Below are 288,358 nucleotides of genomic sequence, written 5' to 3'. Positions count from 1 at the left end.
GCACATAGCAGGCTGCCACCACGGGTGGATGCGATGGAGGGGGATGTTGCTTTCACTGAGGCTTCTGCACCTGGATTTTAAGTGGCCAAATGCATGTTCTACTACCATTTAGCACTTGCTCAGCTTGTAATTGAACTGTTTCTTACTGTGGTCCAGGCTGCCTGCGTGTGGCTTTGTGAGCCAAGGGAACAAGGAGTAAACTGGATCCTCCTAGATCACTTTTGGCATCTCCACATTTCCAATGGTGATTTTCTTGTCTGGGAAGAAAGTTCCATTCTGCAGCTTTTTGAACAGACCAGAGTTTGTAAAGATGCATGCATCATGTACCTTTCCCAACCATTCTACATTGATTTCAGCAAAATGGCCCTAGTAATCCACTAATACCCGCAACACAATGGAGAAGTACCTCTTGAGGTTTATGTACCCTGTGGCAAGATGGTCTGATGTGAGAATAGGGATGTGTCCCCCATCTATTGCCCCGCTTCGGTTATGGAACCCCACTGTGGCAAAACCATCCAGTATGTCTTGCGCATTTCCCATAGCCACTGTCCTTCATAGAACAAGGGTATTGATTGCCTTGGCCACCTGTATCACAGTAGCCCCCACTATAGATTTGCCCACTCTGAATTGGTTGCCCACTGACTGGTAGCTGTGTGGCACTGCAAACTTCCACAGAGCTATTGCCACTTGCTTCTGAATTTTCAGAGCAGGTCTCATTTTGGCATTGCAGCACTTTAGGATAGGGGAAAATAATTCTCAATGTTCCATGAAATTGAATGTATACATGTGGAAATTTTGTAGCCTCTGCTGATCATCTCATACCCACAGAACAATGCAGTCCTACCAGTTTGAGTTTGTTTCACAGCACCAGCACTGGCATTTCCCTAAGTACAAAGCAGTGAGTGCAGCCAGAATCTCCCTGTTCCTCCTCTTCAGCGTCTCACATTTGTGTCCTCCATGGAGTCTTCATTGCTTTCATGGCTGCTTAGGTTCTGCATGTGCTGCAGCAGCATGCATGAGGTGCTCATAACACTTGTCACAGCAATTTTAAGCTGTTTAGATTACATGCTGGTCTTGTAACGGCATCTGCATGGGTATGTCAAATGGGCATGAAAACACTTTCTGTTGTTGCTTTCCAAAGGGAGGGGGAGGAGACAAGTGACCTGTGGGAAGCAGATGATACAAACAGAATGACCTGTGGCACATTTTTGTCCCATCACCCACTGGGACAGAAACCCACAATGCAAGGGGGCAGCAGGAACTGTGGGATAGGTACCCACAGTGCATTGCTGACAAAGTTGGAGCTGGCAGTCTTAATGGGGACATACTCCATCGACTTTATGTACCAGTGTAGGCATGCACTTTTGACTTTTAAAAAATCGAGTTGTAGAAAATCGACCTTAACAAATTTGATCTAATTTTGTTGTGTAGACATACCCTTAGTCACTCTGTCATCTAGGGCTACTTTAAAGACATTGTTGGCTATTTATGTTTTGCTTTTTCTGCAGTTACACTGAAGCTGGCAGTATTAGGACTTTTTGGGCAAAACATAGTAGCAGGAGTATGGATATAAGTAACGTATGGCTACTCCCCTTTTGGGAGAGATCCCAACGGAATTGAACATGAGGAGCAGTTGCAACCTGTGTGCTCATTTGCCATCTAGCTACCGTGCAAGTGGTCAAGACCATTTTGTAAACATTGGAATGGGGCTGAAGAACAGCATAGCATAAGCCAGGGGTCGCAAACCTTTCTTTGGGTTAGGAGTCACTGACCTAAGGAAAAATCATTTGAAGGCCACACAAAAGTAAGAAGTAGCAAAAAAAACAAAAATTAAAAAAAAAACCACCCAAACTCCCACTGATGTGGCCCCTGAGACACCTCACCCCATGCTCCAGCAGAGAAGAGAGGACTGAGGTTCAGGGGTTTCCCCAGCCCAGATTAACTCTTCAGAGGCCCTGGAATGGGAACAAAAATGAGGGGAGTTCAGGTTTCATTGTGCAGGAGGAGCTGCTGGCGGGCAGGTGTGGGATCTGGGTGGGAGGGAGAGCATGGGAGCGGACTGGGTGTGTGGGGCCTGGGTGAGAGGGAGAGTGCAGTAACAGGCTAAGAGTGGGTGGTCTGGGTGGAAAGGAAGGGTGCAAGAGGGGGCTGGGGTTGGGGTATCTGGGTGGGAAGTAAGGTGTATAAGTGGGCTGGGGGCAGTGATGTGGTGAGGGTTGAGGAGCAGGCTGGAGATGAGGGATCTGGGTAAGAGGAAGGGTGCTGGAGCAGTCTAAGGGCGGGAGGGGTGCAGGAACAGGGTGGGGGTGGAGGGGCTGGGCAATAGGTGGGCACTTACATCTGCTTATACCACTGCTGCTCCCGTCCCCCAGTTGGGGAATGGCAGCACAGAAGGATGCTCCTTAGAGAGGCTTTTCTTGTGCTGTTCCTAGGCACCACACCCTGCTGCTTTGATTGACTGGAATTCTGGCCAATCAGAACAGTGGAGGGTTAGGGAGCGGGATGGGGTACCTGGGAGAGGCAGGGAGAAAAAGCCTGTCCAGGCAGCCAGGAGCTGCTGTTCCCCCAGTCAGGGGGAGGGGGAAGCCCCCACCAGGCAAAGCCCATAGGCCAGTATGAACCCTGATTTGCCTGTCTCTGGTCTGCAAAGCTCAGGGCTCCACACCTGCTGTGGGCTGGATGCTGGGGAGGGGAGTCCCAAGCCTGAGGGGCTGGAGTCAGGCTAAGGGTTCCTGACCCCTGCCATAACCAATTACCCCAACTGATCTGAGTCCTAAATACTCTATCACAGTGAGCCTCAAACCTTTTTTATTTTGTGGAGAACTTGAAAATTGCTGAGGGCTCAGTGAGCCATTTAATGATCTTTTCAAATGCTGTACCATTAACTAAATATTGTAAAGTGCTCTGGATAAAAGAGCTATATAAAAATCCTTAATTAATATTTTTTGTTCTACAAATAAAAGCATATCACTCATATTTTAATACCATTAGGGGTCTTTCCCCACTAACACAGCCGCAGAGCTGAGGCTGGAAGGCTGGGCTTACTTTCTTTTGCATCTACAGCCCTGGAGATGGGGAAAATCATCTCTTTCTCTGGCTGCTATAGCTCTGCAGGTTCCAGTCACCCCACTGCCCCTTCAACCTACCCACCGAGGCTATCATCTCACCTTCTATGTGATGTCTGGGAGCTCTGCCTTTGAGACTCCAATTCTTTCATGTGTGGCCACCCAGATGCACATCTTGGAGCAGGACTGGACGATAATTTTTCGAGGTGGAGCACTCCAAGAGTTTGGTTTGTTCTCAAGGGCCATACTCTTTGTGATGTTAATGGAGGAAGTGTGGTGTGTTGAATGGAGAAGGGAGCTTTGGGAAAGGGACTGGGTGCAGGAGGGTGTGTGGGATCTGGGAGGGAATTTGAGAGAATGAGGGTGTTGGGATCTGAGACAGGAAACTGGTGCAGGATCCAGAAACGGGGCATGGGAGCCGGAGAGGATTCTGACCTGGAGGAGGGCTGTAGACTGAGGTGCAGGTTCTGGGAGGGGGTTGTGATCTGGGGTGGGGGATGAAGGGGTTGCCATGGTGACCTGGAGCAGGGGATTGGGGTGCAGTTTTTGGGAGGGAGTGCGGGTGCAGGAGAGGATTCTGTCTTGGAGGAGGGATGCAGGAGGGGCTGCACTGTCTGGAAGGTGGTTTGAACCTGGAGAAGGGGTGTAAGAAGGTGTGCAAGTTCTGGGGAGGGTAGCGGTGCAGAAGCAGTGTGGGCAGGAAGTGTGGGCAGAGGGTTGAGAGAGGGAGGGGCTGGGTTCCAGAGGCAGGTTCTGGCTGGGAGGTGCTTACCTGGGTGGTTCCTGGCGAGTAGCCCAGCAGATACCTTAGGCGGCGTCCCTGCCTTCCATGCCCCCACCTGTGCTCTGAGCAGTTGTAGGAGCCATGTGTGCTGCTCTGCACTGAAAGCTGGAAGCTCAGGGGGAGGGATACTTCACATGCAGCCTGTCCTGAAAACAGCACCTCTTATTGGCTAGACATTGGCCAAAGGGAGCTGCAAGATTTTGCTGGGTGGTGGGAGTAGTTTGAGAAGCTATTCCTTTTTCTGTGGGCTGGCAATGTTAATTAAGCCTCAAGCTAAAGTGGGGCAGGCAGGGAGCCTCTCAGGCTCCCACAGACTAGATCCAACGCCATGGGGGCCACATCTGGCCCATGGGCAGTATTTTGCCTGGCCTTGCTCTAAAGGGATCTATCCATGGACTCCAGTTTGAAAGCCACTGTCTTATCACGCACACATTTTTCAAAACAGAATTTTTCACCTCAAAATACTTTACCAATTTCTGTCTTTCCCTTTGCCCCCTTCACTGACTTGCCCAAGCAGACATCAGTGTGGGGAAGAGCCTGAAATTTATATCTGCATCCGAATTTATGACAACATCTGTGGATGTGGATAACCACAGCTATAAAGCAGATATATGCAAATTTGCAGGGTTTGAGATACAAAGTATCCATATTTGGATGCAGATACCCATGGATATAAAGTGTGTATCTTTGGATTTGTAGGGCTCCAGTATGGGGCATTCTACAGCAGGGCTTGGAAAACCAATTCACTGAGAGAAGGAGGAATTTTACCTGAACAAGTGGGCAGACTGTTGCTGGGTAGCTACTGACTCTTGAGCGGGACAGAAAAGAGTTGTACTGATCGGGTTCTGTTAACAAGTTTGGAGACAGGAAAGGAGTAATGGGAGGTGTCTGCTTTTTCAAAGTTAAGAGGTGGGAAATAGTCTCTGAGCTGCTGATCCCTTTAAACATTGAAAAGTAGGGAAAGTAGGGCTGTGTAGAGGTGTGAGAGGAACACCAGGTGGGAGATTAAGATCCTTCTCTAAACCAGGAGACCACCTGGGCCAGATGCAACAGAAGAGGTCTGTGTGAAAAGGTGTGTGGGTGTAGTTGGCAAGTAAGTCTACTATACATTTCAAAGAGATTTTTGGTTTGTCTGTCCATCTGTGAGTTTGTTGAAGAACGCCTCCTGAATGGTAAGAGCTAGGTTTGCCACATTTGGTAGGCAGCTTCCTCTTATAATTTAAAGCAAGGTCAGGGTTTGGTAGTGTCAGGACAATGAGATGGTGCATGGAATGCGAACATTCCGTACCAAACAGAAAGGGAAGGTGGTAGCAGGCTCAGTTATGATCATGAGTGGCCACAGAGGAGCAGCAAGCAAAGGGGACAGTTAGGCCCCACAATGACCATGGGGGGAGGCAGCAAGGATCCCAGCCCTGGGGAGCCGCCACAGAACATCAGTGTGTTCCTTACCAGCCCAAACCCCGTGGGTGACCTGTATGGCCCCTGCTGTCCCAGGCCAGCTCCAGTGACCAGCAGGCGGATGGCTCCACCTGCTGCCCTGAGTCTCTTTTCACCCCCCAATTCTGCCTCCTGCACCCCCTCTTTCCCCTAGCCTCCTACCCTGAGCCCCCCGCTGCCTCCAAGCCCTTGTCCTGACTCCTGGAATTCCCCAGGCTCTTACCCTCAAGGACCCAAGCAACGTTGGGTAAGTCTTCTAGTTTACCATAAACAGCTTGTTTGTTTCCTGAAATTCAAAATAAACACAACCGATTGCTACAGATGAGTACAGGGCTTAAATTCAACTAGACATGTCTGGAGCAGATTTCTGGTCAATATTTTCAACCTCTGTAGAAATTTTTATAGCATGTTGAGGGAGAACAGGCCAGCGGGCAGGTTCTGGGAAATAGTCTATAAGAATTTAAGCATTCAGTGCATGCATGTGTAAGTTCACGTTATGAGTGTTTCACACAGACTTGTGGCAGTGACTTTTTCCTCTGTCTAGCTCTGCTAACAGCAGCGCTGGCTGAAAAGGAAGGTTGAGAAAGGGGCCATTTAGGATTCATCCCTGCAGGGACCAAAAAGAAGACAGTCAACTTCCAGTCTGGGGGTAGTTTGGAAGGAGGGTTAAGGGAGAAAGTTAAGGGGAGCGGGGAAAAGCATTAACAGCCTACCTGCCTATCCAGACCAGGGTGGGAGTGGAAATTAAATGACCTACTCAGAACTTTTCTTTTTCCTACTCTTCTCCCTTAAGTAGGAGTTTACCTAGTGTTGGTGTCTAGGCAAGATACAAGGGTTGGAGGTCATTAAACCCCTCTGCATGCAGAGGTCTCCAAAGAACTGACTGGTCAAAATGCTGAATGAGATGTGAATCAAGAAGTCACCAGCTCGCCAGAGAGACTCAACCTTTTGTGGAGTGAGATCCTTCCATTTGGGGAGTATCAAATATGTAAGAGTGATTTTGAAAGTGTGTGTTTCCTGCAACTTCATGTAAACCAGGCTTTTAGTCTTATGTCCCTATTGCAATACATTTATACATTAAACAGGCCACAGAACTCCTAGACAGATCAGACAGTCCTGACACCTCACTCTTAAGAAAAAACCTTGTCTATTGGAGCTATAAGGGATTTCTCTTAGATTACCCAAAACAGCATGTTTGCTTCCAGAAATTAGGAGACATCTGGGTGGAACACTTCTTCCCTATTGCAGCTTATTGTTCTTGACCACAACTAAGGGTTCTGGGGCTCATCTTCCTCTCTCCTCTCCTTACCATTTTTACTTGTGCTAGCTGGAGGGCAGTAGGCTCTGGGGCTTCTTTTTTTCTGTTGCTTTCTCTCCCATATGTGAAAGAGAACAGGAGGTAGGGAGAATGGTAGGAGGAGATGATGATGAATGCGTAAGGTCCTACTAAATTCACAGACGTGAAAAACACATAGCGTGTGTCTACACTTGCATTCCTCTTTAGAAAGAGGTATGCAAATAAGGGAAATCGAAACTGCAAATGAGGTAGATAGTTGCATATTGGCACCTCATTTGCATATTCTTATTTCAAAACAGCGGCTTTTGAAAGAAGAAAACCAGTGTAGACGCTGGTCTTTTGAAAGTAAACCCCATCTACGAAAGAATCATTCTTCTCATAAATAAAGGGAAGAAGGATTCTTTGAAAGATGGGGTTTACTTTTGAAAGAGCAGCGTCTACACTGGTTTTCTTCTTTCGAAAGAAGCTCTTTTGAAATAAGAATAGGCAAATGAGGTGCCAAATATGCACCTCATTTGCATTTTTGATTTCCCTCATTTGCATGCCTCTTTCGAAAGAGGAATGCGAGTGTAGACGCACCCATAATGGACTGTGAAATCTGGTCCTGGTGTACTGTTACCCTCCTCTATACAGATTTTGAGGGGAGACCAGCATTTCTCATACTGGGAGTCCAGACGAAAATGAGGGCACAAGGTGGGCTGCCAGGCTATTTTAGGGTTGTCACAATAACAAGTGGAAATTTTTCACGACTCCCTCCTATTTGTGAGTCCATTGATGGCTGATCAGCCCAATTCTGGAGCCGCAGATCTTATCACATAAGAGGCAGGTGTTAGTGGCTGTTGGAGGGGCACAGGGAAGTTTTTGATACTCTTTTCTTCTCTACCTGTCCTTGTCTACACTGTAGCGGACCTCTCAAATTGCACCACCCCCTCACCGATTATCGTTCTCCACTGGGGATGGTCTTGGGCAAGGTACTCCCAAGTGTCGACGCTGATGCTGCACTTTTTCATGTGCGCCTTCAGCATGTCCTTTATATTGCTTCCTCTGGCATACAACACTCCTCTGTCCTTTTTCCGATTTAGAAAAAAGAATCTGTTTTGAGAGGTGCTGATCAGATATCCGAACCATGTGACCAATCCAACGAAGTTATTGATGAATGATAATGGCTTCAAGGCTGGTCCTGTTCGACTCTTCCAGGATGCTAGTGTTCGTGCACCTAGCCTTCCAAAGATATTTAGGATTCTCCAGAGGAAGCAGAATCATTGTGCAAGCTACCTTTTTATATATTCACATGTATCTGAATTCTTTAATTATTTTTTACCAAAGTGAAAGTCAGTATTGTTTATAACTCCCACGAGATGACCAAAGGATAGCTAAATTGTACAAATATTGAATAAAATATTTTAATTCAAATCTTTCCTATCTTTCTTAGGCGAGATGTTTCCCTTAATACATAGATGCACTGCTGAAAAAAGCTTTTTTTAAGTGTAATATTTAAAAGTTTTATAGTCTGTAATATTATTTAACTTGACCTTGCAACCCTTATATGACGTCAAGAAATATTATAGAAATGGGGTGATTGAGGCACATATGTTAAGTGATTTTCAGGTCACACAATGAATCAGTGTTAGTACCTTAATTAGAACATATCCTTGTCTTCTGGTTGGATGCATAATCAATCAAGTATGCACCAGTTAATTCCAGTACTGTCTTTTCATATATAAAAAGGATACTCATTTCAAGTTCTGAAGTAATCTTGCGGACTGTATAGTGATTAAATACCTAAGGTATTTAAATATCTCCCAGGATGTAATAAATTGCTTAATACCATTTCTCTACTGTTATGCATTGGATTTTTATTGGATTTTTACAATAGTTGGTCTCTTGACAATCTTTCATGTATCTTGATATCTAGGAATGCAGCATTCAAGAAAAGATTGACTTTGAAATCCGCATGCAAGAGGGAATCTGTAAACTGCTTACAGTGAGCACCCAGAAAGACCAAGTGCTGCGTGCAGTTAAAAACCTGATGGTTTGCAATGCTCGCATACTTGCCTACAGGACAGAGCTACAAAAACAAAAAGAGGCGCCAGTCATGTATAGAACTGGAGGATGGTTAGTAATAATCCTAAGTGTTTTGCTACAAATTTTGAGAATGCAGTGGCACTCTTTTGTTGTTCTTTTCTTTTAAATGTGTGTGTGTGTGTGTGTGTGTGTGTGTGTGTAAATAAACTATTTAGGTAATTGTTGGTGTTTGTATCAGGAGGCGTACCCAAAAAATTGGATCTAATACTGACCTGGCCTCCATCCTCTCCTCTTCCCCCAAAACAAAACCCCATAACAACTTGATCTTTGCATTGTACTGGAGCATTAAATCTATTTTTCATAACCTGATTTCAAGCTATTTGGTTTGGTATTTCATAAGATGTAAATTGACGTAATTTGTTCTATATGAAAACATATTGTGGGCATTGTCCATTAGTGATCAAGAGATAAAGTGTGGAATGCATGTTTTGTACAAGAAAAGTTTATACTGAGTGTATTCAGAGATAGCAGGTTAGGTATATGAAGGAATAAAGCCTGAACATCTTATGGATAAGGTCCTGCTGGAATTGCAGGATGTGTGTCAAAAAAAATTGCAGCTGAGTTGCAGACAAGCCAGGGAAAACTGCAGAAAAGTAATAATGGATCTTATTATTTGCTGCAGTAATAAATGCGATTCTATGATTTTTATGCTGTCAGCCACCTGGAGATAAGAGCAGTGGCCCCTGGTGTCAGCCTCCGGGGGCTGAGTTCGGGCCCACATTAGCACTATGCACAACTGGCCTCCCACTTGCAAAATTGTGGTGGAAGACTAACAATGCAATCTAAGTAGGTCCTTACTTATGGGAATATCTCCAAACCATTATACCTCTTTTTCTAATTTTCAATCTTTTTTTAAATGTATGTTATAACTATAGACACACAGTGGTTAATTGGTACCCTCTGCTGGCTGTTTTAATTCACTACATCATAGTAATCATAATATATACTACTTCACAAGCATGAAGACAAAAGTTTGGCTGAAAATATGCCCAGATGATAACTCCTGAGTGATTAAAGGAATAAGTAGTTTACTTATATTTTCTTTGCAAAAGGCCCCAGAACTTGGATAGTGATAGAGTGTTACCATTTGTTTCAGATTGTCATTTTAATGATCTATTATGTAGCAACTGAGTGCAGAAACACTTCAAGCAGCTATGGGCTTAATCCAAAAATGAACTTTATTCATAGCAACATACTTCAACATGCTGCATCTAGGAATGTTGCCTTTGGGATGGTGGGGTGGGGGCTGGAGGCAGCGAAATCAGATAATTTTATGTTGTGGCTGGATTAACCATGATGATTAAAGCTAATATTTAAAATTACTGTTTATGCACATACCCCTATACTTTTTATGACACTAGCAAACATTTACAAGTTATATATTTTTTTCAGAATAAGTTTTAAAAGCTTATATCACATTCTGCTTTTGGTAATGGAGAAAGAAAAGACAAAGCAAATATTTATGCTGATTCTTAAGTCTGAAGGCTCTTAATACCATTGATCCACAAGGTGGTGGTCAGGATGGCTAAATATCCATGATTTAAAACAATAAAGTGAAATAATATAAAACAAAATAAAAGGAGCTTTGTATTTAAATCAGATTCTTTTGAATTTTGGATTTTTCTTTTTTAAAAAGAGACCTGTTTAAAATGAAAATTGAATTTAACACAACCTATTGTAAGGTTAAACTTATTGCAGTCTCTTAAGATGCTGATTTTTATAAGCCGCTATCATAAACTTTGAGTTACAATCTGCTTTTTTTATATTAGAAAAAGATATTTTCTCCTTGATTTCTAGCGTTTTCACTCCACCTGTCTATTTAAAATATTCAAGGTGACTTACAAAATTTTAAAACAATATAAACACATATAAAAATACAAAACCCCAAAGGGACATAATACATACTCAGACATCTCAAGAGGAGGGACACATACAAACTCAAACACCAAAAAAAGCATGAGTAAAATGGTGGCTTTAGCTGACGCCAAAACAACGCTAACGGTGGCACCACGCAAATAGCCAGGGGAAGAGAATTCCACAGCCTGAGACCAAAAGCTGAGTACATCCTGCTCCATGTAGATGTTAGTCTTATCTCCCTAGGGTGGGGAGTGGGGGTGGGGGACACTGAGCAAAGAACCTCCCCATCTGATCTCAATCCACGGGCAGGTTCATATGGGAGAAGACAGTCCTTCAGTTATCCTGGAGCCAACCCATTTAGGGCTGTATAGGTCATAACCAAGACCTTAAATAGTGCCCAGAAACAAGCTGGAAGACAGTGCAGCTGCCAGAACATTGGTATAATGTGCTCTGCATAATGAGTATTAGTTAAAATTCAACATTCTGACAACACTTGGGACAGGTCAACACTTAAAAAGATGCACCAGTGCAGCTGCATTTCAGTGAAGACATTGTGCTGGCAGGAGAGCTTCTGCCATCAGAGTAGTTAATCCACATTCGCAAGATTCAGCAGAAGCTCTTCTATCAACATAGGACTCTTCTGCACAAGCAGGGGTTAGTTCAGTATAACTATATTGCTCAAGGGGTGGACTTCTCGCATCTCTGAGCAATATATGTATACCAATATAATACAGCTGAGGCCTTGGATCATGTCTCTGCATTGTTGAATGCAGTCAATTGTTTGTTTCAATATCTGGCATTTAATTGAAACTGAATCCAGGTAAAACTACTGGTGATTGAGGGTTATGAAAGGCAATTGAATGTAATTGTGGAAGTGGCTTCTGCACTCTCAATCGAATGACGGGTGCGCTCACTTCTTACTTTGAATTACAGTCTAGAGCTATGTCTACATGACAGCATGCTTTTGAAAGGCAATCATTTGGATGATACCTTCCAGAAGATCGCCTTTTGAAAGAGCACATCTACACACACACAACGTGGATCAAATCTGCAATCCACTCTTTCGAAAGACCTCTCTGCTCTTTCAAAAGATAGTGTCTACACAGCCACAGGTGCTCTTTCGAAAGAGCAGAGCAGGAAACACCATGGAAGGGGTCTCATGGCCCATGGCTAGCTGCTCCCTTAAAGGGCTCCTCCCAGACACCCTCATCCTGCACAGTTTGAGGCCTGCAGAGCTTCCACACAGCCCACAGTGCCTGTGCCCGAATCTGACGGCTACCCACACCTAATGGATCCTGAGCAGCAGCTTCTGGCACTGGAGCTGCCTGTCCTGAGCGCCATGGTCAGCCACCTGGCCAACGTGGTTGTAGCTGCCCTCCACTTCCTTCTGGGGAAAAGCCCCTTTGCCGGGGTCCTGGTGCCCACTCTGCCCAGGATCCTGCTGTTGCCACACCCAAGTGCCCCAGTGCATCTGAAGGCACCCTGGCAGCATGGACTAGTTGGAGCAACTGGTTGTGGGGGGACTGGGAAAAAGGCCAGGTGGCTCCAGAATTTCCACATGAGCAAGCGGACCTTCCGGGAGCTTTGCCACTGGCTCTCCTCCATCCTGAGACACTGGGACAACCTCATGCAGCTCCCCCTCCCCCCTTGAAAAGAGGATTCTCATCACCATGTGGAAGCTGGCCACCCTGGGTAGCTACCGGTACATGGAGGTAAGGCATGCTTGGGTCACACACCTGCCACAGGGAGGAGAAGGGGGCTATAGGGCAAGGGGGACTCTTGTTGGCTGAGGATGGGTGGGGGCTGGAAGGGGGTGGGTGGGTGGCTGGGGCTGGGCGGGGGCATGGGAATGGGGTCTGGTGGGGGAATAGGGGGTAGGAGGCCAGGAGAGGGTAGGGGGCGGGGCACACCCCACCATGCCCTCATGAGAGGGCACTCCCTCCCTCCCATGCAGGTAGCCTGGACCATCAACACGATGTTCCTCCACAGGGTTGTCTGCATGGGGGATGTGGATGCAGCCATCGCGGGATTTGCCGCACTCGCTTCCTGCACTGCTTCGGCACACATCCCCATCCATGCCTCAGAATACAGCACTGGCAGCTATATGAACTGAAAGGCCTACCACTCAGTAGTGCTCCGGGAGCTTGTGGATAGCAAAGGCCATCTCAGGGAAATCTACGTGTGGTAGACGGCTCAGACATACAATGCCTGTTTGTTCCGGGTGTTCCGAACTCCGGCCTCTGCCACTGCAAGGAGGCCAGGATATACATCTCCCTGTGGGAGTTTCAGGTCAGGGACGCCACCATGCCCCTGTGCAAGGTGGCGGATGCCGCCCACCCCCTGCAGCCATGGCTGATGCACCCCTACACAGTCCATCCTGACCCTACCCAGGAGGCATTCAAAACCTGCTTCAACCAGGCTCACAACGCTGTGGAGCAGGCCTTTAAGTGCCTGAAGAACTGGTGGCAGTGCCTCCTTATGGATCTGGAGGTCGGCTTGCAGAGGATCTTCCAGATGGTGGGCATCTGCAACCTTCTCCACAATCTAATGGAGGGCAAGGACATGGCTTTCATGCAGGGATGGACAGCTGAGGCTGGCCCTGCCTACGAGCAGCCAGCTGCTGTCCCGAGCCGCAAGGTGCACCGAGATGGGGTCCGCATCTGGGAGGCTCTCCAGGAGACCTTTTCCCATGGGCCCCAGTGACCCCCCCACTCACCGCCATCACATGCAGGCCCCCCCGAGACTCATGCAGCCATCACCATCCACCCACCCTGAGCACAGGACACAAGGATGGTGTAAAAATAAACTGTTTAATGAAAATTATTAACTGCATTGTTATTACAAATGGGGCCCAGAACTATTTATAATGAGGAAAAGGGGGCAAACTATGTATGTATATGTGGGGCCAGGGAAGTGGAGGACCTGAACCTTGAGGAGTGGAAGGGGGAGCATCAGTCCAGAGTGGGAGTGAACAGCTACTAGCCCCATTGGCGCCCATTGGGTTAGGGGTCCCTGATGGGGCGGGAATTGGGTGGAAAGTGTGGGGAGGTAGGGTCATGGGAGGGCTTTGGTGGGTGGGGCATCGGGGTCAGGGTCAGTGGGGAGAGCGGGATGAGGTGGGCCATGTAAGCTAGGTGCTCAGTACGTCTGTCATATCTTGGAGGTTGGCCATTAGTTCTCCCCAGATCATCTGCTTCCTGGCAAGGTCAGCCTCCTCCAGGCAGAGGTGCCGCTCTGCCACCTCAGCCTGGTGGCAGCCGGCAGGATGATCCCCCAGCGCTTCTGTGCCCTCCAACCTCAGGCCCACAGTAGTGCTGTTGGCAGGTGTGTGTGGGCTCTTTCCACGACCTTGAGTGGGCCGTCTGGAACAATGGAGGGGATGAGTTTCTTCCAGTCCTCCAATGATGTAGCGGTATGGATAGAAAGGGAGAGAGATGGACAGTGCATCAATCCCATATTAGTGCCCTGAAAGTCATACTTCCCACCCGTGAGGACAGGGGACTGGACTTGATGACCTCTCAAGCTCCCTTCAAGTCTAGTGTTTCATGATTCTAGTGTTCTATGATTCCTTCAAGAATATGTAGAAGCTCAAAAACTTAAGAGTGGTTGCCTCTACATGCAGAGATAGCCAAGTGCCTGGATTGATCACTTATGAAAATGTTTCATCTTAAATGTATTCAAGTTTTTTTCAGAATTCTTGTGGTGTTCAAAAGCTGGCTTTTAGAGATAAATGTGTGTTAATCCAAGCTTTTTGTTTCTTTTTGGCAGGTGTTCAGATGTTCAGACCAAGGAGCGTATAGCATGTAGAGGAAAGGTTGTTATATCAGGTACACAATTGGGTGATGGCTTCATTTTGTTTTAGATGTAGAAAAATCGAATTATATATATTATCAGTTCCCAAGCATTACAAGGTATATATGTTCTTGGACAGTGTTTTCATTTGACCAAGTATATAAACAAGATGGGATTTTAAAAAATGCCAATGTGATTTAGGACCACAAGCACTTCTCTTTCAGTGGGACTTGTGCTTATGGTCCTAAATCAGACCATACTTAAGTAATCTGAGTGTGTTTGAAAACCCCACTCACTATCTTCATGTTGCTCTGAAGGACTCTGTTTAAAACCTTGGGATAAAAAATGTCAAATGCCCAAATCTCTTTGAAAGTGAACAGATTTTTTATGTGCTTTAAAAAAATGTTTCCTGTGATCCCTCATAGCCCAACTTCTGTATGATACTGCAGTGAAATCTATATCATCATACAGCAGATGCTTATTTGCAGCAACCTTGTAACAATCACTGCTTAAGAACAACATTTCCCCTGTGAATGCTTTCTCTACTATGGATTGTCAATGCTCCCAGTACGAACAGCCACTTAGGACCAACATAGCAAAAGGGCGCCAATCTGTTGCTACTAATGAGTGTTTACTATGATAATATTATATTATAATATTTAACTTTTTTTAGTACTTCATCAGTAGATCTCAAAGTGCTTCACAGTTCTTTATTTATTCTCACAACAACCATGATTCTCATTTTAACATGGGCACCACTGATTTTTTTTTTTTTTTTGCATGATTTAATACAAGACGAGTAAGGAAACTAAAATGTTAGATTCCACATATGTCTTTCAAAATTTTATTATAGGAATTGAAGTTCATGCATATGAGTTTGATTAAATCAAGGTTTCATTTATTGAATACATTTTTAAAAGGTTATACCATAGCTTCTGGACTTGAACAACCTGTCTGCATGTTTGGTCAGCTTTAGCATTAGTGTAAACATGCTACTCTGTTGACCTTCTGTCATGATTAAGGCTATATTTTTTGCACAAGTATTTTTCTTAAAAGTTGCGGACAGGACTTGGGCAATAAACAAGAAATCACAGATTTAGTGTTGGGCTAATTTACTAGAATAATTATCAGTTCTGAATACTACAAACATCACATCTCAAATCACCAGAAACATGTTGTAATATAAGGCTAAATTACTGGAATTTTCAGAAAGTCATAGAGGCTTCATGAAATCACAAAATCCATGACTGTCTTGTAACTTTAACATGACTGAAGTTAGTTAATAGTGCTCTTGCTGATTGTGTGCTTGCTGCACCAATCTGGTAGATATTGGCTTTTTTTTTTTTTTAAATTCTCTGTTTAAATAAGCATTAATCACAAAACAAAACAAAACAAAACAAAAACACCACATAAGTTAAAATCACTATTTTTATTACAGTAGAGAAAGTTTAAAAGTAAGTTAATTTTTTTCTTTGTTGAGGAGCGTGAAATAATGCTGTTCTGTCGCAAAAGCTTAATGGAATTTTATAATTATTTTGTTGGAATTTGGAACACATAGGCTAGGTTCAGAAGGTGTCTGCTTTATGTCAGCATACAGTGGGGAATACATTTATTATCCATAATTTTTCTTGGTCTTGCATTTGTTTTCACATATTTAAATTCCCCTTGCATGAATAAATTATGTAATTTATTTGTTTTACCACTTACTTTGTCAGCCGATAATAAATGTTGATCAAAAAGCATAACTGTAATTTCAAGTTCTTGTTTTATAATGATCTATAAATAAAATGTCAAAAGCATTCATTGGATTTAAAACTAATTAATTGTACGACGTGAATGTGTCTAATTTAAATCCGTATGGATTTACAGCTAATTGTAACTGAACTAAAGCTGTGTGAAAATTGATCTGAATTTTTGATAAATTGTTTACAAGTATCTTAATTTTTTCAAGTAATTGAGTGTCTATAAGCTGATTTTTTTTCTGATTAAGGCATACATTTTTAATTTTTCATGAATGGGTTGAACCTCTCTCATCTGGCACCCTCAGGAGTTGACTGGATGAGAGAATTTGCCAGATCTCTGGAGGTCAATATTGTCTAGCACGTTATCAACCCATTCACTGCTCACTGGGCTCTTAGAATACACTTAGAGGTAAATGAGAGCTAAATAACAGCACAGAACACTGAGAGCCAGGACTGGTGGATGTTTACAAACTTTATGGGACCATGGGAAACTTGGCCACATGCATGATAACTAGTCATCTAGCTAAATAAAATCACGCCAGATTATGGATTTTGCCCAATGAGAAAGTGCCGGATTAGAGAGGTTCAACCTGTATTGTCGGAGGCATACAGAAGTACTCATACTTGTTAGCAAAAGTACTTTTTAGAGCCTTAAACTAGTCATTCTTGACTTTCCATGGTTAATTTTGGAACTTCCTCTTTCCATATATTTTATAACTTTAAGACCTTTGTCTTTTAAGGCTGAAATTTTCCATCCTCAGTGGGTTTTTTTTTCTTTTTTAATTTGAGAGAGCTTATTATTGCTTTTTGAATTAATAAAAAAAGAAATGGAAAGTGTATTTGTCCTTTAATAATCTTTGTATTTAGACAGCTAGAATAACTGAAATTTTGAAACTGAAAGACAGTTTCTGAAAGTGTCTTGGCTTAATTTGAAGTATTTTGCTTTGAACATCTAAACCTGTATATTCATCAGTCGATGTAAAAAATTCATCAGTCTCCTTTACACGCTTTAAAATAGATAAGCCTGTAAGCACCACAACTGTGACACTTAATATAGTGAATTACACTTTAATCTTGCCTAAATGTAAACACTTGTAATTAATGTAACTCATGAAGCTGTTTCTACAGTTCTTCTGGTTGTTCTTCTTCTTGTTGGTTCCTCATTTTGAATGTGCAAGTTTCTTGAGTGTGTTGTGCCAAGTATGAACTTCACCTTTTGTCTTCTTTGTATATACCTTGAACCTCCCCATGGATTCTCCTTTGAGTGGTCCCTGCGGGTGCTCCATTCAGGTGTTGGCGCATCCTGGTGCCAGAGATCAGAATGCTTTTACAGCAGTGTCTCCCCCACCCCGTGCCGCATGTGTGCACTGGCCATCTCGAGCTGCTACTGCTCTGAGGAGTGAACGTGCAGTACAGCCCTCCTCAGCTCCTTTTCTGCTGTCCTCGGCTGAAGACGGATGCTGAGCATCTCCTCCTTTCACCATTTTCACCAGAGATACAGTCATATTCGGGCCCCATCCAAAGTTTCTCCCGAAAATTAAAATGTGCCTTTAGTTGGCATCCACACAGTGGCCATGTGGTCTTCAGATACACTTTGGCAGGTGTGATCCAGTCTCCATCCACATAAAAGACTCCACTACCCACCTCCACCAAATGGGTACTGCTACAGAGTCACCTAAGTGGAGCACCCACAGGGACCACTCAAAGGAGAAGAGGAAGTTGCTCACCTTGTGTGGTAATGATGGTTTTCTGAGATGTGTCCCTGCAGGTGCTTCACAACCCTCCCATCCTCCCCTCTGCTTGGAGTCTGTAGGAACTTCAGATAGAAAAGGAACAGAGGAGGGCTGTGCTGCGCATGCACTCCTCAGTGCAGCAGCAGCAGCTTGAGAAGGCCAGTGCTCGTGCGTGGCATGAGGGGACACTGTTCTAAAAGTGTTCTGATCTCCAGCGCCAGAATGCGCTGACACCTGAGTGGAGCACCTGCAGGGACACATCCCAGAGAACCATCTGTACTGCACAAGGTGAGTAACCACCTTGAAGTGGTAGAGAGGGTTGAGTGTTTCAGTGACTGAGAGAGTGATACTGCCTGGAGTCATGTACTTCCTTTGAGTCACCCATGGCAGAATGGTCTAGGGCGAGGTTCAAGAAGTGCTCAGTGGCAAAACAGATGGAGGATAACTGCACAGTGGAGTCGAAACTGTTGTGTAATATAATGGCTGTGAAGGTAGATGAAAGCTGAAACTGATAGAGGATTTCAGATCATCATGGTCACCATGCTATTGGTTTCAGAATTATCTATCTGTCAAAGACAGTGTGGTAACTGTTATGCATCAGTCTCCCTGCTTTAAAAAAAATCCCATAGGCATCTTCCACTTTTGGGAAAGCAACACTTGCACAAGTGAAAAGTCCAGTGGCGATTGCTGACAGGAACAGGACAATGAGATCCAGAAGTTCCTAGACACATTTTGACACACAGGCAGTGGGTGTGTGATTCAGTCATCTTGCTCAAGGACTGAGGCAGGGCAAGCATTTAACATTTGTACTCATGACAGAGCAGACCTTTTTGAACCCACCTGCTTACCCCACATGGGGAGGGGACTAGAAAAGATGCCCTAAAAATAGTCTTGCCTCTGTTCCTCTTGGCTGGACGGCTGCATCCAGCAGGATCACCACCCCAATAGTAAAAAATGTAAGAAACTTTTAAATTTTGGAATATGGAAATGCATGTACACTGATGGACAATGCAGAAAGCAACCAACCAGAGCGATGCTTGTGAGTAGAATTGGTTTAACATCGGTATCGCTGCCTTGTCCAAAACTAGAAGATCTGATGAAGGGCAGATGAAGGAGGAGAAAGGAAAATGTTTGGATGAATCTCAATTGCATGGATTGAGCTTTGCAATAAAGAACAAGCTTGTAAGGTGCCTCTCAAAGGCACCATTTGGCAATAATGAGCGACTCATGACATGCTGACTGAGGTCGACTACAATCCAACAGGCAACTATTGTTAGCCCCTGTGCACCAGCCCTGCATCCTAATGAGGCTGTAAAGGAAGATTTCTACTTTCAGCTGGACACCATTTTATCTGAGACCCCTAATGAAGATAAGATCATCCTTCTGTGGGATTTCAGTGCACATGACGGACAAGACTCAGACCTGCGGAGAGGAACAATTAGAAAAGACGGAGTTGGCCAAAGTAGCTCAAATGGAATTTTGCTCTTGACCAAGTGTGCTGAATGTGAACTTATCACAAACACCCTTTTCAGACATAAGGACAAGTTCAAAGCATCTTGGAGACATCCATGGACAAAGCACTGGCATCTTCTCAATTATGACACAGTTCCTTGTCCGAGATCACAGTGATGTACTTCTCACCAGAGCAATATCAAGTACTGATGATTGGTGGACCAATTATCGCCTTATTTGATCCACAATGAAAACTAAGATTGCCCACAAATGGAGGCTGCAAAAGAAGTCAGGGGCAAGATGAAGGTTCAAGATCTGAAGGACCCCATTAAGTGTGATTAGTTCCAAGCAGTTTTAAAAGCTTCTATCAGTGTTTCCAGAAGAAACTGAGGGAATACTGGAGCCAGCTGAAAGCAGTAATCATCAATGCCGGTGAGGAAACCATAGAATACCAAACCAGAAATCCACCAAATCAATCAGAAAACATGAGGACTGGTTTGATGAGAATGATGCTGAAATCAAGCAGCTCATCAATGAGACGAGAATAGCATTTCAAGCTTGGCAGAACAATATAAGTTGTAACACAAAGGCTACGTCTACACGTGAAGCCTACATCGAAGTAGCTTATTTCGATGTAGCGACATCGAAATAGGCTATTTCGATGAATAACGTCTACACGTCCTCCAGGGCTGGCAACGTCGACGTTCAACATCGACGTTGCGCAGCACCACATCGAAATAGGCGCTGCGAGGGAACGTCTACACGCCAAAGTAGCACACATCAAAATAAGGGTGCCAGGCACAGCTGCAGACAGGGTTACAGGGTGGACTCAACAGCAAGCCGCTCCCTTAAAGGGCCCCTCCCAGACACAGTTGCACTAAACAACACAAGATCCACAGAGCCGACAACTGGTTGCAGACCCTGTGCATGCAGCATGGATCCCCAGCTGCAGCAGCAGCAGCCAGAAGCCCTGGGCTAAGGGCTGCTGCACACGGTGACCATAGAGCCCCGCAGGGGCTGGAGAGAGAGCGTCTCTCAACCCCTCAGCTGATGGCTGCCATGGCGGACCCTGCTATTTCGATGTTGCGGGATGCGGATCGGCTACACGTGCCCTACTTCGATGTTCAACTTCGAAGTAGGGCGCTATTCCCATCCCCTCATGGGGTTAGCGGCTTCGACGTCTCGCTGCCTAACGTCGATGTTAACATCGAAATAGTGCCCAACACGTGTATCCGTGATGGGCGCTATTTCGAAGTTAGTGCTGCTACTTCGAAGTAACGTGCACGTGTAAACACGGCTAAAGAGAGAAGCCCATGACTAGGCAAGGGCGGCAGTCCAATGTAAAACCAGAGAACTCAAGAACAAATGGTGGACTGAGAAAATGTAAGCACTCTGACATCGTGTGGACATCCACAACACGTGGTTTCTTCAGTGTCATTAAGGCTGTCTATTGGCCAGCTTGTTATGACATAAATCCCCTTCACTGTAAGAATGGAGCCACATTTCTGATGGACAACAAAGCCGTCATTTTTCTCTGGAAAGAACATTTTGAATATCATCTTAACCATAACCCTATGGTAGCAGATAAAGCCCTTGAGTGAATCCTCCAATGACCTCCTATGGATGAGCTTGGTGACCCTCTCACTTCATATGAGGTACACAATGCCATTAAGCAGACGAAGAACAAGAAGGAAGTAGGTCCAGCTGGGATCCCAGCTGAAATCTTTAAAAATGGTGGATCAGAGCTAATGCTTTACCTGCTCATCCTTAAAATCCAGATAAAGGAGAATATATCCAGTGAAATGAGGGAAGCTCTGACTGTCACCCTCTTCAAGAAAGGGGATAAAGCAGATTGTGGAAACTACCAGGATATCTTTCTTCTAGCCACTGCAGGCAAAGTTGTGGCATGAATCCTTGCAACTTGCCTTCTGCCAACGTCAGAAGAAATTTTACCAGCGTGACAGAGTGGTTTCTGACCATGCTGTGGAACTGCGGATATGATCTTCACAGAGCAGTAGCTGCAAGAAAAGTGTCAGGAGCAAAACCGACTACTCTAGCTAGCTTTCATTGACCTAAAGCCTTTGATTCAGTGAATTGCCTTGCTCGTTGGATTCTATTTTTGTAGATTGGGTGGCCTGATAAGTATATCAATGTCCTGAAGTTGCTTCATGACAACATGAAAGTGATTGTCCTCATTAGTACTGGCTCCTAGAATGAACCTTTCAAAGTTTAAACAGGAGTCAAAAAGGGCTGCATTACTACCCCACCCATTTTTGGAGTTTTTATTGCCATCTTTCTTTACCCAATTTGTGCAAAGCTCCTAGCTGGCATTGAAGCTGTTTATAGAATGGATGGAAAAATGTTCAGGCTGAAAGCTAAGAGTAAGATTTCCATCAAATCTATCATGGAACGTCAAAGATGTGGAAGATCATTGGCAAGAGTATGCTTGCTTCTGGTAAGCCATTCCTCTTTTTGCTTCCAAAAGTAGTTTCCTGCATAGTTTAATGTAAAAATGTCAGCGCTCTAGTTGAGACTGTATCAGTTATACAAAGTGGTGATATTTCAGTATGTTGTATTTTTTTAGAGAAGAGCCTTCGGTGATTTTATGTCACATCCTCTTAAAAGGACAATAAACACAGTACCTCTTACTATACACTTTCCAAGGCCATCTTTGATGTATTGACTGATGTTTGACACATTTCCGGTGCATGCGTCGCTTGGGTAGAATTGAGATTACTCTGGAATTAGGTCCTTTCCAACAAATGGTGAATGATGATTTGAGATGTGATGGTTATTTCGTTGTCAGGGGTGATAATAGTAATATAAGCCTCAATTTCTTTGGTCCATTACATCATTCTCTGTCTCTGGGAGTGCCGCAACATGTGCTAACTGTCAGATCTTGGGTACTTTGTGTGCAAAGCACAGGTTAAACAATTTAAGTAGCCAGTTCTTTGTTGCTGGTTTGAAGTGTTTGATTTGGTCAGTCAAAATATTTGTTAGTTTCTGAATCTGGATTTCCTCCTGGACCCCTATCACTTCATTATAACTGAAATGTGTCTCTTGCCTGCAGACCAACTCTGTCATCAGCATAAGAGACTGAATGTACCTGAACACCAAAGTAGTTGTCAGTGTCATTCAAAATAGTCCTTATCATGGCCAGCATTGATTTGAAAATATCAGCAAATGTGAATGGGCTTTCATGTGCCAAATCATAGCATCATAGAAGAGTAGGACTGGAAGGGACCTCGAGAGGCCATCGAGTCCAGCCACCTGCCCTCATGGCAGGACAAAGCACTTTCTAGACCATCCCTGAAAGCCATCTATCTAACCTCTTCTTAAATATCTCCAGTGATGGAGATTCTACCACCTCCCTTGGCAATTCGTTCCAGTGTTTGATCACCCTGACAGTTAGGAACTTTTTCCTAATGTCCAACCTGAACCTCCCCTGCTGCAATTTAAGTCCATTGCCTCTTGTTCTATCCTCAGAGGCAAGGAAGAACAAGTTCTTCTTCGAGTGATCCCCGTGGGTGCTCCACAATAGGTGTCGGGCTCGCCCGGTGCCGCAGATCAGAATTCTTCCAGCAGTTTCTCCTGGATCGCGCATGTGCCGGCGCGCGCCGCTCCCCGCGCGCCCCCGGCCACGTGCGCGATCCGGTCCCCGCCAGTTCCTTCTCAACCGCCATTGGCTGCAGACGGAATCCGCTCAGGCTAAGGCCAGGGTCAGATAAGATAGCTGTTTTTCGTGTAATTTGTTGTTTTTGTCACTAAAAAAAAAAAGGAAAAGAAAATAAGGACAAAGAGAATATGAGCAAAAAAAAAAAAAAGAGAGAGGAGTGAAGGAGAGAGGAGCGGACGAGAAGGCCACTTAGGCCACCCGCTGCCCCGCAGGCTGGTGATCGCTATTTGGGGCGAAAAGGCACTGATTACGCACTAAGTACCCAATTAACAGTAAAGGACTCACCGCGATGGCCTCCTCAGGTTTTAAGAAGTGTGAGTCATGCCGCGAAGCTATGCCGGCCTCCGATGGGCATAGTGAATGCATCCGCTGCTTGGGGGAATCACATGTTACCCAGAAGTGTTCTCACTGTGCTAAGCTCACAGCCAGGGCCAGGAAAGACAGAGAGATGACGCTTAAAATGCTCTTGTTTGATAAGGCTCTTCAGCCGGAGTTGCCAGAGAAGCCTCACCCAGAAGGGCCCTCTGGGTTGCATAAGAGGAAGGCAGCCTCTCTGACCCCCTCGGTGCAGAAAAGGAGGAGACTCTCCCCGGCTCAATCCTTGCCGGCGAGTTCAGCAAGCAGGACGAATGGCGTGCAGAGCCCCCAGCCGCAAGCTCAGGGAAGCAGCGGCGCGGCAGCGCACGTGGCAGAAGCTGAGCCTCCGATTACACAACAGCCGGCACGCAGGGCGCCGAGAGCGCCGACAAGGCAAGCGCCGGAATCGGCGGCACTGCTGCAGGCGGCACCGGCCCCTGCGGCACCAACGGCGCAGGAACACCAAGCGCCGGAGGAAACTACCCGCGCGGCACCGCAGCTGAGTGTACCGAGCGCGGCGCCAACAGCGGGGCCGAGATCCCTGGCACGGGAGGGGGTGGTGCCGGCCCCGCAGGGGAGGGGCAAGGCTAAAGCAAAAACCCGGCACTGCAGCCCATCTCCGGACAGGGCTGCGCTGCCTTTAGCACCAAGCCCTCCCCCCATGATACACACGCCGCACCGAAGGCCTGTGACTCCACCAGCTTATCCAGAACCTCCCTCTCTGTTCCTCCAACCAATGTCACCATGGCTTGGGCCACCTTCACCATTTCTGGGAATGGATCCCCTGGAGTACTATCACAAGCCAGTTTCGCCTCTATCTGTGTCGTTGCGGAGGTCTCACTCTCCCAGACATCGGGGGTACACTGTCCGTGCGTGGTCCAGGTCTCCATCCCCGGGCCCTTGCCCATGCTGCTATGGTCATCCTCATCATGCTGAACACAGACATCACAGGCCTACATCCACGGGCAGGTCCCCCCCTGCTGCTCAATACCCCCGTGTACACTCTCGATCTGGGACGGAAACACAGTTGTCTCAAGGGGAGTTAGTTTTAGAACCCCGGGACTTTCCTTCACAATCCTCCAGGGAGCAAGTGCATCATCGACCACAGGAGCCTGAGAGTTTGAGGGAGGTTTACCCCAGTGGTTCCTCCTCATCCTCCCCAGATGGGGCCATGGTCCCCGGGGATGTCTCCCCCCCGGATGATCTTAAACAATTTCAAGAACTATTCAAAAGAGTGGCTTTCACGCAAGATATTCAAACGGCAGAGGTGCAGGAGAAACATCACAACCTCCTGAAAAATTTGAGACCCCCGGCTTCATCCAAAATTGCTATTGCGCTGGACGAAGCCATTATGGAGTCAGCCACTACCATATGGCAGACTCCGGCCTCTATCCCGCCTACGAACAAGAAAGCAGATAAGAAGTATTTCGTCCCGGCAAAGAGCATGGAGTTCCTTTTTAGTCACCCACAACTGAATTCTTTGGTGGTCGAATCGTCCCAGCAGAGGTCGAAGGCCTCTCAGTACAAATCGGGGGGATCGGACAAAGATGCTAAGAAGCTAGAGCTGTTTGGTAGGAAGGTATATTCCTCCTCTACCCTGCTATTGAGAATGGCAAATTACGCGGCACACCTAGCAAACCACAACTTTGATAATTACTCTAGGCTTACTCCCCTCATGGATTCACTCCCGGAAGACAAGAAGCCAGTGTTAAAGGCGATTGTTCAAGAGCGCTACGCAGTATCGCGGACGGGAGTACAGATTGCCCTGGACGTGGCGGACATGGCGGCACGTTCAGCAGCTACAGCAGTGGTCATGCATAGAGAATCCTGGCTCCAGACGTCTGGTATCCCCAGAGACCTGCAGGCGAAGATCGTGGATCTTCCCTTTGATACACAAAAGCTGTTTGCAGACTCCACCGACTTGGTCCTCCATTCCAGTAAGGACTCGAGAGCCACACTTAGAACCTTGGGCATTTATACTCCCCCATACAGGAAGAAAAAATTTTACCCTCAGCAAAGACGCTACGCTTATCAACCACAGCGTGCTCAATATCAACGAGGCTACAACCAGGGGCGCCATCAACAGCAGCAGCAGTACAGAACTCCCAGGTGAAGTTCTCAACAAAGCCGTATGCCTTCGGGGCAGGCCCAAAGGCAACAAGTTTGATGGGTATGTCAGGGGCTGCACTATCAATACCATCGCTCAATGGCACTCTCATTTCATGTTCCATCATCGCCTCAGACTGTTCCACTCCCAATGGCAAAAGATCACCACAGACAAATGGGTGCTGGAGATCATAGCCACGGGTTACACTATCCCCTTCCAGTCACTCCCACCGACAAAGCCTCCTGCCGGGCCTCACCTCAGAGATGCTGCCCACGAGGCGAGGCTCAAGCAGGAGGTGGATCACCTTATGTTCATAGGGGTGGTGGAAAGAGTGCCGGAAAAATTCCAGGGGAAAGGTTTTTATTCACACAACTTCCTAACAGAGAAGAAAACAGGAGGCTGGAGGCCCACCTTAGATCTTCGGGGCCTCAACCGTTACTTGCGCAAGCAACATTTTCGGATGATCACAGTTGCCTCTATACTCACGGCACTGGACGATGGAGACTGGTTTGCAGCCCTCGACTTACAAGATGCTTACTTTCATATAACAATCCACCCGGCACACAGACGCTTCCTCCGCTTCACGGTCGGCAAGGAGCACTTCCAGTACAGGGTTCTTCCGTTCGGCCTCTCCTCGGCCCCCAGAGTCTTTACCAAAACCCTGGCAGTGGTGTCAGCCTACCTGCACAGACAGGGGGTGTTTATTTTCCCATATGTGGACGACTGCCTGCTGAAGGCGGCCTCGAAGGCAGAGGTCTTACGCATGATACGCATCACAGCGGACACGTTTTCTTCGCTGGGCCTAGTTATCAACCTCGCAAAGTCAAAGACCAAACCCACACAAGATATAGAGTTTATAGGGGCACGCATAAACTCTTTCACAGCAAGAGTATACCTGCCTGACACCTGCTTCCGCGCCATCAGTGCGCTGGTGCAGGTCATCACATACAGCCCCACGGTGCCGGTCTTAACATGCCTACAGCTGTTGGGCCACATGGCGACAGCAACGTTTGTGGTACAGAATGCCAGGTTACACATGCGAAGCCTGCAGCATTGGCTGGCGAGCGTTTACAAACCGGCATCCCATACTGTCCACAGGGTAGTGTCACCCACAACAGAGGTGCGCAGATCCCTGGCGTGGTGGGAAAATCCCAAGAATCTGCTAGTGGGGGTGCCCTTTCACCAACCACAAATTTTTATTTTTCTTACTACCGACGCCTCCCGCATAGGATGGGGAGCACACATCGGCGACAAGGTGATGCAAGGGCTATGGTCCCCTGCGGAACAGACGCTGCACATAAACATACTGAAGCTCAGAGCAGTGTTCAATGCCTGCAAACATTTTCGAGATTATCTGCATGGCAAAGTAGTCGGGATCAATACCGACAATACCTCCACTATGTTTTACATCAATCGACAAGCAGTCCGATTGTGGAACTGGTGCATCGCCAACAACATAACGTTGAAAGCCTCGTACTTGCCGGGCGCTCACAACGCGAAAGCAGATCAGCTGAGCAGGTGCTTCACACTCACGCACAAATGGCAGATCCGCTCCGATCTGCTACGGCGCATTTTTCGTACATGGAGGTTTCCCCAGATCGATCTGTTTGCCACCCAGTACAACAAGAAGTGTCCCCAATACTGCTCCAGGGCAGGAGTGGGACGGGGGTCCCTGGGGGACGCATTCATGATTTCATGGAGGGGCCCTCTACTTTACGTGTTTTCCCCCACAGTGCTTATCCACAAGGTTCTGCAGAAAGCCAGAAGGGACAGAGCTCGCATGATACTCATAGTCCCAACTTGGGATCAGCAGCAATGGTTTCCCTTGCTTCTGTGCATGTTGGACCGCCCACCGCTTCCTCTACCGGTGGCGCCGGACTTACTCACGCAGGCTCAGGGGTCCATAGTGCACCCACACCCTCAGGGTCTGCGTCTGCAAGCATGGTTAATCCATGGCTCAGCTCCTTAGAGAGCATGTGTACGGAGGGAGTACAACAAGTCCTGGAATGTAGCCGAAAGACCTCCACCAGGAAGACTTACAAGCAGAAATGGACTCGATTTACAGCCTGGTGTTCCGCCAAGCAGTTAGCTCCCCTTGACGTGCCTATACCAGTAATACTAGAATACTTATTGGACCTCAAAAGAGGCGGGCTTTCTCTATCCTCACTAAAGGTCCACCTCGCTGCTATATCAGCCTTTCGGCACACAGAGGAAGGGCCCACTGTATTCGCCCATCCTATCGTCACAAGGTTCTTGAAGGGGCTGGTAAACCTGTATCCCCCTCGGAAACCGCTTCCACCATCGTGGAGTCTGGACTTGGTGCTCAGCATGCTATTGGGTCCACCTTTCAAACCATTAGCCACAGTTCCCCTCCGTCTCCTTACAATGAAAACAACCTTCCTCCTTGCGATTACGTCAGCCCACAGGGTGAGCGAGCTCGCAGCAGTGATGGCAACGCCGCCCTGCACAGTATTCTCAAAGGAGGCGGTAACCTTAAGGTTGCACCCAGCCTTTGTTTCAAAAGTTTCTTTGGAGTTCCATCTTAACGAACCAATAGTTTTACCCTCGTTTTACCTGAAGCCTCACAGCTCCAGCAAGGAGGGACGCCTGCATCTCCTGGATGTGAGGAGGGCGTTGGCCTTCTACATAGACAGAACTAAGTCCTTCTGGAAAACGGACAGGCTTCTAGTCTCTCTTGCTCCCAGGTCAAAAGGAGAAGGTCTCTCTTCACAGAGAATCTCAAAGCACATTTTGTCCTGTATAAAAATGTGCTATGAGCTTCGAAAGACTCCTTTTCTGGCCCTGCCTAGGGCTCACTCCACCAGGGCAGTGGCGGCGTCAACAGCCTTCTTCAAGGGCATCGTGTTAGAAGACGTCTGTAGAGCGGCGACCTGGTCATCCTACGACACCTTCGCCAAGCATTATGCCCTACATTGGGTATTCGAGGAGGATACCCGTCTGTCGACAGCAGTCCTCTCGGGGGCAAGCTGCACATGAACCGATTACCCACCTCCTTACTTGGGTTACTGCTGGGTAGTCACCTATTGTGGAGCACCCACGGGGACCACTCGAAGAAGAAAGAGAAGTTACTCACCTGTAGTAACGATGGTTCTTCAAGATGTGTCCCCGTGGGTGCTCCACCACCCGCCCATCCTCCCCGCTTCGGATCTCTGTCTGGTGTTTTTTCAGGAGCATTCGAGGCAGTTGGTCAAGGAACTGGTGGGGACCGGATCGCGCACGTGGCCAGGGGCGTGTGGGGAGCGGCGCGTGCTGGCGCATGCGCGATCCAGGAGAAACTGCTGGAAGAATTCCAATCTGCGGCACCGGGCGAGCCCGACGCCTATTGTGGAGCACCCACGGGGACACATCTCAAAGAACCATCATTACTACACGTGAGTAACTTCTCTTTCCCTCTCTCTGCCTTATGACACCCTTTTAGATACCTGAAAACTGCTATCATGTCCCCCCTCAATCTTCTCTTTTCCAGACTAAACTAAATGCAATCTTGCAGCCAAACATTGCACTGATTACAGTTGTGAAGAGACCAGTTCTTCACTGATGGAGGAAAAACAAAAGTCATGGCAAGGTCAGTTGCAGGGAAACACGATATTATGATGTGGAAGCTTAACAGTGACCCAGGAAAGGCAGAGCAACATAATGATGTTCTTTCAGGCCAAATTGTGTATAAACTCCTAGAAGAAAACAGGTCAAAAAATAGATAACTCTTAATGTGGTGAAAATAGCAAGAAAAGGGGGAAACTTAGTTTTGAGGCACAAAGCAAAATGACTGAATTAATCTCCAGAATAACATCCTCAAAAATGGCAAAGCTGCTGATCTAGGTAACGTTTGTACTGAACAAATCAAACACTTTAGACCAACAGTAGTGTTGTTACAGTTAAAACAACAAGAAACCTTGGATGCAAAACAAAAACAAAACTTGGAATAACGGACAGATGGGATTTGCTGCAGACGTAATTGTGTGTTTTTATGTGTCTTTTTTTGTACAGACCACTTCCACAGCCAATAAAGTTCCTGTCTAAAGAGAACATGTTAAAGATTTTTAATGAAAATCCAGTGTATTTGCATTAATGCTGTTCACAGATGCCACCTCAAGTCCCCTAATATATTTCATGCTCTTTTTAAAGTTTCTGTGTTGTACTTTTGGAGCCAACTTTGTTTTAGCAGGGTAGATGAACTTATATGTTTGTTGAAAGAAATACCATTACAGTATTAGTTACTGACAGAAACTGACTTAGAAGAATTAAGCTTCTCAACCTTGAGCTTTTTAATATAGTTATAAAGTAAAAGGTAACCTTTTAACTGAAATCTTTTTATTTTTATATTAGCTAAGTGATCCAAATGTAGTATGAAATTACAAGTGGAATTTGTTTAATGACTGTGTGGCAAATGCTTATTCTTGCTTTCCCAAACTTCTCTAAGTTTCTCTTAAATACAGAGGAGTTGTTTTTCTTGCAGCAAAATGAGAGGTTCCCATAGCAAGACTATTTCATTTAATATGTCTTCACTGTATAATGGACTTAAATATCACTCAGAGCCACGTTACAGCAGCCACTGAGATGTTCTCTCAGATATTCTTAAATAAGATTATAAAAAATGCTGAGATAAAGAGCATTTTAAAGGAGAATGACACTTCAAATTGAACTAGTTAAATTATGAAGTTTCTTTTGGCGCTAGTGGTTGCAGTTATGTTATTTATTGGATAAAAAGGATAGGCCCCAGTATGTCCAGAAAAACAGATCAGAAATATACTATGTTTTATTTGGACCAAAGGTCTACACTGTTGCTTAACTTAATTTTTCCTTTTCTTCTTTAGATATTCGTATCCCATTAATGTGGAAAGGCTCTGATCACTTCAACAATAAAGAAAGTATGTTAGATTTTATAGAACTATTGTATAAAGAGTTAATTTTCATAACTGTACAAGGTGGACATGAAGTTCAGATCCTCATTTTCACTTCTTTTTTTAGGGAAGTTTGCAGGACCGTGTACTAAATGCACTACTGCCCAGTAGCTCTTATTCTGAGGTTACTGTGACATTTCTATTCATTTAAATTGCTACTATTGAGATAGTCATGCTGTGCAGAAGCATTGGTGCATGTGAGCTGAAGGAAATTCTAATACTATCGTTAGGTAGGTGTTGGAAATGCTCGAGAGAGAAATGGGTACTCCAGAAGAAGAAATAGGCTGTGTCTACACTACCACCCTCCTTCGAAGGAAGAATGGTAAGTTGGGTGTTGGGAGTTTACTACTGACATGCTGCGCTGCCTACACAGCACTTCATTAAGCAAATCTGCCCCCCCATGGCAACTTCATAGTTTTAAACTTCAAAGTACTGGCACACGTCTAGCTGCAGCTCACCCACTGGTACTTCGAAGTGCTGGGGCAACTTTGAACTCCCTTTACTCCTCAAGTTGCCACGGGGGGTGTATTTGCTTAATAAAGTGCTGTATATGCAGTGCAGCATGTCATTAGTAAACTCCCAACACCCTACCTACCATCCTTCCTTCGAAGGAGGGGGGTAGTGTAGACAAGCCCATAGAGAAGTGGCACCAGTAAGTTGACTAACAGCTGAAAAAATTATGAATGAACTTGTAATATCTTTTCCTCTGAATTTTAAAGAGTATTTGGTGGGATGTGCCTTTGCCAGGTAAGACTATGAATGAAAGTTCTATCCGTTGTCATCAAATGGATTATTTAGTAATCTTCACAAACACATGCACTTCACTATATAATGGTGATTAACCCTAAATCTTTTCCAGCTGTCTTCTGGAATAGATTTTACTTTGGTTTTTCAGTAGGGTCAGGGGGCTTAGTATGGGAAAATACTCTAACCCATTAGTGCATTCATACTACAGTGTATGTTCTAGTGTTCAGATGTGGTGCTTTGCTTTAAACATTCAATCCTGTTGAGCACCATACTTTTTACTAAAGTTTCTGAAGTTATTAGCAAATATTATAGATGCTTGTAGAAAGGAATGTGTAGAAAGGAATTCTTGAGCAAAGGTTGAAATTAATTTTTCTTTCTAAAATATTGCTGTATTTATGCAGAAGCTTTGATGGCTCAACTACAAAACGCATAATACTTTAGAATGTATAATTTATGATTACAAGAATTCTTTGAAAACACATCACCATTTCAAGATAAATTTCATTTGAATTCATGTCAGTGTTCTCTTTTAAGGGAACATTTAACATTGCCTTACATAACATCTTTCTGAAACACTTCTTTGTTTCTTCCTCAGGATCAGAGCAGTTTGCAATATTTTGCTTATTCAAAATGGGAGCTGAGGTTTTTGATACAGATGTGGTTCTTGTGGATAAGGCTATAACTGATATATGTTTTGAAAACATAACCATATTGTGAGTATTAATTTTTGAACAATTAAATGTGTTGACTTTTATGTTCTCTTATTGAAAAAAGACTTGATGTGATATGTACAAAGGTCTTGATTCAACAGCTACTGAAATAAATGGAATTTCTTTTGTTGACTTGGCATGGCTGTTGAAGCCTTCTGTTTAGAAGCACAAATTCCTTGGTTATCTAACAATGCTATGTTTAGCTAGATCACTTGAATTATATGCCTTTTCCATTGTATCATATTAAGAAATGTATTATTGTGATTTAAATGAGTAGGGCTGCTGCATGTGTAAAATTAAGTAAAGGCATTGAAACTGAAAGTATTTTACAGAACTACATTTAAATGAGAAACATTAATAGTTAAAAAGTCGTATGCATTCACCCACGTAAGGCTGCTATTGTTTTTTTCTAGAATTGTGTAGCTTATTTACATTATCTCCATATTGACTGTATAGATATATTTTTAAAAATGTCTCCTGTTTGTTGTTCCACTGCACCCAGCAAAGCCAACACCTCTGTGGGCTCTGGGGAACGATGGTAGGGGGACTGGCTCCATGCCCCAAAAGGGGCAGAACTAAGGGGGAAGGGGCAATCAGCCCTTAGCACTGCTTGAAATGTGGTGCTGGGCCCCATCTCCTTCCCTCACAGCCACAGGACCATGGTACTTCAAAGAGACCTGGAACTCTGGTCACCACCACTGTCCTTTGAAATGCCAGGCCCTAGGGCAATTGCCTCCTCTTCTGCCTGCCCGCACCTGGTGGGCCTGATTGTACCTTCATGAGCCTTTGCCACAGCCACCACCCTTCTGTTTCGGAAAACTGGACAGGAGGTTTTTCATTGTCAATTAAAGGTGGAGGAAGAATTGTACCCGTATCCCTTTGTGCATCGTTAATGTTTAATGAAAGCTTAATGAAAGCTGTTCAGTGATTTATTTTCTTGGTGTTTTTAATATAAAATTTGGGTTCTATCTACCTTGGAAGACTTGATGATAACTTAAGAACGAGTTAAAACAAAGGTTGATAGACTGAAAACTGAAGTAGAGAGGGAAAGGGATTTCTAAACAGATTTTACCAAAGTTTTTTTGCTAACACCTGTTCAATTCATATTTAAGCAAAGGTTTGTCTAACCATTAAAGGGTAAGAGAGATAACAGTAGATCCCTGTTAAATCTTGCAGCACACTTCGGAAGATTTGATATTCCTGATGTTTCTAAGGGTAAATTTTTTTTTTAAGAAAACCTTTGTTTCTAGAAACTATAAAAAAGTAAAGAGCACAAAAAGTTTTATGTAAAAAATATTATATAATCATAAGTCAGGGATGGGCAAAATACAATTCTGTTGACTGAACCCGACACATCGAACCTTGTCATCCAGCCCACCACATCCCTCAGCCCAGTGGGATGCTCAGGTAGGTTCCCTCCTTAGTGCAGCCTCACACACCGTTCAAAGAGGCCAGCTGTGGGGACATGACTCTGGGGAGGACAGTCTGCATGCTGCTTCCACCCAGGTACAATCTTGCAGTTTCATTTGGCTCAAAACCAGCCAATGATAGCTGCCTGTCCATGCTTGCTTCACAGGAAGCACATGGAGAAGCTTCTCCCCACGAGTGTATGCAATAGGCAGAGAGTCACATGGTACCTTCAGCCAGCCACTTTGAGCAGTGTGGTGGGGGAATAGTAGGCATGGAGGCTGCCTAATGATCCCACTTTGCTGCTGTTCAGGAGCTGCCAAGGGTAAGCACCTCCTGGCTAGAGCCTGTGCCTGGCACCTCAACCTCTCGGCCTCTCCTTCCCCCAGGTCAGAACCCAAACCCCTGCAGTCCCTTCTGCAACCCCTGCCCTAGGTCACAACCTCATCTCAGAAGGTTTAACCCCTCCTAAATCCCTCTTCTAGGACAGAATCCTTTTCTGCTCCCATACTCCTCCCCCTGAGACTCTGTACCCCATCCTGAACCTCTGTCCTGTGGTCACAACCCCCTCCCAGAATCCTGCACCTTCCTCCTGCACCCCAATTCCTTACACAAAGCTCCCTTCTGAACCAAACCTCCATCCCAGACCCTGCACCTCCTCCAGTAATAGCACAGAAGAGTGCACCTCTTAACCACTGACCACTTGGAGTGGTTTCCCCATGAAAAATTATAGTCCACACCTGTCTTAAGTCAACCTCTAAGTTGCCCAGGTTTCCATCTGACAATTTGTGATAACATTTCAATCCACTGAGCTGTGGCTGATATAAATAACATTGCCACCTTGGAGAATTCTGAGCCCCTGGAGAAACTAATCCAGTCATAGTTCATACCAAACAATCTGAATGTGCTAGGAATATATAATTTATTTTATTATACTTTTTATTACTATTCATGCAGTTCATTTTCTATAACTAGAGACATTTGGTAACCATCATCCATAAATGTGTTTTTAAAAATTTAAGTTAGATCATTAGACATTTCATATTTTTAGCATTCAGAATATTTATCCATTTTGTGCATTGTGAATCTAAAGCTTCAGCACTGGGAATTTCATAAATTTTATGAAAAGCACAAGCAGTTTGCAATCTCTCAAAAATTTCAATTTTAGATTGTGCAAGTGCCCTTGCTATTAATATAACAAGTAAAAATCAGAGATGTCACTAAGTAAGCCAGTATTAATATCTACAACAATTTACATGCCTTTGCAGCCAAACATGGTAATACCAAAATTAATTTATGCACTGCAACAAATTCTATATTAATTTCACAGCAAATTTTCTCTGATTGCATGTATTTAATTCCTTGCTGTTGTATTTTCAAACAAACTTCACCTTCAAGCAGGTGTGTATACTGGTACAATCTGTCATGTTGCTTGCACTTGAAGTATGAGGTCAGCATTCTGGTTTTCCATTTGCGATTGACAACAGCAGGGGTTGGTGGGGAACAGAAGCAGGTGAGGTATGGGCTGTTGACAGATGAAGGCATTAAGGTTGGGCAATCATTTTTGATGGCGGCGTGTACTACAAGAATTTGGTAAGTGGTCAGGACCACACTCTTCTATGTTAATGGAGGAGGTGCAGGATCTGGATAGTGGTTGGGTGTAGAAGGGAGCTTGGGGTAGAGAACTGGGGTGCAGGAGGGACTGCAGGGTCTAGGAGTTGGAGGTATGGGTACAGAAGGGGTCCAGGAGGAGGTGCGCGTCTGGGAGGGATTTGTGATTGGGGTAGGGTTGCAGAAGGTGTGCGTTGTGACTTGAGGCAAAGAGCTAGGAGTTAGGAGTGAGTGGGGTGACAGGTACGGGCTGTTGTCACGACACACTCACCCTAGGAGACTCTTGGCCAGCAGCACAGTGGGGCCCTCACGTAGGCTCCCTGCTTGCTGCATCCCTGCAAGCAGGTCAAAGCAGCTGGCTGAGGGGGCCATGTGCATCTGTACCATGCACCACTAGGGTGGGGGGAGAGATTTGTGTGCTGCATATGCCTGTAAGCGTGGTACAGGCAGCTCCCGTTAGCCAGTTTCTGGCCAGTTGGAGTTGCAAGGATGTTGTGGGGGCAGGGGCAGGACACAAACTCCCCTTACCTCCAGTGGGACATATGACATAGAGACACACATGGCCCCAGCAGCCACCTACTTTGACAGGTGCATGGGGTCACAGCACGCAAGGGCCTGCATCAAGGTCATGATGTAGGACTTTGGCGACCCAGAGGATTGTGGTGGGTGAGATCTGAAGGTTCAGAGGGTTGGATCTAGCCCATGGGCTGTATTTTGCTTGCCCCTGCATTGGGTGATAGTGAATTGTCTGACTGTCAGGTGGTATTTAAATTGAGAAGGACATGATTTCTGTAAAAGCAGCAGACGGGTGAAAAAAATAATGAATTTAAAAATCAGTCGAATTTAATTTGGAACCACATATGTATTGTATTGTTACTGCATGGCACCAATACAGGGCAAATTTGTTTGTTTTGAATGCCTTAACTGCATTTCAGTAATTAATATGATTTTTTCACGTTTTAGTTGAAACTTTGAGTTTTCTGGGGTTTTTTGTAATTTTTATGGGATAATTATCAACATCCCTCTAATGATTTCTATTCTTAAATCGCTCATATGTAGTCGTGTCCTTAATTCCATTTTAACACACAATGGCTATGTCTATACTAGCCCAAAACTTTGAAATGGCCATGCAAATGGCCATTTCGAAGTTTACTAATGAAGTACTGAAATACATATTCAGCGCCTCATTAGAATGCCGGCAGCCACAGCACTTCAAAATTGACGTGGCTCATCGCCGCGCGGCTCATCCAGAAAGGGCTCCTTTTCTAAAGGACCCCAACAACTTTGAAATCCCCTTATTCCTATCTGCTGTTAGGAATAAGGGGATTTTGAAGTTGCCGGGGTCCTTTCGAAAAGGAGCCCCGTTTGGACGAGTCGCGCAGCAGTGAGCCGCTTCAATTTCAAAGTGCTGTGGCTGCCGGCATGCTAATGAGGCACTGAATGTGTATTTCAGCACTTCATTAGTAAACTTCGAAATGGCTATTTGCATGGCAATTTCAAAGTTTTGGGCTAGTGTAGACGTAGCCAATTTGTTCTAGCAATTTAATGGAATTCTTTGGCCTGAGGAATAGTATACGTTCACTGTACCTTCATTCTGTACTCAGTTAAATCACAGATTATCCCAAAAAATTGTTTTCAGTGATGAAGTGGGGCCAGACTTCCAAGTGAAATTTGAAGTGTATAGTTGCTGTACAAGTGAATCTTCAAGTATAATAAAGACTCCTAAGAAGCTGGCCAAGAAGCTTAAGACATCCATTGGCAAAGCTACTGGAAAGAAAGTCAGCTCTTTGCTAGAAGATGACAACCCTGAATCCTTTTTGTTCACTGACCCCCTCATACAGTAAGCTATTTTTTTCTTAATTGTATTTCTTGTAGGCTAAAAATTGCTAAAATATGAATATTTCAATATACCCATGTGGAACACAATTTTCATTTCAAATGAAAATCAGAATGTGAGCATGAATTCAGATCATATGCATCAGACTTGGGTCCTGGTTCTGACCTTAAATGAATAAGTATGAGCTCATCACTCAACACCAACAAATCTATTGTTTGCAAGTTATGTAATGGATTTTTTAAACAAACATGATAAACCATACTTTGTGATAATCAACAGGTAGAACACCACGACTTTGTGCAATGGGGAATAGTTGACAGATATTTTGACCTGAAATTTTCAAATGGAATGCTTAAAGTTAGGCCCCTACACACACACACACACACACACACACACACACACACACACACACACACACACACACACACACACACACACACATATATATATCTATATATCTATATATATCTATATATCTATATATAGGTAGAACTGGCCTGATTTGCAAAGGTAAGTGGTAGATTCTATTTTCTTTGACTTTAGTGGGCTATGTGGGGAGCCAAGCAAACTTAAATACTTCAATACTGCTGTTGAAAATCTTAATGGAAAATTATGTTAATGCAGTGATTAGGATTTTTAAGGTGGAAAAAATCTAATATGATCTCTAGTTTACCTTCATGCAATACTCAGGACCAGGGTGGATAGAAATCAATGATTTTTTTAAAAAAATTAAAAATGGATTTTTTATTAAAATCAGATTTTTGATTTTTAAATCAATAAAATACTAATTTTTTCCATTAAAAATAAGTCACAATTAAATGTCATTGAAAACATGCTCACAAACACTTCACCTCATAAAATTGATTTGTTGATTGTGTCTGTCCAGCCTACCTACTAGATCTTGATTCTTGAAAGTTCTGGGTTTTCAGTTTCTGGTTTTCATCAGACTAAAAAGTAACATATACATAGAAATCATGATAGGATTGTTTTTGTTCTGTGCTTAAGTGGTGGTGGACCTTGGCCAAACATGGCAGAGAAGTTAAGACATTCTTAAAGATGGAGAGGCAATATATAGGAAAGGACAGAAGCAGCATAGAAAAGAACAGTGGAGTGGAGTGGAAGAAAAGGGGAAGACATTATTCAGCACACACACAGCTTCCTATATTCTCTTGATGTTTCTGCCACGGAAACATTGTCATGGCTTCTGGGCATAAGAGAGACCCTAGCTGTGAATACTTTAAGGAAATTTGTTCCCTGGATAAAAAAGTAAAAGGTGCCAAGTGTAAGCATTGTAAGAAGATAATGCAGGACCTAATTGCAAGAATGAAACATTATGATGAAAACTGCTTATTGGGAGAAAAATGATATGGCTGAAGATGTAGAGATGGCTGAGAGGATCAGCTGGTTAGTATTATTGTTCAAGACTCTCTATATGCCTTTAGTGTAAGTGTGATTTGACAGGTACATGCCCAAGCTGATTGCTGTGTTGGATGTTGCTAGACACAAAGGTTTAGCTTAGCTAATCCTTATGGCTTGTTTAGTTAGTTGGCTAGGTTTAGAATCTCACTCAAATATATGGTACAAAAATTGCAGTTAGGCTCATCTGGCTGCTTCAACTTTGTCATCAATGGTTTTGAGTAGGCTTGGTTTGGATTAATATGTTAATTTAAAAACAATATGAGCTCTCTGGGATTCCCCCCTTTGAGGCTACCCACCCCAAGGCAGCAAGTCTTTGTGAGGGTGGGATGGCACATTTCCCTGGAGACGTGGCTTCCCCTCACACCCCGAACCCTGCTTCCAGAGGGTTCCCTTTTGGCCGGACACCTTCCCCGCAATGCAGGGACTGCAGCCCGAGTTTGCCGTACCTCCATGAGGTCCTCCATGAGTCTTCACAGTGGATTTCCTCACACCAAACTGGCTACCACGGAGCAGTAGCTGTTGGGGTTGGTGAGCTTCTGGCAGGTGACTGTGACCTGCTTCTCCACAAGGATGGCAGACTGCAGCCAGATGTCCTGTCTCTGTAGGGCAGGGGCAATCCAGGCACAGACTTCCAGGAAGGTGTCCTTCCACATGCAAAGGGTCTGGGCTATGAGGGAAGACTGGAAGAACTGGGCTTGTTTAGTGTAGAAAAGGGAAGATATAGAGGGGACATGATAGCAGTTTTCAAGTACCTCATAGAGTGTTACAAGGAGGTGGGAGAAAATTGTTATCTTTGGCCTATGAGGATAGGATAAGGAGCAATGGGCTTAAACTGCATCAAGGGAGGTTTGGATTAGACATTAGCAAAAACTTCCTTACTGTCAGGGTTGTTAAACACTGGAATAAGTTACCTAGGGAGGTTGTGGAGTCTCCATCACTGGAGATATTTGAGAGCAGATTAGATAGGCACCTGTCAGGGATGATCTAGATGGTGTTTGGTACTGCCAAGAGGGCAGAGAACTGGACTCAATGACCTCTTGAGGTCCCTTGCAGGTCTAGTGTTCTATGATTCTATGGAGCCACTGCTGGTTGTCCCAGCTGCCCCGTAACCAGCTGGTCCCACCAGTCAGAACTGGTGCGGTGCCTCCATCTCTGTTTGTGCACCTGGTGGGGCAAGAGCAAGTGTGACTGTGCAGCAGCAACAGCGAGTTCCTCAAAGCTGGTGTCAGTCTCACCTTCCCAGAGGAAGAGTAAGATGGCTGTAGTTGCTGAAGCACCAGTGAGTGGAGGGTCAGTGCGAGCCCGAGATCTGCTCTGGCACCATGGCTAGCTGGACAGCACTGTGTCTCTCAGCAAGTGTCAGAGTCCTGCTCTAGCAGCTGTGCTGTCCCTTGTGGAAGTAGGCATGCCTTGGCATGGGCATGAAATGGGCTCCTCAGGGAATCCTTTAAGAGCGTATCTCGCCAGAGCTCCCGGAGGGGATTGCTGTCCATGCGACCTGGTCTGACGGTGTTCTGGGTGGCCGTTCTGTTGGGAGAGCAGCCAGGCAGTCTGGCTACTCTCTGTCAACAGAGTAGATCCACAGAGTGATCTGCTTTGCTGGCTGACTGCCATCTGTCGAGTGACGTTTTGTCGGAATTTCTTCCAACAAAAACTTCTGTCAACAAATCACTCTAATGTAGAAATAGCATCAGAGTAGAAGGTGATGGGAGAGCAACATTTTAAATGTTTCTTCATCTAATTTAGCTTTCTGTCTTCTTCTGTTACCGAAGAGTATGATGCTAAAATGATCAATGTGGTATTAAGCAGTTTTCAAGTGAACTTCACCTAATTTAAACTAGCCAATTAGCCAAGTGGAATAAGTATTACGTTGCTGGGCTACAAACTATTAACCTGGCTGAAATGTATTTGAAAAAAGATTAAGCATTCACAAAGTTTGTACTAGGTCTGTCCAAGAACAGTATTCTATATGCACTATGCCGAATTCTACTTAATGATTTTTTTGCTCCCTAGAAAAAAGCCAGAACAAAAAATTCAGTATTTGGAGGTTTACGAGTACAAATTTGCAAAGGATCTCTTTATACTATAAAATTTACTGTCAGTGTTCTGCATTACCACATGGTTTTGCCTTTCTGTATAGAAAGAATCAGAGAGTTACATACCAATATTGCAAAACCATAGTATGGTGCTGCTAGAACATGCGGTTTGGTCCTGACTACAAAGGTAAACCAAAGTGCAGAACACAGAGTGCTGTAAAACTTTTAAAGAGAGATATGCCCTTAAAATAACATAAGAAAACAGACCAGGCTAAGCAATAAATATAGGAGGAAACATAAGGACATATGGGCCAGAAAAGTGAACAAAGTAGTTTTTGAAACAACATGCTTTTTTCCAGGAGTAAGTGCAAACGAGAGAGAATATTGGCTTTAGTGTAAGCGGAGAACAGAACATGGCAGTCACAAAACCCCGGCATCCCCACAAAATAATCATTTAATGGTAATTGCACCTCTCAAATCTGGTACAGTAGAGTCTCGACATTCGCAAGTGCCACACTACCTGATTCAATTATTTGCAAGTGGCCTCGTTTCCCCCGGGGCCCTGGGCAGGGAACGCCAGAAGCTGTCACTTCCCGGGGCTCTGGGGCAGGGATCACCCCCATGCTGCAGCTTCCTGCAGCTCTGAGCCCCACCCCCAAACACACACACATTCACAAAAATTAACATTCATGAGAGTTCTGAATGCAGAACCCTCATGAATGTGAGACTCTGCTGTACTCTCTCAACTGGCAACATATGTGATTTGTCAGAGGACACTGCAATGGGGCCAGAGTCCCAGGGTGTTTGGGAGGGAGGAGGATAGGGAGGCAGGAAGCTGGGGACAGAAGCCCTAGACCTGCCCTTATCTGTCAAATTCACTTGTTCAGGACCTGTCAGTCCCAAACATGCTGGACAAGGGAGGAGCAACCTGTACAAATAAATTCCTTCAGAATGGCTATCCCCAAGCAACGTGAATACAAGAAAGCTGGAATAATCTCAAAAAGTAATGCAAACTATTTTGTGGGGATAATATTGCAAAGGGTGAAAACAGGAATATGTGGACTCTTGGTGATTAGCTGAACTTTGTGGTCATTAACAGCTGCTGCCTGGCATTTAACCATTCCACAATATCTAAATGTTATCTCTGTATTGCCTGAGAAAAGTCACATAAAAATATACGAATTTTGCCTTGTTTTTCACAGTGGTGCAAAATACAGTTTGCTAGCGCATACCACTTTGGGGTTGGAGAGTACTGATGACAGTTTCAGGACCCACAACCTTACCATTTTAGGAAATGGTAAGTATATAGGGCCCCAATTAAAAAAAATGCTATTAAAATGATGCATCTCCATTTTTATTAAACTAAAAGGCTTCCAAGACTTAGATTATTTTTATTGGTACTTAGTATGTGGGAACTTTGAAAAAAATGTTTCAGCTGTTTTAAAGTAAATGCCTATGTGTAACTGATTAAATTGCAAAAAGGCTAGTAAAGCCTCTCTTTAAGCTCAGATCCACATTTAATGCACTGTAGGAATGGGTAATATTTTTACCCACGTTATATCTTCTGATCACTTACGAGGGAAAAATTTGCATGAGGATTTTTTACATTTTCTTCTGTAGTCATGTAAACCTTATATTATCCTAAACAGTAAGTAGGAACACGTGTCACTATGACTAAAGCAGTTGTGGAAAGGAGGCAATGGAAGAATGCTTGTGTATACAAGCAGATTGTAGCAATAGTGTTTTTCATAAATAACTTCCACGTTAAAGATATGAGGAATTTTGCATATATGGAAAAATGTCTGGCTATTGGATGACATGCTTATTTAAAAACATGTGATGTGCTTCATAAGTATATTCAAGCTCAAAAGAAAAGTAATTCCTAGTGGGGATGGTTAAACAGTACCCAGAAAATGGAGATTAACTGCACTGGAGATAGGCATCACCTATTTTTGCACCCTGGCCTTCAGTGTGTATACATAGATACTAATTATGTCTACTCAATTGCAATATTTTAGCATTTCACACTCTTGAAAAATTAACTTGTTATAACTATTATTTTCTTTATTTCCTACACTCCTTTTCATGCTTTTCTTGTTTTCTTTTGCTTATTTCCATGTGTTGTTCCAAGGTCTTTTAAACCTGATGAGGCCTTCCTTTTTAAACCCACTCTACTCTTTCAGTTTTCTTTCTTCCCTTCAGTCTCAGTAGCTTTGAGTTGATTTTCCTTGCTATTCCATGTCTCCAAAACCTCATTGGTATTTTTGTCTCTACATCCCAAAATCCACTTAGCTGTCCGATCACTTGACACCAAGTGCATTTATTCTGTCCACAATATTATCGCAATACAGCGAGTCTTGCATCATCTCCTCTTAGTACAGGAGTCAGCAACCTTTCTGAGGCTGAGTGCCGAAATTTGATCTTCAGACCTCTAATGTACAATCCGAGTGCTGGTGATACTTTCTAAAATCACTAATAGTCCTACTTACAACAGCTTCATTCATAAATTAACGTGAAGAGCTTTACCATTCAAATGGTGGTTGGTAGCCTTAGCTGGTCTTTTGTTAATCCACTGCTACTGGTGGCAAGGGGGAGGAGGGATGGGGCTGAGCTCCTGCCTCATGTGCCAATAGAGATCTGCTCACACGCAACTCTTGGCACCCATGGTGGGTGGTTGCTGACCTCTGCCCTAGTATATGGTCTTGCAGTGGTTGGGAATAAAGTATCCAGTAGCTGTGAAGTTACTATATCTCCCTCTCCTCTCACAAAGGCCTCCAAGGGCTGCTGAGAGTTCCCCCTGTAATTATCATTCCCGTCTTGAGGGAAATAGTTGTATAGCAATTCTCTCCTGTCCTCACAAGAAAGGAACAGTGTCACAGGAAAATAAAAGCTTTATCTTCCTCCTTTGTATGTAGAAGGAGAGGAGATAAACAAAGCAGTAGTTCAAACTCTATTAGGTCTTTTAGGCCCTGATTTAACATAGCACTCAAACACATGTAATTTCTTCAATGTACTGGGAGGTCTATTTAAGAGTTCTTTATTTGAAACTATACGAAGATACACATCTCACAGAGCTGGAAGGGACCTTGGGGAGTCATTGAATCCAATTGCCTGTCCTCTTGGCAGAACCAAGCACCATCCCTATTTTTTTTTTCCCCCAAATCTATTTGCCCCAGATCCCTAAATGGTCCCCTTAAGGGTTGAGCTCACAACTCTGGGTTTAGCAGGCCAATGCTCAAACCACTGAGCTATCCCTCCCACCTTTTCAGCAAGAAATCTTGCCCCTAGCTACATCCCAGCTTTGAGATAACACAAGTTACTACTAGCAGCCATAGATGTAGTGGTCCCACTGAAAACATGGCAGAAAGAAAATAGTTTTACACTAAACTTTCCTATTTGATGTTCTATCATCTGGAATTGTCAAATAACTAGCATTTTAAACATGAGTAAATTTCAGTTGCATTTTAACCATAAGTACAATATAGTGAAAGTAAATACAAATAAATACAGCAAATATAGTATACGTTTACAGTGTACAGTACTGCTGTTGTTGGTAAATAAAGTACTCTGCATACATTTTTGTTTGTTTCTTAATATCTAATCTTGTTTTTCTTTAGTGTTATGCATTGCTAGGTATACCTCTGTCTAGAATATTTGAATATCTGCCGCATATGAATTTACTGTACATGTTCCAGACTCAGTGCATAAAAACCTGAACTTTTATTTTATTTATAACTCATGGTATCTTTATCTGATACAAGTTTATAGCTTTTTCCACAAAGAAAGTTTGATTCTTTTAGCTTTTTTATTGAAAAGAGAAGATATCTTTTCTTTGTAACCTTTCCACATTTAGTAATTCAAAATAGTTCCCTGCATATGCATTGTGGTCTCTGAGTCTTTCCACTCTGTCTCCCTACAGTTGTCTCCCAACAAACATCAATATTTTAGATTTTTTTCCTTAGATCAGAGGTGAGGAGCCCCAGCCTGGGGTTTGGCTTGTCTGGATCCAGACCCCGAGGCTTGGGGTTCTCCTCCATGGTATTCAGCCTGTGGCAGGGTAGGGGATGCGGAGCCCCAGGCATCACAGGCTGGATCAGGCAAGCTGTGGTCCAGATCCAGATTATGGCCTCTGCCAGAGCTGGAGGGTGGGGGCAGGAAGTGGCTCTGGACTCCACTGCCAATTGCTGCTGTTCTCCCAGCTGGGAGGAGCAGCAGCAGCCTGCCCAGAGGCTTTCTACCTCTTCTGTGACTGACCAGAATTCCAGCTAATCAGAGCAGTGGAGGGTGGGCTTGGGAGCAGAGGGAGGGGCACAGTGCATCCAGGGGTCCAGACTCCACACTCCTGGACAGCTATTGTGCTCCCCTCCCACCTTAACTCCCCACCTGCACCCTGCTCCTGCCCTCTCCCTTCAAGACCCCACGCCCTGCTCCTGACCCCTTCTGCCCAAATCCTGCACTGCAAACCCCTAACCCCTCCCATCCAGGCTCACTGGCCGATCAGAGCAGCAGAGAGTGGTGCCTGCGAGCAGGTGGAGGGTATGCAGAGTCAGGTGCTTCTTTAATATGTTCTTAAGTTAAAATATATGTAGATACCTAATCTGTGCATTTATGGGTTTTCAGAGGAATCGTTGTTCTGGCTTCCCTTATATGGAAGCATGTGTTGTCGCTTGATTGCTCAGCCATCCTGCATGGCCAAGGATGTGATGTCAGGATTTCTTAATCATCAGGTAAAAGATTTTACTGGATTTATATCCTCATAATCTCCAGAGTTCCCTCTAAGTTTCTGCAAACCCCACTGAGCTGTACACTTTTGTAAATGGGCAAGTTTACACTTTTGTTTACACTGAACTAACTGCGCTATGACAATTACATACGCGCCATGTTTCCAGTTGCTCTTTCTTTTGGTTGACTGCATATGCAGCTGCTGTCCTGCTCCCCTAAGTAACAGCATACCTAGCCACACGTGTTCTGATGCCCATGTATTTGGCTGACACTGGCCCAACTCACCAGTGTTACTAGTAGCTGCAGCATTCCTCACTGGTTCAGGAAGAACCAGTGTTCACCATCATGGAAGTCATGAATTGTTGATATCTCATGATGCAGATTACAAGGAGAGAATGGGAGCCTGAGTGCCAGTGGTGGGGCTTCAGGGGTGTAGACACTGCTGGGGCAGGGATGGGAAGGATGAGCTCATAGGTAGAAACAGCAAGTCCTTCCTGTTCAGTCCCATGGAATGATGCGTCCTGGAAGAAGGCTCAATCCCACATGTACTATATATGTATCATATATTCTGGATATATTGTAGCCATGAATGCTGCAATTTACAGGGAATGTTGCTCATATTAAATATCGACTTTCAGTGGTAGCTATTAAAAAGTTAGTAGTTTCCTTTGGTAGCGTCTTGAGACCTAGTGTCTTTTACTTTAAGTATGTGGGAAGTTATCATCTCGTGACTTCCAATAAACATTTGCAACTGCTGTATGGCTAAGAGTAAGGAATTCCAATGTTTCCTTAGAACTGTTATCAACGAAACAACTTAAATTGCTGCATAAAGGCCAATTGGAAGAGTATAACTGATGTGAAAATTGGTATGTATAGTTGCATGCCTTATTTGTAAAGTTACCATTTTTTAAAATTAGAGGCCATTCCTTTGCTCCCTTTCCTGTAAGTAGCTAAGGGCATGTCTATATTTATGAGAAGATCAACATTCCAAAGATCTGTCTTCTAGGGTTCAGTTTAGTGCATCTAATAAGGACATGCTAAATCGAACGTTCAGGGCATCCCTATCAACCCCAGTACTCCTGGTGAGGAGTAAGGGAAGTCAACAGAAAAGTTTTTCCCATCACTCTCCTATTATGGGGATGACAGGGAAAATCTACCTAAGTGACATATCTCAGGGCATGTCTATGCTTACCACACATTCAGCAGGCCATGATGGATCCTGCGGAGCCGATTTTGCCATCTCTGTGAAGATGTGTGGAGTAAGAGACATCCGCATGAGCCTGAACAGCTCCCATCTACACTAGGGAACAAAGTTGATCCTGATACCTCAATTCTAGCTACATTGATGGCATAGCTAGAATTACGTATCTGGGATCGACTTTGTTCCCTAGTGTAGACCAGGCCTTAGGTCAACTTTCACCCCTACTGGAAACCCGCATAAGTTATTGTAGCCATTTAAGTTTTCCTCTAATGGTAGATCCCATTAGAAAGACAATTATTCTAATTGGCCAAACAACACATTTCATGTTCCAAGAGTGTCATGAAAAGCTATTATTGGCAAAATGGTAAACCACTGAAAGATGTTCAGCTAAACAAGCTCCTGGCGTGGCTGAATGTCACTAGCCATTAAGTTCTTGAGTTGCACCATAAACTATTCTGCAAGAGCAATTTCTTTGATGTCTGACGTCTGAATAGTTCATGAGATGGACTCAATTAGATAGAACACTTAAATTTAATAGAATTTTGAGTAATCCATAAATTAGGTTAAGATAATGAATAACTAATAACTTATTGACTGTTCTCTTTTAGCAAGTGATAGGAAGCCTGACTAGTTGGAGGCGGCTGTACTGTGTACTGAAAAGTGGTAAACTCTTTTGTTATTACACACCTGAAGAAACTGAAGCAAAAGTGGAGCCAGTTTTGACCGTTCCCATCAACAAGGTAAAATAAGTAGTTTTTTTTATCAGACTAATTTGGGTTCTGAACTACAAACTGACAAGCTGCAAGGTAATCTGCAAGCAGCATGTGTCACAGATTTCCCGTGTTCCACTACTCAGGGCAAGTGTATACTGCAAAATTAAGTCAACCTAAGTTATGTCAATGTACAGCTGCTGCAGTATTTAAATCATGTTTACATGCCCATTCTGCTCCTTATTATGGCACTGTGAGTCCTCACTAGCAGTGCTGGGATCAATGCACTGCAGGTAGCTATTGCATTGTGCAACATCCCACCATAGAGTGCAGGGATTTTGGGAAGGGGTTTCAATGCTTTAGAGGAGCAAATGAGTTGTGAAGTGGTGACTGGGAACATGGTTTTGATGTTCTATGATTGAGTTTTCTCCATCCCATAATTGTATCTGCATCCCATAATGTTTCACACCTCTTTTGAAAAAATCCCACAAACCTGTGTGTTCAACATCGCTATGAGAAGTATGGATCCTGCACTATTGTGATGAGTGTTGCAAGCACAATGTGCCCGACCCTGCAGTATTTCTGGGCTTCCAAAGGTGCTGCAGGAATGATGGCAATTGTTCAGAATCTAGCTTGTTGTTGGACGCAGAGAAGCTGTTTAAGGTTAGTGCTTTCACATAGCAGCTGCAGACCAAGGAGCACTGGTTTTGGGTACAAGGAACAAGCACTGACTTGTGGGATCGCATCATTAGGTAGGTGGGATGAAGAGCAGTGGCTGCAGAACTTTTAAATGTACAAGATTATGTTCCTAGAACTATTTTGCAGAGCTCACCCTAACCATTGACGTCAAACCGAGGGCTGTGCTAACAGAAAAGAAGTGAATGACAATTGCTGTTTGGAAGTTAATAAGGCCAGATTGCTACTGATTATTCAGCAATTGGTTGGGAGTTGGGAAATCCACCATGGGGATTGCTTTGATGTAAGTGTATGGGGCCATTAATTACATCCTGTTCCAAAGAACTGTAACTCTATGCAATGTACAGAGCACAGTGAATGATTTTGCAGCAGTGGGAAGCCCATACTGTAGTGGAGTACAATACATGGCACCGGGGGGCTGAAAGACATGCCAGGTCCCTGAGTAGGTGGGGGAAAGGGGTCAGCTCCATGCTCACAGAAGGGGTAGGGCCTTGGGTGAAAGAGGTGGGGCCAGGGGTAGTCAGCCATAAAAATACCTAGAGCAGGCTGCACTGGCCCTCCCCCACCTCCAGCTGGCACTGACAACTGCCTTGAGCATGCTGTGTGGCACTCTAGCAGCAATTTAAAAGGCACGGATTAACTGCCCCCTTTGCCCTACCTATCAGTGGGCCTGGATGGCATGCACATCCCTATTTTGGCACTGGATCACCTTTTCACAGAGTACATCAACAGAAAGGACTTCTTTTCTATAGGATGGCAAGCACTGGTGGATTACCAGGGACTTGTTACTAACATCAATGTGGGATCGCCAGGGAAGGTGCATGACCCACCACACATCCTTAAGAACACAAGCCTGTTCAGAATGCTGCAACCAGACAAGACGCTTACCATTTGGGATGTTGAAATACTAATAGCAATCCTGGGGAACCCAACCTACCCCTCATTCCTGTAGCTTTTGAAGCTACACCAGCCACCTTGACAGCAACAAAGAATGCTTTGACTACGGGCTAAACAGGTGCAGAATGACAGTTGAATGTGGTTTTGGTCATTTGAAAGGCCACTGTCACTGTCTGCTCACTAGATTAGACTTTAATGGAAAGTACACCCTAATGCTAAGAGCTGCCTACTGTGTGCTTTGTAGTATATCTGAAGCAAAGGGTGGAAGTTTCCATGGGGGTGGGGGACATGTAATGACTGTTTGCTGATTTTGAGCAACCACAGACCAGTGCTTTAAGAAGAGCCCTATAGCTTAGGAAGGGTTTGAAAGACATTTTTAGCAGTGAGCCACAGTAATGTGTCTTGCTGTAGTGTGCTCTTCCTGACAATGCTTTTCTGCCCTCCCCGGATGTGAAGCTTGTGATGAGTGCTGTATGTGTAGTACTAGAACATTACACATGCATCTGTTGTTGTTATCTGTGAATGTCACCAGCCAGCATATGTTGTGAACCAATAAAGATAAAGTTAGTTTCCATAAATAGACTTTTAGTCTCAAGCCATGCACATGGTCATATTTCTAACTGAATGACATTTATGAAGAGAGGAGAAAGCCCCTTTGAAGGGGAAAGAACAGATATCTTCAGTTCACAGATACACTGACCTGTGAGAGACGTGGTTAGTTGATATGCAGCTGTGATTGTCTGTACTCTCCTCTGGGATGAGTGGTAGGGGTAATGCAGCAGCTGTGGATGCCATGTGGGGTGCACATAAACAAACTGTTTTACAGGGTCCCCTCTGCCTGCCGTACAGAGGAGTGAAAAGCAGCCATGCTACATCTGTTGGTTGTTTCACTACCTCTTATAGCATGACAAAAAAGGAGTAAATGAACAGATATGTCCCTGCAATACCAAAGCTAACTGCACACTGGCCAGAGAGTCCTTCCCTTGCATCAGACTCACCCATGCTGACTGTAGGGACTCGTGTGAATGCTCTGGAGTCCCACAATAGGTCCTGCCCTGCTATGCCGCTGGATCCTCTGATTGCAAGTCCCCCATGTCTCTCCTGCTGCTGCTCCTCATTGAACACCGTTTTCTCACTGCTCACTCCAGGGCCTTTGACTTCAGCTCCCCTGAAGTAACCATGCAGCTCTTGTTGGGGGGGGGGGCGGGGCGGGTCTCTGCTGAGGACTGCATGCGGTTTTTGTTAAAAGTAGCATGTGCATGGCTTTGCACTAAAGTGGCTGTTGGCTCCCCTTGCCTTCTGGTACACACACTGAAGTGCCTTCGCTTTCATGTGACAGTACTGTGGATCCCTCTTATAGCCCTTCTCTCCCATGCCTCAAGACATCTCCCCCATGCTTACTGATATCAGTTTCTACTGCCAGATTGGAACTGTGCTTGCACAGCCTCTTCCCCTCACAGACCCTGGAGATACTCCACCTCCTGTGTACTCCATGTAGATGCACCTCTGCAGCTTGGAGCTGATGTGGTCAGCTGGGCAGTCGTTACCGAGCAAACTGACACCTGTACATCCACTAATGTGATATATGTCATCATGTGCCAGCAATGCCTCTTTGCCATGTATATTGGAGAAACCGGACAGGATGAATGGACATAAATCTGACATCAGGAGTTGGAATATACATAAACTTATGGGGGAACACTTTAACCTCCCCAGACACTCAATAAAGGATTCAGAAGTACACGCTTTTACAAAAGGATTTTACCACACAATTACAGAGGGAGACATTTGAATTGGAACTCATTTGCAAACTTGACACATTTAATTAGGCCTTAACAGATCTCAGTTATCTTATGCATTAGAGGGGTGGTTTCCACCTTTGATAGCACACATCCTGCTTAACTTAATTTGTTTCATCTACTGGTCCTACTAGCGACAGAGAATGTCTTTTTTCCCCTGCTTTCTTTCCACCACAGCACATCTTCACCAGCTGAAGCATTGGCAGGCACGACCATGACATCTGTGCTAGAGGATAATAAAGCCCTTCAGCAGCTGCTATGTAGGGTGGCTCAAGGGTTGGGAGTTCAAGAAGAGAAGATCTCCAAAGAGACCAATCCCATGGTAGATATTTTAAATATATCCACTCCCACATGTGTGACACTACACCGCATTAAAACTATTTCAGAAAATGCCAAGATGTTGTGGCGAGCCCCAGCCTCAGTGCCTCCCACAGACAGGAAAAATGAGAGGAAGTACTTGGGTCCATCCCTGAAAAATAGAGAGGCAAAAAGACTAGATTTGTTTGGCAGGCAAATGTGTTTGAAAGGAGGTTTACAACTCCATATTTCTAACCAACAAGCTCTAGTGTGCAGATATTCTTTTAAGACTTCATCCTCGTTGGTAAAGTTCACACAGTTGCTTCCACAGGACTCTAGAGCAGAGTGCACAGCTTTCGTGGAGGATGGCACTAATTTCTTGTACGGCCCTTCAAACAGCCTTGCATGCTACTGAGATGGCGACATGGGTCATAGCATCAGGTATTGCCATGAGGAGAGGTGTGTGGCTGCAGGTCTCAAGCCTTACATAAAAGATCCAACAGGCAATCCAGGACCTCCCATTTGAAGATAAGTGATTACATAATCTCAAAGACTCAGGAGCAATTTTGAGATCCGGAAATTCACACACCGGCCACCCAATGAAGGTATTTCATTCCCAGCCCTCTATCTCGCCCGTATCAACAACATCCCCAGGAAGCACAGGGGACGTAACGGCTTTAGGCACTCTCGGAACTCTGGTCAGGGATCTAGCCAGCAGAAACCTTCCTTAGGCCCTAAACAGGCCTTTTGAAGATATGTTCAAGGGTGATGTACCAGTCACTCAGCTGGATCCTTCCTGTCCTACATTTTCAGCCCACCTATCTCTCTTCCACCAGGCTTGATCCTATATAACCTTGTATTGTTGGGTCCTGCATATAGTGGAACGGGGATATGCTATCCAATTCACTTCCCCCCCTCCCATGCTCTCATTCCAGGTGAGTACAGACAACATGAAAGCAACGTTCTATATCGATGAACACAGGCATGCACATTCCTCTCCCCATGTCAGAAAGCCCTGTGGCTATGGGAATATTGCATTAAGGATTCCATTCATCAGCAAACCTTTTATCTTCCAGGAGTTCAGAATTCCATGACAGACTATCTCAGCAGGTCCTTCCGAAGATCATGAATGGTCAGTCCAGTTGGATGTTTTACATTCAATTTTCCGTTTGTGGGGTTATCCCCTGATAGACCTATTTGCTATGCACCTCAACAAGAAGTGCAGCAAGTTCTGTTCATTACAGAAGCACGGCCTAGGCTCCCTAGCAGATGCATTTGGAATATTTTTTTTGGTGGGAGCCTTCTGTGTGCATTCCCTTCATTTCCACTAATTCACAAGTCCTCCTCAAAATCAGGTTGGACTGTGCTTCTGTCATCTTCATAGCTCCCACATGAGCCAGGCAGCATTGGTACACATCTTTAAGAGACAGGCCCTCTTGAGATCTAGTTCCTCTTCCTATGTTGCCAGATCTCCTGTCACAGCAGGAAGGTCCATCTCGACACCCCAACATCAGCTTCCTCCATACAACAGTGTGGAAAATCCGTGTTTGAATTCTATGGTGCTTTCCTTCTCTGACTTGGTTAGACAGGTTCTCAAGAAAAGTAGAAAACCTTCTCAAAGAGTGACGTGTGGCTAAGTGGAAGCGATTCTTAATATGAGCAGCACAGCAGGATGTACCTGCTCTGAGGGCCCCAATCACAGTAATATCAGACTACCTGTGCCACCTTAATCAGCAAGGATTTTCCCTTGCATGTATTCTGATCCAGCTACCTGCCATATCAGCTTTTTCCAGCTGATATGGGCTGATCAGTATGCGTTAATGCCATAGTTTGTAGATGTCTCAAGGGTCTGGAAAGGCTTTTCCCCAAGTTTGGCAGCCAATACCTGAACTGGGACCTTAACTTGGTACTGACGAAACTTATGGGTGCCCCATTTGAACCAATGGCTCTCTATTCTATCCTTTATCTGTCATATAAGGTAGTATTCTTTGTGGCCATTATTTCAGCCAGGAGTGTATCTGAGCTTAGGGCCCTTATGGTAAACCCTCCTTGCACAACTTTCCATAAAGACAAGGTAAGGTTCAGACCACACCCAGCCTTTCTGCCTGAAGTAGTCTCTTCTTTCCATGTCAGTTAGGACATTTCTCTACCAGTCTTTTATGCTAAGCCACATACTAATGCTAGGGAGCAAACCCGTCACACATGGCATATAAAGAGAGCATTAGCATTCTACGTAGACAGAACTAAATCTTTTAGACTAAGACCTCAGCTGTTTGTCACTATTACAGATAGGTGACAGGCTGAACTTTAACTCTCCCAGACAATCTCTTCTGGATTGTGGAGTGAACTGAAGTGTGTTATAGCATAGCAGAGTGAGGATTGTACTGATGGGTATGGTAGATTATTCAAGCCAGAGTCCCTGCCCAAATTGATATGAGTGATACCAATATGGTGTCCCAAAAAATGGTGTGTGTTGAAAAGAACACAACTTCTCAACTTTTCTTGACCCCAGAGTGGACTAATCCATCTCTTACCTGATCAGTAAAATCCTTGTCCTGGTAGCCACAGTTTGGGATCTTGGAAATAACACATTAAACTCATCTTTGTGGAACTGAGTCCTCTTCCATAGTCCTAATTGTGGCCATATTCCTTGTGGTTAGGTCTACATTCTTGCCTTCAGGCCTTGAGTAAGCAGTAGCCAAAAAACAAAAATATCACATGAAAATACAGTTTCTATTCTCCATAGGCATTTCCTGTAGTTGTCACATGGATATTATGTAGTTACAAGTGGGAGGGATGATGAAAGGGGGGGAGATATCTGTGAGTTAATCTTTAAAATGTGATCTTCAATATTAAGTTTGAGAGCAGTGTTCTAAGTCCAATTGTAATTCTCTGCCAGTCTGACACAAAACTAGCAGAAATTGTAGATTATTTTGACATGACAGACAAAAACAGCATATGCACAGAGTTTTTGATTTTTAAAGCTGGATTAAAACATGAAAGAAAAAAAATTGTCATAAATGATAAATGGTGTTTAATGCTGGAGTATGCTCAGTTTTTAGAACCATAGAATCCAAAGGCTGGAAAGGGCCTCAGGAGGTCATCAAGTCCAGCCCCCTGCCCAAAGCAGGATCAACCCTAACTAACTGTTAGACTATTTAGCATTTGTCTTGATTTCAGAAACATAATCATTTCTTGTGTTTTGAAATGGACCTTCTTAGCTAACTTTAATTTTTTTCATGATTGATTTTGGAGAGGAGTGGCACTGCTCTTTTAAGGAAAGGTCCTTCCCTTTTATGACAACCCTTCTAATATGGAAATTTCCTGAAGCAAGGGCTACTGCCAAGCAAAGGAACTTTGGTTTTGGGGCAGTGAGATGGGAAGTTCTAAGCTATATCATACAGTGTCATGGAATTTTTCAGTTTCTCTCCCTTACATTTTTCCACCTCTTAAAAATGCATTGTACTTAGAGCACAACATTGTCCTCAACGGAAGCAATGCCAGCTCCTCTGGATTCTCTGCACTAGAAACACTGAGCTCAACCAGTATGATGGTCCTGGCCTTTACAAGAGCTGTAGCATAATTTAATAATTTTAACACTATGAAAGGTAAGGACATTATTGTATTATACTACAGTGTTTTTTTAGGAAAATAAAGAATGGCATCTTAACAAGCATACCCTTCGAACCACTAGCCAAGTGCTTCTGACTCCACTTGTCCACGAAGGTATCGTTCCTCATGGCAATTACCTCAGCACAAAGGGTAGGAAAGGTTGGTGCACTTACATCTGAGCCACCATACACAACCTTTTACAAGGACAAAGTAATCCTCTACATCCACCCTAAATTCTTTCCCAGAGTACCTCCTGCTTTCCAGTGCAATGAGCCAGTATGCTTTCCAGTCTTCTTCCTTAAATCTCACACCGACAAGAGGGACAAAGCCCTACATACTCTAGATGTCTATTGGTCCTTGGTCCTTTATATACGGAGAACTCAGCCATTCCACAAGACAGCCCAACTCTTTGTCAAGCTGAAAGATCTTGTGGCATGCCTATCTCCAAACAAAGACTGTCCAAGTGGATCTCCAGCTGTATAAGACCTGCTTACAAGTTCACCAAAGAATCCCCAGTGGGTATTTGCACACATTCCACATGGGCAATGACTACCTCTACAGCCTTTCTCTGAGGCATGTCCACTGATGACATTTGTAGAGCAGCTACGTGGGTATCTGCTCACACATTCACTGAGCATTATGCTATGTAAACCTTTGCTGACACACATCCTGTATTCAGCCAATCTGTACTGTTGTCAGCCAATTTACACCATCCAGAGGTCCCACCTCCAAGCAATGACGCTGCTTTGTGGTCACCTAAAGGAGGTGCACCCACAGGGACCCTCGAAGAAGGGAAGGTTGCTCACCCTATGCAATAACTGGAGTTTTTTAGATGTTGTCCCCGTGGATGCTCCATCACCCATGCTCCTTCCCTCTGCTTCGGATTCCTTCTTTTGGTTCCAAATTGGAGAATAACCAAGGAGGCAGCTGGCCACACATGCGCAGTAGATGCTTCAGACATCTCACGCCTGTGCCCTGTGCACACAGCCAGTTGGGGGGACACTCTACCAACAAATCTCCAACCAGTAGGCACAGCAGCGCTGGCAAACCTAAAGGTGGAACTTCCATGAGGACAACATCTCAAAGAACTCCAGTTACTGAACAAGGTGAATAAACTTCCCTCCTTTTTCACATAGTGCACAGTCAACCTGTGGACCTCCTTGCCACAGGAGGCTGTGAAGGCTAGGACTAAAATGGTGTTTAATAAATAGCTAGATAAATTCATAGCAGTTAGGTCCATTAATGGCTATTAGCTAGGATGGATAAGGAATGGTGTTCTCAGCCTCTGTGTGTCAGAGGCTGGAGATGGATGGCAGGAGAGAGAGAGAATTTGATCGTTACCTCTGCGGTTCACTTTCTCATGGGGCACCTAGAATTGGCCACTGTCGGCAGATAGGACACTGGGCTGGATGGACCTTTGGTCTGACCCAGTATGACTGTTCTTATGCTCTTACGTTTAAATAAGCAAATCCATCAGCTATGCTACAAACAGCTAGATTTTTGCTTGCAAATGAAGTAGGGTTAAAGGTTATATTTTATTTCATGGAAAGAATGTGTGCAAAGCAACATTATTGTCAAAGTGTGTGTTACAATATTTTATGCTGAACCTTACAAGACTTTAAGTCTTGTAGAACTATTTGGGTATCTCACATTGCAAAAAATGACTTGGTCTCTATTTTTAATCAGATTGCAAGAGTGCTGTTTTGAATTGTAGTAACATATCAGGGGATACATGTATGATTTAAAATACTATTCTGTCCAGTCTAGGTTTTGAAGCTCTTAACTGTTTCCTTAAACAGTACAGAACTTTGGACTGAGTAATGCTGCAGAATAGCTCAAGAACAGTATTAAAACAGCAAAATCCTTTCCACACTGTTGGTTTGAACATTTTTGTTTTAGTTTATGCTATGAGACAAAAGTATTTTAACTAGATCAGGCCAGAACTCAATAAATAAGGCTGTTACATACCCAAGTATTTCTTTTAAAGGAACAAATGGATTTTTGGCACGATGGTAAAAATGTAAGTCTTGAACTTTGAATTTTTGTATGCTGGAAATTTGTTCCATAAGATGTGTGTGGGTAACTTTTTCTATAAATATCCCTTTCAGCTTGGGCTGGACAGTTTCCTTTTCCAAATTCTTGTTACTATGGTATTAGACAAATGCCTTGATTTACTGAAATTAAGCTAAAATAGTTCCAGTTTAGAATGCACAGCTTGAGCCAAAAGAAAAGTCTTCCATTGTTTTCATAGGAAAACTGAATACCATCTATTGAAATATGGTTGACCAGACTAAGAACTGAGAAACAAAATAACGTACTGTCTCTATTAAGGTATCAGCTGAACTGTACTAAGGAAGGGCGAGAGAGCCCTGACAAAACAAACTGTAAAAAGAGCTGTTATAATATGTGTCCTGGGGGTATCTTGTGAGATACCCTGCATACATTCAGCTTTATTCACTCACCTTCCCTTGCTTTTTCTTTTAATAATTGTGTGAGAAATTAATTTGTATTACCAGTTGTTCTGTTTACCTTTTAAGAAGTCCCCTTCTCCAAGCAATTTAACTTGGATAAATACTCTATCGTAGGTACTCTCTATATGTGCCTGTGATATTAATGTTGGACTGAAAATTTCTGTTTGGGTGGAGCAATAACTGATTACCATAGTCTCACTCTATTTTATTGTCATTCTTAGGAAACCAGAATCTGTTCTATCAAAAAGGATGCCAAGAGAAGAATTAATAATTTTTCTGTTACCAACCCTGTGAATGAAGAGGCTGTGACTCAACTCTTTGCAACTGACAGCAGAGAAGAACTTCACAAGTGGATGGAAGCTTTCTGGCAGCATTTCTATGATCTTAGTAAGTGTGCAGGTTTGACAGCATATCCTCTCAATAGGATAGCTATGTAACATCAAAAGAAATGTTGAACAATTTGAACCAAATTTATGTAATCTGTCACCTATAATGAAGAGAAGAAAAATGTTTTCTATGAATGCAGTTGGTAGAGTGGTCTCTGCCACTGAAAAATAAGATATTTTACTGAATTTTAGTTAACTGCTCACGTCTCTATGATTTTTAACCCTTCCTCTAAATTTCAGTAAGTTCAGAAACATCAGTCTGAATTTTCTCAGAAACTCAAAATAAACGTTGACTTCTGTATTTTCAGAAGTGAGTGGTCTGTTTAACAGTTTAACTAGGTTATCTTTCAAATGCCTCCTGGGGTCTCACCATCCTTCCCTCTTCTGTGGTAATGTAGTTACTTATTTTGTAGACTCCTGACATAATCTGAGGAAAAATAGAAAACTTTGGGGATGAAGCGTTAGAGCAGGGGTGGGAACCTCTTTTGGGTCGGGGCCACTAACCAACAGAAAAATCAGTTGGGGGCCCACACATTCCCCTCACTTCACTTGCACACCAGCCAGAAAGGTTAGGGCAGCCAGGGCTAGTAGAATGTGTGAGCCGCTTGAGGTCTGGGATGGGGCCAAAAATGAGGGGAACCAGTGTAGTAGATGGCTGTTAAGAAATGTGCTTGGGGTTTTGGGGTCTCCACAAGACCCCACAACTTCCAGCCCTCTCCTGCACCACCCTCCCACAGATTCCCAACTATCTCTTTTACCCCACTCCTGCCCAGATCACCCAGCTGCAATTCATTCCTACACCCTATTTCCACACAGCTCGCTCACCCCCACAACCCACTCCTGCACTCCACTCCCACCCAGATTGCCCACCCTCCGCCCACTCCTCTACCCCCTTCCTGTCCAGACCACCCAATTCCCAGCCTGGTCCTGCACCCTCCCTCCCAGACCCGGGAAGGGGTGCAGGAGGATTTGGGTTGTGGTTTGCGGAAGGGAGGGCTCAGATGGAGTGAGGGGTCTGGGAGGGAGGGGTACAAACAGCATTGGGTGGGGAGTCTGGGTGGGAGGAAAGGCACAGGAGGGATTGAGGGGTATGGGGGCTGGGTGATGTGGGTGCAGGTTACCTGTGCAGCAACCCCAGATGCATATGGCTCTGTGCCCCTTCTCCCTGCTTCCCCTTCTCCCCCTCCTAGGCACCACCCTCTGCTGCTCTCATTAGCTGGAATTCCCATCAGTCAGAGGAGCAGGATAAAGTCTTCAGGCAGCGCTCCCAGCCCCCCTTTCTTTCCTTGTCTGGGAGAACAGCAGCAAACTACTTCCTTAGCCCCTTGCACCCAGTCAGAGCGTGTGGGCTGGATCTGACCCGCAGGGTTACACACACACACACACACACACACACACACACACACACACACACACACACACACACGGGCTGGATGCTGGGGAGATGAGCCCGAAGCCTTAGGGGCCAAAGCCAGGGAATCTGTGGGCCGGATCTAGACCACAGGCTGGGTGTTTCCTACCTCTGCATTAGAAGAAGCTTGAGGATGCCTTGTTGATGATTGGCCTTTGAACGTCTTTGAAAACTTGGTTTGACTCAAAATTTGTTTAACTATAGCAGATAAAAAAGATATATAATGACTTAGAACTGACTTTGTAGGATGATAGCACATCTGAGCACGCAGCTTTTGCTCATATAGGACTCCGGGGAATGAGTTGTCAATCTTGTAGAAATAAGTAATTAGGAATGATTTGGATTTCAGTAGTAACTCCTCAGTTTTGGCATCTCTGCTGACCATAAGGTTTTATACTTGGCATTCTTGACCCTCTCTTGCCTGTGACTGTTTGTTTAGGGCTCATAAAAATATCTGTTCAAGAGAAAAATGAGCTAATTGGTGCCTTGTTCCTCTATTCTATCTATTCTAAGATATTCTATCAGTTAGAAAAACCACAGTGTAAACACTAGTATGTCCTCCTGATGTTAGACGAGGAAGGATGAAAAGACTATTTTTTTCCTATTACAGACAACATTAAAATACTAGTGGATTTCTGGGACAATTTCTAGTAGTGTGGGGGGAAAAAAGCTAGATCACTTGGTGCTCAAATGCCCATAGTTCCTCGATATTTCGAAAATTCTCTTAAAACTAAGCAATCATAAAAGACATGTGAGTGAGAAATTAGCTTGTAAAAAGCAGTTTTACTGGTAGGGACTATATTCCTTCAGGTCAAAATCTATTTATAGAAAACAAAAGTTTCTTCCTTGAGTGTCCCCGTGGGTGCTCCACGATAGGTGTCGGGCTTGCCCAGCGCCGCAGGTTGGATCTTTCCAGCAGTTTCTACCGGACCGCGCATGCGCCGGCACGCGCCGCTCCCTTGCGCGCTCCCGGCCACGTGCGCGATCCGGTCCCCGCCAGTTCCTCTTTAACTGCCATCGGCTGCAGACGGAATCCGCTCAGGCTACGGCCAGAGTTAGCGTATTTAATATTTTTAAAGTGTTTAGAGTTTCTTTTTCAGTCTTTTAGCTTAAGTTAGCTTTTTATTGTTTTCAAAAAAAAAAGAAAAGAAAAGAGAGTAAAAAGTAAAGTTTTACAGCCTTAGTAGCAAGCGGAGCAGCGGAGGCCCGGGGACATAAGGCCATTAGGCCTCCTGCCGCGGCAGGCTGAGTCCGAGAGGGGAACAGGCACAGAGAAGGTGCTAAGTACCCTATTAACAACTCAAAGACTCACCACAATGTCCTCTTCAGGATTCAAAAAGTGTGAGTCATGTCGCGAAGCGATGCCGTCCTCCAATGGGCACAGTCAGTGCATTAGGTGCCTCGGGGAATCTCATGTCACCCAGAAATGCTCCTTCTGCGCAAAGCTCACAGCCAGAGCAAGGAAGGACAGAGAGGTGAGGCTGAAAATGCTGCTCTTTGACAAGGCCCTCCAGCCAGACGCGCCGGAGCGGCCTCAGCAGGAGGGACCCGCAGGGGCCCATAAAAGGAAAGCTGCTTCCCTAACCCCATCAGCGCAAAAACGGAGGAAGCTTTCACCAACCCGATCCCTGCCGGCAGCCACAGCGAGCGGGACGGGTGGAGCGCATAGCCCCCAGCCGCAGTCACAGCTGAGTGGCGGCGGCGCAGAGACGCACGTGGCAGAGGCTGAGCCTCCGATAATCGGACATCCGCCCCGCACCGTGGGCAGGGCGGCGGCTAGGCAAGCAGCGGCACCGCAGCTAGCGGCACCGACCCCTGGGGAACCGGCGGTGCAGAGCTCGCAGGCACACAGCCTGCAGGCACCGGGGGAGACCACCCGCACAGCACCGCAGCAGAGCGTGCCGAGCGCGGCGCAGACAGCGGGGCCGAGATCACCGATGTGGAAAGGGGCGGAGCCAGCCCCACAGGGGAGGGGAAAGGCAGCACAGAAAACCCGGCACCGCAGCCCTTCTCCAGACAGGGCTGCAGGGCTACTCGCTCTAAGCCCTCCACTTATGCTGCGGACTCCAACGAGGCGGCAGGGGTCACCTCCAGTATACCCTGAGCCCCCATCCCCGTTCCTACAGCCAGCATCACCATGGCTCGGACCACCATCACCCTTCCTGGGCTTTGAACCCCTGGAGTACTGCTACAAATCAGTCTCTCCATTATCTCAATCACCCAGACGATCTCGCTCCCCCAGACGCAGGGGGTATGCGCCTCCAGAGTGGTCCAGGTCTCCATCTCTGGAACAGTGCCCGTGTTGCCATGGTCGCCCCTATCACGCAGGGCATAGACACCATAGGCATACTCCCAGGGACAGATCCCCCCAGACGGTTCAATATCCCCGAGGGCAATCGGGGACGGGGACGGAAACGCAGATATCTCAGGGGGAGTTGATTCTGGAACCCCGAGATTTTCCCTCGCAAGTATCTAGCGAGAGGATGTATCACCGTCAACAGGACCCAGAGGGGTCCAGAGAGGCTTACCCTAGCGGTTCCTCGCTATCTTCCCCTGACGAGGCCACGGCCCCAGGGGACATCCATCCTCCAGACGATCTCAAACAGTTCCAAGAGCTGTTTAAAAGGGTGGCCTTCACGCAAGGCATCCAAACAGCAGAGGTTCAGGAGAAACACCATAAGCTCCTTAAAAACCTGAGACCTCCGGCCTCTTCCAAAATAGCTATTCCGCTTGATGAAGCAATCATGGAGTCCGCCACCACAATATGGCAGACCCCTGCGTCCACTCCGCCTATAAACAAGAGAGCGGATAAGAAGTACTTCGTCCCGGCGAAGGGCATGGAGTTCCTGTTCAGCCACCCACAACCAAATTCTCTGGTGGTTGAATCGTCTCAACAGAGGTTGAAAACTTCTCAGTACAAGACAGGGGGAACGGACAAAGGTGCCAAGAAACTAGAGTAGTTCGGCAGAAAGGTCTACTCCTCCTCTACCCTACTGTTGAGAATGGCGAATTACGCAGCGCATCTAGCGAACCATAATTTCGACAACTACTCCAGGCTGACTTCCCTCATGGACTCACTTCCAGAGGACAAGAAGCCGGTGCTCAAGGCCATCATGCAGGAAGGCTACGCAGCCTCGAGGACAGGAGTTCAGATCGCCCTAGACGTAGCGGATACGACAGCACGCTCAACAGCTACGGCAGTGGTCATGTGCAGGGAGTCCTGGCTCCAGACATCGGGTATCCCGAGGGATCTGCAGGCGAAGATCGTTGATCTCCCCTTTGACACGCAGAAGCTGTTTGCTGAATCAACCGACTCGGTCCTTCATTCCAGTAAAGACTCAAGAGCTACTCTCAGGACCTTGGGGATTTACACCCCTCCATACAGAAAGAAAAAGTATTACCCCCAACAAAGACGATACCAGTATCAACCACAGCGTCCTCAGTACCACAGGGGCTACGAGCAAGGGTGACATCAACAGCACCAACAGTACAGAACTCCCAGGCGACATTCTCAACAGAGCCATGCGTCCTCAGGGCAGGGCCAAAGGCCACAAGTTTGACACACAGATCGAGGGCTGCACTATCACTACCATCGCGCAATGTCATCCGAAGCTACTATTCCACCATCGCCTCCGACCATTCTATGACCAGTGGCAAAAGATCACCACAGACAAATGGGTACTGGAGATCATAGCCACGGGTTACGCGATTCCCTTCCAGTCGCTCCCACCGCCACGACCTCCACCCAGACCCCACCTAAAGGATGCCTCCCACGAAGCGAGACTCAAGCGGGAGGTAGACCATCTTATGCTTATAGGGGCAGTGGAAAGAGTGCCGGAGCAACTCCGAGGGAAAGGGCTCTACTCAAGATACTTCCTCACAGAGAAAAAGACAGGAGGCTGGAGGCCCATCCTAGATCTTTGAGGCCTCAACCGGTACTTGCGCAAGCAACGCTTTCGGATGATCACAGTCGCCTCTATACTTACGGCACTGGGCGATGGAGATTGGTTCGCAGCCCTCGACTTACAAGATGCGTATTTCCACATAACTATTCACCCGGCTCACAGGCGTTTTCTCCGGTTTATGGTAGGCAAAGAACATTTTCAGTACAAGGTTCTGCCGTTCGGCCTCTCCTCGGCCCCCAGAGTCTTCATCAAGACCTTGGCAGTGGTGTCAGCCTACCTGCACAGACAGGGGGTGTTTATATTCCCATATCTGGACGACTGCCTACTGAAAGGGGCCTCGAAGGAGTGGGTACTTCACATGATACACGTCACAGCAGACACGTTCACTTTGCTGGGCCTGGTCATCAATCTGGCAAAATCAAAGATAGACCCCGCACAGGACATAGAGGTCATAGGGGCACGTATAAATTCCATCACAGCAAGGGTTTATCTACCAGATGCCCGCTTTCGCGCCATTGGTTCCCTCATGCAAGTCATCACCTTCAGCCCTACGGTGCCGGTTCTGACGTGCTTATAGCTGCTGGGCCACATGGCAGCAGCAACGTTTGTGGTACAGAACGCCCGATTGCATATGTGCAGCATGCAGCACTGGCTGGCGAGCGTCTACAAACCGGCAGCAGACACCGTCCACAAGGTGGTGTCCCCCACGACAGAGGTGCGCAGATCCCTGCAATGGTGGGTGAACCCCAAGAACATGCTAACAGGGGTGCCCTTTCACCATCCACAAATATCTGTTTTTCTCACTACCGACGCCTCCCACATAGGGTGGGGAGCACACATGGGCGAAAAGGTGACGCAAGGACTGTGGTCCTCCACGGAACAGTCACTGCACATAAATATACTGGAGCTCAGAGCAGTGTTCAACGCCTGCAAACACTTTCGAGACCATATACAAGGCAAAGTAGTCGGGATCAGTACAGACAATACCTCCACCATGTTTTATATAAATCGGCAAGGAGGAGCTCGGTCCCGTGCCTTATGTGCGGAAGCAGTCCGATTGTGGAACTGGTGCATCGCCAACAATATAACCTTGAAAGCCTCGTATTTACCAGGCACTCACAACGTGAAGGCAGACCAGCTGAGCAGGCGCTTCGCACTCACACACGAGTGGCAGATCCATTCCGATCTGCTACGACCACTTTTTCACGCATGGGGGTTTCCCCAGATAGACCTGTTTGCCACTCAACACAACAAGAAGTGCCCACAATACTGCTCCAGGGCAGGACTGGGACGGGGGTCCCTGGGGGACGCATTCGCGATCTCATGGAGGGGCCCCCTGCTCTACGCATTTCTTCCCACAGTGCTTATCCACAAAGTCTTGCAGAAAGCCAGGAGAGAGAGAGCCCGAATGATCCTAGTAGTCCCATCGTGGGATCGACAGCAATGGTTCCCCTTACTCCTGCGCATGTCGGACCGTCCACCGATGCCCCTCCCGGTGGCACCGGATCTGCTCACGCAAGCCCAGGGGTCCATAGTGCATCCACACCCCCGAGGCCTGCGACTGCAAGCATGGTTAATCCATGGCTCAGGTCCCTAGAGAGCACGTGTACGGAGGGAGTGCAACAAGTCCTAGAAAGTAGCAGGAGGACTTCCACCAGGAAGACCTATAAGCAAAAATGGACTCGATTCACTGCATGGTGTTCTACCAAGCAATTAGCCCCCCTTGCTGCGCCTATACCTGTTATACTAGAGTATTTACTGGACCTCAAGAGAGGCGGACTCTCCCTATCCTCGTTGAAGGTCCACCTTGCTGCTATATCGGCTTTCAGACATGAAGAGGAAGGGCACACGGTGTTCACCCATCCCATGGTTACCAGGTTCCTCAAAGGGCTGGTAAACCTATACCCCCCTCGGAAACCGCTTCCACCTTCGTGGAGCTTGGACCTGGTGCTTAATGTGCTAACGGGACCACCGTTTGAACCCTTAGCCACGGTTTCCCTCCGTCTCCTTACGATAAAGACGACCTTCCTTCTAGCAATCACGTCAGCTCGCAGGGTGAGCGAGCTTGCAGCAGTTGTGGCAACGCCACCCTGCACAGTATTTTCCAAGGAGGCGGTAACCTTACGGCTGCATCCAGCCTTTGTTCCCAGAGTTTCTTCAGAGTTTCATATTAACAAACCTGTAGTTTTACCCTCGTTTTATCCAAAGCCTCATAACTCCAACAAAGAGGCGCGCCTACACCTCCTGGACGTGAAGAGGGCGCTGGCTTTCTATATAGACAGGACTAAGTCCTTCCAGAAAACGGATAGACTCCTAGTCTCTCTCGCTCCCAAATCAAAAGAAGAAGGTCTCTCTTCACAGAGGATCTCGAAGCACATCGTATCCTGCATAAAAATGTGCTACGAACTTAGAAAGACTCCTTTACTGGCCCCGCCTAGGGCTCGCTCCACTAGGGCGGTGGCAGCATCAACAGCCTTTTTCAAGGGCATTGCGCTAAAAGACATTTGCAGAGCGGCGACCTGGTCATCCTATGACACCTTCGCCAAGCATTATGCCCTACACAGGGTATTCCAAGAGGATACCCGTCTCTCGACAGCAGTCCTCTCGGGGACAAGCTGCACATAAACCAATTACCCACCTCCTATCTTGGGTTACTGCTGGGTAGTCACCTATCGTGGAGCACCCATGGGGACACTCGAAGAAGAAAGAGAAGTTACTCACCGTAGTAACGATGGTTTTTCGAGATGTGTCCCCGTGGGTGCTCCACCACCCGCCCATCCTCCCTACTTCGGATCTCTGTTTAGTATTTTTCAGGAGCATCCGAGGCGGTTGGTCAAGGAACTGGCGGGGACGGGATCGCACACGTGGCCGGGAGCGCACAAGGGAGCGGCGCGCGCCGGCGCATGCGCGGTCCATCAGAAACTGCTGGAAAGATCCGACCTGTGGTGCCGGGGCGAGCCCGACACCTATCGTGGAGCACCCACGGGGACACATCTCAAAGAACCATCATTACTACGGTGAGTAACTTCTCTTTCCTTGGTTTTGGTTAACTGCTAAACATCTCTTTGTACTCTGACAGCCAAGAAGCCATTAAAGACAAAACTACCAGGTATAACTATGGTATAATATTAGCAAACATTAGATTTGCTGCATACTGGATTTTTGTGCTTCCATATGTTGAATGTAGCTTGCTTGCTTTAAACTCTTAAGTTTTATCTAATATTTGGAGATAATATTAAGTGGAGTACACTTAAGTTTGTATTTGAGGATTTTTGTGTGCATTCCAAAGTTTTAGTTTTATCAGATAGTACTGCTAGGTTGATTAAATTAGAGCTTTTAGTTTAATATCTGTTTGTGATATTTATTTTAAGGGTCAGCATGAAATTTCAGTTTCAACATATACACGTCTACTCTAAAAGTATAGATAATGTCCACATTTGTGTATTATAAATAGTTCACAAATGCAACCTAATGACTTCAAATTCTTTAAAAGGTGGTATATTTTAAATTCTAATCACTGTTACCTATTCCCTCTCAGGCCAGTGGAAACATTGTTGTGAAGAATTTATGAAAATAAAGGTTATGTCACCACGAAAACCACCTTTGTTTCTGACAAAAGAGGCAACCTCAGTCTACAATGATATGAGTAAGTGGAATCTATCTTTTCAAGCAGCATGGTAACAGAAACAAGATTGTCTGTATTTGGACAGCTTTTACTGTTTGTTGTTAAAATGCTTAATTTTTCAATGGCAGTTCAGATAAAATATTGGAGCAATGTGATAGCATACCAAGGAGTTCATATTAAATATATTTCTTAATGTTAATATTAAAATAATAATAACACTTTCATACCTTCAACAAAAATAAATTCAATATGAGCTGTAATTAAGGAGCCTTGAAAACATTTAGAAAAAGAAACCAAGAAATAAGATTCACCACAGAAATAGTTCAAACTCCAGAGAATTAAATTGTAATGATTTTAAATAGTCTAGAGGCTACAGAGTATTAACTAATTGCATTTAATTACCTGTCTTATTTTTCCAAACTATATAGGAGCTACTTAGAACTTATTGTTCGGTTGCTGGCAATAACTGTACAAAAAATACAAAAAACAAAAAAAAAAAACCCTCTCTAAAATATATTGGAGCTATACCAGTGTTCAGACATCAATTTTTTGCATAGCAAAATATAATGCAGAAGCATTATTTTAATGAAGTGTTTATATAAATAGTTTCTATAGACTAGAAGTAGGTCACTATATTTTAATGAATCTAATGTTGTATGGGCTGAAAAAGATTTTATAGGGATAACAAGTTTAAATGTCTGATTGCCTGCTGCTTGATCTCCTGTCTGAATAGCAAAAGTGCTCAAACTGACATGTGGATCATTGAGTTATAATGCACCAGTGCATTAATTTAACAGTCTATTTAAGTCATGTTTGAACTGCAAATGCAGAGCAGAGAAACACTAAATCATATAAGTCATATGAAAGTAAATATTAAATTCTGTACTATACCAGGGTGCTGCAGATATTTAGAGACATCACTGAGGAATTTTAAATGTTTCCTGACCAATTATGGCATTCATAAAGAAATACAAATCTACCATGTAGGCGCCCACGCTGCTTTCTGGGTTGGAGATGCAGCCTGCTGCAGCCAGGTCCTACTACCACTGAACAGGACAGCAGGTCGTGCCACACTTCCTAACTGAGCCACCTGAGAGTGCTTTACCTAAGCCACCCAAGTGCAAACAGCAGACCCCAGCCAGTTTCCCAGCTCCCCAGCCATACATATCCCTTTTGGAGCATAAACCTAAAATTATATCATTTTGCACTGCACAGGGATCTATACAGTGTACGTTCATTAATATGTCTGCCTCTCCCTCACTATGGATAGGAATATGCACATGTGATCACCAAGCTGAGATTCTTCCCCACTAGAAGGCACACCGTTTTAGGTTAAAATATAAATAAATTTATTAACTACAGAAAGATAGAGTTAAAATGATAAGCGATAGAAAGCAGATCAAAGCAGATTAGCTAGAAAATAAAAAAATCCACAAATTAAGCCAAAGATAGGATATCATTTAGCAAATTCTCACACTGGCTAATGAGACAAGCAGGCTTGCAGATTTTTAAGGGACAAGTTGCATTTGTTTTGCAGTTTGTGATCCCTAACCTCCAGTCCAAATTGTTTTCTTTTGGAACTTCTTTCAGATATTGACTGGTGGGGGAATGGAAAAAAAAATCACTCTGTGCTTTATTTAGCTTTGACATATGGTGGGAATTTTTTTTTTTCAAACAAAAAGTTCCCCAGCCCAATTTGTTGAAAAATACTGTCCCCCAAAATGGACTCTTTATCATATGACTTGGTCATAACCCCTTGCAGAGTCATGGCAGCCATTACTTACAGGCTGGCCAAAATAATCACAGGAAAGCGCACCAGGTGGGGGATAAGCTTCTCCTAAGGCCTGTTGTTCTTCTTAATGGCTCATTACCCTGAATGAGTCCTTCACAACTAGTTATTTAGATTGGACTCATCTTGCCTAAGGGGTGTCACCCAGCTGTGACTACCTGTGAAATACAAGTAGATAATCAATATTCATAATTTAATATGATAATGCAAACAAATAGGATAATCATATTCAGGAAATCCTATTTTTTTATTGACAACTCCATATGCCCCCTCTAAAACAATATACGTTATAATTATGCCACACTCATAGCGTATGATAACATTGCTATGAAGAATGTGAGTTGCAGTGTCACACTGATATCTTTATGCTCTTGTCGCTATTCTAGAGACAGAAGTAGCTCAAGTGATACTGATATACAAAGTGGGAAGTCAGAAATGTTTGTATATATTTTGGCTAGTGCATTGTAAATTGCATTATAGGGGTTGGCAGGGAGAAGGAAATGAATAGAGCTATCAAGAACTTACTAAAGAACAAACCTCCAAAGGTAAAACTGTCTTTTGAGAATTTATGTACGTGTGTGTGGTGTGTGATAATATTTACTCTTTTTGACTTTTGCCACCGTGATCAAACCCTATTGAGTGTCCTAGACCACCTTCATGGTAGGTAACTTGTTTAGGAAACATTTTAATCAGAGTCTATTTAATTTCTTCTAAAATTATAGGCATTGATTCCACAGTGAAACATGAAGGCTTAACAGATATCATACAAAGAAAAATTGAGGAGACTGATGGAGAGTTCCTGATTGGCCAGCAGAAAGATTCTGCATCTTCAGTATGGGCCACATTATTTGATGGTTCTCACCAGATGCATGTTCAGAAAAATATTGTGTTTCCAGATGCAAATAGTGAGATAGTATGTCCTAATGATGGCAAAGGAAAGAAAAGAAGAGCTCCACTTCCACCATCTGATAAATTACCATGCGGCTCAAATGAACAGATGAGTACAGTCCAGCTGGACAAAGAAAACTTGTGGAGGAAGCTTGCCATTACACGTAGTATTTCTTCTTCTTTTGATTCCAAGGTTTCTTTTACGATGCATCAGTTGCAGAGGCCTATTGCTTCTCCCCGCAAACCGGTTCTTTGCATGAAAAGCAGCTCAATTGACAGTGAAAATCCTATCTCTTCAGTTATTGAGGAAGAGTCTGAAACCAAACCAGTGCCAGCTCCTAGACAAAAATCCTTCAAATACTAACCCCTCGATCATGGTTGCAATCACAGGTGTAACATTAATTTGTAAAAGTGACTACATATAAAGTTTACCAACATTTATCTGTGATCCGAGTCCTTAGTGAGAACTGAGCCATTAATTTTAAGCGCATACTTGTGTTACAATCTCAGCTCTGATTGTGATTGTTAAGTTCTAAAGACTTTCTCTAGTGAATATAATAAAGGTTGGGGTGTGCGTATTATATAGAAGGGAACAGCTCCGCCAAGGTTAAACCTTTGCCCTTCTCCAAGTTACATGCACTATCTGTAAAGCATGATCATGCCCTGAAAAGTTATTCCAAGGTTTTTCAGTGACTCCATATCAAATGTGCTGAGTTTATAAATTAAGAAGCTGTTGAATGACTCTGCCAAATCAGCCTGAGATCTATAAGATTTTTTTCTGGCTCATATACTGGGTCAGAATTGACCAGTACCACTGAAAGATCTCCATTAATTCTGACAGCACATAATACCAAATAGAATCATCTCTTTTTAGCAGTTGATTTTGCAAAGCTAATAAAACTCTAAACATCATATTACCTAAAAATTGACATATATAACTTATTACACACAGAAAGCACGTAAGATGCTATTTTTAGAAACTCTTCTGACTATTATGGCCACGTCTACATGAGTGGCTTTTTCCAGCACATCCGGGCTTTTTCCAGAAAAAAATGCAGAGCATCTACATAGCAAATGCACTTTGTCGACAGCTTGTTGACAAAATCTGGCACATCCACCGGCAGCATTATACCTCTCCCAGTTCAGGTATAAGGCCTCTCTCAACAGCGTTCTGTTGACAAAACAGCTGTGTAGACACTCCGGGGCTCTTTTGCCGACAGACAGGTCTTCCGGTTCATCAGGCAGCCCTGTTTGCAGAGCTTCTGATCAGCCACTGTGTTGAGAGAGGGCCAGGCAGTCTGGATGCTCTCTGTCAACAGAGTGGATTGCTCTTTCAATCTGCTTTTATGTGTAGATGTGATCTGTCAACAGAAGTTTTCCTGGGAAATCCCTTCTGATAGTAACTTCTGTTGAGAGAGGGCCAGGCAATCTGGCTGCTCTCTGTTGATAGAGCAGATTGCTCTTTCAGTCTGCTTTTATGTGTGGATGTGTTCTGTTGACAGAAGTTTTGTGTAGAAATCCCTTCCAATAGTAACTAGCGTCGACAGCCTTCTCGTGTATACGTGACCTATATAGTACTGAAGTACCAGAAGTCTGAAATTTCTTACTGTGATCCCACCACTGGGTGGATAGCAAATTTGAATGCCAAGCCTTTATTACTAGTATTTTTTTAACTCTCGCATTTTTCTTTGACATGAAATAATTTAGGTGAAACAACTCCCTGTTGGGTTGGTTTACCACCTTCATGTGAACTACAGGTTAAATGAGCATGAGATTTGTTTGGGCTACTTCAGGTCATCCTCAGTGTATGCAGAGGCCTCATGCTATCCACATTCTGTGTGTCAAAACACAGGCCACTATATTTCCTCCATGGAAACAACCATCGTACAAGAGGCAGACTGTCCTTTATTCTAAAGCCTTATCCAAAGAACTGCTTGCTAGTTAGCCATCAAAAACATGGAATTTCAGAGCTGTGTTCTGAAAATCTTATCAGTAATTTTATCTACAATTCATTAAAGCTGTTATATAACACCAAAGCTATCAAAATAAACATTGGCTTTGAAGTTCAAAGGCAAAGAAGTGTTACAGTAACGCCTGTCTAATGTTCTGCTGTCCTTGATGAATTCTCAATTACTAGTGTGAGTTTAAATAGAAATAATTTTAATCTCAGGAAAAATTTTGAAATAATATTGAATTCAATAATTTAGAGAGTTTTGTCTCTCAGTTTATTTCTAGACATATTCTTTACTGTTTTAGATATTACCTTTTTAGTTCATACAAAAATCAGTGTACTTTTAACTAACAAATGTTTTGAGCTAGATGTTTCATGGAGTTATAAATCAGCCAGGTTTATAAGTGTTGCTAAATCTCTGTTGGTTGCCTTAGAAAGGGTTTTTGTTTTTTTGTTTTTGTTTTTTTTAAAAAGTCAGGTTTTGTGAAATCTTGCATTAGTTCTAAAGTGTAGTTGGCAGATCAGAAGTTTTTATATTTCTCAGGCATGAATTCTTTTTGTCCTCATGCAGGAAGTGGAATCTCTGTGATTGTAATCTTGTAAAAGGACTTCCAAGTGGGACCATTATTAGCTTATTAGTTCAAGAATCTAATGCATTAGAGTGAAGGCCCACTTGCAAATCCTTTGCAGAATTGGTGCCTTAGGTTTGTAAGTTTTCCAGCTTGATCTTCATTTCATCATGATCCTCTTTTTTGACACTGGCAACTGTAATCATTCTTTCAGCAACACATTGTAGTAAACACAGACAAACTGGAAAATAAATACATGAGCATGTAAAATTGTACACCCTCAAGTAATTAGATAGTTGAACAGAGTATTCAGAGAATAAAACAAACTGAACTATTTTAAAATAGATTGTTTTCCATAATGTATTTTCTGCTTCAGTCTTATAATGATATTGGAAGGAAGGCTACATTTGTTTTTTCTTTTTCTTGACCAAACTACTAAAACTAAATAAATAGTTTATAGGACCATAATGATTCTTTCTGATCTCCTGCATGAGAGGTCATTAAATTTCATCCAGAAGTTCTTTCGTTGAGTTCACCAGCTTTTAGAAAAAAATCCTTCGCTGATTTTCAAGTGAGGGATAATTCACCAATTGGCAAGTTTAATTATTACTGTTAAAATGTGTACTTTGTTTCCCGTTTGAATTTTTGTAGCTTCAACTTTAAGCCATTGGATCTTTTAATGCTTTAGTCTTCTAGTTTAGAGCCCTCTACTATCAAATCTTCTTTTGTATTGCTAGTTATAGATTTCCATCACGTCTTAATTTTCTCCTTGATAAGTAGTTTGATAATGAATTCCTAAAGTGTTTCTGCAAAGAATGTTGTCCTGATTTCTGATCATGCTTCTCTGAACTTCTCAACTATTTCAACATCATTCCTGAAGCATAGATTCAATATTTTGGTAACAAATCCACAAATATTCTATACAGAGTAATATTACAAATATCACAAAGTAATATTATCTCCCTACTTCCGCTTGCTCTACCCAAAAGATCGTTATCTTTTTGCTCCAGCAATTCACTGAGAGTTGACAAGGATCAAAAGCATCTTCAGAGTCACTGTTTTCAAGAATGTAGTCTATCCTTCTCAAATTATGACCTACATTATTTGTTCCTAGACCTTTTATTTGACTGCATTAAAACACGCTTAGGCCCTATGGACAAAACAACCTAGATTGCTCTGTAAAAGTGACCAGTCTTGTTTCTTTACTACTTCACCAAGCTTTGTGTTTTCTGCCTACTTATCAGTGATTTTTCATTTTCTTCCTAACCATTAACTAAAAATATTGAAGAGCATTGAACATAAAACTGATCTCTTTGAGCTCTCACTAAAGCATTCAGGCTAGGGCTACACTACAAAGTTATTTTGTGATAACAGCAGTTATCTCAAAATAACTTTGCTGTCATCTAGTCTAGGCAGGCGATATTTCAAAGTTACTTTGAAATAGCAGGCATGTTATTTTGAATTCTGTAACTCTCATTCCACGAGGAATAAACACTTCATTCAGAATAGATACTTCAAACTAAGCTGTGTTATGCTGGGGAGTAAGGGTTATTTCAAGTTAAGGGGCCTCTAGGCCCCCAGGGTGCCCTGATGCGGCCAGAAGGTGTACATGAAAATCAAGGAACTCTGTCAGGGCCAGGGAGGGCAGGTCCTGGGCAGCCCCCAGCAGTGATCCCGACTTTGAAGACCTAGATCGGATCCTGAGGGGCAATCCCCTCCTCACCCCCTCTGGGGGAGTCTGGCTGTGAAGCCCCTGTTGCAGAGCTGGAGTTGGACAGTGGGGATGATGACTGGGAGCTGTTAGTGGACCCAGACCAGGAGACAAGGGAGAGCAACCAGGCCACCCTATTGACGGGGGCCTGTATGTGGCGGCTTCCCAGGCATCAGATGATGCAGGTGAGGGACCATCCAGTAAGTGCCACCTCTGTCCCTCATACTGGGTGTGGAGAGGCTGGCAAGGTGGGGGTGAGTGCCCCGTTCTGTGGTGCATGTAGCCACCGGTGCACATGAGTCCATGTGCCATGCTGCTCCTAGGCACGTGGCCCTGGGAGGCTACTGGGCAAAGAGTGGCTGGAGAGTCTTGCCGTGCCCCTGATCCCTGGTGGGACACCCTCCTCCCCACAGGCCACCATGGGAGAAAGGCAGGAGACAGTGCAACACATGTACACCAAGCAGTCCCATGCATGGGTGTGCCGGCAGCCGCATGCCAGCCCCCATTCCAAGGGACACCAGCGGCCAGCAGTGTGAGCACACATGGGAAGAAGATCCTGGTGTGCAACTGTTTGTAAATGCAGGAATTCCAGAACATGTAGGCGTCATCTGCCTTCCCCAACCACCCACTGTTGACATCTGAACCGGTCGGTCACAGCCTGCAGGACCACCGAGAAGTATCCCTTGCAGTTGATGTAGGTTAATGCCGAGTGTTTTGGGGCACGGGTGAAGATGTGTGTCCCATTGATGGCCCTGATGCAGTTGGGGAAGCCCAGGGTGACAAATCCATGATGACAGCATCCGCACCTGCCAAGTAAATGACCCTGCATAGCAGAATAGCCTTGATGGCCCTGACCACCTGTGGGGGCACAGTTGGAATGGGTCTCACAGAGCTGTCGAGGTGCCTGCCAGCTCCTTTCTGTCCCTTCCCCTCCCTGTCACTGGGAGCAAGCCCCAGCAGTTGCACCCACGCCCTGGCCAGGCTTGCAGGGGTGGGATGGAGGGAACCCTCCTGGGGCGGGGGCTTGAAACAGCCCCACCACATGCCGTCATTGTCCAGGGCCACTTAGCCCATCTTCACCTCCTCCATAGGCTCAGTGTGGGTATCCTGCAGGTCCTGGGGGTCAGGCCACTGCATGTCACCCCCAGCTTGCTGCAGCAGGAGCTCTGGCTCCATACCGGAGGCTGCTGTGCTGCCCTGCGGCAGGGCTACCACAGCAGGCAATATGAATGCTGTGCTGGCCCTCCAGGCAGTAGGCAAGCAAGCAGGGAAATCTGAGGAGTGGCTGTCCAGGGGGTCACTTTGAGCACAACCCTCAGATAGCCTCAAGCAGCAGCCACAGTAAGGAACTGCTAGCCCAATGCCCTGCCAGAACTGCTTCCAGGTGGTCTTATATGCAAGTTAGTGTCCAATGGGTATGCATGTTTTATTTCGCTAAGGAAAAATGTTATTTTGAAATAACTTTCAGGTGTGAGTGCATTATTTTGAAGTAAGTTACTTCAAATTGATGACTTAGAAGTAACTTAATTCAAAATAAGGCTGCAGTGTAGCCATAGCCTCAGTCTCTCAGATTCCCTATTAATATTACATTTTGAGAACTGTTTGACTTTATCCTTTTCATAGACCATATTGATTTTATACGTCACTGGTATTTTAATCAGCATTGTGTGCTACTATCTCATCCACTTTACAAAATTCTTAAGTATACTATATCTGTGCATTAAATCAGTGTATCTCAGTGCAGTATCAAAGAAACTTTTCTTGTCAAATTAGCTTTTTACCTTCTTTGATCATACCTATTTTCCATGTAACAATGTTGACTGGCTTTAATTACAACACCATCTTTAATGAATCCCATGTCAGCTGTTTCATTATTTTGCCTGGATCTGGTGCAACGTTGATTATTTTCTCCAGACCTCTAGAGCTTCCCTACTGCTCCAAGATTTATTAAATATTCACTTCATTGGTCCAGAGAGCTCCTTAGACACTTCTTGTAAAATTCATGGGTACAAGCTATCTGGGTTAGCAGTTTCAAAAGTAATCAATTTTTACAGATGTTTAAAGTTTCCTTTAGCTACTGTTGGAACAGAAAATGTTTCAACACAGATTATGAATTTACATCAAATAATGTTCTTTCCAAGCAAACTAAAAAATAGTCTTTGCATCATTCATATTTTTTCCTCTCTATTAATGGACTTGCGTCATTGTTTTTTTCCTGGTTTCTTCTAAAACTTATTCTTATTGCCCTTAAGTCTCCAGTCATAGACTTTTTTATTCACTCTTGTAGCTCATCTTGTCAGTTGCCCACCGTTTACATTTATATCTATCAACTTCACTTTTTTCCCTTCTATTATATGTTGACTCTTTATACCCCCATGAAAAGGTCATTTTTCTGTTCACCCTATTTTCTAGTCTGGTTTGATTACCTGTAAGTTCCTTTATGATAGGGATGTAAAATCCTGTGTAGTTGGTTAACCAGTTAAATGCTAGGTTTAACAAGTTAATGAATTAAATGGGTTGTGGAAGGTGTCTCAGGTGACTCCTCTAGCTGCCTGTTGCATTAAGTGGCTGCTCCAGCCGGGCAAGAGCACCTCTGCTCATGGCGTGCTGGGGACTAGGATTTCTCTGACATGACTAGAGTGCCCCCTGCCCACGACAGCCCTGCAGGGCTAGAGCAACCTCCTGCCCATAGTGGGGGGGGGGGCTGCTCTAGCCCGTACGAGTTAACTGTAACTGGTAAGCCTCATCCATTTAGTAGAAGGCTTACTGATTAGTCTTTAATATGCTTTCTTCACAAGTATTGCATCTTGTGCTTTGTCAGTGAAAACATGGATGTGTGACACTGAAGATCCTTTGCTTCCAAGTTGTCAATTCTGAAACAGGGAATGAAGTCTTTGGTATAGAGCACCAACTCTCACCATCTTTCCAATAAAGGTTCTAGCCAATAACTAACATTCCAAACTGTGAAGCGCCCCATCAGATTTCAGTAATAACAGTGGTGCAACCTCATTACTCCTATTCAAACTACTCTTGCCAGAGATTTTTCTTCGTTATTACAGAGGCAGACTCTCCTTGTCACCAAGAACTCACCACAGGATCAGAATAACCTGTTCATCACAGAAGTGGTGAGGGAAAAAGAAGACTTGTGGAGAAGTTCTTTTAAAAATCACATTTTCCACATAGGTTTTCAGCGTCCAGGCTGTGGCCCTGGCGTGCGTACAGTTGCTTGTCCTTCTCCCACATCTGAGGAGTCCAGAGTCTCTTAAAAGAGTCTAGTTCTGCCACGTATGCCCCAAGTTGAAAATCCAGTGTGTTCTTTCCAGGTGCTTTTTTTCCCTTCATTTTGATGGTACAATGTGACCTCAGAAATAAAACCATTTCCCGGGAATAAAGGTGCATACAAAACTCTTTGTTGCATGAAAACAGAGCAGAGGAGAGGGAAAATTAACCTTAAACAATGCTCTTGGGGATGTAGTCATTAAGTTGTGTCCATAAAAAAGAGGAAATGTTTCAGTAATACAATTGAAATAAAGTTTTTGCAACATTACTGTAGTTAAAAATCTGGGTATGAAGGAGAAATGTTCACTCGTTCTTCTGCATTATTGATGGTTATGTATTTCACTGCCAATACTGAAAGCTGAAAATTTCTCTTTATCCTACATGCACTTAATAGGACGCTAGCCTGTCTCTTCCCCTTGCTTTTTCTCAGGTTCACTTAAATGGGTTGATTGGTCAGCATATGTTTGTTTAAAAACAAAAAGCAACACAAGTAATACATTGTTCAAGTCTACAGATGCTCCAATAAAAGGAGGAAATGGTACTTCAGAAATGCAACTGTACGGCAGCATGTTACTGAAGTTTGGTAAAATATGGTTTCAGATTTTTCATGTGTTATTCCCCACGCTGTGAATATATGGTACAAATGCCGAAGCTTATATAACAGTGATATTTTGGGTTGGAAAATTGTTGTCTACTTTCTTGTTTACATCTTCTCAGTTTGTTTTAAAGCATGTAGCAGAGCAATAGTATTAAGTTGTCTGATACCTGAATGAATGTTTGAATTCTCTCAATTGACATGTCTTGGTACTGAGGACTATGCCAGTTTCTCTTGTCATTTTTGAGACTTCTAGTACATTGTGTGCAGCTCCACCTGGGGAACAATGCTTGGAATGCTCCTGTTCTGCCCTGTGTTAAGAATACAGTGGCAGGCAGACTGGGGAGGGGAAATGACTTCTGTACAGCTTTGACATTCCTCAGCTTGGGGAACACAGGTTGCTACTTGTGATGCTGCTCCCAGGAGCTGAGGAGGCTGTGGGAGAATTCAGAGAGCCATTCCACAACACTGCACAGTGTGATACATGCTTTCATGCTGTCTATGACGGTACTCCCAATGTGGGCATGATCTCTCAGAGGGTGCAAGTGTGAATATCCTCAGGCAAGTTTTGTTTTGCTGGTTTTTGGGTGTCAGCCAAAGTTGGCAGTGTGGACTTAGCCTTAGATGTTACAGTAGCATGTTCATGTGTTTACTTCTGTTGTGATTTAACTTCATCTATCCTAATTGTTTTATACTGAATAGGTGTATTACTTTGACCATATTTGGAACTGCTGCTTTAATATTCAGTTAATTTATAGTCTAATGTAGGGTGCTTTAGTAGAAAAAGACATATTTTAAAATTAAAGCATTGTGAAATGTTAGGGAAGGATCTTAATTGTTTGCTCAAATGTAGATTGTTTGCAACTAGAACTGTATGTCCCAAATAAAAACATGTCTGCAATAAAAGGATACGATATACTGTATACTCATTTTCTTTATGTAGTTTTAGGATTATAAAGAATGTGATTCATTAGCTTTTGAAAAATCAAAGAACTCTTGTTAAACTACCGATCAGCAGACAGAACTGAATGTGTAGTCTGAATGCATCCACCTAGTCTGACACCAACAACAGTGAACTTCTTCACCTCAATCAGAAAAAATGATAAAAATATCAAATTGCTAATGTTAATTGCAGTATTAATACCATGGTATATCCCTTATGTAGCTTTTATAAAATTTATTTGGACATTATAACCTGACATTCATCTTGTTTGTACAAGCATGTCAGAGTGGTGTATTTCCCACGCTGTCATACTGCTTGCTTTTTTCTGAGAGTATCCTATAAATCAGTGGTTCCCAACCATTTCAGGAACATGGCACACTCCAATGAGACAAACCATTCATTGGCACAACCAATTTTTCACTTGAATAAATTGCTCATAAGCCTTACATTTACTGTGGTTACAGTCTTGCTAGAGAGGTTTGCAACATACTGGTACATACAACAAGCTAAACAAGGATCATGTGTATTAATGTTTCAAATCCACTGCAGAATTCACTGTCTTCAACAGTGAGCACAGACACATTTTCAAAATCTGCTCGATTAAACTATTTCTAATTATTAAAACCTCTACATGTGTTCAACAAACAGCATTTGGTTCAGGTGAATTTTGGTTTCAGCTGAATTTTGCCTTTTCACATTATGCATATCATATTTATAACTCTTTTAAAATTATAATTTTAATTAAATAATTGAACTAATTAAATAATTCAGTGGACCAGAGCAAGAAGCAAAGTAGAGTAAATAGCAACTTACCAGGTTAGTAGAAAACCTGGGCCTGCCAGTCTGCACAGAGCCTCTTGATTCAGGAAGAAACTGATGACAGGGCCACCCGCAAATCTTGCTCCACTGACAAGCACTTCCTTCTGCTATTTTTTATGAATATCAACATTGAAAATGCCAGCTCGTAGGAGTGTGTCGTCAGTTGTAGCCTCTGCTCCCTTTATACATGCTCCCTCATTTGTGTCAATATTGCAGGCACATTGGGCAAATGGCAGGTCTGCTGTCCAGCTTGGAGGTCTGAAACGGTGATGATTCTTGTTGGGGGTGACCTCCAGCTTAATTTTGGCCTTCTGTTTAAAGAGGCTGTAATAAATCATTCATGCTCTCCATAGGCATTTTAGCTGCTACTCCGATTAAAGTCCCAGTGAGTTGGGCTCTTCTCTTGATCACGTACTGATCTGAGAGGATATTGTATCCTTAACAGGCCTGCAAAATTTACAAAGAAGTCCTATATATTATCTTTCACCCCTAGGACATGGGGAATTTTCTAGGGTGTTGAGCAGTAATTGGAGCAGGAGCTGGGGCAAGGCAGTTAGCATACCTGAACCATCCTGCTTCCAAGGCTTCGCCAATTCAATTTCTGCCTGTTTCACCACTAGTTCAACCTTGGCCGGCTTCACCTCTGCTGCCTCATACTTCACTGCCTCACACCTCACCTCTAGGAAGAACTCCATCATTGGAGGTCTGACTCCCTTAAAGACATCCTCCCACCTGGTGTACAAACAAACCTTCCTGGGAGGTGGCCATCTCACCCTGATCTGGGGCTGTTTTTGCCATGGTGTGCCACTTTGGGAAGACTGGTTTCTCCAGGTCTATTCTGGCAGACCACAAATGCATGAATTGTGTTGCTTCCCTGCCCTGTTCTAGCCTAGCTATCCAGCTGCACGGAAAGCTAGAAAAAAAATTAACTGGCTTGGACTCTGGCTTTGCAGTTGAACCTGCTGTATATCTTTTCCCCCTCAGGCAGCAACAGAAAAAAGAAGAAGAAGAAGAAAAACCCCCAAAGCTTCCAAACAGCAAAAAAAAAAAAAAAGGTGTCCTTTTAAAATCCTGAGGTCTTTGCTCCTGGTTCAAAATGATACAACCATGTCAAGGCTGATCCCCACTCTGCCACTCCACATGCAGAACAAAAGAGTTATGTAATAAAGCATAGTTTGTTGCTAGGTGTTACAGAGCAACTGAAAAATGGTAGGTTAAAAGCACACAGAATTACTTCTCTGGGATTCAGTTTGAAAGTTGCAGCATACAGCCAGCCTGAGAAGTCCTGCCTCAAACCCAAAATAATAAAATAATCTGATTGCATCTAACTACACAATTCCTTTATACTTATATATCTGCAGAGGTGGAAAAAGTACCCAAAAAGTTACCTGAGTAAAAGTACTGCTGCTTTTAAGGGGGATGTACTTAGGTACAAGTCACTGGTGTCCCTCTGGGAAACTACTTGTGTAAAAGTACACACACACACACACACACACACTCACAAGTCACATCTTGATTGTATTCACGTACCCGGAAGTGAAAGCAGCTGCACTTTTACTCAAATAAATTTTTTTGGTCATTTTTCCACCTTTGCATATCTGTATGCCCAGATCTCCTTGTAGCCTGGATATTTAATGAAATCCTTAAGTCCTGCTCAGGCTTAAACATCTCTCTGTCTCTCTCCTCCAGCAACACAGAAGAAAAGGCTCCTCAGCAGGTAACTGCTTCAATTCAAAAGATCCCTCTCTTCCCATTGGCTCACGTGGCTGCTTTCCAAAAGAGAACACACTCACTGTGGGTTTAGTCCTTTACAGCCATTCACTCATGACAGTACACCTAAACAATCCACTCATTCTACTTATCTCGATAAATGGACTCAGGTCTCAGGTTGGTACCAACATGCTGGGGCTTTCCCTTCACAGACCAAGAGGAAAGTCAATGAACCCTATCTGTTATACCTCACACACCCAGAACTTGTGATATCATCCCTTAAAGTGCATTTGGTTGCTACTTCAGGGTGGGGACATGTTCCTTCCTGTGGTGAGCTGCTTTAAGAGGCCTGGACAGACTTTAACATCCAGTGTGGGCCCCTGTTTCCCTTTGGGATTTGAACTTGATTCTGTCATGCCTGATGGCTCCCCCTATTTGAACCACTGGTCACCTGCATCTTGTCCTACAAGGTGGTGTTCCTGGTCACTATTACTTTGGCCAGGCAGGTGTTGGAGTTGTGAGCCCTTACCTCAGAGCCCCATATACTATAGAGCCCCATATTCTATAGAGACAAGGTGCAGCTCGAACCTCACCCCATCTTTCTTCTGAAGATAGTGTTGTCCTTTCATGTTAACTGAGGCATTTTTTTTCCCCAGAGTTATTTTTCTGAAACCACATGTAGCGGGCGCGCCATTCCTTGGATGTGAGTCAAGTCCTGGGCTTTTACTTGGAGTGTACCAGCCTTTCCACAAATCTCCACAATTGCTTGTGGTGGTTGGAGGAGGGATGAGAGGGCTTCCAGTTAAATCATGGTACTTGTCTTCATGGATCACCTCCTATAGCCTGCTGTGCTATGATTTAACTAAGGTTCCTGCCCTTTGGGTGCCAGTGCATTCCATCTGGGCTCAGGGCTCTTCAGCAGCATACCTGGCTCAGGTCCCCGTCCACAACGTCTGCAGGGCAGCAACATGGTCCTTGGCCCATATGTTTACTAGTCATCATGCCATCACCCAGCAGGCATGGGACAATGCTGCATTCGGCAGGGCCGTGTTGCAGTCTGGCACCGAATGAGTTCCGACCCCTCCTCCTCTCATACTGCTGGTAAGTGACATATGGGAATGCCAAAAACCACCACTCAAAGACGAAAACACAGTAGCCATGCTTTGAGATGTTGCTCCTGTCCATTCCACACCCTCCCCTCTGTCAGACTTCCCAGCAAGAAGGACCTGAGGGAGCCATGAGTCGAGGGGGTATATATACAATGTTGGGGAGAAGTCACCACAGGCAGCACTACAGCCAACCCAGCAGTTGGCACTAGGGACAAGTCTTCTGACAATTGTGCACGTATGTGCACACATACACATATTGGAATGGACAGGAGAAACACAATCTGGAGAACAGCAGTTAGAGGTAAATAAGCATTTTTATATGGTCTGATTCACCGGCCTATCCACAGGTTGTGTACAGCAGCTTCTTCATGCTGGTGCATGGTACTGAATACACCAGAGCCAAGGCTGATGTTCATAGCATCAAGGCAGTTTCCCCCAAGGTTGTTCCTTCTCACTTTTGAGTCATCTGAGTCTTTACTAGAGAGGCTACTTTCTAGAGGTGGTCATGAAAGACCAGTGTGCTGTCAAGAATGATGCTGAGATATACTGTCTTTGACTCATAATAGACAGTTTCACCACAAAACTTGACAAAGTGACTTGCTGTTCCAACAGAAAGTAGTGATGGCCAGTTTCGTTGTGTTTAGTTTCAGCTACCACTTTTGGAATTATTCTTCCATGATCTTTACATTGGATGTAAGCATCATTTCAATTCTTTAAAGCTATGGGCCTGAGCTGCAAATGTCAAATCATCATCATATGCAAACTTCTGTTATAGAATACCATTAATAATTGAAACTATTTAAGAAAAATTATTCACACACACAGGAGTTGCATCTTGATTGTATTCAAATACCCTGAAGTGAAAGCAGCTGCACTTTTACTCAAGTAACTTTTTTGATACTTTTTTCCCAAAGTGATTTCATGAATCATAAATGGTTATATTGGGTTTTTCCATCTGTGTATTATATATTCACATCATCTGTCTGCAAGCCATCAAAATAAATGGCTTCTCAGAGTGAAAAACATATTTTATCTCTAGATAGCTTTCTGTGTGTTTTCATGGACCTTCCCAAGACAAAACCACACTAATATGTGAAATGTCTTTTATTTTGTAATTGCAGTATTATCGTGGTGGTCCTGGGACACTAGGCAAACTAGGTGGGCGAGAAAGTATCTTTTATTGTACCAACTTCTGTTAGTGAGCAAGAAAGAAGCTTTCAAGTCAAGAAGAGCTCTGAGGGGATCAAAAGCTTGTCTCTCTTACCAATAGAAAGTAGTTCAATAAACGATATTATCTCACTCACCTTGTCTCTTTTTTATACTGCAAAGGCTGTTTTCTTACAGTGTTCTGTAAACTTCCAAAGTAACAAGTCAGCCCAAGTATTGCAGTTCTGTGACAAAATAGAATTCTCTTTCTGACCATGTTCACTTAGAGGGTGAAGCAAAGTATTCCTGAAGAAGGCAATTACAGAATAACTTCATCAACAGACAGCTTTTCCTCCTCCCTGTTAGTTAGATGTTGGTTTATACACACAATCATGAGTCTTAATATCCTTCTAAAATGCTTGGTTATTTTTCAGTCCTTACTGAATATTTGTGAAGTTTCCAGTCCTCTGAATCCTGCTTAAGTTCTTGGCCTTGGTGTCTTTTCGGACAATGGTTTTTCCAGACTAGTGTGCACTCTAAGTTTTAAATTCCTTTATTATCAAATTCCTGTATTAATTTCTTGATATTATTTTGAGTGGGACTAATACCTTCCCTGTCCACATCTTCCATATGCAGGTTGAATCTCTTTAGTACAGCACTCGCTAGTTTGGCAACATCCATTGGCAACATCCATTGTCCAGCATGGTTTTAATTAGTCAGATGTCCATTTATCATGTATGTGGCCAAGTTTCCTATGGTCCCATAAAGTTTGTTTATAGCCACCAGTCCTGTTCTGTGCTGTTATTTAGCTTTAATTTACCCCTAAATGTCTTTTAAGAGCCCATTCCATAGTGAAAGTGTTGGTAATACTGCTAGATAATATTGACCTTGTGGTTCCACAAATTCTCTGGTTTGGCACCGGTGAGGGCCTGAGGCTTCTGGACTAAAGAGATTCAGCCTGTGCATTACTTTTTTGTATCCTCTTTGTTGTCCCCTTTTGTCTCGAAAAAAATCCAAACTTTTCACACTCTTCGAGCTTTTCCTTGCCACCATATCACTTTTTTTTCCCATTTCTGAGATCTCTGTCTTTAGTCGAGGTGACCAGATCTGAATGCACAATTTCAGCTGAGAGGGTACTACTGATTAAGAACATAACATTTTCCATAACATTTGTCCTGTTTTGTTATGCAGTACAACACTTTCTTTGCTCAGGGGGGACATGAAATCAAAAGAGTAGAGGCCTTCTTTGAGGTATTTATGAAGATAGCATGCCCTCTCTCAAGTATACTCATTTGAGAATATAAATAGGAGAAAATAGGTGTAATTATAGATCACCCAACATCTGACGTAGGCATATTCCACCAGAGGCAAACAGGCTGAGGTATACTGAGCAGAGGGAAGAGACTTTTGTCTACTCACCATTAGGAAAACAAATTTTGGTCGTTGCTGCTTTTTTCTGTGTTCTAAATGTTGTTGTATATGTTATTGTTCTTGGAGTTGATGAACATAAACTTGAAAGCAATCTAATGGCCAGACTTGCATAATGCACCTTCATCATCCTTGAGACTTGATTGTCAATGTACCCAAATGACAGTTTCTTTTTCTTGCTGAATAGTGAAGATATTTGACATATTTTCTGTAAGAAAATTTTCTTTCCTTTCTTTCATTTTCTTTCCCCCTAGGGTCAACTCCTCAGCCAGTTAAATGTGTGTAGCACCAAAATTAATGGAACTACACTGATTTTTGTTAGTTGAGACTCCATCCCATAAGTTCTTTGAGTGCTTGCTCGTGACCACTCCATGTTAGGTGTGTGTGCCACTTGCAGGCTTGCCAAATATATCTCCTTCAGTGGGAAAGCCCACCAGGTGCTTCTAAAGAAGACTGTGGCTAACCTAGGTCTAAAACAAGGGTGGGCAATAACTTTTGGTTGGGGGAACCACTCCAAGATTTTTGGTAAGCGGTCAAGAGACGTACTTTTCTATAGAGGGGGTTTGGGGTCTGGATGGAGTTTGGGTGCAGAAGGGAGCTCAGGGTAAAGGACTGGGGTGCAGGAATGGGTGTGGGATCTGAAAGTGATTTGGGTGAAAGAGGGATTGTGGTTTAGGGTTCAAAGTATTGGGGTTTAGGGTTCAGGCAGGGGTATGGGTGCAGGAGGGGATTCTGGGCTGGGGAAGGGGAGAAGGGTCTGTGAGGGAGTTGGATGCCAGAGGGGTCGGGCTTAACCTTTTCTTCAGAGTTACAAACAACTCCAATTCCTGAAGTGTTTGTAGCTCTGAGGTCATACTGTGCAAACTATTCCTGAAGGACTTCTACACTCTTGAAGTAAGACCCAACACTTTGTCTGATGGGAAAAATAAAATCTGTATCCAATTATTTATGTCGGGGGAAGATTATCATTGTGGTGCATGCCATACAAAAGGCATAGGAGGACAAAGTCCCTTCCTGGAACTGATTCTATTTATTGAGATGCGTTGAATCCAATGTCTACAGTAACAATCTAAGAATAGATTCCTATATCCTCCCTGGGGAAGTTGTCCTGTCTCCGCTGTTAAAATTTTGCATCATCCAGACATAGTAAGTGGAGAACATGTTCCCAGACATCCTCTAGTTAGAAACCCTTTCTCATCAACTTTGAGTCCTGATGTGTTGTTGCTTCCTAGTCCCTTTTTCCTTGTAGGTTTCAGTCTATTAATGCTTTCCCATAATAGTGAAGGCTATATACTCCTTTCAATTCACTTAGCTTCAAATGAGCCTGGTTCCTGAACAAGAAAATTTCCTTAATGTTGGTGCACTTGTACAGCTCTAATCAACCATGTGTAGGATTTCTGTTAGGATTGATTTCTGCCTTATCTCTTAGGGACAAAGTTTTGCCAAATCTCTCAGAATCTATGTATGTTTGTATCTTATCTGGGGTTCCCGTGCTCTGCTCTAGTCCTTTCCTCCAACTTTAGAAAGGACTGAGAGAAAATGGCTTGCAATAAGAGTTGTTTCAAGTCCTCCGACCTACTACAAGAATGCAGTCTAGCAGAGAGGACTACAATATAAAAGAACAATGACACTAGCTACATTAAGCTTGTCACATGACCTGTACAAAATGTACTTGATAAGTTTCTAAACATCTGCCAACTTTAGACTACCATCTTCCAGCTAATGTGGCAACTTTTTCAGTTTCCATAATCAAATGAGACATGCTGTAACTCAGTTCTTGGTGCTAAGGTTTTGGCAGACCTTACGTTTGTGACCATTCCTCAAAAGTCATAATTAGAGCTACTTTATAGCAGACCTTTTTGAGACTTTCTCACCTCTCAGCTCCTTCCTACTCACCATCACCTAACATCCCTGTGGTGATTAAACCACTGAACATTTTATAAGAGACTAGGAGGTTGTGGGTATATATTGTAAATCCGTATCTAATCTTGTTCATTAGAACAGATTGATCAACGTATGCATCTATCCAGCATTTTCAGACCACTTTATTCCCATCTAATTAATCCTTATGTCACAGAGTAGATTTGAAAAGTTTTTATGACCTAGTTGTTGATGTGAAGAACTGTCATTAGCTGTCATTAACTGATGGACAGGCAAATTTTAGGGTTGTGTGTTAATCCTGTGCTCTAGTCCTACCTCAAGGAAATTTGAGACTTTGCTCCTGGTTGCTGGGGTCCAGCATGGGGAGTCTACCTTTGTGTTGCTTCATGCAGCTGAAGTTAGTGAAGTGCACCAACACTTGGTCAATTTCAAGGCTGGAATCAGCTAGGGCATGAGTGGAAGCAGGAGTCTGGAAACAATAGTTGATAAACTTCACCACCCTTTTCTCTGACAAGCACATCTGTCCTCAATCCACCCCTTTATACTTTGGCCACTACTATGAAGTCTAATTTGACCCACTGTAGCTGACACCACTGGTCAGCTGCTTCTGAAAGGCTATACAACATTTACCTTTACAGAAACATGACTAAGTGCATGTCATGCTGGAGGGCTAATGGATAAAAGTGGTATGGACCCTGATTGTTGCAATGGCCTCATGGTCCAATTTTGCTCTCACAATTAATTGTGGGCACAAGTAATACCACGGATCTCTTGTAATTTGATTCTTAAGTACTGGCAATTGCATGAGTTGCTAACTGTGGGAGCAAAATTTTGTCTTTGGAAGTGTAGACTGCTTTTAAAAACCAGGGCACAGCTATGTCCTACTGCTTGGGTCTGCTCAAGCTGGGAGTGATTAGACAATCATACCTATCTGAATACTTATGTTCAGCCAGAGTATCCCAATTGTATTGTATTAGAGGTTTTCTGAATAGGTCAGTATTTTGAAAAGATGCATCCATTTGTGATTTTTCTTTTGTTATAGCTTGTTCTTCTTATGAAGACATGAAACTAGATTTTGATAGCTTTCATCCTGAAGACATCTGAAGTGTCATGGGGTCATTCATCCCTCCTGAAATACACTATTCTGTGGGAGAAACAAAGCTCCTAATGTAGGACACAAAACTGCTCCAAAAATTCTGGACAAAATATTTGCATATAATTAATCAAAATAATTAATAGGTAGCATGTTTAAAACAGATTAAAGGAAGTGTTTCTTCACGTGGTTCACAGTCAACCTATGGAACTCCTTGCCACAGGAGGTTGTGAAGACCAGGACTTTAACAGGGTTCAGAAAAGAGCTAGGTAAGGTCCATCAATGGCTATTAGCCAGAATGGATAAGAATGGTATCCCTAGTCTCTGTTTATCAGAGGCTGGAAATTGGAGACTGGAGAGGGATCACTTGATGGTTACCTGTTCTGTTCATTCCCTCTGGGAATCTGGCCTTGGCCATTATCAGAAGACTGAATAGTGAGCTAGATGGACCTTTGGTCTGGCCCAGTATAGCTATTCTTATATTCTTTAATATCATCTGCTTAAAAGTGCAAGTGGAATTTAATTAGGCAAAGAGGAATGTGACAAAGCCTGGAGATCAAAAAACATAAACAAAAAAACCCCATACAAAATAGCTATGAAACCATGTCTTTGGTTTTTTTTGTCACTCGTGGAGATGTAAAATAGGGCACCCTGTGTCAGTTTTGACAGCATCATCAGGCAAGTGGTGTTCTGGCTGCCTACTGGTTCAATATTGTCTTCAAAGACAGAGTTCCTATTGAATCAATCTTGTGACTGCATTTTTCTTGTGTGGCTCTAATCTAACACAGTGGCTTGAACAGGTGCTGCTTAGATTTTGATAAGACTGGATGAATACACAAAATTTCCTCTTGCAAGGGCATGACAATGTGTGCCTACTCATGTTATTGGAGATGGCTTGCAGTGGAGAAATTTTGGGTCTCTGATTTGTGTTCCAAAGTAATCTTGAGATGATATGGTTTGACTTTTTGACCAACAGCTGATTTAAATCAATTATGGTGTGAACTCATTAATCATGTTCCCTTGCAGGTCATGAGAGGCACCCCCTGCTGGTGATGTAGATAAATTCTCCTAAAGTTTATACTTCTGTTTGTACAGGACACTGCCGATATTACAGTATTCATGCTGTTGCTCCTTTCAGCAGAGGACCTTAAAAGCACCTTGTGTGTTAATTATTTGTACAGATGAAAAGACTAAGCTGGAGAGGTTCTACCACTGCGACTTCCCTATTTCATACCATCATTTTAATAGATGTATGCCACTGCCTTTGTGGATCTAAAATCTTTCATCCTCATAGCATTGGAATAGTCCTATGACAATACTGTGTTTTCTATTTTAATAAGTTAAATATTTGAAAACCCTAGTACACATCTGATAACTCACCATTCCAGTCAATAGTACTCCCCAGTTATTGATACTTGTTTATGACTTTGAGAACATACTGTCTTACAGAGCTTTATTCTCTTGACATTTTCATTCATGCATTCTGGCAAATAACTTTTTTATTTCATCAAGATTTTCTTGACTGAAATCTTCAAAGCAGTTAATTCAATGTTCCGTGATTGCAGCAGTTGACTAATTGAAATATCAACTCAAAATGTCAGAGTTTTTTACAAAATTTTTTCTATGCAAGAGATGTAAAATAGTAATTCTACTAAATAAACAAGTTGTCAAATTTGATTAGTTAATGGACCTGTAATCATGTAATGGTATAAAGGTAGGGTATTGATAAATACTAAGTGAAAATGCATATTTAAATTAAAACCATAGGGAAGGGAGGAACTGAAATGTCACTTTAAAAATTCCCATGGCAGGAACATCTCACTATTGATTCTTAAATAGGCTATTTTTAATTCATTCAATAAGTTGCAGATAATGAATTAAAAGAGAACATGATTAGTAATCACACTTTTTAAATTAAAGATGCATTGATTATTAATATAGAACACTTAGATTCATCTGGGGATCAGGTTAACACATGGTTCCTTAAGCATAAGTAGGGCTTCCCATGTAAACTGATATTTAGTGGTAAAACCCTGTCAAAATCAAGGTCAAGATTTACTGGCAACTATTAAGCTACAAAAGCCTGAAATGTTATCTCCATAGTTCTAGCCGTAAGCTTTGTAATTCTACATATCAGTCTCAGGTTCATATTAAGAAACAGGGCACAGCTGTCAGACAGAAATAGGGCTCTTCAGTTAAATATTGATTTGCAATAACCCTAGTTTTTTTGGCCAGTAAAAACTAAGGCCCAAATACAATCAGTGTGATTGTTTACTGTGCTTCAAAGAGTTAATGAAGTTGTTTCTTTCATCAAATAATAAACATATTTTCCAGGCCTTGGGATTTCTGAAAAACTTCAAGCAATCCTGCAGTGGCATCTGCTGAAAGTTGAAATCCTTGCGGAGAGAGAGAAGTCTTGTAAAATGTTTCGTGGCAACGTAAATCGGAATGTATAATTTCTGGCAAGGAATAATTTCTCAAGAAACTCCATTCATTTTAGCTGTTCTAACTTTAGATATTTAATTCTTCATTTGGGAGTTAATGGGGGGAAAAAAGGAAGGGGTTTAAAAAAGGGTTATTGGCTGCCACACAGATATAAAGAATTGCCATGCCTTAGACATTTTTTTATAGAAATCCAAGACATAACTTTACTGCATCTGGAAGTATTCTAAGTTGATTCAGTCATCTTTCTGCATAGTCTTATTCATTTAGCATTAGGATCCAAAAATAAGATGACATTAAAAGGTCGAATTTAACAGGAAATAGTACTTACATTTTTAAAGATACTTGGTCATTGTTCTGGTGAGTGAGGCCTAGTTGATATAGGTGCTTGTCCTATTCAGAAGTGACTTAAGTCACCTTTGAAAATAAAACTTAGGCTTTGTAAAACTAAGCAGAAAACCACACCCAAAAGTCTGAAAAATATCAGCCCAATATATTATTCCGATTGGCATTGTGGAATGCCTTAGACACATAAAGCATAGGGAGAGAGGGAGGTTCAAAATTTATTCTGACACTTTTTGTAGAACCAAACTTGCATTCTCTTATAGGTAGTTTTGAAGATCATTTCCCTAAGATCCGATGGAAGAGTCTTCTTCATTTTCCCCAGGATACAGGCATTTGAGTGCATGGGAACATGTGATAGAATTTGTGGTTAAGTTCTGTCTTAATCACTAAGTGCTACTTAGGAAAACAAAGTAGGAACTCAAAATTATTTGACTCCTTACATCTCGACCAAGCTAGTTGTAAAAGTAGCTAAAAGCTGGCTGTAAATATTAAACAGATGGTGCTTCTTAGCAGAACTATCAACTGAAAAAAACCCTCCAACTGAAACATCTAGAAAGCTGAACCAAAAATTCAGTTTTAGCTGAATAACTTATGTTTCTTACAGTGAATAGAAGCCAAAGTTTCAGTGGATGATACAAGAAGTGCCAGGCCAGTGACGTGAAGACTCGTTTGATGGTCATGCACACAGGATCCATAGAATGTAGATAAATGATAGTAAGTACATATAGAACTCATTCAGCTTTTTCAAGTGTGGGTGTAGTAATCTGAAAAGTGAACATCTGTGTGTCGTCCTCCATTAGTCTACATTTCCAAAAGTGAAGCCCACCGAGAAAATCTAGTTTTACTGAGTCAGAGTAGGCATCCTTCAGTCTGCATAGACTGTGGATCGCGCCCTTTAAAGTTTCAATTGAGGACTTCATTTACAGCATCTATTGTGACTATAAAGACCCACACGAGAGTGACAGTCCTTGCTGCATCTCTTGCAAATGTGGTGGGTGTCTGGCAAGTCCTTATTGTGCTTTCTGTGTGCTCGCTTCTCCTCTGCTGGCTGTCTGATCTTCAACTCGCCCTTCTGAAGGCCCTTGTGTAACCCCTGCCTCCATCTGCTGCGGTCATCTGCTAGATCTTCCCAGTTGTCCAGCTCGATGTCTACCTCTCTGAGGTCTCTCTTGCAGACATCTTTGTAACGCAACTGGGGGCGTCCGGGAGGTCTTTTGCCAGAGGCTAGCTCACCATACAGGATGTCTTTTGGAATCCTTCCATCATTCTTCCTGTGGACGTGGCCAAGCCAGCGGAGTCGACGCTGCCTGAGGAGGGTGTGCGTGGTTGGGATTCCAGCTTGCTCGAGGACGGTAGTGTTGGTCACTCTGTCCTTCCATGATATTCCAAGGATGCGCCTGAAGCAGCACAAGTGGAAGACGTTCAGCCTCTTTTCCTGGTGGGCATACAGGGTCCAAGTCTCGCTGCCATAAAGGAGGGTGCTGAGGATGCAGGCTCTGCAGACTTGCATTTTGGTGTGAGTGTACAGCTTGTTGTTATTCCACACTCTCTTGCTGAGTCTGGACAGAGTTGTGGCCGCCTTGCCGATCCTCCTATTTAGCTCAGTGTCCAACGACAGGGTGTCAGTGATGGTGGACCCGAGGTAAATGAACTCGTGGACAACCTCTAATGTATAGTTGTCAATGCTGATTGATGGGGATTCAGCAACATCCTGACCGAGTACGTTCGTCTTCTTTAGGCTGATGGTAAGCCCAAAGTCCTTTCACGCTTTGGAGAACCGATCCAGCAGTTTTTGAAGCTGGTCTTCTGTGTGAGACACTACAGCAGCATCGTCTGCGAACAGCATGTCTCTGATGAGGATTTCTCACACCTTAGACTTAGCTTTCAGCCTTGCAAGGTTAAACAGTTTCCCATCAGATCTTGTGTGCAGCAAGATGCCCTCTGTTGAGGATCCAAAGGCATGCTTCAGGAAGAGTGTGAACAAGATCCCGAACAATGTCGGAGGAAGCACGCATCCTTGTTTGACGCCGCTCCTGATTCTGAAAGCATCCGATAATGCGCCGTCATATTGGATGGTTCCTCTCATGTTTTCGTGGAATGACTGGATCATCTTCAGTAACCGTGGCGGACAGCCTATCTTGTGGAGCAGTTTGAACAGACCATCCCTGCTGACCAAGTCAAAAGCCTTGGTCAAGTCGATGAAGGCTATGTAGAGTGGCTTTCTCTGCTCCCTGCACTTCTTCTCAGCTGCCTTAGAGAGAAGACCATGTCAATGGTAGACCTCTCTGCGCGGAATCTGCACTGCGATTCGGGGTACACCCTCTCAGCAATCTTCTGGAGTCTGCCAAGGATGACGCGAGCGAACAGTTTACCAGTGACGCTTAGGAGGGAGATTCCACGGTAGTTGTTGCAGTCGCTTCTGTCTCCTTTGCTCTTATACAACGTTACAATGTTAGCGTCACGCATATCCTGTGGAACCTCACCCTCTTTCCAGCACAGGCACAGTAGCTCATGCAGGGGTTCCAGGAGTGTGTCCACGGCACATTTGATTACCTCTGGTGGTATACCATCCATCAACGAAGAGCTGAAGAGGCTCAGAGTTGATATCGCTGCACTGCATGAGACGCGACTCGCAGATTCGGGATCTCTAAAGGAAAAGGACTACACCTTTTTCTGGCACGGTAAAGCCCAAGAAGAACCCAGAGAGCATGGTGTTGGCTTTGCTGTCAGAAACACCCTTCTACAAATGGTGGATTTAGTGATGGGTGGATCAGAAAGACTTCTTCAGATCACACTTCAAACTTGTGCCGGTCCTGTCCACCTGATCAGCGCTTATGCCCCAACCCTGTATGCCACATCAGAAGTAAAAGACAAGTTCTACGATGTGCTTAGTGCTGCTGTAGTGCAAATATCTGCTCGTGAACAATTGTACATCTTGGGTGACTTCAATGCAAGAGTTGGAGCTGATTGGGCCTCATGGCCTTCCTGCTTAGGACACTTCGGTGTGGGAAAAATGAATGACAATGGACAGCATCTCCTTGAACTGTGCACGTACCACAATCTGTGCATCACAAACACATTCTTCCAAACAAAGCCACAGCACAGAGTGTCGTGGAGACACCCACACTCGAAGCACTGGCATCAACTAGATGTGCTCATCACTAGGCATAATAACCTCAAAAACGTCCTTCTGACACGCAGCTATCATAGTGCTGACTGTGATACAGATCACTCGCTAGTTTGCTCCAAGCTCAAGCTGAGACCCAAGAGGCTGTACCGCTCTAAACCGGCTGGAAGGCCCCGCATTGACGCCAGAAAGACGGCAAACTCGGAGAAAGCTGAAAAGTTCAGAGAGCCCCTCCAGGGAAATCTGCGCAGCGGCCTTGGGGGCGTCGATGCGACATCCAAATGGCAACATCTGAGGGATACAGTTTACAACACGGCCTTGTCGGTGTTTGGAAGAAGAGCTAGAAACACGAACGACTGGTTCGAAGCTAACTCTGATGAGATGATTCCAGTCATTGGAAAGAAGCGCGCTGCACTCCTGGAGTAGAAACGCTCACTGAGCCAGAGTACCCAGCAAGCACTTAGAGAGGCCAGAAGAACAGTACAGCAGACAGCCAGGCGCTGTGCCAACAACCACTGGCTCCAGCTATGCAGCAGCATCCAGACCTGTGCCGACTTTGGTAATCTCAGAGGAATGTACGAAGGTATGGGGAAGGCATTAGGACCCACCCAGAACAAGATGGCACCTCTGAAATCCAAATCTGGTGAAGTCATCGCTGACAAAGCCAAACAGATGGAGCGCTGGGTTGAGCACTACTCCGAGCTGTACTCATGCGAGAATGTTGTGGTTGACGCAGCCCTCGATGCCGTCGAGCTCCTACCAGTAATGGACGAACTGGACCAAGAGCCGACTGTGGATGAACTGAAGTTTTACTGAGTCAGTCTGTGCAATATGCTTGTTATGAATGAAGCCTGCAAAGGGTTAATCTCAGAAATAGTGGGTTTTCTATTGGCAATCAGCCAGGTGAGCCAATGGGAAGAAAGAGGGGCTTTGTTTTTTAATTTAAGCAGTTACCTGCTGAGAGTCTTTCTGTTGTGTGGCCAGAGGAGACAGAGATGCTTTAAGCCTGAGCTAGGCTTGGAAGGTTCAGTAAATATCCATGCCTTAAGGAAATCTGGGCATACAGATATGTAAATAGAAAGGAAAAGTTTAGTTTGATGGAATTAGGTTATTTTCTTATTTTGGATTGGTGTGGAACTTCTTAGGATGGCTGATGTCCCCCACTGTACACTGTAACTTTTAAACGGAATCCCAGTGAAGTAATTCTCTGTGCTTTAATCCACTGTTTTTTTTAGTCGCTCTGTAACACCTAGCAACCAAGTATGCTTTATCACAAAACTGTTGTTAATAAATCACCTTTTTTTTTATTTAAAAGCAAAGATTTGATTTCTGAAGAAGAGTCTGTGTATATGCATGCCTAAGACTGAAAGGTCAGACATCAGAGATTGCTGTTGAATTTCTTCCTCTTTGTTTTCAAGTTCTCTCTTAACAGAGGGTTATAAGCTTGGGGTTATCCCCAGCAGGAAGACATCCCAAGTGTGTCTGCTTATAAAGAGGAGGCGTTTCTCACATGGGTGGTGGCAGCTACCACTCAAGATCAGGAAACCTTTGGCCTTGGGCAGCTTTTCAGCAGAAGCCTATAAAGGCAATGGATTTTTGTAGGCCCCACCTTCTGCACACAGAGTGTCAGAGTGGGGAACAGCCTTGACAGCCCTTATCCCACATTCCTACCTGAGAGGCACATTCCTTTACCACTGAAGTAGGTGGGACTTTGGATGTCTAGTCAGCCAGGTGTGCAAAGGGTTGGTGGTGGTGGTTTTAGACTAACTTTGAAGGTCAGCTCAGATCTGATTTTGTCCACAGGATAATAGATTTGGCTGATCTCAGGGTGTTTGCTAGAGAAAAAAAAAATCTCTCAATTTTTTGATTGGTGTAAAATTTAGTTTGGAATAGCATGTGACTGAATCACTATACAGGACTGTGTGGAGAAACTTAATCCTTTCTGTCCATTGCTCTGTCTAATATTGATGAGATTTTACTTTCAGAAAAAAGTAAATCAAAGCAAATTGGATTATTGGTTCTCACTACTTCCTTCCTCCTCACTTATTATTCAAATGGCAACATATTTCTGAAATTACCAAGCATTTGTAAGGAAAAGCACACAAGCCATTCACTATAGCAGGACTCAATAGTGCCTGCTCTTTGTTTGGCTATTGTGTGATGCTTTCCTGAAAGAATTAAAATATGAAGTGTTTTAGAAAACACTTCATGAAGTATTTATGAAAGGCTTTCTGTTTGTTGAAGGAAGGACGATGTATACAATGCCATCTTGTGGCCAAATGGTTCTATGTGTTGGTTGTAACATTCCAGACTGTTCCCATGGAAGTGCAGCATGTATAATTTAACACTGCACAATGTGAGTATGTTTCAGATAAGATTAGAAACAAATGTGTACAGTCCTTGTATCTGAAGTGCTGCACACAAGATGACAAATTTCATGTTCTGCAATAGGTAAAAATTAAACAAACCCAGAACCTTTTATCAAAGGCCTCATCAGCACCAAGCCTCAACTTTGTTTATTTGGAATTGTAGATCCCAGGCACAAGCCTTCCCAGCTATTGATTTTGAAAACCTAAAACCAGAATGAGTTCTCAATCTACTCAAAACCCCAAAAGCCCTGCCATCTCTGTAGCTTTATCGATCCTTCAGATTAATTTCCCAGAATTTAAAATGGTGTGAGTTTAGGGCTAGGCTAAAGGAGAAATATAAATGCAAATGCTGATCGCATGTCTCATCCTTGCAATATCTAATGTTAAGACCTAAACAAGCCTGATAATCAGAAGATGCTGAGTATTTACCCTGGGAACAACAGAACTATCTCAGCTATCTGAGATTGGGCTCCCAAAAACAGACACCCAGAGTCTCATTCAGGTCTGGATACCAACTTAATGCTAAGCAGTCATCTCTGTAGTGTGCTATACAAAAATCCCACATCCAGCTATTTCTGAAATTTGGGGACGTTGAAATGCGCACCTGAAACTGATGGGCATGTTTGTTTGTTACTGTGCAAATGAATGGAACTTTGCATGTGTACCATCAATTGAGCTGAGTCATAGGGTAATAACTCTTCACTTGAAATTTTGAAATCATGCATGTTTTAAAATAATTGATGAAAGAGTGGCATGCTTTACACTGGAAAACAACCAGACGCTTGGCAAGTCAGATAAACATTTGAGAAGGGTTAGAAAACACACTGCCATATTTCCACTTCCATCTCTTGTGGCTAAGCATTTCAATACAGATGAGCATGTACTAAGGACATCTGTCTATGAAAAGAAACTCTGCTGTGGAACAGATACTTATAGAAGCAAAAAACAAACCGAAACCAAAACCCCCAAAACAAAATACAGTTTAAGATCTGGAATCTCTGGAAATTCCTGTTCTGCATATATAACCAAAATATATTTTGCTTCCCAAAAAATCTCTGTTGTGCATTTTAAAAACCTATTAATGATGAACAACCAGGACCTTCTGGACAGGGTAATAAGCACCAGCACAAGGTACTGACCTCCTTTGGCTCTCTCTGAAGTCAGTGATGTTAGTTTTACACGGACCTAGCTAAAAAAGAAACAATATTTAAGCAGGACATTTAGCATTCTTCTTCTGATTTTATTGTCTGTTTAGCTCAAACACCTAACAAATTGTTGCAAGAAAAATTCTTCTAGTGACAGATTCAACTCACTAGTCTTTTTACCTGAGGAATAACAAATTCTGCTCTACTTTTCTGGTCTTCTAAGGAATTTTGAAGCAAAAACAGAGAAGACGAGACTTGGTACTTGCAATTAAAGTAAATATCAAGCAGCATCTCCAGCTGTTTTTTTCTTTATCTTTCTCTCTATATAATCTCTGTAGGGATGAAAAGAAAGAGGTTTAACTTATTTTAGCTTCTCTCTGTACTTCACAAGGAATGAAAAAAAGTCAGACAAAATTCTTCCTGCTTTGTAGGTAGCCTTTAAAAAATGTTAATAGCTGTTACTATCTATGTATCTGAACTCTCCTACTGTAGCGCTATAATTTGGTGTCTATCAGCCTTCTTTAATGTATAATTTAATGCTTAAATAACTGTTCTGTTTTGCTACAACACACAATTACAAATAGAAAATATGTATGCCAGTTTAACTACTTTTTATGGAAAATATTGCTTTCATCTTACTTTAAAGTCTTGGAGCCTAGGGAAGAATGTTATGGACCACAGAATCTTGCTGGGTAGCTAATTTCTGTCTGAGATGGGTTTTTTTGGCTATTTTAAAAAGTGCCATCAAAAGCATTACTATTTCCTTTGGTTAGCTGCCAGCTGACTATTATGTGATTGAAACACATTCTTGTGCTTTCATTAACACAACCAAAACAGTAAACATGGGAGCTAAAAGTTGAACTAACTTTGTAATACGTGTAAATGAGGTCCCGTAATAACTCTGTCTCCTCATGCATTAAGTTAATATCATGATTTGAGTGAGTGAATCAGTAAATCAGCGTAAGGAAAGTTTCATCTATGTTTAAAGAAACACATTAGGCTGACTTTACATTCTGCACCCCTGAGAAACTTGCAGTGGGGTAAAAGAAATCCCGATTGCTCTCATGAATACATTCTATCACATTAACCAGCTTTGGCAAGCTTCTGACTACATCTGCCTATATCCTAGCTCTTGCCTCCGAATGCTTTTCCTTCACTATGCTAGTTTCACTGGCCTTCCTTCTCCTTTTCTCATCACCCTTTCATTAGTGTTGCTTCATTACTCTGCCTCTGAGGCCTAGAAGAGCTTAACCACTCATAGAGCACTGAGCCAGTCATTTACCTCCATCATGTTCCTTCTGAAAATTCACTTTATTTGGCTTGGGTTTCACCTCTCAGCTCCCCATTAACAGTCTAAAACCAAGCAAACACCCAAACTGGCAATTTCCCCCTCAAAGGGCTATTTTTGGAAGGTCTTGGCACAGGATACTATTGGGGCTACATATTGTTTTTTGTGGGTAAATTTGGGCAAGTCAGACAGGGCATGCACCTTGGCAGCCACCTGGTGGCCTTGCAAATGAGCAGACACAGAGGTTCATGCTTATGTGGACAAAACCCTCTTCTGCCGGGCAGCAGAAGCCATGCATCGTATACCTCGCTGGCATTCATGGTGATATGCCCTATGGAGAAGCCAAGGAGTATGGGGCAAACTAGCCTCTTGCCTCAAAAAACAGCCCATATCCATGAGTGTTGAAATCTAGGGACAGAGAGGGAAAGCTTACTCACTACATATGCCACCTAGAGGAACCCTGGCAGGTTGCACAGAGTTCAACTGCAGAAGCAATGATGAAACGCATGTGGATTTGTGTGTGTGTGTGTGCGTGCGTGTGTGTGTGTTGTGCAAGCCTTAAAACTCCCTTGTAAAGAGAACAGTGCAATCCAAGTGACTCATGCATTATCTGACACCGTGATCACAGCATAACTGTTCGACTGACATTGCACAGTGGCCAATAGACCTAACACAAACCAATGGAAGGTATGTGGTTGTCTGTGGAATCACATGTCCTCAGTCACATGTTCCATTGTGAACTCAGTGGACAGAATAGGTCTTGGGTCTTGCTCCTATGAGACTAAAATACATGTTATACATTTTAAAAGTCACTGGCGTAGTCTGACCAGCCCTCGGTAAGCTTAAGCCATGCACTAAATGTTCTGCCTCTTGTTTTGTACCCAATAATTTTGTAAATCTGAGCAGGAGATGCTGCTTTTTTGGGCTGTTTATTCCTCGCCTCTTTGGAAGGGAGGGAAAGGGTGTGTTGAAACCCTTGCATCTTGCTTATGAGGTCAAGTGTTTTAATCACAACTGAAAAAAAAAAGCCTGCTGTAGTCTCAGCTGTGTGCATCTGAGTGCTTGCCAGTGATAATTAGAAACAAATGGCTTTATTTCTCATTTTACAACAATGTGGACATTGGACAAAGCAGTTTTTTGCAAGCCAAAGCAGCCCCTAAAACTGTAATTACTCTGTACTCTGTCACCCCATATGGTTATAGGTGCCAGGCTGCTGTTCTCATGGTACTATGACGACTCTAGTGCTGAGCAGCTGCTCCCCATGTTAGACCTGTTGCAGCCACGGGGCAAGGGACAGCCAAATCTTGCTGCTATCGAAGTCACTAGCATGAGTCAGGCTCATGAAAGCAGTGTAGGATGAGCCCCTGAGCAGCACTAGTTCTGCTATTAAAGTTGCAAGTTACAAATTAATTCAATTATTTATTTTAGGATGGCAGACAAAGGACAATGAGGAGGCACACACTGTGCTCTCTCTCCTACATGCAGGGAGCAGCAGCTGAGGGGGGGCGAGGTGTTGGTGGGTTTATGAGGTTTATGAGGCCAAGATTTTTCATGTCTACAGGAAACTTATTATAGTTAAATACTGCAAGGGCACCCAGAGCAGTGTTCCCTGTAAGCTGAGCACTTGGGTGGATGCCCTGGACAAGGATCATAGAGCCAGAAGGTCACATTAAGACTACACCCAAAATTTCTACCAAAAATCACATAATTTCCTATCAATCCATCACTATATTTACGTGTAGTTTTTTCCCAAAACCACATCTGATGCAGAACACACCAGACTCCACATGCTCAACATCAGATCAGCCTTTTATCGGCAAAGAACACCATTTTCATGTGTGTCTCCAGGATTGTTCATATCAACTACAGAACACTCTGAGGGACACCCTATTTCCAAAGACTCTCCAAGTGGATCTCTCAGTGTATGAGACTTTGCTATGAACTGAATAACATCCTGAGACCACAAGTAATACATGCGCACACTCCACCAGAGCTGCTGCTGCCTCCTGGACATTCCTTCATGGCATCCCAATCATTGTTCCTGTGGGTGCCCCACAACCCATCCTTCCTCCTCTTTTTGCAGATTTGTAATATTTTTCTGTGATAGAGATGGAACAGACAAATGGTGGGTGGCACACCACAGTTAACAGTCACTCCAAGCACGAGCAGAGTACCACATACACACCACCACCAGGTGGGGGAGATACCCCTGCTGAAAAATCTCTGATTATAAGTGCAGGGAGCCAAGGCACTTTATGTGGCGCATGCACAGGGATACCCATCTCGAGTCAGTTAGTTCACAGGTAAGTAACTTCTCCTCACCCCGTGCCAGAGTGGTGGTGCTACTGGTAGAGGTAGTTCCCGCCTGCTCTCTGACAGAAAATAGACATGAAAGAATGTTTGCTCCAGTCTTGGACAGGAAGTGGAGTAAGAATCCATGTTCAGGTGTGAGAGGCTATATGGAGGCTATATAGCGCATGGTGAACTAAGGATCATGTAACAGCAATGAAGGGTCCTGTGGCACCTTATAGACTAACAGAAAAGTTTTGATCGTGAGCACAGACCCACTTCATCAGATGCATCTGATGAAGTGAGTCTGTGCTCACGAAAGTTCACGCTCAGAACTTTTCTGTTAGTCTGTAAGGTGCCACAGGACCCTTCGTTGCTGTTACAGATCCAGACTAACACGGCTACCCCTCCGATAAGGATCATGAGGAGGCACACAGTGTGCTCTCTCCTACATGCAGGGAGCAGCAGCTGAGGGGGCTTGCTGTTTAGTTTATAAGGGTGTCCAAGATTTTTCATGTCTATGGGGAATGTCTTATAGTTGAATACTTCAGTGGCACCTAGAGCAGTGTTCCCTGTAAGCTGAGCACTTGGGTGGACACCCGGGAGAGATTCAAGTGCTCCCCAGCTGATTAGCAGAGGGCCGACAATTGGCAGCATGTGTTTCTACTGGCAGTGCACAGCTGCACAAGCCTCAACACCTGTAACAAAATGTATGCCATGCTTGGATGGAAAAAGTTAGAGGCAACATTGATCTAGAGGTCTAAATCAGACCATGTTTCCATTGTGCTAGGAGCTGTACAGACACATGGTAAGTGGAATTCCCTGCCCTGGAGCATTTAGAACTGGTGAAACAAAGTGGTTGGCTGGATGGGAAGGAGTAGAATGTGATGGGAGTTAACATAAGGTATCAAAAAATGCAATTCTTAGCACCGGACTACAGACAGAAGGCAGCTTCCCACACGATGTGGCTGCTGCAACCATTCAGAACCTTTCTGCCTTCAGGAGGAACAACACTAAGCTCTCATCTGGTCCATAACACACTGCTGCCAACTGTGGCACATTCCAGTTACTGGTACAAAGCCTTTTGCTTTAATGAACTGCTTATTTGTTGTTGAGCTGCACGCGAAAATGGCACTGTCAAATTCTTGATTGTTTTTCCTTATACCACTATGTTTGCAATTCCCGAGTGGAATAAAGAATGCTTCACTCTACAAACAGTCCATTTACCACTTGCTCACATTGATTTTCCTCCTGTCTTGTGCTTGTATTTCTAAAAGCAAATTGAGACCATTTTGTCCAGTGGAATGTCTGTGATGAGAGGCTGTTTTCCTTCCATGTCCATATAGCTGTAGGCAAGCCATCTAACATAGCTATACCTCAGTTTCCCCACCTACAGCAGGGAAGCAGTGCTATAATGCTGGGTGCTGTGCCTCATGAGGATTCATTAATATTCCTAGAGTGTTTAAACTTCATTGAAAATCATTTTTGTGTGTGTGTGTGTGTGTGTGTGTGTGTTTACTAGCATTCTAATTATGTGCCAAGTTATTTCATTTACTCTTTCATGAACTAAATTGACTAGTTTTCTTGCCCTGCTGTGAGGTATGAGCAACAAGGAGAAAGGAATGGGTAACTCTGTAAATGTTTTCCCACCAAGTCTTGGATATGGAAAACAGAGCAGAAGGATAATTCAGGCATTAGGCTGGGACTCGGACGTCTAGGTTCAATTCTGAACTCCACCTCAAGAGTTCCGTGTTACTGAAGCCTATACTTTATTTGGGTGCCTGCGTATCTGGTTGTTAGCTGCCTGGGATACCTTTGAAGGTCTTACTCCTTGTGCCTCAGTTTTCCATCCCCCAAGCAGGCTCGTGGTCCTTCTTTACCTCCCAGGGCTGTGGAGAGAATGAACACCTTAACCACATACGCTGTGGTAAAAGGCAGCAGCCAGAGAGTTTTGGTGAGGCTAAGGCATGGGAATGGGGAAGGAGACAGCACTGGAAGGGAGTGTCTTGGTGGGAGACATGTGCAGAGAAGTGAAAAGGGAGCATGCTAATGGTATGGAGAGCTGAAAGGAGACACAAGGGACTCATAACGGGTGCATCTACACTAGGAACTAATTTTGAAGTCAACTTTGAAGTTAGGCACTACTTCAAAGTAGCCAGCAGAGAGTCTACATGTGTTTTCCCTTACTTCAAAATAAAGGAGCCCAACTTCGAAGTCCTTATGCCATTCCCTGGTACGCAATAGTGCCCTTCTTCAAAGTTCAGCTTTGAAGTAGAGTGCATGGAGATGCTCAACTCCAAAGTCTGTTACTTCGAAGTTGTACTTCAAAGTAAACAACTTCAAAGTTATTTTTGTAGTGTAGACAGGGCCATAGACAGAGAAGTGTCTTCCTGTTGGCTGCAAAAGGGAGAGAAGATGTAAAAAGCCACAGTAAAAAGAAAGTTGATTAATTAAGTGTAATTCCTGTGCCTGATAGAAGTCTGGTGAAGGGTTAATGTAGCCTTGTGGTTTCCTTTCTTGGTAGTATATCAGAATGTGCACTGAACAAGCCTTCTTTCTTTGGGACAGAGTCTGAAATAAATAATTGATACTCAGTCTTAGCCAAAAGAAATGGTTAAGTTAAATTGCTGCTTTGAATTGTTTAAATTGCTGCTCTGAATCCGCTTACTTTCTTACACACAGCCAAGAAAGAGTTTTTAACCATTGTAGGGCCAGATCCTGAGATGAGGAAAAGGTGATGCAACTCTGCTGGAACTATGCTGATTTTGATTTATTCTCTTCTTTCATATTCATTTAGAAAAATAAAAATGAGATTTCATTTCCTTCTGCCTTTGGCCTCTTCTCCCAGTTGCAAACCTTAATCACCTCCCTTCTTGTGTTATTTACGGCAGCCAAGTCATCATCACTCTGTTTAATTTACTTTCTTATTGATGCACTAGCAACATTAGTGGCCATGCTTCTCTGGGCTGAGGTTTGTTAATCGCTCTTTGTGACTGCTGTGGCAGCAGAGCAACAAACATTGGCGGCCCTAAATAAATAGGTGGTATTGTTTGCTTTTCCATCTCACGCATGAAGGCATAGAGCAATAAAAAATATTTAGAATTCCCAACCTAGCTATTTTAAGACAGAATAAATTTGGCACTTCAATTACTGAACATCATCCCTTTTATTGACTTGATACCAGACATCAGGTTTCACTGTATAAATATCAGAACGAAAGGCATTTGATGGGTGGGATTAGTTTCAGGAACTCAGACTATCACTGCCAAGTGACTTAGTTTAGTCACAGAAGCCTCCTTGCCTTCTGTGGTATTTGAGGAATTTCAAAGAAAAGTGGGAACAATTTCCAACCCTTCGCCCAGAGGGGTGCTGCATGAGTTAGCGGGCTTGTGGTGATAGAGAAATGAACATCAGCTGACAAGTGCAGAAAGTCTTGAGCTCTCACCTGAGGTCTTCCAGTGACTCGCTTGAAGAATAGGGGCTAGTCAGTTTCTCTGGCTGTAACCAGAGATACGGATCTCTTTCTTATTTTGTTAGTACTAATAAGGCCCTATATAAATTCCAGCATAAAATGCCATTAATTTTGCAGGGTCATATAAGTGATCTGAGGGGGTATTACTTTAATAACTTTACTCAAGTAACTTTTTGGGTACTTTTTACACCTCTGATTTTCAGTAAACCTTAGAAAGGAGAATAAAAGTTGCACTTTTCCAAAAAGGCTGAGCTCCACAGCCTAGGTTTTGCCCTGCACTACAGAATATCATCATTTGTTTCATACATCACCATCTCTGATGCCATGTGTGATTTGTCACCACACTGACCTTGGCTTTTTTTCAAGCTAGTTGCAGGCTCCATGCTTGCTGTAGGTGGATGCAATATGCCTGGGGACCATGCTAAGGCAATGGTCTGAGGGCACTCAACTAGCTGGCTGAGCACTGCACACCGGTGCAAGGGTCTGAGAACTGGCAGTAACTTGCAGGATGGTGAAGAGAGAGGAATGATTGCCTTGAGTCTGCTAATTGTCTAATCCAGGATTTGTAAAATTGTTGTGTGTGTGTGGACATAAAGGCAGTTGGAATGCAGCTCAGCCCCTGCATAATTAAGAGGAAGGTATCCTAGTTTTGTAGTCATTGACAAAATTAAACTATTTTGAACAGCTGCCTTTCCTAATTTTTTTAGCACAAGTATTGTTATATTTGTTATATCGTTGCCTCCTTTGTATGTATTTTTTACTCATAGATCTCAAAGTCTACAAAGGTATCAGCCTCTTTCACAGACGACGACACCAAAACACAGAGGCAAGGTAACTGGGTCAAAGTCACACATCAATGTCAGCAACAGAGACACATCTTTTCACACCTATTCTAGTGGTCTGTTAACTGGACCACATTGCCTGCCCAACATGAAATCTTCAAGTTGAATTTCCTAAGGCTCCAGGGACATGCTTGCAGTCTCTGCCTCACCAAAAGATGTACACAATATCATATAAGCAAATATGTAGGAGCAAAATTAGCAAAGCAAAGTAGCTCATCTAGCTAGAGACTAAACTGAGGAAGACCAAGGACAGAGTGGGCCTATTGCTCAATGAAGATGGTGAAACAATAGCAGAATGTGGAAATGGTGGACGTGCCTAATGACATTTTTGTTTCAGCTTTTTACCAAGAAGGTTACAGGGTACTAGATCGCTTAACTTCTGTGCCAAGAAAATGTATGGAGCAAATGATTAAGGAGTTCATCTGCAAACAGCTGGAAGATATTAAGATGATGGATTTATGAAGAACAATTCATGTCAAACTAATCTGATAGCTTTCTTTGATGGCATAGTAAGCCTCGTGGATAAGGGGGAAGTGGTAGACATAATATACCTAGACTTTAGTACAGCATCTGATACGGTCTCATATGACTGGCTTATCAATAAACTAGGGAGATGTAATCTATATGAGTCTACTACAAGTTGGGTGCATAATTGGTTGGATAAACATTCTCAGGGAGTGGTTATCAATGGTTCACAGTCAGGCTGGAAGGTTATAACAAGTGAGGTTCTACAGGGGTCTGTTTTGGGACCAGTTCTTTTCAATATCTTCATTGAAGATTTAGATAATCATAGAGAGAGTATATTTAGAAAGGTTGCAAATGCTATCAAGCTGGGAGGGGTTTCAAGTGCTTTGAAGGATACGGTCAGAATTCAAAATGATCTGGAAAAACTGAAGAAATGGTCTGAGTTAAATAGGAAGAAGTTTAATGAGGATAAATGCTAAGTACTCTATTTAGGAAGGAACACTCAGTTTCACATACACAAAATGAGAAGTGACTATCTAGGAAGGAAAACTGCAGAAAGGGAGCTAGGGGGTCATAGTGGACCATAAGCTAAATATAAGTCAACAGTATGACACTCTTGCAAAAAATAAAAATAAAAACAAACATGATTCTGGGATGCATTAACAGGATTGTTGTGAGCAAGATGCAAGAATGAATTCTTCTCTCCTTTCAGTGCTGATTAGGCCTCAGTTGGAGTACTGTGTCCGGTTCTCGGCACCACATTTCAGGAAAGATGTGGAGAAATTGGAGAGGGTCCAGATGAGACCAACAAAAATTATTAAAGATTTGGAAAACATCACCTGTGAGAGATGACTGAAGGAATTGGGTTCATTTAGTTTGGAAAGGAGAAGACTTAGAGGGAACTTGTACTGTACCTAAAAGGCTGTTACAGGGACAAGAGAGAAATTTTGTTCTCCCTGACCTCTGATGAGAAAGCAAGACAGAATGGGCCTAAATTACAGCCAAGGAGGTTTAGGTTGGACATAAGGAAAAACTTCCTAATTGTCAGGGTGGTTAAATACCAGAATGAATTGCCTAGGAACACTGGGGAATCTCCATCACTGGATGTATTTAAGAGCAGGTTAGATATACAGCTATCCGTGATAATCTAGACCAATGATGGGCAGCCACTAATAATAGGCATGTGCTGCCCTCTTTCATCACAGTGGGCTGCAGCAGTACACAGCTTATGGGGTTCCGCTTGTTCCCATGGCCCCTCACTCCCCAACGCATTTACTCGTGCACCGGGGAACCAGAGCCCCGCACTTCCTTGCTCCACCCAGCACCTTCAGTGTATGACACATGATTTGTGCTCTGTCCCCACTCCTCTCCCTGCCCCCCACAGCAGGACTGCTGTGAACAGCTGATTTGTGGCATTCCAGTTTGAAGTGGGGGACAGTGGGCAGACAGTGCACAAACCAGGCAATTTGCGTACTCTAAAGATGCTAGGAAGGAGTGAGAAGAGCAAGGAAGTGCATGGCTCTGGTTCCCCAGTGTGTGAGAAGTGAATGGGGGAGGGAGGTAGCTGGAGGTCTGTGGGCTGCAGCTGGAGGCCCAGTGGACCACAGGTTGCCTACTTCTGATTTAGATGGCTCCTGGGCCTGCCATGAGGACAGGGGACTGGACTCGATGACCTCTTGAAGTCCCTTCCAGTTTCCATACTCCATGAATCTATGAAAAGGTCTTGGTGTGAAGCTCTGCATAGCTTTTGAAGTAGTCTTGATATGGTCCTGCAGAGTAGAAGCTGCTGGAGGAGCGTCCTCTTGTTGCCCTGCACTAGGGGGAACATCACTACCATGCACCTCTGAAGACGTTTTGAAGAGGATCTGGGTACACATGGCAAGGGAAAATGCACTGAGGTGTTTCATGAGGCTGGTCGGGGGCAGTGTTCCCTGTAAGATGAGCACGTGGGTGGCTGCCTAGGAGAGATTCAGGAGCCGTCCAGCTGGTTAGTGGAGCACCTGCAACATCCACAGCCAGCAGTACATGTTTCTACTGGTGGGTGCACATCTGCATCTGCGTTGGTGCACTGACAAAATTTTCTGCCCATGGTTGAAAAAATTTAGAGGGGCCCTTGACAGGAACAGCTTCTCATAGGCCTCATAATTGTGCCCCCCACAGGATATTGGGCATCAGCAGGAAAAACAGCTCTCCTGGGTATTGGTTGCTGTAGCCAAGTGCCTGAAGAGAGCTGGCAGCATGGGTGAGTTGGGAGAGCTGATGGGAAGCTCACTATTGCTGGGAAGTCACATGGGGGAAGTTCTAGCTCTTCTCTAACAGACCAGGGTCTGAAACTGTGGGATTCCCCTCTGTTAATCTGCAGGAGGTGCAATAGGAAGAGATGGCAGACAGAGGACCTCAGCCTTTGCAATGGCCATGCACTTCAGCTCAGCTGAATGACGTGCTTTGGTAGCTAATTGGAAAATGTACAACCTATTGCAGTGGCTCTGTTATAGTGTAGTTTGACTAGGTTGTAAGCTTATTTGGGACAGAGAGCATCTTTTTGTGCAGCTGTGCATCACCCAGCACAATAAGCCTGATCCTGAGTGCAGTCTGGGACAGGGCTTGTTCGTTTGAACCAATTTTAAAAGAATTTACTGCAGGGAGGAGTGGTTTAGAATAAATTTCCAATTAAATTCTGACCCAGCTTTCTATCAGAAGCTCATCAGCCAAAGCCGTTAATGTTCTTTTTATGCAAGACAGAAGGGTCAAATTATTCATCCAAACACATAAATAAATAAAATCCAGGGGACACTGGTTAAAGTGACAACAAAAAAAACCCAAAACAGTCCAGTAGCACTTTAACAAAATAATTTGTTAGGTGATGAGCTTTTGTGGGACAGACCCACTTCTTCATGACAGTGAGCTCGCCATAGAGGAGTTTTTCTACATTTCAAAGTCTCATTCCTCAGGTAAAACACTAGATGGAGTATGTAACACTTTTTTTAAGTTAAAAACACTTCCATTAATTCAGGCAAGGAGAAAACAAGCGCTAGGAGATATATATATATATATATATATATATATATATATATATATATATATCTCAAAGTTAGGTATGATCTCATAGGCCTAATTTTCACCAGGCTTCATTTTGAGGGGCAAATCCTGAAGCTAGCTCTCAGGGGTGCATGAAGGGATTGACATTCCCATTACCGAACGAGAGCAAAGCTACTCTGCTTCAGATTCTAGTTACAGAGCCAAGATTATATTAGGACATAGTAGGGAGTATGTGCAGTGTGACTGAAGCTGTTAAAAATGGAAACACCTTGCATGCCATGCATCTCATGAGAACTTAATCTACTGGGGCGCTTCCTCTTTATTCGTAAAAGTTTGGCACATAAGGGGCTCCTCAGAACAGAGGGCCAATTCCCAGGCTACCCATAGTGACTCCGCCTAGCTCACAATAGGAGTGCTGTTAGTGTGCCTTTCACCCAAGATCCCATTCTTTGCCACATCTGATTGTGTCTCCCAAAAACGATGAACCTGCCCCAATGTTGAAAAAAAATGGCTCAAACCCATCCCACTATCCAAAGTTAAAAGTGGAGCATAGAAAAGGGCCATCAGCCAGGGATGGCCTGGAACTTACCAACGAGGTTTTTTTTTTTAAACTGGCCTAGTATAAGGCATTTTCCATTTTAAAAACTTTTGTGTTAATGGACACCACATTACACTTAGTTTTATTTCGGTATTCCAACTGTGGTTACATAAAGCCATAGCTTTATTTAGGGTTGTAAAAATAAAGTGAAACTGTAGCAGGCATAATATGAATCTGTGTAACTATAATACTGAGGAACAGAATGTGTGTATACATTTTCATGCAGTATTTGCTCAAGGAAGTTATATATGTCATGACTCATGTCAGTATTCAATATTATATAAACAGGGAGCTTGAGGCGCCTCACACTCTAAAAACCACCGGGCATTAGTGTTTAGTTTCTGAAAGTATCTAATGGAACAACAGAGGGCATGTGATAAAGCAACCGGGTATAGTATACTCTTACCAGTAATGTTTACCAGCATTTTATAGACATTAGTGCAGTGCTCATAGGCACAAATTACAGCCACTGTGTTACAAAGGAAGGCCTGAATGTTCATATCTCAGCATTTCACCTTCCATCTGGCATGGTGGTGGTGCTGATTCCTGGGACAGAACCAGTGCATGACAGCACATTAACACCACTGGAAAATTCTCCAGTGCCAGGTTGCAGGGCTCATCAGTGTGGGTTAGTCATGCACTGAAGGGACACGAATCAAGGTTTCTAATCATAATTAGCTAAGATATATAAAGATCATTTCACAAACCACCACCACCCTGAATATATTGTCCCTCGTTCTAGTTCACCCTTCAAGGGCAGCATCCCCTCACAGTCCCCCAGTGCCTTCTGTCTTGCAGGGAGGATGAAAATGATGACACATACAGAGCTTTTTGAAAAGTTTTCAGTCTCCTGCTGCAATGTGACCTCCTGTCCTGCCTCGACAGCTGAACCCAGATCTCAATCAGGTGACTTCACTGCCAGGTGACCTCTCCCCAGGTAAAGCAGATTGTCTGAGTAAGTATCCACTTTCTGGCTTGGGTGTTTGTGTTTAAAGAGTGGCCTGCTGATATATAACACCACTTGCTAGCCCTGTAGAGATACAGCACTAGTCATTGTTGTAGTTCTCTTGGAATGTCAGGCTATGGAGGCAAACATATAAGGGTGAAGTCCACCTACAAGTCCACATACACAATGGACGTTCTTGGCCAATAAAGCTACAGGCAAAGAGTTTACTGGATAAAATAGAATTCTTAAGCTACATGCAGAGGCTCCACAAAGTCATGCTGTGCAGTCACATCTGCATGAACTGGAAAATCCTGGTACAGCATGGGTGTCCCTAACCATGGTAGGCAGCAACGGGTCAGGGCAGTCAGACTTGTAGGCCAAGCTTTTAAAAAATGAGAGACTAACTCTAGGCTCCAGGTGGAAGTATTTTGACCTCCTTTGCTAAGTGCTGAGTGCCCAAAACGACCACTAATGCCGTACAAGCAGCATATTGGAAAAGCAAGTCAATGTACTGCAGAGTCTAACGCCACCTTCAGGAGCCTGACTTTGGGCGCACACTTTTGAAAAGCTAAAGTAACATTTTCAAACATCCCCCCCGCTCCCCCGCCAAGTAATTTAGGTTCTACATCTTTGAGGCTGTGGGCCTAAGGCACATGGGACTTAAGAGGTTATGGCCAACTGAGTTCAATGTGAAAAAAATCCCTTAGGTACTTAGGGACAGGTTTTTAAATGCATTTAGGTGCCTAGATGCAGATAGACACCTATGGGGATTTTTCAAAAGCAGTTAGGTGTCTGATGCCCGTTGAATTAAGCACCAGTGGCCCAGAGCCTCAAAGGCACATTGAGAGTTAAGAGCTCCAGTATGTTTAAGGAGCTGGGCCCAATGCCTAAATGAGCTTTGAAAATGGGCCTTATGCACCTAATTCATGTGAAAGGTATTCTATGACCATGTGTCCCCAGGGAAAGGGGCGTGTGGGGGACCATCCTGTGTGGCTAACACTGGGAAGCTAACACTGAACAACCAGCCTGAATAAAGGTCAGACACCGTGGTGTGCATTGCAGTTGGAAACCGCTTTCAAAACGTTTTTTGCGCTGACTAACCAGCCTAACGGTAGTGCCCTCTGTCTGCTACTGACAGAGGCCCCTTCACAGCCAGATCAGGGAAGTATAACAGGTCAGTGTTTGCTTTTAATACCAGAAGAGTTGAGTTATTAGTTGGGTGACCAGATGTCCCATTTTTAAAGGTGCAGGACCATATTTAAGCCCTTCAGGTATTCCAGCTTTTCCTTAAATAGGCAAATTAGCCTGTATTTTCTGTCTCCTCCCATCAGTATGGGCGGGCCCTGCTGATGGCTAGAGCCCTGCTCGCCTGCTGTCCATCCATCAGCAGCATGGGGGTGGGGCAGTGCCTGACAATGGGTGTAAATGTATAAGGTTAGTGGTGGGAGTGAAGCTGCATCCTGCATGGGTGGCCATATCCCTCCTATTGGAGGACAGGCAGCAGTTGGATTATGTGGCCCACAGCCTGGTGGTGGTAGCTGCCTTTCAGCACTGAGTGAGCAGGAAAGCCCAAGCTGCTGCCCTCCAGGGGATGAGGAGTGAAGTGGTGATGAGCTCTGGAAGTATGCAAGCCAGGTCACCCCTTCTCCTCTCCTCCTCCCCTGGGCCTGGAAGTAGCTCCCAGTCTCTCTCCTCTGCAGGGTGCCAAAAGGCTGCTGCTGGCCACCTTCTGGTGCTAACTGCTGACAGAAGTCTGGGAGGCATGTGACTGCACATGCTTTCCTCCTCTCCCCTGTCCCTCCTCCCCCATTGCTGAAAGGTACTAGGAGAGACAGGTCCCTCCCTGGGGCCCAGGAGGGCATGCAAAGTGAGTGTGCCAAGCAGGCATCCCTCGTGTGCAAGGGAGTGGTGTAGGAGCGTGTGTCTCACAGCTCACCATGGTGGGAGGCAGTTGTGTGTGTGTGTGTGTGTGAGAGAGAGAGAGAGAGAGAGAAAGAGAGAGAGAGAAACCCTCAGTATGCAGATCCTAAAGCCTTAAAGATGAGCCAGTAAACAAAAAGAGTCCAGCTATGCACCGTTTCTTTTAATGGTGGGGCTCAGTCAACGTGATCTTAATTTGAATGTTTGTATTGCATTGATCTGGTTGTTGATGAATTTGCTTGAATATGAGTAATTATACCAGGTGTCCCATATGCCACACAGAGAAATATGGTCACGCCAGTTATTGGTGTCAGCAGAATGAGGGGAAAAGTTGGAACCGAGAAGGGGAAAAACCAAAAAGACAAAACCCAGAACCTGCACCTGCTTTTTGTAATGGTCCCTGTTAGGGAATAGTGAGCAGGAATCGTGACTAGGTTCTCTGGCTCCTTGTTCCCCCAGTCACCTCCTAACCCTGGCATTACAGAAATCCAGGCCACCATTAAGCTCATTCTACAAAAAGTGCTGACCCTGACAGGAAGCATTAAAGCACATTAATAATAAGCCTTTGACTTTCTATAGCACCTTCCGCTTTTCACTTCAGAAAGTTACTACCTATTAGTTACTGCTGGGAAAATGAAAGCTGAGTGGTGAAGAGACTGGCATATGCTAAAGCTACAAGTCCTGCTGCACTTGCTAGCTGGCGAGGCTGATTGGCTAATGGGACACGCCGCCATCAGTAGGTACTGGAACATGAAAGGGGCCGATTTACAAAGAAAAGATTTTTTTTGTTTTTCAAACTAAATGGCATCATTTACCTTGTAAGCCATGGGTAAGCACAGGTCTGGACTGCACACCAGCTTGTGCTGGTTTTCTTGCCATTGTGCAAGCCGCTGCATGGATGCCCTGACAGGGTGGTCGCTTAACCTTCAGCAAACGCCTGTTCCTGATGTTTGTTAACCACGTAACGTGGTCATACACTCTTTTGCACTGAATGCAATGCTAGCTGCAGCCACACCGCTAGCAATGCACAGCTACAAGCCTCTCCTTTCTGGATGAAGTGGTGCCATTTGCTGGCTGAATCAAGCCTGCAGAGGGTCCTGACTCAAACCCAAGAGGTCGTATAGCACCTGAAAGACTAGCAATTTTCTTTATTGGGCAATTTGCTTTTGTGGGTAAGACCCACTTCAGCAGATTCATGATGAACTGGGTCTTAGCCACAAAAGTGCATTACCTAATAAATAAAAATTGTTAGTTTTCGAGGTGCCACAGGACTGCTTGTTTCTCTCTTTTTGTGAAGCTACAGACTAACACAGCTAACCCTGTGAGACAGCTGTAGAGCCAGTGAGAGTCTTGCCAGCACTGCAGCAGCAATAGCATGGTAGCCATTCACACTGCAGTCTACTATGCCTTCTGCACTACCACCACCACCACCTGCAGTGCCATACGCCCCTTGCACAGGTGCCTGGATGGTGGCACCAATGGCCTTGCATATACTGGCCCAGCAAGTGTTCCTAGCCCAGCCACAAACTGTGTGCGCCAAGGATTAACACTGACCCAGAGGGGCTGCCTCAGCAAGCGAGGCAGAGAGAGCGAGAGCAGTAGTACATTTGGAACCTGTGTGAGCTGTCCCAGCATTGTGTGCGGAGGAAGGGCTGAACTGAGATGGGGGAGGGGCATGCATATGGCAGTGACATGAAGGTTCCCCCCCCCCACAAAAACCAGGCTGGTATTACTACAGTCATGAGGCCCAGAGTAGGGGAATGGGCCGGGGGGGGGGGGTGCAGCTTTTCCAGCCTTACCCACCGACAGCCTCTATGCCCCACCCCAATTACGCCAAGCTTGGCCTGCTGGTGACATTGGGGCACAACATGGAGTGAGGTGGAGGGCGCAGGGCTAGAGGCTGAATTGGGCTTTATGGGGTGGGGGATGCTGAAGGTGGTTGGGCTGAGCCGGTTGGGGTGGACGCAAGGGACTGAGTGGGCTTGGGCAGGCTGCTGCCTATGCCCCAGTACCATGCGGGATGTCCCAGGTTCGCCTGCATCCATTTAGCCCCTCCCACGACTGTGCCTCCATGCCCTGCTGCACATACCATTTTAACATTTGCTGTGTAGCTGGTCCCTCTCCCTCTCCCTCTCCCTCACGCGCGCGCGCACACACACACACACACACACACACACACACACACACACACACACACACACACACACACACACACACACACACACACACACACAGATTTCAGGTGTTAGGCAGGTGGCCTGATTTATTTTTCCAAGTGGCTAATTGCCCTATACCTGGCGAATCCAGGAGCACACAGACGTGGCTGCTCTGTTCCTGGAAGGCATGGAGGAGCACGGGAGGCCCAGGGGATGCCCCGCTGCCCCTGGGGTGGCAGCCCTTGTCAGCCACAGCTGAGCTGCCCCCTCCCCGCCCAGTCCATATTCAGGATGGGGACTATGGTCACCCTAAAAGCCATGCTCAGCTTTTTCTCTGTTGCCCTCAGCAGGGGTGGCTGGCTGTCCAGCTAAACCAGGCCTGGAACACCTGCATTTAGGTCCCAGGGCTACAGGAGATTTGATATATGCTTTGGAGGGCCAATTGTCATTTAGTGGGGGAGGGACGTTAAGGACGTTACTGCACTTTGGCTGCCTAACTCGTATAACACCACCAGTCAGGCACCACTCATATAACACCACCACCATTGTAACCGTTGTGCCTCAGTTTCCTCTAGCTGCATGGCAATCCTGCCTTTCTGTAGGGGTAGTCAGTCCTGTATATTTAAGCACTTTGGCAGGGCCTACAAATGACCCAAGGCCCCTTCACAAGTGGGGAAGTTGTCGGGGGGGGGGCGGGGGGTGTGGTATGCAAAGCAGTTGGGAATGGGCTGCCGTACAGCTGCAGGCCAGCCATGAGGCTGAACAGCAGCAATTATATGATCCTGGTACCAGCTTATGTGGCTAGACTCTGTGCTGCCAGCCTGCCTTTGATGCTGCCTGAAACTGGCACCTGCTGCCCTGGCCTCAACTGGCTGCCTCTAGCCTAGTCTAGTCATAATGGCCATGGGAGGCGGGGGCGAAGGGGGGGCGGGGGGCTCTGGTACATGTGGGAAGTGCAGGTGCTTTTGAAGTACAGCTTCATGCACAGCTCCTGAGAGGCTTATGGTGTGTGGAGCACTTTGCCTGTCAGCCCAGCTCACCCAGTAGGTACAATGCTAAAGCTGCCTGTATAAACATGGCTCTGCATTGCTCTCAGCTGTTACCAGGCCCCGAGAACCAATCCCACCAGCCAAACCCTCACTTAGCAGCTACCAGCACAGCACTGGTGAATTCAGTGCACTTCTGTTGATTTACTCACTGCCCAGCTGGCCCCTGCTCTTCTAGTATTTTCTCTCATGTCCCTAATGTTTTTGGTTATTTTTTCCCTTAACCGCAAGGTATGTCTGGCTGCCTCATCTGGTGCTGATCTCATTCTGTATTTATTCTGTTGTACCGATGATTGATGAAATACCATTCTCACACTTGCTGTCCTGTACACCGTACTCTTTCCTTTGGATGGGAGTGTGTTTTGTTCAGACTGTCAAAACAGTTGGAGTGTTTGCAGCATGCATTAGGATTCTCTACTGGATGGTGTCCAGTGAGCGCAAAGCAGCCTTATAATTGCCAATGGCTTCACCTAATCAACCTGTGGGATAGACCAGATGAGAGGGATGCCTCAAGCATCCCGTGGCATCAGCTCTTGGGAATTCTGCTGAGAGGCTGGGAACTGATGGTCGTGGCATAGGTTTTAGTATATTCTGTGCATAGGATTAAATGCTTCCTAGTTTTGAGGGCCCATGGACCATCTTTAGCTATTAATTGGGACTATGCACTAGCCCTAAGCACTGTGGTGAATGTGCCTTTAATGCTGAGAAGGTCTGGCAAATGGCTGAAATGTAAAAACATGCTGAAAGTATACTGAAGTAAACGACATTTTCTAGCTCCAGCTAAAAAGGCTGCGAATGTAACAGTTGCACTGGCATATTTTATTGAAAGGGTGTTTTCTTAAAGGGCTACCCTGATTTCTGGAGCCAGCTTGGAATATAGCTAATGCGAGTTTTAGTTAGATGCTGTTTACTGTCATCAGCTAAATTGTCAGCTAACAGCTGACTCCAGAATCTTTATTGTCGGTTGAGCCAGAAAGAAGAGAAATTGATTTTCAGATCCCACCCTGAATCTTCAGTGCTAGTGGTTAGAAAAATCTCACTCTGAAATGCAAATAGGATAAATGTATTCTAGAAGTCACTGACTGAGCCTGAATGTTGTCCAATCTAGAGCTATTTTTGCTGTTAGGCTTCTGATCATAGCCACACTTTAATGAGACAATTGCAGAAATGGAGGATCACTGAAGAGGCCTGCCTTGTCCTCATTTAGTAAACTATACACTTCCATTTCTTTAATAATTTATGGCAGGAGATCTTTTCTCTAGGGAAGCCAATATAAAAAGGTTGAAAGGATGCCTGGGACAATATGTAATCCCTTGTGATAAAAGTTGTTTATAAAATTATTAATCAAACACGCAAGGGAACAGATAGTAGAATTTTTTATTAAATATTACAGTGGATCAAAAAGTACAAAATATCTTTTGCCTGCTATGTGATTGGGAAACTATTGGCACATAATACAGTATCAAAAGCATTAATAAGTACAATTTGGAAAACATACAAAAATTGAGTGTTTATAGTTGGCTCAGCTTTATTTCTGGTAGTGTTTAAACTAATGCAAAGGTTACTCAGTAACCTTTTAAATGGGATACTATATAATATTACTGGGCCATTTTGCTATATACAGATAATCACCTTACAGAGCATATAGGCTACATAACTTGAATCACAAAAAGTATACAATATATACAACAAATGAAAGTTAAAAAAGTATAAACAGCGCATAGATTATGCTGCCATTATTAGAATGTATTTAAAACTCGGGGCAACGGGAACAAGTGAAATATCAACCACATTTACAGCACACATCTAGTAAGTGCTCCATAATAGTTTCAATGTTGTTGGCCTCACATCAGTGACGTAAATTCCCATTTCTTATTAAAATCATGACAATTGCAAAAGTAGACCAGCTGTGACCTGATTGACCATATTAAAAAAAGTGATTATGTGGAACAAAGAATTAAAAGAAATTAATCCTTCTCTTTGAAGGCAAACTACACAAAAGGTTTGTGATCTTAAAGAAAGTTCCATTACATACATCAACATACAGAAAATTCTTTTTTTAATCCATTATTTGAGTAACCAGAACACTCACATAACTGGCCTATCTCCTATAACTGAAGCAGCAGACACCATGTGAGAGCGTGGAGAAGCGGCGTCATGGCTGGGGTTTGTGAATTATGGAGGATGTGAGCTCCCACTCTGCATCCCACTGTGCTGCCTGTGTGTGCAACCGGTAGGCTCCTCTGCTCTCCTGCCCTGTGTCCACCACCCAGAGCAGCTTCCTGCGTGGTGCGGCAAGCCCCCTGTCACCATCTTCAAGTGGCTCCAAGCTGTCCCCACCAACAAGGTAGGGGGCAGCAGTTGAGCAGGAGCCTGTGCTAGAGTGCAGGGGCTGAAATTTGCTATGGGGAGAGGGGGGCTGCTAATGCCCACCTGTGCCCCACTCCCCAGCTGCTCGCTATTAACCAGAATATGTACATATCCAGTAACCTCCTGGTCCCAGGGCTGCCAGATATGAAAGACTTTACTGCAGTAAGATACAGTACTTAAGGACTCATCAAGTAAGTTGTAAATACTTAATGTGAACAAACTACTTTATATGCCCTGGTGAAAATGTCCCGTGACTAGATAAAGAAGACAGCTCTATTGCCACATGCAATCATTACAAACTTTGATCCTTATTAGAAATACCTTTTGTTGCGAAAGTCAGTTAGGTTCTGTTTTCAATTTCTGTTGTCTGAAATCAAACTGAGCCTGTAATCAGAAGTTACGCAAATAATGTTTTTGTTGGGCTTGTATATTTAATTGAATCTCACAACCTTCAGAATCTCTAATGAATCTTGAACACAGTGCAGTTGCATTGCAACATTTCTTGGAACTGGTTCTTGGTAAATATATTTATGACTCTATTGCCAATTAGATTCCACAGTTTCCTTTACAACCCTACCAACAACAATGGTTTGATTGCACAATGAAAGGCTTGTGCAATTTCATTCAATAATAAGGCCCCTTGAACTCAAACAATGCAAACAAAGCCCCATTTAAAACATTAAAAAAAGAAGTTCTCAGCCAATGGAGAAATGAATGGTCTTTCTGAAAGATTTCCCAGATTTCTGGTAAGAGTTTTTAAACAACTAACCTTCTTCTTCTGTTGGGGAGTTATGCCACCATTTTTTTTTATTTGTCCTGATGTTTTGCCCAGTATATTATGAGCTTCCTCAGACAGAAACAGTGAGTCTCCTCATGGAATAAATGAAGGAATATCCCCCCCACCCCCACCCTGCACTGTGTTAACATTGTTTTAAAATGCTGTGATCAAATTCCAACATGATGTCATCAAATGTTAAATAAGAGACTCATTGTAAACAATTCATGAATTCAGGATATACAGAATATCATCAACAAGAAAAATGTTCGTTTTCATTAAATAGCAGGCACATACATATTTGTGTTTGCTGTATGTTCACGCATTTTCCCCCAACCCCCTGATTTTTACAGGATTTAGATCTCATGCAACTTAAGATGCCTTCTATGCTATGGCCTGTGCCCAAATGAGCATGTGATTTTGTTTTCTATACAGTATGTGGAAGAGCAGACTAATCTGCATTGGAACAGTTATGGTCTAGAGTCTACTAGTCTCCATACTGATCAATTAAATCTTTTATTACGATAGAAATATAAAGTATTAAATTGAAGAAAGTGGATCTTTAGCAATAGATAACTACATAATTCTAGTTTCCATCTTTGGATATTTAATATTTTTCATTGTACAGTATATTTGGCATCATATCCTGGGAAGTTCTAATAAGATGCATGGCATGCAAGGTGTTTCCATTTTTAACAGCTTCAGTCACTCAGCAGATGAGTAAAACTGACATAGTTTAAATCAGAACCAATTTTCACATTATAAAATACTTCCAAGTTCAACTTCTCTTGTCCTGTTTCTATATTTAGCTGCAGGGTGATGGTTCTCAAGTGACCATAAACTTAGGAAGGTTCTTTCAGCATGGAAATGCCAAACCTTCACTGATGGGCTTTTTTACACTAATTATTCCCAATGACTGGGGTTAGTTATTCAGCATGGGTGCAGAGGGCTACCAGAAAAGGTGCTCAGGCCTTAAATCCCCTTAAAGCCCAGTAGGCCGGATTCCAAGCTATGCTAGTCAACACAGATTCCTTGACTTCAGCGGAGCTGTGTGGATTTATGCCAGTTGAGAATGGGGTTCACCTGAGGTACAGACTGTGTGCTGGCTCTCAGCACTGGGGTGAGTTTCACGTGATGTGAATTAGGAAGAAGGTGCTGGGTGGCTGAACATCACGGCTGAGCCACTGTTTGGACTACTAATTAATCCTTGGGCTACAATTTAGTGCTATTCTTCCTTATGGGGGAGGTGCCTCCCTTCCCCTGCTTTCCCCACCAGCTCATCCCTGTTTTGAGGCACAGAACCCTTAAAACCCTTTGACTGAAAATAAAGGTTAGCTCCACAAATCTCTCCTCTGGGCTCCATTGTTATTCAGCAGCTTGTTGCCAGTGAGGTTTTGTTTTCTTATTTCTCTGGTATGCAGGAGGGTTTCACAGCCTCAGTAAGTTAAGTACAGTTAGATTCACAGATTAAAAGCTTTTGTGGCCAGAAAAGCAGCATATGAGCCATCACAACAATACCAATGGGAGCAGCACGTGCTCAGCCCCATCAGACCATAATAAAAAAGAATTTTGTATAGACCAATTGCACTGTTGTATAATGTACAGTATGTTTATAGTCTGAACCAGCTGCTTCAGTTTGTAAACAATAATGTTAACACCAAAAATGCTGCTCAAAAGTATAAGAACTGGAAAAATTGCAAACACGCAAAAAAAAATTAGGACAGCCACAGCATTTAAAATATGTTGCAGATAAAATGATATTGTTTAATTTAAAAAAAAAGAGCACAGAATATACTGAACAAATGAAACTATATAAATTATGTGACCAAATGTGACACAGATAGTTTTCAAAGCAGATATGTACAGTCAAATTAAACAGTGTTTACCTTTTTGTTCTAATAGTGTTAAATGAAAACTCTATTGCAGTTTTACTATACATTGCATTGATTGAACCTTTGAAAGTCAGGAAAAGTTATTTCCCTTCCCCAAAAACACATCTGTGGATTGTCTCCTTCTCTTTTTTAGATTCATCTTTAGTCCTTGACTCAGTTAAACAATCTAAGGGGCCCTGACCCTACATTCCTTGAAAACAAATGCAAATTTTGCCCCTGGCTTCAAAGATATCAGGAACTGTCCCTAAATGTTCATTGGCTTGTTCTGACCTTTGCTTTCAATATGTGTAAGAAATGATAAAATGTTCTGGAGAGTAGGTATGGGAGCTGGAATTACAAACTGAAAAGTAGACTTGTTTCAATCGGATTTGAAGCATTCAGCAACATGGGATGAGACCACTTACTGAGTTAACAAAATTATTGATTTCTAATTTTGCAAGACGTTATCACAGGGAAAGGAATGTAGCTAACAACATTTTTTCCTCAGATACTTTTTTTTTTTAAAAAGGGGATTTACAGTTTTGTGCTCGGATGTACAGAAGACAGCTGGGAAGGTGGAAAGGCAGCTTGAGGATTTATAGCAGCTAAAGGATAAATGCTGTTGTGCAAAAGGTCACCATACGAACTTCCTACAGGTGTTGCTGCAGCTAAGTGTCTATATAGCTGCTGAGAGTTTGCAGGGGATGTAAGAAATTGTCTTTGCACCATGAAGGAATGAAGAGCCAAAGGCTGCATTAGTGGAGAAAGCACAGTCTGATTTTTCAAGTACTGCAAAGGATGAGAATATCCAGCTGGGATGCGATTGTTCAGCCCTGAACACAGAGATCCTGGGTACAAGCCTGTGAAGATAGGAGTTGAGAGGGGAAATTTGTGGCTTTCCAACATGTTGCCAGAATGTAGACTGTGAACTGATTTGCTGCTTTCGCCCTCTCGATCAGGAACCTTTTCTTTTGCAGGTGTCTCCTTTGGTAAGTGCAAAGGAGAGACAGCTCGGATTTTTTTTTCAGAAATGACTTTGTCTAAATCCTCTAGGTTCCGTTTCAAAGGCCGAGCTGCCCCAATGTTCTGGGGGCTACTTTTGCGGCCGATAATTGGATGGACCATTCCTTCCATCTTTCTAAAATTCTCGAGTCTCTGATTCTGCTGTTTTCCAGACCTGTGAAGAGACTCGCCGTGTTTTTTAGGTGCTGACATGGTCATTGGAGAAACTCGGCAAGCTTTGGGGTTACAATCTTTGCTCACCAACTGGCTGCTTGATACTTGGAACTGGGGAATACTTTTACTTTCTTGCGGCACTGTTGATGAATGTGGGAGACTGGACCCTGGAGTCTTTGCAGTCTGTTTGTGTACACTCTTTGGAAGACTCAGATCCGTTGGCTGATCGTCTGAGGAGGCTTCCATGACAGCCTTTTTTTCATGTGGGTGCAAAGATGGGTGAAAATTTAAATTAAGTTTTTCTTGGTGTTTGTGTTGAGTAAAGGTAGAAATATTTTCTGTATCTCTGAACATGTCTCGAGGGAGGTACTTTGATGTCTGTTCATTATTAAGGTGATGTTCTGTGTGCCTATAAAGGCTGTGCAGATGAGGAGAGGAGTAAAAGTCTGCCAAGAAACTGGGCACTTGGGAATGCTGTGGTGCCCTTTTCTCATTCATTTTATCTTTGCAGTCCTGGATATCTGGCTTCAGTACATAAGATTCAGCAAGAGAGTTAAGGTGATGTTTTGAAAAATCACACCGCTGGGCATCTGGTTTACTTAATGTGTCAGGCTTAAAAGCTTCATTAATAGATTTCCTTTCCTCTGAATTCTTGGTTTTAAAACTCTGCACATGTTGTATTACGGAAGGTCTATTAACTGTCACAGAATCAGAACTGGGGGCATTGGGAGCCTGAGATGTGCTTGCAGACAGTTCATCTCTGCTGTTTAATTTCTTTTTGCTAATCAAAGGTGGAGGTGACCCATAAGGATAACTACATGACAGGGCTGCCCCACTGACCTGTGATAGAAGTTTTTTCTTTGCCAGTGGTGACATGATTCCTGGATTACCCTTTGAATAGATTAACGGTGTGTAACTAAAGCTTGCATCATCATTAATAGAACCTGGCAGTTCCTTCTCTTTGAACATGTCAAAATTCTGTACCACAAGAACTTTGGGTGTTTGCTTTAGTGCATTGTGTATGTCTTCGTTTCCTAGCTGATCCAATTTCACAGTGCAGTTTGCAATATAATCAGCCATCTCTGGCAATTTATCCTCTTCCATGTCCTTGTGACTTGGTAACTGTACTGGGAATGCAGGGAAATTATTAAAAGGCAGTTCTTGGGGTTTACTTTCCAAATTGCCTGTAAAACTGTGTCCTCCCTGTTCTTGCTTGGTGTCAGCCAGGGCATCTGTTGGCATGTGTAAGGGTTTGTGGACTGTTGGAGCCAATATGGGATCCTCTTCAGGAACCACTGGAGCATTTGAAAAAGAGACTGAGTGTTTAACTTCCTCCTGGAGCTTCTCACCATGTGAGCTGCTTTCCATCAAGTCTGTCTTTTTCATAGCTATTGGCTCTGTGGCCTCTGGCGGAAGAGGCTGTAGCCCTTCGGTAGGCTTTTTCGTCTCCTCTACTGCAGGATGCTCGGATAAACTTTTCTGGTCTGAAGAGTCTTGATCCTTCTCCTGTTCTGATGAAGCCTAATAAAAATGTTTCAATAGACAGTAATCAGAATGCAGTGTGTATTACCATATATTTTATAAAAGCAAATACAATGCACAGAAACTTCTGGAAACGTTATTGTCAATTATAATGTTGAAATCTGAAAGCTTTAATACCATATATCAGATCTTAAATAAACCAGTCTACTTCCCAGAAATACTGGGAAATATAGCCATACCAACATTAATGACACAATAGGACCTATTCAAACTGCAAAAGCTTGTAACTAGACTATAAATAATTGGATCATCTGATGACTTGACCAGATAGCTTACTGCAAAGGTTGGCCACTTTCTGAATCAGTCAATTTCTTAAATTGACAATTGTACTTTTCACAACACACTTGAGAAAGATATACAATACCCTCAGAATTCAGTCTCTCATATAACAAATATAGACCAGTCCAAGTTGGCTTTTCTTGTCATGTCTGCATTGTAATATGATCCCTTCAGTTTGTCTACCTTGATATTATATCACATTTTGTTCTACTTTATAATATCAAAATTCTATAAATGGAATACGAGAAATCAATGTTGTAGACTGAAAAATCACTGGCATAGCTTAACAGGGGATTGCTTTCTTACTAATGGATTAAAATGAAGTTGTCAACATGCAGTGAGTGTGTGCACGCTATTACAAATATAGCTTTTATAAGTTATAGTCAATGAGACTGCAGTTCTTTATGCTTCTCCATTAATAAAGCTTGTGTGCACAATTCACACTATTCATTCCATTATGTAGACGAATGAACTGTGACCCTGGAGGTCATTATAATGTTCCTTCTGTGATACAGCTGACTGACAACCCTTTTCAAAATTGCTGTCATTCTACCCTGACGTGCCTTGGTAGAAGATAGTCAGAAAACAGTAGCATTGTGTGAGCCTTTTATTATTATTTTTTCTTTCTTTCTTAGTTGTAAAGATAAGAAGCATCAAAAAAGTTATTATCCAAATGCTGCATTATGGTCTATCATGTCAGGATGGGAAATAAAAGTGAGTAATGAATCACAACCATTTTAAAGATTTATTTCTTCACAGCTGCTTTTAAAATATTCCTCTGTTGGGTTTTCCTATTAGTAACAGTGTCTGTTAGTCATCATAAGTACTATTTAAAAAAAAACACTAATAGCTGCCTTTTTCAGTTCAAATACCATCATTAGTCCTTCACAAAGTACTATCACTGGTCTCCTGAGATTATACAATTACAGGAAAATACCAGACAGATGAGCAAAGCAGGGGGGAAAGGCAAATCAGATTTAATAACTGTACATTCTGGTCTTTGTTTTTGTTAAGCAACAGTTTGAATGAAGTTTTAGCTATTTTAAAGACATGCACAATGTAAAGCTAATAACATTTTTTTTTATTTAGGTACATTGAGCAATGTCACTGTGAATCCAACAGAATAAAGAATTAGGCCAAAACTGAGTAATAAGCTAAAAACCTCTAGTATCTCCAGGGTATCTCAGAGAAATTCACATTTACACTCATCCCTCACTATACAAGCACAATTGGTTCCCAACTTTCTGCTTGTAGGCAAAAACTTGTAAGAGGCACACTAAATCCCCATTAGAATACACATAAAAGTCTCTGATTGGTTCCAAGTGCTCCTGATTCGGGGAAGGAGTGGCAGCATATGTTGCTGCTTTTGAAAGGTAAGCGAACCTTGGGTTTGTGGGGGCAGTTTGGGGCCATGAGCGGGAGGGAGGGTTAAAACCTGGTGGCGGGTTGTGTCCGTGGGGCCAACAGAGGGCATTAAGGCTGCAGCGGGGTGGGTCCGTGGAGGGGACGGGGTATTAAGGCTGCTTCAGGTTGGGTCTGTGGGGCCAGTAGGGGGGTCAGGCTGTGGTGGGTTAGGTCTGCAGGGCCAGCGGGGGTCAGGTTGTGGCAGGTTGGGGGCATGGAGCTGGTGGGGGAGTCAGGCTGAGGCGGGTTGAGGGCCGTGGAGCCAGCTGTGGGGGTGGCAGGTCAGGCTGTGGTGGGTTGGAACTGCGGAGCTGGCAGGGGGTCAGGCAATGGGTTGGAGCCTCAGGGAGGATGGGGGGTCAGGCTGCAGTGGGTTGGGGCTGTGAAGCCAGCAGAGGGTCAGGCTATGGCACATTGGAGCGGCGGGGAGTGGGGGTAAAGCTTGTATGAGCCGGGGGGGGAGTTCACTTGTCTAGTGAACAAAGGAAGATATTTGTGTGGTCGTTTTAGTGAGTATTCGTAAGTAAAGTACTCATTTAATGAGGGATGAGTGTATATGCACGAGTGGTGAATGTGCATTAGCAAGGACTATATTCTGAGAGCTGTTCTTTAATCCTGACTCAGACCATTCCCTTCCATGGCAAGTCATCCTGCATCTTGTGCCCTTGATGCAGGGTCAGAACAGCTGAATAGGCACTATGTAGCCACCTACGTTGGGGGATTTTCTAGCATAGAAATATCCATAGCTGCAGAGCTTCTCTGTGCTTTGTATCTAGTGAGGGTATTGGTATTGAGGTGTTCTGATTTATATCGCTGGGGACAGAGAGAGATGGTGCACATCTTGCTACCACAGTTCTTGCCCAATCATTTCACTGCTGCCTGGATTAATCCTACTGCACCCATCAGTTGCTCTTCAGGAGCTGAATATACAGCTGAGTTCCTCTTTCTCATGAAGAAGGTAAGGGCGTGATCTGGGAGTCCATTGCATGAAGCCCTCACTAGATACAAAGCACAGAGAAGCTCTGCAGCTATGGATATTTCTATGCTAGAAAATGCCCCAACTTAGGTGGCTACATAGTGCTTATTCAGCTGTTCTGACCCTGCATCAAGGGCACAGTCCATTATGTCACTATCCTCGAAGGCCACGCATAACAGTTGGTCCCTGGGCAATGATTTTAGGCGAGCCAGAGTTACCCCTGTATCACTCAAGGTGGGTGAATGGCTTATTGATAACTAGGGAGACTAACTAAACAAAAAGCAGTCAAGTAGCACTTTAAAGACTGGCAAAATAGTTTATTAGGTGAGCTGTCGTGGGACAGACCCACTTCTTCAGACCATAGCCAGACCAGACCAGACTCAATAGTTAAGACACAGAGAACCAAAAACAGTAAGGTTCTCTGTGTCTTAAATATTGAGTCTGTTCTGGTCTGGCTATGGTCTGAAGAAGTGGGTCTGTCCCACAAAAGCTCACCTAATAAACTATTTTGCCAGTCTTTAAAGTGCTACTTGACTGCTTTTTGTTTTGATAGTGTATAGACTAGCACGGCTTCCTCTCTGTTACTATTCAACATGCTAGGGAGACTAAGTGGGCTATATAGGCCTGTGGCTTTAATTTGGATACAGCTTCTTTAGGGGAGTTCAATTTCATGAGCTATTGCCATCATTGTCCACCCATCCACACAACAGGTGCATTTACCCTCCATTCCAAGCTATGCATTAGGCCCAGACACCCTGAGGTAACTTGGTCCAGCAGCATAATCATTTCCCACATCTGTCTGAGGCTGACATTTCCCTTATGGCTTCATAACCAGGGACAAGATTTGGCCCTTAATGTTAAAAATATTCAAGATACTATCACACAGCAGAGAATAATTTTGATACAGGAGATAAAATTTTACAGTTGGAAACCACTATAACTGTGCATTGCAGCATCAGTGCTTTATTTCTTACACATTTCCAATAAACTCTGCTGAGGACTCTTCCTGAAACTCACATACAAAAATAACTGCAGTTTAAGCGGCATGAAGTTTGAGATATAAAACAACAAAAGCAAGGAAATTCAGAGTTAAGACTGACACTCCATCCCCGGCTCGTTATGTTGTGCTTAGCTGTTGCAGTCCATATGGTATGTAACATAACTACTGATCTGAGACCCTGGCAATAAATAACCAGGCACAAAGGGATGACTGAGGAATGGAATGCTAGCCTTAACTTTGAATTTACTTGCTTTTGGCAATTTGTGTTGCAATCTTGCAGTTACTAAGCAGGTTTCCATGTGCTGTGTTTTTTATATAATAATAATAATAATAATAATAATAATAATAATAATTAGTACTGGAGATTGTTAGTGTTTCTTGCTTTAAAATTGAAATTCAGGGAAATGTCTCCATGAAGCGTCACCTTCAAAAGTTCTGTTGATCAAGTCAGTATAAAATATGTCTTCTGAGTCAGTCAGTCTCTTATGGATCCATTGTAAACCTGACTTTTAGGGGTGGGGGGTTTGACATGATTATAAGAATTCACTGTACTTGAAATTTAACAGACAAGATCTCAGCAAGGCACATCTTTAGCTGCTTTGCTATTTTTAAGGCACAGAAAGGAGGATTTTTGGTAGTCATGTAAAACTAGATTTTCAGACTAGTCTAAATCCAGTACATCTGTACATGCCAGACAGCAATGGCATCAAAGGGACTTCTGAGCTCTGTTGGCTACATAATGCATGTCTTAAAAATTCTGTAAATATTTATTTTCAGGAAGGGTTGTAATGGCTCCAACGTTGCTCTTGTAAATTCCCAACTAAAGGAAGACACTGCATATTTTGTTTGCACTAGACTACATCAGTATAAGGTGTGCAATACTGTGTGCATGAGAGGGAGTAGGCTCTTCAAAGTGCCTAGGTAACGTAACAGCACAAGTTCCAGTGACAGTCAATGGGAATTGTGCTCCTTTGTCACTTACTTACATCTGAAAAACCCACCCAGCATGTGCAATACTGACAACTCTTATAGGCATGGCGTAAAATAGATAAAAGTGTGTTCTGTTGACTCCTTGGGGCTGGGCTGTCAGAGGCTCTGGTCTGGTAAACTGCTCTGCAAAGGCTGAACTCTGGGTCTGCATGTTGTAGCACCACCCCTAGGCATACGCAGCATATACAGCTGCACAGGGCTCCAAGGTCTGGGGCACCAAATTTAATGGTGTGCTGCATAGGGCTGGGTCCACCACCAGCCGGGGGCAGTATTGGTTCCAGCAGCCCAGATCTCCCAAACCCTAGCCCTGCTCTGCCTTCCAGCCCTGTTGGAGTCAATCTCCCCCACCCCTCTTCTTCATCCCCAGCCCCATCAAACCCAATCCCTCTGCCCCGCCCTCCCCCTGCTCCACCACCCAGTCATGTTGGACCCAGGCCCCTAGCCCCAAGCTCTGCTTCCCAGCCATGTCAGCCCTAATTCCCCAGGGCCCTGTTCCACCTCCCAGACTTACTGGACTCAATCACCTGGCCCCTGGTTCACCTCCAGCCCCATCACCCCCAATTCCCCAGGCCCTGGTCTCCCTACCCAAATCCTCCAGCCTCTTTCCACCTGCCAGCTCGCAGCTCCAGCTGGCTGCTGACCCTCAGTCTTCCCTCTCCTGCAACAGAATCCCAGCCTCCTCCTGCCCTCTCCTGCTCAGCGCCTTCCCTCAGAGCCCAGCGCACAGCCCTGCTCCATAGAGTCTTTCCTTCCCCCCAACCCCTTCCCCACAGGGGCTGAAAGGTACAGGTGCTCAGCTATGCAGGGCACCACAAATCTTCAGGACAGCCCATGCATGGAGCCCCACTTAAGTGAATGGGGCTCTGCACACGTATGGGAGTCAGTCCATTTGAGACAGCTTGCAGGACAGGGGACTATGGCAAAACTCCCATTGATTTCATTGGGAAACCTGTCAAGAGGAAGGACTACAGGGCTGAGACACTAGAATTTTAGATTGCAACCCAAAGGGGATATTTACTCTGGTTAGTAATCCAGGAAAAATGAGTTTTTGAGTGTGGAATGCCAGAGATTGCCATTAAATTGTCCACGTTTTCCAACAGTTACCACGATGCTATCAGAGGCATTTCAGCTCCCCTTACCCTATATTTAGAGTAGGAAATCACTGTGGAAACTCTGTGGTTTCCTGTTGGCCAGTGTTGACTTTTTAATGGTGACCACTGCATAATACAATGAGAAGAAACTGTATTTCCTACATCCAGTTTTGATATTTTGCCATCATTTCTATGGAACATGGAACTTGCTGGTTGCTATTTATCGACCAGCACTATCACAACATTCACAGATCAACACAATTGGATTTCAGCTACTGAGCAAAGGAAAGCCATCTAATTTTGGAATTCTAAAGTTTAAATGATTCATGTTATCACTGGGCTATGTGTTATTAAAGCATCACATTGTTAATTGAAAAGTTAAAAAGCAGGAAATTAACTAACCTCAGATGCATTTTGGGGTTTCTGTGCATTATCTTTTTCTTTCTTGTTCTTTTGGTTTTCATTTTTGATGCGTTTTGTTCCAGACACTTTTGTTTTAGTTTCGCTCTCCTGGGAGCTGTTATCCTGTTTTCGAGGTTTCACTGGAGGCAATGGCTTATCTTCCTCTCCTTTAATAAATCTTTCATATGGCAGGATTAATCTAAAGGATTAAGGAACAAATAAATGATCAGGTTTTGCAGTTCTAGCAAAGACAAAATGTAGCCACGCTGAGCAGTTTATTTAACAAACCAAAATTTTCTACGGCACACAAATAATTCTGTAATCTTGGCCTCAATATTTGATCCCAAGTATGACAAAGAAGTGCAGTTGGCAAGATTCGCAGCTGGTGCAAGTCAGTGTCAATCTGCTGATGTTACAGAGCATGCTGGTTATGGGACTGAGGATCTTTTTCACTGTGTTTTCAACTGATTTAAAAGTCAATCATCTCTTCCTTTTGGCTCCTACAACTCTCAAGTGAATGCCAGTAAAAAGGCACAAAGGTAGGACAACCTAATTGCACACCTACATAATTCCAGCCAAGTGGTGAATATAAAACCTGTAAATTCATGTGCACACTGGGAACTTAGTAGAGTGCAGAGGAGACATTATTTCTCCCAACCTCCACTGGTGAGTGTAGGACAATTTGACTAGCATAGAGCCGCCTTGTCTGGTAGACCCATGAAATGAAAGCGACGTTGGTCCCTGTTCTGAAGGACGTTTCTTTGCTCTCCTGTTGAAGAGTCAGAGGGACGGGGGTTGCTGCTAGGACGACAGTGGCAAGGGGAATGTAATAAAGAAAATCATGAGGATTTACAAAAGAGAAAGCTTCATTTGCAGAATTTTCTTCAACTATGTGTGTGAAAACACTTTCTAAAAAAGAAAAACCTTAAAGAGTTTGAGTTTTAATCTATCTCTTTTCCCTTTGCAATGTAGCTCTTGATCTAAAAGGAAAAATAACTGATGTAATTAAAAGGGATGGATTGCATTACATTCTCAGTTTCAACTCCAGTGATTAAAGTTTTTATAATACATTTGGTATGATTAATGACTCACTGTGGGATTAATACAAGACTCAGACTTTAAAAATATGAACTTTAATACAGCAAACATAATTTGTTTAAAAAAAGACAAGTTGACTCAATGAAGAAAATGTACTTTGCTTATAAACAACATAAATCTGTACAAAAGCTGGGAATCCTTAATTATCTTTAATCTAAGATTCCAAGGCAGAAAAGTCTTTGGTTTGGATATATGTTTGTTATCTTACAATCAGTTTCTAACCATGAAATTTTTATTTAAATACTCAGATGTTGAAATACACAGATGGGCTTAAGAGAGCAGAAATTAGATTGTTTGTAATCTTAATGTCTCACATTTTAATAAAATGCAATATAATTTATGTTAAAATATAAACCTAATTTATGCCACATTAGAAACAAAATTTAGTAACTGAGCATGCTCTGACATGGTATGTGCAAAGAGGCGTGAATAATATTTTCTAGCCCTGAATTTGGCAGTGCTCCAGTAATGAAGCTAAGCAGAGCCCACAGGGAATATTCATCTTCAGATCCCATTACAAATGGAGTTTAAACATGTTACAGCTGCTAAAACTGGAAACTGCTCCCTCTATGCAGCCTTAGCAAAATAATATATAGTTGCCAAATACCTGCTTCCCACTGTAATATTACAGTTAATGTTTATATAATAAAAAGCATAACTAAGCAGAATAAGAAAAAATAATCTTGTTCATACTTGAGGCTGGTAAATTTCATTTGTAAAGCACAAATATTCATGAAACACATAATATCTCCCTCTGCTGCTTGCAGTATTTGGGACTTTACTAGAGAGACAAGTTTTGATTTCATACTGGGCAATATTTATATCTTGCTGCCATGTGTTAAATATTTAAAGTCACTTTTAATAAAAACACATTTTATTGCTATAATTGTTCGCATTGCGATAGGATTGTTTGACTTTGTTTTGTTTCCATGGAAACATGTCGTCCATTTGCAATCTACACATGCCATCAGTAAATGTTTCAATAGCTGTTCATAGCTCTAAATGAGATGAAGATGATATTGTACCACTAGTGGTCCTTTTAATAAGAGATGGTGTGTGATTAAGGCAGAAATTGGAATAAGGCTGGGCCTGACAAGATTAATCACTGTTAGCTTTCTTTCCATGGATCCTTTTATGGCACTTGCTGACAAAGGTTCCCCCTCTTTGTTGCCATATAGAGTACCAGGACTCATTAGACTGGGTGATAATTAGGAATCACAACTTAAATTTCCTTTTCTAATCTTGAGTTGATGTGGGAGTACAACATTTTCATTTCAGTCCTTTTTCACTGAGTTCAGCAGTTGGCACTAAGACAGCAGTAAAAAATACATTTCACATAGCTGGTCAAAGGCCTAGAGCCAGCAGCAGGAAATCTGGAATTAAATGTTTCTTGTATCAGGAAAGAGGCATGACTAAGGTAAAAGTGAATCAAAATACAAGGATGACTTGTTCTACAGAGATGTTCTCCCACCCCCGTTAAATAAGACTCAATGTGCTGCTGTTTCTCTACAGCACAAAGATAATTTTAAGTGCGTGCGCGCGTGCACACACACACACACAGAGCAAAATGGAACAATACATGAATATGCACTGTGAGGCTCTTGGGAAGCCTAACACCATGAACAATTGCAGCTTCATATAGAGAGTTCCATTTGTTACAATTTGCACCGAATGTTTTTTCAGTTATCCTGTCATGGTACAACACGATTACCCAAAGGATATGATCTTATCATTTGATTATTAGAAGTTTTTATAGTACAAGAGTCATAAAGCTAATACAGCTTTCAGAACATTTAAACATGCAGCTAATATACCATTAAAACAAACTGTACTTATCCAATTTAAGGTCAACATTGCCCAACACAGGAAAAATGTGGTTCTCTCTTATTCATATAGTTTATCAGAATGCAACATGCCAAGAACTAGCTCAAGATTTTTGTCAAATATTTGCAGCACAGCTAAGATTTAATCCATCTTCAAGCATTAAAGGCAAAGGCATTTTAAAAATAGTGCTACATGGAATGTATTAAACTGAACCCAACAGCTAAGTTTATAGTTGTTTGCTATCTGTATTTCACACAGTAGGGCTAGTGGAAAGTACCAATGTATGAATGAGAAAAAATTAAAAGAACATTTTGTGGTCTAAAGAATATTTACTCTTAAAGATGGTAAGCAGTCCAAATAAAAGAGCCTTTATTGTGATCAAGATTCCAATATTAAGTTTAATAAAATGTATTATTTATAAGGCAATTAACATAAATAGAATATGTAAGCAGTAGTGTATTAAAAAAAATCTTTCCAAAGGCAGCAGATTTTTAGCAGCATGAGGTTTTTTTTTTCCCTTGGAATAATACAAGAATAACATTTTCCAGCCAAGAGCAGAAACAGTAGGGGAGTCTTTGCTATCACAGAGCTTCTTATTAAATTCAGTCACTGTGAAAACTGAGAGTTTTTAAAAAAAATAAAGACAACTTAAAATCAATACAAGTTAGATTAACAAATCAGTGCTACACTAATCCTGATGTATTACAATCAGCAATATTAAGTTTCATCACGTATAAACTGCTAGTCTAAAAATATTCTGCTTTACTGAGTCTTGAATTAAATAATGGTGCAGAGTGTACCAAGTTTTTAGATCTGCATCATCTGATATTATGAAAAATTCAATGTACTGCTCTGCAGCAGATGTCAGAGGTCAGCAAATCTATTACAGTAATGTAAGTAAAATGGCTTTCTGCCAACCTTTAAAAAAAAGAAAAGAAAAGAAACACAGAGGCAGATAATTTTATATTTATAAATTCTAAAATCCTCCAGGGACTGCATCTTTTTCCCAACAAAAAGCAGAATTCACATCAGAGGAATGTATTTCACAGTATAACAAACATGTCTTCATCACTGGCATTTCATAAAAGAAAAAGAAAAGCCCTTAATTTTTATAAAGCACATTTTTCCAGCTATGGGGGGGGGCAAGGAAAAATGTAATCTGAACCAGTAACCACTAATGTTCCATAAATTAATTAATGCACATACAGAATGAATGAGGTTTTTTAGCTGCTTCTAAGGACATAAGAGTGGGCTATTTATAGGAATAGTAATAACAATTAATAAATTGGCTAGAATAACGTAAAGTGTTGGACACACCCAGTAAGAGGAGGAAAATTAAAATTTAGGGCTGCCAGTTATGTCTTTAATTCTCCACACTGTGCTGAGATAGTATATAGCTAATCAGGAATTGACCATATGTAGAGTACATGATGTTCTATCCACAGGCACCATTAGGAGAGTTATGTGTATAAAGGCAACTTGGATGCTGCAGTCTAAACCTTTTCGTTATTTTACATAGATCACACTGGTGCTTAATTCTTTCATTTCTTTCTTTGTGAATGGCGGTCTTGAAATTCTAATGCACCTGATCCTAGCCACACTCAGAAACCAGATAAACTGGACTACCTAACTGATTCAATATAGCCGTTGCTATGTTCTTAAAATAACAGCCCCCTCACAAACAATAGCAACCGGGCTGGGCCACCTGAAACTTTTATGGCAAGAACGTGAGTTTGGTAATCAGAAGATATGTTAAAAATGGAGGAGTGAGTTTGACCTGTTCAAGGTCCTCTGCAGTACATTTATGGTGACAGGAATAGTAGAAATGCCAATACAGTCTTCCCCCACCTTACGAGGGTAATTTGTTCCTGAAAAACCCCTCTTAGGGCAAATTCTCGTATGTCGAAAATGTTAATATCATTACTTGAATGGGAAAAAATTTTACGTGTTCCTGGGCCCCAAAATTTACACCCATTTATGCTAAAACAACACCAAAGCCCATTAAAATGAACACGATTATTTCAATAGTTAACATTAGTTATCATAACACAACCTAACAAGGCGTTGTCCCTTCATAAATCACAGTACAAAAAATGGGGAGGGAGATCTGCCAGGAAGTCAATATCGTCTTATTTTGCATCATCACCAGGATGCGGTGGCTGGGCTGCAGTAGGAAGCAGGAGTTCAGGAGAAGCGCAGAGCTCAGAAAAGTCCTCCTGGTAGTGCGGTCTGGGGAGCAGAGCCCGGGGCCAGGGGGCTGTCCCAGGTGCAGAGACACGGCTGCGAGGGGAATGGAAGTCGAAGAGCGCTTGGGAGGGGGGTGCAAAGCTGGGTTGCTGCCCGCAGCTGCAGAAGCGGGGCTGGCTCAAGGGGGCTGGGAGGGCAGAGCAGGGCATGGGGAGGCAGGCCAGCCTGAGCGCAGCTTAGGTTAAGAGGGAGGGGGCGGTGCCAGGGGCTGGCCACGCGGGGAGGTAGGCAGGTGTAGGCACAGGGGGCCCTCAGCTGGCGAGGGGCAATGCCTTGCTCGTGTGGGGCTGTGTGGTGGAGAGGCCCCGCAGGCGGCGACTGAGGCACTAAATGTGACGAATGCTGCAGGCAGCAAGTGGCACCAGAGGCACAGCTGTGCAGGGCAGGTGGCGGCGGCTCCCCAGCCGCCCAGGGGATGAGTGGTAGGGGCGGGGCCGGGATGGGCTGCGTGCCCACCATCCACGTCTCACAGGAGCGCCTGGGAGGCCATGGCCACCAGCCAGGCCGGGGAGTGCTGCTGCTGCAGCGCCAAGGCGGAGACCCAGACCAGCCACAGCAGTGTATCCTCGTAAATTCGAGAAAATGCCTCAGAAGACGAAGTAGGGGTATTAATTGAAACGCCTCGTAAATTCAAATTCTCGTAACCCGAATGGGCGTATCTCGGGGTATGACTGTATTCATATCATAGCTTCTGAATCACCCTGGCCTGATTTTGTTTCCTAAGATGTTCATGGCAAAACTTCCATTTACCTGAAGTGGGCACAGGAATGAGCCACTGTGATCTCAGTGGGAAGTGTTTCTTGCTTTTTAAATACACAGCCGCTGAAATGAAAACCCAATATTTCTCAAAGCCATATGGCCTAATGCTAGAAGCAGCACTATCGCTAACAGCATAAAATCATGCCATCGCTTCAGTGAGAGGCTATGCCAGGGCAGAGAGAGCTCTGCTGTTTGAATGGACGAGAAAACTGGACCAAGGACACAGCTTCTAATGACCAAGACAAATATACAGTAAAGGAAGTGGCAGAAGAGAAACTCAAAACTTGAGTTCTGATCCCAGCTTCCAAAAGACGAGTGCTGGGGGCACCACTCATGTATTTCAAAGGGCTGAGTTCATTTGGGCTGCGCAGGCATAGAACACAATAGCAATTGGATTGTTCCATTTGTCCAACGTGCACAATGGGCATGTATTTTATCAGCACAGACAAACTTTGTGTGTGTTCAGTTTTGCTCCTAGAGAACTTTATTTCCTCACAAAAATGGACCTTTCATCTTTTCCATCAACAACCTGCCTGGCTACCCACTGGGAGAGCTGCTGCATACTGAGAGCTCTCACACCGTTGAGAGGTGGGAACTGCCAGAGTGTAAGAAAGTTCAAACACACTTTGCTTTAAATAAACTGGAAATTAGTGATATTGCAAACACAGCTGTTGAGTTAGCAGAGCAGTCTAAGATGAACGCTTCGGAGCTCTCCAGCCTATAAAGCAACAGGGAAAAACAGAGGACCTAATCCTCTTTCCTCGCATCAGATCAACTAGATGGGCAGGATGCAAGGGATGGGCACTGGGCTAGGCATTGGGGCCAACAGCTATGGCAGATCTGGGGCAAGGTGGGAGAGGGGGTCTGTCTCAGTACCCCAAAAGGGATGGGGCCTAAGGCAGAAGGGGAAGAGCCTAGAGCAGTCAGCCCTTAGCGCCGCTCTGACCATAGTGCTGGGTCCCAGAGCCGTGCCATGGCATTTCAAAGGGGCCTGGCCCTCCAAACAATGCTGCTGCTGCTACTGCTAGTTTGGTAGCAGTGGTGGCCACAGCACTGAGCCTGTTTGAAACACTGGGCACCAGGGCAATTGCCCCATTTGTTCCCTCTTGTCAGCAGACCTGGGGCCAGGTGTGTGCTGGGGAGAGAATCCTGCGGGCCACACCAGGCCAGGCCAGGCTAGGCTAGGCCAGAGAAGCATCTATAGCTGGTGCCTCTGTTGCCAACAATATCTCCTCCACCAAATGCTGCAGTAGCGTCAACAGCAGGAGTAGGAGTAGCAGATGGACTTCGTTTCTCTCCCACCAGCCCTTCTTGTGCAATGCCTATTCACTAAGGTGTAGGGAGCTTTGCAGAGCACGGCTTTACAATGTGTAACCTTCCCTCCCAATGGGCTCAGTTCACACCAAAGTCTGGTACAGAGGAGGGGTGGCACCCAGAGGGTGTTGTTTCTCTACAGGGATTGTAGGTGGCCCTGACTCTTACTTGGGGTGTATAAGGGAGCAAGAGAACAGCTCCTTATGATCCCTCCTCCCCATCAAAGAGACAATCTGTCCATAAGCACTGGAAGAGACTGTCCTACTATCAAAATACACTTACACGTAAACGATTCCTGTTAACTTCAGTGCTCTGAAGTCTCTAAAGCTGCAAAACAAGTCTTGAGTACGTTTGGTAAAAAAAAAACCGCAATGTTCTTAGGTATTTTGAACAGGCAGCTAAGAATCTGCTTTACTGGTAAACAATTACATTCTTCTGTCATCTGATACTTTATTTTTTAAAAAATTTTGGGAGGGGGGCACTATGCTTTCTGAATTTTCAATAGTTCCTTTGTTAAAGCATCTGTTACTCCCATAATTGAAAAGATGTTTGTTCAGTGGCATGCTTGAAAGTACAGTTATTTAATCTTAATGATAAAGCCCCGAGGACAGAAAATCTTAAGTAGAAACCTCTTGTTATTTATCAAAAAAGAAATAGGGCAAACATACCTAATCTATCCACAAATTTAAATTCATGCTTGATGGAAAACTACTGATACAATTCACAACTTGCAAAGTTTTCTTAGAGGCTATGAATAGACAGGCGTATAAAGTAAGGAGAAAAAGCAAAATCAAACAACAAAACTAGTATGACAAAGAAAAACTGCTCCTTAGCAAGTTTTTTTGGGTCAAACAAAGAACTAGCTGTAGTTTACAGAATGACATAACACATAATTATTTTTTCCTGGAGGATGTTTTCACATTCAGTGTAAACTAAAGCCTTCTCTTAATTACACCTTGTATTAAAGACAACCATAAGTATTTTTATATAGATGTTATAATTGGCTCCTATTTTCCTATCTAAGAGACTGGCTAGTATTTCTTATAGAAGAGTGAAATGTGTTGAAATGCCCACACTTTGCAAAGTTATCTAAGTGCTTTAAGAAAACCAAACAGTATTTGTATGGAATGCTAGACTCTCTTGCATATTGAATTACTTTACAGTATCCCTAGGGTGGAAGGTCTTTACAGCTGTTACAGAGAAACCTTTTAATGGCCTTATTTTGACCTAGCTTACGTTTCAATAACACAATGATGAGAGTTTTTTTAATTTTTATTTTACATAAGAATGTAAGACCTGCCATACTGTGCCACACCATATTTCAGCTTGCCCAGGGTCCTGTCTCTGGCAGTGGCCCAGTCTTTTCTGGTTGCTGCTGCTGCATATTGAGTGGGAGTTTTCAGAGAACGACCATGGTGATTATAAGATCTCGTCCATGGGTGGCAATAGCTAACATAGAACCCACCGTTGTACATACATATTGGGGAGGGGCTGTAGGAGAGAATGAAGATGGGGACAGAGCAATGTACATGTCAAATACCAGTAGAATGGGGCTTTCCTGCTTAGCTTTTGCAAAGTTCTCTTGTCGCTTGGATATTTTGTATATGCTACAGATACTCCGATCTTATACTGCCAAGGATAGTTTAAAAGAACGGCTCTTAAAAACCCTATAGTCACTTGCTGTTATGGCTGTGCAGGAAATTTTCCAAATGAGAAGCCATTGTAGCTGATACCTGAGGTCTGAATTGCCCCATTTGTTTCAATGGGTGCTAATCCAAATGCCAATGAAATACTTTCAGTGTCAACATTGTTAACTACTTCACTGCTGATCAAAACATGCAAGACAGAAGCTTCATATTACAAATATCAGCCTCAGCATATGCCAAGTTGTATGTGTGCACATACTATGTAGAGACCGGTCTGGGAGAAACAAAGGTGTGTGCCTAACGGCTGGCAGTCAGAACAAGGTCCTTAAATTCTATTGCTCGTATTTTAGTTTTTCCTTACTTTTGTTCTGAGCTTTTAAATATGTCACAAAGTGCTTTCCTTATAACCCTTCTGAAAAATTCCTGATGTGAAATCATGTGCATTGTAGAAACAAAGGTACTTGTTTACCCTGGACAATTAAACCTCTCATTCGGCACTTTGTGTGAAAGCAAAAGAAACCCCAAACCCCATGTGTGAAAACCGCATCTGCGTTATTACTAATATCTTAGAACACACGATAAATAATATTGCTCTGCAGAAACAGAGCAATTTCCGATTGTCTTCTTACACCTCTGATAAAAGAGACAGATCCTGAAAGTGAGCTGGAAGAGGTGTAAAGTTGTGTAGGCTGGGGAGGAAAGGCTCAGTCTGAAGCAGATAATGTAAATGACACACTCAGATTGAGCTTCTTTCTGTCATCACTGAAGGTAACTGCATTAAAATAATGACCAAAATAATGACTCATAAACTTCAAAAGGTTTTAGTGATCTACATAGGAACAGCCCCACAATGGGAAAACATTAATTCTTTTTATGTTGGTAATCACCTGTAACACGAGCAATTAAGAACAGTACTAATGGACTATGGCCAAAAGCCTGCTACTAATATTAAAAACTGACAGAGATGAATAGGTTTGGAAGCAAAACTAGGCTGACAAAGACATTTTTATGAAGTGCTTGGGCCTATTTGATTTAAACCAATCAGAGGCAGGTTCAGGCCAGCCAGACCTACAGCGACAATAATGCATTCATTGGCATTATATGATTCCTGCAAGGCTTTAAATAAAAACATCCACTGATTCTACTCAGCAACGTGCACTTTCATTATGACACTCATTAATAAACCAAATGTAGTCTAACTAATACACAAATAACACATCCTGAAACATTGGCAACCATGCCTTGTTTTAAAATGAAAACATTTACTGGAAACATGAAGCATATTACATGAAAAATGAATCACTTGATCGTGCACACTATATCTTTCTTCCTCTTCCAGAAAAATAAAGCAGACAGATTCAGAGTTAAGAGCGAGTTAGCTCAGTCATAGTGAACTATGTGCAATGCTGCAGTAATAACATTAGGGAGCTCTTCATTCCAAGCTGTTGACTACACGCACACTCAGAGTTCTGTCATTTGGCACCCATGCGTCCTAATCCAGACAAAATTTTGCAGTGGTGACCCCTTCGTAACGCTGACTTTAAAAGAGATAATATTATCCTGAATGCCTTTCGGTTTCAGGTGAAGTGGGGGGTGGGGGGCTGGAGCACACGACCTATGTGGACAGGCTGAGGGATTTGGGTTTAGGTAGTTTGCAGAAGAGAAGAACAAGGAGTCATTTGATAGCAGCCTTCATCTTCCTGAAGGGGACTTTAAAGAGGATGGGGAGAGGCTGTTTTCAGTAGTGAAAGATGGCAGAACAAGGAGCAACGGTCTGACCTTACAGAAGGAGAGGTGTAAGTTGGATATTAGGAAAAACTATTTTACCAGGAATAGTAACAGAGATAGCTGTGTATGGTATGGCTGTGGTCTGAAGAAGTGGGTCTGTCCAACAAAAGCTCATCACCTAATAAATTATTTTGTTAGTCTTTAAAGTGCTACTGGACTGCTTTTTTATTTCACCAGGAGGGTGGTGAAGCACTGGAATGCGTTAGCAAGAGAAGTGGTGGAAACTCCATTCCCAGAGGTTTTAAAGTCCTGGCTTGACAAGTCCTGGCTGGGATGATTTAGTTAGGCTTGATCTTGCTTTGGGCAGGGGGCTGGACTCAACGAACCCGTGAGGTTCCTTCCAGCCCGAGGATTCTGTGATTCTTTGTCTTCTCCCTCTGCCTAAGCATCATGAGTTTTAAGCACCTATTGAAAGACAACTCTCCATGACAGTGATCAGAAGATGCAGATCATTACTCTGGAACCAGTTCTGAACTTTGTGAAACTCCATCCAGCAGGAGGGAAGAATTGCTGGAGAACATGTGAGAGCGGGTCTCTGGTCTGGGTGTATAGACTTATATTAGCTCTGCTCTAGCAAAAGTTCTAAAAATAGCAGTGTAATGTTGCAACACACAGGTGACAGCTTAGGTTAGCCAGCTGAGTCCAAACCCCTCCCATCCCTGGACCAGGCGGTTAGCCAGATTTGCTACTCAAGTCACAACATCTACATTGCCGTATTTAATACATTAGCCCCAGCAGACCTACTTAAGTTCGTCTCCCCCAGGCTGGCACCCATGCTCCCAGACATACCCCTCTTCCGCATAAGGAAGGTGAGGCAATACTAGACCAACGGGAGCCAAGCACTAATTTCACTTCACAGCTTACTAAGACCGCTCCGCCAAGGTCATTCAAAACCAAACATTTTCAGTATTGCGAAGCCAGTTGCAAAACTACAGCTAACATCTTTCTCATCCTTAGGAAAAACTAGTTAAGACAACACAACTGCCAGTGATTTTCCATTTTAAAAAGAGAATTGCAAGGTTAACTAAATAATAGAAGGACCAGAAAAGTCAGGGAATCATGCATTCTGTTTCTAGTAAGCAGAAAAGGGCTGGTAGACTAGAGGAAAAGTAAATTGTAAACCAGTACATTTTCTGCTAAATGTCCCCCACAACCTGAACTGCGGGGTCACTCAGTGCCTAGTTCCATGCTTACCACAATTCCCAGTTATCTTTGCAGCACACCTTTAATTTAAAAGTGTACGTGCATCCTGAATCAGAAATAATGACCTATTTGTGTAGTACAGGGCTAGTTGTAGACTGAATGTCATCAGAGCACTTTGGCTATAAATGAGCATTACATTTTCAGCTGCTGTAGTCAGAATTACCAGCTGAAACAAACCAAGGCTTTTTCCTGTTGTGGAAAAAGTAGCTAATACTCTAAATGTAGAGATTAGCCTGGGCTTTCTCTTTTTGGATCAAGATTTGGTAAGGGACAGAATTTGAGTTTCATGCTTCAGGCTAAATGAAGACTAGGATCCAGATTTACTGGTGCCAAATCTGATAAGATTTTAACAAGTGTGATCTTTCGACAGCCATGCAAATGAGGTAAAAACAGGCCTGTTCTGGTTTTGGGTCTAACCCAGAACCACAACTCTAAGAATTTGAATTTGGGCATTCAAATCCAAACCCACATGAAATATGAAGGCATTTAGCGTTCAGGTCCCATCTAAGGCCCATCTCAAAGATGAACAAAACAAAAAGCCCTTTTTCTTCTAATAATAACTCATTGAGATGTCACAGAGGAAGTGTAGTTGTCCTTTGATAGCTTAGTAAACATTTGTAAATCCAAGGAGTGCCAGGATTCTGGTTCACTTTGCAGCTAGTTCACTGGCTTGACGGTTTCCCAAACAGATTCAGATTGATACGCTGAATATCCTCACTGAAATACTGAAGATGTCACACCTCTAGTTGGCAAGACCAGAATATACAATTTTATATGTAAAATAATAAACCAATAATAAGAAAGAGGAAGGAAAGAAAGAGGTATTCATGGCCCTGCATTTGGTGTCTGGTTCATTCATCTTTCCATGCCCACAATGGACTCTCTCTTAGCAAAGCCTCCCCTTTCTGCTTTTACAGTCTCAAATGGCCCAGCCCAACTGAAATGTTTACATCTCATGTGCTTCTCAGGATTTCCTGTCAAACAAACAGTTCACTCTAAAATACATCTGCTGGGGAGCCACAGCCTGCTGTGCTTGAACAGATCGGCGGGCCCAGGCACAACAGAGAGACATGGAGCCTGTTGAGAGTGCAGCAATGGAGAGGCAGAGCCTAATGTCAGTTCTGATAAGCACACAATCCGATCATCAATTATGCATACAAAATGTTTGTTTATTCCCCTTTCATGACCACAGCTAATTATTTTACACAACCCTAGAGTAAATTCTCTTCTTGCGGCATACAGATTTACTCACATGACTTCTTGGGAACTCAGATGAGGTTACACAATGAAGTGCATCAATCTGAATTTGTCTCCGTACATCTCTAAGCCCAACATATTGATAGCTAAGCAAAGCATTTTACCCAGTTGATCCTGCCTGCTTGGGTCGGACTCCAGAAAGTTTCGAACTCTTTGCTGTGAAAGAGCTTCTTCATAATGGAACAAACAGCCTTATATGCTGGGACACTGATACTGGAATCTAAGATTTGCAGTTCCCACCATAATTTATTGGATTGTACCCAGCAGTATGGTCAATATTTAGTGCTCTGAGGAAGACGCAGAACTTATCCTGCACAGAGCTTAATTGTGGAACACTTTACACGGGCAATAACAAATACTCTCCTCCTGACCTCCACAGGCAGCCACTTCATAACCTGCAACATGACGTCACATCTCCCATATTTGAACTTGAACATGCACATGATTAATAGTCACTATATGAAAAGAACACCTTTCAAAAATTCCAGCTATAGGATTTTACTTAAGGTGTGTTGCGTTCCCAAGCACTGTAAGTTGTCATCTACATTGGAAGAATAAGAAATCAGCAATTCTAACCGGCATGGTGGTAGAGAAAACAAGTGTTGGAAGCAGCTTATATGCAGGGAAGAGAGAAGAAAGTACTGTGGAATAGAAATGCAATGCTTTGCATGACCTGCAGTATTAACAGCATCCAACAATGCAGACAACCCCATTATTTTGGTCATGACAACTTGTTTAAATTGCATCCCTGAATTTTTTTCACATACAAACACTAGACTCAAATCAAAACAAAAAGGTGTCAAGTAGCACTTTAAAGACTAGCCAAATACTTTATTAGGTGAGCTTTCATGGGACAGACCCACTTCTTCAGACCATAGCCAGACCAGAACACACTCAATGTTTAAGACACAGAGAACCAAAAACAGTAAGCAAGGAGGACAAATCAGAAAAAGATAATCAAGGTGAGCAAATCAGAGAGTGGAGGGGTGGGGGAGAAGGTCAAGAATTAGATTGAGCCAAGTATGCAGACGAGCCCCTATAGGCTACGTCTACACGTGCCCCAAACTTCGAAATGGCCATGCAAATGGCCATTTCGAAGTTTACTAATGAAGCGCTGAAATGCATATTCAGCGCTTCATCAGCATGCGGGCGGCAGCAGCGCTTCGAAATTGACGCGTCTTGCCACCGCGCGGCGCGTCCAGACGGGGCTCCTTTTCGAAAGGGCCCCGCCTACTTCGAAGTCCCCTTATTCCCATGAGCTCACGGGAATAAGGGGACTTCGAAGTAGGTGGCGTGCTTTCGAAAAGGAGCCCCGTCTGGACGCGCCGCGCGGCGTCAAGGCGCGTCAATTTCGAAGCGCTGCTGCCGCCCGCATGCTGATGAAGCGCTGAATATGCATTTCAGCGCTTCATTAGTAAACTTCGAAATGGCCATTTGCATGGCCATTTCGAAGTTTGGGGCACGTGTAGACGCAGCCATAGTGACTCAGAAAGTATCCCATCACTATTTCTGAGTCACTATAGGGGCTTGTCTGCATACTTGGCTCAATCTAATTCTTGACCTTCTCCCCCACCCCTCCACTCTCTGATTTGCTCACCTTGATTATCTTTTTCTGATTTGTCCTCCTTGCTTACTGTTTTTGGTTCTCTGTGCCTTAAACATTGAGTCTGTTCTGGTCTGGCTATGGTCTGAAGAAGTGGGTCTGACCCACGAAAGCTCACCTAATAAGCTATTTGGCTAGTCTTTAAAGTGCTACTTGACTGCTTTTTGTTTTGATAGTGTACAGACTAGCATGGCTTCCTCTCTGTTACTAGACTCAAATCAGTTGTCATTTATTATTTTCTCCTTTGTTCAGTTTTGCAGCTTCTCTACTAGAAACGCTACGGTAAAATGTAGTATGAAACAAAAAGCAATCAGAAGTGTGTTTTGTTTGTTTTGCTATTGGAGACACACACACTGGTTTAAATTACCGTGGATTATAGGACTGCATTGTTGGAGGAATATTTACTACGCTTGTAAAAGAGTGCTCTCTCTCTCTCTCTCTCCCTCTAATTCTTTACAAAATGCTTTGAGGGTTTTCCAAATTAATTTTTTCTTTATTAAACAAGCATTTCATATTTCTTATCTTACCTTTCATAATGTCTGCGAGTACATGTAGCAGCACTTGTGCTTCCAGGGTTACCACCTAATTCATCATAAATATGTTTCCACTGTCGACGGGCTGTTATCTGTAAAAATGGCAATGGAAAATTTAATCTTGCATCTTTGCAGATCCTGCAGCATTGGGGTTCACAGCAACAAATGCATGTGTAATACTTTCATAATGGTGTGCATTACAAATCCCATAAAAGCCCTCATCAACTGTATAGTGTTCCTATGCATTTTTGGTAAGACTACATTATATTAAGGTTTTCTTTTTTTTCTTCCTAAAATGGAGTTTTACCACTAGTTCATTGTCAAGTCACCAGCAATTCAGTCTCATAATAAAGAATCTCAATCAATATAGGGTCATTACCATCAGAAGTTATGCAGACAAATCCCATGGTACATTATGAAAATGAACCTAGAACTAACCACAAATAATGATTACGTAGTTATTTTAACTGAATTAGAGAAAATAAATCTGTTGCAAAATCCAAATCCACCACAGACTCCCTAAATCCACAAAAGCATAGGCTGTAACTCTATATGTTACAAGCTGTTTATTTTTATCCATTTATGTCAGTAAAATATATAGATCAAATGGTAATGAAATCTTAACTTACTCCAATATTAATATTTGAGCTATGTATTTTATTGGACTAAATCAATGAAAATAAACATCTTGTAACATATTGAGCTGCATTCCATGGTTTTGTTTTTCGTACAAGAATTAGGATTCTGCAGAATAACAGATGGAAGACCTGGCAAAAGAACTGTTTCAGAATACCACTTCATTATTTTATATATTCTGCTATATTTAAAACAGGAAGAAAAACAGGAACAGGACAAACATAATAGATCACCCTCTTCTGCATGCCCCTCATAAAGAGGGCCAGTGGGAAATTGTGGGGGAATGATTGAAACAATTGTGGGAGAATTTTGTCATTTGCTTTGGAATGCTGTGGAGCTTAATGTATTCAGACCCAGAGGCTTTTTCAAAGTTACCCATAGAGCTATCAATAGAGTTCACTTATGAGCTAAAGGCAGCAATCAGAAGAAAACAAATATGACAACTTGCAATCTGGGGCCTATAATTTTAATCTAAAGAAGAAGAGATTAGTAGAGCAGTTAAATATTAGAAGCTAAATTGTGCCTTCTTCTGCTTTGCATAAAAGGAAAAGCCTTCCTTTGCAGAAAATATGGTCTGAAAGCAAAAGGATAGCCAGAGACATGCTACTTGGTAATGATATAATTTCTGTGACAGGTTCTGATGTTTATAATTTGTCTAGTTCTCATTAGAAATAACCGCCACCTACTTCTAGCTCCAGGTAAAATTAAAATACTAGAATATTTTATTCATCAGTAGCTGGAGCTTGTCACAGAAATATCTGTGAAAATCTTTAATGTATATATTGAGAAAAATTCAATATTTAGCTGCAATATTCATCCAACCTTTTTGTTTGACATAAAGGAATGATTACATTCACTCATTTAATTTCCTTCTTCCTTAACCAACACAAAGACATCAAGCAAGAGGGAAATAAGATGTGATACATTGCAATTATGGTACAAATTTTGGATAAATGGTGACTTAAATAGAAGCAACATACTCAACTGAAGTCACAGTTTGATCTTACAGGTATTTTGTGCAGATTCTTACATCACATCACCACAGCTATTTATCACTACTGTCTGTCACCACTATGGGGTTAAACTCACAGCTCTAAAAAGCTGAAGTTATGAGTTAATTCCACAGTGAGGTGAGCACGTGAGAAGGAATGGGTTCTTCTTCTGCCATGAACTGCTTGCTAATTTCTTGCTCTTGCTGCAGGTGAAATCAACATGCTGCAGGCAAAGTCAACAGGAATTTTGCTGTTGGTTTCCACAGTAGCAGGATCTGAACTGAGGGGGCAAATACTTGGCACTAATAGAGCTGTTCATAGTAGACTGGTGCAGAGCTAGTCTACAGAAACTAAGCCCTCCATACTGGACAGGGAAAGATGGAAGGAAATAGTGAGAGACCTCAGACACCAACAGGCGCTGAGCCCATGGATAATGTTGATGATGATGATGATGATGATGACGACCACTTGAGCAGCACAGAACAACCTTAAATCCAGGAAACTGGTAGCACTGGATTCTCCTGCTACAGAGGAATCCCTGGATAGTAGCCTTGTCTCTTTTCTATTTTCCTTGTCATAGGGGTGTCTGTAGCTGTCTTGGAAGAAGGTGTTCCCCGGGACATAGGGATTGTTGGAGGTGGCTGTAAATCAGAGCAGCCATAGGATGCCAGCAGCCACAGGGATTAATGGAATGTATAAAACTACTATTGACTCCATCTTATGTCTTAAGACAAGCACAGTTGAGCTGGATCAAAGGATTGGGGTGTGCAGAGGAAACGCCTCTTTGAAAATATTTATGCTCTTCATAAATTAAAGCAGAAGGTAAAAGTCAGCAATGAAAATATTACAGGTTCCATTTTCAAAAGTGATTTGTGCACTTAAGAGCCCAAGTCACACTGGAAGGCAATGGTAATTAGGCTCCTAAATCACTTTGTCGTCTTTGAAAATTTAATCCTAAAACTGAAATTCAATAGTTTCTTTGAATTAGTAGCATATGCTGTAATATATTTCTGTCTCTTCTGTACTAATAACAAGATAATTATTTACATAATATGCTCAAATTATTTATTTCTGCTACAAATTCAGCCAGCTCTGAGAGACAGTAGACCACAGAAACCAATGAGTTTGACCCTGCTGAATTTGACTTGCTGACACAGGCCGTTTCTACACATGCCACTTACTCCAGTAGCGGCATGCTAATGAACAGCCTGGAAGATGCTAATGAGGCATGGATGTAAATTTCCAACATCTCATTAGCATGTGGTCACGTGATTTGGAGTCCAGAAGGAGCTCTTCCAGACTCCAAAATAGCAGTGTAGAACACAGCCTGTGGGGATTTCCCAGACGGAGGATTTCCGGAAATTTACATTCATACCTCATTAGCATCTTACGAGCTGCTTATTAGCATGCCACTTCTGGAGAAAGTGGCATCTGTACAAACGGCCATAGTGAACACACCAGGACACCACATACCTCTTATTCTTGAAAGTTTTGTTGTTTTTCAAAAAGGCCCCAAAAGGTCATTATAATTCCTTAACTGACCTGAACAAAATACTATATTATGAAAATTTTACAAACAGCAACTATAGCTACTGTCATTGTGCTCATTCAAATTTAACATTAATACTGACCAGATCAACCTCAAAGCTTCCTTCTCCTTGAACTGAAGTCACTTGCCTTCAGTAATGGACAACCTAGTGTAACATGGGAAAGGTGTAATGGGTATTGGTTTTTCCACTGTCGTTATCCAGGTACAGCGTATACTGTGCAATGATTTGTCAGGTGAAAGCAACACAAATAGCATCCTTCTTGACTTGAAAAAATGTTAAATGCACTCTTGAGTAAGGACATGTCCACATTAGGGCATTGGTCAAAGCACACTAAGCCCATGTGGATGCTCTCAGTCATTCTGAAGGGAGGAGGCTTCCATTTAGGTGACTCAGGAAAGCTCACTGAAGATACTGGATGAGTCCACATGGGGCTCTGATGGGTTTTTATCTCCTGCATTAAATTCACACCTTTTGTTAATTTGGCTTAACTTTTCTGTGTGCCATTGCACAGCCCTGTTCTAATATTGAACACTTTAAATGCTGAAACTACCTGCAGAATGAAACTTCTTGTTTGTCCTTTGTAGTTCTCTCAGTACTCTTGATAAAATTTAATTCTAAGGCTTGAACACGTGCACCATCCAAATTCCTATTCTACATGTCACCTCCACCTTCACCTTCAGTGCCTTTTCTCGCCAATGCTGTATTTAATTCCAAAGTGCTTTTGTGCTCTTCAAAACTCTCTATACATTAGCTCCATTCTACCATTACAAACTCATTTACAAACATATGGTTCTACTCATTATAGTCTGCCTTCAAATAATGAGGTTAAAAAAGCTAATTTCCAAAATACGCTCTGCATCCTCTTCTGTGCATGTTTAAGTTTCTTTCAGAAATGGCTTGAGATGTGCACATAAGGCTGTGAAAGTGCAAAGCTGTAAGTGTGCACACAAACCCTAACTTATATAAGTCATTTGGCATTTGCTCTTGCAGAAAGATATATGCACTTTTAAAAATATGGTCCAACACAGCAGTCCACTGAAAGCAGCCAATTTCAGATATGCTGTTCAGTACAAAGTCAACATTTACCATTTCATTTTCCATACAACCTGGCACTGGCTGAGTCCTGGAAGGTGCTCAGAATTATTGTGTGTAGCTATACACTTCCATGCTGAGCACCTTGCAGGACTGAATACACAGAGGGCTACTTTTCAGGCTCTTCAGACCTGACCTTTGTAGAAATGGTAAAAAAAAAGTTTTAGGAAATCCTGGGGCAGTAAAGAAAATGAACTCTCTCTACTTCCCCAACTGCAATACCTGTTGATAATTACCTAACACAAAGACAATATGCTTTGTATACATTTACTATGAAGCATACGAAATAATATTAGTTCTGATGATCCATTTTAGGACCTTTTAAAACTCCATGACACAATTTCTGGCCAACAAAATATAACATTAAGCAAAAGATGAGGTTATACAGATATGTAATGTCAGATTTTGACCATGTTATAGTAAAAACAAAGGGGAGAAATGACTAGCTACACAGTATGGCCAGCCATTGTCAAAGCAGCAGTGTGTGTGTGTGTGTGTGTGTGTGTGTGTGTGTGTGTACACACACACACATATATATATAAAAGGCTGACTGCTTATGGAAAAGTTTTTCACAAATGCTTCTGCTTTAAAACACTTATAAGGTCTTCCACACAATAAGCCCCATCACCAGTTCTTACTCTTTCACCAAATTTAACATTAGTTTATTTCATGTTGCATACCCAGCAGTGATTTAATGGCCATGATACTGACCTCGTGTTTGTGTGGTGCCTTTCCTCCAAGGAGGATCTCTAAGGCCTTCAGATAGGGTTACCCTATATGACCTTTCAAAAAAGAGGACACCCCTGAGAGGGTGTGTATCTCTAGCAGTATCTACCAACTCACATCATATTAATATACTGTAACACATTCATACAAACTGGTAGATACTGATACAGATACTCTCCTTTGGAGGGGTGTCCTCTTTTTTCATGTGGAAAACATACTTCAGATACTGATTCTGCCCAAAATGTATACATATGTACGGCTTTGCATCCCATTGACATATAGGCATTTTTGCTGTGAAGGGAGGGCAACGGTTTAGCAGCACCACTGTGCAACCATTACAGGGTACAAAATGAAGAAGACTATCACAGCTAATTCACATGTCACCACAGATCTGTGATGAACAGAACAGAATAATTAACTATGCAGATTGGACTTTAGCCAGAATACCAGTGATTGATACCTTAGGTAATATTTTCAGATGCTCCAACATCACTTAGGCTAAGTGCCTAAGTACCTTCCAGTTCCACAGTGTCTCCTTTAAATATACTGAAGTATTGCTCTAATGCTGACTCACAGGGAAAGGTGTCATTTCCTGAGTCACCAAAAATAGCTCTTTCAACACTTCAATTTCCCTGGAAGTCTCCCATCTAAGAACTGCTCCAGCCTGACCCTGATCATAGTCCAAGGTAGTACAGCTGCAGTGGCATTCAGTTCACTAGAAACTGAATCATTTTACCTGTTGGAGTGCTCTGAGGCTTTAATTCATTTATGCTTGTAAACTGAGTGTACATGTGAGAGTCTGCATGTATGTGGGATACGGAGAGTGGAATGTGAAACTTAAAACCTTCCAGCTTTATTCCACCCAGTGTAAGAATGTAAATTTACAGCTACTTAATTAAAAAGTAGCTGCACATACTAGTCAGCAGCAGCCAAGCAACTGGCTACTGCAAGGCTACGTCTAAACTAAAGGCTTTTTCTGGCAAAACTGGGCTTTTGTAAGTTAAAAACATGGAGCACCTACACACAAAACGCGCTTTGTCAACAGTTTGTTGACAAAACCCAGCACATTTGCCAGCAGCATTATACCTCTCCCTGTTCAGGTAAAACACCTCTCTTGACAGTGTTTTGTCAAATGGCCATGTAGACACTCCGCAGCCCTTTTGTTGACAGACAGGTCTTCCAGGTCACTGGGCAGACCTGTTTGCAGAGCTGCTGGTGGGCTGTCCTACTGAGGGAGGGCCGGACAGTCTGGCTGCTCTCTGTCAACACAGCAAATTACTCTTTTGATCTGCTCTTGTGTTTAGACACAATCTGTACACAGAAGTTTTGCCCGGAAATGCCTTCTGACAGTCATGTCTGTTGACAGAAGCTTCTTGTGTAGACATAGCCTAAGTGCAAACAGTTAATTTTAACCACACCTTTATCTGTAAAATGCATTCTACCTTGAACCAGGCTGATGGTCCCTATATATGAATATCTCTATTTGTGAGTGTTCTTTTCTTTGTGACAAGAAAATTCCCATTCCCAGGTGAAAGACAGTTTCAGTAGCAATATATCTAAGCTCTTATTAACCCTGAAGAGCAAGGTGTAAAGAAGCCACTGGCAGCACAGAAAGCCATGGAGAATAATTCTTCTATCCAGCCTCTATGATCATTTAGTCTTAAGGCTCCATTTGGCCTGATTTTCAGAAGTGCTGAACACTCATAGCTCCCATTGACTACAATGGAGGGGGCATGTGACCCAAATGGTGTGGAGCAACAATTTCTTCTGATGTATACGACCATGTGAAAACTGGGAGTGTGAATGGCTGGCCTAAAATAATCACTCTGTCTCAAATTCACATCAGAAGTTCAGAAACATTTAAAGGAAACAAACACAAACAAATAAATTCAAGTGAACTACTGAATAATCAGCACATAGGGTAGGTTTCAGGTAGATCTATTTATCCTATTGAAGAACAGATTCTGCCCCTAAAATAAAATAGGTGCCTGCCATGCAGTTAGGACAATTTGAAGAAGGGGGTTTTACCCACAAAAGCTCATGACCTAATAAGTGTGTTAATCTCAAGAGTGCCACAGGATTGCTTGTTATTTCTGAAGTCACAGACTAACACAGCTACCCTTGAGAATTAGTGCATGGAGTTTATCTGCATACTAGAATACTCTGTATGCACATAGTGTAATTTATTAAAGACCAGATTCTGCCACCTATCACTAATTTGCTTGAGATTTTACATTGGGAATAAATATGTCTGCCCATGATTCTGGAGTAAGTATTACTAACCACCCCATTCTAGTCCCCTGGGACCTTTTTCTTGTTTCTCACACAACAGCATCATTAACTACAGTTTGCTATATTCCATGGAGATGCATGGGGTGTGAATTGGTCAGAAAATGAGTGAAAATGAGTGAAAGGGACACATCATTGTAATAAACTCCAAATTAGCAGTCAGGATCGTGTGGCTGGTGAGGATGTGGACAAAGAGGAGGAATAGTAAGAAAAGCAGCTAACAGGAAGATTGAAGATAAAGTATCATCCCCTACTACCCACTCAACTTAATTTACGCCCAAACTGTAAGACAGCATTACTGTCACAGGTTTCAAAAAAGAGTTGGATCAAACCCAGATTAACCCAAAGCTAAATGAACTATCCAGATACCAAAATCATACTCATTCTGCACATCTAGTTGCCAACTACATTACTTTTGTGCTTACACCTCTTTTGTGAAGAGCACACACGACCATATAACTTCCAGTTGAATAATCTCAATGAGCCTACTCTACTGGAAGACGGGGAGTACCCCTCTCATTTGAAGACATCTATTAATGAAAAAGGAAAAAGGGTCCAAGAGCAGGCTGTACTGCTGATAATTTACAGTAAACGGTGATATATCTCATCTTTCCCCTCAGAATCTTGTTCCTCTTGCCCCTTTCAATTCCTCAAAATAAGCTCAAGATACGCCTACACTACAGCAATCTGTTGACAGAAGTTGCAGTTGAAAGATATCTTCTGACAAAGCTTCTGTCGACAGATTGCAGCCAAACCGCAAAGTGGATCACTCTGTCTACAGAGAGCAGCCAGGCTACCTGGCCACTCTCTCAACAGAAAAGTCAACTGGAAGCACAGCAGAAAGGACTGCCCAGTGTCCCAGAAGCCATGTCTATCAACAGCAGGGGCTCCGTGGATGTTTTCTATATTGAAAGAGTGGATTGATGTTTTGATCAGCTTTTTTGTGTGTGGGCACGCTCATTTGAAAGAAGTGTTTCAGAAGAGAGCTTCTGGAAGAACTTCTTTCAAAGGATCACTCTGTTGATCCACGCTGTCCACAGAGAGCAGCCAGACTGCCTGGCCACTCTCTTGACAGAGCAGTCAACTGGAAGCACAGCAGACAGGGCTTCCCAGTGTCCTTGAAGCCATATCTGTCAACAGAGGGCCCCCCAGAACAGCCACATGACTTTTTTTGTCGACAGATTCTGTTAAGTAAGGCATTCTGCCACTTGGGGGAGAGGCAGAAAGTTGTCGACAAATGTGCCAATTTCTGCTGATTTATTTTTGACAAAAAACTCTCTAAGATAAACCTAGCTCCACTATTTTACTTATCATCAGGTTTACACTCTTGGGCTGTCTCTACCCTTGCATTCTTCTTTTGAAAAAGGTGTGCAAATGAGGGAAATCAGAAATGCAAATGGATTGCAGATTTATGTATCTGGCACCTCATTTTCATATTCTTCTTTTGAATGAGCTGCTTTTGAAAGAAAAAAAGCAGTGTAGATGCAGTTCTTTCTAAAGTAAACCCCATCTTTGAAAAAACCCTTCTTCCTATTTTTTTTTTTTTTTTTTTTAGGAAGAAGGGTTCTTTCAAAGATGGTGTTTACTTTCGAAAGGCCATATCTACACTGCTTTTCTTCTTTCGAAAGAAGCTCTTTTGAAAGAATATGCAAATTAGGCTCTAGATATGTAAATCTGTACCTCATTTGCTTTTTTGATTTCCCTCATTTGCATGCCTCTTTTGAAAGAGGAATGAAAGTGTAGACGTAGCTTTCGTGTGTAGATGCTGTATTTTGAAATAGCTAAGTGCTTTTTTCAAAACGCATTTTTGTGTGTAGATCTGTTATTTCAAAATAAGCTATTTTTGAATAGCTTTTCTGGAATAGCTTATTTTGAAATAAGGCTGCTGTGTAGACTATACTACAGCAATCCTTTGAAAGGAGTTCGTCCAGAAGACGTCTTCTGACAAAACTTCCTTTGAAAGACTGCGTCCACACACAAAAAAACAGATCAAAATGTCAATCTGCTCTTTCAATAGAGAACATCCACACAACTCCTGCTCTTTTGAAAAAATGGGCCAGGGATCGAAAAATCCAGTGCCATGAGGACTACTTTTTTGAAAAAAGGGCCCCCGGGGTGTCCACATGTATTTCTTCTGAAAGAATCTTCCAGAAAAAGGTGTTCTTCCTCATCTGGGAGAGGAAGACGGTCACTGGAAAAAGTGGTGCATTCTTCCAATTTAATATCGAAAGAATACATTCTGTGTGTAGAAGCTACATGGGATTTTTTGAAAGAGACCCGGGGTTTTTGAAAAAACTCGCTAGTGTAAACATAGCCTAGGTGTCCAAGTCAACTCCTTCCCTCCTTTTCACACATTTAGAATTTCCCCAAATTCTGCCAGTCCACCACATTTAGTAGGCCTAAATCCAGCCTTTCCTCTTTCATTCTGGCAGTAAAACCCCGGTTTATGTCTTTCTTATCGACTGCAAACTACTCCACACTGGCCTTCATTCCCTACAAGACTATCCACACATGTTGCTGTGAAAATTATTTGCCTCCCTGAGCGTTCTGAATATGTAACTCTCATATTCAAATTCCCTCACTGCTTCCTCTTGCCTACTGTCTTGTCTGGATCAAGGTCAAGTTTTCAGTCCTTACCTTCATTGCATTTTACAACTTGGTACAATTATCCACAGCCCATAATTTACTGTAGACGTATATCTATGGTAGTTATTTGTGCTTGTATGTATACAAGAACACATGCACACATATATGTTTATTTAATAATGATGTTGCATGTAGATTAATGAAAGGCAGCTAAATCATAAAAGCCAAATTGTACATCTCTATTGTAAACACTACATACTTGATTTCACAAGATCTCCACTAACCATTGTATAGCAATGATATTAATGAATAGAACAATATGTTTATTGTGTGGAAAGAAGGGGTGGTTATTAGATTTTGGCTCAAATTAATCTGAATGTCTTGATTTTGTGTTTCTTGTAATTTTCTGACAGTCCAGATACATCGCAGATTACTTTGTAAACAAAGCAAAAATAATTTCCCCCATCCAGCTGAAGCAGGAACTGCACAATTTAATCAGATCATTGTGTGCAAAAAAAAAAAAAAAGTCCAGTGACGACATCTTCCTATGTCAATTGGCTTTTATAACAGATGACATCTGTAAGCTCAGTATTAATGCAGCTCTTTCTTCTCAATTCAAGATTTTAATCTGTTTGTTGCTCTAATATTTTATTAGTTCAAAATACATGCTCTAAAATCCACGGCCATCAAATTTTCCTGTGAGCTAAAAATAAACTGCTCTTGTCAGATATGGTTAGCTGATAAAAAGTGTCAAAGACTTTTCTGAATTACTTTGATAACTTCCTGTTTATGTCGTACTGACCCTTGTCTAACAAAGGCCTTCTACACTAGCACAAAGGAGAAGATACTGCAACATACTAACCCTTAACGGCAATACTGATTACTTCTGAAAGCCTTTAATACATTTCCCATATTAGACATGAACAGATGTCAGGGATGTTGCCAAGTGAAATTTCTTTTATGCAATCTTGGCTTGTTGTACAATAATAGCCCTTTCTCAACATGGGAAAAAATTACAGACCCAACTAATTTCCTTGACAGGGAAGAGTTACATATGTTTTCCACTTGTAGTTTTTACGACAAGTTTACAATTTTGCCAAACCTGGAACTAATTGGGACCATTTCCAAAAATGGCCCAATAAACCCACAATGTGTACAGCTATTCTAAAATGCAGTAAATGATTGTTTGCTTTTACATTTTTTTCTAACAGGGGAAAGTTTGATTGCACAATTATTCCATTTAAGTTACTTAAACACTTACTGTTTCATATCCTCCCAGTTTTTGAGCAGCTTGAAACATAGTCCAAAGGTTAACTGTTAGAGGGACAATAAGTATTTAGATAAGCATTCCATTAACCAGCATATTTCAAATAAATGTAAATTAAACAATTATTGTAAAGAAAAATAGAAAAAAATGTTCACAAACCCTGAAAAAGCTCAAGAAACAATTCACAAAAGGTATTTACATAATTTGAAGAGTAAACATCACTCCTTACTATAGGTTGTTTGTTTTTTTTAAATTACGGGGGAAGGAGGATATTTAGATATATCTACTGGAGTGAATATACATTTAGACAGAGTTACAGAGTTTATTTCACTCTGTTGATAAGAAACACAGTATAATAGCTGCTTTTATGTATTCCCATAACTTTGACAGTAAAATCTAGCACAAAGAGTATTATTTTTTAAAAACTGTTTCAGTTAACCATAAGAGCTGCAGCCCACGTGCTACAGAGCAGCCATTCATTAAAAAACAATATCTTACATATACTGCAGCTCAGATAAGGGCCTCCATAACCAATAAGCCGACGGCTGCGTGAGAAAACAGTAATGGAGTAGAGTACACTGGCATCGTATTTGTCCTAGTAATCAGCTTGCACATTCAGTAGGCAGCCATCATTGGCAGAAAGTGTGGGTGAGCTCAGAGTTGGTGACAAGATAACACTAGCACTGCATTTGCTCCTTCAGAACTTGTGGCCCAGCTCCATGTTGCCTTTTGTGCATTATGAAGCCCTGGCAGAACTACATGGTGGTGGCAATGGTGGTGAGAAAGGACAGAGACAACACCTTCCATAAGGCATAGCAGAAGCCATTCATCTATGCATTCCCGCCTACATAATGCCTCCTTCCACATGACTGCATGCCACGTGTCTCACACGGGTGAGAAAGGAGGGATAGCTCAGTGATTTGAGCACTGGCCTGCTAAACCCATGGCTGTGAGCTCAGCACTTGAGGAGGCCATTTAGGGGTCTAAGACAAATAAATTTAAAAAAAAAATCTGTTAGGAATCATGCTTGGCCCTGCCAAGAGGGCAGGGGATCAGGCCTAATGACCTCTGGAGGTCCATTCCAGCTCTAAGAGATGTTTATTATCTCTATATAAAACCCCTCAGCCAAACAGGGCCATGATGGGACACACAAATCACATTTCATTTAGTTTTGTGTTTTTAATTGATAGAAGGGTAACCGAGGGCAGCCTGATGGTATTAAAGACCTTCACGGGATTTCAGCAACTCTTGGCAATTCCCAGTGGTATTCACACAAATATGTGAAGCCAGAGTCAGCAATAAATGTAGCAGATTGCAAAAGGACAGAATTTGTTCACCAACAAGGGAATTCTCTGTTGTAGTGTACATACAGGTTCTCTCCTCTAATCTATTTATATTGGCAATATTTACACAGCTCATGTCAGACAAATATAGAACCCTACCCTACAAACACTGACACATATAAGTAAATTTACTCACAGGAGTAATTTACTCATGTTTAAGTGCTGGCAGGACTAGTCGTATTCACTGTACTACATGTCAAGCAATCTTAACACAGTTCAACTAAATGTTATTGTGTGAGACTGATGTTACTGTCCATGGGGGGAGGGGGTGTGGCACAAACCTGGGACCTCTAGAGTTTAATGTAGGTACCTCTACAGCTTGAGCTAAAGACCCACTGGCACTGAGCTTAGGTTGTAGAGGACATTTATTCTTTCTCTGTGAAGTGGTCTAGGTACCACTACATGGGACAGTTAACCACACATAGGTGTGTTGGTTACATTATCATATACCAGGGTATTTTGGAAATAATGGCCTTTCTCATCACTGGAACCTACAGCATCACCTGGCTTGGGATGAGTGGATAAAATGGAAACAAAAAAGCACTCTTCCACACACAAAAAAATGTTTGGAAAGTCTCATTGAACAAACCCTGTACTATTCCAAAAGCTATTGAGAACTTTGCTTAGGCCGTGATTTAATCTGCATCAATGCATAATGCAAAAAAGCTGTTCATAGTACATTAATTTTACTTCTATTTCAAGCAGCCAAAACATTGTAATCACTCAGAGTTATATAAGTTTATAATGGCTGCTAGAGGTCGGCTGCAATCAGTGCCAATTGCTATTAGGTATGTAAATTGTTATGTAAAACATACAGGTTTGACATTCTTCATCAAAATAACACATGGTTTTAATCTTGGGAGATAAATTTGAGTAAATAATATTTTAAACCATGAATTTCTCTCTTTAAATAATTTAAGTACCATTCAACCTATAGACAAAATATATTTACAATATAATATTATATATTATACACACACAGAGGTACAGCTTTTATTGTAAACCCTCACATAGCCCTACTTTCTATGTAATATTTAAGAAGAATTTAGTTACAACTGCATCTTCTCCACCTACAATTGCTTTACAAATTGTGTCACTAGAAAGTGTACTTGCCAAAGCAAATCTAGACATTGTATGTTGTGTTAAACAGATACAGTCTATTTTTATAGTCTCCGAAGTCAGTAATTTATTGCCTATAAACAAATTTTTGGGCTAAAAATATGATACTTTTTGTGCCTTTCTTGACCCCCCCCCTTAAATGTCTTGCTTTAATATCTGTCTTTTCATAAAGAACATCTGGGCACAATAAACCTACGTCATATTATTAACTCAGAAGAAAGGCATTACAGACACTGGAGATTTACAAAACAGAAAACTAGTGAGTTTTCAGCATGCCTATTTCTAGTCATAATCAGTGGATTTAAACCTATAAATATCCTGCAGCAACTGCCCCAGAAGGAAGAGATGCAAATGTAGAAGTTAGAGACAGTAATATGTCAGGACTGGAAAATGTGTAAATATAAACACAGTCACAAAACCAAAAAGGTTTCAAAATAGTCTCTGTGTGTGAATGTTTTCTACAAAGGAGCCAAACAGTTCTAAGACATCAACAAAAAATAGATAAAATTATACTTACTTTGCTTAAAACCTAAATAAGGTATTCGTTCAATGGGTGTTCGCCTTTCTTTCATGTATTTATAAAGTGCCACAAGGAAAGCCTGCTCATCGGCTCTGCACTCTTCACCTACAGGAACCTTTGCTTTATCTTCACTTGAGCCTTTCTTACAGTTGCTGTTGCTACTTTTGGGTTTGGGCAAAGCTGACTTAACTTCACATTTTACCTGCAAAATGAAAAGGTGTCATGAGATCTGGGTAACTGGCTGACCTTTACTTTTCATTGAAGAGATTAACAAAGTGCCCCCATACATTTGCCTCACCAGTGTGCTCTTTAAGATGAAGGCCAAACCACACAACTGAGTTGGGAGTGATAGAGGGGAAACTATTTATAGACCTTGCTCTGACTCTTCCTCACAAGGCTTTTAAATGGCTACATTAAAAAAAAAAAGTTGTAGCCCAGCTGCAATGTTCTCCAGATCTGTATTTTTATTACTATCCATCACTGTTTTAAAGAGAGCCCTCAGCCCTGACATACAAACAACAGCAAGACAAATAACTACCTTCCTTTAGGGCTTGATGCTATGCACTTGGGGAGACAGTGAGCATGCTCAGCTCCACCTGATTTCACTGGATGGTGGGAGTGCTCAGTACTGCGTAGGAATGCCTATCACCTGGCAGCATCATTGTTCATAAACCCTCAACTTTTCTTCTGGACCACCAAAATACAGGCCAAACCCCACTGGTCTTATACTGTCAAAATTCCCATTCATGGTAATGGCAGTTCAGTAATATTCTGAACCAAAGTCAACATGGGTTAAGCATGTGCTCAAAATGAAATACATTGCCAAATCAGGGGCCATTTAATGAGTCATTTTCTCCCCTTGCCTATGTATATAATCAGTAGCCTGCAAACACAAATTTCCAAAACTGTCCATTTTCCTGCTGACACAGCCAACAATATTAGTATGCCAACAAGGGAGTAAACAATAAGGAACCAGGCTAATTCTCCAGTATTGGAAACAAGAATAACAAGAGAAAGAAGCAGACTCAGGGCTTATCTACACTACCACTCAGGGTCGATCTTCCAGGGTTTGATTTCGTGCGTCTAATCTGGATGCGCGAAATCAAGTTTTCAGGGGTCACAGATCTGGGTAATTGGCTGTCATATGAGATCTGGGTAATTGGCTGGCCTTTACTTTTCATTGAAAAGATTAACCAACTACCCCCACACATTCGCCTCCCAAGTGTGTTCTTTAAGATGAAGGCCAAACCACACAACTTAGTTGGGAGTGGTGGTGGGGAACTGCAGTCAACCCTGCTGTCAAGATGTGAGGAATAAGGGAGGTTGAAGGGTGAAACTCTCCCGTTGACATTCCCCTGTAAAAACAGACAAGTTAGCCAAGCGCAGATATGTTGATTTTAGCTACGCAATTGGTGTAGCTAGGATTGTGTATCTGTGGTTGACTTTCTTTGTCTAGTATAATTATAGCCTAATACTGCAGTCCTTATGTAGATACGATGTTGCGGCCAACGTATTAAATTTCAATCCTCTAATGCAGTAGTTATGCATCTAAATAATGAACAGTACAAAAAAAATTAAAACTATTTTTGGAAGTTAGCTGAACCAATTATTTTATAATGTGTGATCAATACTTGTCCACTGCATACTGTTAATAAAATATACTCTGCTAGAGAGGGTGAAGATGGTTACATTATATATTTTAAAAACAAACTGATCCTTCTACATCAGCATCCCTTTACAAGAGAAGGATGTTTCCATAACCTGGGCAGACCTCTTCCTTCTGTACAAAGAAAGGGATAAAGGACAGTATACACAAATTATTTCATTTCCATTCCTACAGGGAGCAGCATGGACTAGCAGCACAGATATTGGACTTAGAGTCAGGAACCCTAGGATTTTAATGATTCACTCTGTTGTTGTCAGTTGCCAGGGTTAAGTTATTTGTGACTCAGTTTCCCAACCTGTAAAATGGGAACCTTATACACACTTGTCTCAGTTTTGGGCATTTAGTTTGAAGCTGAAGATTGTTAGATAAGTGCCTTGAAGAAAAAGCAAATAAACCAGAGAAAAGCCAAATTGTCCAATGAAATTATCCCATAAGCACTTCAGCATTTTACTAGCATTCCTGAAAAAGAACAGGCAGATCCCTTTTCCAAAGCATTGTAAAGAATATTTCAGGGCAGGATGTTTCTCTCTTCTGTGGATTGAGGGTGGCAAACTTGAACTGGGAGCATGGTGGTAGTTTCCCAGTGTGGTCCCCATCTTCCTGAAGAAACTTCTCAGTGCAAACTCTGGGGAATACCTTTTAGAGCCTTACTTCCCCCCCAAGAAAAAATTATTGGGATTGGAAAATTTTAGGAAAGTTATTTATCCATTCACCCAGTCAGGTGCTTTCTTGCTGTTACTCAATATTCTCTAGATTGATGTTAGGAAGAAAACATTCTTCCTATGCTGCAATATATGTCTTTTACCTTTTAGTCATAGGTACAGTTTTTGATTAGACTTCTGTAAAGACCAAAACCTCGTTGAAAGCCTGTGAAATTAATAGAACTCTTCCATGGACTTCAATGGTCTTCAGACTAGGCCCTTATGTTTTTTCAATTAGGAACTCTTGGAGCTTTTTTTACCCAGGTGACTTGAAAAATTATTTTAAGGCACCCCATATAAAGTTTGTCATTCTTAGTGTAAAATAGAGTGCTATTTCAATAATTCCTAGTGTTTTAAAACTGAACTGCAAAACTTGGAATAAACATTCTCTGCCTGGGAGCAATTTTCATTTTCAAAACACACTTGTTAAAAAAAAAGTCCATCTGACCATTTTCATTGTTTTACTTTAAAATAGGGTGATACAAGAAATGATGGCTTAAACACAAATTATAAGTCAGAAGCAGACTTACACAAAAGCAAACTGAGGATAAGGGAAGTTATTCTCTAGGGCTGTGTCTAAATAGCAGCATTACTCCTGAATAAGCTATTCTGGAAGAGCTATGCTGGAATACCTTATTCCAAAATAGTGCAGCTACAAGCAAAATGTATTTCGAAATAGAGCTCAGCTATTTCAAAAGAGAGCATCTACACACAACACAGCCTATTTCGAAATAGAGCCATTGGACGCAATATGCTTTATTTCAAAATAGGCTCTATTTTCTGACTAGAGAAACCCTATTTTGCAATACCTGTTTCAAAATAGGTGCTAGTCCTCATACAATGGCTGCCTCTACACTGCCCAACCCCTTCTGGAAGGGGTATGGTAATGAGTGGAGAGGAATATGCAAATGAGGTGCAGATCAAAATATATCACACCTCATTTGCATATTCCCATGAAATCTTGCTTCCAGGAGATCTCCTTCTGGAAGCAAAAGCTGCTGTGTAGACAGGGCTTCACTGGAAGGAAACAGGGGGGTCTTTCTGAAGGAAATCCCCCTTCTGGAAGACCCTTCTTTCTAAAACATTTGGATTTCCTTCTGAAGGAGCCCTGTCTGCACGGCAGCTTTTGCTTCTGGAAGGGTATCTTCCAGAGCGAGATCTCATGTGAATATGCAAATGAGGCACAAGATATTTTAATTCGTGCCTCATTTGGATCTTCTGCTCCACTCATTACCATGCCCCTTCTAGAAGAGGGGGCCGGTGTAGATGCAGCCAATGAGATTTACCAATTTCAAAATAGGGCATCCACAATTTCAAATAGCAGCTGTTGTTTTGAAATAACTTTGCTGGGTAGACATCCCCTCAGAGACATAAGGGAATAAAGAAAATAGGTAGAAAAAATAAATTGAAAGCAAGGTAACACAGGTTCTTCCACATCATTATACAGAACAGGGAGGTCAAAGTGTTTGCAGAACTCAAAAAAGCAAAGGAAGGGCATACAGCAGTCAGAATTGATGAACTCTTGAGAAAGGCTGGAGTGTTTTATACTCTCAACTTCTCAGACAAAAACCTCATTTCTGGAACCTCACCACCATGTGACAAGCAATATGAAGTAATGATCACTGAATAACAGGAAGCCACAGAGCCAAATTCTGTTCTTGATTCAATTGGTATAAATCCAGAATAATTCCATTCAACCCAATGCAGTTACTCCATGTTTACACTGTCATAACCAAGACCAGAAACTGACCCAAAATTCTCATCCCTCTAAATCATTGGTTTTCAACCTCTGGTCCACAGTACCATAGTCTGTGGACTATGATTAAGATTTGCAAAGGGGTCTGCACATCTACTCAAAAATTTTTAGGGATCCACAAAAGACAAAAGGTTAAAATCTGTGCTTTAAACACAATCTTGGACCCAGTTTAATAGGAGTCTGCAAGGACTTAACTACTTTTTTTTTTAAACTTCTCCAAAGGCATAGAGAAATGGACAAGGACAACAAACATGAGAGGAAAACCCTACTTTACTCCATTCTCTGCAGCATCCTGTCCTGTAGGCCTTACTGATTCTGTTATAAAACAAATTTTAAATTTATTTCTTAGGAGTTTAATATCTTTTCATTATAGACTCCTTTGACAGTCTCACCATATCACCTTCTAAAAGATCGGAGCCATTTACTAATACCACATTTCTACGAGGTGAGTCAAGGTGAACAACCTTCACATTTACTTTGATGTATCCTCTTTAGTATATCTGAGATCAGACTCCCCCTGGATCCAGTAAACTGTTAGATACTTTACAGGTGCTTTGGGAAGTTATCCCAACCCAGCTGAACCAGCTAAAAGAAACTCATTTGCATGATTGATAATGCTTGGCCCTGGAAAAATCATTTAGCTGTCGAGTATATTCAGAAAACTCTAAAATCCTTCTCTGACCATTCAAAAGCAACAGGAACAGGCTGAGGATAGAGGCACCAAGTAAAAAGAATGGGGTGATTTTTTTCTGTGATGACTCTGGAACTGTCAATCCATTTCTTTATTATATGTTCTAGCATTGGATATGTCACCCGCCGCAAGTGACAGAAGATCTTCCAATTACTGACAATGGGGATAACATTCGTGGAAAAAAAAAACTTACACTCATCTTGGTCTTCCCAAGGCCACGTAATATGCACCTCACAGCTCCCTAGAGAACAAGTTTGAATTCTTTTCATTAGATAACATTGGCAATGTAAGAATAACTCTCCAGGTCTGATAGTGTGCCAGACCACCTGTGGTTTTAGGAAGAGCATATGCCTGTAGCTTAAACTTATTTCCCAGCCCATGTCACATAAAAGAAGTAAAAATTGATTCAGTATTTGCATTTGGGGATGTTGTAATGAGTACATTAACTTGGGGAACAATTTCCATGTTTAACAAATTAATCCTCCTGCCTCCTGGTACTGCCAAATCAAGTCATTTTAAACAAATCTTATAGTCCATTTTTACAGACATTGAATGGGAACTTCTATGGTAGCATGATGCCAAGAGAACATGCTGGGTTAGTTTCAGATGTGGTTAGGTTTGCACCACACTCAGAAGTTGTGGAAATCTGTTCAGTAAGGATGACATATGAAATATTCAAGTCTCCAGATTCCTGGGAGAGCTTAAACCGCTGTTCATGAAAGAGAATTTGAGATATTTCTTCCTACCTGTCATGAAATTTCCACCCCCCTCCCACCACTGAAGTTAACAGCAAAACTTCTGCGAGGTCAGACTTTTCAGTCCAAGATTCTCCTCCTCGGTGTAAGATGGACACAAAGGTCAAAAGCAAGAGCAGGCACTTTGCTTGGTGGGGGGAGGGGGCTTTCCAAAGCAGAACCCTCAAACCCTGGAATGTTGGGCTAGTGCTGTATTTCAGCATCTAAAAGACTGCCTGTACTGGAATTTATTCAGAACTACTGAACCCAAATGAAATATGTGTGTCAAGTAATAGAAAAAGTCCACACTCTTGTTTGTTCATAGTTAAGATAAACAAGCTTAATGAAAACTAGAGCCATAATGGCTTTTAAAGCTTTTTAATCACGCAGTGACAGATAAGAATATGAAGCTTAGCAAGTGGTTATTGCACTGTGGTATGAGCTGATCTTGTACATATGATGGAATCAAAACCTTCATGTTCAAAATCCCAGTACTTTTTCCATTTACATCATCTGTGGGGTTCCAGCAATGAGAAAGCTGACAGGCCACATTGCCTCCATCAGCAAAAGCTGTCTCCACTAGGGCTATGTCTGGATTCCATGCTACTGTCAGGAGCCCAGAGGTCTCCTGACAGAAGTCTGCCACTCCAGGAGCCCTCTACCAACATTCTGGTAATTCTCATTCCATAAGGAAGAAGGGAAGTATCAGAAGAGGGAGTTTTCACTGACATTTGGCCCTGTGTAGACGGGCCAAATGTTGGGAAAGCCACTCCTGACAGAACTGTTGGCAGGAGATATGCAAATGCTTAGGGCAATTTGTGTATCTTTTACCAATGGATCCTTCAAAGCTAGACATTGTCTAAGAGACTATCCAGCTGCTAATAACAGCTGTCAACAATGAGGTCACCTGCATCAGTGCAGAAAATGCTGTAACTGCTAGTTACAGGTAAATGTAGATGAGACAAAACCATTCCCAACACTGTGACCAAAAACAGTCTTCTGGCTGACACTGAAAGTGCTTTTGTCCCCTCCACACTGGCAATTTAATCTTTTTCAACAGCGGTACAGGTGGACTTGTTGACAACAATTGTTGGATATGGTTCAACTTCCTAGGAGAGAAGTGGGAGAAATCTTCAGGGGAACCCAACCTGGATGCAAACCTGACATCTGTGTTACCTAGCATCCAAGATTAATGGTAAGAACATGCAAGGGGCTCAACCCTGTCCACAAAGATGACACACAGCATTAGGCCAAGTGCAATGATTATATGTTTGAATCATCCCAATTTGCTGGGAACTCATCATTAAAAACCACGGGCTCAGCACCCGTTAAATAAAATATACACTTAATCCTGCAACACGTGTTCATGTGCAGAGTTCCAGCGGGACTACACACATGTAAGATTTTCAGCATAAGGCCCTATATTATTAAGACTTTTATTATTTATAATGAAATTAAATTGGTTAGGATAATGACTATTCCTATATTTGACAGATAAAAGCGTCCAAATTTTTACAGCCAGAATAGAGATAATCAGATAAGGGCTACGTCTACACGTGCACCCAACTTCGAAATAGCTTATTTCGATGTTGCGACATCGAAATAGGCTATTTCGATGAATAACGTCTACACGTCCTCCAGGGCTGGCAACGTCGATGTTCAACTTCGACGTTGCTCAGCCCAACATCGAAATAGGCACAACAAGGGAACGTCTACACGGCAAAGTAGCACACATCGAAATAAGGGAGCCAGGCACAGCTGCAGATAGGGTCACGGGGCGGACTCAACAGCAAGCCGCTCCCTTAAAGGGCCCCTCCCAGACACACTTTCATTAAACAGTGCAAGATACACAGAGCCAACAACTAGTTGCAGACCCTGTATATGCAGCACGGACCCCCAGCTGCAGCAGCAGCAGCCAGAAGCCCTGGGCTAAGGGCTGCTGCCCACGGTGACCACAGAGCCCCGCAAGGGCTGGAGAGAGAGTATCTCTCAACCCCCCAGCTGATGGCCGCCATGGAGGACCCCGCTATTTCGATGTTGCGGGACGCGGATCGTCTACACGTCCCTACTTCGATGTTGAACGTCGAAGTAGGGCGCTATTCCCATCCGCTCATGGGGTTAGCGACTTCGACGTCTCACCGCCTAACGTCGATTTCAACTTCGAAATAGCGCCCAACACGTGTAGACGTGACGGGCGCTATTTCGAAGTTACTGCCGCTACTTCGAAGTAGCGTGCACGTGTAGACGCAGCCAAGGTGAGTTTTAAAAGATTGTCTAGATAGACTTTGTATAAAATATAGATTATAATTATTTGTATGGTGCTACCTTCTGTTGTGCTTAGAAATGCAGGCCATAATGTGCTTTAGAGGTAACATGTCATAATCTGCAGGGGTTGCGGAATTTATCCAAATTGGGATATTTGCATTCCAGGCTTTACACATTTGTGTATGTAAAGCCATGAGGATCTGAAAAAGTGTCATCATATTTCTTAGTGTCCTGGAAGTCAAAACATCGGGGTGCAGGTCCTTTTAATTGATGGCTGGGTATAACAGTGCACATGAAGGAGAGTAATGTTGACTTGAGGAACAAGTTTCATCATAAACTTTGGATGTCTTTGCTGCCATCTATTTATGTCATGATTTTATCACAGCTGAAAGCTGGGGAGTGGGTGATGACATTTAATATACCCATGCATAAGTAACACAGAATACAACATTTTCATCTGACATCTTTAACCCTGTAATCTTCCCAGGACACGAAGTTTGTAAACCAAAAAAGAACTTGGATGACTCTGTAGAGGTTCACTGTATTTCCCAAAGAGAGAGTCATTCCTTTCAAATGCAAATCCATAGAATTTACCAAAATGGAAAACTCAAGGAGTTGGCATGGAAATTAAATATATTTGGTTAACATTTAGAGTATCACAATGACAGAATTCATGCTTCAATAGGTAAAAGCCTAGTGGTACGTCCCTCTCTAACTCTGTCTTTGCACCTTTCAGCTTCATCCTGACAATTTGCTCTCAAATTTAATTTGACACAAATGCCTTGAAGGACGCTTTAGTGTGGATTATTGAAGAGAAAAAGCAAGCACATATTGAACTCCCCACTAAAACACAAAGTAAATTAATCTACAGAAAAAGTTTTAATATACTTTTATCAGCTGGACTGAAATCCACAAAAGGCTAAGTGGTTAAGTATAAAATTACAGACTAACAATACAACCTTCAATCACAGCTACATACTCCAGCCCATATAATACACTATTTAAGAACATACAAAATTCTAAACCCCTGGAATGTCTAGGCACAACAGCATGTGTTAAAGATGCAGTCCAGACTTTCAGCTTTCATTCTGCATTTTCCTTAAGTCAAAACTTTAACATTCTTCCTCTAATGTTCTCTTTCTTGCTTCTTGGAAATGATTATTTAGAGGCAGCTCTCATTGCAGACTTCAAATGTATATTTAGAATTACACTGTAACAGTGAGAATGGCTCTACTGGTTTATTTTTAATATGCAGATACTGTGACAAACCCTGTTTGTGTATCACAGAAAGTGAAAACTAACACTAGATGCCACAGAAGCTGAATCATTACCCTTTTTCCAACAAGCCCATAGCCTTAGGTTTTGAGTGATTAGATTCTGGGTGATTATTGCATTAGTAGCTTCTAAGGTAGAGGGAGCCCGTAATAAAAATATAAATTCCTCAAAAGAATCTACATGTATTTACATGAAAAATTACACTCTAAATTGGAGACTGTCTTCTCGGAAACAAAGGTAGGACTGTATCTTTAAAAAAAGTGTAGTTAAGAGACTACTAAATGATTTACCTTGGCAACAGCTTTGCTTTCAGAATTATTGTTGGAATCTTTAACACCATTTAATGAATCTCTTCTCTGTGAACATGGCTTCTTTTTGCGTGGTCTGCCTTTAAGATTTGGCGCTGAAAATTAATTGAGAACAATTTAAGCATCTCTTCTTGTATGGGATTTTTAACAGCTGAAAGCATAATAAATCATTCCAGCAACAGAAATGTACACATCTATGTACAGAAAAGGCTTATGAGGGTCTCACCCTCTCTGGGTTACATCTTGAGATACTTACACATTTCTGTATCACATCTCCTGAATGTGTATTTATTATATTTTAACATAGTTAATTAATATAAAGTCAAGCATTTGGCTCTGAAAAACACTGACAGAAAGTGCAAGTATTTATGCATACCACACCAAAATAGCACATCAATACATAACTTTGCATTAATCAGCACAATGCATTTATTTTATCTGAAGTGTTAAGTACGAAGTTGTGTTTTAAATTTTTGAAAATATTGGTTCTTCAGAAGAGTTGTGAAGTCTCAAAACTCCCAACAAACCAAAGAAGCTATAATACAAAAGCTTATTCCTTCAAAATTATGTCTTTAAGAAAAAATCCTGAACTATTTCTAGTAGAAAAATACTAACATATTGATTGATGATTTTATAATACATAACTCTTAGTTACAATACATCTAAATTAAAATGAATGTATTCCAGTTTTATCAGCACTTAAGATGTTTTGGTAAGATAGCTGTGAAATACCATGCTGAATAAAGATGGCTATTCTGAGCTATACGTAGAAAACTAGTATATAGGTCATACAAGAGAAAAAAAAAGAAACTTCTCCTTTCAGTTGTTATAGCACAAGACCGCTTATAACCCACATACAGAAATAAAAGGTGAAGCAGATGCTTTGTTCCATATTAAGAATATCCTTCATATACTTTCAAATTTAAATCAACCTCAGTCACTAGAGTACTCTAGGAACATTAAAAATTATAAATAATCATTAACTCATGACTATACTAAAGAAGATAATTTACTGTAAATGTTTAATTTCTAGGTAACTATTGTTTCCATTACTTCAAAGGATGATTATAACAGTGTCAGAAATCTGAACACCACAAACCCCTCAAGTGTTTTTTTAATTGTACCTAATGTTATATTTGTTACACAGTAAGCCAGTGATTTCAGGACATTTAACATTTTAATTAGTTTGCAAGCAATAAAGGGTGTTACTTTGATTTTATAATTTGAACAACAGTGACATATTTGGTCTCTTTAGGAAAAGAAATAGCAGTCCTAAGTTTAAAACAAGAAGTCCAAATAACATCCTTTTTTGTTTCAGCACTGACAGATTGTAAAAAGACCCACTGAAGCACATTCTGCTTATTGAAAAGTACCAAAGAAAAACAATGCTGAAATGATCCTCTGAGGCTAACATGCAAAATCAAACACAAAGATAAGGAAATTATTACCCATTCCAGTCGACAAACATCTGTCTGATTTATATCTGTACTCATGAATGCTACAGCATGTGGCTGCACACTACATCCCTGGAAGTCTCGACTTGGTGTGGATGTCAGTCTTACACAAAATGAGCACTAGGAGTATTTGCTCTGTGCTTACAAATCCCCTCCCCCTGCCGCTCCATTACTCATATAAACATAGATGAGTGACTCCCACAGAGTGTGGGATGAGCTTGCAGGACTTCAGCTTTTGCTGCCAGGCTGCCAGTTAGCGCCTTACTATCTCATCCCACCTTATTTATAACTGTACATGGTGTTTTCATCTTAATTGTTTTGCTGATCCTGACCTCCTGCCACTGTTGGGACATGATACTGAGTTCCACAAATCCTAAACTACACCAAGGTGTTAATATCTTGTTTAAAAGACACCGTGTATATAAAAAAAGTTTCCTTGATGCACAACAACTTGGTACAAGTACTAAAATGTTAATAACCATCACAGAATTAATGGGCCAAAACAATACCAAGCACTATTCTATTGAAGTAATTGGAATTACAGAGATGAATTTTAGCCCAATGTACTTTTATTTGAACTATTTCATTTTCCATTTTCTCATTTACTTTTTCCTTTTTAGAAAGAAACAAACAGAACTAGTTCAAGGCTTGACGTCTTTCAAACACACTTTTTCCCTGAGTTTTGGCACTGAATCTTTTTATACTGAAATCACTCCTAATTTTTTTTGTTAAAAGCCCTGAAAGTAAAACAAACAACAAAAGACAAAACAAAGCAAAAAAAAAAAAAGCATTTGTTACTAAAATTCCAGGTATATTGAGCTTGCATACAAATACAGTTTGAATTGGAGCATCAAATGGCAGGAGTGAAACAAAACTATTATAAAAATCAATTTTTGCATAGTTTCAATTGCTAAGAAGTTGAAGCAGAAAAATGGTTTATTCTTGAATGCTTTAGAATTACCTCACATATGACGTACTAGATTTTTACATCTAGATTAACAGAAAAGCATCGATATGAATTAATACTGACAATAGCCTTTCACTCTGATGACTTAGGAAAAGGTACTAGCCTCTAATATCTATTCCACAAAAGAAAATATTTGAAATATTTCCATTCACACTTAAAACATATCCATTAACATTTGATCCCAAACCCCATTACAGATAAAGATATTGTTCTAACGCAGTTGAAATTCCAACTATATCCATCTTGTGCTCGTCAGCTGTGATAATTGACTGGAGCTAAGTGAATAATTGATAACAAGTCACGTATTTGATTAATTTAGCCTTCTATTTGGCTTGCGGCAGATTCATGAGCAAACTGCTGTTTCCTTGAATTTTTCATTCACTCTTATTTCTAGTGCAGTTTTAAAAAATACTCTGCAGTTTGATTCTGAACAGTTTTCTGAGAGTACTAAATTTTCAAGATGTGTTGTTGCCTGACTGTCACTGATCAGAAATTCCATACAATTATTTTCCTTTTCCCTGTCTGCATGGGAAATCCTGACATGAATACTCATGTATATATGTAAATGGAAAAACTGTTTCTGTAAATGCTTGAGCACATGGCTTTGAAAAGCACTTTCTGCAAACATTTGTGCCAGTGAGATCTGATAACTTGAGTGGTCACAGAAAGTCAACATGGGAAGAGCAAATGGAAGGAAAACTTTAAAGCACTTATTTGTCATCATGCTAGTCAATAAGACCTACCCTATGTCTAAAATGAATCTGGGAGGCTTTAAATACTATCAGATTAAATAAATACAATTTTTGCTGTGCACTTGACAACAGATTTCTCTTTATCTACCTGACTCTGTGTTCTTTTTGCCTTCTATAGGGAAGATAGCAAACTCGGAAACCCAGCCACTGAAACAGCCCTGGAACCTTTGGCAAAGTACAACACACACTCATCAGCATGCTGCAGTGTTTCTTAAGGGTTGAAAGATGGTTGAGGCCTCTCAGGAAGTGCCCATGGCAGTGAGCACAGTAACTTGACACATGAACAAACAGCCCAAATCACTACTTATGAGAGTTTCATTTTGGGATCTGGGCAGATCCTCTCTCAATGCCCTTAGCTTCTGAACACTTGGAATGCAATTTAATATTACATTGCAAGTAAAATGTATTCCATCAATAAATTACCACACAGTTTGTAAAAAGTCCAAAGCACTGGAGATCTCTGCTCTATGGGTTCTGGCATTAGGACAACTGATGTGCTGAAGTTCAGGATGGATGTGCACTTGTAGAACTATGCGGTGAGACCTACATAACACCAGCTCCCAAAATGAAAGATTCATATTTGCTTGTCAAGGTCATGATTCAGCAAGTTAGTTAAGCATATGTCTTTTTTAATGAATGAAAGTAGCCCAGCTGAAGTCAATGAGATTACTCACAGGCTCAGAGGCAAATTCTGCTCTTCAAAATAAAAGTTTATTTCAAGTTTAGTAGTTCATCAAAAGGATTACATTTTTAGTCACAAAATGTGCATATTATAAAAAGAAGTTATCTTCACAGTTAAAACTGTGACTCATACAACAATCTAATACAGAGCAGGTAAAGTCTGTGTTGGAGAATGCTCCTTCACCTACTGAGATCTGCCAGACATTTCAGGTATGTCCAAGTTAAAACACACACAACTGGGCAGCAAAATGTAGCAGGCATGAGCTAATGGTAAGTAGATTTCAGTGATGTGCTAATGGGCGATGGCCACAGACCAGTGGCTTAAGGCTTAACATGTTCCATCTATTGCTTTCATGGGTGTTTAATAATTTTACTGGCCTTTTTTGTTAAATTAATAGAGATAATAAAGAGGAACTAATTGATCACTCTGGTACACCATTTTGCGGCCACATGATTGCATTCATTGAGCGGAGAACCAGACCCTTGTTTCTTAAAATCTGATTTTCTGCCTCACAACACATCTGCTCTTCCTACTTGCTCATGCAATATGGTCAGAATGCTGGCCAGAAGTCTGATGTCACGGACACAAGCTTCTGACTATACTGCAGAATCAAGCAAGAGGCATGGATGAAGAAAGTTCTAATTCATGCACAAATATTTGTAATAGTAAAAAAATGTACTGATCTTGTTTTTCAGCTTACTACTTCCGGTAGTAAACTCCTGTGCTCCTGACCAAATGAAAGAGCAGTAAATGGAAACTGAATAAATATCAAGTTACACAAGCCATGGTGACAACTGCTCCTTGACAACTCTTCTCATGCCAGAAAACAGCTTATTGCCACCTTACTGTAAATGCTCAGGAAAAGTTATTTATAGAGATCTGCCAATGATGGGAACACTTCTTTCCTGCATGTGAGGAGGCATGATGTGAAAATCACACACACAGATTGCAAGAGAGCATTTCACACGTTTGATATCAGAGGTCAGTGTCTTTGGGAAGATCATGGATACTTAACTCCCATGACCAAAATTTTTGCCACAGAGTAGTAAACAAAAAGGTCATTCATTAATGCTGGTGGAGGAGCAGAGAAATGTAGATTACTATCTCCTTGCCAATGAGGGGAAAGGGAATGTACTCCAGGGAACATTCACCTTCATGGAGACTAGCTGTCTCCTTCCCTTGGAATATAGTGGGTCCTCAACATACATCGGGATAGAGACCATAAAGTTGCGACTTAAAGCAAAACAACGTATAATGAGGAATTCTGCCCCATAAGAAATAATGTAAATAGAGGATAGGGAATGTGAGAACATAAATTTGGCCTATATATTCGTTTAAACCCTAACATCCCACTCACTTCCTGCACCATACATTTAAGACATTTTAAGCAATATTTAAAGAAATGATCCTTACCCAAAATACATTTTAAACCATTTTTATCCTATGTACAGTATGAGACAGAGGAGAGACACAGGGGTTGCTGGGAGGGTACACTAATTTTCCATTTTCCAAACAATGTAACAACTTAAGTGCAAGAAATTTGTACATTGTGTTCCTCAAAGTTTCAGTGGTGTAAGCGTGAAGCAACTTCTATCAGCGTGACTTATATAGAGGGCTGGCTATATTTGGAATTATTGACAAGTATGTCTTTTGTTGTTATCTTATCTATACCCCTGCCTTTGTAATCTCCATTTCAGCTCATCTGATGAAGTGGGCTTTATCCATGAAAGCTTACGCCCCAATAAATCTGTCAATCTAAAGTGCCACATGCCTCCTCATTTTTGTAGATATAAACTAACATGGCCGCTCCTCTGAGACTCCTTTCCTGGCAGTTAATGCAAGGGAGGGGGGTGGTGTTTGTTTCTACCAGAGTGTCAAGTAGGGTTCTACCAGAGAGTCACCTGAGATGGTCTCAATAGGCGCATTTCTCACTTTCCTGAGCCGTACCTATCTACTACCTGAAGGCAACAGCATCCACTAAAATACCCAGAAAAGTAAAACATGCCATTTCTCTCCCTACTAGCTGTTTAACAGTGAAGAATAAGCATCATTAGCATATTCGAGCCATTTGGTTAAAGAAACCAGGTTGAACTATCATTAGCTGTGTTCAACTTTTTTCTAAAAGCTCCTTCTGTGATTATCCACAACCTTTTTCTCTAATGACAAACAGAGGAAACCTCAGATGAACAAACAAAAGAAACCCCACACACTACAGCACGTGGAAAGTTATGAGTATGAAAAAATATCATATTCATGTATCGGAGGGGTAGCTGTGTTAGTCTGGATCTGTAACAGCAATGAAGGGTCCTGTGGCACCTTATAGACTAACAGAAAAGTTTTGAGCATGAGCTTTCGTGAGCAAAGACTCACTTCATCAGATTTCCATGACCAGCATCTGATGAAGTGAGTCTTTGCTCACGAAAGCTCGTGCTCAAAACTTTTCTGTTAGTCTATAAGGTGCCACAGGACCCTTCATTGCTGTTATATTCATGTTTCTGAAACGTTTTTTCCAGTGCTTTCTTTGTGCCAGTACTTGCTGGTACTGAATACTGGAAACTCATCAGCCACAGCCACAGGATGGTTGGGGGACTCCTTTGGTCTTTTTTTTCTTAAAAAAAATCACTTCATTTTTCCTAGACCATCTCCTTCCTGATTTGAGGTGAACATCATACAGTAGACCCCCACGTTATGCGAAGGCTGAGTTCCTGGGCAACCTCACGTAACTCAAATTTCATGCAAGTCAGGAGGAGCCGGGAACCAGGAGGCAGCATGGCTGCTAGCTCCCAGCTCCCCTATGCTTGTGCGAGCTGGGAAACTGACCAGCAGTGGTGTGCTGGTCAGTTTCTTGGCTCCCCTCCTCTGGCAGAAGCCAGGAAACTAACCAACACATTGCCGGTCAGTTTCCCTGCTCCTGTCAGGGGCAACAGCAAAGAGTCAGGCTTTTGGCTGCCACCACTGACAGGAGCTGGGAAACTGACCTGCACAGCAGCTCCCCACCTCCCGAAGTCAGGTTAACCTGAGATACGCACAAGTTGAGTGCGTGTATCACAGGGTTCTACTGTATAGCTTTAAAAAACAAAACAACAAATACCACAAGAGTTTTCATTACATAGACAGACTGCAATTGCCCTCCATTAGATGTGGCACAACAAAGCAGAGCCAAGTTAGCTGTTGGTACAAACTGGAATAGCTTCCTTGACTTCTCTTTACACCTGAAAGAATTTGGCCCTGGGTCTGTTGGGTCCAAAGCTAATTTTTAATAGAACTGCCGCAGACTCAGCTGGCAAACATCTGAAGTTCCTGTCACTCTGAGTGGAAGAGGCCTGGTGCTTGGCCTCCTTTCACATCCTTATGCGGGTGCCATGCACAGGAGATCAAAATGGTAGAAAAAATGGTGGAGCCTCCAAATGCAAAACAGATCCATGGGCTGCTCTGTCCATGTGATCACCTCTCCCCTCACACCCCACTGTGCATTTAAAGGTGATTTGGTGAGTGTGTGGAAGAGAAGCCACACTTGGCAGCATGTTCTCAGGAGGACCGTAGAAAAGGGGCATCAAGTTTACTCAGAACAGCATGATCATTCCTGTCTGCCTTGAGACCTTTGCTCCTCCCCCCCACAGAAAGCCATGGAATGGGCTATCAACTGATGACAACACACTTCTTGGCCCTGCTGACTGTAATAGCTGATGGGGAGTGCAGAGGGACTGTCCCTTTGCGTATCTGGCTAGGAAGCTGCAGGCTTGGAGCCACAGATCTCCCGCCTCCATTGGCCCAACCCTCAGTAAAGAAAGCACCAGTCTCAGCCTCACAGAGCCACAGTTTTCACCGTCTCTCCCTGGCCATTGCTGCACCAGAGGGAATGTACCAGCCATGGATTTTAAGGACTATTAAATAGCACATTTAAACTTTGGAACTATTACAGTGTGTCCAGTAAATACTATGCACTGAAGGGCTGTTTCTTTCTATATTGAGGCAACAGAGCTGCGGTACCGTTACATAATACATTTATGTAATGTTAAAATTCTATGCCTGGTATAAACCCAACTAGTACACACCTAACCTCTCAATCTTTCCTTTACTTAGACAGTGTCCCCAGGTTACTGGGGAAATCTCATAGCTGTGTGTTGGTACAACCATACGGGAGCGGAGGTACAGACAAAGAGATAACCGCATGCCAGCCTAGCTTGGTTTTACAGGACAGTGTTACAGCTTAAAATACTTTTGTACATTGATTATTATCACAAGTCCAACCAGTTGAATCCTCAGGATAATACTGCTCTTGGGCTTAACGTATATTGCCTGACATAAAAGACATGTTATTACAGGAAGGGTGAGAAAAAGCAGCTTTTGCCCAGTTCAGATCCAGCAACATTGGCATTGTGTCAAAACTGGTGCTGCAGCCAAGAGTCTTTAATGACAGTGGAATGTATTACCTCATTTGTCATACCTGGATCACTTACGCATTCTGAGTCCAAAATAACCTTGGACTTTGCTGGCTGCTCAACAAACCATGTAAGTAAACAGTCCTGTAGTAATGCCGAAAACATGTACCCTTTCTTGATCACTCTACATTACTTATTCTAGTGAACGTCTAAGTAATTGTGATGCCTATGATCAAAGTCCAAGACTTTTTCAGGGCTCTCTGATCTGCATAACCATTTCCTGATATGACTTCTCAACCTGGCCTCTAGGTCTTAATGGTTCTCAGAGACACTTAAAAAGAAGAAAAAGCCTAACGCCGTTTCCTTAACAGAGGCATGTGCTGGGATAGCTCTTCTGCATTTCTGCTTCTAACATTAAGTCCATACTACTTCTTGCAGGTTGTTGAATTTATTTTCTGTTTGTGGAAGGACTGGGGGAAGGAGAAGCAATGGGATGACTAGCTATGCCAGTGCCAAAACAGAGTGACTTTGTAACAACATGGAGGGCCAAACAAGGGTTGGATGATGATCTGGACATCAGGTATGAGCCTGAAGTGGTGATTCGAAACTGAACAGGAGAATTATGGTATAGTTTTAGCTGATGGCAGAAGGTCCATGGAGTAAGTGTTATTTGAGGGCTGTGGGAGTATGACCACAATACTGGGGGTGAAATTAGAGCGTCTCTCACTGGAGGAATGAGTAGAGATCTTGTAAACTGGGGCTACATAAGCAGAGTTCAGAAGGGTGGGTTTTGCAAGATGGGATGGGCATTGTGGAGTTTCACACTGCGGTGTGTTTAACAGACCTTCCCACCTTTTCTTCTACTCTCTTCACTGTAGCAATCCCTGCCTTGCCAAAATCAAATCTGGAAACCAGGAGCTTACAGGCTTTGGCCCTCAGTGGCACACGTACTTGCTTAGAACTGCTGAGCCTCTGGGGTGCAAGGGAGACAAACAGTTTAGATTTCCGCAGGGTGAGAAAGAGACAGTACATCAGATCTAGAGCAGGTAGTCCAAGAGGCAGGCACCTTGTAGATGCACTTGGGCCTTGAATTTAATTTTTAAGGTAAGGAGATGGATGCCAGAACACCCTGGTGCTGACCAAGCATACCTAAAGTGGGAAGTCATTCAAGGAGAATGGCACAGGCAGAGTAGCCTGGCAAAAGCCAGCTCTTGATTGAAGAATATTATTACACATTATTAATAATATTTATTAATATTATATTGCAACTTTTAAAACATAATTACTAGAAAGCCAACCATCTTAATGAAGAAAGGCCCCTTCCCATTCACCCCTCACACAAGGGAGATCTAACATCTCCTGTGGAAGATGAGAACAAATATACTGCTATATTTAGGTGAAGTCTCAAAAGCTAGCCTAAGATTAGGTTATTTCCAATGTTATTTTGGAGTCATAGCTGCCCCCTGGACTTCCTCCTATTCTGTGCCTTCTCTTTTTATATCCCTCACCTCACCCTACTCTCTGCCCCACATCCGAAGTTACAGATTTTGCATCCTTTTATTGACTCCGGCCTCCAGGAAGCAGCACCCATGGCACAAAGTGCTGTTTTGGAGGAGCTGAGCCCATCAGGAGAGGGCGGGCAATCAGCACACAGCGTGGAGTTGTGCAGAAGGGAGTGATATGAAGGTGGTTCACAAAGCAAGGGAAAAGATAATGCTCAAATGCCAGGCCGGGTGGAAAGTCAGGTCCTTGCTAAAGAAATCTGTTGTTTTTATTTTGGAGAATTTCTTCTGTAAACCAGGGGTCCCCAAACTACAGCCTGCGGGCTACCTCTGGGCCACTGACATATTTGATCGACCCACTTTTCCTACTCCATTGCCTCTTCCTCTACTTTCCCACCACACCCCCACCTCTTTCTCCCCTCTTGCTTTTCCCTGAGCTCCTACCTACCTCACTGTGCACACCTCTAAGGGTGAATCTGTATTTACAGGAGGATTGATGCACTGTGAAGACATGGCAAAACTGACCTCTCTGGGAATGGCCATTGACCCCTGTACTCCATACTATTGCATGGATTAAGGGACATCAATTCAAAAATACCAAGGCTTGGACTACACTAGAGAAGAAAGCCAATTCTGTTACGTCAATTCTAGATACACAAATAGTGTAGCTAGAACTGCGTATCTGAAATTGACTGTATTGCCTAGTGTAGACCTAGCCTAAGGTAAAATGAGACCCTGACTTACCAACTTCATCTCACACTCTGCTGTCTTGTCTGTGTTACTTGTAAGCTCTCCAGGGTAGGAACAGTCTCCTACACCTCTTGAGTTATGTACAAAATGTATATATTATTTTCTATAATTGACCCATTCTAGTCCATTGTCAGAGGAAGATTGAGTGATGTGGCCCTGGCAGATGAAAGTCTGGGAACCATTGCATAAACCAAGATACAGGGACCCTTCCTGTCCTCCACATTAGTCAATGACAAACTTCTAATGATTTGAGATTGTGGCTCCTACCTTTTTCGATAAAAAAGATTAATAATAACCCTTCTAAACATAACCTTCAAAACAACAGTTCCCTCTAAAGCAGGATTTTACTGCTATTTCTGTAAACACCAGTACATATTTGTGTGCATATGTGTGTGGGTATGTACATGCCCTCATCTCACTCGAGATAGATGCATATTCTGAGTCTCTAAAAAGTTATGATATTAAAGTATATTTTTCATGTTTTTGCTAATTCAACAGCTTGGTTATTTCTTTCTGTAATTTAAATACACTGTGGATTTATAATGGAACATGGCAGAATGAATCTGAAAACTATGATGGACCCAATATTCTTGAGAGGCACTAAACATCTGAACAATTTTCTAACTGATAAGGATACGGAGTACACTTGTGTAAAATTTCTGAAGGTTTTGTTTAGGAAATAAGATATTCTGTTCTTGATGTGGGGAAAATCAATTTGCTACCTCTCTAAAGAAAACATTCCTCATTTGGAAATAAGTGGAACATACACTTTTTTGAGGAGATTAATATGGAGACATTTGACTTGTTGCAGATTGATTTTGAGCTTGCTTTTTTCCTCTCAGGCTACTGCTTTTAAAAAAAACCCAAAAAGCAAAGACCATGACTGTGTGGCTATTTTAAATTATTTTGTTAATAGAAACTCTGGATATATTGCACACATCATACTGTATAATTAAGAGCCTGATTTTGCAAAAGACTGAATGTTTCCAAATTCCATTGCACACAATACAAATCGAAGCCACTGAGCCTTGCCGGCTCAGGCATTGGACTAATTTTCTTCACTGCTATATAGCTAGAGCTCAAAACTTGCTATAATTGCTGTTGCTTCCTTTTCACTATGGTTGTGGTTGCGCTAACAAGTTTTTCTGGGAAAACCCCAGTTTTGTCGACAAAACTTGTGGAGGGTACACACACAAAATGGAATTTGTCGATAACATGTCAGCAAAACACAAAACTCTTGCCGGCAGTGTTCTGCCTCAAAACTCTGAAACAGAACACTTCTGTCAACAAAAAAGGTGTGTGGACACTCTGGGGGACTTTCTCTCGAAAGACAGGATATCCGGGACAATGGGCAGCCCTGCCTGCTGTGCTTCCAGATGCCTGTTTTGTCACGAGAGTGGCTGGCAGTCTGGCTGTTCTGTCAACAGAGCCGAGTGCTCTTCCAATTAGCTTTTGGTTGCGGCTGCACTCTCTCAACAGAAGTTTTGTCAGGAAATCTCTTCCAACAGTGACTTATGTCAACAGAGTGCTGGAGCGTATCCGTAGCTTAGGCTAGCATTTAAGGAAAGAGTGAGTTTTTGGAAAATGCACAACAGGAAGATGAATATTAAAAGTTAAGGTCTTGATTCAACAGAGCCACTGAAGCACATACTTCACAAGCCTGTAGGTAGTTCTGTTGACTTTTGTGAGACTAGTCACCATGCTTAAAGTTAAGCACGAGTGAAGTGGCTTGTTGAATTGAATCCTACATCCAGTCTAATGGGGCTACATTTGTGAGTAAGGGGAGCAGGATTTAGCTCAGAAAGAAGCTATCTGGTTTAATTAGAAAGTAGGACATGTCTGGACTGTAGCAGAGTACCCAACCCTTCTTCATTAAAGTTCTTCTTTCCCTCAATGGGAAACAATAGACAATTCCGTACGTCGCCTTCAGTTATCTGACACCACCTGGTATCAGACAAAACTGTATGCAACTCAGACCTCATTCAAAAGCAAATCTGACTCTCTAGAATAATCTGTTTTAACAAAAAAATAACAGGGCAAAAGGATGAACAAGCACAACTGATTATGTAATCACCAAGACAGAGGGACTGCAAACACAGCAGTGACAAGTGAGAGTACACTCCAAACTCACATAAAACAATTAATCTCATCCAAACCGGGAACAACACACAATGTACTAATGGCAACTAACTTCTCATTAGGAACCTTTACAAAATAAAGACAAACAAGACCATACAGCACACGTTAAGGAGATTTTCCTGGCAATGTTTCCTTCTATGCCTGACAAAAACTAGCATTCATTAAACTGCTCTCTAGCAGAGTCAGCACTCCTCAATGGAGACATGACCTACATACCTTGGTAATAACTTCGCTCCATACCCAATCCTTCCCACACAGATAGAAAGATTAGACAGATCTGGTGAGCTGACGACCAGGTAAGAAATGGGCACGGGATAACAAATTAAATAGATGCATAGAGATTCACATGTGAGGAGTGCAAAAGGCATGTTTCCAAGGATGTTGCTTTTGGGATTGATAGTGGGAGCTATGAAGCCATAAACACCTTCCTTCTCACAGGTGGAAATGACAAATGAGTTAAGTCCCTCATTGCATTACCCATTTATATCACATCACTTGGGGAAGCAAAACAGCTTCACTTTAAGTATAAAAATGCTGCGGGTCCACTTTCTCCCTTTCCTCTCCTCAGCACTCTACCACTGCACTGGGATGTCAATATAATTTGCTAGAGACCTTCACACCAGAGGAGGACGACTCAAGCAGGAACTATGGAGTGCACTCCATTCTTGATAGCTACATGTAACTTTCACTAGGAGGCACAGACTGAAAGGAAAGCCTGTGGAAAATGCACCCAAAGAATAAAGCTGGGATTTTCTGAAGTGTTCAGCCCTGGCCTAACCCTGCCCCCACTGAGTCGCTGGGTTACGGGTACACACTCCCCTCTGGCTACACCATACTCCACTCTGCAACATTGTGATCAAATAAAAAAATATTATTGGGGTACACAATGACCAATTTTTTTTCTCTAGCTGCTTTATGACCCAAGTTAAAAAATGTGTCTATTTATGTGAGTACATGTTGGTGGCACCAATATTCTGCCTTCTCTCCAGCAAATTCCAGACCCACGTGTATTTTCAGTAATCTCCCTACATCTACAAATATATGACCCCTGCCCTCTACCAGTGCTTCTGAACCAGGGGTACCAGTAACGCAGGGAGTATGCATAGGTCTTCCGGGAGATAAATCATTTCATCCAGATATTTGCTTAGCTTTACAATAAGCTGCATAAAAAGCACTAGCTAAATTGGTACAAACTAAAATTGCATACAGACTTGTTTATATTGCTCAATAGACTATACACTGAACTGTTAGTACAATATTTACATTCCAATTGATTTATTTTATGATCATATAGTAAAAATGAGAAATTAAGCAATATTTCAGTAAGAAAGTGCTGTGACACTTTTGTATTCTTTTGTCTGATTATATAAGCAAGTGCTTTTAAAATGAGGTGATAGTTGGGATATAAAGGTAAAGGGGTACAGCACAGTAAAACCCTCCTGAAAGGGGTACAGCACAGTAAAACCCTCAATTTAACAGGAACCGGTTTAAGAAACATCAGAAATAATACAGTCTGCCCGCCAGCTCCACCTTCTGCCCCTCCACCCACTCCCCACAATAAATGCCAGTAACTCACCACACCCTCCAGGATCAGAGGAGCTCCTGGTATGCCTTGCAAGGTGCCTCCAGTCCTGCAGATGTGACTTTAACAGACTTTTGGCATTAACAGACACACTTCCCCACTATTAGTCCATTAAATTGCGAATTTACTATAGTCTGAAAAGGGTGAGAACCTCTGTCCTATGATATCCTTATACCTTCCAAGTATTCTGAGTTAGAAATCACAGTCCCTTGCCTCCCAGTGGAAAATAACGGTCCCACCTGGTAAGAGATGGATCTTCATTGGCTTTTAAGAGTTTTATTTGTTCGCATGTGGGTAAGTGAATGAGTGAGTCTGCATGGTGTGTGTGTGCACAGATGATATATTTACTGAGGGAGAACCACTCCAGAGAAGCAAGTTTTGTATTTTCAGTTCACAAAGTGAAGAGGGCCACAGGCTTTCTTATCTCTTGTGGGAATGATTTCAGTAGTCAAGGCACAGATCCTATTACCGTTTGGGCTTGTCTACACTAGGCCCTTCCTTTGAAGGGGGCATGTAAACAAGCCCGATTGGACAATAGCAATGAGGTGCCATGCTGCATACGTAGCACCTCATTAGCATAATTCCCGCCACATGAACTTTGAAGTTTTGGGAGTAAGGGCATTTCAAGGCTGCGCAGGTACTAGAAAGTGCCCGCAGCTGCACTGCTTGCTGGCGCTTCAAAGTTAGCAACTTTGAAGTTCGTGTGGTGGGAATTATGCTGATGAGGTGCTGCATATGCAGCATGGCTCCTCTTTGCTATTCTCCAGTTGGGCTCCTTTACATGCCCCCTTTGTGTCCCACACTCATAAGCCTCCCTTGGCAACTTCACTGAGCTCCTGTAGCAGAGATGTCATGAGAGGCCATGGTTACAGAGTGAGAAATTACCTTTCAGGTTGCTAGTGATTTCCACAACAAGACAGAGACCTTGAATTGGGTTTGCATTCCTGGGGACGCAGACATGGAGCAGGGCAGAGCACTGAGATGAGGTGACCTGAGATGCTCAGCAAATGGAAAGATGGAGATTTCACTGGCTGGAGCTTTCTCAGGGTGTGTAAGAGTAGAAATAGCAACAACAATCTTCCCCATAATACCTGAGATTTCATGGATTTAAATATAATGGCACTAATGGTAATCTCATTTACAATAATGTAAAGAAAATCAGAATCAGGCCCAGATACAGTTATTTTAAGCACTTACATAAATTATATATAGATATAGATATGCACACAATGAAAGTATATGATTACTTTTTATATTTTAGAAACATAGAACAAGTTTTACATAACTGTAAAGATGTATAATGTTCTTTTGCTGTCAATGTTGTTCCTTAGGCAATTATCTGGGTGGATTACACAGAAACACTACTAAACAGTTTACACATTTCCTTGTGTGTCTGATGTCTAACTATAGCCCTGTTTGTCTCCTTCCAAAAAAACTGTTTTATACCACATGGTATGCATATTTCAACATCCAGCATTATTAACTCATGACCAACTGTCAGTTGATCATTATCTAACACACAGGGTCTCTAAAAAAATCCTTATTTGGGCAAAAGCAGCCTTCTCAACCACTCTGCCTATATTTTCCCGCAGAAGAACTTTATTTGGATTATTATTTGCTGTCAATGGAAACTCAAGAGGTTACATATGTAGAAATCTGCAGACAGGGAAATAAATCCTCATCGAGTTTAAACACTTAGTTGATATTAAAACCATCTCCAGCTTTGTTAGTTTAAAGAAAACTCTCAGTTGCCCTCTAGTGTTATATGAATGTCATGCAGAATAACAGCAAGAGAGAGGGAAATATACTACACAAATTGTATAACCATGTTAAAAATATCCAGAGATGAACACTCTCAAGAATAAAGGTCACAGAACTTATCCTAACTTCATATTATGTGATATACAATGCAGATAGTATTTCTTACAAAGAAGTAGAGGGGAGTTCTAACATTGTGGAAATTACAGATCTTTATTTGAAACAAGATACTTGGATTATATTTATCACTATATTTGCAGTGTGCAGCACAATAATTTTATGAGTTAGAATTTCAGAAATCACTGTAATCTACTGCATTTTGCATAGTTCATTCATAACTAAAGATAGACTGTTGTATAACTTGGTTCAGCTACTATTGCAACCTATGAAACACAAGCAGTCTGTAGAACTCACTAATATAAAATAGAAGTTGAGTTTGCTAACTAATCAGTTTGTTTCTGAAAATGGACAACATATGTAAAGATTTAATACACAACAACAGGTGTATATATAGTATATATCTTCCTATGTACCCATTTTCATTTTATACAAAGAAAAATACCTTGCCTGAAACTATACATTTAGTAATAGATTACCAATTTAAGCCTGCACAATCACTTCATTAAAAACATTTCAATGTAAAATACAGCTGTAGGGGTTTGGACAATTTCCTGCAAACTAGGCCCATCCCTGAAATGTAAATAACACTAGTATTAAAACAAACCAATAAGGGTACATCGGGGAAAAAAAAAGAGTACATGAAAACATTAATGCACTTTCCAGCCTATCCTGCCAAACCTTTATTTAATTTGAATGCTGCTTTGATAAATCACTATTGCTTCAGTCAGTTGTTTTTTTTTTAATGTCCTGCTATTCTTAACACAACTCCGGGGCTGATTAAATCTTAACATTTCAAATAACAAAACAACAGAGTTTTGCAATTAGAATTATTCACTTATTTCCTGTGTAACATCAGCACTCTTGAAAGAAGGTTACTAGAAAATTGAACAACAGTCTGATCTTTAGAAAACATGATTTGCTTGTTCTGCTTTTTTTCCCCCCAATTCAATTGCACAACTTTAAATCCCTCTTTTTTTCCCCAATTTGTTTCTCCGAAGCATATGCTTTTGACAGTGGCATAGAATGTTTATAAAAAACAAGACTCAGGATCTTTTTTAAAAAGGACTTAAAAACTATCTATAGCTGTACTCAACAGTCACGCATTCAAAACAAATAAAATATAGCTTTATTTGGAAATAGGAATCCATAAAAAGTTAACTGTAAGTCTTTCTCATTTTCATTTGATGAGACAGAAATGCCACAAGAAATACATATGGTGATTCAAAAAATATATGCAGGGAAAAGGTAAAATGAACATTTTAAAAGACAAATGGCTTAGATTGGCACAATCTGATATTTATGTAGCACATTCTTTCTAAATGAATCACACAATGTTTTCCAATGTTTAATCTCTCTCAGCATACAGATTATAGGTATAGGAATCACTTTTTCTATCACTGAAGTGCAGCCACCTCCAGGGTAAAATGGAGCATTTGTTCAGCAGCACACAGCAACACTACACAACCTTGTTAGGACAGGCAAAATTACATGCCTGCAACCAGTGCAGGAATTCAGGTATGTATCCAGGCTCTGATCATACAATGAAGTGTGATTAGGTGCAGCTCTGTACACTTTGCAGCACCTCAGTGGAGTTCACTAAAGGATCCAAGTTCCTCAGGGTAAAGCCTGTCTCTTATATATTTACACAATGGTGGGTGGTACCCAGGGGCCGTGTTCATGGAACCTGAGCACTTGTGTGCCTCCGTCCCCCCGCAAGATAGAGCCAGGTGCCACCCAGCAAACTAGCAGAGCACCTGTAGCCAGCAGCTTGTGTGTCTACTGGTGGTGCACGACAACACATGCCTTGGTGCACATCACAAAATTTATTCTGCATACAGATGGAAAAGTTAGTGGGACCATTGCCCAGGTGCCTCAATTTCCAACAAGGCCCCTAAGTACTACTGCAACAATGAGCAGAACATCATTACCTTATTCTAAATTGCATGTTGCCCAGGCACAATGGTTAATATCCCATGCCATGTGAAAGATGCTTTGGGATTTTTAATGAGCACAGTTGGTATGGACCTCACTTTTACACATCATCTGGAAGGACCTCAGGAGTGTTCTCTTTTGGCTGAAGGGAAAACAACACCCACAAATTCACCAACATCCTCTCTGAGTTTTTCCAGTGTTTCCCATCCATGTGCTCATGCAGCCTGGTGCTGCTTAGCTTAGGAGATCTGACAAAAGCCACAGCTTAGAGCAGAACACACACCAGCAGCCACCACATTACTACTTTTGACCGGCTTCAAATAGTTTGAGCAGCTCCATAAGAACTGAGCAACTCTAACAAATTTCCATGTGTCATATTGAGGAGATATGGACTTCTGCTGAGGAGAATATCAAGATTCATCAACTCAAGAGATAAATATTGAGTGAGGCAAAGCAAAGGTCAATACTGGTCAATATTTACTCAAGATGCGTGAAATCTATATGTAATATTACAGACATTCTGAATGCTTATCAGAAATCTCTGGAAGTCTTCATTATGGCAAAAGATTTCAAAAGCATAACCCTGTTTCCTTTTAAATCAACATGCTAAATGGAGAAGAAGTTAACAAGAAATAGAAACTATTATTCTTCGTGTGTAAAGTAAATTATAGCTTTCACTGACCACAGCTGTAGCCAGAGCAGTTACATATTTACATATGCCATCTGTCCAGTTAGCATTCCAGACCTCAATATTACTGACCTCTAAGGATGTGAACAATAAAAGTTTACTGATTTGTCACAAAAGGTGATTTCAGACAACCATGATTTTCTTCTTGGATAGGAACTATCCCTCTCCCCCCCAAATACACAGAAATTCAGGCTGAAACTTTCAGGATTCTGCTTCATATGAGCAAGCTACTTTGATGATGCTGTCAATCAAAAGCTTTGGGGGAAGTTAGTTACGGCCTTATTATTTATTGTGGCAAGTATATGAGTCCTAATATTTATCTAAGCTTTCAAGCTAACACTCTCATTTCTAAATAGGACTTCATCTTGCCATTTTTTGTTTGAGGCCAAAGTGTACTCAACCTGCCTTACATAGAATAGGTCTATGTAAAACAGAATTTCCAGTTAATTTCTAAATATCAAGACTTTCTGAGATGTGTGAGGAAACTGTGTACCCAAATCCATTAGAATTTCAGCAGAGTTTGGGATACTACCTCCCTTCCACACCTTTGTAAAAGCTAGCCAAAGGAAACAACAAAAGAGCAGCTCTTCCTTCTCTTGTATTCATCCAGACTCAAGCACCAGTACATACTAATGAACACCCAGTCTTGCCTTTGTGTCTATTCAAATGTAGTATACAGCTGATGCTATGGCCCTTGATATCAATGGACTCTATCAAACACTAAGGCTACGTCTACATTACAGCGATCTGTCAATATCTTCTGACAAAATGTCTGTCCACAGATTGCAGCCAGACAGCAAAGCGGATAGCAAAAAAAGGCCACGCTGTTGACAGAGAGAAGCCGGACTTCCTGGCTGCTCTCTCGACAGAATAGCTAAGCGGAAGTACAGCAGGAAGGGCTGCCCAGTGACCCAGAAGTCCTGTCTGTTGACTGAGAGCCCCCAGAGTGTCCACACAGCTTTTTCGTCAACAGAGTGTTCTGCCTCATGGGAGAGAGGCAGAAGGCTGTTGACAAAAGTGCCACATTCTGTCAATCTCCTGTCGACAGAACACATTTTTAGTATGGATGCTCTATGAATTTTGTTGACAAAAACAGCATGTTGTCGACCAAACTCTGTAGTGTAGACATAGTTTAATTATTTAATTCCATTCAGATTTTTTTTCCATTTTCTGTTTAATCCCAGTCTCCTTTCTCTAGCACCTTCCCTCTCCACTGGTGAATGGGATTATCTTTCTTTTTTCTGATGTCAAATGACATCAGCTATACCCCACATCTTTGTTCAGAGTTGATCTGTGGTACAAAGTGAGGCTGACTTAATTACATCACTTAAGAGCTGTGAAAATTTTCAAACCCCCTATGATGTAGTTAAGCCAATCGAAAGCCCTAGTGTAGACATCACTATGAAGATGGAAACATTCTTCATTTGACCATGGTACCTACCTACACTAGAATCAAAGTTCTCTCTAATTTTTACCATCCCTCTGTGGAACAAAACCTAGCTGTGGGCACTCTGCTAACCAGCTGGGAGGCATTTGAATCTTGCCTGAGCAGCCACACAAGCGCCCAGCTTACAAGGAACACTAACTGCAATGACACAGGTTGACCTGCTGCACTTGTGCCATTCAAGTGTTGCTAGTGTAGACAAAGCGTCAGTGAGCAGCCACAATATTTTTGGTATCTTCTCCTTCAAGCTTGGTCAGAGAAAAAAAAATCAGTAAAGGTGAGACTCCAAACGTGCACATTACCCAATAAATAAATGTGTTAGTCATTTAGATTCTACATGACTGCTTGGCTGGGGCCACCCTACCCCTCCCTTTTGGAAGGCGCATGTTAATGAGGGATTTTGGAAGATGCTAATGAGGCGTTGATGTGACTATGCAGCGCCTCATGAGCATTATGATGGCCGCGCACAATTCGAAAGTGCCACTTTCAGAACATTGCTGCCTGTGTAGCCAGGGGGCCTTTCGAAAGGACCACGAATTTCAAAAGCCCCTTCTTCCTATTTGGTTTCAGGAAGAAGGGGCTTTTGAAGTCGTGGGGGGGGTCCTTTTGAAAGGTTCTGAAAGCAGTACTTTCGCAGTTGCGCGTGGCCACTATTATGCTAATGAGGCACTACATATTCATGTCAGTGCCTCATTTGCATCTTTTGAAATCCCTCATTAACATGCCGCTTCTGAAAGGGCGGGGTAGTGTGGTCACAGCCCTTGGGTTTTGTGAAAGTATAGGCTATCGCTGCAACCCCTCTGATCCTCTAGAGTAGGGTTTCGACATTCATGAGTGCCACATTCGTGAAGTCAATTATTTGCGAGTGGCCTCACTTCCCGAGGACTCTGAGGCCGGGAGTGCCGGTGGCTCCTGCGGCTTCCCCATGGCCCTGGGCAGGAGTGCCTGCAGCCACCGCTTCCCTGGGGGGCCCTGGCACGGAGCACCAGCAGCCGCCAATTCCCTGGGGCTCTGGGGCCAGAGCGCTAGTGGCTGCTGCTTCCCCAGAGCTCCAGGGCCAAAGCGCCTACAGCCGATGCTTCCCCAGGGCTCCAGGCAGGGAGCACCGGCATCTGCCACTTCCCCAGGGCTCTGGGGCCAGAGTGCCTGCAGCCACCCCTTCCCCAGGGCCCCAGGTGGGGAGCATCAATAGTCACCACTTCCTTCCAGGGCAGGGAGCACCCACGCTGCCACTTCCTGGGGCTCCAAGCCCCCACCCCCACAGAACCCTCGTGAATGTTGAGACCTACTGTAATTTGAAACTTCAGTGATGGGGTATAATTAGATGCTTAAAAGAGTCACTGTTCCATATAAAGCAACGTTATTTCTTAGAAAACAGCTAAAAAAGGTCTGCTTCTGAAATAACGTGCAATAATTAATGTGGACCTTAAGTTTAAAATCAAATATACATTTAATAATCAATAAAATGCTCTTCTAAAACAGGAGATAGATCTCCAACTTAAAACTTGCTGTAATGTAATATTTAGAACTTAAAAAAATCATAGTTTTACAGCAATTATATATAACATCCTGCCATAAAATCCAGAGATCGGAGGTAGGAAATTGTTTGACAAAAATTAAAAAGTCATATATTAATAGAACTAGGCATTATGATTATTAGTGAAATGTATTTTTAAAACTCGTTAATACAAAATTAACAATTACATACCTCACTTGGTTTCAGAGAGGTAGAGGTACCTCACTTAATTCTACAAGTGCATATCTCTTGAAGAACCCATTAGCTAACAATGTCTAGTTCACTTTTAATATATACATGCCGTACTTGTAGCATGGAGGGGATATAACTATGTAAAGTGCTGTCACCATAAACCCTGAAATGGCAAGTGCTATTAAACTGAGATGTAATCATGTTGAAAGGGAAACATTAACAAACAGCAGACAATTGAGAGGAAAATAGAGTATGCTTGTGTTCTCCTACATGTGCTTCAAAACCTTATATAATTATTCATTGTCTATTTCATCTGGCTATGGTCCCAGATTGTTCTATACTATGCTTGTACTAATTTTACAATAATACACAATTACACAAATTTTATGCAGTGTTGCATATGTAAAGGTTGTGGAAGCCATTAAATTTGATTATCTTTCTACCAAAGATACATTCTTGAAATTAAACAATAGCCTGGTAGAAATATATATGAGATGAAAAGGAAAGAAAGATCCTTCCTGAAAAAGAGAAATAATGTTAAATCTGATATTTGTGGCTTTTAAAAACAGAGATTCTCCCCACTCTAAAACTCAGATTCCAAACCCTCAACGAGTATTCTACAGATATATACAGTGAAACTGACCATATTTCACAAGAGACAGCATGGCCCTACCATATCAGGCTGACAAAAACTAGTGATGTTGGAAATGCAAACATCTGTTATACACCATCTTTTGGTGGAAATGAAACAAGGTGACTCATAAAGACAAAAGGAATGTGTGCAATAATTGTGCTTAAAATTATTTGTTTATTTATGCTTCTGTATTCATCGATATGAATTAATGAGGTGCCTAAGTTAACAGCTGCCTGTACCAAAAAGCCTTTGGACTGTTTACTGGACACATACAGCAAACAGAAAAAAAATGTAACAAAGGAAGTTATAAAGTATGTAACAATTTGGTCCAAAAAGCTACTTAGGTACTGTGTTTGCCTATAGAGTTATCTTGGAGGCTTCTGTTAAACCTGGAAATGAACATAAATCACATTGCTCAGGACTGGTTATATTTAGTCACAGAGCAGTGCCAAGAAGCCACTATTGGACTATAGTATCACTGACATATTTATGTCTAATATCTCATTAGGGCCAGAAATAAATGTCTTGTACCATTGAAAAGGGTGGGATTCTCCGCGCTTCAGGCCAAAACAATTCATTTCTGGTTCTGCTAAGTCACAAAACATCAAACTCAAAAATCACAGTGTTTTGATTACCATCTTGCTTTTTCCACATACTTTGATTACAACATTTTGGAGTACAGACTAACATGGCTACCTCTCTGTTACTATTCAACATTTTAGCAGTTAATCTCTCAAACCCCGATATCTGATAAACCAATACTTTATGTGGACCCCCGCAGCATTACCACAATACAAATAAAAATGACAATTCTTGCCAAAAGTTAATCCTCAGCTTTCAGATGGCTTCAGCCCTGCTTCTTCACCACTGGAATCAAAGGCACTTTGGATCGACATCAGTGGGAGCAGGATCAGACTCAGGTAGCTCTAATGCCACATTTTGGTGTAAATTACAATGGTGTAAAACCAGCACTCACAGGCTCCTTTGAAGCTCCTTTTGAGTCACATGAGAGAATCTGATATCAGAATCATACCTTTAGCCTTATCCTCTGAAGAAAATCTTTGCAAAATTCAGAATTTCTGTCTGATGGTAAATCCCAACATTTTGAAATGTGTTTTAATCTCCCATCAGGACAACAGTCCAACTTTTTATGGACTAGACAATTCCAATAGAGGCTCAAAATGTTTTGCTTTACATTTCCAAACAAAACATTTCTACATTTGCAAATTGAAGTCTTCCATTTTGGTTTAATTCAGCCATAGCCTGTATTTCCCTGAGCTGCCATCATGCTTTGTGAGAGTTGTAACTGGAATGCCTCATGCTCCAGTTCTCCTATATGGGTAGGGCTCCTTTCCCAAAGCAACTCTTTCATGACATCAGTTCACGAAGAGGGGAGACTGGGGAATATCATGGAAGAGGTAATCTGGCCAAGCAACCCGGACTACAGGGGCAGGAGGCACCTGTCCTACAGCTCTCATGAGGAACCAGAGCAGCCAGGTGAACACAGATTATTGCCGAAACAAAGGATATGTAATGTTTTAATGCACTTGGGCAAACAAAAGTATTTTGATCTGTGACAATCCAATCCCAAATGAAATGTTTCATTTCAATTTCACTGTTGGAAAAGAGAAGCATTTCAGCATAATAGCAATGCCCTGTGGAAAAATTTGATTGGGGGGAAACAGCATTTTTCATTAAAAAAAACATTTTGATGTGAAATTTCCAAGCAGCTCAATTTTCCAGGCTCATGAAACAGGAATAGCTAAAATCATGCTGGAATTGAAACATGGGGCGATGGGGTGGAGAATCAGAAAATGGAAGAAGAAAGGTAGGTAGAGTTGAAGTCTGGTAGAGTGTGTTCATTATGTATTTAGACTTGGGCTTAAAAAAGCCTCTCTAAACCACCAGAATGCTGACACTTTCAAGGCTGTCCAGCCTCAGGGGATGAGGCACAAAGATTGCTACCAACCTTCCCCTCACATCTGAGAGGTTCTTTTGTTTGGTTTACACTTTGGCTGCATCTGCACTACAGTAAACGTTCGAAAAGTGATCTTCCGAAAGATCATCTTTTGAAAGAGCGCACACACACACAGACAAAAAGTGGATTGAAAGACTGATCTGGTTCTTTTGATAGAAAGCATCCACACAGCCCCCACTCTTTCAAAAGAACGAGCCAGGGATTGAAAAATCCAGCACCATAACGACTGCTCTTTTGAAAAAACGGGCCTGTGGAGCATCTACACATGCTTTTTTTGAAAGACTCTTCCAAAAGGAGGTGCTGTCCTGATCTGGGAGCGGACGTGGGCTTCCGGAAAAAGAACTGCATTCTTTCAATTTCGGATTGAAAGAGCTCATTTTGTGTGTGGATTCTCCACGTGTTCTTTTGAAAAAGGACTTCATTTTCCAAAAGAACTTGCTAGTGGAGACACTGCCTTTGGATTTTGGCTTGTGAAATTAATGAAGCGTAATGAAGCCTAATTTCCCAATGTGTAGACAAAATACTCTGTCTTATTTAGACTGTCTTTTACATGGGTGAAAAGACAAGTTGGACATTTGTTATCACACGACTTTTCCCTTTCCATGTACATTAACATTTGGACCCAAATAATACCTTCCCTTAACACGCCCGTAACAGGAGCTCACACGTCTCATCATTCATCTCAGCCCCTCTCACTCTTTAGGGATTTGACTAGCCAGCTATTGTTGAGTACTTAAAAAATTCTTCAGATTGAGAACATTGCCATACCTAAAATGGGACATTAACCTAATATCTCTGTAGCTAGGAATGTTGATGGCTGCAGTGTGTTAGGGGTCTCAAGAACTAGTCCCGTTGTCTCAGAAGCAAGCCAAAAAAACTGTAATTGTCTCACTCTATAACAGAGCCTTATTCAACATGTCCTTAATCTTTTTGCTTGTTATTTTGTTTACAATTATTCATATTTTTTCCCGACATGTACATTTCATATTTTCATTTTTAAGCCACTGATGATTTTAGGCTCCTCTGTTATTACAGTTAATTTTAGAACTTGCTGAACATATCAGCCAATTATCTTCTAAACCCAGAAGAACCAGCAAGTATTCTTATTTGCTTTACTTCAAAGAGATACTGTAGCCTCATTGCTGATGCCAAGCATGTCTTACCACTAAATGCAGATTTCATTTTACAGAGCTTTTTAAAAATAAATAAATAAATAAATAAATAGCATTCCAATGTCATGATCAAGCTCAAAAGACAGTAAACACAGACTTCCATAAACTGACTCTTAACTTCTAAACTAAACAACTAAATGATTTGCAGCTAGTTAGTTTTTTAAGTTTTTGTTTTATAATAAGCCCCTTTCTGTTATAATTAAACATACACCACACACATCCAACATTATTACAGAGAGTGCTTCATAATTATCACCATCAAAAATTCTAAGGAGCTATAATTTTTGGTAATATCAGTCAAAAGACTGTAGTCCATTCTGACACAAGCTAATAAGAATACCTACATTGCTGATACGCGAATGTATGATTCTGTCACAAGAGGTTCAGAGAAGATCATAGATACTGTATGTCATTAAAGATAGTTTTCCTGCATTTCAAACTTTGCTTTTTCATCCACATCATTATAGAATAGGGCATGGGCCTGTCTTGGTATGTTTCAATAGAACCAGTGCAGTTAGGATTGAAAGAGCAGGACCTACATTCCATGCCATGCTTAATTTCACCATTAAAATAAGAAGTATAACCATCAATACAATAAACTCTGTCTTAACCAGCATTCTATCATCTGGAACTCTCAAATAGCCGGCATTTTAACCATAAGTAAATGCTAATTACATTTTCCATAAGTACAACAGAATGAAAGTAAATATAAATAAATACAGCAAATACAGTATAAGTTTACAGTGTACAATACTGCTGTTGTTGGTAAATAAAATACTTTGCATACATTTTTATTTGTTTCTTAATATCTTGAGTCACATTAAGCCTGTATGTGATGTTGATATTAGTCCACATATTTAAATGAGTTGCTGTCAAGTGAGATTTTCAAATTTTTTCTCAACTAAAATACAATAGGACAGTTACAACACTTCCTATGTAGGGCTAATGTATTAGACACCCTCTGTAAAATTAAAAGATAACTATATTTCACACTCACAGATAGCTGGTGAAAACTGAAAGGTATGTGTATATGTCTGAAGAAGAATAAAGCAGAGTAAGTTCTCCAAACTCCACCAAAGATTGGACCCAGCCTGAATTTGCTTAGCTTCTAACACTAGAACTTGTTATGCCTTTGCCTGCTAAACTAAAAAGCCCTATTATCAGAAATTTTCTCCTAATGTAGTTGCTTACAGACTGCGAGTTCAAGTCGTTGCTTAACCTTCTCTTGGATAAAATAATATCTTGAGCTTCCTTAGTGTCTCATTTTAAGGCAAGTTTTCCAAACCTCAAACTATGCTTGTAGGTCTTGTTTTAACCCTTCCAAATTTTGCAGCATCGGTTTCAGTGTGGAAACAGAAGGGGACCTAGCAGCCCAGTAGTGATTTCTCTAATACTCTGTACCATGCTAATTGCAACATTTTGCTTCTACTTGATATGCCCCTGCTCACACATCTAAGGATCTTCCTCACACAGTTGGTTATCCAGCATTATCTCTCAGTCCCCTTCACAACAATAAGCAACAACATAACTGACCTGACTCACATGGAGGATGTTTGACTGATTTGAATTAGTTAAAGAAATGAAGTAAAGCTACATGCATTAAAGGCCAAATATTCTTTGTTTTTTTTCTACTACTACTACTATTTAACCCTTGTACTCCATTTAGAGCATAGGTCATCTACAAATCTCCTCCATTTCACTCAGTCTTGGGACGAAATTGCCATCTGGCTCCAGGAGTACCCCAGTTGTTGTCCTTCATTCTCAGTAGAGCTGCTTCACTTTGTCTGAGGTCTTCCTCTTTTGGGCTTTCCTTGCAGGTTCTATGTGAGAGCTTGATGGATTGTGCTGCATGATGGTTTTCTGAGAGTGTGGCCTAGCCATCCCCACTTTCTTCTCTTGATTTCTCTTGGTTCTTGTCTTGCTCTGTTCCAAAGCTCCTCATTTGTCATGAAGTCTTGCCATTTGATGTGAAGGATGTACAGATTCAGTCACTGCTTATCCATAGAACCAACTGAGAAGGAACAGTATGTTCACTATTACCCAGAAGAGGTGATGGCTCCAAATTAATGCTCAGATCTAATTCAGGTAATATCAGGAGATTAAAAAAAATAGATCACTGAGGGGTTCTTTTGTTTCTAGCTTGAATTATGAACCAGTAAGCAATAAAGCTGACATTCTCCTTACTCCTTTCTGATCGGGTTTATAACTAGGTTGACCATGTTTCCCTATGTTGAACACAGGATTCCTCATAAGACTAACCTAACTAAGATCAAACCAATTCAACAGAAATCAAAACTACGCAACACACATTTTCAAATTAATGTTAAGTTGACTTGACTGACCCTCATTAACAGAGCTGCCAATGGACTTCATTGGGCTTTGGAGAAGGTGGAGAGGTGGCTTTGGACCCCCAAAAGGGGAGGGACCTTGGGTGAAAGGGTCAGGGCTGGGCCCTTCATCACTGCCCTGCCTGCACCATCCAGGTCTTAGGAGGTGATTGCCAGGTGTGCTGACTGCTGCCTTTGCTGTTGTACCAGTGGTGGCAACTGGGAGTCCCGCAACCTTTCAGATTGCTAGGTCTTGGGGCATCTGCCCTCTTTGCTCCCCCCTCCCCCACCTTTTTGGTGGGCCTATCTGTTAAAAAGCAATATTACACAGCTAAATTCTTTGTATTTACCTCATCTTTAAGGCTTTAGGTTGCACACAGAGAGGAATGACGCACACACCCCTCCTTACTCTCACACACACACATGGGGAGAAGTGATACGCACCCATACGACTATCTCACACAGGTGGGGAGGACGAACGAACAACTGACCTTCTCTGCCTAGCAGTCTCGTGCCTCCATCCTTGGATGTGCCCCCCCAAGATGGACCCACATCATCCTATACCTGCACTCTGTCCTCCCAAAGCAACACGTGGGGAGCGTGCACGGTCACATGGACATTGAGGGGTCTGCCAGGTTCATATCAGAATCTGGCCAATAACAGTTCAAGTAAAGGAATGGAAGTTGCTTCCAGCCCCAGAGGAGGAGGAGAGTGAGGTAGGGATGACCTAGCCTACGTCTTTGCTGAGCTCATCCCTTTCATGACCACATAGTGTCGAAAGGCAACTAACACCTCTAGGCAGCTGCTGGCCATTGACATTATCCAGTTGCCTCCTGTGAGCCAGTTACAGTGCAGGCGCACACCAAGAACCTGATTGCAGGGGCTTCTGGGCAGCAGGGGAGGGAGCAGGTGAAGAAGATGATAAGCTCCTGCAGGTCTGGGGTTGAAAATGGCTGGAAATTACTTTCCCACCCTGACTCCAGAGCTGAGACACAGCAAGAGCTGCACTGATGGACCAGTAAAAGGACCGGCCTGGCCCTGCACACTGCAGTTACACCCAGTAGCCACTGGAAACTCCCCCTCCCCACTGCCAATACACTGCTGGTGGGTGGGCAGCTGGCAAGCAGGGATCCAGCTAGCTATAGGACCTGCTGGTACTGATAAGGAAAGAGACAGAAAATTTAGGACAATTTGTTCATTGTTAAGAAAAAGCCAGGACATCTGCAGGAGATTTTAAATACAGGTTGGTCGCTTTAAAAATGGACATCTGGTCACCCTTTTCATAATGAGTGAGTTTGGGACTAAGGACCTGATCCAAAGCCCAGGGATGACAGTGGAAAGACTCCAGTTGAACTCAGTAGGCTTAGAATCTCATTCTTAAATCCTAGCATCAAATATCAGAGAGCAGATTGTATCACAGTTTTCTCTTCAGGTGGTACATGGGCATTGTGCAAATGTTTTATAAACCACAATCATGTCAACATGGCATTTAAAAATACGCAGGCATCTTAGTCTCCAAATCATATTACTAGGGTATTTTTAAAGATAAAAACTCTGAATTTTGCTATTAATTTTCTTCCTCTATTAATAACATCTGGCATATTTAAAATATAAAAACCACTCAAATTTGCTATTAATTTTCTTCCTTGACTTGTTTCTATATTGCATCATCTCCCAATTACTGTGATTTTGCTGAGTATGCCCATTTCTTAAAGCCCAGATATAAAATGTATGGACTAATTGTTAAGCAGAACTGAAGAGCTATTAAAACTGCAATAGTACAGCACTTCCAGTGGTAGTCTATTATTTCTACATGATTGGTTTTGTACAGCTCTAACTCATGCATTGAAACTCTTAGATAAATTAACTCCTTCATTTTGACATAAGCATCACAGAGCGAGAGAATTAAATATGAATGAAAATTTTTCTTCAGATATTTTATGTGCAATGGAGATAATTTTAATGCACATTACTAAAGATTGCATATTATTTAAATTGAGAGCAGTTTGCTGTTTTATAGACTATATCAAATTGATTTTTATTTTAAAATTGTCCCATGTTCTATTTCACGTATCTCTGTCAGAGAATACAGACATACATGTTGGAGTATGTTTACAGAACACCATGAACTATAATATACAACTCAGGCATTTCTAAACAACTATATAAGAGTGGGTCTGAAATGTACACATTTTAAAGATTACTTTGCAAACACCAAGCTCTTTTCTCAGCTGTTTTACATTTTGAATTTCCCAATAAATGAATAACAGATTAAAAAAGCAAACAAGATCTGACATTATTTAGTCTAAGTTTCTAAAATGGCATAACATCTGTAGCTAAAAACAATTTTGAATAACTATATTTAACTATCATCAGTATTCAATTATTGAAAACTAGTTTGCTTTACAGTCCAGCTATGCAACTTAACAATGTGGTATTCCTTTTTTTTAAATTGTTTCGCCCTTCCAACTGCCACAATTAAGGAAAATTAAAAAAAAAAATTTTCACACACATATATATATATTTTCATGTGACAAAGCCATGATCTCAGTTAAGTACCACAGCCATTCATTAACATGCATCACAGTCACACAGTCATTTCGGCAAGCTTTGAAACCATGCCAAAATGAGGGGCTCAGCAAATGGCATTTTGACCTTTTCACTACCAACTTCAGTCTTTATTAAAATCTGAAACTTCAGCGCTGTCTTTTGCCTAACCACCTTTTATCTGCTTTACAAATACCTAATATTCATGGATTAAACAGAAAAATTTGCTACATTTCTTATGTAATGCTACTAGATTCTCTTTCCACTCAGAACTGTCTCGTGAAAGTGCCTGTGATTAAAAAAGGTAAAGAATTCTAAGTCTGTATTGCAGACTCATTTCCAGAGCGCTCAAACATGTTCAATTTTGGAAATCTATCAAGATACATGTAAATTTATCCAAGTTTCATTAGAGTAATTTTTCTCTGTTGAATTTTAAGTAACAATATATGAAATGCTATCTCTCTCTCTCTTTCTTTCTTAAATTATGTTTGCATTGCTGACGTCTTTAGCATGACCATGTGTGCTGGGACAGAGACTGATTTTTCTCCCAGCAGGGCATCACTGCCAACAATAGAGTCACCAGAACCAAGAGCATTGAGGAGTTAAATGTTACCCCATGACAGACAAATAGAGGCTTTGATCATTTTTATGGTCTTCAAACAAAGAAAGCAGGGGGAAAAGTGCACAAATTATTTTGGCTAACAGTAACTAACTACATGTAAGAAAAATCAGAAAATGTTCACATGAGTCATTCATGTGTTTTCATTCTTTGCAGACTTGCTGGCACACACTGGCTGCTTCAGTTCTTGTGTTCAGTAAGTTAGCTTTGGAAAACATGTACAGTATGAGTAACTAAAGGGAATGACATATTAATTCAAAGGTTGCTTTGTATAAGTTTGCATTTTCCATATTTGAAATATAGCTTTAAGGAAACTCAAGACCTGCCTACCTCCCTCCAGTTATACTACCCTTCACCCAAGGATTATCTAGGCTGCATAAACTATTTCAAGTTACAAAACGAGTTACAAAACTGAAGTATCATCATTAAGCAGCTCAATAGCCTTGGCTGTTCCTAGTAGCACTACCATTATGAAGTCCAGAAAGCTCTATGCTAAAAAAGACAAACAAGATAATGGGTATCAATTCCAACTCCTTGAAATGGGTACATCTGTGACTATTCCTTGAAATGCATACATTAGCCTTGTTATTAAAAACAAACAAACAAACAAACAAACAACCCTATTTGCTCTTGGACTCTACTGCAGTCTGGTTAAAATAGTGACAAATAATTTGGAATTTCCATTGAAAACCAACATGAAATTATTCAAATGCACTCCAAAAGGAACAAAGCTGCAAATTAACTTAGGTGAGTTTACAAATGGGCTAAAGGTAAAACAGCATGAACTAAAATTACATTTGTTTTTATTGAAAGACAGCCTCAAGTGCTGACATGTAATGTATGACATGTGATACATAATAATTCTTTTAAACCAGTCCTGACATAATATCTCCCAAGGCATAACAACCACAAATGACTGCTTTAGTTAAGAAACTAGCCAGAAGCAAAATAGATCCATGTAAAAGTAGCTTTAGCTATAAGTACCTCAACAATATTTTATGTCACTTTGTAAAAAGTTAAAGGACTCCCATAATAATTAACAACAAAAACTTCATGTTCTTTACTATTGTATGGTGATTGTGAAAGGCTATTTCATAGCCCCACAGCTGCCAATGCTATAAATTATGCAGGCACCACAAAACATTAAGAAGAAATAATAGCAATTTAAACTAAGGCTGACGTAATTCATGATAAACAGTCACTGGAAAATATTACAATGTTGTCTTTTTTGAGTGGGTTTAATCAGAAGAATGTGACCATATTCTGACATAAACCACTTCTCATTTCCATTGTACTGGCTTTTGGAATGTTGGCACTGAGACTGGCTGCAAAGTTCTCTTCTATTCACAATAATTACTGATTCCAAGGCTTGAACACCTGAGGGAATGTAACAATGTAAATCGATTGAAAATTCTTCCAACACAAAGCTCAAGAGCTCTGGAATCCCTGGTGGTCCAAGGGAGAGAAACTGAAATTGGAGAAACATTAAACAAGGAGGCACTGAAGAATATATATGAACAAAGATGGCTCCAAAAACGCCAACATATCCAAATGACTTTGTTTTCATATTCACCGTGAACTTAACACAGTCTGGTTTTTTACTGCCCTGAAAACGTGGGTCTTAACTTGCTTTTGTTTATTGAATCAGAAGAAACCAACACATGGAAAATCAAATATGGGAATCAGTATATTAAAAATTGCTTCTATACCCACTTCATTAACAGAAACAACTATATGGCTATGCATGTAATACTTATTTGATAAATTACATATATCACCCACATTTGTCTACCTCACCTGTACTCTGCACACTGATCTTTCTTTGCTGGAACTATTTCTGATATTATCATTATCCTAAACCTAAGCAGACAAAACTTTTAAGCCAGATAAAACTACCACAAATTCCCTATAAAAAGAAAGAAGAAGAATTGTATGGTTAAGACACTGAACTGGAATTCCAGACCTAAATTCTTATGTTCACTGAGCCACAAACTTCGTCATTACAACTTGTGCACAATAAAACATGTTACCACATATTCTCTTGTAATCAGTCTGTACTGCATCACATACACAGAAGGGACAAAATTAAGGAAGAGGGATAGCTCAGTGGTTTGAGCCCTCACCTACTAAATACAGGGTTGTGAACTCAATCCTACCACTGCAAAAGATCCATAGGTGGGAGCCTTGCTTATCCACATCTCAGAAGCGGAATGGTTTTACCTATCAAACTGACAAGAGATTGAGAAAATGGTTCCTGTAAGGCACTGAATGAGGAGCTGCCTCCCAGACAATGCACAATGTACTCTGTGCCCCCAGCGCAGCAGATGAGCACAGAATGGGCCAAGGCTGTTACAGAGCTCTGTCCCATTCAATCCACAGTTTACAAGTAGGCAATGTGGACTATTCTACCTTTCATGGTATAGGCTGAGACACACACATTACAAAATGTACATGCCTCAATGAGCATTTAGTTTAGATCCCCAGGGAATGAGGCAGAGGTTGAGAATGTGCAGTGCAGTCTACTACAGGTTGACCCTCTCTAAGCCGGAGCCCTCTTGGCCAGAAAACTCTGTAATCTGGCACAATTTTAGTTAGCCAGATGACCATTTATCATGAGTGTGGCCAAGTTTCCCATGGTCCCATAAAGTTTGTTTCCAGCCACTAGGCCTGAGTCACTTAACTGCATATTTTTTGTAACAGTCCAGTAAGCAAGGGAAGTGCTGGTCATGTGCTAGGAAATACGGACCTCTCGTCATCCAGCAAATCCTCTTACCTGGCACCTGTCAGGTCCTGATGGTGCCAGGAAAGAGAGGTTAACCCTCACCGTACTCTGAACAGCTTAAAGAAAGAAGAGCTTTCAAAAAGCCAATGAGATTTCACTTAGTATTCACCCTTTAACAAGGTTTAAAAAGGGGATAGGAGCATATAAACCTAAAGCGATAAATTGTCCTGTAACAAGTGTCTACTGCTGATATTCCCTAACAAAGAAATTTTAAAAAACAATGAGGAGTCCTGTAGCACTTCAGAAGCTAGCGATTTCTTACATATATACCTGCCTTTTTATTTCCATGCCATTCCATCTGATGAAGTTCATTTTACCACTGAAAGCTGATGCCCAAATGAATTCATTAGTTTCTGAGTTGCTACAGGACTCCTCATTATTTACAAGTAAGGAAATGTCAATTCTAGTTTTATTCCGTAAAAGTGAATCTATGTAATTGAAAAATGTATTTAACAAAAAGGAAAGAAACATATTTTATTTATTTTGCGTTTATATAGATCATAAAATAATAGAAATGTAGAGCTGCAAAGGACCTTGGGAAGCCATCTAGTTCAAGTTCAGTTCACTCTACAATGGCTGTGGCCACATTTGGCCAAACCTTCGAAATGGCCATGCTAATGGCCAAACTGAAGAATGCTAATGAGGTGCTGAACTGATCATACAGCATCTCACTAGCATTCATATGCTTCTGGCCTTGGCGCTCCGAAAGTGCCGCTTTCGAACGTGTGCGGCTCAGCACAGCTACACGGGGGTCCTTTTTGAAAGGACACCGCACATTTCAAAATCCCCTTATTCCTCTCAGCTGAGGATTTTGAAATGTGCAGGGTCCTTTCAAAAAGGACCCCCATGTAGCCACACAGAGCTATGCGTGTTCGAAAGCTGCACTTTCGAAGTGCCGCGGCTGGAAGAGTGCAAATGCGAATGAGGTGCTGGCTATTCAGTTCAGCACCTCATTAGTATTCTTCAATTTGGCCATTAGCATGGCCATTTTGAAGGTTTGGCCAACTGCGACCACAGCCAATGTGTTGCATACTTCCACTTAAAAGCTCAATGCTAACAATTTTGCTAGATTTTGCTTTCTGTTAATCTGGTACGAATCTTGTATAAAATCCTTTGAAATGGATGGAATTCTTCCAGATTTTCACCATTTTGAAACAGGATAGAATTCATTATTTGTGCTTTTGCTTCAAGTGAATAAATATTTTACACTTTACGAGTGACATAATGCAAAACTTGCAAATATTTATTTTTAGATGGGGGGAAGCAATTAGAGCTAAAAGTGTTAAGAATGAAGAAATCACTTAACAGAAGCAATTATGCTGGGCATATAAACAGCTCTGCCTTCAGATATTTTATTCAAATGTTGCAGAGCATATTAGAAAATATCACTTGTTTAAAAAACTGGAAGTATTATTGCACAACTGAAAAATCAATCATTATAAACAACATCTGGGGATCATTAATAGCTTACTCTACAGTTGGATTAACAAAATAAAAAAGATCTGACCAAGAATTCAAAAGCTTCCAGATCTTCTCTTTAAAACTAAAGGTTTATATTTTTAGAGATGAGAAATAATTTTTATAATATATTTATATATAAAATATAACTATATTTATGTATTAATCATTACTATCCCTTCAGCTATGTCTATGCTTTGTTTTGAGAAAGTTAAAATTACAATATTTACCTAAGCTGCTCTACCAGAGCCATGGAAAAGATTTACGTATTTTTCAGACTGCTAAAGATGCCTGTGTAAATCTGCATCTGAGGAGGGCCCAGCATCCATGCTAACACAAAAGCTTTCATGTCCTCATATTACATTTTTAAAAATATATATAAATGCTAAAATGTTCTAGCCTTACCACTGGGATTCTAGCAACTTTCCTGATACAGTACCACACTTTCATTAAAATTCAATATTGGCCAGCACACCCTGGAAACATTAAAAATGGTGGTGGCAAAAGAAAAATAGATTTTCCGTAATATTAAGTAATATTTTCCAAAAGCCATACAAAGTTTTTCTCACTGTTGATATCAATACCTTGAAAACAAAACGGATTTCCTTCTTAGGCTTCATCTGGGAAGTTGCTGAGCATTCTGATCCCACTCCAACAAAACATTTACACACATGCGTATCTTTAAGCATATGAGCTATTCCAATGAAGTCAAATGGGTTTGCATTGGAACCCTAAGGCGTGTTATAGAAGTCATAGGAACAGACTAGAAGCCACAATCCTGGTAGACCAGGTTATACCCACTACTGCAGCAGGAAACAGCAAGAAATGGCTCACTGCTCCCCAGTATGCCAAGCACTTCAGCTTTTAGATCAATGGGTTCCACATACACCAGTCATACACCAGTCAACTGTGCTTAGGTGGGTAGAGTCCTAGGAATGGTCTTTCCACAACCTAGATCCCCGTGACTACACAACAAAGATATTGGGTCTGATTCTGATGTCACTGAATACCTGACCCAGAGCTCACTGAAGGCAATAGAAAGACTACTACAGAAGTGTGGATCAGGCCTTGACGCTGGGGTAAATCAGGAATAACTCAGCTCAAGTAAGTAAACATTACAGTAGCATAAAAGCACTATAACAGACTGCTGTGCTTTCCCCTTCCTTGGATGCATGGAGAAACCTGAACGATATCTCACCCACCTTGTCATCCCGCATCATGCACTCACACTGGTATGTTATCAGAAGTTTATGCGCAAATGTGAACATGTACATTTTTAAGAGAAGAACAGAATACGGAATCACGTCTTTTAAAAGAGAGAAAACACAATGTAAAGGGTGAGGAGCGCATCAGTAGGAAACAAGATGCCATCTGTTGAACTAGTCAAAGCTACCAAAACATTCTAGTGCAGGATACAATCCCCAGCAGGCACAGAATTTGGGGCCTGTTGAGGAAACTCTTCCTTATGATCACAATTAATTAACCTTGAGTAGAACTATTCTGACTGAGCCCAAACGTTGTTGTGGTTAAGCATTCTTCCCTAGACAAATCTCCAGGAGTGACATGCCAAGTGACTCTCTCCACAGAGAACAATCACTGATGAAAACTGAGAACAACAAAATTAATTTAGATATAAGGGATAAATACAGAGGGATGGAGAGCACAGAAAGAAGGAAAAAGAACCCGATACCTTTTTTTTAAAGGAGACATAACTTTTTATGTTAAGAGAAAGGACTGTCCTGAGATTAAAATGAAATCCTGGGCATCAGAGCTGTGTCTACACGTGCACGCTACTTTGAAGTAGCGGCACTAACTTCGAAATAGCGCCCGTCGCGGCTACACGCGTCGGGCGCTATTTCGAAGTTAACTTCGACGTTAGGCGGCGAGACGTCGAAGTCCCTAACCTCATGAGGGGATCGGAATAGCGCCCTACTTCGACGTTCAACGTTGAAGTAGGGAACGTGTAGACGATCCGCGTCCCGCAACGTCGAAATTGCCGGGTCCTCCATGGCGGCCATCAGCTGGGGGGTTGAGAGATGCTCTCTCTCCAGCCCCTGCGGGGCTCTGTGGTCACTGTGGGCAGCAGCCCTTAGCCCAGGGCTTCTGGCTGCTGCTGCGGCAGCTGGAGATCCATGCTGCAGGCACAGGGTCTGCAACCAGTTGTAGGTTCTGTGTATCTTGTGTTGTTTAGTGCAACTGTGTCTGGGAGGGGCCCTTTAAGGGAGTGGCTTGCGGTTGAGTCCGCCCTGTGACCCTGTCTGCAGCTGTGCCTGGCACCTTTATTTCGATGTGTGCTACTTTGGCGTGTAGACGTTCCCTCGCAGCGCCTATTTCGATGTGGTGCCTCGCAACGTCAAAGTTGATCATCAACATTGCCAGCCCTGGAGGATGTGTAGACGTTATTCATTGAAATAGCCTATTTCGATGTCACCACATCGAAATAGGCTACTTCGATGTAGGCTTCACGTGTAGATGTAGCCCAGGAGACCTTAGTTCTAGTCCTTGTTTTACCTACATTCACGGAAACAAGTTACAAGTGCATATAAAGTAGCCAAATGCCAAGAACTTCAGTATTTTACTGTATAAAAAAAAAGTCTTATTCCATATTCTCACTTACATACTAGGGTTGGTTTAAAAAGGAAGCTGCTTTTGAGTTACAGGAATAAAGAAGTGTCACCAGCAGGAAAGTTCTCTATGGTTTATTACACTGGAACTGTGCATATTTTAAGAGTTAGTTTATATGCCAGTTTTTTTCTAAATAGTTGATTTTATCCATGAGTCACAAAAGCTGGACGTGTAGACATATGTTGCAAGCAATGCCACAATTTCAGCTATACCAGTACTAATGGCACCACAGCAATTGCTACAGTAGTTTGCTTCCATTCTGCTCATTTTTTTGTGGAACACAGCCCTCTCTGATTTACAGCCCAATCCTGAGGCCCCTTCATCTCAACCACAACCTACCTGGACAAATAAGACCAGGTAGACAGCATTTCTTTTAATCCAGAGGGCATCCTTTCATTGTCCCAGGGGGATACTATAACGCCTACACAGCAATCCCAGCTTTGTCAACCAGGGCAGTGAGAGAATCCACTTTCTACATTGCTTTAGAAAAGATGGATTTTCAAAGTAGTTTATTTTTCTAATGTGATACACTGCTGGTTTTTAAGGGGGAAGAGGGAAATGGGCACAGTCATTACTTTCCTTGTCATTTTTCAATTAGCTCTTTTTTTCATGTGCATTGTGCTTTTTATGTTAAAGGAATCACTTTCGTTTTTTAGAGGAAAAACTGATGTTAACGGTATAACTAGATACAGCTCTCTCAGGTTCGGTATGAACTGTTTAGTGTAAGATTGGCCTTTACAGACACTAATAAAACCTTCAACCTTCTTGGGGGGTGGCGGGGGGGAAGTATGAACAAGTGTTCATTATACCCAAGGGACCAAACAGCTTTTTAATAGCATATAGAGCCCAATGTGCTATAAAAGTAATCCAGAATGATTTAAAATTCACCAAACATATTTTAAAATAAAGAAAAAATAAGTACGTTATCCAGCTTTCCCTCATACTCTGCTTATATTTAGAGGGCAAGCACTCACAAAAACCAAGGAAAGTCTTCCTGTTCACCTGCAATAGCTATAATAGGTTATCCACATCCTGTTGTGATGAAACATGCACCACCTTCTCAGCTGGTGAGATCTGTGGAACTACAGTAAACTCTTTCATACCCAACAGCCCTGGGATGGGGAGGTTGCTGGATATTCAAATATTCTGGATAATAGAGAGGTATACCTAGCAATGTAAAACACAATGCAGAAAAACAAGATTAGATATTAAGAAACAAACAAACATTTATGAAAAGTACTGTATTTACCAACAGTAGTACTGTACACTGTAAACTTATACTGTATTTGCTGTATTTATTTGTATTTACTTTCACTCTACTGTACTTACGGAAAATGTAACTAAAATTTACTTATGGTTAAAATGGCAGTGTGATTTGAGTGTTCCGCATGATAGAATACCAGATATGAGTTTACTTCAAAGCCTTTGATCCTCTGACTTTTAAGGCCTGTGTCCAAACATTCTTATTTTCTTGCTTCCTCTTTGCTGCTTGTACCTGAAGCCAACTCGATATCTCATTCATTACAAACAAAAGAAGAGACATTTGAAGACAAAGCTCTCATAAGCTAGAGGCTTCTTTTTGTATGTAAATGTGCTTATTGTGTGCACATCTATTGCAACCACCCATACAAACGTGACACACAGTGGGACACATAAACTGTTAATTAGACATCTACCCATCTTCACAGACAAGGCCTGATCCTCCTTTTAAGCTACGTCTAAACGTGAATGCTACATCAAAATAAGCTATTTCGACGAATAACGTCTACACATCCTCCAGGGCTGGTGCCGTCGATGTTCAACGTTGACGTTGGGCAGCACTACATCGAAAGTAGGCGCTGCAGGGGAGCGTCTACACACCAAAGCAGCCCACATTGAAATAAGGGTGCCAGGAACAGCTGCAGACAGGGTCACAGGGCGGACTCTACAGCAAGCTGCTCCCTTAAAGGGCCCCTCCCAGACACACTTGCACTAAACAGCACAAGATCCACAGAGTCGACAACTGATTGCAGACCCTGTGCATGCAGGATGGATCCCCAGCTGCAGCAGCAGCAGCCAGAAGCCCTGGGCTAAGGGCTGCTGCACACGGTGACCATAGAGCCCCGCAGGGGCTGGAGAGAGAGCGTCTCTCAACCCCTCAGCTGATGGCCGCCATGGCGGACCCTGCTATTTCGATGTTGCGTGACGCGGATCGGCTACACGTGCTCTACTTCGACGTTCAATTTCGAAGTAGGGCGCTATTCCCATCTCCTCATGAGGATAGCGACTTCGATGTCTCGCTGCCTTATGTTGACTTAAACTTCAAAATAGCGTTCGCCACGTCTAGACGTGGCGGGCGCTATTTCAAAGTTGGCGCGGCTACTTCAAAGTAGCGTGCACGTGTACATGCAGCTTTACTGTCACTGCTGTGCATCAGCAGTAGTTCCAGGCATGAAATTAGCAATGATAGGGTACTGCGTCCCACTCTTTTATGATGTGCACAGCCAATTGTAGTAAGTTCATGTGCAACTCCAGGTGCATATTTGCAATACACATTTCTGCACACTGATCCCAAACTTCCGTTTTCAAAAAAGTAGCTCTTGTGAGTTGTACATACAGTTTTACCTATGGCTAGTTCAAATCACAAGCTGCAGACATTAATAAACAGGTGCCTGAGGCACACCCTTTCCATCAAATGGCAAGACTTGGTCACAACTGAGAAGCTTTGGAACAGCAGGACAAGAAACTCTTGACGTTCAAAACGAGAAGAACATGGGGATGGCTAGATCACAATCTCAGAAGACCATCATCCAGCAAAGTCCATCAAGCTCTCAAATGGAACCCGCAAGAAAAACCAAAAGAGGAAGACCTTGCACAACATGGAGAAGATCTACTGAGACTGAAGGACAACAACTGGGGTATCCCTGAGGTCAGCTAGAAGTTTGGTCCCGAGACAGAGTGGAATGAAGGAGACTTGTCGATGACCTATGCTCCACCTGAAGTTCAGGAGTTTAAGTTAATTAAGTCAAGTGCACTGGAGTTTGTAATAAAAATTAATAGTGGCCCTTTTCTAACTTTCTCCTTTTTGGCAGTAATAAAAGTAAACAGCCTGCATTTACAAAAGTTTCTCAATAATAGCAATCAAAAATGAATCATATGCAGTATGCAATTTACTGATGGTCTTCTATTTAAGAGAAATTACTTGCTAGCCCGTAAGTAATCTTTTTGGGGAATTTTTTTACATACCAATTGATGTGGCTGAGATTATGTACCTGGAGTCTAGTCATGCATGCATGAAAACACAATGGGATCAAGACAAGAACCAGTCCCTCTTAATCCATTTTCTCTGGCCTACTTGCCCCTTATGGAAGGATAGAGAAGAGAGAGGAGGTAGCAGGGATTCTGATGACTGGCTGGGCGAACACTTATTTTCAGACCAGCCTTTCTGTTTGCTATCTGGAACAACAGACAATAGCCACAGACAGGGATCAAACTCTGTTTTTCTGTCCTAGGCTTTTGCCAAAGTTCAAATTTCTCAGTTCTCTTGCTTGTAAACACTAACTGTTGCAGCTTGTTTTCTATATGGGCAATGCTTGTCAGCAAGGGAATCTAACTGATCTTCCTTGGGGCAGAGGAGATATGCTATTTAACCACGGCTGCTTCCATTCACTTTGGGTATCAAGACAGGCAAACTCAATCTGATGCCTTCTCTTTTCTGTTCGCATGAAGGCTCACAACTTTTAAGCCTGTTTGCCTCAGAGAGGGGGATCCTTTGAGCCAGTTAGAGAAGTTGGTATATACAACTTGTGAGGATGAAGCTTCCAGGCTTCCTTAGCTCAGCAATCTTTTCTCCAGAAAATTTAAGAGAACTAACGAGCTGGGTATGAGCGGGTCCAGTCTCTTCACTGCACCCTTATACATGCATCAGCAACCAAACTGTGAAGCCAGCTTGCTAAGAAGGGCCTTGGTAGGGTATACTGGCCCTGTAATTAAACACCGAGGTCAGCCGACTCAGGCTCATGGGCTGCAGGGATGCAAAGCTGACATGTAACAGCAACGAAGGGTCCTGTGGCACCTTATAGACTAACAGAAAAGTTTTGAGCATAAGCTTTAGTGAGCACAGACTCACTTCATCAGATGCTCTCTTTGGGCTCAGGCTGGAGTTCCAAGCTCTGGGATCCCACAAGAGGGAAAAGCTCCCAGGATTCAGGCTGTAGCCCAGTCTTTGGGACCTGGCAAGGAGGGAGGGTCTCACTGAGCAGGTTTCAGACCAACCCTAACATCTGCACCATAATTTCACAGCCCTGTAGTCACACAGGCGTTTTATAGCCCCCCAGCCACAGGTGTTGAACAACAGTGTAGGCCAGTGGTTTTCAGCCAATGTGCTGCAACACACTGGTGAGCCATGACAGCTGACCAAGCATGCCATGAAATTTGTCAATTTCCCCTTGCTGCAGCAATTTTCCGAGCCACGGGGGTGGGGGTCAGGGATTGATGACTTCACCCCAGCTGGGACTCAAGCAGCAAGGCTGCCTGAGTCCCAGCTGGTATGGGGGTCATCAATTTCCCCTCACCACAGCTGGCACAGGGATGATCAATTCCCCCCTGCTGCACATTCGCTCTTAATGTTGCCCCCACAGGACCCTATTTACATCAGGAGGCAGCTGAAATACTGCTTCCTGGCCCAGACGAGCTGGAGGGGAGACAAGAGGGAGAGGGGGCAGGAGCCTGTTGGAGCTGGGATGCAGTTTCAATGCCACACCCTGGTTCCAATGGGCTGGTGGGGAGGGGAGTATGTTTTCTTGAGCTGCCTCCCTCTGCAAGTAATCAAACAACCATTGAGATTTTCAGTAGGTACTCATTTACTTAACATCCCTAGCATGGCATGGAGCAGATTCTGCTGATGTGTCTGTGCTCACTGTCTAAGACGGTGTATTCTGTGATGGATTTGAAACACTGGTGCATTTGATCTTTGTTTAGCTTGTTGGGTGCACTACTTTGTCGCAAACCTGTCTAGCAAGACAGTAACTGTAGCAAATGTAAGTAAATGTGATGTTTATAAGCAATCAATTGAGCTGGTAAAAGTGGGTGTGCCATGGAATTGTGAAAAGATTAGGAACCACTGACGTAAATGTACGCATAGTGCCTTTGGCGAAAGACACGGCAGGAGAAAAAAGGGGTGTGTTTATACCCAGACTCAGCTTACAATGCTTGGGGGCATTAACCTGAGGCTACAGTCTGGTGGCAATCCTGCAGGAAGCTCTATGGGAATGGAGGGGCCCACCCATGTGAAACACTTTCTAGGATCAGAGGCTAAAATGGTGCCCAGGTATTATTCTTCCAGTAACTCTGTGATAATTGACAGACGCAGTCTAGCTGCCCTTGCTACTTGCAGAACAATTTGCCACTTTTCTTTTTTTTTCTTCATGAAGAACACTGAGACAAGATTTTTTGTATCCCCCTGTGTTGCTGTTTTTTCTCCTTCGCTGAACAGAAGAAAAGGACAGAAAAAAGGTCATTCATAGTAGAACAAAATGTTCTTGCTAAAAATGCATAATAAAAACTGGGAGAAAGCTTTATGGAAGAACATTTCTCTCTATTAAAACAGCCTAATGTGTACAGCAGTTCCTATGCTAGGGTGAATGGAGTCCTTTGTTAAGGTGTTTTTAGTATCTCACTAGTTACATTCTGTCTTTATCACAATATGCTGCAGTTCCCAGAGTAAGTGTATGATTTTGCAGTGAAGCACAATAAGTAATGTAGGACCCCCATTAGAAATCAGAGTATGTAAGAGGGTTTGCATGAGGAGCTGTGGGTGGAAGGCACAATCCTAAAGATTTGCTCTTCCTTTATAATTAGTGTAGTTATGTTAGGAATGGGAGAAAAGAACCTTTTCCCTGGACTTCTGTACCCCTCCCCTTGCATTCTCTTTCCCAATGGAAGAAAGATCCAAGACCATCAAATTACATGGCTGGAATTTTTTTAGCAAACACTTTTGAAGAATTTTACTCTCATCTATTTAGTCTTCTCCTCAGATTTGACTGATAAATCCCAGTGTTTTAGAATAATCCGTTTACCTGCTATACCACCCTGCCACTGTTTAGATTAAGCAGACATTACTTTACACATGTAACATTAATCTTCACATAAACAATTTGTATAACAAAGTGTTGCATGTTTTTTGTCCTGCCAGCAAAAAAAGCACTTTTGTACCACGTGCAACCAAGGTAATCTGACGTCGTATATTTAACAACACAGACATAAAATTGTATGTAACTTAGTGTGCAACATCCCAACACAGCAGGTCTTGCAAATTTTACCGCATTATTAATTTTGTAAATATATGTACAAAGAGTCCCAGTTTTCCTTTTTGTTGCAGCTTGAACCTCTCTAGTCCAGTACCCTTGGGAATGACCGGTGCCAAATAAGAGAATTTTCCAAACCATGGGAGGTCAATATTATCTAACAGTATTAGCAACATTTTCCCTGATTACTGGGCTCTTAAGAGACATTTATGGGTAAATTACAGCTAAAAAATAGCACAGAACACTGAGAGCCAGGACCGGTGGCGGAAAACAGACTTCATGGGACCACAGGAAACCTGGCCACACCCATGATAAATAGATATTTGGCTACCTAAAATCATGCTAGATTACAGATGTTGCCTGACTATAAAGTGCCAGATTACAATGGTTCAACCTGTATTTAAAATCTTGCTAGTTAAATTGAACAATTTAAAATACACATATGTTCTGTTTGTCTCACCTATTGCTAATATTTCACGTGTAGCAGCACCTCTCACACTCTTCGGCCCCAGGCCTTGCTCTGTCCACAAACTTGGTGGAAACCACTCCTGTTCCAGGCACCCGTGCTTTTATTATGAAAATCCTACTATGTCCTATATATAGTTGATTATAGAAACCTCTCCGGTTACCCAGCTACAGGGGAGCAGTCGTCCACACCCTAGCTCTTCCCCTTCCTCTCTCTGTCTCTCCCCTTTCCTTCACTCCCAGCTGCCTTATATGACCCCTCTGCTTTGGGGCTCACAGATGCCAGCCATCAGGCCTTGGTTTGCTCAGCTAGCAACTATAAAACTCTTTGGACAGGGATGCCATGACAGACTTCTGGCTCAGGCTCTCTGGCCAGTAGTCTGTCATACATTATACAGTTACATTATACGCCCATCTAGTTCAACAAAGCTGTAATCAAGAAATGACCATCAATAAAACACATGGTAGAAAACACAAGGCAGAAAAAGAAGGTATGCTCTTCAAATTCCTGAAAGCCTAAAATAACCCTTTCTAATGCATGGACCATTAAACTCAAACATTGTATTCTATTCTGGATATCTCAATGGAAATAAAAATGAAGATGACGCTATTGTAACATTAATCAGACTCTCATGATATTTCATTTATTTTATGTTTCCCTCAATATCAAGCAACATCACAGTTCAACAAATACTGAACTGTAAATAACATGTAGGGCCCAATCCTTTAGGATGTGATTCATTTTAAGCAAATGAAATCACGGGCTTCAATGCTGCCATCCATGGAAGAAAGAACTTCTTCCATAAGTTGATGACCACAAGGTCTGGCCCTACAAGACTTACTATCCTCTAGTAAAGCAGTTCTCCACTGCATATATGAAACACCCAGTTCCAGTCATGGAGTTGGGCTTACAGCTTCAGAGTAATAATGTCAACTGTAAAGGAAGAAAACTCAACCAATATCAGCAAACAGGCAGATGCTGGGAAACAAAATGGGGAAATTTTCTATTTAGATTTCCTGAAAAACATTGTTAGGACCTAAATGAATAAACAAAAATTGTCTTTCTAAAAGAAACAGATGCTATCTTGCAGAGTTTCATGTGTCAAAAGTATAGATGCTTAATGCTATGAACAATACTTCTTGCCTTTCACTTCAGTATTCATCCTTCTGGTGACACAGCTAATAACATTTGATTCTCACAGCACAGGTAAAATGTTCTAGGAACAACATTGGACTAGTTACTGAAGTTACCCGGCATATACACAGAAAATACAGTCTCTCACACATTCAGCTGCACCCTCTGGTACTTTGGCTAATGTGACAAAAGAGTTCAGTCGTCTAGTAGTCTTAATGAGCCAGATCCTACAGACATTCCTTATAGCTTGGCCTGATGCCCAAAGGGTCTCCTAGGAACTGCTGAGCATCTTTTGCTCCTACTAAATTAAGAGAACAACTTATAGGAATCCACTTTGGCAACACTCCCTTTCATTGATGTTACTGTGACAGTTACTCCACCAATAATATAGAGTGTGTGGTCACTGTTTCTTCTACACCCTGTTAGAAACAAAGAGTATGGGACAGAAGTCAGGTGCCCCTGAGTTCTAATCCTGTCTCTTTTTCTTTTATATGACAACAGTGGAACAGTGAATGCAACTGTGTGATTAAAAACTTTGGGAAAGTTGCATGACCTCCCCAAGATGATGATAATATTTACAGCTGACTACCTCCAGGGCTGGAGTGAAGATTAACAAATGTCTATAAGGTACTTTGGAAAGTCAAAGAGCTGTAGCAAGGGTACACATTACACTATTACTATGAGTACTATGATTAAAAGATATGCAAGAGCTGGTTTACAATGGGAGACCCACAGAGACTTTTTTTACTTTCCATTACTTAGCACACTGGAGCAATGATTCCATTAGAAAAACAAAACTTCATAAAGTGAGAGTCCTGAAAGGAAAGCTAAAGTACAGGTTAACTGTCAAGACAGGTAATTTAAAATCATAAAAAGACTCCCTTTATTTGCACTGAATAATTGTGCTATGTACTCCACCCTCATATCATCAACCTTGGGTGTGATAAAAAGAAGTAATATAGAGATTGCAAGTAGATAAAGCCCATTACCATAGCCTTTTGCCTCAGAAAAAGCATGGGCAGCACATTTGGTACTTAGCACTTCTAATGTAAATAGCTGCTCTTCCTGAAAGGATTCACACTATTATTGTTGTTCAATTGGAAACATGTAAGTTCTTAAGTAGAGAAATTACTTTCTCTTGTCATGCAAAGAAGATATGTGCAAAATGACTTACCAAATTCATCACATACACTTTCATTTTCTATCAGAGTTGGGTGATCAAATGTGTCCCGACAGTAAAGGATTTGGGGGTTCTTGCTGATTACTGCAATGCCACCAAGGGCTAAAACAAACTGGTCTGTTAGTATTGAAGATGGTTTGTCTTGAACACGCTTTAGCATGGAACGATATCGACAGTACTGTGGATAACTGAGGATTAGCACATTTGAATCTTCATCATCTTCACCTGAAATAAAAAATACATAAAATATATTTAATATTACTCAAGGGGTAATGCAAAAAAAAATGAATTTACCATTCACTTCTGTGGCACAATCTGGCTCCCACTGAAGTCAATGGCAAAATTCTCATTGACTCAACTCTTCGAAGTTCTATCTATTTTTCATACTCAGAGAGGGTGAAAGAGCAATACAAACAATGATACATTCAGCTATTGTTTTTCCTTACTGACTTGGGTCCAGAGTCTGTTACTCAAAATGAGTCTGACTTGACTTTACCAGAGGAGTAAGCTACTACTCAGCTCGTGTGAGAGTAGCAAAATTTGCCTTTAGCTCACACTTCATTATATTTGTTGTAAATGCTTAAGAGAGATATTTCACGACCATTTGTTCTAAATGTTTATTATGGTCTTATTGAACTAGCCTTTGCACCATTTAAAGTCTTTTTAAGGACGATGAATTGATATGTGCACGCTTCTTTGAAATATCCAGTACTGGCCACTGTCGGTGACAAGGTTATGGACTAGACAGACCATCGGGCTGATCCAGTTTGGCAGTGTCTATGATCTTAAGCAATCCCGTAAAATGGAAATAACTCACATGAACTGTGAAGGGAGTAGCTCAACAAAGTACATATATATTATAATGCAGTCAAATGGGGAGGGGTAACTAGTGATGTCCCGCAAAGTTTCCGCAAGGGTCTGACCAATCCTATTCTAGAAATTCATAAACATCCTGGAGACAAGGCTAATGTGTGAGGTGGCAAAATTTTCAGATGATACTAAACTGGTAAGATAGTTAAGTCCAAAGCAGACTGTGAAGAGCTTCAAAAGGATCTCACAAAATTTTTCAGGACACTGTGCTTCTATATTTCTATTCATGTTCATTTAGGTTCTCATGTTGATTAGCTCGATCTATCATTCTGTGCATCTGTTGAGATAACCTATAGTTTGTAGTTTATATTTTCTAGTCTATTGATTCATTACTGAGTAACCTAGCCACTATTTCTGTCACTGATCAGGTAATTAAATATTTAACCATGGTTCCAATAACCACCTAATCTTTCTTCTTTTTCAAGTGAAAAGTATACTTCAAATGTTGGAAAGAACAATAGGTGAAATCCTTGTCCCACTGAAATCAAAGGTAAAACTTCCAGGCTACGTCTACACGTGCACCCAACTTCGAAATAGCTTATTTCGATGTTGAGACATCGAAATAGGCTATTTCGACGAATAACGTCTACACGTCCTCCAGGGCAGGCAACGTCGATGTTCAACTTCGACGTTGCTCAGCCCAACATCGAAATAGGCACAGCGAGGGAACGTCTACACGCCAAAGTAGCACACATCGAAATAAGGGAGCCAGGCACAGCTGCAGACAGGGTCACGGGGCGGACTCAACAGCAAGTCGCTCCCTTAAAGGGCCCCTCCCAGACACACTTTCATTAAACAGTGCAAGATACACAGAGCCAACAACTAGTTGCAGACCCTGTATATGCAGCACGGACCCCCAGCTGCAGCAGCAGCAGCCAGAAGCCCTGGGCTAAGGGCTGCTGCCCACGGTGACCACAGAGCCCCGCAAGGGCTGGAGAGAGAGTATCTCTCAACCCCCCAGCTGATGGCCGCCATGGAGGACCCCGCTCTTTCGATGTTGCGGGACGCGGATCGTCTACACGTCCCTACTTCGATGTTGAACGTCGAACTAGGGCGCTATTCCCATCCGCTCATGGGGTTAGCGACTTCGACGTCTCGCCGCCTAACGTCGATTTCAACTTCGAAATAGCGCCCAACAAGTGTAGACGTGACGGGCGCTATTTCGAAGTTACTGCCGCTACTTCGAAGTAGCGTGCACGTGTAGACGCAGCCCCACTGACCAGGCTTTAACTCTTCATGTCTACAAGTAATGTTAATTTTGATTAAGATTCTAAAGTAGAAACACAAAACTTTTTAAAAAAGCATGAAATAAGTGTTTTGAATTATTCTATGAAAAAACTACCATACTTTAGACTTTCCCAAAAACTATACTGTCATGCAGTATTTGAAAAAATCATCATTAAATTTTAGTCTCAAAGTACCATTTTAAGAATAGTTCTTGAAAGCAATCACTTTTCTAAGTACTGAGCCTCTCCCCCTCTTCTGAGTTAACAGAGGAAACCAAAACCATTCCTTTGTATACATGCATGGGTAGTTTGGTACACACCATCTGCATAACTTTTCTAACAAGGGTAGACTTTTAGCTTTTGGTCAGTCAGGATGTGGTCATGATCTTTTTATTTATTTCGAGACCGTATGCAACAACTTGATTGTGACAACAGTACCTTGTTGTATGTGTAGCTTCATCTCATTCCTAATGCAATGTTAACAGACCCAGGTCATTGGTAGACAGGATTGGAATGAAAGACATAAACATCTACTGCACAAGCTATCCTTGTGATCCTTAGCTAAGGCTGTAGACCACGCTCACCACTCTGTCTCTCAGGGTCTCTGGTTCCATCTACACTACCACAGGGACTGACTCATCAGTGCTCAATATACTGGATCTAGTGAATATCTGCCAAATTGATCACAGATTGCTCTCCAGTCGAACCTGTTACTCTACACTGAACAAGAGAAGAAAGGGAAGTCGATAACAGACAATTTCCCCTGTGGTTAAGACCCCATCGTAACTTGACTTTAAATATTAACAAAGAGATAGCTGTGCTAGTCTATATACTATCAAAACAAAAAAGCAGTCAATTAGCACTTTAAAGACTAACAAAATGATTTGTTAGGTGAGCTTTCATGGGACAGACCCACTTCTTCATATCACTTCAGACCAGGTCTGAAGAAGTGGGTCTGTCCCACAAAAGTTCACCTGATAAATTATTTTGTTTGTCTTTAAAGTGCTACTTGACTGCTTTTTTGTTTTGATTTTTAATATGTTGACTCCAGCTATGTTATTCACGTAGCTTGAGTTGCATACCTTAACTGTGTGCTGTAGATGGACTCTCGGCTACACTAAGAACCCCTTCATCTGGATCAGGGGCCAGAGTCTTCAAGAGACAATAAGCACATGATTCATCACTGAGATACAATTCAAGTTTAATGTAGTCCTGCTGTTTAGTGCTGCTCTAAAGCTTCATAGAAATTGAATCTGTTGATCAGACAGCACTTTTCTTTAGGCCAGGATGTGGTCGGCTTTTGTAACAAGGTGTATATAAATATGCCTCCCATAAGTCTGTGTAGAAAACCATTTATTTCCAATATAATGTATGATAAGTTACTTCACAGAACTCTGTATGCTATTCTAGGCTTGATGAATGACATTTTAACTCAAGATGATATCCTCAATTAAAGCCAAATCACCATTTATGGAGCTCTTATTCTACATATTTGTTGCTATAGCTAATTTTTTCTTCTTCTTACTCAATTCATTAGTGCATAAACAAACGTATGAAAAGCTGTCTCCAAGAAACACTTTGTAATGCAATTTCCTTCCAACAGGTTCAATAAATAAATCTAAGAGTGAATGGCTAAACTTCACATTTCTATAGCAAAAGATAAACTGTGATCCTAGAACAAAGATTTTCTTTCAAAGACACCCACAGGAGAAAACAAAATCAAACTAGATCTAACCCTGTCAAAATAGAGCCTAGGGAAAAAAAGGAGTTTTCTTCTAAATAAATCTAGATGATGTCATCTCATTGCATTTGTCTATATTGCTGTATTCAGATAAAATAATCAGAATGAGTTTGCTGCTACTTAAACTGATAAACTGTAATAATCATTCTTAAAATTTAGAAAATAATTTTATTTTTAAAATATTTCATTAAGATCTTATTGAACAGAAAATATTAAATTTCTGAAGCTAATTTTAGTTTCAATAACAAGCCTTGTTCATAGCAAAAGATTATATCTACAGTAGGTTGACTGTAAGGCTCCACTGAAATTACTCTAATCCTATGCTTATATAATAATTACACACTTAATAATCTCCTTCAATGTCAATTTTTCATTTATTTATATATTTCAAGTTCAAAACAGATTTCTATAGAGAAACAATAATTAAAATGTGAGGTTCAACCCATGCCTTGCAAACATTCATACTAACAATAGATGTATGAATTTAATCCATGTAGTTTCTTTGAAGTGGTGGAGCAGTTTTGGCATGGTTTGGCCATCAGGTTGAATTACATGTTGTTCAAACTTTGTAAGAACTGCAGGAAATACCAAACACAATAAATCTATGCAGGTCTGACTTTCCAAATGAGTACAGCCATTTTTAGTATGTTATACAGGATAACACACACACACACGTGCGTGCGCGCGCGCACACACACAGATATTCCTTACAAGATCGTTCTTATCAAAAATGACTTACAGAAAGAAAACATTAGACTATAATGGTTATTGCTAACCAACATAAACTACTTTTAACATCAGTGAGTTTTTTTTTTCTTTCTTTAGAAAGACCTTCACACTGGGATTTTATAGAGCTTGATGGAAAAAGTATGCATGTTCCTTCCTGCATCTAATTGCTTAAACTGCAAAATCTGCCAAGTATTTTGCCCTTTAGTTCTTTTAATCGTATTAGTGTGAATGCATTTTGATGCCAACAGAAACAAACATTTAAAGGTTTTTGCTCAAAAGATTCCAAATATGTATTAGGCCCATGTTAGAAATACAAATTCTCCATTTCCTCCTGGAGTAGAAGTAGTTATGTTTCAAAATATGAATTTGCTTGTCTCATTGGACTAAAGGTCTAGTTTCAACCCAATTTAAGCAAACTAATGTCAATATGCACTGCTCTCACAATGATTTATGCTACCTTCTGTTACTTTATTATATTAGACATTCCTTTCTCTAAGCTTTATACTTTCACTCTGCTCCTAGCAACCAAGCAAAGGCTGAACACCAACTTTATGTACCTGGCACAACTCCAGATTCCACTGTTATTGATAATTATGTTGAAGTTTCTGTTTAATTGCTACTCTGTTGTCAACCAGAATATTTTTCATAATAAGACATTTCTCATTTTCTGTCCATTCATTTTTGATATTACTGAAAATGAATTTTTATTCCAGAAAAACATAAGCAGAACAAAGATACAGATAAGAGTACATACATCTGTTACTATCATTACCAACGCTGAAATGTGAAGCAAAAAAAATTGTGAATATAATTTCTCGGAAGGTAATTTTCCTTTCAGTCTAAGTGCTCTTAGTCATCTTACAGTTACTCAATGATTTCCTGTTCTAATTACAAGACATTATACAGAAAGACGTTTGTAAAAGGGAAATATGCAATGCATAGAATTCAAAAGCTTGAGCTGGCTGGTAGTATTTAAAATTCCAAACTTATGCATCAACTTTATCAGTTCTCTGTTCCACCATTGTGCAATGCATCCTACCACAAATCTAAATATCTCCCCGCAAGGCAGTTAAGTTAGCACAAATGTATACTTCAAAGAGGAAAATACACTTGCAGTTAAACTGCTGGGAAAAAAAAGATCAGTTATTTTTTCCTCACTGAAGCTGTTAAATTGGAGGCAAGCCAAGGCAAGGAGTGGAAAATATTAAAAAGTAAAAAGCATGATTAAAACAGAGAGACAGAAATAATCAGTCCTATATCTAAATGGATATGCCACAAATTGTTTAATAAAAACATACTGTGACGTAAATTACACATCAGTATTGTACTGTTGCGGTTATTTTGAGAAATGGTTTGTACTGTAAGTCAGCTGGTAAAGCCCCACCCTTCATGATTTTGTAATTCTCTATACAGCGATCAACTACAGCAGTCATGAAATTTCCAAGAAGGAAAACAGACAGGGTTGTAGAGAGTTTGTAATAAAAAGATAATGTACTATTAACATAACAGAACTAAAAGATTGGTTTTATTAACTAAAAAAACTACTAAAAGGTCCCAGGCTCGACATTTGTTTTGATAAATGTTAACACAAAGCTTCAAAAAGTAAACAAGGAAAGTATTAGGGGAACTAAATAAAGCGGGACGATGCATTGGTGTATGGGTTGAAAATTGAGCAAGGTAGACAGTTAATTTAAATGCACAATGAAAATAAAGAAAGCCATGAGGTTTTGACCATCAGACTTACTCCTTAATAAACTGCAAAGTAAACTAGGAAGAATGCTTAACACAGCTGCTTTCTTTCACTGCAGATTGTTACAAAAAGGCTTCATGGATGACATGCTTACTCTAAATTATTTACCATTTTCCACATATGTTGTTTTGGCTATTCTGCCAACAAGAAGCAGAGAAACCATAATGGATAAAAAAGTGGGAAATTTTTAATGATAAAAGGGACAGTGTTAGTCATATCAGGCGATTGAGACTAAACTTTTAACATGAGTCGCGTGCCTGATTCACTTCCACATTTTCAAAATCCTAATCTCCATCCACACAGCCCTGCAGAGAGACTGGGGTTGTCAGATATCCCCATAGCCAGTTACAATTATAGGTCCCCATCTGGGGCACCTGGATCTACAAAGAAGATGTACCCAATCACCTGATTCTCTGTTCTGGCACTGTCAGTAGGTGAAAGAGTAGCCATCCTGGCCCCCACATAAAGGTGATGGCCCTATTTGTGCAGGAAGCGATCATCTTACCTACACCAGCCACCCATGGAGACGATAAAGCTATACCTCAGGAGTGCTAATGAGCCACACATCTGCCAGCCTTGAGAGAAGAACACCATCTTCCTGTCTCTAGTCCCATCCCATTTTGGATAGGACTGTCTGTATGATGAAATAACATCTCTGCAACCAATATACATATGTATGAGAAATGGAGACCTATGGCTGTTTCAAGGAAAACCAATGACTATAAAGGGTCAAATATGTGCCGTGAACATAAATGTTACAATGAAATCAAAGAGCTGTAACACGGTTGTCCAACAGGGATGAACAAACGTAGTTGCAAAGAACAATGGACCTACCAGATGGGAGGGACAGGTACCTAGTGTGCAGAGTTTTAAATAGAGTCACCAGGGGACAAGCACCACCATTCTTTGCCAGTTACTTCTACCACCATCCAGTCACAACTTTCTGTCCCATTGTCAGGTTTGTACAATTGATGCAGTCTGAGTGCCAATACCATGCTAAATCTCTGAGCAGTCCAATGGAGCACAGGCCATTTCTCCTAGCCAAAGCGCCCTTGCAGTTGAGTTATTATGGGCTGGGTTGGGACAATTAATCAGCACACACAGCTGTCCCTTCTGCTAATCACAAGGAACTACATCCCTTTGTCCTAAGAAACATCTATAATTTCAACTTCATCAGACAAGGACTTCAAGAAACTGTGCTATGAGGGCAGAGAATATTTGCATTTTACAACCTACCAGTAATCTCCCCCTCTTTCCCTTGGAGAGGAGGGAGAACCTTGAGAAGTGCTCTTAATTTCCAGCCTAACATTCATTTCTGCTGTCTTTATTTGGTCTTTTAAAACTACTTAGTATGCCTTGGCTAGGTAATTAATTACAACCACTTTTAAATATTAATGTTTGAATTATCATATTTAGTTCATGAAGAAATGGAAACAAAATAGTTAACCCTGCTAGATGAACCTGTAGATCCCTGTTTTCAGGACTCAATATATTTGGATAAATTGTCCACACAACAGGAATATTGCTTTGTTGACAGGACTTTTGGGAGGCACAGCCACGTTTGCCTATAGCCCCCATTTTATGCACCCATGTTTACCTATTCCCTCTGTTGGAATGCTGATGCAATCAAGAACAAAGGCAATATGTTATGTGTATGGAATAATGTGATTATTAATGCACTTGCTAGATACTGGTGATATTAACAAGTTGGCCATTACAATAATTTTCCCTGGATATATAGCAGTCCTATTTTGTTTTTTTGAAATAGAAAAACCATAGGACTAATATACATAATGAAATACATAAAAAATCTTTCTGTATGTGTCAAGTGTTTTTCCCCCAATAAAGAGAACAGGGAACTAATTTACAGAGTTTTATGTCATTTCCACCACCATTCTGTTTTCTGTAAGAGCATCACCAGTTCAGAGAGTTCCTAAAATTAGTTTAACATCTGAAAGAAAGAAAATACAAATCTACTGGAGAGTGAAACTACTATTGAATCCCACGGTAATGCAGTCATATAAAACCCCCAGAATGATCTAATATGTACTTAAAGCCTGGGGTTGAAGTACATTATTTTATAGCTAGTGATTTGGATTTGATCTGTTCTTCCAGTCCTACTTAAAGTCAAAACTGAGTATGTTGATCAATGACTGACAGTGCATCCACATAATCAGATCTTCCCTAATATTTATACTGTTCAATCTTTTTGAATTCAAACCACAAATTTAATTTTTGAAGAAGATGAAAGAGATTGAACATTAAAAAAATCATCTATACAATTTACCAGCCAGGAGGTCTCATCTTTTTTTTAATGCCATGGACAATATTCAGCTAATCAAAATGGCAGCTCTTGAGCTTCCACCCTTCCCCGACATCTTTTTGTACATCTTGGAAAGCAGGTTATGAGGTGCTTCTAGCACTTACAGAGGACTGTCTGAAAAGCATAATAATATTCAGCTTTTATATCATACTTCTCATTCATAGCCCTCAAAGCACTTTACATAGATAGGTAAATTTCATCAAGGTCACAATATCTAGTCAATGGCAGAGCCAGTGCCTCGGTTAGGGAAGAAATCCTGGTCAATGGATGTTTTGTTGTTGACTTCAACGGGACCAAGATTTTCTCCCCAGTTTTTCCAATTGCCTGTCCAATTCACTACACACCATTCAGACATCATGCTTCCAAGAAAACAAATCAGAGAAAAAAAATTACATTGCATATAACCAAACCATTCCACAAGACTGTTCTTGCCTATTCAATAGGCAAATTAGGCAAAGGCTGTATCTACACTAGGCAAAGTAAGTCAACTGCGGGTATGCAATTCTTGTTATGGCAATTGTGTAACTAGAATCAATGTTACCTCCACTTGGCTTACCAGATTGTACTTACTGAAGAAGGTCAACAGGAGAGTTTCTCCTACCAACCTCCCTTACTCCTCACGAGACCTCTGAAATCTCCTCTGAAATCTCAGCTATACTTTACAGAATTATATTTTGAATCTTCTTGGTGTGCTCCTCACTGGCTGAAGAGACGTTAACTTCCTTCTCTCTTGTCAGATATTTTTAGACCTTTGTTTGCATTTTTCAGTTAGTGACTGGTAATTGTCACACAACAGAAACAAGGGATGCATAAAATTTAGCTATTACAAAGGATACAGCCAAGTTCAGAAATGGGATCTGAGGTGTTCTCCTAGCACTCCCAAGAATTTAGAGTGATATAGCTCAACCCAGAAACAAAACATGTGTTCTCCATTTCTAAAGCTACAGGATCAATGTTGGAACTGGGTCAGCCCAAATCTTCACGGTGATACAAAAGGCTTTATCATCTCTTTTACTGGATCTCTAAATAGGAGGGAAAGATGCGGGAAAGGCAGAGAGAAAATCAACCCAAGCATAGACTTGCTGTTCTCTTTAGCATACTGAATGTTCTGGGTAACGTGGAACATTCGAGTTATGTGTACATCAGCTTTGAAAGAAATGTTTATCCTGGTTGTCTTGGTTACTGATAAGAAGATTCAATTCTGCTGAAAATGAAAAGAATGAATTAAAAAGAGGTTACAATATAATGTAGGAGTATGATGACGCCAAGAAGAAGAATCTAGTGACATCAAACAAGCTGACTGTAATTTAAATGTCTTTATTTTTCTGTATTTGCTTTTAAACATTCTAATGCCCTAATATGGCATCTGCTTCAGGTTTAGCAAACAGTAAATATCCCTTTTAATAATGAAGGGAAAATAATATATTTTGTTTTAACTGAATTGAAACACCATTTCTTTTTTTCTTTTTCTTCCAGCCATGGAATCTGCATAGTGAACAGCCAGATAATAAGTGTTATCATTCACACAGACATAACTGAACCAGCACTTTGTAGTTAAATGCAATTCACAAAGTGCAGTTTAACTACACTGTTTTCAACAGTCTTTGAACATCATCCAATGCACCAGTGACGCAGTTAAATGCAGCCCATGATTTTGCAAACACTTAAGCAGGTGAGTAACTTTACTCATGTTAATATTCCATTGACTTCAGTGAGCTACTCATGTGTTTAAAGTTATGCACATGTTTAAGTGTTTTCAAAACTGGGATCATATATGGTACTTTTTTAATACTATATTTTGGTTTCCTGAAATCCAAGAAGCAGCATAGCATATTCCTTTCCTTTCCCTGACAAAGGAACTTTGATTTTGAGGCTATAACTCAATGTCTTGAGGCTTAGCAGCAGGGCTTTGTGAGGAAAATGGAAAACCTATCATTTCCAAACCACCTTTCCGTCTCTCAGTATCTGGGCATTTTGAGCATGTCCAGTGCTGTGGTATGCCCATCACACAGCTTGTAAACTGCTGCCTTTTTAGCTATCTACCTCAAGGTGAGGAGGGACCACATGTATACCTTTCTCTGATAGCAAAATCTAAGCATTTCTACAGAATTTCTAATGCCTATTATCTGATGTGTAACAACGAATGTCTGCAATATCTCGGTATCCCCCAGCACTCTGCCTTTGGCATCTGACCTGAAGAAATGAGATCAAGCCTCACCACCAGTCCCATCAAAGTCTACTTTAAAGTCCTAAACCTTGATTAAATAGGTATGTCCCTCTTATTCTGCCAGCTTGAAACAGTCCCTCTCACACACATTTAGACATGTGAAAAGTTGAAAATGACTCATCATCACCTTTTCCAATAAGGCATAATGAAGAGCCTTCATTTTCCACAACCCCCAGAAGCCTGAGTGAAAAGCATTATCTTTGTTTTTCATGCAAGAGTCCTTTCAAGATCACTCTGAAAATTCAGCAGAACTTTGGCCTCCTTGAAATAGCAAGTACAGTAGCTGCCACTCTCACAAAACACACAATGAGGGGTGGAGGGTGGAAATAGTCCAGTGATTTAAATAGTTAAGCTTTCCTCCTGACATTTATGCCCTCTTTGAAACCCTTAATGAAATTACAACCCTGTTAATTCTTGCAGGGTATAATTTATTTAGTATACATAAAAACTGCCTTTTACATGAATTACAATTTACAACACACAGGCAATATCTGGCTCTGTATAAAAATAACGAGCTCACTGGAGTGATTTCCCTGACACATGGAGAAGTGAGAATAATTACATTTTACTGAGAGTCTCATTACATTGATTTATATAAGATTTTCAAAGCTGCAAAAATATCATTTTCAATTTCATTTGTTTCTAGCAATTCTCTACGAAGGTGGGTTAGTAAAACCTTCAGAAATCTTCATCAATATGGACCAATATTTTACCCTTCTCTTGTGGACATGTGACAGAGAGATAATAGGGTCTAGTAACACCACAGTCAGGCATTTCTTTTCTATTTAATGTTTCCTTGTGTGCCAAACATAATGTAACAGACAAGTGTTAGGGAGACATGCAGGGAGGACTATGAATAGAGAGCTTTAAAAGAGATCCTTAATAGAGACGCAGTATGCTTAATCTTCAACAACATTCAGTAGCAATTTATTTGCAGCCATTTCCTCTGTTAACCTTTTGCACTAGAACAGGTAAGATAGAGCACAAGACAATTTGTCAACTGACAGATATGAACAAAAGAACCAATTTTAAGAAGCTCCAGTATTCTTTTATATTTGTTTTGCAACATTTTAATAACTTTTTTGGAAATGAAGCAAAGAAAAAAATCAAGCCAGGAAGCAAAAAACCCTGTGAAAAATATTTTATAGATAAACTTGTGTTATCATCTTCAGCATAATTACATATTTCTGCTCTTTGAGCCCATAGAGAAAAAATGCATTTAATGCTGGGGAAAAGTGATTGTTTTTAACATATGAATAATCACACATTTCCACTTGCTAATTATTTTCTTTGGTCTTTTCTGTCCATCAGCCCATCTCTATACAGCAAGTGTCTGTTATCCACCACCATGGAGGAGCACCTCTCCCCTTCTGCCATGGATGAATGAAAATGAGGAGGAGATGGAACATAAATTCAAAGATCATAGGGCAAGAAGGAATCATTATGATCATCTAGTCTGACCTCATGTCCCAAGGAATGCCTTATCTTGAAGGAAAACAGTGAAAAGGAGGAAAGAGGAAAAAGAGAGTGAACATCTGCCCTCTCTTAGATAACGTTGAATAGCATTTTGACAGAGGACTGAGGAATATGCAGGAAAGACAAGAGAGGGGAAAAACTGTACTAGGATGGGGTTCAGAAGATATGGGTTTGGTTCTCTGATGGACTGAAATGCCCTGTGTGATAGGAAGTAAGCCATTCTGGGACACATTCTCACTTGTCTGGGGAAAGGAACTCTACAGGCATCCATCCAGGGGTTTGTAAGGGGCAGCTCCTGCATCTGGATTCCTCCTTCTCTGGCGATGAGTACTGGACATACTGGAAGTGGGGTGGGAACAACGTAGAGCAGAGTTGTGCTATGCCATTTTTTGACCATCAAAGCAGATTTTTGGTAAAAGGAAGAGCCCTCAGCCTCATTTTTAAATCACACTCAGAGCACCTGATGAGCATGGAGTGAAATACCAGCAATTCAGCTGGAAATCTGATGAAGCGCTAAAAATGTTGTCAATTTTATTTCAGTTTAGAAAAATTCCTTCTTAATTTCCTTGAAAATTTACATGAAGGTATCCCTTTGTAATTGAACATTAGTCATCCTCTGAGAAAAATATAATGCACAAATGGAGAGAAATAAGCAGTTGACTGAGGCTATGTCTACCTACAGAGATCTTTCGAAAGAAGCCATTCCAGAAGATCTCTTCTGAAAGAACCTCTTTGAAAGAGCGCGTCCACACAAAAAAGTGGATCAAAAGAGCAATCTGCTCTTTTGAAAGAGAGCATCCACGCAGCCCTTGCTCTGTCAAAAGAAAGGGCCAGGGATCGAAAAAAATCAGGCACCATGATGACTGCTCTTTTGAAAAAAAGTGTCTACACAAGGTTTTTGGATTTGTTTTTTTTAATCCCGAAAACAGGTTTTGAAAGAAGGTGCTCTTCCTGAAATGAGAGTGGAGAAGTGCTTTCCAAAGGAGTGCTGCATTCTTTCAATATGCCTTTGAAAGAACATATTTTGTGTCTAGACACTTCATGGAATCTGTTGAAAGAGCCCCCTTCTTTCAAAAAATCTTTCAAAAGAACTTGCAACTATACATGCAGCTAGGTTAGCTTGGATCAAGTCCTGGTCTCATTGAAAAAAATTACCAAAGCTCTGTGACTTCAATGAGATGAGGAGGTGGCCCCTTCTGATTTGATTATTAATGGCATCTTCAAGGGAGATGCAAGCACTCATGATGAGAGAAGATTTGCAAGTGAAGAAAGAAACTGTTAGATCAGCCCTAGAGGTGAAGACTGCTGGGGAAGAGCTATATATACTTAAAAAGCCCACTGAAGTCAATGCAAAGACTAAGAGAGTAGGTCTTAACTGGCCCTTCCCTTTCAAAAGGGACATGCAAAAATGGCGGTTCAAAAATGCAGATGAGATGGTGATTTGCACATTCAGTGTCTCATTTGCATGACAGCAGCCACTTACCATTCCAGAAGTAGTTTTCGAAAGTGAAAACAGCCATGTAGATGGGGTTCCTTTGAAAGGAAGCCCCATTTTCAAAAGCACCCTTCTTCCAAAAAAAATTAAGAAGAAGGGTGCTTTTGAAAGTGGAGCTTCCATTCTAATGAACCCAGTCTACACGGTCATTTTGGCTTTCGAAAACAGCACTTTCAGATTGGCAAGTGGCCGTCATTATGCAAATGAATGGGTTGAATATGCAAATTGGAGCCTCATTAGCATTTTATATCTGTCATTCTTGTATGCACCTTTCGAAAGGGAGGGGCCAGTACAGATGTAGCTGAGATCAGGCACATATTATATAAGTTCCTGTTCTATAGCCAATCAATTTTCTTGGTGAGGAAGGTCTTATCACAAAGTTTTCTGGTTTCTAAACTGGAGGATGAACAGGGAGAGCTCGGAGAGACGTCTGCTCTTTAAGCAAGGCAAGGTATTTCTTTCTGAATGAGAAAAGATTTGAGATGATAGAGCTTGGCTGTACACTTCAGAAGGAAGAGAAAACCTTTCAGAGACCTTCCAGTCCTCATCCTAACTGGTATGGTACTACCTCTCCTCTTTAGAGAGCTTGGAAACAATTGCCCAAGGTGGGGGAAGAGGGCATGGTGCTGAAACAGGAATAACTCCAGTGACAGGTTTCTATGCATTTTGCGTTCTCAGGCACAGAAAGAAAGAGGGTCTCAGGACAGGTGATGAAGGCAGCAACTGCTAGCCAGAACTAACATTAGGGTGCAAACCTGTGAGACAAAAGGTGGGGAAAAAAACACAACAGTATTTTTGTAAGGAAGCTGCTATCAATGTGCTAAGACCAATGAGAGGTTGGGAAACAACTCAGCTACGTCTACGCTGCATTCTGCTTTTGGAAGCAGAATGCAAATGAGCAAGATCAAAAATGCAGATGAAGTGTGGATTTACATATCTCACGCCTCATTGACATGATATGTAGATGTTGAAAACAAACATCATTTTCAAAAGAACCTTTCTTCCTCTTTTTTTTCCAGCAAGAAGGGTTCTTTCGAAAACCGGACTTGTTATTGAAGGAACCCCACCTACACAGCTGTTTTTGCTTCCAGAAAAGCCTCTTCTGGAAGTGCAATTGCGTGAGAACATGCAAATGAGGCATGAGATACGTAAATCTGTCCTTCATTTGCATTTTCAATCTCACTTATTAGCATTCCACTTCCAAAAGCAGAATGCAGTGTAGTCGCAGCCCTGGCGAGAGCAAAATATGAAGCTCTCAAGGGACAGAGCCAAAGGACTGAATCTTGCACTCCAATGAATCCCAAAATCAAGCCTTGCCCAACAAAAGAGATACAAGACAGTGGGGCTAACAGCCACTGCTGGCCTGGGGACAAGGGGTGGGGCCTCAGGTGGAAGGGGTGTGGGCAAAGCAGTCAGCCGTTATTCACCCAGAGCATGGTGCTGGGACTCCCCAGCCCTCAGAAGCCACATGGAGCAGTGCAGTGATGCTCCCAAGGCGTTTCGCTAGGGTGTGGAGCTCCCAGCTGCTGCTGCACTGGCAGCAGTGGTGTCTGGGAGCTCTGGGCCCCTGTGAACTGTCGGGCCCATATGCAGTTGTCCCTCTTCCTCCCCCTGTTGGCAGGCCTGATACAAGATAAGAATATTCAGACTCCGTAACTGTAATTTCTCCTGTGCAGGTTTGTTTTAAGTAGTGGCAGGCACTTATTGCAATAGGTGATCATTATGGCTTAACATGGAGCATTATAAAATTATTGGTCTGTTTATGTAACTATGAATTTTAGTGAATTCATAATATAAGCAGCAATTTTCCACAGTTATACTTCAATCTATTTCATTTGCAGTAGCTATAACGTTTATTTGTTTTCTTCTAAAACAATATTTCATAACAATAATCAGCATGGACTTTGTCTGCTTCCCAGCTGCCTCTGAAGACTATCAGAAATGTTGCATCAAAATTACATTACAGTTGAGGCAAATAGCAGGGAAACTTTGAGGTGAGGAGACCTTGCTACCTTTACTTCAACATAATCACTGTAACAATCCCAGAGCTCCCTCTTGTACTCTTTTTTTTTTAAGTAAGTTCTTAGCCTTGGTGTTTGGCAAGAACAGACTGAAAATATGACCTCAAGGTGCCACATTCAGGAGAACTCCCCAACTTTTCCTATTAGTTCTAAATCCCCTGGTCTTTAAGCCACTCTCATCGTTTTGGGAGGCCTGACTTCCAGTATTTGAATGATGGAACATGACAATGCTGCCCCATGTCCCTCCATTATGGTAGCACACATTGTTATCAAAACAATGCCCAGCTGCAAACAGTGGCATTTAATTCAGGAAGAGCTATGTACTCGAAACATGCACTGTGTGGATATGTCTCACACTAAAGACGTGCACTGGAATTGGAGCTGGGATCTGAACTCAGGGTCCCAATGTCTATTGAAAGTCAATGGAATTAGGGCCCTGTAGTGAGCCACTGTGGCCTCCCGTTGACTCAGAGGCAGAGGAGGCTGCGCAGAGGCCCTGGTGGGTGGGCCCGGAGCCAGAACACCAGTGGCCTGCCCCTCAGAGGGCAGGGCCTACAGCCAGAAGGGCCAAGGGCAGAGTGAGGGACCCATTAAAGCCTGGGCCTCCAGGCAGGGAGGAAGTGCCTTCGCAGGCTCCCAGACGCCAGGGGCAGAGAACCCGCTGCCACTCGGCCGGTTGGGAGGAGCAAGCCCCCAGCGGCCCAAACCAGCCCGGACAGCTACGGATCTGGATGCCCCAGAGGACCTACCCGGACTTCCCAGATCTGCCAGGACCCTCACGCTGGTGGAGGACCCCCTCCTTGGAGGAAACCCCACGCCCAGCCAGCCAGACGGGGGCTAGCAACCATGAGGTCCCAGGAGCGGCCTTCCCCGGAGTTCCAGCGGACCCCTGCAGCCCCCAGGCCCAGGATCGCCTTGAACCCACCGTGCTACCACCGCCGGACTACCCCAACGATGTGGAGATGACCGACTGGCTGGAGCCCGCAAAGGTAGACAATTTGGAGGGGGCCGACCCCGCGGGACCCCCTGACCAGATGGACTGGGATCTTCCCCCGACGGAGGTGGAGGTAGGAAGTGGCCCGGGGAACGCTGCACCAGAACCCATGGTGATGTGTTGCGGCCTGGATCCCCACCGCCGTGGTCACGTGTAAGCGACCCACAGGGCCCCGGGCCGGGTCGCAGTGGTGTGGGAGGGCCTGCGACCCCCTACCCCACTCCCTGACAGGGTAAGCCCTTGCTGGGCTTGTTCCTCAACCCTTGTGAGCTGCTGCCCCGCCCTGAACTGCAGGCTGGGCTTGTGCTACAAACTGGGAGCTGCTGCCCCGCCCTAAACTGAGGGCTGGGCTGGTGCTACAAACCTTGGGCTGCTGCCCCACCCTGAACTAAGGGCTGGGCTTTCCAGGACCGACGGTGTGGCTGCAGTCCCGTCCGGACCTACGGGCACTGCCATAGCCCGGGCGCCTACAGGCCCTAAATTCCTACAGGCCTCTTTGGAAGATACCAACCTACATGAACTAACCTACACGAACTACAGTGGAATATTTTAGCCCTTGCTTTCACCACCACAACCATAAACAGTGCTGGCTGCTCTGTCCTTCCTGCCTCAATGAACTGTCTTTGCAGGGACTCCAACTGGACTACCGAAAGCAACATGCAACTACCTTCAACAGCTACTGTCTCCTCTATGCCAAAGCTCCAGGGAAAGATATCAAGCAGTTTGCTCTTACCTTGTTCTGCCCCCAATAGAGAGCTTCCTTTCAGTGACAATGTAGTCTCAACACTCTCCTGTGAAGAAAGAGGACCAGCCTGAAAAAGTCTCAGCCCTGCAGAGCCTCGTGCTCCTTGATCTAGGCTTCCCTGAACTGCCTCTAAGCTTCCTGTCACTGTTGCTATTGTTGAACTCATCTGTGTAGGATATTAGTTCACTGCTTTGGGGAGCATCCATGTGAATAAGAAATGCTCTACCTCACCACTGTGAAGGAGGCTTCCACACTCAGGCCCAGGCATTACAAGATCACTTAGATTACACACACACGCACACTCTCTCTCTCTCTCTCTCTTTCTCTCTCTCTACAATTGAGGCCTTTCTCCAAGCCAGAGTACTTTGAGATACACAATATTAAACTAAGCATGTGTTGGTGGCCTGAGCAGTAGGTGAGAACATACTGTACAATGCACTTTGGAAAGCAACATCAAATGCTCCAGCTAGGATCTGCTAACAGACACTAGGCCCTGACTATACCCTGAGCTGGCCCTTAAAGCCATGGAGTGTTGATGTACCAATTGGTACATCTAGCTTAGTAGACAGGGAATCAATTGGTCTCAGGAGAAGCCAAGCAGTCAGAGACGAAGAGCCAAAATAGCTGTAGGTAGAGTGTAAAGAGCCATATATTCTATATTATTTATCTATAGATATATATTACATTATATATTTATATCTGCAATATATCTATAGATAAATAGATAGATTTTATATATCTATCTATAGGCTATGTCTACAGGGGCAGCAGCCTCTGTCGACAAAGTCACTGTCAAGAGAGAAACCACAGCAGTACCTCTGTCCACAGATTGTGTCTACACAGAAAAGCAGATTGGAAAAGCAATCCATTCTGTCGGCAGAGAGCAGCCACACTGCCTGGCCCTCTCTCTCGAGAGAAGGCTGACCGGAAGCTCTCTCTACACAAGCACTCTGTTGACAAAACACTGTTGACAGAGGCACTATTCCTAATCAGAAACAGGGATAACGCTGCCAACTGAAGAGCTGCATTTATTCAACAAACTCTCGATGGAGCACTTTAGCCGTGTCGACACTCAGCAAGTTTTGTCGATAAAACGGCTGTTCTGTTGGCAAAAGCTGCCCATGTAGACACGGCCATAAATATATATAAAAAAATATACATTACGTGGCTTAACGCCCTCTCCCTCTCCCAGAGCCAGATACCCCAGCCCCTTAGCCTAACCCAATCCCCCCCTCCTCCAGCACCAGGCACCCCCAGCCTCCCTGCTCTAACCCAGGGACTCACCAGAGCCACAGCTACCACATGCTTCTCCTTCTAAGTGCTGGGGCATGTGCGCAGAGTGGTAGTAAAAAGTTCCATTGCATGGTTCCAAGCAAGAGCTGCATTTCATTGTTCAAAGAGCCCCATGTGGCTCGAGAGCCACGGGTTGGCCACCCTGGTCTGTATGGTGCCTGGCTCCTGCTCAGCAGCAAAGGGAATGAGAAGGCTTTTCCTTCACCCTGTTACCTGTTTACCCAGTGCATCAAAGCATGGACAGAAATTTTCCCAATAATTTTTGAAATCTGAATTAAACATTTTTGATTTTTTTTTAAAGATGCCTTCACCATCATGGTGCTTTTCCTACTCTTTCCAATTTGCACTCTGCTGCAGGGTCAGCTCTGCCCACAATAACCAATTTGTCCGTAAACATTACCACAGGCTACAACACCTCAGAATTTTCTTCACCAGTTCCTCCTGGGCTAGACCATGAATGGAAGGTGGTTCCAATCCTCACCCCACCCCCACCACAAGGCTTGCCTCCTAGAAGCCCTATTTTTTTCTGTAACATCCAGACCATTTCAGGCTTTAACAGAATTCAGACAAGAGAGCTGATTTATGCTGATATATTTCCATTTACATCATGGAAAACTGGTAATCTGGCTACAACAAAAGTGGGTCCATTATTATTACTGTAAGTAGGAGTAGCAAATATTTATTTCATGAGAGCAACCAATCTGGACTAGGACCCCATCGTGCTGGGGGCTGTACAAACACACAGTCTCTGTCAAATTCCTGTTCTTAAGAAAGAAGGTGGTGCAGGAGACATAAATTTGATAACCAAAGGATCTATGTAGAACTGAAATGGGCAATAAGGAAGTACAAAAAGGTACAAGAGCGTAACAGCAACAGCCCCGTGTTTCTGTATCCAGAAACTCTCCAGTCAGAGGAGAGTATTTCTGACTTATAACTATGCAATTAAATGAACCAGAGCCCTTGAAAGAAGTAGGTCTGATGTGCTAGTGTGCTAGTCTCCATAATGTTAACTAATCACTTGTGCTTAAGTAATCACAATTTTGCTACTATAATATTCAAGGACTAATTTTCAGTAACTGTTGCCTACACAAAATGTAACTAATTTATCACAGAAACACTATTTACGGTGCGCTTTATCAATCTCAAATGGTGATGTTTAAGTGCAGGTTTGATAAACTATATGCTGTGTAATGCAGCTGCTTTGCATTTTGAATCCTTTATTTATAAAACAAGTCAAATTAATAACTCAAAAATGTTGTTCCAGGCAAACTAATGGACATACAATAAAACTATTCATTTCCTAAAAGGTCACTCTAGGAAAAGCATACATTGTTTAGAAGCATATCAACAATGCTATTATTCCACAGAATAGTGAAAATGTATAATAAGCAGTTAGTTAGTGCATATATTTGCATTGGATACCCTGGGCTAATTTAAAATACAATTTCAAGGCAATCAATCATACTCTAAAATTACTTCATTTTCCAAACTGTTTACACTTTTAAAGTTACAAATCCACTTTCTGCTATTTCAACTCACGATTTACTGCTACAGATTTAGACTGCCCTGGCTTGCTGCCAAACTCTAGTCATGAGGGAACTAATGATATGAACAGATCAGTGTTTTATAATGTAGAAAAGCGCATGTAAATTTCCAGTATGTCTGCAAATAATCAAGGCATGCTGACTATAAATGAGGCAGTCTGAAATTTATTTTAGGAGAAATATCTGAAAGCTGCACTTTTTATCTGGGCCAAAAAAAATCTTTTAAAAGGAACTTAAAGATTACTCAAAATTATTCTAAGTAAACTGTTATACAAACAATATGTTAAAGAATAGTACAATAGCTAATTTCCTTTAGTGGGACTATCTTAAACAGATCATATCCTTATCATGGCAAGCTGGAACATTAAACTCTCTAGTTCATGTAATCAAAACACACGAGTGCTTCATATTACATTTTACAAAAATGAACCATTCCCTACAAACAAGGTCAGATTTCTGGAATGCCAGAGGTCTACATCTAAGTGGGCTGGGGAGGAGGGGAGGATCCATTTATTCCTCTCTCTAAATACAGTGGGAAAGTCTACTAACAACTGAAATGTGTTTTAGTAGCCAAAACCCTTGAAAGAAAACAAGCTGTCCCTCGGGCGATGATACCTAAATTAAATATGATCTTTATTGTTTCATTACAGTGGTGTAGCCAAATAAAGACTTTGTATTATAGTACAAATAATGCAGGATCCTCATTTTCTAGTGGAAATAATTACTCTATTCTATCATATTCTGCTTGCCGTCAAAATGTCCTCCTTTGTTGTCTCTGGGCTATAGCTCCATATTAAGCTTAGGGCTGGATTTAGCAAAAGTCCTTTCTTCAACAGCCAAACCACACAGATATACTAATCAAACAATGGCTTTAAGAGTGAAGCTAGAAATATCTTTACATCGTATTTCTTGAAATTCAATCCACTATGATGGATATTTCTGTTATAGCTTTATTACATGACTATTCTGGATTGTATAATTGTATGGTGCCAGAAAAAATAAGCTGGCATTGGTTTGTTATAGCATCCAGTAGATTTAAGATATCTGAAGTCGTAAGTCGATTTACTTATTTGGCAAACCATCATGAACTAGAAAAGACAAGAAAAATAAAATAAACTAGCTACATGAAAATCTCATTTGCTTTTTGGGAACTAAAGCATTTTACTGGCATTGATTTCAAACAACATTACTGTTGGCAAAGCTTTCTCCTTTCGAAGTAAAATATCAAGCGCAAATATAAACTCTTTCAGTGCCAAAGATTAAAAGGCAATTTCTCCATTAAGAGTTCACTTGTAACCTACAACTCTATATTAGAATGGATACATTTATATTATAATTGCTCAGGAATTTTCAACTTGAGTAACTCTTCTAGAAGTGAGGCTCGGCATCATAGTGTGCCTGATCCAAATCCCATTGAAGTCAACGGGAAGACTCCTTTAGTGGGCTTTGGATCAGACCCAGAATATCAAGCATCAGTACTGCCATTCAAAGATTGTTGGTGGGTTTGGAGGGAGACGTATCAAGCCCCTCCTTGTCTCAGAAGTTGAGCCAATCTGAGCATTTTTGCTGGGTTAGTGAAATATTTTACAACCAACCAAAATAACACCTCCTGGTTGACCTTTCTTTGACTCTTATCCACTATCCGTACACCTCTTTGTGTATTAATTTGAAGCAGCAACAACACAGACTCCACTTTTATAACTAAGTAGATAAGCAAACCAGGAACGTCCCTCTTTTCATGGACTGTCCTTGCTGGTTTTACAGAAGACTCTTCTGGCTCCTAGTTTTTTCTCATCTCCAGCAGATTAGCTAGCTCAGGGCACGACTGGCTGGCTGAGCTGGGTGAAACTGACATGGCTGAGCATACATACACCGTAGCTAGCTCAAGTACGAATAAAGGTTGAACTTCTCCAGTCCAGCACGCTCAGGACTGGACTGATGCCAGATGAGAGAATTTGCCAGACTACAGGAGGCTGATGTTATCTAGCAGCCTTACTACCATGTCCACCACTTACTGGGCTTTTAGAAGACATTTAGGGGTAAATTACAGCTAAATAACAGCACAGAACACTGAGAGCCAGGACTGGTGCCTGTAAACAAACTTTATGGGACCATGGGAAACCTGGCCACACCCATCATAAGTGGTCGTCTGGGGCTAACTAAAATCATGCCAGATTATGGGTGTTGCAGAATGCAAGAGTTCTGGATTAGAGAGTTTTAACCTGTAGTACTAAAGCTATGGTTGCAGCATGGGCCAGCCACCTGAGTTCAATCCTGACTGGAAATACACCTAGGCATCTAACTCATGCTGCAGCCCGTGCTCCTGGGGCTTCCCCACTAGGAGTACCAAACTAGGTAGAGTAAAGATAGCTCAGGTATGTGTACATGAGCTTCAGTCACTGCCATATAGACACATCCTGAAACCCAAACCCCTTTTCAGGAGAGCACTTGACAAAACATTAACACATCACTTTGAGAAACGTAACACACGAGTCAAATGCTGGCCATCAGTCACAGCTCAGCCTTGCATGAACAGTGTGTATTTAATGTCTTCAATGTGAAGAGACAGAACCAACTTGCTGTTTTTTTGAAAGTCATTAATTTTTTTTAAATGTTTGAAAAGTTTCTGGGAGAGGCCCCTTTAATCAGCATGACCCAACCTTTATGAAGAACAAAATACCCTTTTTTCCCCAAAAGGCTACTGAAAACATTACTAATTTACCAGCCAGCCAGACGATGAGGCTGGGCACCATCAATCTCAAACGGTGATGTTAGATGATACAGAAATGCTGTGTATTCCCATTGATCCCAAGCATCATGCAGGCACTTAGGGAAAGATGAAAGAGCTCCTCTAGCTCTCTTCCCAGGCCTCAGCCAATTCCTGCCTCCTGTTTTTCCACAGCTCCTTGCTGAGGCCCTGAGTAACAGCAACCTCCGAGACCACTCCAACCTCGAAAGCGATACCAGCTCCACTGTGACACTCCCCAAACACCTTCCTGCAGAGGCTAAGGAAGAGCAGTGAAACTTCCCTACACCAAGTGCTCTGACATGCACCATGTAAACAAACTGGAAGAAGATTTCCCTTTTGCTGGCATCTGTAATGTAGAATTATCTTAGGCATTACTTGCGCCAATAACAAGAAAAATACAGCACAGACAGAATAGTGATGAACTCTCAGGTTTGACAGAATCACTTTAACCTGGCACCATTGACTGCTTCACTTCTGCTGATTATTTTATCAAGTCTGGGCCAGAACTAAAAGAAGTTGGGTGGAGACTAACGTGGGAGGTATTAAGGAAGACGTCCAAACACATAAGACGAAGCCAATGGAGGGTGAAAAGTAGCAGCAGCAGCACAGAAGGACAGAGATACCCGGCCTAGAGCAGAAGAGGAGACAAAGTGAAACTGGAGTCATGGAAAAGGTTGGGGTGACAACTCCAGGAAGGAAACTAAGGAATAATGGGATCCCTGAAACCCTTATTTACTGTCACTCATTTTCACTCCCGTGCTCAGTCTTGAAATCAATAAGAGTTTCTCAGGTGACTTCAAAGGGAACAGAATCAGGCTCTCCGCTTGCTAGAAAGCCTGTCTTTGCATAGCTAACAATTTTGTGTGTCTCAGTTCAAGGGTTCACCTAGTTCCCACCCCCCATGCAATAATCACGTATATTAGGTGCAGGTCTACACCACCACGCTTTGTTGGCAAACCTTGTCAACACCCAGATGTCAACAAAATAAGAATTGCCCAGGAGAGTTCACACTTGTTCCCTTTGTCAACAGATCCTGACCACACTGGGAACACCACCATCGACAGTGTGCGCAACACAGCGTGTATGTATCCAACAGTGCAATGCTGTGAGAAGGCAGAGCTGATCACATCTTGGGATCCCCTCTGAATTCTCCTACAGCTTCATCAGCTACTAGGAGGTGCATCATAAACAGAGGTGTTGACAGCTGCCGCAGGCCCTGCGGCAGGCTGGGAGGGGGACCAGGCTGTGCACCTAAAGGGGTGGGGCCAAGAGCGGTGAGCTCCCTGTGCCGCCCATACTGCTGTGTTGTCCTCATCCCAATCCCTGTTAGCTGTGGACAGCCACAGCAGCAGAGGTGGTTGGAGCTCCACGCCCCTTTTAAATGCCAGACCTGAGGCACTGCTCCCTTTGCACGCCCCCCCCCCCGCCCCCGCTGGCATCGCTGATCATAAGTAGCTCTCCATGGCAAGAAATGTCAAAGCAGGGCATCAGTCTGTCTCTATTTCCCACAGCAGCAGCCGCAGCCTCCATACTGCTGTGTTCCTAGTGCAGGGGAGAACAGGAGTGACCCAACGATGTGCTCTGTGTTCTCCAAAGGCAGCAGCACACTCAGCTGCCAGGATACTCCTCAGAGCTTTGAAAGAGGAGGGGTGCGTGCCTGCAGGGCAGCAGAGATCAAAAGACTGAGCAGAGCCATCAGGGCAGGCATTGTGGGATGCTGGAGGAGGGATTTCTGGGATTTCTGTCTACAAAACAAACAGCAGCATCTTCACTGGCTCTTTGTCAACAACAAAGAGAGTGGGGTGTGGGGAGGGAGAGGAAAAAAGTCTCCAATGGCATGAAAGTTTTTGAAGATACACATTTCATCGACCTGGAAGGGACCTCTAGAGGTCACTGAGTTCAGTCCCCTGCCCTCTTGGCAGGACCAAGCACCATCCCTCTTTTTTTGTTTTAATCTATTTGCCCCAGATCCCTAAAGGGCCCCCTCAAGGATTGCACTCATAACCCTGGGTTTAGAAAGCCACTATTCAAGCCACTGTGCTATCCTTCCCATCTACTGAAACGAGCTATTTTTCCTGACAAAAGTCACACTGCAGTGTGCAAGCACTCACTCTTTGGTCACCAAGAGGCAGTTTTTCACAAGAAAACTTGCCAGGGTAGACAACGCCTCAGCTTCCAGCAGCAATTCAACATGGAGTCATTGGGATCTTCAAGTAGCAATGGGGGAGATACTATCCTCAGAAAAGGAAGACTACCAAAAACATGATTTGCAGTAGAATGATGAAATCTAATTATATCTTAATGGTTGCCAGTAAATGGAGAGTCAACTTAGTTTGAATCCATTTCCTGAGTCGGCAGAGACCAGGGAAAGCTCAAAAACATTCCTCGGGTGATTGAGAACATAAATAAAAAATGAATATGACATCAGGGACATGGAAAAGGAAATACTTTGTTGCCATCCTGATACCCGCCTCTCCAAAGATGAGACTGTTGTAGAACTGTGAATTTTGACATCTGTGTACCCGTAAAGTGAGAGAAACTATGGAAGTTGAATCTTCCTTTGGTGCCTGAGGATTTGTTAAAATGGAACTTGATTAGGATGCTAGAAGTATAAAACCAAGAGATACAACTACCTCCAGAAGAGGCTGGAACAGACAATTGGCACATGGTGATGAGAAACTATACAGCATTCAGAGTTACTGAATGACTGATGTTATCTTCCAATAAGCAGTACGCAATAAAATGTGGTACTTGTGTTCCTTCAGTTATTCAGTTCAGCACCAAATCAGAGACAGGATATAGCACTTGATGAACTACTGACCCAGTATGTGGCAATTTCCTGTATTCTTCAACAACTTTATGCTCAATGACTGGTGATTGTTTTAAGTCATTTGACCAGGGTCTAGTCATTCAATCAAATACTAAAATGGAAGGGTCTTTTGTTCCAGTGATCCATTTGACAGAATGACTGAAACATAGCTATACATACACACATTCATAGTCTCTAAAGAGTTAAGAACAGAAAATAAGTTTAGTCTTTCAACCATGGGATTTCTCAGAGAGGGATTTTCAAAAGTGTTCCACATTGGCTGGAGTTCGCTACCACTGAAATAATGGAAAGACATCTATTCCCTTTATGGGATTGGTAAAGCATCTATTGAATGTTATAGGAACAGAATTGGGTCATTACTGAGAGCTTTGGCAAATCTCATCTTAAATCTTTCTTATTTTTTCTTTTTCCCACCACTGAAAAGATGATCTACAAAGGGTTTTTTAAATGTACTTGTGCCTTTTATTTTGCTTCTCTATGATCTATGAAGAAAGACTGAAAGTTTTTTATTGTTGCTGTGTTTTTAAAAGATTTCTCTTTCAGCTGCCTTTCTTTAATCCTTGCAGGTGTGATATAATGCATATGGGTAGTTTTGATGCTTTAATTCAGGGGTGTGCAAAGTGGGGGGACACACCCCTCCCCAGAGGGAGCACAACATTTTGTAAGGGGGGGTGTAGCATGATCAGCCTCCCCCTCAGCTTCCACTGAGTCACCACGGGAACACCCCCACCTCCCGCTGCTGGGTCAGTCAGGGAGAGGGGACACGCAGACCTGTGGTGCCTGCCCCACTGCCAGGCTGAGGCAGCTGGTTCCCAGCAGTGGGCACCAGGCTAGCTGGGATGGGGCGTGTCCCAGCCCATGGCACCACAGCCGGCCTGGCCCCGCAGCATGCCCCCTCTCCCTAGGGAGGAGCCACTGCTCACCTAGTGTCTGAGCCCCCACACCAGCACGTGCCCTCACTTGCCCAGCTGAGCAGCCTTTCCGCCCCATGCTAGGTGGAAGGAGAGGGGGTACAGAGGCCCTGAGACAAGCAGCGGAGGCAGCTGGCAACTTCCCAAGTTGATGGGGTACCCTCCTAAGGTCCTCCCCATGAGCATCCCTCCCACTTTGGGGCACCCTCTGGAGCCTCCCAGAACCCCCATCCCGAACATCCCATCCCCTTTCTGAGTACCCCTCCCTCCATCCCTTCCTGTGGTCCTCCCACAGATTGCAGGGGCCCCAGCTAATTGCAAGACCGAAAAGTGGAGGACAAGCTAAAGAGTTTTCTCACCCCTGCCTTAGCTAAGGGATGTTGATTCTTTAACAAATACAATCTTTTGGTCAAAGGTTTAGTAGTCATCAGAATTCAACAGGTATTAACAAAGGACATCTTTAATAACCTCACTAAAACACCTCCCTTTCTCAAATATTTAATTTTTACCATCTTGTAATGTCATCACTTCTCCAGTTACCACAGAGGAGGTAGACAAGCATGTAACTTCCAAAATAAAATACAAGAAGGGTGCATCTGCCCTAGGAACTAACTTTGAAGTTAACTTCGAAGTTAGGCACTACTTCAAAGTAGCCAGCAGAGAGTCTACACACATATTTCCTTACTTCATAGTTAACTTCGCAGTAGGGAGCCCAACTTCGAAGTCCTTACTCCTTTCCCGGGAATGGAGTAGTGCCCAACTTCAAAGTAGGGTGTGTGTAGATGCTCTGCTTCGAAGGTATTTTTGTAGCGTAGACACAGAAGAAGGGGCAGAGAAGTATGGGGTGGATGAGTTGAGAAATACCATTTTTTTTGGTCAAAAACCTGTTAGGTCTTTGTTATGCATTTTAAAGAACCAATGAAGAATACCAACCCATTCGCCCATCCCCTACCCCATGCCCTGCTTTCTGTTCACCAATTTTGCTGAGAATTTCCAAAAAGCATTAGATACAAGTCAGTTATAGAAAACAATTTTAGAGGAGGAAAAGCATTTTGTGTAATCTTAGTGTATGTCAGAGAAAGGCTATTCAAAGACATTCATTCCCAATCAGTTCTCTGAGTCATAGGGAACAAATAGCTCTCAAATAATTCAGCTGCAAGGAGGAATCCAAAGCCCTGCTCCACTGTCCTTCACTCCAATTTACAATTACTGTACAATGACGACACAGAATGTCATAATACAGTAAACAGAACTGAAAAAGGGAAAAGGAAACAATCTTTTCTACAAGTGAAGTTCCGCGCTTTTGCCTATTAAAGTAACCAAATATGTTTCTCTCAAAAATCAAAGCCAAAAGGCAGCATGCCAAACACAGTTAACAGATAAATCACTGTTCTTGAAAGGATTTTTTTTCCTTTTGCCTGACAACAAACTTGAAACAAGCAAACAGAACACTCACTACCCATCTTGTCAATCTAGTCACATAGAACAGAATGGAGAAAGGGCCTACTTTTGAAGATCAGCATACTGTCTGGAAAAAATTTAAGTTCTAACCTCTTTGTCAAAGGTCAAAGTTTTCATAACTATGAAGCCTTCAGCTATTGTAAAGCTCTCTCTATCTATATCTTGTAGTTAATTTATCACCAAAGGTCATTGTAAACTAGCTGGGAGTTTGTAAACAAGGACGAGTCACAGGTTTTATTTTTGAGTCCTTTTTAAACTGGAAGACAAGTTTCCTGTTTCAACATACAAAATAGTATTGCTTCTATAAACCTACTCTAGTCTCCTTGCCAGCAGTTTCCATTTAATTAAACTGACAGCAAAACAGGGCCCTCACTAATGTGATCCAGACCAGTTTTCCTTCAATGCAAATTCTCAGGCATGAAATTACATCTGAAACAGGCACAATAATCCTTCTATATCTTAGATGTAAGTTTAATCTACACGAAAATAACATTTCCTTTGTCTATATTGAAATCTACTTTAGAATTCAATGATCTTGAAGGTCAGAGAATTATTCAACCTGAATGTACTTTACAGTCAATTTAAATTCTTCTTCTTGCCCATAATTTATTCACTCATTGTTGGCTTGCAGGTCATGGGTTGCAGTGCACAATGATCCAGTTTGTCAGAATCCAGATCCAGGACCTACTTCAAAACTTTCATTGCCCACTTTTGGAATACGCTCATAGACAAAGCTGCTCGGGGACATTGTCTTGACAAAGCAAAAGTTCCAGTGGTGCAGAGTCTTATCCCAGTACTCATACACTAAAGTTCATAGGTTTAAAGGAAGAGCTTGGGCCAGACGACAGCTTGCGTTCACCAAGACAAGGTTAGCATTTGGTAACAGTTCTGTGCCTCTGGTCACTAGTAACGCAATACACAATCTCCCGTTGCCCAGAAGGTTAGAACGAGCGAACGAATGATTATTTGCCATACGGTAATTGTGGTTCTTTGAGATGATGCTTGCATGGATTCACTGAAGGTGAGCTTGTATTTTGTGCATGTGGATCCAGATTCCTGTGAACAGCAGAGCCCACTGGAGCTGCATTTGGTCCTATGCCTCTTCAGATTCCTGTGCAAGGGCGTATGGGGCTGAGCTTTCCCCCCAGCTCCATTACAATTTGAAGCTCAGGAGTCTTAACTATAAGAATGAAGATTGTGGGATCCACATCGACTGCAACATCTCAAATAATCACCACTACTGCAGGGTAAGTAACCCTGTGTCTGTGAATATTTGTTAGTGTGGCTGTCACTGGAGGGGACTGGCATCCAATATCCTCTCAGGAAAGAGGAGTATCAGCTGCACCAGTGAGAGCCAGAGGCTCAGCCCGAGGAAGGAGCAGAACCTTGTGCCTCTATGCAGGGAAGACTGAAAGTGCCACATTGAGTCTGAGAAATCACTTATGGTTGAAAAAAGAGAGATTGAGTTGATCCGCCAGCCTGTTCTGTAGGCTTGGCAGGAACGAGGCTTGTAGGACAATGGCGCTGGCGATGCAGAACCCCCATTGTTCTTAGGGCTTCCTGGCACAGAGGAGAAGGGTAAGCCCCACCCTGTTTGTTTACATAAAACCTGCCCATGAGGTGAACCCTGAACACTTAGTAAGCCAAGAGAATCACTCTCAACTCCTGCACACTGATGTGCAGGGACAGTTCTTCTCTGGACCAAAGATTCTATGTCTGTAGCTGGCTGAGATCTGCCCTCTAGATGTACCCTAGGGCAGATGCTAGCTATGTGACCCTGTAGCCTCATGCAGTTCTTGGCCATCATGGGTGAGAACTCAATGAGGTTCCTGATGAAGAGATAAAGAGCCTGGAAGCTTGTTTCTGGTTGGGATGCCCTGGCAAGTTGTGAGTCCAGTAGAGTCCCTAAATTTATCCTTTACAAAGGGACTAGAATAGATCTGTGGACATTCAATATGAGACCCAACCTGTGGAACAGGATACGTGCCAGGGCCATCTGCTCTGCTACCTATGCTTGATAGTCATCTAGATACAGAAACACCTGAACATCTGAGCTTGTGGAGGAAAGATGCTTTAACTGCAATGCATATCATGAAAACTTCTAGCGTGGTTGAGAAGCCAAATGGGAGCATATGAAACCGATAAGGTTGCTCTCTGACCATGTAGCATATGAGTTGCTTGTGGGCTGGGGTAATGAAAATATGGAAACAGGCATCCTCCATATTGAGGGTGGCATACCAGCCCCCAGATCCAGGGAGGGAATGATGGTGGCTAGTAAGACCACATAAAATTGCATTTACTTGACAGATGCGTTGAGGGCTCTCAGGTCCAGAAAAGGTTACAATCCCCCTTTTGCTTTGGGGATTAAGAAGTCTTGGGAGTAAAGCCCCAGCCCATGAATTCCTGAGGCACCTCTTCTATCACCCCTAGACCCAGGGACTGTGCTGTCATGGCCATGAGGCCCTTCACAGCTTCTAATGTGTTGTCTCAAACTGAGATCATTGAGCTTGAGATCATCCTCCAATTGTTTCTGATGTGGGTAGACCAAGACAACTGGGATCTAGGGTGTAGCTGGAGCTGATAGCACCAAGAGCTGTGATGCAGCCTGTCAGGGCACTGATTCTTGGTGCATCCTACTTGAGTCCTCGCATGGCACTTTGGTAGATAACCTTGGGCATGCAGCTTACCCCAGTAAGGGGGATTAAAGTGCAGGGAGTACCCCAAACAACTAAAAACTAAAACTACTAAGTGTCCTACCATAACTATAACAAAAGCAAACATCTGAACTACAAGCAGCGTAACAGCGAGACACTTGTGAAGCAGGAGACTGGAGCTGTTCCAATGACAGTCCTGGGCAGCAAGAAGGAACTGAGAGGGTTGGTGGGGTCCAGTTGGCAGTGTCTTATATAGGCTTCATAGCCAACCCACAGGTACTGCTAGGGTAAAGCTTTCTACTGATTGTGCCTACGGCACACCCGCCACCCACTGAAATGCACAAGAGCAATCACTTGAAGAACAGCAAATTCCTGAAAATGGAGCATAAGCTTTCACAGGGAAAGACCCACTTCACGGGCATGGGTCTTTGCCAACGAAAGCTTATGTTGCAATAAATCTGTTAGTCTATAAGGTGCCACAGGACTTCTCATTGTTTTTGTGGATACAGACTAACACAGCTATCCCTGCTACCTGCCTAGTCATGCATTTGTGTTGAAAAAAAATCACTATTGTGCATGAACTTTTCAAGGCCTTGCTTATTCAGGATTATCATGTGCTGATCAGGTATGTGATATCATCTTTGACATGCTCCTTCAAAATGTTTACATGGCCAGGGCATGTCAGGCACTAGAATATCCAACTGCTGTTATAGTAGCATCTCTCTTCAAATAAGAGAATCATACGGGTTTCCTAGAAAAAGAAAGTAGAAAATGAAGTGCTTATTTAAGAAAAACAGCCATACACCACATAATCTGATTCTGGGTGAGAAAGGAACATTTCATTTACGCCACAGAAGATGACATTTATGGCACGATTAGAAATCATTTTAGACCTCTCAGGCAATCAGACTACAGTTTCATTGTGCATGAAAGGGTGTCTTGTCTTACAGAGAATACTAAACAAACGTGCTGTGGGTAAAAATATGAAAACCATATAATATTGATCCACACAGAGTGGTTATAAAATGCAAGGGGAAAGAACACGCAATATATAATAGCAGCATTTCTTTGTTCTTTAGAGAGAACCAAGCTCTTACATCCTGAAAGGGGAGGCAAAGGAGTGGTGCTTTTCATACACATACTTGATTTTAATACTCAGAAGGGATCTGACTGGCTAGAAATGAGGTAATGATTTATAATATTAATTTATATGTAGATTTGTGGATGACTCATCAGATAAGTGTCATCTCTCAAGGAGGGAAAAAGAACTACAAATGAAACTCTTGCTGAACAATAAACCCTCGATTTTATGGACCCCGATTTAGCTCACTTTGGGAACAACAGACACAGCCCCCCCCCACCCCCGCCATTGTTCCTGAAGTCTGGTGGGGCCTGTAAAATCCTAAATCCTCCCCACTTGCCAAAAAAAAAAAAGAGGGGGGCTTACTGCTGCCGCAGATTGCGCTCAATACTCGCCCCACCCCTTGTGGGAGGAGAGCACGGCAGGTCCTGCAGGCCATGAGGTGGCCCCTCCAGAAGTGTTGTCCCAGATGTGTGGCAGGATGTGAGCAAGGGCAGGGTCTGGGGGCTCCTCCAGCGGCAGCTTTGGTGAGTGACAGGGTTTTGTTTGGTTGGCTGGTTTCGGGGAGATCGGGAGGGTTTTTGGCAGGGGCTGGGGCTGGGAGAGCGGGGGGGAGGCAGTAAACCCTCACATTTAACAGACTTTTGGGAATAACGGACACCTCTTCCCCCATTAGTCCATTAAATGGAGGGCATATGGCACTGGAGAAAATGCCTCCATTGCATTTGTGTAAATGCACAATGCATACATTGAATGCATACATTGAATACCTGGTGTCACATACATGTATTCCTGTTCACACATGCTCCTCCTCTCTCCCCAGCATACACACACTCTTCTATAGACATACCAGTGACACAGAAAATTGGCCTTATTTCCTGCATAATTCACATATTTCTCAATGTATACAGCATATCCAGTCAATGGACATATTTTAAAGCTGTCGTGCTCACCTCTGCTCTCCTACCATATACTCCTGAGAGATTAACTAGGCCAAACCCAGTAAGTACCATGTACACATGAATCCCATGTAATCTCAAACAGAGCCAAATCCTGGCCCATTGCCATCCCTTCCATGAAAGCCAGAGAGCCAAAACCTAGCAGATGGAGAAGAGTTGAGCCGTAGCTAGGGTGAGCACATTACCCCTCGGCAAATATGGGACACTGGCCTCTGGGATGGGAGTGGGGCTGCTGTCCCACATCAGGGCTCCTTGGCAATGGGGGCTGCTTCTCCAGGGTGAGGCAGCAGGGATGGGGGCTCTGCAGCCTCCAATGGGGAGTCCCCAGGAATGAAGGGGAGTGGAAGATGGAATCTCCAGAACCACCTGGTGGGGGGAGTGTTTCAAAGCCTCCTGGCAGGGGTGGGGACAGAGAATGAAGCAGGAGCTGCCTCCCTGAGGCACAGGATACCAGGGAACAAGGCAACTGACCCACGGACGAGCTCCCTTGGAGCTGCCTCCCCTCAGTGTAGGACACCAGGGAACAAGGCAACTGACCCCTTGTGGAGTTTGCCGTCAGTTAGGAGCTGCCACTGTTGGGTGCTTTGGAATGGGGCAGCTGCCCCACAGAGGAGCTCCCCTGCTGCAAGAGGTGCAGCCACAAGGTGCAGAGCTGTGGGGAATAGGGCAGCCTGCAGTGGAGGAGCTCCCTGGCAGGAGAGGCTGCCACCCCAAGACACCAGGTGGCAGTGAACAGGAGCCCCACAAAATATGAGACAATTTGCGTATTTTCTTAAGAAAGTCAGGATGCCCATGAGACAGCTTAAATAAGGGACTGTCCTGGGAAAAACAGGACAGATGGTCACCTCAGCAGGAGCTCTGTACCCACAGTCAATGTACTGAAGCAGAGAGAGCTCCATGGCACCCCCCACAAGCTCCTCACCAGTGTAGCTGGAGCCAATTATTCAGTCTGCAGGATGAGAAGTGGCATCCATGGCCCAATGGAGGGTATAACCCTGGGAGTTTTGCAGTGGGCATAATTCCAACAGCCACGCCCTTTGAAACACCACTTTTTTCCTCAGCAACATGGAAGGGAAAAGAAAAAATTCCTTTGCAGCAAACTCAATTTGTTCGCATGTGCTTGGTCCTGACATGGTCGTGGAAAGACACGTATCCCATCACTATCTGCGCAGGACTGCGTCCTACAATCTGAGGTAAAATAAGAGGATGTGCCCTGGTGCACAGCTCCAGCAACAACTGGCTGAGCTGCAGCAACAGCAGAGCTATTTAAAGAGCTCTCAGGGATCTGGCTAGCAATAGGACAGTACCTGGAAGAAATTTCAAGTTACTTTCACCCCTACCTACAATAGGCTTGAACTCCTTCCTCGGCTCTAGTTTTAAATGTTAAAAAAATGACCATAAGGAAAAGGGCACTGACCTCTGAAAAATCAAAAGCCTGAACGGGTTGGAAGTGAGATGATGGTTCACAAGATTAAATTCGAATTGTGCTTCCTTTTGTGGTATGTACAGTGTGTTGTAGAAGGGCAGGAGAAATAATTGTTCCAGTTCCCTTCCTTTCTTGGGCTGCTCAACTGTTAGTGCACACAGGATCTTATCCTGCTCCTGTTATAGTTAACAGAAGTTTTGCTATTGAAATCAAAGGAAACAGGCTTCATCTTAAGGACATAGTTTGGGGGTTCCATATAGCTATATTAAGAATCACTAGTTTAAAAAACCCCTCCAAGATTTATTAAGATGGAAATTGGTACCTCTCCTCCCTCTGTCACATGCAATACTCAGAGACCTCCTCTGTGTAGGAAATTACAGGGATCAGAGTATTTAGCCAACTGTATGACACAATTGGCTGAACATTTCTAAGCATCCAATACTAAAGCCCTAAAGTCAACAAATCCATTGAAATAATGGGAATTATTCATAAGTAAGAACTATAGGATTGACCTCAATACTTTACACAAGGACAATATACACATAATTCAGGAAGCATCATGACAAACACTTAAAAATGTTAATGGCACGTTCCCTTTGGAAGTGAAGACTTTTTTAGCCAAACCACGAAGTGATTTTATTTTAGTGACTCACACAAATGGATTCTGGATTACAGTTTTAAAACTGAATATTTTCTGCTCTACTTAGGTTCACCTCAAGATATTTTAACGAAAAAAAATATAGCAATAAGAACATGAGTCTGAGTTTATGTTCACTCACAGCCTTTAAATAAGGATATTCTAAATCTGTAAAGCTTAGCAATTCTAAATAGTTGGACATTAAAAATATATAATGCTGAACATACAACTCCCTCTAAAGAGAGGCTGGGCAAAGCTCATAAAACTATAAAAAAAAGATACTTTGTCCCTTAGGACTGAGAACAGCTAATCATTAGCCACACATTTATAGTGTCTACCTGTTTAGTACATTATTTTAAACATTTTTCTTCATGCACACTAAACATTATTTTTCCCATATGGATAACGAAACATACCCTCTGCCCAACAGCAAAATTATTTTAGCAAAGACATTTGTTGGTAGAAAAAAAGCCAAAGGATGTAGTCCATTATTGTTGGGCATCTGGAATTGCACACATTTTTTTGAAAGAATTTCTTTCTAGTTTGATACATGTGACAGTAAAATATGTACCCAAAAGCTACACAAGAGGAATATATTAAAGAAATCACTTCCAAAATATCATTTGCATTATATTACAGCATTCTTGAAAAAAAAATTCGAGGTGGGGGAGGAAGCTTGTTCTGATGTTTTGAAATACTCAATGTTCTTTTCCCTTTTAACATGCATATCTAAACAAGATGTACAATTGTCTGGCAATTTCCTAATGAAAATGTATTTGAGAGCTACAATGGAGCTATTTAGAGAACAGATACTCTCAATTCCTACGGCCAGATATGGGTATAAAGATGAAACTATATTCACACTGGCAGATTAATTATTTTTAGTTTCTGCTTTGAAATACCAAAATTATTTCCTTGATACTTGACACTATCCCAGCTACATTGTTACAGAACTTGGGAACACAAGTTCAGTGGTACTTTTGCACTACATTTTTTCATTCTACAAAAAAGTGCAGCTTGCTGCATATACGAACGTAAGTGTCAGAAAATTGAAAATACAGACACAACTCTGCATTGACCTGAGTTGTGGGAAATCACCACCTCACAAAAAGGCATTTAGCACTTTACTGGATCAGACCCTATATTTGCTTAAAAACTGAATGGCAATAGTAATATTTTGGTATTTCCAAAAGGCTTATCGGGGTCACTTTGGCAGTATTTCTTTCACCAAGATGCGCTTCTGGATGCCTTTTACATGGCCCTGCACAGTGGATGTGCAGAAGTAGGGTGAGCAAGGAGATGGTTAAAACATTTTAGATCCTTTTGGGTTTAAACAGATCTTTATAGCCCACAATAATTTCATTCTGGAAAATATTTACTAGAAAATAATTGGTATGACAGAAAAAAGAAGGCCACAGTTACACAGTAATTATATGGAAATTACATAGTGGAATTGTGCACACACATGCCTACATAGGTTTCCAACAGAAGCTCACCTACAGCTTGTTCAAAATATGAAGTCACAGTCATCAATAATCAACAAAAAACAAAGATCCAATGAGCTCATGACTTTGCAATAGCACCAATGTTTTCCATTGTGCTTGCTCCATTAGAAAAGGAAGCTGTAGCATTAAATACACAGTATGGAGCAATCCAAGTACAGCTTTATTTAACTGATGAAATCAGAGCACTGGCCATCTTCATTCATGTCCTGGCCTCTCTGAAGGTCATTGACTATGGGCCTCCCTCCATTATTTATTTATGAGTGGTTATTCAGTAATGTTTTACTTCTTCTGCTCCTTTTAAAACCGTTGTATGGATAATAGGCCCTACATATGTTAAAGACTGGTCTAGCTCCCACTGAGGGCAATGGGAGTGGAATCAAGCCTTAAGTGAGTAAAACGGAAAAAAACCTGAAGGAAAAGTGTGCAATGTATATGGGAGGACTAAGCATGATCCCTTCCCACCATAACTACTGTACACTCAGCTGAAGGCAGAATGGAGATAAAACATGCATGTTGACTTTAGCGAAGCTTGGGGTCAATATGGGATGCAGGGGAACAAAAGAGAGGCTGTGAATCAACAGGTACATGGGGTGGCAGAAGCAACATCTGTCTCAATTAGATGCTGCGATTGTGTGTCTTCACAGCATCTGGTAGTATTAAAGAATGTGGAGAAGAGTGATGTCTCAAAGTGCCAATGGGTCTGGCAGAGGGAGGGATCTGAGCTGCCATGTAAGTTCTGAATTGTAAAAACTTTGGCAGCAGTGTGCACAATACTCTGAAATCTGCCTCAAGCCAAGGACCCACACATCTTGCCATCCCAGGGATGAGCAAAAACTTGTTGCTCAAAGGTGGCCTGGTAATGAAGGTGGATCACAAATTAAACTCAGTACATTTGGGGATACTTTGATGTGGAGGTTTCTTTAGGTAGTAGGATGTTTAATGAAGATATCAAGGATACCAGTGTAAGAGTCACTATACCTACTGCTGTTATTTTGATCAGGAATGGGACCGTGTACCAGGTGCTATACAACACACATGCAATAACTAGAATTACAAATCAGCCTAGGGTGTTATTTATACACACTTTGGAAGGGACATGACAATAATTCGGGGTTGATTTTTACCCCGGTATCAGGAGCAGCCAATTGCATTAAAAATATTACAATCACATGATTATTTGTTATATGGCTTTGTTCTCCGAGCACAACTCACCCTAACAAAACTACTTATCACATACCATTATTTACATATAAAAACAATACCTAGCACAGCCCCAGTGCAGCAGCAGGTTATTTCAGAACAAGCCTAAACTATATACATGTGAATCAACACGGAGCCTATTCCCATGATAAAAGTCAGGCATGCTGACTCGGGCCCCCAATATTTCAAATTTTTAATGTATTAATTAATAATAGTGTGTACAAATCTGAAACTTTTACCAGCAACTTTTACCAGCCTCCCTTTTACCAGACATGCACACAAATCCTACTTTTCCTTAATATTTCAATCGTGCTGATTAAATTCATCACTCTCCACTTTTGATAAACCTGGTACCAGAACATTTGGGTTTTGACCGTTTAGTTTTGCAGTAACAAAAAGAGTCAAAGTGGGAAAAGTGTTAAGGAAAGCAATAGCCTTGCTGTCACATTTTACATTTTTCTTTTATTAGCACTATTCAGAGGATATGAACAGAATATAAGGGAGCCCAGAGGAGAACTAGAGGGCACCTTGTCTTATTAAATTATATTTTTGAATTTGTTACAGCACCTCTGCGATAAACAACACACATGGATCTATTCTATTGTAGACACACATACTTAACTTCCCTTGGCCACAAATGGTGGTCATGAGCATGTGTTGAGAGAACTGCTCCCATAGAACTATAGAACTGTGAACAAGGTTATATATATCTCCCAAGGTTCTGGTAACTTTTAGAAACCACTCTAACTACTTTCTCATGGTTTACTGTGATAGCAGCAAATCCCCCTCTATGTATTTATTGCCATGTAATTCACAATCATTCTGGCTCTATCAATGTTTCTGGCATTCTAGTGCAGAACTGATATTATTAGTTCATGTATTATGGTCCTGTCCATGAACATATTCCAAAGCAGGTTCCTGGAGTTCATTCATCAAATATTTTATGCTACTGTTCTTTTAATGATTTCATTTATCTTTAGTAATATTTGTATTCTGGAGTGTGGTGTCTCTAGCCGACAGTACACTGCTCTGCTGAATTATCTTTTTTCTTTCACAGCATAACAAAATAGAGCACAGTCAAACTGAAGATGGCCTTTAGTTCATTGTCAGAACAATACTGCTTACCAAGCACTCCTAGACACATTTCTCAAACCACAGGCTATGCTCCGACTACCACCGTGTTCATAAAGTCATTAACCAGCACCTTCAAATTGGAGTGTGAGATACATATTTAAATGTTTAGGAAAGCCAAATATATGCTTTCGTACCAACATGTCTCCATTTCAGTCCCAGCTTATATCAATTATGCAACACTATGCAGATGTGAAAATTCACCTTCATTTTTCATGAGCTACTCTCCTTTTAAAATAATATACACTATCTTTCACTGAAGCTTTCTTTTCCCCTTTGCTATTAAGTATTTGTACTTCACAATATAACAGAGTCGGCACTGAGATACAGGCTGAACATTCACACTATTGATGATTTATTTTTACTAGCAAATTGTCATTAGCAATAAAATTAAGGAGCAGCTAATTTTAAATACTATAGAAGATGTAAATAAAGGCTATGGAACAATGAACCCATCCACTAAATTTGAATCCATGTCATTTTCTATATTTTATACTCACAGTTCAGATTTATCCATCTAGTAGGTTAAACAAAACCATCAATTACTTCCACCTCCTGCAAACATCATCAAGCAAGTGATAACAAGTATAATCCAAATTAACTTAAAGAGATTATGAAGTCACTACACTAATAAAGGGAGTCTTAAGACTTCATTTAACAGGGCTAAATGTTCAGAGTCCACTGTTCTCTTGAGGGGTGTGTATATGTAATTCTCATTAACATGAATAAGTACTACAGGGGGAACCTCTCTAGCCTGGAACTCTCTCCTCCAGCAACATCTGTAATCTGGCATCATTCTAGCTAGCAGGATGACCACTTATGTGTGTGGCCAAGTTTCCTGTGGTCCCATACAGTTTGCTTACAGCCACCAGTCCTGCCTCTCAGTGTTCTGTGTTGTCATGTAGCTGTAATTTACCCCTATATGTCTTTTAAGAGCCCAGTAAGCAGCGGAAGTGTTGGCACGGCTGCTGGACAGTATTGATCTCCCATGGTCCCAAGGTTGCCAGAGTAGAGAGACTCAAACTATATGCACTCATTGAAGCAAATCTCTGCTCCTCATGTCCAAGGGGATGGCACATTTACCAGCTGGCTACCACTGTGTCTATCATTGACAAGTTGCTGTTGGCAGTGATGGGTTCCTTACTCTTTCCTACCCAAAGGCTAACACCAGTTAGCTAATTCCTACAGCAGTTGGATGAGTCGGGTCCTGGAGATCTGATCGAAAGGTCCCATGCTTACCCAAGCACAGAAAAATTCTCAATACCTTTTCCGCTTTTCTCCCTTGCCACTCACTCACCTTTTCTTGCCTGCCAGAGTCAAGATCAGCTGAGCAAAGATGATGTTCAGCCTGTTGCACTATTATCTCTCTGTCCCAGCCCTTGCTGTGGATATTTGTGCAAGCACAATGCTTGTCATGTTCAGTGGCTTTATAACATCACACGCTTGGTGTGTTCCTCAGATTCTGTCCCTGTTGGCCCTCTCTCATAGCAGACTGGGCCTTAAAGGGAAGGCAGGGAGGATAAACTTGAGAAAAGAGCAAGTGCTGTCAAGTGACCTCTCCAGGCTGCACATGCACAAGGGAGATGTCTGTTGCCAAGCATTCATAAAATCAGACTATGCCCTCTTCAATAGGTTGAACATGGAACTTGGTTTACACAAGAAGCTTGGCTGATCCTTTCCTGAAACAGGAAATGGTGGTGGTTAGAAGTGGCATGAGGAAGAGATAGGGGGCGGAGGGTGTCAACCTCTCTTAACTGCTTGTTCAAGCTCCTGTATCATTACTCTTAGAGTTAATGATGGTGCTTGTGTGGAGGCTATGCTGAGCATGTTGGCTTTAACTTTGGAGATCTCATTAGACCTCCTTGCCAAGGACTGACAATCTAATATGTGTGGTTTCCACATTCAAGGCATCTGCAGCAAGCCACCAACAGACCCTCTCACAGCTTATTCTGCTATGAACTGTGGGTGAGAACACAAGCAAGTAAACAATATAAATTCAAACTGTCTATTAGGAAATAATTAACAGTCCTTCACCTACAGAGCAGACAAAAGACAGGCAAAGATGTTTTAGGAGATATGAAGATGGTACACCAACCAGATAGAATCAAACATTTGTATGTTACAGACACTTAAAACAAATCTGCTTTTCTGTCCAAAGTGAACATTAAACGGCTCTTGAATGGAAGAGCAGCTTGGAGGCAAGGTTCTCAATAAGCTGCACATGGCTCTTCTCCTTACCCTCACAAAAGAAATTACATGATCTGGCCACAATGTCATCACAGTGCATGTACAAACTTCAGCAACTTAGCAAGACAGAATAGGTCACAATCTGGGCTGATTCATGAGCTGTACTGAGACAGGTTAACAACCTGATTAACAGAGACTTGGAGTCAAAGTTCTGGACTCCAGGACAGCAGAATTACTACCAGAGAAAAGAGTGAGGCAAAAAGAAAAAGATGGCAGCAGAGCTCAATCCACAACAATGCTACTTCTATAGGTCTTTGTTTTCAGGGACATTAGCATTAAGCCACATGGAGAGAAGTGATCAGGGCAGAAAAACTGTCCCCTGCACCCATAAGGATCAGCAGTTCCAAATGATAGCTAGAGAATAATAGGAGAGAATGCTGATCACATCCCTTATTTGTACTATGCTAAGGACAGAAAGAGACACAAAACACAAGGGCCGTGCCTACACTAGCAAGTTCTTTCAAAAGAGTTTTCGAAAGGAGGGGGCTCTTTTGAAAGATCCCATGGACCATCTACGCACAAAAAGCGTTCTTTTGAAAGTAAACCAAAAGAAAGTGGCACTCCTTTTGAAAGTGCTCTTCCCCTCTCATTTCAGGAAGAACACCTTCTCTCAAAAGAAAATGTCTGTAGACACTCTGCAGGGCCCTTCTCTCAAAAGAGCAGTCCTCATGGAGCCTGATTTTTTGATCCCTGGCCTGTTCTTTCGAAAGAGCAGAGGCTGTGTGGACACTCTCTTTCAAAAGAGCAGATCACTCCTTTGATCTGCTGTTTTGTGTGTGGATGCACTCTTTCAGAAATGGTTCTTTTGGAAGAGTTCTTCCAGAATGGCTTCTTTTAAAAGATCTCTGTAGTGTGAATGCAGCCTAGATGGCGCAGTTTTGTCAGAAGGTGATCCAGAAACAACATGGGCAGTGGTGACAACAGTGGTACTGTGCCCTGAGTTGGGACAAAGCTTCCCAAGCACAAAGTGTGGGTGAGGCATGGTGACATACCCCTCTAGCTGTAGTGCCCAGCCATTTGAACCTACAAGACACAAGAGTGAAGCAAAGTGCCTAACGAGCTTTCTTTCTTGCAAAAGCATTAAGCAATCATTAAATGTGGAGGAGCACTGGCTGGAAAGAAAGCACCCTGAAACTCCAAGAGAAATGCACGCAGTAAAACTGGTAAGATTCAAACCACCCAGTGCTACACTAGAAGGCAGAACACAAGTTTTCAGTTACCAGAACAAAATCTCCTAGTCAATAAAATCAACTGTAAGATTCAATAAAGACCATAAAGAAAAAAAAATCCTCAAGAGCAGACATATTCAGGCCCAGGGAAGGTCAGTCTTGGCACTAAGGAAGAAACAAGAAGCAGACTAAAGTTTATCAAACTTGTTTCAAGGGATATGTCACATAATACTTGGCTTTTTTCCCTGTGTTGTTTTTATGATACTTTTTTAAGAGTTCAAGAATTCTTGTAATAATTTGGAGCTGGTCCTGCTCCCATTGAAATCAATGGCAAAACTTCTGTTATTGGAGCAAACTGGCATTACTTCAGGTTTACATTAGTATACCTCAGAACACAATTTGTCACCACTAACTTCAATGAGACCAGAATTTGTCTCTTTAGCCTTTCCCACTTAGCAATGTTGATTTCCCCTAATTTTGGAACGGAACAGAAATGAAAATGATTGCACTCTTCATTAACAAAATGCCCTGTCATACAAATAGGTAACTCAAAATGCTGACACGGTGATAACTGAGAGTAGCACATTCTAGCTAGATCTACACGAGAGAGATTTGTCAACAAAATTCATGGAGCAGCCACACTAAAAACGCATTCTGTCAACATACAGTCGACACAACGTGGCACTTTTGTCACCAGCCTTCTGCTGCTCCCCCATGAAGCAAAACACCTTTCTTGACAGAAACTGTCAACAAAAAAGCTGTGTGGATGCTCGAGGGGTGGGGAGGCCTCTGTTGACAGACAGGGCTTCCAAGTCACCAGGAAGCCCTGTCTGCTGTACTTCTGGTTGGCCGGTCTGTCGAGAGAGCAGCCGGGCAGTCCAGCCACTCTCTGTCAACAGAGTGGATTGACAGAGTGACCTGCTTTCATGTGTGGCCGCAACCTGTCAACAGAAGTTTTGTCAGCAGATATCTTCCAACAGTAACTTCTGCTGACAGATCACTGTAGTGTAGATGTAGCCTCTGAGTATAATGCTAGTTTACTGCAGCTGTAGGAGTCAATGGGAAAACACTCATCGTCCTTGTAGGGTGTACAGAAAGGGTAGTTATTTGGGGTTTGGTTAATTTTTTTGGTGAAGAAATGGTCATTAAAATACAAAATGACCTAGATAGAAGCCAGGACGTAGCATCACCCTAAGCTGAGATGTAACAAATTGCATGGCCCCTGGAGTAAAGAAATTAACAATACTTAAAATTGCCCAAATACCACTTGGACAATCAATTCACCCACGGACTTGAAAGATCAGTCGGCCAAGCCCCATCAGTGTCCTCAGACTGTTGCTGAGGAAAGCTCAGAGGAGAAAGCCAGTGGCTGAGAAGAAAGGTCAAATGAGGAGGGGAGGGGGAAGGATTGCTAATGGACAGCTAGGTGCAGACACTACTAATGTCGTCCAAGAAGGGATAAAAGTAACTGTCACAGAGCTATGAAGGTATGCCAACCCCAAGAACAGCCCTGACATTCTGCATTGATGGATTCTAAATAAGTCCATAAGTCTGCATGATCCTGGGTCATCGGAAATTAAGAGTACAAAAATACAGTTTAAAAAACTGGTCCAGCGGACACAGGAATGATAGGAACCTAGGCGGTCACAAGGTTAAATATGTGTATAGGTCTTAAATGCTGTATGAATTCAGCAGCCATTGTCTTCAGTGGTGTTTCCCCGGGATCTTGCCAGATTGGGCCCTTGGTGTATGATTTTAGCCGAAGTTAAATGTTCATTTTGTGCTTTAGTGTCCCCATTCCAGGAAGGAGTAAAAGAAACTGAATACTAGAAATTGTGTGTAAATTAAGCTACCTTAGGTAAGACCAAAAAAACACTAATGTTCAAAGTAGCTCCTTATAACAATCCATAGCGTATGGTACATCAGCCTGCATGCAGTTATTTATCATGCAGTCATGCTCAAAATGAGCTAGAAGCTGTATGAATGTACATTGGGATTGGCCCTCTTCCCAAAGAGCCAGCTTTCTTTAATCAAACACCTCAGAGCCCCACAGACATGATCAGGGTAATCACCCTGATCCACTGAAGAGTGGGAGTTCTGATACAGCCAACTAAAAGAGTAGTAAGAGATCGCCTTGATCCCCCAGAGAAGACAAAAGGAGGGGTGCTGGCACAGCGGTGGCCCGCAGAGTCTCCTGGGAAATGCAATGTGGAATGAACAAAAGAAGTAATGTCCATTCTAAAGTCACCAAGAACTGTGAGCTTGGATGCCCAATAACCAAATCAGCTCATAATAGTCCCTGAGATAAATCACAGCTGTTCTCCAGTTATTGGTACATGAAACCCAGGTCCTGGACAGAGAGGCCAGGTGGAGCTGGGCACCACAGCAGGGCTCCATGTCACCCTGGCATTACTCAGATGCTGAGAAGCTCGCAACCCCACTGGTAGCTGCTCCATTTCCTTCCAAGCCCATGGTGATGGGCTGAGGAGGAACAAAGCTGTTCCAGAGCCACTACAGGGGGCAGTATACATAATATATAGGCACATCTCATAGAGCTGGATGGGACTTCAGGAGGTCATTGAGCCCACTGCCCTGCCCTCTTGACGGGATGAAGCACCATCCCAGACAGATTTTTTATTTGCCTGAGACCCCTAAATGGCCTCCTCAGGTATTGAAATCACAACCCTGGGTTAAGCAGGCCAGTGCTCAAATAACTGAGTTATCCCCACCCCCAGTAAAGGTGGGAGGGGCGCACACAGAATCGTGACCACTCTTTGACCTAATACAAATTAAAAGATGAGTAAGGAAAAGGCCTGGTGAGTGGTTCACCACCATGTCCCTCAGCTTTGTGCCAGTATAACTCCATGCAAGCCAGACCCAAAGCATTCAGAAGATTGCCAAAAACTGACAGAAAAGCAGAGAGGGTGGGGGAGGGAAAATCTGGCATTGTTCCTTATCCTCTGTCAACAGAGGGAAGGTTTTCTGAAAGATAAGACTCACTTATAGTAGTGCTTGATGTCCCTGGATTTTTAGGAACTGCCAGGATATTAATATCTTCCACATAAATATGTATTAACCCCAGGAGTGTATTATGTACAGGCAGAGAAGGTTTATAAGCTAAACTCAATTCAGTTTCCGCATCACTATTAAGCGGTTCAAAGCTAAAGAGCTAAATAATGGACACAATTGCAGGTGAAATCTTCTTTCAGAAATGGAACCTGATGACTCCTCCAAACCACATCACAGCATGGCAACCTCAACCCCCTATTTCTGGCAAAATAAAAAGTGAAAAAAAGTGCATACAGCTGTAATGGAAGATATGGACCCAGATCCCATAGCTTTGCCCTAAAATGCTCAAGAAAACCAATCTATCCACCCTAACTGACCTATTAGCCCAAGAAGAACAAGGGTCTGTAAAGCCACTCCTGAGTCAGCAGTCAAACCATCTCACCCCCACTTCCCCAAAACCTAAAAACCCTGAATGCTCTGTGCAGCAACAAGCAGAAGTGGGAAAGTGGATCATTTCTCAGCTAAAGACAGGCAGCGCCACAGTACAGTAGAACCCCAATCAACGGTGCCCCCAGGGAACTAAATTCAGTCATTTCCCCTCCCCCATCTCTTCTCTCAATTTCAGCTCGGACTGCTTTATCTTTTATTTCTGTTTCCAAAGACACACTTACAGATGAATCCATTCATAACTGCCTATCCACAGACAGTTTGTGGCAGTATAATTGACAATGAGTCTGCTGCAAAAATGAAAATGCTGTTTTAATAACCTGAGCCTAAAATACATTCTGTTGTATGCCTCAAAGGGTTTCAATAAAAAGTCAACCTGTAGAGACATATTTTCTTGGCTTAAACAACAATCCAAAGCATATAAATGTAGTCCAACTATAATGACATATTTATAGGCCAATAAAGCTTACATTGCAGCTTTCATACTTCACTTAAAGGAACTCTCTAAGAAGCAGTGTTATATAAAATAATTTGAAATATTTTTAACTATAGCCCAAGGAATACAAATTTGTAACTTACCCATATTTAAGTGATAGTATTTAAACTTTTTAATTGTGAAAAAAATTGTAAAATTACATGACTCCTCATCTAGCTACTTCCAACTGATTTACCAAATATGGGCATTTAAGTCCATTTATTACAAATAACCCCAAGTCCATAAATAATTCCAAAGACAAAAATAAATAACTAGAAGCCTTAGAAGTGTCAGGCCACTTCTTCTGGAAAAATAGGTTCTCATGTTTATTATGAATAATACATTACTCAACTGTTCTATTTTTATATTCTGCATTGTTGCTATTTCTTCTTTATATCAACATTGAAATAAACTGAAAAATACAAATAGACTTAAGACAATTACTCACAACTGATGCCGACATATTTGTAAGGATGTATAAAATACATACCCAAAAAGGCAGGGATACAATTTTTGGAATCATTTTTCAGGTTGAAAACTTTACTGCAGAAATATGAGATTTTTATATATTTAATGCATTTCCTAAGGAAAAGACCTACATAATTTAATAGGGGTGAAAACAATAAGTGTCTGGAGAAATATCATCTGTTTCTGTAGAAATTACCTTTAAAATCTATTGAATTCAGTAGAAAAATAATATTCTACGTGGGTTTTTTTTCCCTTGAACTATTCTTTAGAATTCCTTAGCAGGGATATAATTTCCTATTAAATTTTACAGGAAAGTCAAATATATCCTATAGGAAAGCAATCATTTTTAGTCAGCTAAACAGGATTTTTTTTTTCATAAAGGAAATGTGAATTTCCACAAGGAAAATGGTTTCAGGCAGTCACATTCTTTATCTAGATCCTGTTAAAAAAAGAATCAGAAATTTGCCAGCCTACATACAGCATTAAACACTGGTATTGCTAGCAGAGTTCTGGAATTATTTTTAAGACTAATTCAGGCAGGTTTTTATCCCCCCTCTAAGAACCAGGCTACAGACTACCTCCCACCTCAAGATCAGTCTACCCTGTGACAATGACCATTGATTTGCACTCCATCATCTACAGAAAAGTTTTATGACTTTTCTATAGATGATGGACAAGAAAATACCTCGCCCACATTGGTTTCAGAGACCATGCTTGGAACCATACTAGTCATGATTACAGCTAGCCAGTTTTGAAGCAAAGCAGTTTCGAAGCACATGTTGGCAGCATGCAGAGTATTTGAAGAGTCCATGCAGGCCCACTCTCAGGGGTGGCAAAGGGCACAACTGACCTAGGGCCCAGCAGTGCAAAAGGGCCTGGACCTCCCAACCATTACAGCAGTGACCAGAGCCTCTTGCCCTTTAAATCACTGCCAGAGTGCCAGGCCATGCAGTAGGGGGAAGGAGGTGCACCATGGTCCGGGCAGGGCTGGCTGCCCCAACCCTGCCCCTTCTGCCCAAGGCCCCACAGAGCAGCCCCCACTCCTTGCCCGGGGTCCAGTGAGGCCGTTGGCCCCACTGAGCTCATGGCTGTATATGTCACAATCACTGAAGGTGCTATTTTGACAATAGAGAAGTTAGGGGACAGGGAGACCACCCATGGGGGTGGGGGTGCAAATGGGGCAGTTACCTTAAGGCCTGTTTTTTCAAAGGGGTAGCATAGATGGCCAGAGCTTTGAAGTGCCACAGCAGTTCTGCTCCACCATTCCACACGGCTACTCTAGGTCACGCCCCATCTGTCCTTGGCCTTCCCTCTTCCCAGTCATAGAGCCAAGCTGCACTCCCACCTTGCCGCTTCCACCTATAGTGGCTGTCAGCTCTGCTGAGCAGAGGAAAGTCAACAGCTCAAGGTTCCCTAAACTGATTCCTGATTCTTATAAATTTTATTTTGTTGACATATTACTGTGATGCGTCTACTTAGGTGACGAAATACTCTCTGTGGATGACCAGACAGTACACATGAGAATACTGCATTTAACAGAAACTATTAAACAATAAAGGGAAAGTTTAAAAAAAATTGGACAAGCTAAGGAAATTGTTTCTGTTCTTGTTGCATTTAAATTAAGATTATTAAAAGCAGCATTTTTCTTCTGCATGGTAAAGTTTCAAAGTTGTGTTAAATCAAAGTTCCCTTGTAAACTTCTGAAAGGAGGACCATAACATTTTGTTCAGCATTGCAAACAACCTCCATTCTCAAGGAGTGCATAGCACTGAGGTTCTATTTCACATTTATTTAGCCTCTTTAATGTTAATATTTACCTTTAAATAAACCAAGCAGTAACAGGCTTTCTTGCAAAAGCAACATGCCCAATCAGTTAAACATCTTTTTGCTCCTGTAGGTTTTGAATCAATCACAACCAGTCACAGGGAGAAACTTTTTAAAAAATATGAGGCAACTTTTTTGTATAGGCAATGGTAATGCAGTCTGACTCACGATCTGAAAGAAAGCCACATGCAGTGCCCACATGTTGAGTTTTCACAATTACATTGTTATAGTTCATATTCTGTATGCATTTTAGTGTATCCTCTCTTTTCAAATGCTTAACATGCAGCTATGAACTGCGTGTTCTAGGTTTCAAGACAATTTCTTTGGCTCACGAGTCAACTAGTTTAATAAACTTATCACAAAGGATCTGTTTGTTCGTTACTTAAAAAACAAAACAAAAGAACATTAAAACCCAAAAGCTCTGTCTGAGAAGCATTCAGATTCTTTTGCTACACCAAACACATGCAAGTAAACATACAAAGAAAACTCCAGTGTAATATGAGATTGTCTAATTACTGCATCTAGTGACAAAGAAGACGAAACCACTAACAAAAGATTTCCAACTGGTTTACTGTAGATACTGATTAAAAATATCAACTTTCAATCACACATGAAATTTCCATCCTGATTAGCTTCTGAAGTAAAGTAAGACTGACAAAATCACATCACAATTTGCTTAGATGGGAAACCAGACACTCAACACAGTTCCACAGGTAAGTTCTATATGGCAGAACTTCAGCTAGCGTAGAAGGACATGCTGCTTACCCAACAAAGAACTTGGCCTGCTATCTTCATGTAGGCAAGAAAAAATTCATCATCTATGTGCTGAGCTTGGAGCTATCTAAACTTAGCTTTTTTAAAAAACTTACTACTGGAAATAAATTTTACTGAAACACAAGTTACAATATCTTTTCCTCTTAGCCAGTGTGCATGCCAACCTCCGAAAACCAGCTGCCTCAAACATCATACGAATGTGTCCTTCTACAAAGTTGGAGACTTTAGACCCAAATTCTGTGCCCACTTAGGCCCCAATCCCGCCAGTTGATACACATGGGGCATGCTCCAGCATCCAAATCCAACTGATGTATGGAAGCCAAAGGAGAGATAGGCTTTGCAAGAGTTCATCCATGTGAACCAGTTTGTAGGAGTGAGGCCCTACGTGCATATGGGAAAAATAAGCCTGCTTGCAGAGAGCCAAAGCATAAGAAGGGAGAAACTGTGCACAAGAGTTCCCATGCCTCTCTGTTTTTGAAGACAGGGAAAAGTGAGAAAGAAAAGGTCCATGACCTTATGAAACCAAGTGCCGGTACAAATGGGTGTAAGTTCTATTAATTAAATGGAATTTTAAACTTACAGGCTGAATGTTACAATAAATTTTAAAGTAAAATGCATTAGAGTGTGGAACAGTGTCTGAAAGGTAGTTGTGGGAACCTCATTACGTAAGACAACTAATACTCTGTTGGACAAAGACTAGAGAAGCGCTAGCAATAAGCAGCATCCTTAAGTTGGCATGAACAGAGGTAGTATGATTTAATAGGTCTTTGACCACTCTCTTCTGTGAGTCTAACTGCTTTAAGAGAAGGCATCAGATTTAGCCTCCATACAGGCTACGTCTACACTAGAAGCCTCTGTCAACAGAAGTGACTGCTGGAAGGCATTTCCCAGCAAAGCTTCTGTCGACAGCTTGTGTCTGCACATAAAAGAAGATCAAAAGAGCAATCTGCTCTGTCAATGGAGAGCAGCCAGACTGCCCGGCCCTCTCTCGACAGCACAGCTAACCGGAAGCTCTGCAAAAAGGGCTGCCAGGTGAACCGAAGGCCCTGCCTGTCAATAAAAGGGCCCCAGAGCATGGCTATTTTGTTGACAGGACACTGTCAAGAGAGGCATTGTATCTCAACAGGGAAAGGTATAACACTGCTGGCAGATGTGCCCGGTTTTGTTGACAAAACATGTTTTGCGTGTGGACGATCCACATTTTTTCCTGACAAAAGCCCACTTTTGCCAGAAAAAGCCTCTCGTATAGCCAAAGTCATGATGTATAGCATATACTGCCCCCCCCCCAGGTGATGCATAGCATACTCTGGACCCCCCAGGTGATGTATAGCATATACTGGACCCCTGTGCCTACAGAGTTTCTGTGGGAGGCTCTTGTCAATTACCTTGGCTGGCAGCTTCATGGTTTGAGCCTTAATGCATAGAATCTTAGAGTCAAGGACAGTTTTGTCTGAATAAGCCCTGCAGAACTGGGATCATTCCCCTTTGAAATGCATTCACAGGTAGGGAAAAAGCAACTTTAGAAAAGGAAACTGTATTTACCAAGATCAGCCTTTTCCTTTAGAATGTCTTTGAAGTTCAGGCCACTGTTGAGTGTGGATTGTCTGTATCTCATCAAGGCTTCCTTCTGTCCATTCTTACCCAGTTCCATAGGTATGACTGGGTTGGCCCGGAGACCACACTTCCACTTGGAGAAATCTGAATGTGCCCATTTGGCCAAGTCTTCGAGCTTCACCGTCACCTTCTCTGAAACGGCAATAACTTCATCCTGCAAGATGTAGTCAAATGAGAACAGAGCATGTCATGTGTGGCTTATGATGAATGATAAGCTTGTAGCACTGCCTCTTTGACATGTTATTAGAAAAGTTTATCTTGTTCTTGGCAGATTACTTTTTCTGTGATACAGAATATCCAATAACTCATACAATTTGCACGCCATTTGAGTGTCACTGTTAGTTGTTTATCTGAAGTAAATATTTACATTATAAAAAATGTCCAAGAACATCAGGGCAGTAGTCCTAAAATGCTTTTTAAATGTGGATTGCCAAAGTGCATTCTGTATATCCCAAAGGTTCACATGAAAGCTTGCTTTTTAGGTGCAATTAGCTACAAATGTAAAAAGTTGTGGCTGGATGACTAATGGTTATAGCGAGTCCTCAAATAAATGACCTAAGTAAATCTTAGATTCTTGGAACTCTGACTCACCAGAAAATTCCTGTGTTTATGGTACATTTTCCCTTGGCTTATACGCAAATATTGAATTTAACTTTTGTCCTAAAAATTAAATAAAACTGTGATGTAATCCCAAAAGAAATACTGCATAAATGTTCTGTATTTCCCACCAAAAGAAACTTGCATCGTCTCATGTTTTCTAAAACTTTTCAAGAAGTGAAAATAACTATGTTTTCCTCTAATCTAAGAAAAAGCACTTTAACCTCAGTTTAGCCTGCTGAACATATACTTGAATTAAACATCTCTCTAATTGCTACAATTTTATTCTTCCAGGAAACAATCAACTGTTCTTGGTCATGATGAATAAGCAAAATGTTTTATTACTGCCTACATTAAGTAGCGCTTGAGAAGGCTTCAGAAAAAGAAAAACTAAACCCCAGTTCCTACCAAGATAAACTTGGGATCTTTAAGTTAAATATTTGAAACAGTTGATGTTTTAACTTTAACTGACTTACCCCCTACCTTTCACACCACACATTTCTAGATAAAATAGGAGTCTTACAGTCACTTTAAATCCTTTCTTTTTCCAAAATAAACACTACTATTTAGGAATGGGTGTAGGGGGAGGGAAAGCAAGCAAGCAAAATTTTTGCAGTTATTAAATAAAGAGAAATGCATATTTTGTGCTAGGTTTGTTGTTGTTCTGGGGTTTTCTTGAGGAGGTGGTTATTTTGTTTTTTGGCTGTTTTTTTGCTGAACGCATTCCTCAGGGAATAAAATACTGCTCAGTATCAAAAACTAAAACACAACACAACCAAACCAAGGGTGGGGGGTGAACCTGGGTATGTTTGATGATAAGTTACACACAACATGAAACCTACACAGTAGTTTTGGTACGACATAGATCTAATATTTCACTCTCCCTTGTACAACACAAAGTTGTTTTATAAGCAGTCCTCTTCTATTACATTTAATGCAATAACAAATATTTGCTCAAAAATGAAGCTCAGATTTGTACGCTAAGTAAATTTTAGTAATGGCATCTTTTCTTTTGTCATTGTGCTGAATATGAACTTCTGGTGAACAACAAACAATAAAGACAATGTTCTAACTTTCCACTTATGACAAATGTTATTACTTTGTAAACATTGCTGCATACTACATGGCACATTTTCAATGGATGGTTTCACCCAATTTCATTACACCATCCACTTGAAATAAAAGATCTGAAGTTGCTATGCATTTTATAGCCATTACATGGTGATTATTAAATGTCAGAGTGAAAAAATTGAGTCTGCATGAAGACAGACTTAACATCTTCTAGATGGGGTCTTCTATATAGGATGTTGAATGGAATCATTAAGGAACACAATTTCTAATATTGAGTACTTAGAAACATTCTATTCAGCAGCAGTTTTCATAGAAATCTGACTTCTAGATTAGATATGGTTTTGGTTAAAGTGTTATTTTCAAAATAACTTTCATGGCCAAAGTATTATGATTTCAATTACCAGTTTCTTCATATCCTTTCCAAGAACTGGTATGACTAACTTTGGCTGGCATTCAGAGTTAGCCAAGCAAACAATCTATTAACTAAAAGAAAAGTACAATCACTATTACATCATCAATGAATAAACCTGTTTATGAGACTGCAACCTTCACACACACGGTACATACAGAAACCATAAATTCAAGAATATTAGTTGGAAAACAATCCATGTGTTTTACTACCACTTCACCAAATGCACTTTGCAACATAGTTGTATGCCAGGATTTAGTTAGAAATTGGATAAGGAAGCAGAAAAATATGGAAAACATAAGAATCAGGAAACACAAAGAGGATAAATCACATGATTACATTTAAAGTTTTGTGTGGCAGCAAAATGAATACACACAGCAGGAACCTTGACCAACACATTTTATATTTCATTTTCTCTACATCAGTGTGAATGACCAGGAAAAGAATCATTGCAAAAAGTGTCCTGTGCTTATATTAGCAATTTGTAGAATGCCCATAAATATTGTTGTGGCAGCTAATGTAATACAAAAGGTATGCACAGAAAGGCACTTTGAATCAGATTAGCACATAAGCCAAGTATATGAATACAAACCATAACAAAAATTTAGCTGGTTACTGTGGTAACAGAGGCAGTTACTGATGTCTTATTTTCCAAACATTTTATAGATGGGTGAGGAGAAGAAATAGATCAAAATGCAATTAAATATGTGGGGTGAAATTTTCAAAAGTATCTAAGTGACTTGGGAACACAAATCTCTTTAAAAATCAGTGGGACTTGTGCACCAAATCATTTAGCTGCTTTAGCCTGTCAAATAATTATTTGCCTCATAACCTATAAAGAAATTATTTTGTGTGAGATTTTCAAAATGTTCTGTGTTGTTCCACTTCTGTTCACACCTAAGTCAATAGTTAACTAACTATGCTAGGAACAGCTTGAGACCAGTGCTGAACACATCTGAAAGTCCCAACCTCAGAGCATGGATTCAGGAAGGTACATAAGGGCACGTGTAATTTTAAACACTTAGGATGAAATTTTCAAAACTGCTGAAGGGAGAAAGGCACAAAAGACCCACTGAAATGCTCAAGTGAAGACGGGAATCTCTCACAGATTTTTGAAAACGTCACTCATGAGCAATCCTATTACCTCCATGAGACTACTCACATGCTAAAGTTAAGCACATATATAAGTATCTTTCTGAATCAGGCCTTACACTCTTAGGCTATGTCTACACTAGCGCGTTTTGTTGACAAAAATGGCTTTCATGGAGTGCCCACATTTCCAAGGCATTCTGTCAACAGCAAATGGACAGAATGTGGCACTTCTGTTGACAGCATTCTGCCACTCCCTCAGGAGGCAGAAGGCTTCTGTTGACAGATTCCGTCCACAGAAGGCTGGTCTGGACATTTCAGGGGACCCTCTGTCAACAGACAGGGCTTCTGGGACACTGGGCAGCCCTGTCGGCTGTGCTTCTGGTTGGCCATTTTGTCAAGAGTCCAGCTACTCTTTGTTGACACAGGATCGCTTTTTTGATCCGCTTGGTGCAGTCTGGCTGCGATCTGTTGAGAGAAGATACCTTCTGACAGAAACTTCTGTCGACAGATCTCTCTAGTGTAGATGTAGCTTTAATGTCATAGACCAATAACCAAGGACATAACATGCCAGAGTAGAAACAGTCGAAAGGGAACAAAGAGACTTGAAACACCTGCCAGGTTCACTTTGCTGAGGTTCCTTTTAATGCCTCCTAAAAGGCGTGGTAACAAAGGGACTGTATTACACTCCTGTATTTGTTGGGAACAAGATGAAAATGGTTCAGAATGACAACTAATTGCATCCCAAGGCCCTATTCTGCAATCTCTCTGAAGCAGAAACTCCCATTGCCTTCAAAACCTCCACTGTCTTCAATGAGTTTTGTCTCAGGTTAAGGATACCAGAGCCAGAATTTGTTGGGGGCCTAGAAGAGGACAAGAGGAAACCTGGCAGAAGTAGGTACAATCAGAAGAAAGTTCCTGGTGCCCAGAGGAATGAGAATGGTAGTAGCCATTGATAAGTAACAGATGTGCCATGATTACACCAGGTAAGGTCTATTGGATATAGGATGCTGACATGGCCATGACCCCTTCCTGCCCCAACACACCTCCTCTGACAATGCTAATGCCATCACACCTGCACTTGGGGACCTATGGATGCTGCATTCTGAGTACCTCTGGTGAAAGAGTGCTGTGGGTGGAGAGGCTATCCAGTGCATAAACACTGAAGCAGCTGTAATCCTTCCCTTTGTGTTATTAATACAAAAACAGTGCAACCTAAATTCTGCAGTCTTTAATCAAGCAACATTCCCATTGAACTCATCTGGGAGGTTTGAATTATTCTGGGTGGCAGAATTTGTCCCTGGGTTAATCCAAACCCATGCAGTTCTCCAGGCAACTATATTATCTACCACCACATTAAACTGGAACACAACTCTTCAAGCAGGGTCATGAACCAGAAATGTATGTTCAGGCACTCCCTGTCTTAGTGCATTCGTATTTGCCAGGCAGCTAATTTTAAAGTAAACTAAAGAAAACAACATCTATATTGGCACCTACAGCATTGCTGTGTAGACACACCTTTAATGTCATAGGCCAGTAACCAAGACCATATCACCATATCACTGACTTCACTGTAAATATTTTTATATGGAAAAGGACAGTTTTTATCACTGACAAAAATCCAGATCCATCTATGGAAAAATTGGGCTTCTGATACTCTCATTATTTGAAGCCCTTCCCTTTTGGCCTCATCTACATTTCAAGACACAAGCAAGCAAAGAAGATTCTCTATTGGAAGCAACAGTGGGTTTACAAAGCACAGTGGTTTAAAACCAACTGAACCTTGTCTACACTACAGCTATTCCCAATTCAACTGGCAGAGCTTTGCTGGCAGTGAGTTACAGGTCTGATTTTTACACCTGTAGACCTGTTTAGCGGTGCTGTCCTTCATGCGCATTGCAGGGTTTTCAAATCTGCAGCCCTACATGCTGAACCACAGCACCACCAGAGGTACAAACTTCACCCATTTATCTTACTGAGGGGTATTAACTTCAAAGCCTATTTGTAGCCATTAAACAAAACACAAACACCCATCTTTATCATTAAAATACAAGAATAAGGAAACAGCTGGGTCTCATTTGGGTTTTGAATCCAAGACCTTTGCAAGGAAAAAACAAAACAAGATTCCTGGACTTTCTTTTAAATCACCTTTAACCTTCTGTAGTATGTTTGAGCAGTATTTTATACTCTCTTGATGTACCATTTTCAGAGCTGCCTTAGAAAAATAGTGCCCTGGGCAAATGTCTATTTTGGCACTCCTTCCCCTCATCCTTGGTAGCCACTTCCTTCCCAGTCCCACCTCCCCCAGCCAGTGGCCCCATCACCAGTGGCCCCATCACCCTTGGGCTGCACTGCCCAGCCCTGCTGCTCCGAGTTCCCTTCCTCGGTCTTGCACCCCGGGCCCACCCCACTCTTTGGCTCCTGACCATGGTGCATTCCAGACATAAGAACATAAGAACAGCCATACTGGGCCAGACCAAAGGTCCATCTGGCTCAGTAACCTGTCTTCCAACAGTGGCCAATGCTAGATGCCCCAGAGGGAGTGAACAGTGACAACAATGCCTTGAGCAGTTGGCACCATCATCCCCTGCATATCTGAATGATTCCTTCCCTTTTGGGGATAATCTGACAAAACACACTTTGGGTGTACTGTGAGCAACACCATAATCATTGCACAGCTAATTAATGATAAGAGGTACCAAGGTATTTTGGGCTTTAAAGCACAAACCAAGTACATTTTTTCTGTTTTGTGTAAACTTCTTTTATATAAAAAACATACTTTAGGTATACTCCCTCTTCCTGTACTTCATATACATATACTACCATATATACTCTGCTTACTCTGATTCAAAGCCACTGAAAATCACAGGAGTCCTTTCATGGGATTCAATAGGCTCCAGATTAGGTCCTTTGCAAATTCACATTGTTAGCCCTGATACCTGCAACGCCAGCTAATGGAAAAATTTTGTAACTCTTACTCATTATAGTGAGCCCTTGCTAATTCTTACAAGTAGTTTCACAGACTTCAGTCAGGTGAGTGAGCACAGACGAAGGTGAGCAAGAGCTATACAGCTGAACCCTAAATGATTGGAACCAGACTTCAGTGCTTAGAAATATTTACCCTGGATCAGACAGTTGAAAAAGTGCTTAAGTCAGAGTTTCTCTACTGTGGTGCCTAGGGAGGTTGTAGAATCTCCGTCACGGGAGATATTTAAGAGCAGGTTAGACACCTATCTGGGATAGTCTAGAGATGCTAGACAGCACTGGTCCTGCCATGAGGGCACAAGACTGGACTTGATGACCTGTCAAGGTCCCTTCCAGGTCTAGTGTTCTATGATGCTACGTTATGTTCCATTGTGGTAAATAATTCAGCAGGAACCAGCCCAGCGTTCCATCTGCACAGAATCAATTAATTTGAAAAATATTAGTCTCTCTCCTCAGGCAGAGCACACTAACATTAGGGAAAGAGTAAACTTGAAGCCAGGATTGGTGACTTGGGTATGTATATGTTTCAAAGTTTCCAAAAAGCATGCTTGGTTAAAAAGTCAGCTTGAACATTTTTAAAGCTGAACCTTGTATTTTGTGCCCATTCCACTTGCAGAACGTCTTCCCAAAAAGCCATTGTGGACAGGATAATAGAGTAGCAAACATGGGTTCTAGTCCCAGCACTATCCTTGACTAACTAATTGCCCCACATTCACACCACCTCAGTCTCTTCATCTACAAAATGGGGACAATAATAAAATGTGTCCCCCTTTGTAAAACACTTTGGCTACAGCTACACTACAAGTGTATTTCAAAATATTTTATTTTTGAAATAACACAGCTACACAAAATGCATTTTGAAACAGCACACTGCTATTTTGAAATACCATTTCTGGACACGTAGCGCTATTCTGCAATAGTGCTATTGGGCACCATTGTGGCTTATTTCGAAATAGCACTACTCCAGGTCTTAATAGCGCCTATTTCAAAACAATACTTATTTTGCAGCAGGCGTTTTTCCTCCTGTAATGAGGGTTACCAATTTTGAAATAATGTTCCTGCTATTTTGAATTTATTTTGAAATAGCGCATGCATAGTGTAGACACTAGCAAAATTATTTTGAAATAACAGCTGTTACCGCGAAATAACTCTGTGGTGTAAAAACATCCTTTGTGTTTTATGAATGAAATGCCATATTGGTGAGAAATGCCAGTCCTCATGTTGTACCATAGGTATACCCAGTGATTAGTGGGCCAAAGGTCACTGTATCCAACACTCATTGTACTTATCGAGATTTCAGGTCACGAAACAGATACTACTGTATTCAACATAACAAGTGCTAAATGCTAAATAATCAATGTTTATCCTTAAAAACAAAATAGATTTTGATCAGAATTTCCAAAAATTGCTTCAAGACTTTGGAGTTTCACATGCTGGCTGTTCAATCTGATATAGCAAAAAGGGTTTTCAAATGCTGTGCGCCTTACTTTCCAAAAACAAAAACATAAAAAAAAAATGACGGGCTCTTTAAGGTTTCCCCAACTAGACATCTAAAGATGATGACTCCCCTAATCACTAGTCACTTTTTTAAAATCTTCATCTTTGGTTTTACGTGGCACTTTTCAATATTTCAGTACCTACACCAATTAAACATGTTTCTGTTCTCTGGTGTTTTGTTAAAACCCAGCCTAGAAGGAACATCTTTTGAGCAAGAAAATAAAACAAACAGGACTATTTCTTCAAAGAAGTTGATTTCAGCATGATGCCAGTAACGATAACAGAGTGCCCCTCATAACATTACAGCACCTCCAGGGCTTTTCAAGGCACCAGTCACAACCAAATTATTAATCTCTCAAGGACATGGATTCCCTCAGAAAAATCAACAAATCTTGGAATCAAACACAGTGAGACTTTCTTAACTATTTGACATACATCTTGTATAGCGACTTCAATAGACTCCCTGGTTATTTAAAAAAAAATCTTTAAACAAGATGACAAATGAATAGAGATGTTAAATAAATAAAAACCAGGTATACAGTGACTTACAATTACCAAACCTTTAGAAGATTAAAGAAATCTGCTGTATACCCATTTATGTCATCCATAATTATATCTCCATAAAAACATGAAAAACCACCCAAGTTGATTATAGCATAAAAATATTCAACTCAGGAGATTAACTATGCTCTGAAGAGATATATTTATGAGATTTCCATGGCATGGTAAGACTTTAATGAAGGGAACATTTATAATTTTTCCTGCTACAATGAAATTAGGTATGTGATAGAAAGAGGTGAATTTCAACTCTGCTTGTGAATTAGATTTCTCTCTGCTGCCCCCTTAAGAATATTGACCAGCCAATGGGAATGTTTGCACTGCCCATGCAGTTGTCTAAATCTTGAAATAACTGCCTGTAAAAGGAGCCACTTTCTTCTTCTATTCCAATAAAAGGTGGTATCTAGTCAATCTATAATTGTAATACATTTTACAAGCCTCCAGAGCGAAGTAAAATATTTTCCACTATCAAGCTGGGGTGTGAGGAGAAGGTTAGAAAAAAAAACCTGATATAAATTATCCTTCTTCTCTTCTGTTTTAAACCCAGCTGAAGGTGTCAGATTATCATTTTCAGGGGCAAAGTTCCAGAAAAAGGGATGGTGCCTCTTTGAGAGCCTTTATGCTAAAATATGACATTGTTGTCTAAGCAACTGTCACAGCCTCCTGAAAGCACAAAACCCTATATTGCCTGACTCAGCAGATGGTTGGAATGCTTACATCCAAGGAAAAAGGTTGGGTAGTTGAAATACTTTAGAGCAGATTATTATTTTTAAAGAAAAATTAAGCTGTGAAAGGCAGATTGCCGCGGGACAGGTTGGTGTGCCTGTACAACTGTATACTAAGCAAGCATATACATCATCACTTCTCATTCACTGCCAAGAACTAGGCTTTGTTTGGTTTTTTGTTTGTTTCTTTGTTTTCTGGGTTTTTTTGTGTTGTTTAAAAAAAGCAGCTGCAAAGGCAACTTTTAAAAAATTATGGCAACTAAGATATCTCACAACTTTGACAGGCCGAGAATGTTTTCACTCTAGTGCTTCCAGGGGTCATTTAAGGAATTCTGGAGGTCAAGAGTGATTTGAACACCTGCTTGGCTGTCTACTGAATTACTGATCTAGTAACATCAAATATATGGCCAAGAGAAACAGGAGACATACTGTAAAAACTGTCGTTGATAATTATAGGACATCCTGTGTGCCATTTATCTGATCAGTATAATTTGCATGAGAAAAACATCTTCAGACTTTTTATTGAAACCTTTACCACAGTAGATGGCTGGGGATGCATATATTACAGCCCAGGGCATTGTTGCTGAGAACACATTCACCCATAGGAGCACAAAACACAATTAGACTATTATGGGCTATGTTCACTAAAGAAAATAGAACTGTATATTTCATTTTGATATAAAAGGCTCTATTATCCTCTTCATTGACACCTTATGTATTTTTTTATTTTTCTGCAATTTAGATGGAAATTGACACTGCATGACCCTCATATAAATTATACAAAAATGTTGTTTTTGCCCCTCGAACATCTTCGTTCACTAGGCATTTGTTAGGACTGTTGTGCCTGTCTAGAAAGTGGGGAGGAGGGGAGAAATGGGAAACAATATCTGAAATGATCGAGTGTTTAAAAAAATGGAAATCTCAAATAAATTTGCGCATACAGCTTTAACTTCAGCTGCCTGTGCTAGCCAGATTACTCTGCATAACTATTTGGGCTTAATAATCAGTGTCTGAGCACTCACATATACAATTAAATAACTTATCTTTGCAACACCCCTTTGACTTATCATCATTTCCACTTACAGATAGGGAGCTGAGGCTTGGAGGATTAAGTGATTTACCCAAGGTCACACCTAGTGTCTCTGGAAGCCCTGAACCCAAGTCTTCTGAGTCCCAGCCAACAGTTTTAACCACAAAACCATGCTTCCTCCAACCACCTCACTGGCAGTCAAGGGCTAAGGAACATTTTTATCAGAGTAAATCATTCTTAAAAACATCCTCTCCAGTGTAGGAACCTCTACCTTCTCCCCTCACCCACTTCAAGCATATTTACTGGGACCATTGCAGTGACATACTATTTGAGGCAAGACGACCATAAATCAGCTAGTGGAGTTTATAGCACTATTTCTGAAGAGTTTTGCTTTTCTGAGGAACAATTGTTAATAGTTAATACATATTAAAATTAATAATCCTCATCTCAGAATATGGACCTCCAAAATATGTCCATATCCCTTTTAGCAGAGGACACTGGGTGTTACGGGGGCCAAAGAGGTAGCACTATACAATTTACTTTAATTTAGTAGGTCAAAGTTGCCTTACAGTGGCAAAGTAGATACCACTTTATATTTCAGAGCACATGAAGGCTTGGGGTGCCATTTAATCAATATTAATACTGAATATTTCCATGGAAGCTTTTTGCAAAAAGCCACCAATTAAGCCTAACAGCAACTGACCGAGGTAGGTACCATTCCTCCCATTTTGCAGATATATCTCCTGAGGTACTCAGAAGTTATGTGATTTGCCCGAAGTCACATAGTGACTCAGTGGCAGAGCCAGAAATGAACTGACTGACAAGTTGTGTGCTTTAACAAGCAGCTAATGCTTTCACTTTCCATCCTAAATTCCTCATTCGCTTATTACACCCAAACAACCCTCCCACTGCCTCTCATATGCTGTGATTCCAGCACATAGTCAAGCCTTTTGGAGAGCATCTGGGCAGACTGCTATCCTTTCTATGCAACTAGTTTATCTGTCACCCAGAAGAGACAAGCGTGCAGGGAGGGAGCACCTACATATACAATAAAAATTACATTTATATGACCACTATTTTTCATTCAAACACTTAAGAGCATTGTAAAAAGTCTACTTGAAAGTACATATAGCACAGGAAATTAAGTGACATGGGAGAATTTAAAAAACTAGACTAAGCCTTTAATCTGTAATTCTTAGCCAATTTAAAGGGGCAACAAATATATTACTTAACACGGGTGTAGTTCCTGTTTTGTTGATCTGCTTGCTGGTGGGGAGTTTAGTTTCCATATTTGTTTGCAACTTAGCTATACAGCAAGGTCGCCATATTTGCAAATTTAACATTCGCGAATTCAATTATTCGCGAGTGGCTCGTCCTCTCCTGCACTGTTTCCGCCACATGGCGCAAGGCACCGTAGGCACCTGCCCGGCACTGCTGTTGCTGACACACGGCATGAGGCATCATGGCCACCTGCACCGCACAGCTGTTGCCACTACACATCATGAGACACGATAGCTGCCTGCACGGTGCAGCTGTTGCTGCTGCACAGCACTAGGCACTGTCGCTGCCTGTGCAGGGCTTCTTGAGCCGCTGTGAGGTGCCCTAGCCACCTGTGTGGTGCATCCCTAAATTCACAAAATTCAGCCTTTGCGAGGGTTCTCAACACTGAACCCTCATAAATGTCACAACCCTGCTGTATTCGAAAATGCAAAACGTGGGAGCATTGGAACCCGTAACGTAGCTCTTAACCTACTGGGGTCCATAACAAGGACAAGACACAATATGGGGAGGGGCTTAGTCACATAATTAAAATGATGTGGGGTTCTAGTCCCTTGGCATTAATACATCTTGGCTACATCTACGTGAGAAGCTTTCCCCAGCAAAACTGGGCTTTTGTCAAGAAAAACCATGGAGAGTCTACACACAAAAGGCACTCTGTCAACAGCTTGTTGACAAAACCCAGCACATCCACCGACAGCATTATACCTCTCTCCATTCAGGTATAATCCCTCTCTTGACAGCGTTCCATCGCCAAAACAGCCATGTAGACACTCCAGAGCCCTGTTGTCAACAGACAGGGCTTGCAGCTCACTAGGCAGCCCTGTTCGCAGAGCTTCAGATCAGCCATTGTGTCAACAGAAGGCTGGGCAGTCAGGCTGCTCTCTGTCAACAGAGCAGATTGCTCTTTCGACCTGCTTTTATGTGTAAATGCAATCTGTCAACAGAAGTTTTGCTGGGAAATCCCTTCCGACAGTAACTTCTGTCAACAGAGGCTTCTCGCATAGATGTAGATCTTCTGTGCAATTTCCTCTCCATGGCTACATCTACACTAGAGAGTTTTGTGGGCAAAACTGAGGGTTTTGTTGACGAAACTGGTGGAGCATCTACACATGAAATGCATTTTCTTGACAGAAACTGTCAATAAAAAAGCCATGTAGATGCTCCAGGGGGCCCTTCTGTCGACAGAGCACATCAAAAGATCGATCCGCTGATATGCGTAGACACAATCCATTGACAGAAGTTTTGTTGGAACATCCCTTTCAACAATAACTTCTGTAGACAGATGCTTCTAGTGTACATGTAGCTGTGAACTGGTAAGGAATGGAGTGTTATCAACTCTTTGTGGGGTATGAAAAAAATCTGATCTGTGATGGGAGAGAGGGCTTTTAGAGAGATGAGTGCAAAGACTTTGATTTCTATAGCAAGTGTTTTGTTTCCTTAACAGAGGTTCACATTGAATTTATGTCTGCCAGTGCAGATAGAAGTTATGACCAAGGAGAATATAGGATTGACTTCAAATGTTTTCTCGTCAGAGGGGCTACACATCTCAGGTTGTTGTTTTAGTTTAGCAAGTTGACAAGCAATTCATTGCTAATTTTCCCTACTACTGTTACAGTTTGGAAAGGTTTCCTTGTAGATTACATAATTATATTTTTCTAAACAAAGAGTGCATTGCATTAGCAGCTTTAAATTATGCAAGCCTATTCTTTTGTCTTTTGTTGTATTGTGTTCTATTGTGCTGGTAAAACAATATGTGCTTTAATTAGCAAATATCTGTAAATAATTTACTTGCTTTTCATACAACAGAACAATGGAGCCAATTTTCACATACATCTACTGAGCATGTGAAGATTTTTTGCCAAAATCTTCCATTGTTCAATATCTATTTCAATTTGCCCATCTCTCACAGCCAACACTTAACAGTGCCGAAAGAAAGTGAAGTTATTAGCTCACCAGTGGCAACCCCATCACAATATTCCCCCAAAGAGACGAGTTTGTTCAGACAGACTAAAGTACCTTAAAAATGAAAACAAACTCTGTTATCTATCACCCTGGCACCTTCCCACAGAAACATGGATGGCTGCCAAATATTAAGGTCACTGGATTAATGCTGTTAAATACCAATGTCCTTCTGACCTCTTGGCTAGATTTTAGCTACGAAATAAAAAGCTCAACTTGATATGACACTACCAATCACACATACGTCTATTCTCTACAGGCTGCAAACAGGGTATGCATCCACACAAAGAAAAATCTCTTGAATCAAATATGTATGATTGTTCTAAGACACCAGGCATTGTTATTTTGAATATGAATGAAAGAGCCAGAATAAACATTTCAAGAATATTTCAATTATACATTTCCCAGAACTACATCTCTGGGCAACTAATGCAAATACTGCTCTTGTAATGTAGAACTTCGTCCGGACTAAAAGCATAGAAGAATTTGAACCAGAACATACTTTCTATATCATATGCACAGGGTTTGAACATTATTAAAAATGCAAAACCTATGTATGCTTTACTCTCCTGAGCAATACAGTAATTATGATTAAGGGCCAAACAGCACAAAAAGAACCAATTTATCTTATGTGTGCTTAGGAATACTATTGTGTAACTAAGCAACTAAAGACAAAATATAGTCTAATTAATTCACTCCTATGCTTATTTAAAAGACACAATTAGAACATTTTTATTTTCCAGCCTGCACAGTATCTCAACATGCTTGAGGGTGCAGCATATAAAGCCTATTATTCTCAAAAGACAAGAGTTTAATGTTCAGTGCTACTGATCAGGCTGGGAACAGCGACTATGGAGCACAGTGGGTGCATTTTACAGTCTGAATACATTGAGAAATGAAATGTAAGGGGGAAAAAATCTGCGTAAGTGACCACAGACACCAAACTGCTGGCTAATGGCTAGCAACATGTGGCTTCACCGAGTAGTATCATTTCCCTCTTTTTACTTTGCCAGTGTATGTAACAGGCAGTGCGAGGCTAGGTCTATACTAGAGAATTTTGTAGTCAAAAACAGGGGTTTTGGCGACAACACTCGCAGAACTCTACACTCAACGTGCGTTTTGTCAACAGAAACTGTTGACAAAAAAGTTGTGTAGACACTCCATGGGGCCCTTTGGTCAACGGAGCTGGTCAAAAGATCAATCTGCTTTTATGTACAGACACGATCTGTCGACTGAAGTTTTGTCAGAACATCTCTTCCAAAAGTAACTTCTGTAGACAGATGCTTCCAGCATAGACGTAGCCTTACTTATGCAGACTACTTATGTGAATACAGATTATGTGATCAGATCATCCTTTGGTAAAATAGACTGAGTCAATGTTTAATGTCTAGTAAAGCTAGATTTAGCTAAATATACTTAGTTTATACAAATTGTACCATATTCATAGAAGTAAAACTAATAACATTATATTGAAAGAAGTGACACCTCAGCCTAAGAAAATTAGTTTTGTAGCTTGTACGGGTCCCTTTCAAATACCATGCCTGCATGTAATGAGCTCTGTTTTTCGTATTTTTAAAGTACAGGCTAATTAATGCGGACAGTTTTAAAAACATGAAAATACAAGCTGCTAACAAGCATTCTGCTCTAAAATAGCTTCTCTGCAAAGGTCAATGATTTTATAGGGCCAGATTGTCCCAGCTGCAGTTTGCATTGGAGAGGGTTAAATGAGCAGAAAACCTGCAGAAATCTTTAGCTACAGGTTTCATGCAGAAAGAAGCTTGAGGTAAGGGAGAGAGTGCAGGAGAGAGTGGGGCATTTAAGAGGAAGTCTGGGTGAAGAAGGGGGTGGTGACCTGGAGCAGGGCACTGAGGTGCAGGAGAGGGTTCAAGCCTGGGAGAAGACTGTAGGATGGAGGGAGGTACCAGAGGCAGGCTTTGGCCGAAAAGCTCTTATCTAAGCAGTCCCCAGCCAGCAGCACTCTCAGGCAGGCTTCCCCTGCCTGCCAGCAGCCCCAGCCCAGTCCATGTGGCTCCCACTGCTGCGGCTGAGTCTTCGGGTATTGCCCCTACCCTAGCAATATCTCTCAGCTCCTACTGGCTGGAAACCGACCAATGGCAGTTGAGAAATTCTACTGCACTTTCTCTGTCGCCAGTAAAATCTCTCAGTGCCCATTGACCAGGTTTTGGAAACCCACCAATGAGAGCTGAGAGATTTTGCTTGAGGTGGGACAATTTGCAAAGCCTCCCCTCCTGTACAGCACAAAAAGCCATGGACTGAGGCAGGCCAGATTAAAAGACCTGGGGTCGAGTGGTGGGGCATGGACCATATCTTCCCCACCCTGCTGCAGACTGATCTTGGGATGTTTGACTGAGTGCTGTAGACTTGGTGTCAGGGTCCAAGCATTTGGAGTGTGTGCATTCAAGGAAGAGCTGCTCTCATTGCTTCAGTTCCATGCAAATCCGCTGGGAACCTTCCCTCTAGGATTCATCCCCCCACCTCATGACACATCAGATTATATTGAGCCACTCTCCATTATTTTATACAAATTCCCATTTGACACTTGCAGTTCTCCTGGAGGCTTCAATCCAGCAAAGCACTTAAGCACATGCTGAATTATCATCATGTGATTAGTCTAACTGACTTCAAAAGGACTTGTCCTGCACTCAGTTAAGTACGCACTTAAGTGCTTTGCTGGATCGGGGCCTAAAGGAGTTGGCCATAGAGCATTTCAGAATTCCTTGTAACACGACTCCCTACAAGATCTCAAAAATTAGTGCTGTGAATACACCAGGACCTGAAAGTTTTCCCCATGGACCATAAGACACTCACCCAGCTGGAGACAATACCACCTTATAGTAAGCCAGAAGACAAACCTACTTTCACCCATCCTGCTCAGGTGATTGGATGAAAATACACCTCATCCCTATTTTTTCCCACTGTCAGCCCTCACGTTGACTGTTAACATGACAGTGGATGGGGGTGCACAGGTGGACTTTGCCCATAGATTTCAAAACCTGACGAGTTAGAGCAAAACCCTGCTATCTGATCTGTACAGGCAAATGATGTTCTGCTCTTCTCATCTGCCTGGTATCTTGCTAGGAAGAGCTCAGTCCTGCAGTTGAGATCCACCATGTGTACCTGAGAACTAGATTTGGTCCTGAAATTAGAAACTGATGTGTTTGAAAGTTTAAGCTCCTCTCCATTTAAACAGAAAACTCTCATTGACATATACCAAGACCGTACAGAGAGAACATCAGCATAAGCCAGGCATAGTAGACTCTGTTGTGCTCTCATTTCCATGACTCTAAGGCCTGGTCTATGGTAGGAATCAAGTTAATCCCAGATATGCAATTCTAGCCATGCTATTAGCATAGCTAGAATCAACATATCAAGATCGACTGTGTTTCCTGGTATAGATCAGAGATCTGAGGGCTCGCACCTGCATCCATTACTCCGCACATGAGGGTTGATGGCTGAGCTCAGAGAGAGACTGATTTTGGTGCATCTTCACACAGCCAGCAAAATCGATCCCCAGAAGATGGATCACGGCACACCGGCGTCCACATAAGTATAGACATACCCAGAATCGGGTTCATGTGTAGAACCAGAGAGCTTAATTTTGTGACATTAGTAACTCCACTTTCAGCTAAGTAAGAGGCTGATCCTGCATTTGTGAGACATGCAAAATTCAGATTGAAGTCCACTGAGTTTTGTTTGCTTGATTGTATAATGAAGCTCTTCTGCCTCATCCAGCACACTTAACTATAAGCACATGAGTAGTTCTACTGGCATGAAGGGACTGCAAAACATGCTTAAAATAGAGCCAAAGTTAGTGTATAGCTAAATCCAGTTCTACCAGTACAGAGGGATAAATATAGATATGGCTGATGGATAAATGGAATGTAAAAATCCTTTTGTATACACCCATCTCTGATGAGCTCAACCATTTGGCAATCAGATAAAATAAGCCATCATGAATTTCTGAGACAGAACCATGACACACCTACTTTGCTATTTCCCCTGTGAGTAGCAGCTGACTGAATACTACAACGGTGAGAAATAGTTCATTAGTACTGCGGACACTGCATTTCGAAAAGACTGGTACTACTAATCATCAAAACCAAGGAAGATATCTGCTCGTGACAATAATTATACCTCTGACAGGCTTGATTAACAGTTACGCTCATACCAGTTGCTCTGCTAATCAACAATTTTACTCATAACAAGTGTCTCTGTTGACCTTTGACATCACAGAAAACCTCTGACACAGCAGATTTACAATACACATAAAAATGCAACCTTAATTCATACCAGTTTTCTCTATACAAGATAGCCAGTTTAAATATGCGTATATTTTTCAAACCAAGAACAATGTCTTCTTTACAGTTGTAAATTACTTACATATTCCAATAGCAGCATTTCCATACACAGAAGACATACAAAAATATCTTTATGCTAAACACAGCTCTGCCTGGGCATTAGGAATAGATGATGTCATTTACATAAAAGAATTATTATTATGGTTTAGTGACTTGAAATAACTGTGCTGCCTACTAATACAGTAAATGTAAAATGTTTCTTTAAGTAACAAATTTCCAATCAGGATGAAGCCTTTTGTCTTTTAGCTGCACATTTATGAACACATTTTTTTAACATTCAAAACTCTTTAAAATTAACGATAAAAATCATGTCAATGTATATAAACAAGTTAATGGAGTAAGTGAAAACAAAGTACATTTCTTAATGGGAGTGTTATGTTGCCCTCTCTAGGCCCTGGCTCTAAATGCTAGTTTCTGTAGGCTCGCTGCCAAAGAAATATCTGTGTGAGCTGTTGCTGTTTCTTGCTGCTGCTGCTGTTACTCTGCTAATGAATGACTAACTTAGGCCAGAGGGGAAATGACATCACAGGGGTGTAAAATAGTACCGCATTAGGAAACTTTCTACCTGCTTTACATTTGTCATGATTATTCTATACAATGTAATAAACATTTGCATAATTCCAAGGCATGCCATTATCTCAATTTAAAATTGTTTTCATATGGTTGAATAATTTGGAATGACATCAGTTAAAGCCCTAATGAAATATACAAGTATAATCATACAGCTAATTACGATCAGTGTTTGCATTTTTAAAAAAAATCAAATCATGCATAATATTATGAAGGTACATGCAGCTGAGAATTACTGCATAGCCGGAACATTCTTACATGTAATGGTGGGATTAATTTTCTCTGATGTTCATACCACAGTAACACAATCTGATCATTAAAGCATATATGAAAATGATTTGTGCCCCATTCCACACCCCCTTCTCAGCCAAAATGCTTTCATTTTAAAACACACACTCACAGGGATGATTTCTAAATATTGACCACTAGCAGTTTAGAAGCATCCATCCTTCACTGTCATGTTTTTTTAACCCTTAAGGAAAGGGCCCTCAGTTTTATTTGCACACACAGAAATTAAAATAGGTAAGTGGTAAAGTGAGAGGAGGATTCAAAGAACTGTTTCAAATACATTTTCAAAAGAAGTTACCACAAAACGTCTAATAAAATTCAGAATGATTTCCTGTCTGGTTTAGCAGAATGTCGACTACACGTGTAGTCCTTTCTGGATATTTAATCCTCTCCTTTTCCAGATCGCAGCCCATGTTGAAGTAATAAATTTGAAAAGCAAATAATAAGTAGTAGTGGGGGGAAGGAAAGAGAGACAGCTGCACAGGAAAGTTGGACGGGGGAGGAGACAGAGACACTTTCAGTAGAAGAGAGATCAACCTGTTAATGTTTTTCAATACTCCCTCCATGCTCCAAAATATCAGCTCTTAATTATTGACATCAGAAAAGATGAGCAATTCTTGTCTTAAAAGGAAGACAGCAGAACTACATGTTTATTTCAGAAGCAGCCAATGTTTCAAAGGTTACAGTAATTAAGGAGCATGTAATAGGAATGGGGGGGATGTCTTGGGAAAAACTACCATTAACTCCATCAGACTATGGACTGTTGAAGAAATTGGCAGCTCAAATGCTATGGGAGCTGCTTGTGGAAATAAAGGTTTCCAGTCTTAGGCAGCTGAAATATTATTGCAGCCACATCTGGCTATTTCTGAGCGCTTCTGAACTGGCCATCTCTCCGCATAAACATAGCGCCGTTTGTACACCGCACTGAAATAGTTCCTCAATAACACAGTGCAGTCAGCTGACTAGAGTAGCCAGCAAAACTGCGGTCATACATGAAATGACAGAGCGAGAAGCCGACAGTGTAAACGCAACCCCCGGGCTCCGGAGCCTGGCTTTGCACTCCCGGGGTAGTTCTAATCCAACTTTCCAGGGTGAAACTGACAAGGGAGGTAACGGAGGGAGACTGCGGGAGAAATGAAACCGCTTGACTTCAGCATGAGCTTTTAACTCCTTGCCTCCCTCCCTCCCCTGGCTTTCCGGAAAATGTCCACTTCTTTGGTAGTAATTCTCAACTAGCACATCTAGCGAAATGCACCGAGAGTTGTTAATGCTTAACGTGTTTGTGCTGGTTACACGGCCGCTTTGACATACGCCCATGCATATCTGCAAGTTATTTGAATGTATTATTCCAGTACCTGTCATTTATCACTTTATTCAACACGTCTTTGCCAGCTCAATTGCTTTTGATCTCACTCAGCCTCCATTTCGTAATTTCCGCCCTCTTAAATATATCAGATACTTAAAAAAAAAAGGTTAACAATGTCTAAATCCCCCAAATCCCCCATCCCCTAGCCAGCCACTGAAACCTGGGGGTGGGGAGAACATACCACACCAAAGCATGTGACGTTCACAGAGCAGCAGCAGAAATGAGTGAAAAAAAAATAATAATTGTAAAAACCCTTAAATTCCCCCCTCAGTTATTTGATTGTGGGTTGTTTTCAGGAGCAGCCCCTCCTTCCCCCACGTTAAGCTGCCATCGAAACTCTTACAATGGCAAACAGCTCGAGCCCCTGTTTGTGGCTCTATCCCTTTAAAAGAGCCTGCAGAAGAGAGCATTTCAATCCTTTAATAAACATTACGGGGGGCTGGGGGGTGGGAAGGGGGCACACATACACACAAACGCGCCCATACACAGAGAGACAGAGATATGTTTACCACCTCGCCATGGTCACTGGTTCTGCCCTGGGGAGTATCTTCTGGGAGGAAATAAAGTTTGGAGCTGGATAAAAGTTGCCGGCTAGTCCTCTCTTCCCACAACAGCTGGAGCTCCGCTATGCAAATCGGATCCTCTGGCTTACATCGTACAAAGAAAAAGTCGCCAAGGGACAAAATTCTTGGTCTGCCTTCAAGGTGGAATTGAAAAGCCTTGTAGAAAATGTAAGGACCATGCAAACCACACGGAGAGCCGACCCACTGCAGGGAATTAAAAACAATATATCAAGTCAAAAAAATAAATAGAATCATCAGCACAAGACAGACAATCGTATGTAAGATCAGGAGCATGGAGATAACATCACCTAAGATAAGGAGTCAGGCAGTGCCCAGCAAAGATTTAACACCCCCTCCCCCCGGGAAAATAATCATAATCATGGTGATAATAATCTGTGCCTATGTATGATCAGTGGAGGAATTTTAAAAGGGGGGGGATGCCATTTGGGGGTGCAGTGGGGGAAAGTTCGCTGGGAAGTTGGTGGGCGGGGTGGGTGGGTGCTGGGGGGCCAGGTCTGGAGCAGAGACGCGGAGGAGAGGCGAATACCTGGACTGAGTTGGGCTCCATCTCGACGTTCTGAATTGATTGAACTCAACATTCTCTCCAAACTTGTTGGCTTGAATGGATTGCATCAGGTCCTGGCAGGGTAAAGCTCTCGTCTCCCGCAGCCAGCCCGCACCCTCAATATAAAACCCGAACCTCGCCTTCCCAGCTCATCCAAAATGACCATAAAAGCAGCCCAATATTTTTCCTGGCCCCCAATTTCCCAGAGATGCGGAAACGATGAGGTTTTTCTCTCAATTGCTGCCCAATCAAATTGGCTACATGGGACGGGGCTGGGCACGGCATAGTACAGGGGCTCGTGGATCAAGGCAAAACTGAGATCTAAAGCCTGCAAAAAATATTGCAAAACTGGAGCCTGTGCGAATACTTGAATTATTCCCGCAAAGACCCTGTGATGGTGGATAGGGTCATCCTTTCATTTTTGATAGGCAGAAAAACCGCTGTGTTCCACTGCGGATCTGACAGGACCTGCTTGTATATGTCTAATATAAAGAACATTTCCTGCAGAGATTCTGGGGCGCAGCTCGTCTTTCTAATTCTCTTTAGCAGATCTGCCTTTATTAGACGTGTAGATTTGTTTGATAGTTAAAATACGCTCCCTCACTGCCATATTTTCCAGGAACTTAATCTGTTCTATTAGCCGCTCGGTGCCTGTTTTCTGTGGGAAAGGGAGAAAGTGGGTTATCGATTATATAAACATATAAATATTAATGCATTTGTTCGCTTTGGAAGAAAAACGGGACTAATGAACACACACACACACACACACGGGATTTTGCAAACCGTACTGAACGGACAGCTACTGCATATAGGGGCTGGAACAATAAACGCTGCATGATAAATCAATAAATGGGAGCAGGGGGGCTTCTCGGAATATGAATTCAGGCTGCTCCTAGATCTGCGCGTGCATTCTTTAATTTTGATGTATATACATTAGTACGTGTTTACAATGCTGATCGCTGCCAAGGGCGATCGCAAATCCTAATGTGTTTATATAACCAAGTGCTGCAGAAATACTGTCTTGTAACACACACACACACACACACACACACACAGAGAGAGAGAGAGAGAGAGAGAGAGAGAGAGAGAGAGAGCTGTGTCAGTGATAGTTTGGAACCGGGAAAGGGCGGGGGAAAGCCATTTGGAAACTAGTTAAATACAACTAGAAATCAAGCTGTTTAAAACCGGGGGCATGAACCGTGAGACAATAAAGGCTTTAAGTGTGTATATTTATTGTCCTGGAGCCCTCGAGCAGTGCGGGGGTTATTATGCAAACATTGGGAAACTTAAGAACGACAGAACAAGGAAAAGACTCAGTGAGCGATGCAATGAGATGGCAAAACCCAGCACCAATCCGGCCGCCTTCCGATGCATTTTTGCAGGCTTGATGTAAAAATGGTGCATTCTCCTTCTGGTCTCGTCTAATCTGATTCCGTTGGCACCGAGCCTACTCAAGGAGGTCTGGCATGTTAAAAAAGTAAACATGTAATATATGGGAAACAAGGTCTGTACAGTATGACAGTTGAAACCTGATCTGTGATAAAATTACAGGATGTTGAAATTACTAGTAAGCTATTTTTAACGCTTTCGCAACATTTCACCTCTAGTCACAGCGTCTGGTTGAAACAGGATTACTCTAATGAAAATTATATTCACATGGTTGAAGTTAATAGCATGGGGGGCAACTAGGGTGATCAGTGGGTATTCGCAGTGACTTGCAGCTTAGAGCATGGGGGGTTTACATCGTCATAAGGCAGGGGCTCATTTCAGTGGGATTAGTGTACTTAACATTATCCAAACCACATTAAAAAAAAAAACATGGTGAAGTAACAAAAGCAAGAGCTAGCTTGTTTCCATACAGAGGGGGAAAGGGAAGAAAATGGCAGAGCCTCAAATTACAAGAAGAACTAAAAGCCAATGCCACAGACCTGAAAGCTGTCGAGAACTATTTTAATAATTTAAAGTAATAGTTCAGCCCTGCCAGAGGCAGGAGGCCATATAGCACTTTATACTGGTCTCTTCTATTCTTCAGCCTAGCTACCATAGGTGATCCGTGGGCACCCCTCTTTAATGAGCTTTTTCATCTGTTCGTTCTAATCTGTAGAATATGGGGCTCCCGGCTTAAAGGGCGTTGTGCTGTGGCTTTCTTTTACCATACAGTAAGCATAGTGTGTATTTAATCAAATTACACCACTTTATGCCTATAGGTGGCCAGACAGCATTTAAAGATTGCTTTAACATTAGAGGTGACTGATACTCGTGTTAGGTTGTGCATTGTTCTGGTAAACATCTAGTGTAGATGGAGTAAGCTTGTTTGAAAGTACTTGGGCTGCAGTATTTTGACAAGATCATATTTAAGATTGACTCTGTCAGTTTCCTGTATAAGCAATACAGCAGCATTTAAGCAGGAAACCTCAATAGAATGCCTCTGGGTATTCCTCTATTGTATATTAACACCCACCCCAATGTACAACCTTTTACAACAG

General features: G+C 42.1%; 2 protein-coding genes across 6 annotated transcripts; one reads left to right on the top strand and one right to left on the bottom strand.

The window, feature by feature from the left end:
• Positions 1-8,504: 8,504 nt before the first annotated feature.
• RTKN2 (rhotekin 2) lies at positions 8,505-68,932 on the top strand. The gene is made up of 11 exons (XM_074999544.1): positions 8,505-8,698; positions 14,294-14,352; positions 30,220-30,273; positions 31,649-31,766; positions 36,421-36,621; positions 41,276-41,370; positions 44,694-44,800; positions 46,605-46,736; positions 56,700-56,865; positions 65,719-65,826; positions 68,317-68,932. The coding sequence occupies exons 1-11, from the start codon at positions 8,538-8,540 to the stop codon at positions 68,844-68,846; spliced, it is 1,731 nt and encodes a 576-aa protein (XP_074855645.1). The 5' UTR covers positions 8,505-8,537; the 3' UTR covers positions 68,847-68,932.
• Positions 68,933-115,564: 46,632 nt separating this feature from the next.
• ARID5B (AT-rich interaction domain 5B) lies at positions 115,565-285,875 on the bottom strand. 5 transcript variants are annotated; one of them, XM_075000174.1, is made up of 11 exons: positions 285,855-285,875; positions 285,257-285,511; positions 264,869-265,094; positions 213,930-214,160; positions 166,852-166,964; positions 162,481-162,528; positions 157,471-157,675; positions 154,486-154,538; positions 143,348-143,445; positions 128,082-128,280; positions 115,565-121,918 (listed from the first exon to the last, which is right to left on the bottom strand). In XM_075000174.1, the coding sequence occupies exons 1-11, from the start codon at positions 285,873-285,875 to the stop codon at positions 119,756-119,758; spliced, it is 3,612 nt and encodes a 1,203-aa protein (XP_074856275.1). In that variant the 3' UTR covers positions 115,565-119,755. The 5 variants fall into 5 exon arrangements, with proteins under 5 accessions (XP_074856275.1, XP_074856276.1, XP_074856277.1 ...); XM_075000175.1 differs by lacking the exon at positions 162,481-162,528; XM_075000176.1 differs by lacking the exons at positions 264,869-265,094; positions 285,855-285,875 and having other exon boundaries at positions 285,257-285,293.
• Between the last annotated feature and the right edge of the window lie 2,483 nt (positions 285,876-288,358).

This window comes from Carettochelys insculpta, chromosome 7 (genome assembly GCF_033958435.1).
Source record: "Carettochelys insculpta isolate YL-2023 chromosome 7, ASM3395843v1, whole genome shotgun sequence".
NCBI lineage: Eukaryota > Metazoa > Chordata > Testudines > Carettochelyidae > Carettochelys > Carettochelys insculpta.
This window is presented reverse-complemented; position numbering and strand designations above follow the sequence as displayed.

Coding starts and splice junctions, on each gene's coding strand:
- RTKN2 (XM_074999544.1), top strand. CDS start 8,538: ATGCAAGAGGGAATCTGTAAACTGCTTACAGTGAGCACCCAGAAAGAC. Junction 41,371..44,693: donor CCTTACCATTTTAGGAAATG/GTAAGTATATAG, acceptor ATGGGTTTTCAG/AGGAATCGTTGTTCTGGCTT. Junction 56,866..65,718: donor GCAGCATTTCTATGATCTTA/GTAAGTGTGCAG, acceptor ATTCCCTCTCAG/GCCAGTGGAAACATTGTTGT.
- ARID5B (XM_075000174.1), bottom strand. CDS start 285,875: ATGGAGCCCAACTCAGTCCAG. Junction 154,539..157,470: donor TTATTTAGGTTTTAAGCAAA/GTAAGTATAATT, acceptor TCCCTCTAACAG/TTAACCTTTGGACTATGTTT. Junction 128,281..143,347: donor ACTCGCAGACATTATGAAAG/GTAAGATAAGAA, acceptor TTAATCCTTTAG/ATTAATCCTGCCATATGAAA.